General features: G+C 42.3%; 7 protein-coding genes across 9 annotated transcripts; 5 read left to right on the top strand and 2 right to left on the bottom strand.

Moving 5' to 3' along the window:
- Positions 1-17,211: 17,211 nt before the first annotated feature.
- LOC124292050 lies at positions 17,212-57,297 on the top strand. Of its 2 annotated transcripts, none has more exons than XM_046729122.1 (2): positions 17,212-17,439; positions 53,774-57,297. In XM_046729122.1, the coding sequence occupies exons 1-2, from the start codon at positions 17,304-17,306 to the stop codon at positions 55,498-55,500; spliced, it is 1,863 nt and encodes a 620-aa protein (XP_046585078.1). In that variant the 5' UTR covers positions 17,212-17,303; the 3' UTR covers positions 55,501-57,297. The 2 variants fall into 2 exon arrangements, with proteins under 2 accessions (XP_046585078.1, XP_046585079.1); XM_046729123.1 differs by lacking the exon at positions 17,212-17,439 and adding an exon at positions 44,650-44,740.
- A 5,696-nt stretch (positions 57,298-62,993) lies between these two features.
- Positions 62,994-96,307, top strand: LOC124292044. The gene is made up of 3 exons (XM_046729117.1): positions 62,994-63,012; positions 63,529-63,759; positions 94,773-96,307. The coding sequence occupies exons 1-3, from the start codon at positions 62,994-62,996 to the stop codon at positions 94,988-94,990; spliced, it is 468 nt and encodes a 155-aa protein (XP_046585073.1). The 3' UTR covers positions 94,991-96,307.
- A 6,653-nt stretch (positions 96,308-102,960) lies between these two features.
- LOC124292052 (mitochondrial import inner membrane translocase subunit Tim9-like) lies at positions 102,961-109,598 on the bottom strand. Its single transcript, XM_046729126.1, has 3 exons — positions 109,417-109,598; positions 107,643-107,738; positions 102,961-103,373 (listed from the first exon to the last, which is right to left on the bottom strand). The coding sequence occupies exons 1-3, from the start codon at positions 109,447-109,449 to the stop codon at positions 103,197-103,199; spliced, it is 306 nt and encodes a 101-aa protein (XP_046585082.1). The 5' UTR covers positions 109,450-109,598; the 3' UTR covers positions 102,961-103,196.
- Positions 109,599-109,962: 364 nt separating this feature from the next.
- LOC124292051 (arfaptin-2-like) lies at positions 109,963-125,194 on the top strand. The gene is given in 8 exon segments (XM_046729125.1): positions 109,963-110,046; positions 111,684-111,957; positions 116,343-116,747; positions 117,325-117,418; positions 117,551-117,618; positions 117,621-117,679; positions 117,681-117,725; positions 124,582-125,194. Coding segments are annotated over 7 exon segments (1,080 nt in total). The 5' UTR covers positions 109,963-110,046; positions 111,684-111,701; the 3' UTR covers positions 124,735-125,194.
- Positions 125,195-142,862: 17,668 nt separating this feature from the next.
- LOC124292057 (telomeric repeat-binding factor 2-interacting protein 1-like) lies at positions 142,863-156,895 on the top strand. Of its 2 annotated transcripts, XM_046729131.1 has the most exons (7): positions 142,863-143,000; positions 144,594-144,640; positions 145,851-145,955; positions 146,955-147,038; positions 147,128-147,242; positions 156,162-156,294; positions 156,738-156,895. In XM_046729131.1, exons 1-7 carry the CDS (start codon positions 142,866-142,868, stop codon positions 156,875-156,877), a joined length of 759 nt encoding a protein of 252 aa, XP_046585087.1. In that variant the 5' UTR covers positions 142,863-142,865; the 3' UTR covers positions 156,878-156,895. The 2 variants fall into 2 exon arrangements, with proteins under 2 accessions (XP_046585087.1, XP_046585086.1); XM_046729130.1 differs by lacking the exon at positions 142,863-143,000 and having other exon boundaries at positions 143,921-144,640.
- A 243-nt stretch (positions 156,896-157,138) lies between these two features.
- Positions 157,139-176,781, top strand: LOC124292060. Its single transcript, XM_046729132.1, has 6 exons — positions 157,139-157,277; positions 164,827-164,905; positions 169,735-169,809; positions 170,386-170,447; positions 175,979-176,093; positions 176,578-176,781. Exons 1-6 carry the CDS (start codon positions 157,146-157,148, stop codon positions 176,706-176,708), a joined length of 594 nt encoding a protein of 197 aa, XP_046585088.1. The 5' UTR covers positions 157,139-157,145; the 3' UTR covers positions 176,709-176,781.
- Positions 176,782-180,133: 3,352 nt separating this feature from the next.
- Positions 180,134-248,725, bottom strand: LOC124292056 (neuronal PAS domain-containing protein 2-like). The gene is given in 16 exon segments (XM_046729129.1): positions 180,134-181,335; positions 182,797-182,971; positions 183,092-183,166; positions 183,375-183,655; positions 183,843-184,039; positions 186,378-186,525; positions 192,254-192,360; positions 193,013-193,026; positions 193,028-193,200; positions 193,584-193,703; positions 204,596-204,713; positions 205,182-205,271; positions 212,085-212,176; positions 216,660-216,808; positions 228,135-228,191; positions 248,474-248,725. Coding segments are annotated over 16 exon segments (2,178 nt in total). The 5' UTR covers positions 248,581-248,725; the 3' UTR covers positions 180,134-181,060.
- Between the last annotated feature and the right edge of the window lie 15,042 nt (positions 248,726-263,767).

Here is a 263,767-nt window from a genome sequence, read left to right as displayed (position 1 = left end):
GTTCATGTTTTCTGACTACATTTATATTTCGATTTCTTTCTTTTTTCAGCAGGTATACTGTGCCAAACTTATTTCAACTTCATCTTCTTTTCTATATATGTGAGCACAGAGTGTGAATATTCCGTGTGCTATAGATGTACAATGTATATATATGTTCTTATAAACCTACATTCCAAGTGGAAACATTGCACTGTTTTAACCTGCTTTTATTTCGTGCTTCACATGTTCACAAACATATACACCAGCAACTAATCTTCTATTCATTTGTTTTAATTATGAACTGTATTTCTGTAAAATATGTTCATTTCAGAGACTAGTTGTTAGTCTAGTGTAGGCGCTAACGCCGTTGTCCTGCGCCTGCCTGAAAACAATGTTAGCATCTACACGAAAACGTGCTTGATAACAATGTTAACATCTGCAAAGACACGTGCTTGATCACGGTGTTAGCATTTGTACCGAAACGTACTTGATAACAGTGTTAGCAAGTGTTAGCATTTGCATCGAAACGTGCTTGATAACAGTGTTAGCATCTGCTTCGAAACGTGCTTGTTAACAGTGTTAGCATCTGCTTCGAAACGTGCCTGATAACAGTGTTAGCATTTGCTTCGAAATGTGCTTGATAACAGTGTTAGCATCTGCTTCGAAACGTGCCTGATAACAGTGTTAGCATCTGCTTCGAAACATGCTTGATAACAGTGTTAGCATCTGCTTCGAAATGTGCCTGATAACAGTGTTAGCATCTGCTTCGAAACGTGCTTGATAACAGTATTAGCATCTGCTTCGAAATGTGCCTGATAACAGTGTTAGCACCTGCTTCGAAACGTGCCTGATACCAGTGTTAGCATTTGCTTCGAAACGTGCCTGATAACAGTGTTGGCATCTGCTTCGAAACGTGCCTGATAACAGTGTTAGCATTTGCTTCGAAATGTGCTTGATAACAGTGTTAGCATCTGCTTCGAAACGTGCTTGATAACAGTGTTAGCATCTGCTTCGAAATGTGCCTGATAACAGTGTTAGCATCTGCTTCGAAACGTGCCTGATAACAGTGTTAGCATTTGCTTCGAAATGTGCTTGATAACAGTGTTAGCATCTGCTTCGAAACGTGCTTGATAACAGTGTTAGCATCTGCTTCGAAATGTGCCTGATAACAGTGTTAGCATCTACACGAAAACGTGCCTGATAACTGTGTTAGCATTTGCTTCGAAACGTGCCTGATAACAGTGTTAGCATTTGCTTCGAAATGTGCCTGATAACAGTATTAGCATTAGCTTCGAAACGTGCTTGATAACAGTGTTAGCATCTGCTTCGAAACGTGCTTGATAACAGTGTTAGCATCTGCTTCGAAATGTGCCTGATAACAGTGTTAGCATCTGCTTCGAAACGTGTCTGATAACAATGTTAGCATCTGCTTCGAAATGTGCCTGATAACAGTGTTAGCATCTGCTTCGAAACGTGCTTGATAACAGTGTTAGCACAGAAAATTGACTGTCGGTGACAGGGGGCGGCTTGGTATTCATGTTTCTAACAACAAACGAAGGAGTTTAGAAAACTTAAGGCTGGATTTGATTGATAGAGGAACTGTGGCTGTCTGTAAGGAGACAACTGAGCTGCATGCAATGGGTTGGCAGAAAAGTAGAGGAATTCCATCACCGATCATGAAACCTGAACAAAAGGAGCAAAGGCTGAACTGGTGCTTACAGCATAGAAATTTTAACTGGGACAATGTGATTTTCTCAGATGAAAGTTCTGTGTGGCTGTTTCCTAATACACTGAAATTCTGGACCAAATAAACTGAAAGACCTTTGTATCAGCGCCCAAAGTACAGTCCGAAATTTAACATGTGGGGTGGCATATCTGTGTTAGGGGCAACGCCCCTCCGTGTATTTGAATGGAATATGAACAGTGAGCGGTACACAGATATTCTCGAGGGACATTTACTTCCATCTGCTCACGTGTTCTGTGGGATTTTTTTTATTTTCCAGCAGGACAACGACCCAAAACATCGTTCAAAGCATTCACAGGCCTGGTTTCGGACCCACAATATGACATTATAAGATTGGCCAAGCTATAGCCATGACCTAAATCAAATAGACAAATGTTTGGGTACTTATGAAGGAAAGTGCAAATAAGGAAAATCTGACAAATATTGCTAAAATGAAAGAAGAGGTGGTCCACGACTTTCTAACTTCTTTGATCCCCAGTATGCCCCGCCGCATTGCTATCCATGCTGACTTGACAAAATACTAACTGTTCACCTGTCTTTGAATCTGGAGTTATGTTCTGCTAATATTCACATTTAATACGTGAGTAATGAGTGAAAAAAATAAATATATTACAATCTTTAAATTCTCAATAATTTCTGGTTGTACTGTATGTTTATATCTAGGACATAACTCCTCGGACCTCGGATACGAACTTCATGAAGGTCTTACAATCAGCCAAGCAGGGGTTAGGCCAGGTGCTCCGGGGTACAACACATCTACTACCATCATGAGTTAACCTAAGTTTCTAATGTCTGTGTATGTACCCGTAAACAGCGACATTGTATATACCACAGGGCACCTGGCATGATACTGTCACTGCACACGGACTCCTTGCGTGCAGGAATATGCAAGTCCATATGTATCAACGCAGCTAGGTATCCAACACTGTCTGTACATACAGATGATATAACAGTCCGGTTTTCGGACGGAGGAAACATGTTGTAATCTTCCAAGTGACGTCATTATTGTTCAAGTCATGATTAGAAGACTTATAATGGCTATTACATTATTAACTTGATTTTGATTATACATGTGTATTCTAATGTGTGAGATTCTAACACAGAGAGAGAGAGAGAGAGAGAGAGAGAGAGAGAGAGAGAGAGAGGCAGAGAGAGAGAGAGATTACAACTAACATTTACAAACATTTGTATAAATGTCGGGTTTCAAGAAAAATGCTACTGATTTTAGGTATTGTCTGTTTCATGACGATTTCATTTTTTCAAAATCAATGTTTATAGTCTCTTTCGTCTCTTACACAGAAGTGAAATCACGATTTGACGGAACAAACCATGAAATGGTTAAATTGAGGATTTGATCAAGGAAAATACTTTGACTCTTGGCGTTTATTGTCTGATTTTACGAGCGCTTCGAACAATTTGCACAGCTTTTTCGGTACACATCATTGGGGTCATGTCATTTGTGTTGTTGTCAGTGTGTTTTAATTTCAACTGATACACACGATGAATACACTGCCCATACTCACTTCACGTCTGGGGCGAATAGATCGTACACAGACCATGAGAAAAAGATATTTCAAAATATTACGAAATGTAAAGAGCACGTGGTTTTCCATTTCCGGGAATTCCTCGTACAATCATCGAAGAGTTGCTTCCCTTATAAAATCAAAACTGGGATCCTGCTTTAAATTGCACGTGTAGTAAGATACAAATGGCGTATTCGTTTTGAGATGGTAACATCTGACAAACTCGACAACATATTTAAAAACTTGATATAAACCAATCATAGTGATTTGAAACTATGATCGTTTGTTAAACAACTTTTATCTTATTCAATTCTGAGATTTAAATGTTCAATTGTCAAGGTAAAATTATGAGGATTCGCAATCTAAATTTCACTTTATTTGATTTACTTTTTTGCTTAGATTGAAATTTAACGCGTTCGGTTTTTAAATTACATTTAGCGGTCTTAAATCAACGATAAAGGACCGCAAAATTGAAAACAGAGTAGCTTTATCTTCATTCTAGCACAACTGATAAGCGTTTTAAAACCGAACTGTTTGGCGCGCAGGAACACAAGGCGCTAAGGGGTCTTTTCCCTGGAAATCGCTTGGAATCGTCCCGTTGAGGGACAGGTTGTGTAATGAACAAAATAAGACATTTTCAACAACATAAATACCTTATTTCAGGAACCAGTATGCTTGTATGTGTAACAAGTAGCATAAATAAATATAAAAAATACAGTTTATACTGTGAGTAAGTACAATTATTTGATTTTTCTCAAGCGAATTATTGATCTCCTTACTGTATGACAATCGACTCGCCCAAATGCAAGCCTTGAACTCGCTAAGTTTAGTCGCCGCAAACTTTATTCACGGCAATAATTGTTGATAACCACCCTACTATTCCCAATTTGGAAAAGACCTGACATGCCACGTTTTATGTGGGATACATGGACAGTGGAAGTGGAAGGACTGGGCATTACGGCCGGGACGGAAGCGGTCAGGTTAGGACGTGTAATGTCGACGTCAACACACGTAGATCTGGACCCGCTTTGAATATACTGCCGCTTTTGCGCTGCTGACGGATTTTCCAGCTTCGTAGTTTCTTCACTGGGATTAGGGTCAAGAAAATCTTCTTCAAACCATTCGCCTTTTACTTTAAAAACACCAAAGATGCTGCCGAGATAGAAATTGCCGATGTCCAACATGTTTGTTTACAAACAATAGGGTCAACGAGTTCGTTGTATTCATACGCGTCGAAGCGGTCACTTTAATTAGTGGCCCTTAAACTGTCATTTAAGTACGGTTTTGATGAGCTCTCAGCCAATCAGAATCGGGTATCACACATTGTCGTGCTAGAATGGTGGATGAAATGATTTCCCTTAAATGGTGATTAATTCAGTTATTAGGCCCTGGATGGGCTTAAATATAGGCTACAAGCTGTTGCTGTTAAACCAGCATTTGTGAAACCAGCATATGTAAGGGGTTGGATGCCATTCCTATTTAAGAAATACTTGTTCTCTGCTTTTAAAAGACCCCTATTTGCTACCTTTATTGAAAATGGATTGTCTTTGTGTGTATGTATTGTTTCTTGCTGTTTAATGTGTGTTGTTGTTGTTGTTGTTCGTTGCTGTTTATGGAGGTTTTTGTGTGTGTCAGTGTATGTTTATGTGTGCGCGCCTGTGTTGGTGTTTGTATGTGTGCGCCTTGATCGTAGCAATCATTTTACAGACATTTGTGACATGAGGTATTTGAAAACAAAAGCAACCGGTTTTAGGTAATGTCTGTTGGATAACTATTCCATTAAATAAATTAATATCTTGGTGAGTTTTAGGACTCCCACGTGTGTTTGATGGGAAATAATACAGTGTTTCAGGAAACTAAATATGTTTAAGATGTTAAGATTTTGTGCAGTTTCTAACGCCTGATTTACACATACAAAAACAACACCAACAGTTCTTCAAATAAACTGTTTATCGGTCATGGGTGGTTTTCACTGATCGAGGTATCGTCAGGAGGATGATATTTCTGTTCTATGGATCTATAGTCTGATTTTACGAGCGCCTACAACAATTTGCACAGCTCTTTCGGTACACATCATTTGGGTCATCATCATTTGTGTTGTTTTCAGAGTGTTTTAATTTCAGCAGATGCAAAAGATAAATACACTGTCCCCGCTTACTTCGCGTTTGTGGTGAACAGATCAAATACACACCATGAGAAAAAGATATTTCAAAATATTGACGGCATGTGAAGCCCACGTGGTTTTCCATTTCCGGACATTCCTCGTACAGTCATTGAAGAGTTGCTTCCCTTATAAAAACGAAACTGGGATCCTTCTTTAAACTGCGCGTGTGTCGAGATACAAACGGCGTATTCGTTTTATAATTGTAACATCTGACAAACTCGATAACCCATTTAAAAAATGAAACAATTTGAGTTTTAGAAAACAACAAATGCTCTCCTGGTAGTATGGATTATTATATACTGTATAATGTGTTACTGTACAGTGTTCACATTATGCCTCTGTATAGTTTGGTCACTTTGTGAAGCAGCATACTAAACATACTTTAATCAGAGTCAAGAGAGCTTCACAAAACATCGAAGCTGGACATCACAGTTAGTTTTACCCTGTTTCAGATGGAGAAAGGCGTAAATATAACCCCTCAAGTGACGCATATATCATCTGGAAGGTAGGCCTGTTGTCATTACAACCGAATCAGTAAATAGCAGACAACAGTCTACACACAGATTGCTTGAGCATTTGAATCTCTTCAACCCATTTTCTCAGAAATGTGACCTCACTTGACTATATGCTCACTAACATTTTCGAAACTGGTCAAATGAGACGATACTACATTATACAATTTATACATTCACACCTCGTGTTGGGATAGTTTGGTGTTATAGTGGAGTATTAGTGTACATTGAAAACAGAACTCTGCACTGAAAATGCATAAACTGGTTTCTTTAGTCTTCTTTACGTGCACTTCATGTTTAGGTTCGGGGCTAAATTTGGATGAAATAGTTTCACTTTAATAGATGATTAAACCAGTTGTTATGCTGTGCACGGACTTTAATATATTCAACATCGCAGTGTACATAATATACAATAAACTGTGTATGGTCTCTGCTACAAGTATATGAGATTGCCACTGTTGTTGCATTTACTGTAGAAGTGTGAAATCAATACAGAGGCAGTTTTGGATCTTTTTCATATATAAGATGTACTTTTTTCACTTTTTAGAGACCCCTACATTTTCTTACCTTTAATATGGTTTGTCTGTATGGGTGGGCGGATGTGCGTGCGTGCGTGTCTCTTTAGGCCTTTTTCGTCAAGTCATACGTGAGGGCTGTTCACACAGATACCATTAACTTACACGTGTGATTGAATTTAATAGTCAACAAAAGTTAATTGTATTTGGCTTTGAAAACCAAAAATGAATCTCGGCATTATCATTATCGTAGGAATCTGAAAGCATACACTGCGCTGACGCTTGTAGAATTACGCATCTCAAGACAAGCACTACCGATTTTATGTAATGTCTGGGGGATTACGGTTTCTTTAAAAAATGCTTTTTATAACATACTTTGGCGCTCTTTTTTCTCCTACCAACCAGTTTTAAGAACGATTCTGCAGTACAATGTAAGACAAGCAACAGTATATAATGATTGCTATTATTGTTGCATTTACTTAGGCATTGTGAAATCAGTACACATATAACCAGTTGGATGCCATTCTTATTTCATAAATACGTGTTCTCTACTCTAAAAGACCCCTACATTTTGTTACCGTTAAAATGGTTTGTCTTTGTATGTGTTAGTGTGTGTTTGTGCGTGCGTGCGCGCGCATGTGTGCGTGTATGTGTGTTAGTGTTTGCGTGTGTGTGTTTCTGTCTGTGTCTGTCTGTCTCTGTGTGTGTGTGTGTGTGTGTGTGTGTGTGTTGTTGTTTTGCAGTTTAATGAGGTTTTTGTGTCTGTCTGTCTGTCTGTCCCTCTGTCTATGTTTGTGCCTGTGTCGGTGTCTGTATGTGTGCGACTCGATCGTAGGAATCGTTCATCAACATTTTACAGACATTTGTGACATGAGGTATATGAAAACAAACGTAACTGATGTTAGGTAATGTCTGTTGGATTACGGTTTCATTCAAAAGTTTACTTTCTTAGAGTGTTTTAGCTCTCGTCTGTTTCAGAGAAGTTTTATACATGATTTGATGGGACATAATACAGTGTTTCAGGAAACTAAATATGTACAAGATTTTGTGCAGTTTCTAACGCCTGATTTACACATACAAAAACAACACCAACAGTTCTTCAAATATACTGTTTATCGGTCATGGGTGGTTTTCACTGATCGAAGTATCGTCAGGAGGATGTTATTTCTGCTCTATGGGCCTATAGTCTGATTTTACGAGCGCCTACAACAATTTGCACAGCTCTTTCGGTACACATCATTTGGGTCATCATCATTTGTGTTGTTTTCAGAGTGTTTTAATTTCAGCAGATGCAAATGATAAATACACTGTCCCCGCTTACTTCGCGTTTGTGGTGAACAGATCAAATACACACCATGAGAAAAAGATATTTCAAAATATTGACGGCATGTGAAGCCCACGTGGTTTTCCATTTCCGGACATTCCTCGTACAGTCATTGAAGAGTTGCTTCCCTTATAAAAACGAAACTGGGATCCTTCTTTAAACTGCGCGTGTGTCGAGATACAAACGGCGTATTCGTTTAATAATTGTAACATCTGACAAACTCGATAACCCATTTAAAAAATGAAAGAATTTGAGTTTTAGAAAACAACAAATGCTCTCCTGGTAGTATGGATTATTATATACTGTATAATGTGTTACTGTACAGTGTTCACATTATGCCTCTGTATAGTTTTGTCACTTTGTGAAGCAGCATACTAAACATACTTTAATCAGAGTCAAGAGAGCTTCACAAAACATCGAAGTTGGACATCACAGTTAGTTTTACCCTGTTTCAGATGGAGAAAGGCGTAAATATAACCCCTCAAGTGACGCATATATCATCTGTAAGGTAGGCCTGTTGTGATTACAACCGAATCAGTAAATAGCAGACAACAGTCTACACACAGATTGCTTGAGCATTTGAATATCTTCAACCCATTTTCTCAGAAATGTGACCTCAGTTGACTATGCTCACTAACATTTTCGAAACTTGTCAAATGAGACGATACTACATTATACAATTTATACATTCACACCTCGTGTTGGGATAATTTGGTGTTATAGTGGAGTATTAGTGTACATTGAAAACAGAACTCTGCACTGAAAATGCATAAAATGGTTTCTTTAGTCTTCTTTACGTGCACTTCATGTTTAGGTTCGGGGCTAAATTTGGATGAAATAGTTTCACTTAAATAGATGATTAAACCAGTTGTTATGCTGTGCACGGACTTTAATATATGCAACATCACAGTGTAGATAATATACAATAAACTGTATATGGTCTCTGCTACAAGTATATGAGATTGCCAATGTTGTTGCATTTACTGTAGAAGTGTGAAATCAATACAGAGGCAGTTTTGGATCTTTTTCATATTTAACATGTACTTTTTTCACTTTTTAGAGACCCCTACATGTTCTTACCTTTAATATGGTTTGTCTGTATGGGTGGGCGGATGTGCGTGCGTGCGTGTCTCTTTAGGCCTTTTTCGTCAAGTCATACGTGAGGGCTGTTCACACAGATACCATTAACTTACACGTGTGAATGAATTTAATAGTCAACAAAAGTTAATTGTATTTGGCTTTGAAAACCAAAAATGAATCTCGGCATTATCATTATCGTAGGAATCTGAAAGCATACACTGCGCTGACGCTTGTAGAATTACGCATCTCAAGACAAGCACTACCGATTTTATGTAATGTCTGGGGGATTACGGTTTCTTTAAAAAATGCTTTTTATAACATACTTTGGCGCTCTTTTTTCTCCTACCAACCAGTTTTAAGAACGATTCTGCAGTACAATGTAAGACAAGCAACAGTATATAATGATTGCTATTATTGTTGCATTTACTTAGGCATTGTGAAATCAGTACACATATAACCAGTTGGATGCCATTCTTATTTGATAAATACGTGTTCTCTACTCTATTTGTTACCCCTACATTTTGTTACCGTTAAAATGGTTTGTCTTTGTATGTGTTATGTGTGTGTGTTAGTGTGCGTGTGTGTGCTGTGTGTGTGTCTGTGTCTCGTGTGTGTGTGTGTCTGTGTCTGTGTCTGTGTGTGTGTGTGTGTGTGTGTGTGTTGTTGTTGTTTTGCAGTTTAATGAGGTTTTGTGTCTGTCTGTCTGTCCCTCTGTCTATGTTTGTGCCTGTGTCGGTGTCGGTGTCTGTATGTGTGCGACTCGATCGTAGGAATCGTTCATCAACATTTTACAGACATTTGTGACATGAGGTATATGAAAACAAACGTAACTGATGTTAGGTAATGTCTGTTGGATTACGGTTTCATTCAAAAGTTTACTTTCTTAGAGTGTTTTAGCTCTCGTCTGTTTCAGAGAAGTTTTATACATGATTTGATGGGACATAATACAGTGTTTCAGGAAACTAAATATGTACAAGATTTTGTGCAGTTTCTAACGCCTGATTTACACATACAACAAAACAACACCAACAGTTCTTCAAATACTACTGTTTATCGGTCATGGGTGGTTTTCACTGATCGAAGTATCGTCAGGAGGATGTTATTTCTGCACTATGGGCCTATAGTCTGATTTTACGAGCGCCTACAACAATCTGCACAGCTCTTTCGGTACACATCATTTGGGTCCTCATCATTTGTGTTGTTTTCAGAGTGTTTTAAACTCAGCAGATGCAAATGATAAATACACTGTCCCCGCTTACTTCGCGTTTGTGGTGAACAGATCATAAACACACCATGAGAAAAAGATATTTCAAAATATTGACGGCATGTGGAGCCCACGTGGTTTTCCATTTCCGGACATTCCTCGTACAGTCATTGAAGAGTTGCTTCCCTTATAAAAACGAAACTGGGATCTTTCTTTAAACTGCGCCAGTGGTGAGATACAAACGGCGTATTCGTTTTATAATTGTAACATCTGACAAACTCGATAACCCATTTAAAAATGAAACAATTTGAGTTTTAGAAAACAACAAATGCTCTCCTGATAGTATGGATTATTATATACTGTATAATATGTTACTGTACAGTGTTCACTGTCGCTTTGTGAAGCAACATACTAAACTCCTTTAATTAGAGTCAAGAGAGCTTCACAGAATATCGTAGCTGTCACAGTTAGTTTTACCCTGTTTCAGATGGAGAAAGGCGTAAATATAACCCCTCAAGTGACGCATATATCATCTGTAAGGTAGGCCTGTTGTGATTACAACCGAATCAGTAAATAGCAGACAACAGTCTACACACAGATTGCTTGAGCATTTGAATATCTTCAACCCATTTTCTCAGAAATGTGACCTCAGTTGACTATGCTCACTAACATTTTCGAAACTTGTCAAATGAGACGATACTACATTATACAATTTGTACATCCACGTGTATAAGACATATGTTGATGTTTTAGTGGTGTATTATGTGCATTGTACTTTTTAATTTGAAAACAGTACACTGCACAGAAAATGCATGAAATGGATTCTTTAGTCTTCTTTGCGTGCACTTCATGTTTAGGTTCAGGAAAAGACTGAGGCCATACTCATTAACACAAAACAGCGTCTTCACATAATGGATTCAATGAAATAACTGTTGTTGACTCTAACATTAAGGTTTCCGCTAGTGTGAAGATTCTTGGTGCATTTATTGACTCCTGCCTCACTATGGATGCACATGTGGACTACCTATGCAAAACTTGCTACTTCCACTTACGGGCCATTGGGAACATTCGCCTAACAACTGATGCTACCAGAACTCTCATTCAGGCCTTAATCGTGTCTAGACTAGATTATTGTAACAGTCTCCGCTATGGCATCAACCACGAGCTCCTTACACGCCTTAAAAAAATCCCAAATACTGCAGCAAGAATTGTCACCAGGACGTCCAAACGGTCACACATCACCCCAGTTCTGAAAGACCTTCACTGGTTGCCCGTAGAGGCAAGGATCCATTTCAAAACATTATGTCTTGCTTATAGATGTCAGCATGACCTGGCTCCAGCATATCTCAGTGAACTAATCTTAGATCACAAGGCCCCCAAAATCCTCCGGTCAGACCACCAACATCTCTTGTCTGTTCCAAGAACTAAACTGAAACTCTTTGGTGAAAAGGCTTTCAGTGCATCAGCCCCAATACTTTGGAACACTCTCCCTCCTGTCATTAAGAATTCACCAACTATTGTCTCTTTTAAGTCCCAGTTAAAAACCCACCTCTTTGCTAAATATTACTCTGAGTGATCTCTTCCAGTCCTGTTGAGACTATTTTACTGTTTGTACAGTATATCAGTACAGGAGTGTGACACTTCCACAAGAGCTTTGAGCATGCAACCTGGGTGGCCTATAGCTCTATATACAAATACCCATATATATATATATATATATATATACATATATATATATATATATATATATATATATATATATATATATATATATATATATAATTTATATATATATATTTCTCTGAAAATGGTGATTAACCCAGTTGATATGCCGTGCATGGGTTTTGATATATGCTGAAGCGCAATGTGTATAATATGCAAGAAACGAGTTCAAAGAGCTTTAGCTAGACGAGTACAGGGTTTGCCCAAGAAGTCACCGAGTGCTACTACCATAGGCATCTTGGACTATGGTCAATGAGGACTTACGTCGATAAATGTAAACTGTTGTTTGATGGGCGATTGTGTAGACAAAAAGTAAAATTCATATCAATGGAAATATTTCTTTAGAAACTTGGTCAATATCTTGCAGGATTAAGAAGCTATCCAAATGACTTTGTCTCAGAACTGTTTGACATTATTCACAAGTACAACCAAAACGGACCGCCTCCGTTGTGTAGTGGTTAGAGCATCCGCCCCGGAGAGCGGAAGGTCGCGGGTTCGATCCCCGGCTGCGTCATACCAAAAGACGTTAAAATATGGTACTTGTTGGTCCCTGCCTGGCGCTCGGCATTAATGGGTACAACAAGGACTTGTCGGCTCGGAGTCAGTATAATGTGTCTGAGTGGGGTATTCATGCTTCACTGCGGCATGGTAAATCTGGGCTAGTACAAGCAGCCGCACATACACACGCATGCACGTCGTCATATGAGCGAAATATTCTCAAGCACGACGTAAACCCAATTTCACCTCACCTCACCTCACCTCACCTCGTCTCACCTCACCTCACCTCACCTCACCTCACCTCACCTCACCTCACCTCACAACCTAAATGAAGTGATGAAAATCTATGTGACGTGTGGAGAATTCATAGACAAAACCCGTTGGAGATTGACAATAACACAGACACTTTTATCCTACGAAATCTATATGTATAGATCTTCTCTGACTACAATACCTGAACTGTTTGACTGCTCTCTTATCCATCCAGAATTAACTACACGCATACTATGGAAAATAGCCTATGTTCATCACCAGTTCCAAGTAAAACTAGCATCTGTTGTGAAAATAGCTAGCATGAAAATCTTTGCGAGAGAGTGTGCCCTATGTGACAAGTATGTACAAAACTACGCAAAACATGTACTCCTAAACTGTGCAACACCCAGTGAAGACAGAAATAGAGTCTTTGGGGCACTTGCATCAATGCTATCAGTGCATGATTTTGTTACATTCTGTGACCAGAGTGATGAAAAGACCATGAACTTTATTCTAAGTGGGGAACATAATGAACTCAATCAATTGGACTTTCAGATTTGGAACCAAGTAATCCTAAAGCTTTCTGAATTCGTTCACAAATGTAGACCATATATATGTCCAGACTCCAACTAGTCATTATAGCAGTATCAAGTACATACTGAAATGTATGTCTGCAATATCCCTGTACATCCCAGTCTTATGACTGACTGTTTTGTATTTTGTGTACTGCTCTTCATGACAATGGAGGAAATAAAGTATATATACATATATATGGTCTCTGTTACAAGTATCTGAGATTGCCACTGTTGTTGCGTATACTGTGGGTGTGGGAAATCAATACATAAACAGCTGGATCTTGTTCTTGTATAAGATGTACTTTTGTACTTTTCAGAGACCCCTACATTTAGCTTAACATCCGACAAACTTGATAACGCTTTTAAAAAATGAAACAATTTGAGGTTGTGAAAACAACAAATACTTCCCTGTAGTATGGATTATTATATACTGTATAATGAGTTGCTGTACAGTGTTCACATTATGCTACTTTATAGTTTTGTCACTTTGAGAAGCAGCATGGTAAACATCCTTTAATCAGAGTCAAGACATCGTAGCTGTCACAGTTAGTGACATCTGTAAGACAGACTAATGATTAGTACCTGAATATATACTCTCCCAAAAAAAGAAACGCATCATGAAAATAGCAATTTCATGTAGCAATGAATTAAAACGTGATTCATTTTACAAAAGGTTTTGCTCTGTTTATGAGTCCGATGGTGTTTATGTTTTGAAACATCACAACAAAACGCACCATCCGTAAAATACCCGTATTTAACAGCATGATTTTCAATTTCGGCGTGTAGTGTCACAGAATACACAATTCACATGCAATGCAATGAAAGTTGGGGATCAGATAGTCTCAATGATGGGTATAAAAGGTTGCTCGCTGTCTGTCGATTATTCACTGTATTTGGAATATTGTTGACGAAAACAAAATGCCACGTCTAAGTGAAGCCAACCGTCATATCGCCATTGGTTTGCTTGAAGCTGGCCAGTCTCAACGTGCAGTTGCCCGACGCATGAATGTTCACCAAAGCACCATTTCACGGCTCTGGGAGAGATATCGCCGGCAGAATGCGGTAGCAGATGCCCCTCGTAGTGGGCGACCTCGAGCGACCACTGTGGCGCAGGATCGCTACATCCGGGTACATCACCTGCTTCATCGAACAGCTACGGCGACCAGTACCGCTCGACAAATACCCGGATTGAGGAGGCTTTCTGCACAGGCCGTCAGGAACAGGTTGAGAGAGGCTGGTTTACGTGCCAGAAGACCTTATTTTGGCCCTGTGCTTCGACAACAACATCGTCGACATCAAGTTCAGGCCAGGAACTTACCGAATTGGCGTAGAATCAGGTTCAGTGATGAATCACGATTTCTATTGGAACGACGCGATTGAAGAATGCGGGTGTACAGACGTCGACGTGAACGTTTCGCCGACGCTTGCGTTCCCCAGGTGGACAGATTCGGCCGGTGAAGTGTTATGATGTGGGAAGCGATCACCTGCCGTAGGAGAAGGGATTTGGTGATGATCCAGGGAAACCTGACAGCTCAACGGTCCTGTGACGAAATCCTACGCCCACACCTCCTTCCAATCATTGATCGCCAGAGGGAGTTGTTTCAACAGGACAATGCCAGGCCCCACACAGCACGTCACACTAGAGACTTCCTCCAGAACCACGACATCAATGTGCTCCCCTGGCCCTCAAGATCACCGGACTTAAACCCGATCATCTGTGGGATGCCCTGGACAGACGAGTACGACGCCGTAACCTCAAGCCCCAGACACTTCAGCAACTCGCACAGGCACTACAGGCAGAGTGGGCTGCGATTGGGCAACACGAGATTTCTGAGACTTATTCGTTCGATGCCGAGGCAATGCCGTGCAGTTCTGGATGCCCACGTTGGTCACACGAGGTATTGACTTCAGCGCCACCACACGTCTCCATGTGACACTCAAACTGACTTTCCTCGAGTTGGTGCCATAGACGGATAAGTCTGCATTCCCAGTGTGCAATTTCGCTATATTTCATTGTCTCATAAAGCCTACAAGATGTTTCAAAATAGACATAAAAATACAGTTGAAATTCCTATATGCGTTTTTTTGGGGGGAGAGTATATATAATTTTGAAAGCAACACATAAAACAAACAAACAAACAAACACACACACACACACACACACACACACACACACACACACACACACACACACACACAAAACTCACGCACCTTTCTGTAACTATTAGGTTTATAGATCCACTCCAAAGTTTTTGATAAACAACTGTCCCGGGTTGGTATAACCTGCACTTGACAACGTATTACAAGCCTAACGCCACTCCCTGAACACACCGAAGCATGAACGCGTGACAAATTCATACAGAAAGCGGGTATCTCGGGTACAATCTTCTATTTGTATTATTCCAACAGTTACTTTTTTCTATTATTCTAACAGTTACCACTGTATGTTAGGTTTTCTTGCGTTCGCAAAACCAGCAAAACCAACTGTAGCTTTATGTATGCATGAATATGTGTGTGCGTGCGTGTGTGCGCACTTGCGTGCGTGCGGGTGCGCTTTGATCCAACTTTATGTCGCTGACAAGTGTTTCTGTGCTTGGCAAACCAGAGGTGATTAATTTTACCTGTGTTACTGATTAATTTTACATTTTGATCACTTATCTCAACAAACGAAAGTATTTTGCCTGGTGCATGTCATAATTTACAGATGCTAACAACGCCCAGTTAATTACATTCATTAAATGTTTCTAGTCATGAATGAATAGGTGGCTTTAACGATGATGTGACTTGAGTCAGCGGAGTATCACGCCAAGGAGTTCAGAAGGAATGAGAACCCCGGGGCAAACCACGTAGGACCTAAATCGGTTAGCAAGTGCTGATAATTAGCGCCGTTGGTTATATCCTGGTCGGCACGAATGGACTATAACGGATAGATCAACCTGCTTCTAGTGTTCGATTGTGGGATTTTCTTTTCATTCGTCATGTAGAGTAAGTAATATTCCGCGGGATGGTGTCTTTTATGAACCTAAAACATGGAGTTATATTTGAGTTCCACTTAAAAATAGCTATATCCCGGTCTTCCGAAAGTACATTTTGGCCTCTCTTCTTTTGTTGATAGGCAGTGGTCAGGTTGTCCGTGCATTGTGAGCAGGGTAGGGGATTCCAGCTACCTCCTCTACGTACAACAGTGACCTTATACAGAGTAACGGGTTATTTATCAGGCAGATAGACACGAGGGACTGATGTAGTGTCCCTGGGTGTACTACATGCCTCGCTGATGCCACACAGTAAGGCTATTACTGCATGTCACTTACTACCCTGTGTATGTCGCTGGAGCGTAAACACCAACAGTCAAGCCATATTTCATTCAAATAAATCTGTGTAGGTACAGTTAACAAGGTTGATGGATCTACGAAGTAGCTGTCTGTGACCACATTATCAACCCACGCTGCCGTGTTACCTACTCCCATGTTCACGCTGTAGCGTCGGGGAAACACCACGTCTTGTACAAATCACCTATACAGATATCTCCAAAATGTTAAATCAAATTCCTTCCAACTTTGATAATAATACCTGAACATTAAAACTAGCTGGTTATTTGTTGGTAACATTTTGATAGAAGAAAAGAAGCTTAATAGTTCGAATGAGAGATTGATATCCACTGAGATGTAATTTACTTGCTACAAATAAGTGGCTTTGCTTTAAATTCCGCTTTGAAAGGCCCCTCAGTTTGGAGAGATAAGGTTTGGAGAGACCTTTACAATGGGATGAACTAAGAGGACAACATACTTCATGCAACTTTATGTGCACGGAGGTGAGAGTAAATAGTAAATAGTTCATTTTTTCTGGCAATGTATGTATTGTCTCTGAAATCGGAGTGCAAATATACATCTGGTAGTTTTCAACGGGTCACATTGGTAGAACGTCCGAGCATACGACAGAATGGTCTGGGAAATGTATACATTTATTATCAGGATCAAGGTATGGGCTCATTCTTAACACACAAGGACAAGGCTTACTTGAGGAAGTGATACAAAACAGACCAAGCTGTTGTAAAATAAACCCACATAAGCATACCACGCTCGCGTAAAGTGCCCACCCTTGATTTGTTCGAAGAGCGCCCTCGTGGCGTTATTTAACGGTTAACTTCCTACTATACTCCTCGGTGGGGTGGTTGTAGTGGGGTCTATCGGATATCTCGTGTTTGGGTAAAGATGAGCGTCGTTACTGGACCTGTCGACAGATCTACCCGACCTGGCAGACGTCTATCATCTCTTAGTGAAGAGGACAGACGGCTTTCATCTGTGGAGGAACACAGTGAGGAGAGAGACCACAAGCCACCGACAAAGGGTAAGTGTACTCTTACACTGGCTGTCAGTACATGGTGACATGGTTCTACCGATAAGCGGGGGAAAAACATTCGACTCATTCATCGAGGATTGCGACTGTCTACGGGTGTACGAGAGTGTATCACCAAACATGTGTACGGCAGTGTACACATCTACCCGTGTATGATTGTGTAACCATCTACCCGTGTATGACTGTGTAACCGTCTTCCCGTGTGTGACTGTGTAACCATCTACCCGTGTTTGACTGTGTAACCATCCACCCGTGTTTGACTGTGTAACCATTTGCACGTGCGTGACTGTGTATCTACCCGTGTTTGCATCTGTAACACTATGTATGTCCGTGTAAGCGTCTAGCTGTATCTGTAAGAGCACCCCTCTACACGTGTCCGAGTACACGCGACTACATGTGTGTCTGTGTTAGTCAGTGTCTGTGTGCCTGTGTTGTTTGTGCGCGCACGTGTGTGTGTAGAAGTACTATGGCATTGTAGTAGACTACAACATTTATATTGTATATCTGTTGGCTGTTTACCAATGTTTGCCACTGTGCTCGTGTATTTCCTACACACCTGTTCGTGATTGGCTACTCCACGTTACCCATGTTTGCCACTGTACATGGACTCGTGTACATGTACTCGTGTATATCCTACACACCTGTTCGTGATTGGCTACTCCTGTTCGTTACCCATGTTTACCCATGTTTGCCTGTGCTCGTGTATTTTTACACACCTGTTCGTGATTGGCTACTCCACGTTACCCATGTTTGCCACTGTGCTCGTGTGGCTATCCACGTTACCCATGTTTGCCACTGTGCTACACACCTGTTCGTGATTGGCTACTCCACGTTACCCATGTTTGCCACTGTGCTCGTGTATTTTTACACACCTGTTCGTGATTGGCTACTCCACGTTACCCATGTTTGCCACTGTGCTCGTGTATTTTTTACACACCTGTTCGTGATTGGCTACTCCACGTTACCCATGTTTGCCACTGTGCTCGTGTACCTGTTCGTGATTTACTACACCACCTGTTCGTGATTGGCTACTCCACGTTACCCATGTTTGCCACTGTGCTCGTGTATTTTTACACACCTGTTCGTGATTGGCTACTCCACGTTACCCATGTTTGCCACTGTGCTCGTGTATTTTTTACACACCTGTTCGTGATTGGCACCACGTTCATGTTTGCCACTGTGCTCGTGTATTTTTTACACCTGTTCGTGATTGGCTACTCCACGTTACCCATGTTTGTGTTTTTACACACCTGTTCGTGTTCGTGTTTACTGTTTCGTGTATTTTTACACACCTGTTCGTGATTGGCTACTCCACGTTACCCATGTTTGCCACTGTGCTCGTGTATTTTTACACACCTGTTCACCTACTCCACGTTACCCATGTTTGCCACTGTGCTCGTGTATTTTACACACCTGTTCGTGATTGGCTACTCCACGTTACCCATGTTTGCCACTGTGCTCGTGTATTTTACACACCTGTTCGTGATTGGCTACTCCACGTTACCCATGTTTGCCACTGTGCTCGTGTATTTTTACACACCTGTTCGTGATTGGCTACTCCACGTTACCCATGTTTGCCACTGTGCTCGTGTATTTCCTACACACCTGTTCGTGATTGGCTACTCCACGTTACCCATGTTTGCCACTGTGCTCGTGTATTTTTTACACACCTGTTCGTGATTGACTACTCCACGTTACCCATGTTTGCCACTGTGCTCGTGTATTTTCTACACACCTGTTCGTGACGTTTGCCACTGTGTTCGGCTACTCCACGTTACCCATGTTTGCCACTGTGCTCGTGTATGTTTTACACACCTGTTCGTGATTGGCTACTCCACGGTGATGACCCTACATATCATGACGGGGCATAGATTTTCGTATTCCAATCAAATGCAGAACACATTTAATTTATTAAAGAGAAGCACATTCATAGAGATACGTGAAGAAACAATTTTGTTTACCCCAGGTGCACTGTATTACAGTGATGTAGTATATGTAAAATATTAGAGACCTGAACTGCACTGGGTAGTTTTTTGTACATTGACCACTACGTGTGTGGTTTTCACCTGTCAGCTCCTCTATTTCTTCAGTGTCATAACTGACTGCTGTATTAAACACCCCATCTCCACAGTCTGATGGTTTTGGCTCATCACAATCATCCAAGTCTTTCAAGTAGTCCCTCCCTCCAGAAAATGCTTCCTCTACAAGTGACCATATTTTCACATGCCAAATAATTATTTGATAATGTTTACTTTTACAGCAGGATGGCCATTTGTTGTGATGCGTGCAGTATTTGAGGGGAGGGGGCTGCAACTGATTTTGTACAAGATTAAAGTGCCCTACCACTCTCACTTACCAACCGCTTCCCGTTATCCACCAACTTCAGTTACCAACCACCGCCCATTATCCTACCACTCTCACTTACCAACCGCTTCCCGATATCCACCAACATCAGTTACCAACCACCGCCCATTATCCCACCACTCTCACTTACCAACCGCTTCCCGTTATCCACCAACTTCAGTTACCAACCACCGCCCATTATCCTACCACTCTCACTTACCAACCGCTTCCCGTTATCCACCAACTTCAGTTACCAACCACCGCCCATTATCCTACCACTCTCACTTACCAACCGCGTTTCCCGTTATCCACCAACTTCAGTTACCAACCACCGCCCATTATCCTACCACTCTCACTTACCAACCGCTTCCCGTTATCCACCAACTTCAGTTACCAACCACCGCCCATAATCCAAAACATTCAAGAGTTGTGAATTTTGGATATACCCCGCTCAAATAGACTCTAGAAATATCAGGCTCAGTAAACGACACGTTCACGCCACACATACTTGTACCTCATCATTTTCATTTCTTAGCAGCCCTTTGTGTAGTTGTTACACAGGTGAATTATTGTTGTGAGATTTAGACTAGGTAACGTGGGAACGCTGTGGACGGAAGTGTGTTTTATTAAGCATAGGTATGTCATGTGTAAAACCATGTACTTGGATAACCTTTACAAAGCATGGCGATGATGAAGGTGAATAACCGTGTACACAGAAATGCCACAGCAAGCGATTAGGTGCAGTGTGCTTAAGCCGGGTCTATTCTGTCAATAATATTGTTGGTTTGTCGATGCTCATGTTTACCTGTGGATAGGTACACTACGTGTAGCCTGCAGTAAACTGGCCAGTGACCCGTGTCTATGGTACAGGGAACATAATGGTGGAATGTTCCCACGGCTGATCACCTCTTGACTGCATGTTATCAACGGCTTGTTTCGGGTGGCTTCAGATCCGGCTTCATCTACCATGCTCCTTTGTACGTGAACGGGTTTTTTGGTTTCGCCCCACCCTGAATAACCGCCTGAGGAAGCAGTAATAGCATCCAGATATCTTACAATGACAGGACCAGAGAAACATGTCCCTGTACCATGTGTTTTGATTACGGGTTGTCAGACTACCCGGGGACACGGGTGGCTAAGTCGTTTATTGCTCACCCTAATCTCTGTGCAGAGTTGCGGTGCCAGAAACGTGTCATTGTGGTTTGAATCCTGTCCAGATTATCTTTCCAGGTTTGACAGCACCATAACCGTTGGTTTCACCAAAATATTAAACGTCTGAGACCTGCGTCACTAAGGGCTTTCCGCCCACATTTACCTGACATATCGTTGTTTAACTTGAATACTGTAAACCACTCACTCACTCCTATAGACGACTGACACACTCGTTGTATAACTTGAATACTGTAAACCACTCACTCACTCCTATAGACGACTGACACACACAGAAATTTATAATCACCCACATTTACCTAACATGTCGTTGTATAACTTGAATACTGTAAACCACTCACTCACTCCTATAGACGACTGACACACACAGAAATTTATAATCACCCACATTTACCTGACATGTCGTTGTATAACTTGAATACTGTAAACCACTCACTCCTATAGACGACTGACACACACATAAATTTATAATCACCCACATTTACCTAACATGTCGTTGTATAACTTGAATACTGTAAACCACTCACTCACTCCTATAGACGACTGACACACACATAAATTTATAATCACCCACATTTACCTGACATGTCGTTGTATAACTTGAATACTGTAAACCACTCACTCACTCCTATAGACGACTGACACACACAGAAATTTATAATCACCCACATTTACCTAACATGTCGTTGTATAACTTGAATACTGTAAACCACTCACCCACATTTACCTGACATGTCGTTGTATAACTTGAATACTGTAAACCACTCACTCACTCCTATAATGACTGACGCACACAGACGTTCATAGCCTGCATGTGTTTGACACAAAACAGCTCGAAGTTCAAAGTATTTCATTTACCACACCACTAAACACGTCGACGTGTGCACTATTATGTTTTTTTTACAAAACAGTTTTATTGATGTCTGTGTTGTGCCATCAATAAATATTCTATTGGGATTTTAATATGCTAGTTTAAACACAAAACTGGGGGTGGCATGTCCACTTTCATTTCTTGACAGGTAACCATATCCACGTCCACACATGGCTGAGATTAAACGCGTGACGGTAGGAGTGGTGCGAGGTGGAGGTGCACTGTGTTCTGCCTACTTGAGCGTGCATTCGCCAGGTAAACAAACATCAGCATGCAGCAGGCGTCGTGTCCTAGTCGCGGGCTAGATAAATAACTTTGTCGTGTCAGTAAAACGTTTTCCGCTCTCTCTTCCTATTAAGTTTTGATAAGATATTAAAACTGTTGTATAGTCACTTCAAGATGGGTAGTGAATGTCGCCTGCTAGATCAAACATGCAATGTTGTACTACAGTGATAAGTTATTTATGTGTTTAGAAACGTCTTTCATCCCAACCATGCCAATGTGTGTTGGAAAGCTTCACTTGACCCTCTTCATTCTGACCATATCCGACCCATGTTCAAATAGTTGCAGCAGCATTTTAAGTGAGAATTAAGAACTAAGTGCGAAACACAAAGATATTTTATGTATATGACAATTGTATCCCCAAAATAACTAAGTTCACAGATCAATACAAATCAGTTCAAAGGAATAACTATGTCAGTACAAAATTGTGTGATAGTACAAATGTGGTAGACAATATGAGTGAGTGAGTTTTAACTCCGCACTCAGCAATATTCCAGCTATATCGCGGCGGTCTGTAAATAATCGAGTCTGGACACAAACCAATGATCAACATCATGAGCATCGATCTGCGCAATTTAGAACCGATGACATGTGTTAACCAAGTCAGCGAGCCTGACCACCCGATCCCGTTAGTCGCCTCTTACTACAAGCATGGGTCACTGAAGATCAATATTCTAACCCGGACCTTCACAGATAGCAGAGTCAATGTAATGCAAGGGCAGTGACTATAGCAATAAAGACAAAGACCTGCCAGCAACAGTAATCCAACTTGGAAAACAGGGCTCCTAGACAGGGTGTACAATGGTCATCACACACAATGCTGGTCGTCTTGGTGATGTAATGTTAGATGTGAGTCAATAGCTAGCTCTATAAATCCAAAGAAAAGTTGCCTGACCTATTTTATAAAATTCCGTGGGTCAGGACACGGTGGAAGCCTCTTGAACATACTTCTAAACATAGCAAAGCACTGCCCTTTACTTGCACCAAACTGCGTTCAAGACGTTCATCCGTTCGATGGAGGAGGCGTTGTAGTATGGAGCGACATTTGTGGACTTTTTGAATGAACTCGAACTAGTGTAATTTTGACCCCTTGACTCTTTGTTATGACTTGCGGCAAATGCAAGACCAGCATTACAATGAATTTTCAATCACATTATTGGGAAATGATTTCTGTTTGTAAAATATTAGCCATAAATCTCATATACGTCTGTTTATATTATATACAGCTTCCGGATATCACTATATTTGTGTGTGGTATTTGATGTCCAGCATGAAGAAAATTCAGCACCATTCTATCGCCCTTTCCATCTAAGTAATGATAACTCGTATAGCGTTCCATCGCAGATGTCAGGAATGGAGTACATGTGGCACGGGTACTGTGGCGTCAGGCTACAAACCCTTGCTCATTTTAGATGTTGTGGACTGTATCCTTTTCGCTAACAACTGGTGTCATCTATAATTTTCAGTGATCATTTTCACAGCTATTTTCACCTTTACATTCCATGAAATATTCCATGGATGCTACCATTTCGACTTACACTTTCACCGGGTATTTAGTAGGGCATGCATTGTTCGGGTTATGAATAGATGCACATGATGTATAACAGCTATTACTACATATAGCACGTGTCGTATTCCCATGACGTGCCTTCCTTATTCTCATAACACCCCAACGTGTAAACAACAATGGATAGAGTTGTCAGCAAGTTAGTCTTGCTTTGTGCTGTTATTGATTCGAATTTCTAAATTGCTACCTTCCCAGTCACACTTTACACTATCAGCATATATTGCCAGTAGATCAGTTAATATGGGTATATGTCAGATATACCTCAAACCGATCGATGAACTTCCCTGGTAAGATCTGCGGAGTTGACAAATTTAGTTGCTGCTCTATCGTCAATTTGTTTTTCAGTTTAATTCCTATCAAGATCTAATTTGTCAATTTGGCCATGATTCGCCGACCATCTGTGTTATAGTTTAGTATTAAATGCCAACTTTTGATATTTTTCACAAATGTTATATATTCCTAACATGCGAGCATGTGTCGTATAAAAATAACCTATAATCGGAATGTGTATATTCGGACTGTCAGTAGATCGGACAGGGGAGCTTGTTTTCATGTCTGAGTCGTGACAGAGAAGTACAATTGTGTGTGTCCAAGAAGACAGCATATGCTCCACGTTATTTTCAGCTGTTGGTAATTAATAGTAGAATAGAATAGAATAATACTTTAATGCCTTTTCAGGAATTTGTGTTAGAATACTAAGGTTTCTGTTCACTTAATGGATATTCTTTTAATTGTTACCATAGCCAACGTCCAAGTAATTCCTCGATAGTTACACTCAAGCCTTGCCTTGACCATTATGTGGAGAGGAATGTAACTCCTATTTGTTGCCCCAATAGACCCGAGGATATCCACCTACATATAACACATTTTTGTTCTTACACCTTGACAAAGCATTATACAGTGCCTGCTAACATGCCATGTAAATTCGATGCACGATGCATGTGCAGTAGCGGCGGCAGGAACCAACTGTTCACTGCTGAAACATAATGAAACGTTCAAACAACACAATGGCGTCACGTGTGTATTTTAATTATGTGGGAACGTATTTCTTGCAATAATACATTATTAAGCAAATGCACGTGCAGCAGAATTCAGGTTTAACATGTTATCTCATATTCTGTTCCTCTTTTTTATAATGGGTGTAATCAGGTCTGGTCCTGGGATTTCACATTGTCTCCCATGGAAACTGCAGAAAAAAACAAACTACTGGTGGTTTCTGACAACTGAAGTACTTGGTTACACTGTACACAACTGTGTTAACCAGTGTGACACATCTTACCGGAGTGCATGACTGGTACATCTTAAGGTGCATCTGCATATTATAAAAATGAATTGTATACATCAGATGTGGATGCCAGAAATTGTATTACAGCTCATGTTATCACAGCTCGTTGCTTTCGGAACAGTTACGGGCGTTTCCAAGATTTGGTTTCGTCAATAGATGCTGTAATATGCTTGTACGTCGTGAGGATGTTGTGCGCAGGTTTTCAGTGTTGCCCCGCTGTTCACCGATAGGAAACACAAGTTGTAGTGAATACTGTCGGCCGTCTCACTAATTACACAATACACACCCGCCATTTGTCACACACGCCTCATCGCCTGAATGAAAGATCAAAAATTGAATCTGAAGTAGACATAAAGGTGAATGGGTGACAAGCATTGTCAATTTATATTACTCTTTTTCTATGGGTTTTTTCACATTTGAAAATTATATATGGATGAGATAAAATGTTTGATAGCTGGAGACAGAGGGTGGGAGAGTGAATAACAGTTGAAAGAATGAAGTTTTTGAAAGGCATTTAGAAGTTGGACGAACATGAATACATGACACTTTGAAGTTGAAAGAATGCCTTGCGTGTACAGTTCCTCACAAAATCTATTAATGGTACATATGCACTGAACTGCCTTGAGCACAGCATCGACTGACGTGCTGGAGCAGGTTAACATAACCATGTATGTCGGGATCAATGGTGTATTCAATGGTTATACATAAATACAGGCTGATGACTAATGTATGTACATCCCAAGCGATAACAATACACCCGGACAGAGGGGTTCTTTTACAACAGTTCCATAGCAATCATAATTTTTTTGAGGTATCTCACATTTGAAGGTAAGATATTATAATTACGTATTCTATAAGCGAAGTATGACGGTGAAGTGGAATTGTGTTTTTGTAAACAACATTTAAAACACGGATTCCGGAGGTGATGTTGGTCTTTACCTTACCCATGTCAATTAATTTAGCCTCCTTTTGATGGTATTGCGGGGGCAAAAACCGTGGATATATAGTATAGTTGCAACAGGCTTTCAAATCAGAGTTTTTTCTCTTCTCCTATACCTCATTTGGCGATTTGGCCCGGGTACTTGTGAAGCCACTTTATGACTGTGTTGATAGCATTTGTGTGGCGTTACCATTCACGACAGCTATATCATTACAAGGCGTTAGCGGAAGCAAACACATTAAATACCTTTGTTACTGCGGTTGCGCTTCAAGCAGCAGTGCTATATTATTTAAAAAAAACAATGCTTGTAACCAGACAACCTTTCTTTGAGTTAATTGTTTGAACATACCTTATCCAGTATTGAAAAGGATTGGGTACAAGTTATTCCACTTATTAAAGCCCACTCCTGAAAAATACATGGAAAATATACATGTTATGGACAATAAGCAGAGGCAAGACATATTACACATTAATTGAAACGCTTACTGCGTACAATGAATTTATGGACTTTACTAACAATATTTTAATGTATAGTTTGTGGCAGACTGAGGCTGCCGTACAGAATGGTGTTAATATCTAAGCTAACTTTTAGGATTTCAAAGCCTTGTATCAAATCAAACCGGCAGCTGACATACGTTGGATATATGTATATCATTTACAGTAGACATTACGATACTTGGGGGACATTGATTGGCATTGTGTTTCGTGGATATATGTATATCACTTACAGTGGACATTACGATACATGTACTTGGGAGACATTGATTGGCATTGTGTTTCGTGGATATATGTATATCATTTACAGTGGACATTACGATACTTGGGGGACATTGATTGGCATTGTGTTTCGTGGATATATGTATATCATTTACAGTGGACATTACGATGCTTGGGGGACATTGATTGGCATTGTGTTTCGTGGATATATGTATATCATTTACAGTGGACATTACGATACTTTGGGGACATTGCACCCAGATATTCCAGTTAAAATGTATTATCTTTCCATATTAATTAAAGTACAACACACTGCCGGATCACGTGATGGCATGACTCACGCCCTTCTGGTATTTTGAAATAGCCTATGTCTATGAACTCGCCATTATGTTCAACTGTCTGTGTGTGAATCCATTAAGTAATAAGAAAAAGTCAGTTTCTTAACGGACCAACCGAGTCATGTGAAATAGCCTATTTGACCTACCGGGTAATGGGAGACAATCTAAGAACCCTACACGTAATGTGAAGAAATGTTTGTGTTAATGAAGCCCTGAGATATAATGTTGAAATGTCTGTATTAACTGAGCCTAAATGGTAATGTGAAACAATTAGTATGTTAACTGAACCGGCCAGATAATGTGAAACAATGTATGTGTTAACTGAACCGTTCAGGTGTTGTGAAACAATTTGTGAGTTAACTGAACCGGCCAGGTAATGCGAAACAATTTATGTGTTAACTGAACCGGCCAGGTAATGTGAAACAATTTGTGTGTTAACTGAACCGGCCAGGTAATGTAAAACAATCTATGTGCTAACTGAACCGGCCAGATAATGTGAAACAATTTATGTGTTAACTGAACCGGCCAGGTAATGTGAAACAACTGAACCGGCCAGGTAATGTTAACTGAACCGGCCAGGTAATGTGAAACAATTTGTGTGTTAACTGAACCGGCCAGGTAATGTAAAACAATTTGTGTGTTAACTGAACCGGCCAGATAATGTGAAACAATTTGTGAGTTAACTGAACCGGCCAGACAATTTGTGAGTTAACTGAACCGGCCAGGTAATGTGAAACAATTTATGTAAAACAATTTGTGCTAACGGAACCGGCCAGATAATGTGAAACAATTTATGTGTTAACTGTAATGTGAAACAATTTGTGAGTTAACTGAACCGGCCAGGTAATGTAAAACAATTTATGTGTTAACTGAACCGGCCAGGTAATGTGAAACAATTTATGTGTTAACTGAACCGGCCAGATAATGTGAAACAATTTGTGTGTTAACTGAACCGGCCAGGTAATGTGAAACAATTTGTGAGTTAACTGAACCGGCCAGTTAATGTGAAACAATTTGTGAGTTAACTGAACCGGCCAGATAATGTGAAACAATTTATGTGTTAACTTAACTGGCCAGGTAATGTGAAACAATTTGTGTGTTAACTGAACCGGCCAGATAATGTGAAACAATTTGTGTGTTAACTGAACCTTTAGGTGTTAAATGAACCTCCCGGCCAATGTGAAACCACGTACGTGTCCAGTGAACCTACTAAACAATATGTAAAAATCCATGTTAAATGAACCCACCTTATAATGTGAACCAGTGTATGTGTTAATGAACCCGTTGCTAATGTGAAACATCCTTTGTGTAAATGAACACAACAGGTCATCTTAAACAATCTATGTTTTAATGAACGCATCGTGTCGTGTGTAACGTCCTGTGTTGGTCGTGTGAAACCAAGGGTGTGTACGGACGTATTTCTCGAGTTCATTAGGATATAGCCCGGCTGAAATCTGCCATGTGTCCTTTCATGTTCTCTATTTCATTATCCACCTTTCAAAACAGGATATTGGTTTATTATTTGTTATTATTTTTTGTACTTTGGTATGCATTTATTCATATACGTTCGGTTATTGATCGGATTTCATTTTATGGTTCCGAGATAAGTCCCGATAAATCACTCATAAAAGTGGAATTAACCACGTGAAACGTGAAACGAGATGTGCTGATCACAAAAAAATCCCTCTATCCTGAAATATGGTTTTTACCTTATTTTAGGGCACACGGATCTGGGACAATTGTCCCTGTAACGCTACCTGGGTGGCAATATCCCTGTAATCGTATCCGTTCGGGAAAATGTCCCTGTAACGTAATACCTTGTAACGATAAAGTATGTAAAGGTCAGTTACGTTACCTGTTTTGAGCAAATGTCCCTATTATGTCACTTATTCGTGTAATCTTTGTGTGCCCCGTGACGATCCGGGTTAGAATGAGCCTTCAGTAACCTATGCTTGTCGTTTGAGGCGACTAACGGGATCGGGTGGTCAGGCTCGCTGTCTTGGTTGACACATGTCATCATATCCCAATTGCGTAGAACGATGCTCATGATGTTGATCACTGGATTGTCTGGTCCAGACTCGATTATTTAGAGACCGCCACCATATAGCTGGAATATTGCTGAGTGCGGAGTTTAACACCAGCAAACCAACCAATGTAATCTTTGTGTGTTGGCTCCTGACCATAAGTATAACTTTTCACCAGTGATACTATTGTGCATTTCAAGTTGCAAAGTATTTCTGTTTTTTCAACATATTTCATGAATGTATTTATCACAAGTGTAGAAAACCCTTATGTTCCTGTCTCTATTGACGTTCAGGACCCAGACTTGATCTGGTATAATAGGTATCGTTTGTCTTAAATGGGTAGCGTTGCGTGTCCGTAATGCCGAATGTAAGGTATCTTTGTTAGGACAATATTTACTGCCGAAGCTCCCCAGTCAAGGATTCACTCCCTGGGGAGTATACAACTCTTGCTGGCACTAGGCGCACCGTGTTATTGTGACTCTTTCACAGCTGGGTGGACTGGGACACATAGTCACAGTACTTTGTCCAAGTTTACTGCACGTTGCTGTACCCGCAACTAGGTGTTTGCACGTATTCGTGTGGCCACCATCTGGTCATATATCAACGGATTCGTGGGTTCTTTTAAGTGCACAGGGTTGTGTACGGTACACTAGGGGTTGTGACAACACTGAAAGAGTCTGCACACAAAGTTGACTCCAAGGTTTTTACACCTTGTTATAGTCTTCAAAACCACAAACTAAAGCTATGATTACCATTTATCTTATCATAACACATATCATTGCAAAGACTCATAAATCATAATGTTTCTCTCGCAAAAATCACAAAGACTCCACTCTAACTGTAATCAAGTTCCCTACCAGTGCCACTGTAGTTATACCTAATGTTGTCTTTTTTATCTGGGCACATACCATTATTATCCAGGGTACAGCTTAATTAAGCCTTATGCAACCAACCATAAAATGTGTTGTTTTAAGCGGTCTGTCTTTTGGGAGGTCTGTCTTATGGGAAAAAGTGCATTGAAGCATAAAGAATATATTAGACAAAATTTATGACTTCTTAAAAGAAACACACACATGGGACAATTTATCTCAACATTAGTATTCATAGTATCAATATGTTACCATTAACCATGGCAAAGGAACTTATCCAAACCTCAATTTAACTTGATATCTTGATAAATTGACCCTCAAGGAATAATTAAATGGTAAATATAAACGTAAGAAGTACGAAAAAACTACAGTTTATTCTCAGAAGGAAACAGCGCTAAGACTGCCTCATCTTGTAGTGCTGATAACTATGGTGTGTGAGGTTAAGCAGTGCGGCCATTTGCAAAAGTCTGGCATACAATCCACAAGAAATCACATAAGGATCAATAACTGAGCACAGTGTTAATATTTGGTGTACCCTCCGCTAACCGCTATATGGCATCACATCCATGACCCTCCTCCTCATGTACCGCATCAGACGTTCCATAAGGGATGGAGAGATTGTTCCAGTACATCAGGATTTTATACAAGATGATCTCGCTGGGTTATTCTGCGACCCATAATGTCCTAGACATATTCTATGGGGTTGAGATCCGGACTCCTGGCGGACCTAGGTAGAGTTGCTACCGCTTTTTGAAGTAAGAACTCACCAACGGCACGTGAGCAATGTGGCCTAGCATTGTCGTCCATGATGACTGGCCTTGTATGGAGAGGATGGTCATCTATATGTGGCACCCTTTATGAGGTGTCAATTATGTTCCAAAGCAAAACCTAGAGTCAAGTGTACACAAGGTCAAGGTTACAGTCAAATGAGAGGCACCCCCACATCATCATGGAATCCCTGCCACACGGTACTTGGTCCAGGATATTCGGTGCAGTGTTTCTGCAGCGCCAAACAAGAGCTCCGCCATCGGTCACGAACAACAGAAATCCATTTTGCCCGACCAGTTGACCCTTCCAGTGACGTTGATCTTGACACTAAGCAGGTCGTGCTGCTTTGGGCTTTGGGGATGACAGCGGATGCTAGAGGTTTGCAATAAAATACATAGTACATTTGTTATACAAACTGTTCAAGATGTGTTCTATATAAATCCTCGGTTTTTAGACAGATTAATAATTTCCGTATTCCATAAAGTATATATACCGAAGGTAACACACGTCGAAACTAACTCTGCGCGTTCTTGAGGGGAATACGGTAATATGAGTCGTGGTGTTTGAGAGTGGATGTATTTATGCCTGAGTGGTATAAATACCGATCATGAAAGTGGACATATGTATGGGCGGGCAGGCGGGTGCATGCGTCCATTAAACAGCTTTCTAAAGTCGTCTACAGGCCTCACAGCCATTGACAGGCCTGTTCAAAAGTGAAATGTAAGTATTGTGGGTATGGAAATTATTAGCCAGCAGGACAGAAACAGTTGTCTGGCGTCATGTTCATATCATATACTCGACACTTTACTCGAACAACATTGAGAGGCCGAGGTTCCACCTCACCGCGCAGTATGTCAGTGACAGTGTGATCCTTGTGGATTTCAACAATGCATTCACACACCCTATGGGGTGGATTATATCTCAATGCGAGAATCAAACACTTGTTTTGTAATATTTGTCCATTTAAAGCCAAGGGTTATTCTAACAAGCCGTTCTTTGCATACAGAAAAAAAGACAGTGTTGGTTGGAAGTGTGGGACAGTGTTGGTTGGAAGTGCGGGCTGTGTGGGACAGTGTTGGTTGGATGTTAGGGCTGTGTGAGGCAGTGTTGGTTGGAAATGTGGGCTGTGTGAGGCAGTGTTGGTTGGAAGTGTGGGACAGTGTTGGTTGGAAGTGAGGGCTGACTGAGACAGTGTTGGTTGGAAGTGTGGGCTGTATGGGACAGTGTTGGTTGGAAATGTGGGGCAGTGTTTGGTTGGAAGTGCTGTGTGGGACAGTGTTGGTTGGAAGTGTGGGCTGTTTGGTTCAGGCAGTGTTGGTTGGAAGTGCGGGACAGTGTTTGGTTGGAAGTGTGGGTTGTGTGGGACAGTGTTGGTTGGAAGTGCGTAACAGTGTTGGTTGGAAGTGCAGTATTTGGGACAGCGTTGGTTGGAAATGTGGGCTGTGTCAGGCATTTGTTATTGTTGGAAGTGTGGGACAGTGTGGTTGGAAGTGTGGGGTGTGGAGGCAGTGTTGGTTGGAAGTGTGGGACAGTATTCGTTTGGGAAGTGTGGGACATTGTTGGTTGGAAGTGTGGGCTGTGGAGGCAGTGTTGGTTGGAAGTGTGGGACAGTGTTTGGTTGGAAATGTGGTCTGTGTGGGACAGTGTTGGTTGAAGTGTAGGGCTGTGGGACAGTGTTGGTTGGAAGCGTGGGCTGTGTGGGGCAGTGTTGGTTGGAAGTGCGGGTGTTGAACAGTGTTGGTTGGAAGTGTGGGCAGTGTTGGTTGGAAGTGTGGGTGTGTGTGAGGACAGTGTTGGTTGGAAGTGTGGGACAGTGTTTGGTTGGAAATGGTGGGTGTGTGGTCTGTGTTGGTTGAGGACAGTGTAGGGCTGTGTGGGACAGTGTTGGTTTGGAGTGTGGGCTGTGTGAGGCAGTTTTGGTTTGAAGTGCTGGACAGTGTTGGTTGGGAGTGCGGGACAGTGTTGGTTTGAAATGTCGGCTGTGTTGGACAGTGTTGGTTGGAAGTGTGGGCTGTGTGGGACAGTGTTGGTTGGAAGTGCGGGACGATGTTGGTTGGAAATGTGGGCTGTGTGAGGCGATTGGGTTGGGTGGAAGTGCCAGCTGAGGGGGGCAGCGGTGGGAAGTGTCATCGAAGCACCCGAGACTACGTGTTAAAGTTTAAGTTAATGAGCAGCATGTAGCTGGTGGAGGGAGATCGGGATGCCTTGCACAACATGACTTCACGCTCGCCTCTTCTTAGTCAACAATGTATTTCTCAACGTGTCTTCACTCACAGGGTCACATCGAGTACTGTCGAAACCTTATATGCTGAAACAGGACTTGAAAGAAAGGCCAGTTAAGGTACTTCCACAAAGAGGAGGACCCTGAAGCAACAATGCAGTCTGTGCTGTACTGACTGGTGTCGCCTCACCTCCGTTATCTCGAGCACACATTCACACTGGAGTATACATACACGTTTTATTGGCCAACAAAACAGTTATGTTGACATGAGATAAACACTAAATTTTGTGTTTATTACAAAGATTTAAATTTTTCTATTTCAATGGCCTTATATGGGGGATATTGTAGCTTGTTACATTTCTTTATATTTCGGTGATAAAAGATTCTGAGTCTAAAATTAGACGTATAATACAGTCGCTATGGCAGGGACATGGCCCGGCGTCTGGAACTATAGACACGGGGAACTTACACTTACGGTATCCGTCTTAAGTGAATAACATTACCAAACATCTGGAATATGCCTCTCAGCCTGAATGGCCTACATAAATCTGAACAGAGATCCCGCGGATGTTGTTAGTCCGTCAGCTATAATACCTTTGGTGAGCCTTTTGAGGACATCACGAACAAATCAGCACGACTGTCAGTGTATGGTTTCACATCAATGTGTAGAAAATGTTGAAGTTCTGGAAGCGACTATGTGATACCTACCAAGTGACGCCACTGTCAGAGAACCCTTAGTCACACGATACCAAGCATTGTGCCACGTCGACAATAGCCTCTGAGGCTTTCAGTCTGGATGTTTGAGTGTCCTAACGTATATCTCATTACGACCATGAGTGCTAACATGGATTACTTTTTCAACAAATAAGGTAAATGTGGAAGACCGTATACACCTTCCAAATTTTTTGCATATCTAACCTCTACATCTTACCTTCCCTCTGTACCACACACTGACCTCCCCTCTGTGTATCACACACTGACTTTATGTAGCCTCCCTCTGTGTATCAAACACTGACTTTATGTAGCCACCCCTCTGTGTATAACACACTGACTTTATGTAGCCTCCCCTCTGTGTATCACACACTGACTTTATGTAGCCGCCCCTTGTGTATCATACACTGACTTTATGTAGCCACCCCTCTGTGTATCACACACTGACTTTATGTAGCCACCCTCTGTGTATCACACACTACCTTTATGTAGCCACCCCTTTGTGTATCACACACTGACTTTATGTAGCCATCCCTTTGTGTATCACACACTGACTTTATGTAGCCACCCCTCTGTGTATCACACACTGACTTTATGTAGCCACCCTTCTGTGTATCACACACTGTCTCCATGTAGCCTCCCCTTTGTGTATCACACACTCACTTTATGTAGACACCCCCTCTGTGTATCACACACTCACTTTATGTAGCCCCCCTTTGTGTATCACACACTGACTTTATGTAGCCACCCCTCTGTGTATCACACACTGCCTCCATGTAGCCTCCCTCTGTGTATCTGTATCACTTTTATGTAGCCACCCTTTGTGTATCACACACTCACTTTATGTAGCCTCCCCTCTGTGTATCACACACTGACTTTATGTAGCCACCCTCTGTGTATCACACACTGACTTTATGTAGCCACCCCTCTGTGTATCACACACTGACTTTATGTAGCCACCCTCTGTGTATCACACACTACCTTTATGTAGCCACCCCTTGTGTATCACACACTGACTTTATGTACAATCCCTTTGTGTATCACACACTGACTTTATGTAGCCACCCCTCTGTGTATCACACACTGACTTTATGTAGCCACCCTCTGTGTATCACACACTGTCTCCATGTAGCCTCCCTTTGTGTATCACACACTGACTTTATGTAGCCACCCTCTGTGTATCACACACTGTCTCCATGTAGCCTCCCCTTTGTGTATCACACACTGACTTTATGTAGCCACCCCTCTGTGTATCACACACTGCCTTTTATGTAGCCTCCCTCTGTGTATCACACACACCCTTTGTGTATCACACACTCACTTTATGTAGCCTCCCCTCTGTGTATCACACACTGACTTTATGTAGCCACCCTCTGTGTATCACACACTGACTTTATGTAGCCACCCCTTTGTGTATCACACACTGACTTTATGTAGCCACCCCTTTGTGTATCAGACACTGACTTTATGTAGCCACCCCTCTGTGTATCACACACTGACTTTATGTAGCCACCCCTCTGTGTATCACACACTGACTTTATGTAGCCACCCCTCTGTGTATCACACACTCACTTTATGTAGCCACCCCTTTGTGTATCACACACTCACTTTATGTAGCCACCCCTCTGTGTATCACACACTGACTTTATGTAGCCACCCCTCTGTGTATCACACACTGACTTTATGTAGCCACCCCTCTGTGTATCATACACTGACTTTATGTAGCCACCCCTCTGTGTATCATACACTGACTTTATGTAGCCACCCTCTGTGTATCACACACACTGAATTTTATGTAGCCACCCCTCTGTGTATCACACACTGACTTTATGTAGCCACCCTCTGTGTATCACACACTGACTTTATGTAGCCTCCCTTCTGTGTATCACACACTCACTTTATGTAGCCTCCCTCTGTGTATCACACACTCACTTTATGTAGCCACCCCTTTGTGTATCACACACTCACTTTATGTAGCCACCCCTCTGTGTATCACACACTCACTTTATGTAGCCTCCCCCTCTGTGTATCACACACTGACTTTATGTAGCCACCCCTTTGTGTATCACACACTGACTTTATGTAGCCACCCCTCTGTGTATCACACACTGACTTTATGTAGCCACCCCTCTGTGTATCACACACTGTAGCCACCTTTATGTAGCCACCCCTTTTGTGTATCATGTATCACACACTGACTTTATGTAACCATCCCTTTGTGTATCACAAATTGACTTTATGTAGCCACCCCCTCTGTGTATCATCACACACTGACTTTATGTAGCCACCCCTCTGTGTATCACACTGACTCCATGTAGCCTCCCTCTGTGTATCACACTTTATGTACCCTTGGTGTATCACACACTCACTTTATGTAGCCCACCCTCTGTGTATCACACACTGACTTTATGTAGCCACCCCTCTGTGTATCACACACTGACTTTATGTAGCCACCCCTCTGTGTATCACACACTGACTTTATGTAGCCTCCCCTGTGTATCATCACACTGACCTTTTATGTAGCCACCCCTTTGTGTATCACACACTGACTTTATGTAACCATCCCCTTTGTGTATCACAAACTGACTTTATGTAGCCACCACTGGTGTGTATCACACACTGACTTTATGTAGCCACCCTCTGTGTATCACACACTGTCTCCATGTAGCCCCCACTGGGTGTATCACACACTGACTTTATGTAGCCACCCCTCTGTGCATCACACTGACTTTATGTAGCCCCCCTCTGTGTATCATCACACACACCCTTTGGGTATCACACACTCACTTTATGTAGCCTGCCCTCTGTGTATCACACACTGACTTTATGTAGCCACCCTCTGTGTATCACACACTGACTTTATGTAGCCACCTCCTTTGTGTATCACACACTGACTTTATGTAGCCACCCCTGTGTGTATCACACTGACTTTATGTAGCCACCCTCTGTGTATCACACACTGACTTTATGTAGCCACCCCTCTGTGTATCACACACTGACTTTATGTAGCCACCCTCTGTGTATCACACACTCACTTTATGTAGCCACCCCTTTGTGTATCACACACTCACTTTATGTAGCCTCCCTCTGTGTATCACACACTGACTTTATGTAGCCACCCCTCTGTGTATCACACACTGACTTTATGTAGCCACCCCTCTGTGTATCATACACTGACTTTATGTAGCCACCCCTCTGTGTATCACACACTGACTTTATGTAGCCACCCTCTGTGTATCACACACTGACTTTATGTAGCCACCCCTCTGTGTATCACACACTGACTTTATGTAGCCACCCCCTCTGTGTATCACACACTGACTTTTATGTAGCCACCCCTTCTGTGTATCACACACTGGCTTTATGTAGCCACCCCTCTGTGTATCACACACTCACTTTATGTAGCCACCCCTCTGTGTATCACACACTCACTTTATGTAGCCCCCCCTCTGTGTATCACACACTCACTTTATGTAGCCACCCTCTGTGTATCACACACTGACTTTATGTAGCCACCCCTCTGTGTATCACACACTCACTTTATGTAGCCACCCCTTTGTGTATCACACACTGACTTTATGTAGCCACCCCTTTGTGTATCACACACTCACTTTATGTAGCCACCCCTCTGTGTATCACACACTCACTTTATGTAGCCACCCCTCTGTGTATCATACACTGACTTTATGTAGCCACCCCTCTGTGTATCACACACTGACTTTATGTAGCCACCCTCTGTGTATCACACACTGACTTTATGTAGCCACCCCTCTGTGTATCACACACTGACTTTATGTAGCCACCCTCTGTGTATCACACACTCACTTTATGTAGCCACCCCTCTGTGTATCACACACTGACTTTATGTAGCCACCCCTCTGTGTATCACACACTCACTTTTATGTAGCCACCCCTCTGTGTATCACACACTCACTTTATGTAGCCACCCCTCTGTGTATCACACACTCACTTTATGTAGCCACCCCTCTGTGTATCACACACTCACTTTATGTAGCCACCCCTCTGTGTATCACACACTGACTTTATGTAGCCTCCCCTCTGTGTATCACACACTGACTTTATGTAGCCACCCCTCTGTGTATCACACACTGACTTTATGTAGCCTCCCCTTTGTGTATCACACACTGACTTTATGTAGCCGACCCCTTGTGTATCACACACTGACTTTATGTAGCCACCCCTTCTGTGTATCACACACTGACTTTATGTAGCCACCCTCTGTGTATCACACACTCACTTTATGTAGCCACCCCTTGTGTATCACACACTGACTTTATGTAGCCACACTCTGTGTGCATCACACTGACTTTATGTAGCCCCCACTCTGTGCATCACACACTGACTTTATGTAGCCACCCCTCTGTGTATCACACACTCACTTTATGTAGCCACCCCTGTGTGCATCACACACTGACTTTATGTAGCCACCCCTCTGTGTATCACACACTGACTTTATGTAGCCACCCCTTGTGTATCACACACTCACTTTATGTAGCCTCCCTCTGTGTATCACACACTCACTTTTATGTAGCCCCCTTGTGTGCATCACACACTCTTTACTGTCACCCTTGGTATCACACACCCACTTTATCATCACTCTGACTTTATGTAGCCCCACTGTGTGCATCACTCTGACTTTATGTAGCCTCCACTCCTGTGTATCACACACTGACTTTATGTAGCCACCCCTCTGTGTATCACACACTGACTTTATGTAGCCACCCTCTCTGTGTATCACACACTGACTTTATGTAGCCCCCCTCTGTGTATCACACACTGACTTTATGTAGCCCCCCTCTGTGTATCACACACTGACTTTATGTAGCCACCCCTCTGTGTATCACACACTGACTTTATGTAGCCACCCCTCTGTGTATCATCACTCTGACTTTTATGTAGCCTCCCACTGTGCATCACACACTGACTTTATGTAGCCACCCTCTGTGTATCACACACTCACTTTATGTAGCCTCCCTCTGTGTATCACACACTGACTTTATGTAGCCTCCCCTTGTGTATCATCACACTCTGACTTTATGTAGCCACCCCTTCTGTGTATCACACACTGGCTTTATGTAGCCACCCTCTGTGTATCATACACTGACTTTATGTAGCCACCCACTTTGTGTGCATCACACACTGACTTTATGTAGCCCCCCCTCTGTGTATCACACACTGACTTTATGTAGCCACCCCCTGTGTATCACACACTGACTTTATGTAGCCACCCCTCTGTGCATCACACACTGACGTTATGTAACCACCCCCTTTGTGTATCACTGCACTCACTTTATGTAGCCACCCCCTCTGTGTATCAGACACTGACTTTATGTAGCCACCCTCTGTGTATCACACACTGACTTTATGTAGCCACCCCTCTGTGTATCACACACTGACTTTATGTAGCCACCCCTCTGTGTATCACACACTGACTTTATGTAGCCACCCCTTTGTGTATCACACACTGACTTTATGTAGCCACCCCTCTGTGTATCACACACTGACTTTATGTAGCCACCCCTCTGTGTATCACACACTGACTTTATGTAGCCCCCCTCTGTGTATCACACACTGACTTTATGTAGCCACCCTCTTTGTATCACACACTGTCTCCATGTAGCCTCCCACTGTGTATCACACACTGTCTCCATGTAGCCTCCCTTTGTGTATCACACACACTGTCTTTATGTAGCCACCCTCTGTATCACACACTGACTCTGCATGTAGCCTCCCTTTGTGTATCACACACTGACTTTATGTAGCCACCCCCTTTGTGTATCACACACCTGCCTCCATGTAGCCTCCCTCTGTGTATCACACACACCCTTTGTGTATCACACACTGACTTTATGTAGCCACCCCTCTGTGTATCACACACTGACTTTATGTAACCACCCCTCTGTGTATCACACACTGTCTCCATGTAGCATCCCCTTTGTGTATCACACACTGTCTCCATGTAGCCCTCCCTTTGTGTATCACACACTGTCTTTATGTAGCCACCCCCTCTGTGTATCACACACTGTCTTTATGTAGCCTCCCTTTGTGTATCAGACACTGACTTTATGTAGCCACCCTCTGTGTATCACACACTGACTTTATGTAGCCACCCCTCTGTGTATCACACACTGACTTTATGTAGCCACCCCTCTGTGTATCACACACTCACTTTATGTAGCCACCCCTCTGTGTATCACACACTCACTTTATGTAGCCTCCCCTCTGTGTATCACACACTGACTTTATGTAGCCACCCCTCTGTGTGTATCACACACTGACTTTATGTAGCCACCCCTCTGTGTATCATACACTGACTTTATGTAGCCACCCCTCTGTGTATCATACACTGACTTTATGTAGCCACCCCTCTGTGTATCACACACTGACTTTATGTAGCCACCCCTCTGTGTATCACACACTGACTTTATGTAGCCACCCCTCTGTGTATCACACACTCACTTTATGTAGCCTCCCCCTCTGTGTATCACACACTGGCTTTATGTAGCCACCCCTTTGTGTATCATACACTCACTGACTTTATGTAGCCACCCCTTTGTGTATCACACACTCACTTTATGTAGCCACCCCCTTGTGTATCATACACTGACTTTATGTAGCCACCCCTCTGTGTATCACACACTCACTTTATGTAGCCACACCCCCCTTGTGTATCACACACTCACTTTATGTAGCCACCCCTCTGTGTATCACACACTCACTTTATGTAGCCACCCCTCTGTGTATCACACACTCACTTTATGTAGCCCCCCTTTGTGTATCACACACTCACTTTATGTAGCCACCCCTGTGTATCACACACTGACTTTATGTAGCCTCCCCTTGTGTATCACACACTGACTTTATGTAGCCACCCTTTGTGTATCACACATTCACTTTATGTAGCCACCCCTCTGTGTATCACACACTGGCTTTATGTAGCCACCCCCTCTGTGTATCATACACTCACTTTATGTAGCCACCCCCTTGTGTATCACACACTGACTTTATGTAGCCACCCTCTGTGTATCACACACTCACTTTATGTAGCCACCCCTCTGTGTATCACACACTGACTTTATGTAGCCACCCCTTTGTGTATCACACACTCACTTTATGTAGCCACCGTCTGTGTATCACACACTCACTTTATGTAGCCACCCTCTGTGTATCACACACTCACTTTATGTAGCCACCCCTTCTGTGTATCACACACACCTCACTTTATGTAGCCTCCCCACTGTGTATCACACACTCACTTTATGTAGCCCCCCTTTGTGTATCACACACTCACTTTATGTAGCCACCCCTCTGTGTATCACACACTCACATTATGTAGCCTCCCCCTCTGTGTATCATCACACACTGACTTTATGTAGCCTCCCTTTGTGTATCACACACTGACTTTTATGTAGCCTCCCCTCTGTGTATCACACACTGACTTTATGTAGCCACCCTCTGTGTATCACACACTCACTTTATGTAGCCTCCCTCTGTGTATCATAACACTCACATTATGTAGCCTCCCCCTCTGTGTATCACACACTGACTTTATGTAGCCACCCCTCTGTGTATCACACACTCACTTTATGTAGCCACCCCTCTGTGTATCACACACTCACTTTATGTAGCCACCACTCTGTGTATCACACACTCACTTTATGTAGCCTCCCTCTGTGTATCACACACTGACTTTATGTAGCCACCCCTCTGTGTATCATCACACACTCACTTTTATGTAGCCTCTCTGTGCCCTCTGACTTTGTATCACACACACTGACTTTATGTAGCCCCCACTGTGTATCACACACTCACTTTTATGTAGCCACCCCTTCTGTGTATCACACTGACTTTATGTAGCCACCCCTCTGTGTATCATACACTGACTTTATGTAGCCACCCACTGTGTGTATCACACACTGACTTTATGTAGCCACCCACTCTGTGTATCACGCACTGAACTTTTATGTAGCCACCCCCTCTGTGTATCACACACTGACTTTTATGTAGCCACCCCTCTGTGTATCACACACTGACTTTATGTAGCCACCACCTTTGTGTATCACACACTCACTTTATGTAGCCCCCTCTGTGTATCAGACACTGACTTTATGTAGCCCCCCTCTGTGCATCACACACTGACTTTATGTAGCCACCCTCTGTGTGTATCACACACTGACTTTATGTAGCCACCCCTCTGTGTCATCACACACTGACTTTATGTAGCCCCCCTTTGTGTATCACACACTGACTTTATGTAGCCACCCTTCTGTGTATCACACACTGACTTTATGTAGCCACCCCTCTGTGTATCATCACACTGACTTTTATGTAGCCCCCCTCTGTGTATCACACACTGACTTTATGTAGCCACCCTCTGTGTATCACACACTGACTTTATGTAGCCCCCACTTTGTGCATCACACACTGTCTCCATGTAGCCTCCCCCTTGTGTATCACACACTGTCTTTATGTAGCCACCCCTTCTGTGTATCACACACTGTCTCCATGTAGCCTCCCCTTTGTGTATCACACACTGACTTTATGTAGCCACCCCTCTGTGCATCACACACTGACTTCCATGTAGCCCCCACTGTGCATCTGTGTATCACACAGCCCCCTTTGTGTATCACACACTCACTTTATGTAGCCTGCCCTCTGTGTATCACACACTGACTTTATGTAACCCCACCCTCTGTGTATCACACACTGTCTCCATGTAGTAGCCCCCACTGTGTATCACACACTGACTCCATGTAGCCACCCTTTGTGTATCACACACTGTCTTTATGTAGCCCCCCCTCTGTGTATCACACACTGACTCCATGTAGCCACCCCTTTGTGTATCAGACACTGACTTTATGTAGCCACCCCTCTGTGTATCACACACTGACTTTATGTAGCCCCCTCTGTGTATCACACACTGACTTTATGTAGCCACCCCTCTGTGTATCACACACTCACTTTATGTAGCCACCCCTCTGTGCATCACACACTGACTTTATGTAGCCACCCCTCTGTGTATCACACACTGACTTTATGTAGCCACCCCTCTGTGTATCACACACTGACTTTATGTAGCCCCCACTCTGTGTATCACACACTGACTTTATGTAGCCCCCCCTCTGTGTATCATCACACTGACTTTATGTAGCCCCCCTCTGTGTATCACACTGACTTTATGTAGCCACCCCTCTGTGTATCACACACTGACTTTATGTAGCCACCCCTCTGTGTATCACACACTGACTTTATGTAGCCCCACTGTGTATCACACACTGACTTTATGTAGCCCCCCTTGTGCATCACACTGACTTTATGTAGCCACCCCTGTGTATCACACACTCTGACTTTATGTAGCCACCCCTTTGTGCATCACACTGACTTTATGTAGCCCCCTCTGTGTATCACACACTGACTTTATGTAGCCACCCCTCTGGGTATCATCACACTGACTTTATGTAGCCACCCACTGGGTATCATACACACTGACTTTATGTAGCCACCCCTTGTGTATCATCACACTGACTTTATGTAGCCACCCCCTCTGTGTATCACACACTCACTTTATGTAGCCACCCACCTGTGTATCATATGTAGCCACACTGACTTTATGTCTGCCACCCCTCTGTGTATAACACACTCTGACTTTTATGTAGCCACCCACTGTGTATCACACACTGACTTTATGTAGCCACCCCTCTGTGTATCACACACTGACTTTATGTAGCCACCCCTCTGTGTATCACACACTGACTTTATGTAGCCACCCCTCTGTGTATCACACACTGACTTTATGTAGCCCCCACTGGGTGCATCTCACTCTGACTTTATGTAGCCCCCCTGTGTGTATCACTCTGACTTTATGTAGCCCCCCTGGGTGCATCACTCTGACTTTATGTAGCCACCCACTGGGTGCATCACTCTGACTTTATGTAGCCCCCACTTGTGCATCACACACTGACTTTATGTAGCCCCACACTGTGTATCACTCTGACTTTATGTAGCCCCCACTGTGCATCACTCTGACTTTATGTAGCCTCCCCACTTGGTGCATCACTCTGACTTTATGTAGCATCCCTTCTGACTTTATGTATCACACACTGGGTGCTCTGACTTTATGTAGCCCCACTGTGTATCATCACTCTGACTTTATGTAGCCCCCCACTGGGTGCATCACTCTGACTTTATGTAGCCACCACTGTGCATCACACTCTGACTTTATCACACACTCTGACTTTATGTAGCCCCACTGTGCATCACTCTGACTTAGCCCCACTGGGTGCATACTCTGACCCCCACTGGGTGCATCACTCTGACTTTATGTAGCCCCCACTGGGTGCATCACTCTGACTTTATGTAGACTTTATGTAGCCCCCACTGGGTGCATCACTCACTTTATGTATGCCCCACTGACTTTATGTAGCCCCCACTGGGTGCATCACTCTGACTTTATGTAGCCCCACTGGGTGCATCACTCTGACTTTATGTAGCCCCACTGGGTGCATCACTCTGACTTTATGTAGCCCCACTGGGTGCATCACTCTGACTTTATGTAGCCCCCACTGGGTGCATCACTCTGACTTTATGTAGCCCCCACTGGGTGCATCACTCTGACTTTATGTAGCCCCCACTGGGTGCATCACTCTGACTTTATGTAGCCCCCACTGGGTGCATCACTCTGATTGCCATTCATTCACCGCCTGTTGCACTCTTATTATTACCCTGTTGTTAGGCTTGTTTCCTCTGAATGCCATGACAAGTACACTCATTAAATAGTGTGGAACGAGCATGCGGACGGGCATCAGTAAGACAGGGTGCACGTTTGTGCGTGCGCGTCATGACGTTTGGTTCCGTCACTTCTGTATTGACATCCTTGTACATATAAGGGGTCATTTGGATTAATGTCAGTGGTTTTACGGATGATAATTTATGTCATTATGCCATGGTTGTCAATCGCAGCTCCAGCCATACAACAACCTTCAGCAAGGTAACACACGTTTGTGAGTGAACAAAAGGGAGGGGCACGGCGGCTCGATCGGTATGATGTCTGTGTCGAGCTTAACAATCACAGCGGTTGTCGTTGGTAGGCAGGATTGTAGGTGGCTCCAAGGAGATGTATTATCTCCTATATTGTTAGTTGTGACCGCGGCCAGATATCGAAGCCGGTGAGTACTTCGCGTGACTCTTCTCAGTTTATGAAATGTCATTCAGGCCTTTGAAATGTCTGCATAATATCATGCTACTGTACAAAACAATAGGTTCCACACAAGAAGTAACTGTAATAGGCATTGATAACCAACAATCTGGTGTCGACCCTATACGAGTGTGGAAATATTTCCGCTTGCTTGTGAGTGAGCATTTAGTGTAGATATCCAGACAATGGACAAAGCTGCGTAAATATTCTTACCTTATCATCTAGCAAATTAGTTTCGGGTATTTAGATATCTACTAGACTTAAGAAAGGTGTATAATATTCCCATAAATGTTGAAAGCCAGCGATTTAATGTGTTCACACATTAGAGATATGGTGTCGTTGTGGTGTACGCCACAATGAGTCCCTTATTCCATCTCCATGTTATGAACAACTATTGTTGTTAACTCACGGGCAAACAACGGAGATCTACCGACAACACTGTATCTTTCTTCCAGAATATGGACAATAATTTCGGTTCGATTACGATACTGAAAACCGTTTGAATTTTATAATATACAGCGGAATCTGTCTATTACGGACTGGAATGGGACCGACTCATTTGTCCGGATTGTAAAGCAGTCCGGATTTGACAACTTGTACGTTACCGTAGACACTGCGACAATGACATATTTAATTGATATCAGTGATGTGTTAACGTTGTTCTTATACGGCTTCCTTATAATTGCTCTGGCGTTGCTTATCTAAAATTTCGTCTCCGAGATCTTTAAGGCAACATGGATCAACCGTTAATGTCTATTGGTAGATGATACCATTAGACAGGGGGTATCATCTACCGTTAGACAGGCGGTAGTCTCATCTACCATTAAGACAGGCGGTAGTCTCATCTACCGTTAGACAGGCGGTAGTCTCATCTACCATTAGACAGGCGGTAGTCTCATCTACCGTTAGACAGGCGGTAGTCTCATCTACCATTAGACAGGCGGTAGTCTCATCTACCGTTAGACAGGCAGTCTCATGTACCGTAAGACAGGCGGTAGTCTCATCTACCGTTAGACAGGCGGTAGTCTCATCTACCATTAGACAGGCAGTCTCATGTACCGTAAGACAGGCGGTAGTCTCATCTACCGTTAGACAGACGGTAGTCTCACCGATTATGTAGGTGTGTCCCAGAGTTGCAAATGGCTAGTTGGTCGGTTGAACATCAATAAAGGCCATTACCAGTCATGTTAAATTGGTTGTGACGGACTATCGACTAGATAGAAAGCAGTAAAGGTACTCTTTACAATAGTCTGATATATTTCACTCTTTCATGGTCTTGTCTGATCTCCGTCCGTCCGTCCGTCCGTCCATCAGTTTACAGCATGTGAAGACACCTGTGACCTTGTACGTGTTAGGCTTACACATCCGTAAGACATGTTTGCGGGTACATACTGGAAATGAGGTGTGGTGGTCTTAAGTAGTTTTAGACATACTTCCCAATCTAACTCAGTTAGGACACATTCTTCCAAAGTGTAAATGAGTTAGTTAGTGAGGTAGAATTTATAGTCACATCGGCAATATTTCAGCCATATCGTGACTATATTAAGTTATAGATCAGATGCATTGAGTAAATAATAATAATACTGGGCCCCCTTCTTAACAGACAACAATTTCTGCTTATGAATCGCAATAGAATTCGTTTCATAAATTATGGTCTGAGTTCATTCGTACATATATTTCTCTGACTATATGGCCATTCTCTGCCCGGGTTGCCTGGTCAGTTTCCCTATCAGCGACTCAGAAATATAACATAAAAATAAAAAAAGAAGGAAAATGAAGTGAGGTGAGGTGTATCCAATATCAGTGCTACACTGCCGTTATCCACCCTGGGGCAATTTCCTTTTCCCGCAGTGGAGTGTGCAATGGACCAGCTATGTGGGTTAACTACTCTAAGCGACCTGAACACAAGCGGAGAGACATCCATTGTACCCGCCCAGCCCGCCGTTAGATCAACTGACATTTGTTGTAGAGGCTGTGAAGCATTACAAACAAACAGCATCGTCGTCGGGCCGTCTTGGGGAGGAATTACAGATTGTCTCCTTTTTCAAAATAATTAGTTTTCAGGGGAAACATTTATGCGACTGGTAAGTCTTGCACTCATGGCGGTGCTGGAATTTCGTGTATATGACTCTATACCTCATTAGTACAGTGTCAGCCTTAACCCCTTGGTTTAAGGCATGGATTGGTGTCACAACTCATACAATTGTTGCATGAGTGGTATTTTGCATTTCACGTCGTTTGAGATTGTTAAGAAAGCTATGGCGCAAGGTCGACAGTGACTATACAACACAGAACTATATGTATTAGATTTGTATATCTGCTGAGATATTATTGTATGTAACGTCATTTTGACAGGTATAGTAACACAGTAGACACACGGGACATCGTTTAGCATTCTGTATTTACATTATTTCCTCGATGGCATAATTACATTAGATCTCGTAGATCAGTGCTTTATAAACATACAATGAATCGTCAATGAATTCATAATTGTATGGTGTTGACTAAAAGATTGAAGTAGTTCATGCTTCTGTCTACACGTGTGAGGTACATTCTACTGTTTTTACATGTACTTGAGTGTTGATTATTCGGTACTCTTGAAAAGGAAAGACCCCAGACACCTCGTGATGATCTATACCCAGACACCTCGTGATGCTATATACCCAGACACCTCGTGATGTTATATACCCAGACACCTCGTGATGCTATATACCCAGACACCTCGTGATGCTATATACCCAGACACCCTGTGATGCTATATACCCAGACACCTCGTGATGCTATATACCCAGACACCTGATGCGTATGTTATACCCAGACACCTCGTGATGCTATATACCCAGACACCTCGTGATGCTATATACCCAGACACCTCGTGATGTGCTTTATATACCCAGACACCTCGTGATGCTATATACCCAGACACCTCGTGATGCTATATACCCAGACACCTCGTGATGCTATATATACCCAGACACCTCGTGATGCTATATACCCAGACACCTCGTGATGCTATATACCCAGACACCTCGTGATGCTATATACCCAGACACCTCGTGATGCTATATACCCAGACACCTCGTGATGACTACTCAGCTGTGATCTCCATGCTATATACCCAGACACCTCGTGATGCTATATACCCAGACACCTCGTGATGCTATATACCCAGACACCTCGTGATGCTATATACCCAGACACCTCGTGATGCTATATACCCAGACACCTCGTGATGCTATATACCCAGACACCTCGTGATGCTATATACCCAGACACCTCGTGATGCTATTTACCCAGACACCTCGTGATGCTAAATACCCAGACACCCTGTGATGCTATATACCCAGACACCTCGTGATGCTATATACCCAGACACCTCGTGATGCTATATACCCATACACCTCGTGATGCTATATACCCATCCTGTTGATTGTAAATAAAACTTGTCTGAATCAAAATATGAACACTACTCAGTCTTCAGAACCATACAGTTCAAACCAATCAACTTAACAGTTTCAATAATATGGCGAGGGCGGGGTTAAAGAATGTTCGTTGTTCGTGTGTTGACATCTGTATCTCTAGGTGGTGTATAGAGGGAGGTAGTGTATTGTTTAAATATTCCCACGACTGTATGCGGCGTCACACACACCACACTGGACGCGCCCGGTGGTCAGAGGCGTGTGGGTATACAAGGGGGATTTGTGTTTCTTGAAAATAACTTTGATGGCAATCTCACGATATGAGAGGTTTTTCAAGATCAACTATTTTGTGTTACTGATCTTCACAATGATGCAGCGTGAGCTGTGATTTAACTGGAGATTGTGACACGCCTGTAGCCTGACCCCCGCGTCATACCCCGTTGTCTTCCTGACATCCTCGGTGTCCAGGCCCGGGTAGGATTGGCCGGCGTGGGATATCACTCTCATCGTAGAAGGAGATAATGAAGGCAATGATTCTAGTTATATCACTTTGAATAGATTTGTCATTTAACACTACACAGTAATGAGATAGGGGCTTGTCAGCCAAGCAGTTTGTCACTCGTCTTTACAAAGTCAGGCTTCTTGAGTGATGCATTGTGTGGATCAGTGACATTGACGGACGTAGCTTTGTTATTGGGAATGCTGAAGACAGCTGGGGTAGACTCGGGTAGGGTCAAACCGACACTTGGGTCCGAGGCACAACGCAGGAGGGAGAAACTATTTGTAAGTACTGACACTGGCCTAGGTCATGTTACTACGATCGCGCACATGTAACATTATTTATATAATCGCAAACACGGTGCATTGTTTATATGATCGCATTCCAGATACATTCTTATTCCTATCACATACAAGTAACTTGTTTGCTACGAGTGGTCACTATCTGAAGTAGATTGCTTTCACGACATTAGCGTGTCGAGGCTACAGGCGTTTCCATGGTGATTGCAGTTGGTCCTCTGTGTGTTACACGGATTTCACTTCTTGATATATGCTTCGGTCTATATAAGATAGACATGTAACGCCCTCTGGCCATATGAATTGTTCATCACAGAACTACAGACAAGGAACTTAGTTACACCTGTATCTCTAGGTTGTGTATACAGGGAGGTAGTTACACCTATATCTCTAGGTGGTGTATACAGGGAGGTAGTTAGACCTATATCTCTAGGTGGTGTATACAGGGAGGTAGTTACACCTATATCTCTAGGTGGTGTATACAGGGAGGTAGTTACACCTGTTTCTCTAGGTGGTGTATACAGGGAGGTAGTACACCTGTATCTCTAGGTGGTGTATACAGGGAGGTAGTTACATCTGTTTCTCTAGGTGGTGTATACAGGGAAGCAGTTGCACCTGTATCTCTAGGTGGTGTATACAGGGAGGTAGTTACACCTGTATCTCTAGGTGGTGCATACAGGGAGGTAGTTGCACCTGTATCTCTAGGTGGTGTATACAGGGAGGTAGTTACACCTGTATCTCTAGGTGGTGTATACAGGGAAGTAGTTATACCTGTATCTCTAGGTGGTGTATACAGGGAGGTAGTTACACCTATATCTCTAGGTGGTGTATACAGGGAAGTAGTTGCACCTGTATCTCTAGGTGGTTTATACACGGAAGTAGTTACACCTGTATCTCTAGGTGGTTTATACAGGGAGGTAGTTACACCTGTATCTCTAGGTGGTGTATACAGGGAGGTAGTTACACCTGTATCTCTAGGTGGTGTATACAGGGAGATAGTTACACCTGTATCTCTAGGTGGTGTATACAGGGAGGTAGTTACACCTGTATCTCTAGGTGGTGTATACAGGGAGGTAGTTACACCTGTATCTCTAGGTGGTTTATACAGGGAGATAGTTACACCTGTATCTCTAGGTGGTGCATACAGGGAGGTAGTTGCACCTGTATCTCTAGGTGGTGTATACAGGGAGGTAGTTACACCTTTATCTCTAGGTGGTGTATACAGGGAAGTAGTTATACCTGTATCTCTAGGTGGTGTATACAGGGAGGTAGTTACACCTGTATCTCTAGGTGGTTTATAAGTAGTTACAAGTGCATACAGGGAGATAGTTACACCTGTATCTCTAGGTGGTGTATACAGGGAGGTAGTTACACCTGTATCTCTTGGTGGTGTATACAGGGAGGTAGTTACACCTGTTTCTCTAGGTGGTGTATACAGGGATGTAGTTACACCTGTATCTCTAGGTGGTGTATACAGGGAGATAGTTACACCTGTTTCTCTTGGTGGTGTATACCTGCTCTCTACAGGAGGTGTATACACACCTGTATCTCTCTAGGTTGTGTATACAGGGAGGTAGTTACACCTGTATCTCTAGGTGGTGTATACAGGGAGGTAGTTACACCTTTATCTCTAGGTGGTGTATACAGGGAGGTAGTTACATCTGTATGTCTAGGTGGTGTATACAGGGAGGTTGTTGCACCTGTTTCTCTAGGTGGTGTATACAGGGGGAGGCAGTTATACCTGTTTCTCTAGGGTGTGGTACACAGGAGGTAGTTACACCTGTGTCTCTAGGTGGTGTGAACAGGGAGGTAGTTACAACGGTATCTCTAGGTGGTGTATTCAGGGAGGTAGTTACACCTGTTTCTCTAGGTGGTGTATACAGGGAGATAGTATACACCTGTATCTCTAGGTGGTGTATACAGGGAGGTAGTTACACCTGTATCTCTAGGTGGTGTATACAGGGAGGTAGTTACACCTGTATCTCTAGGTGGTTTATACAGGGAGATAGTTACACCTGTATCTCTAGGTGGTGCATACAGGGAGGTAGTTGCACCTGTATCTCTAGGTGGTGTATACAGGGAGGTAGTTACACCTGTATCTCTAGGTGGTGTTTACCAGGGAGGTAGTTACACCTTTATCTCTAGGTTGTGTAAACAGGGAGGTAGTTACATCTGTATGTCTAGGTGGTGTATACAGGGAGGTTGTTGCACCTGTTTCTCTAGGTGGTGTATACAGGGAGGCAGTTACACCTGTTTCTCTAGGTGGTGTATACAGGGAGGTAGTTACACCTGTGTCTCTAGGTGGTGTAAACAGGGAGGTAGTTACAACTGTATCTCTAGGTGGTGTATACAGGGAGGTAGTTACACCTGTTTCTCTAGGTGGTGTATACAGGGAGGCAGTTATACCTGTTTCTCTAGGTTGTGTATACAGGGAGGTAGTTACACCTGTGTCTCTAGGTGGTGTGAACAGGGAGGTAGTTACAACGGTATCTCTAGGTGGTGTATACAGGGAGGTAGTTACACCTGTTTCTCTAGGTGGTGTATACACGGAAGTAGTTACACCTGTATCTCTAGGTGGTGTATACAGGGAGGTAGTTACACCTGTGTCTCTAGGTGGTGTGAACAGGGAGGTAGTTACACCTGTATCTCTAGGTGGTGTATACAGGGAGGTAGTTACACCTGTTTCTCTAGGTGGTGTATACACGGAAGTAGTTACACCTGTATCTCTAGGTGGTGTATACAGGGAGATAGTTACACCTGTATCTCTAGGTGGTGTATACAGGGAGGTAGTTACACCTGTTTCTCTAGGTGGTGTATACAGGGAGGTAGTTACACCTGTTTCTCTAGGTGGTGTATACAGGGAGGTAGTTACACCTGTATCTCTAGGTGGTGTATACAGGGAGATAGTTACACCTGTATCTCTAGGTGGTGTATACAGGGAGGTAGTTACACCTGTTTCTCTAGGTGGTGTATACAGGGAGGTAGTTACACCTGTATCTCTAGGTGGTGTATACAGGGAGGTAGTTACACCTGTTTCTCTAGGTGGTGTATACAGGGAGGTAGTTACACCTGTATCTCTAGGTGGTGTATACAGGGAGGTAGTTACACCTGTATCTCTAGGTGGTGTACACAGGGAGGTAGTTACACCTGTATATCTAGGTGGTGTATACAGGGAGGTACTTACACCTGTATCTCTAGGTGGTGTATACAGGAGGTAGTTACACCTGTAGGTCTAGGTGGTATACAGGGAGATAGTTACACCTGTACATCTAGGTGGTGTATGTAGTTACACCTGTTTCTCTAGGTGGTGTATACAGGGAGGTAGTTACACCTGTTTCTCTAGGTGGTGTATACAGGGAAGTAGTTACACCTGTATCTCTAGGTGGTGTATACAGGGAGATAGTATACACCTGTATCTCTAGGTGGTGTATACAGGGAGGTAGTTACACCTGTATGTCTAGGTTGTGTATACAGGGAGGTAGTTACACCTGTATTTCTAGGTGGTGTATACAGGGAGGTAGTTACACCTGTTTCTCTATGTGGTGTATACAGGCAGGTAGTTACACCTGTTTCTCCAGGTGGTGTATACAGGGAGGTAGTTACACCTGTATCTCTAGGTGGTGTATACAGGAGGTAGTTACACCTGTATCTCTAGGTGGTGTATACAGGGAGGTAGTTACATCTGTATGTCTAGGTGGTGTATACAGGGAGGTAGTTACATCTGTATGTCTAGGTGGTGTATACAGGTAGGTAGTTATATTGGTGATCTCTTCTGGCTTGACCATTTTGATGTTTGTTTCATATCCCGAGCTGGACGTCTCTCAGCTCGTGGTCATACTGTCCTCGCTACTCCGTATACATTGTGCAGGTAAATGGCAATATGTCGGTGAAAACAATCACCTCTATCGTGAATAGCCAGTGCCATTGCACACTCGAGCCCGACCAGTCACCAATGGAAGACGCGGTTTGAGAAGACATAATCTGCCTATAATATGCCATCTATTTCTGTAGAATAGAAAGTACTTTCTACTTACGGCTCCTATCAAATCATCAAAAGGTTCTTACACAAAGTGTTCACCATACTGGAAGAATCTGACCGGGCCTCCAGTAAACCGATAGTTGCTTCAACCGTTGATTGCTCACAGACACACCTGGACAGACTGTATTGTGTTACCTATGAATACATGTGAGTCAACGAGTTCAATGTTAACGTGTTTATCCCAGGGGCTATACTGCTCCAGGTATGTGTATAGGTATATGTACGAGGGCACCTTGCTGTTTCCGGGAAATGGACATTTTCCCATTACGTACCCAAACCTCAAGGTAGAGCCATTAACTCTACCCATAGTCATCATCTGTATATGCCCTCATTTTAACAGCTATAATATTTCTGGTTGCAGCGTAGAAAATATAACCACTCATTAACTGGCACATCTATACATCATCATCATCAAGCATTTCTTGGAGCAAGTTGATAAATTTACTATCATTTAACATTTAACTGAATACACCTACCTCTGCCTCCAGATATCTTTTTATACATTTATCCATGCCTCTACATTTTATGTGAAAACATGTGCCTCTGTCTCCCTAGGGAGATACCTATATACGTATGTTGTTACACGTACCTCCAGATAGATGTGTGCCAATGTCTCCACTAATCTTCTATGCCTTTGCCCCTACAACTTGTCTGTATACATAGATGTCTCCCTGCAACTTGAGTTGTCTACACAGGTACATGTCACTGATATGTTACACAAGAGTTAATATATCTCTTTAATATTTTGCAGCAACAGCGAAGATGCGTCTGTGTCGAGTGTTCTACAGAGCCAGGTCACGCAGTAAGAGACGGCGATGTGCATTATGGGTAGGGTCACTGCTTGGTGCATTTTGTCTCATCTATTTCAACGTTATGGGTATGAACACACTCAATCAAGATCAGCCATTGTTTCTGGCCAAAGATGTCCATCCACGAAAGCCCATGGCCTTCAAACCCCCCGAACCACCCAAGAAGGATGACGAGCTAGACTTTGACCACGACCTTATGCCCGACTTGGTACCCGCCATCTTGCATTATGTTTGGTGTGGCAGACGCCATTTCGAGTACCGTCACTACCTGGCGATCAGGAGCGCCGATCGCGCAGTGAGACCGGACAAAGTGTTTTTCCATTATGAAGAGCTTCCCGTGGTGGATCAAGAAGGGTACTATCAGTGGTTTAATGACACCTTACAGGAGATAGATCACCTACTTCCACGGCCCCTCAACTACTCAGTGTGTCCCAGAAGTGGAACTGCAGAGAGATACATCCTGGTGCTGGATATACTAGACAAGTTTGGGGGCATCTATATACCAGAAGATTCCATTTGGATTGACTTTCCTGTACACCTCCGGACGAGTCCACTTGTTGCCGGGGTAGTAGCTACAAGTCCAACTGAATATGCTGATGGAATTATCATAGGCAAGAAAGGTGGCTTCGTTCCGCCGACCACCCCCGAGGAACTTCTGGTGGTGCTGAGTCTCGGCGTACACGAACATGGCGGAATCAAACCTTGTGTTTCAGAAGAAGGATATGTCAAAGATGTTGTCGGGGATAAGATATGTGTTCGGGTAGAAAGGAATATATTTCCTAAAGACATATGGGAAGAAAAATCAAAATTCGCCATGTTGTCAAGGGTTGTGTCATACGGTGTAGTTAACATCAAACACTTGTACAGTATGAAAAACCCAGTACCTAAAATCGGCCATTACGTCTGTGTTGATTGCAACATCAGGTTCACTGGTTATCTGAGCATGCTGAGTGCAATCTACGTGGCTGGACTGAGCAAAGTGTACATTCATGGTGTGGAGAAGCCGACGGGCAAGTGGTGGGTCAAGCTCCAGGAGGACCCTCGCTTCATATACGTGTATAGGGAATACCCAGAATCAGTATACGACAAGGCTGTCATGACACCAAGACTAGCTGTAGGGATCATGAAAGTGGCCATTCTTCTCAAATATGGAGGTATATATCTAGATTTTTCTGCTCTCTGGACACAGAAGATTCCAGATACGTATTTTGGTTACGATGCAATTGCATCCCCTGACTGGCATCTTTACGGCCACTGGCCAGACTCCATTAACCATGGGGTTCTCATTGCCAAAAGAAATTCCAAATATTTACAAAAACTGAGAACAATTTTACAAAAGTACAAGAGTAATAATTATTGGTATAACGATCATTACTTGGCATATAAGGTTGTGGAAAAAGACCCTACTCTGGTTTGGTTAAATAGACGTTTGCAAGTGAAGTGTTTGAACCATAACTGTCATCCGACGTGGCAGGCAGACTACAAGTCGGGGTTGATGCAGAATAAGCCGGGCGCCCCGTTCAGTTGGGAAAATGACACTCTCACTGTCCACTGGACTGACACATTCCCGGAACTCGACCTAGACATGGTCAAATACACGAGTGGGATCATCATTGACGTGAGTCGATATATATTCCAGTCAGCGGGAATAGCGCTCTCCCAGGCTTGACCTTTAAATGCACAGATCTTGCAGAGACGAACTCAACGTGTGGATGCTTGTGAAACTGGTCGGAAATATGTCCCATCTCATGCAGTTCAATAAGGACACCATTCATATTTATGTGATATTTACACCACCAACGAAATCCTCTGGCTCATAAACTAATGACGTGCTACTATGAGAGTCATAGGTTGTACACGTGATTGCATAAACTAGCTGTGTTCCCTCATGGAGCCATCCCTGGACAATGTCTGGGAGTGCTGAAGACCGCACGTGAGACTCGACAATACCATGATGAGTATTGTGATGGTGAGACTAGCAAGTGATTTGTAAATGAAGACTGATTTCAGTATGAACTTAATGTGTATCTGCATTTTAAACGAATGGCAGGCGATGTATACTTGATGCTATATTTCATGTTGGGTGTCCATGTAAGCGGGTGCGGTGTCTACACTAGGTGACCAATATAGTAGTGCATGTGTATTTAAAACGGGCTAGTACTTATCATACTTTCATCTCTCTGGCCTCCTGTTCACGCCTTAACGCTACACAAATCGAGGGCTATTATTATATCACGTGCAGACTGCTCTATAGGCGCTTCTTGCGCAATAGCTTCACCTTTTTAAGTAGCTGTAGATTATGGGGTTCGCTTTGCTTCGTGTACTGGAAACATATAGTAGCACATTCGTGACCACTGACTCGAGTTGGGACATTCTATGACCTGTCTTATACAGCGAAATGCTCGCAGACGGTTGCGTTGATTATGCACAAGCGACCTTTTTATGTTTGAGGAAGGATTCTCAAGTATAAAATAATTGACTAAAAAAACATTGATTTCCTCAAAAATGCACTGTTCTACATGTTTTATGTTTATTTTGTTTTCATTTCGGTTCGACTGACTAGTTGAACCATGAATCTCTTACCGCAGGATAAAAACATTCCCCTTGTCACGTCCTGACTCTACTGACAGGGGTCCGCCATATTCCCCTAAGGGAATTTCGTTGCAGATTGTATTGTATGTTGTGGAAATCCGGTTTAGTGCAGGTCGTCACATAACCCAAGACTTGTCTCAATGCGTGTCATCGTGGTTGGCCCCACTGATTATGTCAGGGATTTGTCTGGATCAGACTCGAGTATTTACTGGCCGCTTCTTATACAGTGGACTCCCGCTAAACCGACATCGCTCGGCACCGATGAAAAATGTCGACTTAGAGGGATGTCTTTAGAAACTCAATCCAAAATTAAACGACACACACTAAACACACGTTTTGGAACCGGATTTGAGCGTCGTAATTCGGAGTTTCTTATATGATGTAATATAGGGACAAATTCGGGACCAAATATGTCGGTTTGCAGGGATTGTCAGATTAGAGGGATGTCGGTTTAGAGGGAGTCCACTGTATAGCTGGGATACTGCTGTTCGCGGCAATAACCAACATTCACTCACCACTCACTAGCTAGTATGAAGTCAGCGCCCTCTGGTGTTATCAGTCGTTCCTGCTGGCTGAAGTCGTTTTGCTGTCACAATCATTCCATCCAAACAAATTAGTCAATGTCCGTTTGTCCTGACCCCTACAAGTCATACAATACAGACACGCCGAACTGGGGTCATTGTGTCGACAATGCATTACCACGCATGCCCTGCTCCCACGTCGGTGTTGCTGTATTGTCCTTCATTCCGTATCTCTCGGGGAAAGCCATACATGTGGTGCAAGCTTCTATTTCCTGGTTGTGAAATGTATGATCATATGTGTAACTGTAAAATATGTGATTATGTCAATCTGAATAAAACAAATATCTTTTAAATATTGTTTCTGTTCATAAGTGTATCTACCGTCTTGCTGCTGCCATCTTCAAAGTACTCAGTGCAAAAGTAAACTGGCTCCGAATGACAGCAAAAGTGATGAAAGTTCAACATCGCCACATCAACAATCTCTGATGCAACAGATTGTATATTGAATCTCTTAATATATATCTGTAATATCCCTTGTCCCTTACTGCCAGAGATTGGAACCACTGCAGTCATCGTAGCACGCCATTCCACCCACCCAGACAGGCTTGTATACACATGTCAGCTGTTACACAACCAGATCCTCATCTTCGCTACCCGACTCCACATTTTGTGAAAATCAAGTGCAAACCAGACTATGTTAAGTAGCTTAAATCACGATAAATTCATAAATTAGAATAATGCATCAGTCAGTACAAACTGCGCCAACAGCTTTCAGCCGTTAGAACGGTATAACTATTTGTTCTCGAAGTGTAGAAAGGAATGATGCGTGCGGAATTCATTGCGACACAGAACACAGATGCGCTTCGGTTTTAAAACACTCTGCTGCTATATGTAGTCGTCGGAGAGCATAACCCTTCATTGGGGCGGTGGGGTAGCCTGGTGGTTAAAGCGTCCGCTCGTCACGCCCATGACCCGGGTTCGAATCCCCACATGGTCACACTGTGTGAAGCCCATTTCTGGTGTCCCCCGACGTGACATTGCTGGAATATTGCTAAAAGCGGCGTAAAACCATACTCATTCACTCATAACTCTTCATTACAAGCAGTGTTAACACTAGTTAGATCTCGGATGGGCATACGGGCATACCCGAAATATAAAGGTAATATTAAAAAAGTATCACGTGTAGGTGGCATAGTGCTCGTGCCAAGCAATTGTCCCTTTGTTTTCCAATGACATATAGATCTAAGGAAGAAAGCATGCATTTGGAGCAAGGATGCGCGTTCTCGACACACCACACCACGTCGCCATATCCCAATACGAGAAAAATCGTCTCGTAGTCACGTTTCTGTGTTTGTTAAGTAATATAGATGGCCGCTTGTAAATGTGTTTGATGTTTACATTTAACATATAATTGTATGGCATACTTTTTAAAATTCCACGCACCGCTAAAGACGACTCGAGCCTTTATTACCCGAGTCGATCTGTATACATGAGGAGGGGACCGTGTCTGTCGATGTCGGAACAGCCGCGGTCACCTGCACACAGGAGAGGGCGGTGGGTCACTAATACAATGTGGCCGGGTTGATCTGCACACATGACGTGGGCACGGTGGCTCTACCACTATTATGTTATATATCATACCAATATTATAGATATATAGTGTATATTCCTGCAACAGAAGTGGGAACAATGTAGGTACCATATGGTCGCGCAGGTCGTATGCATATATACTCTTCCAAAAATGAAACGTAAACGTAGAAACGTTGGAAATATCTGGCAGAATTTCTCATGTCAGCATGCATCGGGGGTGAGCTGTGCGGGTAGAATAAACTACGGCTAAAACATACCAGAAACGTGGCAGAAATGCCAAAAAGCAACCAGGTGGAAGCGTGGCGTCCAAATACACCAACGTGAATTGAACGTACAACATGTTGGGCTATGAAAACGATAGGTTTCCATTTTTCTGTCATCACAATTCTGCAAGTGAAAACATGCCATGACCGACATAGGTTCAGCGCAACAACGCCATCGGACCACTGCAGATAGGCGACTCGGCACAAGTACAAGACTATGGAACCGTTATCAGACGCAGGGGTCAACACATGACCTTCCCAGATCCGGTCGACCTCGTGTCACAGAAGGGCATCAGGATTTGGCACGTCGGGTGAATGTAGCGTATTGACTTGTTTTATCTGGGGTTGGTGACAGGAGTAACGGATGCACTGGTGTGTGTGTGAAGGTTTGAGGTAAACAGATGTTCTTATTCCATTTTCTGTAGTTTTGAGGAACAGGTCTAGGAAGAGATGGCCGACGCCTCACCAACGTCGACGATGAAGAATCGCCGTCCGACTTCTGAATGTGTGTAAGTGCCAGAGCGGGTCTCCACATCGGGAACATTGGCCACTCGGTCCCGATGTGCGTTCTGTCACGTGATTACCATTTTATGTACCATTCGACCATTATTATCCAACCATATAATAAACATGGCTGCTGCTGTCTTCAACTCTACCGCTGACTTTTGTCTTCCGTCTCTTGTCCACCATTCTGAACTACCATCCGAGAGCAACCCTAACGGACGCTCTTGGACAGTTTGTTTCTGTCTCCATGGTCAACTGGATTGTCAGGTGCTTGGCACTGATGTGTTCTGTGGGGGTTTCATGTGGGGGTGTTCTTGGGGGGCTATATATGGTGGTGGATGTGTCTATGGTGGTATATCGGTGGCTCCATGTAGAGGGATTCTGGTGATGAGGTCGATGATGTCACAGCCGACGACTGGTGCCTGTGAGGTTGGCGTCTTTCAAAAGGTTAACAAACGTGGAAGAATCGCTGATGTAGGATTTGCCATCTCCTACGGGAGCTAAGACAGACAGACAGACATGTTTATTCAGTAATGTGGTCCTAACGTCCTATAATACAATTGAAAGATACAATATTTTACAATGCCACGTGATAATTTCATATATATTGTTTAAACAGATGTTTTAAAACAGAGCGACTGATTTAATAACATTAGTATCTTTAGAGTGCAATAGTTTTATCAAAAGTATAATATTTTAAGAGGCGGTACAGGAAGTGGATGGTGTTGTAGAAAACAGAGTATTCTGGCTTTGGGTGGTTTCCTGTGAATCTTCATCATAGCTTTAGCATATGGGCTTGCGAATTGATGGGGTTCAGATGGTTGAAAGTGGTGTCATATATCTCTCTGCTTTGGTGGAGGTGTTTCAGGGTTTTCTTGTGTTGATATTCAGTGGCGTCTTTCTGGAGGGGTAAGAGCAGTAGTTGGAACAGTGAAACAAATGCATGTGCGGTACGTGATGAGCATTAACTTAGACTACCGTAGAAACCAACCGTCTTGTCCTCGGGGTTTCATTTAATGTGCTTACCCCCTTGTAATAAAAACCAATAATAGCGATTTGAAACTATGATCGTTTGTTAAACAAATTTTATCCTAAGTTGAATAAAATTCTGAGATTTTAATGTTCAGTTGGCAAGGTAAAGTTATGAGGATTTGCAATCTTAATTTCACTTTACTTGATTTACGTTTTTGTTTAAAGTAAAATTCATCGGTACGCTTTCACTACAAACAGACTACAGATGTATAGGTATTCTCAACCAACCACCGCCAACATGAGGTATGTTCATACAGGAACGCGGCAGTTGTGGAAGGGATATGGTTTGTTGGGGGTGACATTGTTGAGATACAATTTTTACAAACAGCTTTTTATCAGGTCTGGTCTGAAGAATAAATGACTCCGCCGTTAAGTCGCATCCGCCAATGTTATGAAAGAAAACATGACTCACCCAATCCTTATCCTGTATTTGATTGTCACCCATATTTACAACACCTCACACATTTATAACCTGTTTCAGGACTGATGCGTATGTAAATGCTGGCTGTCAGCTTACTGCCCTGTGTGGTTTAGGAATCTGCACTAGAAAACACGGGTTTATTCAGCGACGTGACAGAATATTAACCATATTCATTGCATATTTCTTTTACCACAGAAAAACCGACAGCTGAAGAATCCACCCCAGCGCCAAACTCGCTATCGCTGTTGTGAGCTTGTGTCGTCACAATTGGGGATGACGTCATAGACACTCCACGCCATTACGGAACGTCGCCTGCTTTATACAGAGGGTAGAGAGAAGAAGTCCTGGCATATCTGAGACTACACGATTTTTTAATTTCAATTTTCATCCACGAGTACAGAGAGCCTATACATACTGGAAGATAGTGGTTCTTGTCATAAGGTTTGTAAAGATAGGCGCCTTCAATGAGGCAGAAACATTATCTTCATCACTATCATCATATGATCACCATCATTAATAGGCCTATTGATAATTAGTAATCCAGAATGACCCCAATCATATTGGTCCAATATTTTGTTGTTTCATGGGTTTTGTTTTTTGTGTTGTCTTAGTGACCCTCCATAATAAACCATGGTAGTGCAGGGCGGGCTAAAGATGCCCCTAGTTGTAGTTGTTTAGAGAAAATCAACCCTAAAATAGAAGCAAATGTTTAAATGCTTCCTGCCCCGATGGTCAGGGAAATTCTCTGTATAGGATGCCATATAGGTTGAATAGAACACAGGCCATTTCACAAACAATAGTCTTTAGTGAAGATAAGACTAACTATAGAAGTACATTTATTCCTGAAGTACTGAAAGAAAGTGTGTAAGTCTTGCATGTTCTTGGCCATCTCTATTTGAACTTTATGATCTGCTGTCTGTTGTCTGCTTTAGGACTGGAGAGAATGTGGCTACATTTATACTCCATGTCTAACTATACCAAAGGCCTACTTACCAATAATTTAATGACACATGAAAGTCATGATACAGTACATATTACAATACAAGTACATTTTATAATACCAATTAAACATAGAGGTATTGTGTGGTGCCAGTGTGTCACAATAGGTAGGGTTGCTGGTAATGAGCAGGTCTGCTAGTACTTTAGTGTTGTTGGCTGTGAGTTGTCCCATGGTGCCAACCAAGCACAATGCAACATTCACATTTATGTATCATCATAAGGACTGGTTACCCAAATGAGATTCTGTCTATTAAGATTTTGAAAGTTTCCAGTTTCCTTTCAGTCAATATGAGAAGAGCAAAGCTTCCACCAAGGAAGCTAAGCAAAGTGCCTAGCACAAGTCCTCCTCAAGATGGGGACACAGATATTGGGAGTGACCCAACACGTCATGCTGTACTGCCGCCTATAAGGGACAGAGTCTTTGTGGCCCCAACCCCTCCTTCGGGGAAACCAGTGAGGCCACAGTTCCCTCACCGCACAAGGCCAAAAACAGGCAAGAAATGAACACAATGTTGTTAATGTTAAGAGCAAATTTTTGCAAGTTTGAAATGCTATTAACTTATTAAGCATTTCATAAAAGGTTATTCAGACATTGCTGTTTTGTTTGAACCTGGTGATTCATAACTAAGTGGATTGTGACCGAACAGGGATCTGTCTGGACCTGAGATGGGTATTTGGCCCCATGTGTGAAGTAAATGTCATTAAAATTCCCAAATTGGAATTACGATTTTCCCACTTGTTGTAGAAGTAACCAGTATTTCACTGACAACAGGACCTGTAAAGAAGAAAAGGTCCAACTGCTTAATTTGCATACGGGGTAATTGCATTGAATGCACAAGTTTAAAACACAGTGATGAAATGCTTCTGAGTTTAAAGAAAAACGAAACATTTAAAAAAATATATGCCAGTTTGGAAAAATATATATATTTTTTTAATTGCCTATGTCTCTTAGTTTTGAATCCCAGATAAATCCCTGCCGAAGGTACTGTATTTCTCACGCTGGCATATATGCAAGGAAACATTTGAATGAAAAAACCCAGTGTCACCCACTGTTTTAAGCCTGAAAGATTTGAGTATGCAAGATCCTGTAACTAAAAGAGTATCAACCTGACAGAGTTAATCAGATAGTGTAACTGAATAGTATATCCAGCCCACAACGAATCAGTTGATCAACCCTTGGCCCACAGCCAGCAGCGAGATAGCTGTTGTATAACTGAACCAGTCACATGCCAACAGAAGTATGTGGTTACTGGTGAGAGGTGACAGTTCAGTGATACCAACACTCACTAAATCTTGGCCAGAAGAATAACCCCCACATATGAGTTAGATTTGAACTACCAAACACACTGTGCCAAATTACTGAAACATTAAAATGAATGATTAGGTCAAGGTTAGAATGAACCTTCAGTAACCCATGCTTGTCGTAAGAGAGACTAACGGGTGTCAGGCTGGCTGACTTGGTTGACACATGTCATCGGTTCCCAATAGCGCAGATCGATGCTCATGCTGTTGATCACTGGATTGTCCGGTCCTTACTCGATTATTTACAGACCACCACCATATAGCTGGAATATTGCTGAGTCCAGCGTAAAACTAAACTCACTCACTCACTCACTATTGCTGGAATATTGCTTAAAGTGGCGTAAAACTAAACTCACTCATTCAATCCTCTGGTGACAAGCATTACATATTGGAGACCTATTTCGTCTCAGGGGTAAGTTTCTAATGATGCATGTTTTACATTCTCCATGAACATTATGTATTTCCACTTCCAGGACTGCGGCCAAACAATGGTCAGTGCCAGGCCTCCCCCTCCATGACCGCAGCTCACACTCCTGTGCCTCCACCACGAGAGGGGCCATACTTCAGCTACAAGGACGTTGTGCACAACAAGATGTCAAATACACAACTGAACCTAAACTTGCCCGACATCCGGGATCAGCAGGGACAGGCTGCACGATCCCATCTCCGTGTCATGCCAACTTCAAAACAGCTGACAGTAATCAGTGAGCAAATCTCCACTGAACAAATGTTTTGGGTCAAACATCCAAATATAGCATGTCATGCTACCTAATTTAGCAATAAGTTGATCATGATGCAATTTGAATGTCATTTTGCTTACTCTTGATATTCAGAAAGCTTTAAATAAGTCAGTCATGACCACAGGCAGGTATAGCTCCTGTGACAAGGGGGATGTCACCCTTGTGAAACACGGGGCATTTCAAAACTCATGTCATCTCACAACTGGAGTGCACTCTCCCACTGTTGTTACCATTCCTATCTCCAACTGTTGTTACCATCCTACTCTCCCACTGTTGTTACCATCCCACTCTCCCACTGTTGTTACCATCCCACTCTCCCACTGTTGTTACCATCCCACTCTCCCACTGTTGTTACCATCCCACTCTCCCACTGTTGTTACCATCCCACTCTCCCACTGTTGTTACCATCCTCCTCCTGTTGTTACCCCACTGTTGTTACCATCCCACTCTCCCACTGTTGTTACCATCCCACTCTCCCACTGTTGTTACCATCCCGGTCCCCCCACTGTTGTTACCATCCCAATCTCCCACTGTTGTTACCATCCCACTCTACCACTGTTGTTACCATCCCACTCTCCCACTGTTGTTACCATCCCATCTCCCACTGTTGTTACCATCCCACTCTCCCACTGTTGTTACCATCCCACTCTCCCACTGTTGTTACCATCTCTCCCACTGTTGTTACCATCCCACTCTCCCACTGTTGTAACCATCCCTCTCTCCCACTGTTGTTACCATCCCACTCTCCCACTGTTGTTACCATCCCGCCCCCACTGTTCTTACCATCCCACTCTCCCACTGTTCTTACCATCCCACTCTCCCACTGTTGTTACCATCCCGTCCCCCACTGTTGTTACCATCCCACTCTCCCACTGTTGTTACCATCCCACTCCTACCACTGTTGTTACCATCCCACTCTCCTACTGTTGTTACCATCCCGTCTCCCACTGTTGTTACCATCCCACTCTCCCTCTGTTGTCACAATCCCACTCTCCCATTGTTGTTCACATCCGATTCTCCCTCTGTTGTTACCATCCCACTCTCCCACTGTTGTTACCATCCCACTCTTCCTCTGTTGTAACCATCCCACTCTCCCACTGTTGTGACCATCCCACTCTCCCACTGTTGTTACCATCCCACTTTCCCCACTGTTGTTACCATCCCACTCTCCTACTGTTGTTACCATCCCACTGCCCCACTGTTGGTCCCGTCCCACTCTCTCACTGTTGTTACCATCCCACTCCACCACTGTTGTTACCATCCCATTCTCCCACTGTTGTTACCATCCCACTCTCCCACTGTTCTTACCATCCCACTCTCCCTCTGTTGTTACCATCCCACTCTCCCACTGTTGTTACCATCCCACTCTCCCACTGTTGTTACCATCCAACTCTCCCACTGTTGTTACCATCCCGCTCCCCCACTGTTGTTACCATTCCACTCTCCCACTGTTGTTACCATCCCGCTACCCCACTGTTGTTACCATCCCACTCTCCCACTGTTGTTACCATCCCGCTCTCCCACTGTTGTTACCTTCCCACTCTTTCTCTGTTGTTACCATCCCACTTCCCACTGTTGCAGCCACCATCCCACTCTCCCACTGTTGTTACCATCCCACTCTCCCACTGTTGTTACCATCCCACTCTCCCAACTGTTGTTACCATCCCTTCCCCTCCCACCACTGTTACCATCCCACTCTCCCACACGTTGTTACCATCCCGCTCTCCCCACTGTTGCCACCATCCCACTCTCCCCACTGTTGTAACCATCCCACTCTCCCATTGTTGTTACCATCCCACTCTCCCACTGTTGTTACCATCCCACTCTCCCACTGTTGTTACCATCCCACTCTCCCACTGTTGTTACCATCCCACTCTCCCACTGTTGTTACCATCCCGGTCCCCCCACTGTTGTTACCATCCCACTCTCCCACTGTTGTTACCATCCCACTCCTACCACCTGTTGTTACCATCCCCCTCCCTCCTACTGTTGTTACCATCCCGCTCTCCCACTGTTGTTACCATCCCACTCTCCCTCTAGTTGTCACAATCCCACCTCCCCATTGCCATCCCACTTCCTCCCCTCTGTTGTTACCATCCCACTCTCCCACCGTTGCCACGCATCCCCCACCCTTTCTCTCCGTTGTAAACCATCCCACTCTCCCACTGCTGTGACCATCCCACCTCCTCCCACCTGTTGCTACCATCCCACTCTCCACTGTTGTTACCATCCCACCTCCTACCGTTGCGCCACTTCCATCCCACTGCCCCACTGTTGGTCCCGGCCCCCACCCTCACCGTTGTTACCATCCCACTCCACCACCGTTGTTACTTAACCCATTCACTCCCATATGTTTGTTACCATCCCACTCTCCCCACCTTGTTCATTACTGCATCCCATTTGACCCTCCCTTAACTGTTGTTACCATCCCACTCTCCCCACCTTGTTGTTACCATCCCACCTCCCACTGTTGTTACCATCCAACCCTCCCACTGTTGTTACCATCCCGCCTTCCCCCACTGTTGTTACCTAATTCCACTCTCCCACCGTTGTTACCATCCCCGCCACCCCACTGTTGTTACCATCCCACTCTCCCACCGTTGCCACTTCATCCCGCCACCCCACCGTTGTTACCTTCCCACTCTTTTCTCTGTTGTTACCATCCCACCTCCCACTGTTGTTACCATCCCACCTCCCCACTGTTGCGCCTTTTCCCATCCCACTCTCCCACCTCCTTGCCACTACCATCCAACTTCTCCAACTCTCCAGTTACCCATCCCACTCTCCCTCTGTTGTTCCCCACCACAGCTATCCAACTCTCCCCACCGTTGTTACCATCCAAACCCTCCAACTGTTGCCACCATCCCACTTCTCCCTACTGTTGCCCACCATCCCACTGCCCCCACTGTTGTTGCCACCATCCCACTGTTGTAACCATCCCCTCTCCCCTCTGTTCTTACCTTCCCACTCTTCCACTGTTGTTACCATCCCACTCCCCACTGGGTTGTTACCATCCCACTTTCCCACTTTTTTACCATCCCACTCTCCCACTGTTGTTACCATCCCACTCTCCCCACCGTAGCCTTCCTCAACCCACTTCCACCGTTCAGCCACCATCCCACCCGCCACCGTTGTTACCATCCCACCTTATCCCACCGTTACTACCATTCCACCGTTGTGACCATCCCACCCACCCTCTGTTCTACCATCCCATCGCCCCCACCTCGTCGTTACCATCCCACCCTCCCTCCCTGTTGCCACGATCCCACCTCCCACCGCCGTTACCGTCCCACTCTCCCCACCGTTCTTACCCATCCCACTCTGTTGTTACCATCCCAATCCTCCCACCGTTACCAATACCATCCAACTCCCCACTGCCAGCGCCACCATCCAACCTCCCACCGTTGTTACGACCCTCGCGACACCGTTCGCCGCCGATTCCCGCCCCCACCGTTGTTACTTCCATCCCACCTCACCCACCGTTGCCACCATCCCGCCAATCCCCACCGTTTTCCATCCCACTTCTCCCACCGTTGCATTTCATCCAACCTCCCACCTGCCATACCATCCTGCCATCACACCAGCCACGACCCGCCCCCACCGTTGCCGTTTTCATCCCACCTCACCCACCGTTGTTACCATCCCGCCACCCCACCTCAAAGAAATACCATCCCACCTCCCACCAGCCACTTATCCCACCTCCCCAATGCCAGCACTTCCAACCTTCACTGTTAAAATTTCATTCCACCCCACCGTTGCAGCCACCATCCCACTCTCCCCACCGTTGCGCCACGCATCCCACCTCCCCCACCGTTCCCACCATCCCACACCATCCAACCGTTCTACCCATCCCACCAGTTACCATCCCACTTCTCCTCGTCCTTACTCCATCCCACTCTCCCACCGTTGTTACTGCCCGCCCCCACCGTTGCTACCATCCCACTGCCAGCTACCTTTCCAATTCTTCCACCGTTGCCATTTGACCCATCCCCACCGTTCCTCACCATCCCACTTCCCTCACTTTTTACTACATCCCACCTCCCTCTGTTGCGTTACCATCCCACCTCCCTCTGTTGTTACCATCCCACCTCCCCACCGTTGTTACCATCCCACCCCCACCGTTACCATCCCACCATCCTTTAATTCGCCAGCCACTTTATTCCCACCGTTGTTACAACCCCACCTCCCCACACCGTTGTTACCTTCCCACTCCTCACACCTCGTTACCATCAGGGTGGCTGCGAAAGGTCACCGCACTACGGATACCATGTTTGTATTGCAGTCTCTAGTTACAAGCAGCATTGTCTGCGCATAGATTTCTAAAGGCATTTGACCATCCCACTCCCCACCGTTATTATCCCCTCCCGTTGCCACCATCCCATCCTCCCTCTGTTGCCACGCATCGCACCCTCCCCACTGCCAGCCATCGCCCCACTTCCACCGTCGCCATCCCACCTCCCTTTGTTGCCACCATCATACCCTCCCACCTCGTTGTTACCGCCCCACTTCTCCCACTGTTGTTACCATTCCAACTCCCACTGTTGTTACAATCCCACCTCCCACTGCTGCCATAATCCCACTCCCCCACTGTTGTGTTACCATCCCACACCCTCTGTTCCTTACCATCCCACTCTTCCACTGTTCAGTTACCGCATCCCCACTGTCCCCACCGCCGTGCCACCCATCCCACTCTCCAACCGTTGCCACGCATCCCACCTCCTACCCTTGTTGCCACCATCCCACCCCCCCTGTTGTTACCGCCCCACCTCCCACCGTTGTTACCGGCCCACCGTTCTCCTCTGTTGCCACCTTCCCACCCTTCCCCGCAATTTGTAACCATCCCGCCCCCACTGTTGTTACCATCCCACCCCCACCGTTACTGGCCCCCACTTCCCCACCGTTACCATCCCACTCCCACCGTTGCCACCATCCCGCTTCTCCCCACCATGCCACCACCTTCTCCCCCACCAGCCACCATCCCACCTCCCACCGTTGCCAATTCAGCCCACCTCCCACCGTTGTTAACCATTCTTATCCCACCGTTACCATCCCACCCCTCCCCACCGTTGCCACCATCCCGCTTCTCCCACCGTTCAGCCACCATCCCACCTCCCCACCGTTGCCACCAGCCCACTTCTCCCACCGTTGTTACCATCCCGCCCCCGCCGTTGTTACCACCATCCCACTCTTTCACCGTTGTTACCATCCCACTCCCCACCGTTGCCACTTCATCCCACCCTCCCACTGTTGTTACCATCCCCCTCCCCACTGTTACCATCATCCCACCCTCCCGTTGTTACCATCCCAATCCCTCCCACCGTTGTTACTGCCCCACCCTCCCCACATTGCCACCTCCCAGCATTGTTCCCATCACATCTCACCTCCCCACGGCAGCATCACCCCACTCTCCCACCGTTGTTACCGGCCCAACTCTCCCACTGTCGATGCCATAATCCCACTCCCCACCGTTGTTAGCCCATCCCACTCCCTACTGTTGTTACCATCCCACACCCCTGTTGTTAAACCATCCCACACTCCACCGTTGCTACCATCCCGCTGTCCCACCGTTGTTACCATCCCACTCTCCAACTGTTGTTACCCCATCCCACCTCCTCCTACTGTTGTTACCATCCCACCCTCCCTCTGTTATGCCACCGCCCGCCTCTCCCACTGTTGCCACCGGCCCCACCCTCCCACTGTTGTTACTTATCCCACTCTCCCTCTTTTGTAACCATCCCGCCCCCTCTGTTCTTCCATCCCACCGCCCCACCCTGTTGTTACCATCCCACTCCTCCCACTGTTGCCACCATCCCACTTCTCCCACTGTTGTTACCATTCTTATCTCCCACTGTTGCTACCATCCCACTCTCCCACTGTTGTTACCATCCACTGACCGTTGTTACCTCCCCACTGTTGTTACCATCCCACTCTCCCACTGTTGTTACTTCAGCCCACTCTACGATCCCACTTTCGCCATCCCTGGCCCCACTGTTGTTACTTCATATCCCACTCTTCACTGTGCCACTTGATCCCACCCCCACTGTTGTTACTTCATTCCACCCCTAAACTGTTCTGTACCATCCCATCTTCATTCCACTTGTTTACCCATCCCTCTCCCTCTGACGCCAGCACTTCCACATCTCCCCACTGTTGTGCCACGATCCGACCTCCCACCGTTCATCCCACTCCCCCACTGTTGCCACCATCCCATCCACATCCCACCGTTATTGCCACTTTATTCCACTGTTGTAACCATCCCACTCCACCCTGTTCTGTTCATCCCACCGCATCCGTTACTTCTCCGTTGTTACCATACCACCGTTGCCACGATCCTCTGTTACTTTTCCACCTCCCACCGTTACTTTATCCCTAATTCTCCCCACCAGCCACGATCCCGCTCCCCACCGCCACCATCCCACTTCTCCCATCAGCCAGTATTATATCCCACTTCTCCCACCGTTGCCACTTCATCCCACCTCCCACCACCGTTGCCACCATCCCACCATCCCCACTGTCGTTACCATCCCCGCCTCCCCACCGTTAACCGACTTCTCCCAATCGTTCTTACCAGCCCACTTCTCCCACCGTTGCCACCATCCCCTCTCCCACCGTTACCATCCCGGCCCCACCGTTGCCACGATCCCAATTCCACCGTTGTAGCTTCCACCGTTACTCCATCCCACCTGTTACCATTTATCTCGACCTCCTACTGTTTCGTTACCATCCCACTCCCACCTGTTTGCGCCACCATCCTGACCTCCCCATTAATCCTGTCTGCCACCGTTTATCCTCGTCACCATCCCGTTGCCACCATCCATCCGACTCCTCCCGATTGCCACCTTCCCCGCTCTTTCACCGTTGTTACCATCCCGCCTCCCCACCGTTGTGCCCTTCATCCCACTCCCACCATTGTAAACCATCCACCCCCTGCCACCGTTTTCGACCATCCCACCTCCCACCGTTGCCACCATCCCACCCCCACCGTTGTTACCATCCCACTCCCACCCTACCGTTTGTTACACATCCCACTCTTCCACTGTTGTTACTGCCCGATCCCCGCCTGCCACCGTTGTAAACCGTCCCACTCCCACTGTTGTTACCATCCCATTCCTCCCGTTGTTGTTACCATCCCACTTCTCTGTTGTTACCATCCCACTTCACACCGTTGTTACCGCCCCACCTCGACTGTTCTTTACCATCCCATTCTCCCTCTGTTCTACCATCCCACTCCCTCTGTTGTTACCTCCATCCCACCTCCCACTGTTACCGTGCCAATTCTTCCCACGTTTATCTTACCGTTATCCCATTTCCGTCCTCACCGTTGCCACTTTATCCCACCCCGTTACCATCCCACTTCTCCCACCGTTGTTACTTCATCCCCACTTTCCGCCACCATCCAATCTCCCCACCGTTGTGCCACCTTATCCCACTTCTCCCATCGTTGCTGTACCTATCCCGCCTTACTTCCTTGTTACCATCCCAATCCCCACTGTTGTTGCCATACTTATCCGCCACCTCCCACCGTTGTTAACCATCCCACTCCTCCCCAACCGCCGTTACTTCATCCCACTTCTCCCCACCGTTACCATCCCACTGTTACTCCAACCGTTCCCTACATCCCAATTCCCCACCGCAACCATCCCCACCATCCCACCGCCGTTACCATCCCTCCTGATGTGCCAGCCATCCCACCTCTGCCCTGTTCTACCTACATCCCACCTCCCACCGTTGTGCCACCGCCCCACCTCCCACTGTTGTTACCATCCCACCGTTGCCGCACTTATCCCTCTGTTGCCACCTTTCCCACTTCTTCCACCGTTACCATCCCACCCCCACCGTTCTACCATAAACACCTCTTTCCCACTTTAACATCCCACTCTGCCTCTGTTGCCACTTATCCCACCCTCCCCTGTTATTACCATCCCCACCTCCCACTGTTGTTAACATATCCTGCCCCACTGTTGTTACCATCCCACATCATCCCACCGTTGTTACTCACTGTTGCCACCTTCATCCCACTCACCCTCTACCCAATTCCTCCCCGCCCTTTTGCCACTCTCCACCACCGTTGTTACACTTCCCATGCCACCATCCCTCCCTCTGTTGTTACCTTTCCCACTCTTCCACTGTTAACCTTTAAACCGACTCCCCACTGTTCTACCATCCAGCATCCTCCTGTTGCCACCATCCCACCTCCCACCTCTCCATCGCCCACTCTCCCCACCGTTATAGACGCATCCCACTCTCTCCCACCGTTCACCATCCCAATCTCCACCCCTGTTGTTACCGCCCCACCTCACTGTTGCCATACATCCCACCGCTGTTGCCTCCCACCTCCCACCGTTGTTACCATCCCCACCGTTATCGCCACCATCCCACCCCCTGCCATCTGTTACCTCCTACCATCCCACTCTCCCACTGTTGCCACCATCCCGCTTCACCCCGTTGTGCCACCATCCCACCTCCCCACCGTTGTTACCTTCCCACACACCGCTGTTACCATCAGTCACCACCCCCCACAATGTTGTTGGCTTGCAGTCCCGCTTATAAATACCGCTGTTACCATGCATGATTTCTCAGCATTTGTTGTTACCACTCCCCACCGTTCCCATCCCTGTGCCAGTAACCATCCCACCCTCCCACTGTTGTTACCATCCCACTTCTCCCATTAATTGTTACCATCCCACTCTCCCACCGTTGTTACCATCCCACTTCCACCGTTCGTTACCATCCCACCTCCCCCCGTTGCACTTCATCCCCACCTCCCTCTGTTGCCACGCATCCCACTCCCCTCTGTTGTTACCATCCCACCTCCCACCGTTACCGCCCCACCTCCCTCTGTTGCCACCATCCCACCCTCCCACCGTTGCCACCGGCCCCACTCTCCAACCGTTACCGTCCCACTCTCCCCACCGTTGTTACCATCCCACCCCCCACTGTTGCCACTCCATCCCACCCCCACTTTTTACCATCCCAATTCTCCCTCTGTTGTTACCATCCCCGACCCTCCCCACCGTTACCTACCCACCATCACACCGTTACCATCCCATTCCTCCCCACCATTGCCACCATCCCACCCCCACCACTGTTATCCCACTCCCACCGCCTTCATCCCACTCCCCACCGTTGTTACCATCCCACTCCTCCCCCACTGTTGTTACCATCCAACTGTCCCACTGTTGTTACCTTCCCCATCCCAATCATTGTTGATCCCCATCCCGACGTTGTCATGCCACCATCCCACCGTTGCCATTTCGCCCCACCCCGCATTCCTCTACCCCTTCACTTTATCCCACTTCTCCCACCTGTTGCCACGATCCCACCTCCCACTGTTCTTATTTATCCCACCGTCCCAGCTGTTTTACTTTATCCCGCTTCCCCACTGTTAGTTACCATCCACCTCCTCTGTTGTTACTTTATCCGACTCCTCCATTGTTACCTTCCCTCTGCCGTGCATACTTCAGCCCATCCCACTGCCACTGCGCCCATCCCACTTCCAACTGTTGTGCCATTCCCATCCCTCTCAATTGTTGTTACCATCCCATCTCTCACACTGTTGCCGTCCCGCTTCCACACTGTTGCCACCATCCCCGCCCCCACCGTTGCCACCATCCCTAATTCTCCCACTGTTGTTACCATCCCAATTCTCCCCACCGTTGTTACCATCCCACTCCCCCCACCGTTGTGCCACCATCCCACCCTCCCCTGTTGCCACATTTATCCCACCCTCCCCACTGTTGTTACCACCCCACTTCTCCCAATTGTTGCCACCATCCCACCTCCCTACCACCAGTTACCACCGCCCCACTCTCCCACTGTTGTTACCATCCCACTCTCCCACCTGTTGCCACCATCCCACTCTCCCTCTGTTTTACCATCCCGCCCTCCACTGTTGTTACCACCATCCCACTCTCCCACTGTTGCCACCATCCGACCTCCCCCATCTGTTACCATCATCCCACCTCCCACCGCTGTGTTACCATCCCACCTCCCCACCGTTGCCACTACATCCCACTCCTCCAGCCCTGCCAATTTATCCCACCTCCCACCGTTGCCACCATTCCCCTCCCACACTGTTGTGCCACCGTCCGCAATCTTCCCCACGTTGTTACCATCCCACCTCCCCATATTGCCATCCCAGCTCACTTCCACTGTTGTTACCGCCCAACCCCCACGCCACCATCCTACTGTTGCCGTCCCACTTCTCCACTCCACCAGCTACTCCATCCCACTTCCCCACTGTTGTTACCATCCCACTTCTCCCACATGCTTATGCCACCTCCCATCCCACCTTAAAGCACTACCCACTGTTGTGCCGTTTTATCCCATTCTCCCACCGTTGTTACCATCCCACCTCTCCATTGTTACTTACCATCCCGCCCCTCCCACTGTTACCATCCCACTGTTCCAACCTTTATCCCTCTCCCCAATGTTGTGCCATCTTCCCACTCTTTCACTACGTTAAACCATCCCACTCTGCCACCGTTGTGACCCCATCCCCACTATCCCCTGTTTGTTGCTTTATCCCGCTTTCTCCCCACTGTTGTTACCATCCCACTCTCTCCCACACCGTTGCCACTTCATCCCACTCTCCCACCGTTGCCACTTCATCCCACTTCTCAGTTGCCGTTTTATCCCACTCTCCCACCGTTGCTACCATCCCACTCCCCCACCGTTGTTACCATCCCACTCCCCCACCGTTGCCACCATCCCACTGTTGTTGCCACCATCCCACTCTCCCACTGTTGTTACCATCCCACTCTCCCACTGTTGTTACCATCCCACTCCCCCACTGTTGTTACCATCCCACTGTTGTTACCATTCCACTGTTGTTACCATCCCACTCTCCCTCTGTTCTTACCATCCCACTCTCAAACTGTTGTTACTGCCCCGATCCCCCACTGCTGTTACCATCCCACTGTTGTTACCATCCCTCTCTCCCAATGTTGTTACCTTCCCACTCTTTCACTGATGTTACCATCCCACTCCCCCACTGTTGTTACCATCCCACTCTCCCTCTGTTGTTACCATCCCGCTCTCCCACTGTTGTGCCACCATCCCACTCTCCCACTGTTGTGCTACCATCCCACTCTCCCACTGTTGTTACTTCATCCCACTCCTCCCACCGTTGTTACGCATCCCACTCTCCCACTGTTGTTACCATCCCACTCCCCACCGTTGTTAGCTTCATCCCACTCCCCACTGTTGTTACCATCCCACTGTTGTTACCATCCCACTCTCCCTCTGTTGTTACCATTCCACTCTCCCACTGTTGTTACTGCCCCCGCCCCCACTGTTGTTACCATCCCACTGTTGTTACCATCCCTCTCTCCCACTGTTGTTACCATCCGACTCCCCCACTGTTCTTACCATCCCACTCTCCCACTGTTGTTACCATCCCGCTCTCCCACTTTTGTTACCGCCCCACTCCCTCTCTGCTGTGACCATCCCACTCTCCCACTGTTGTTACCATTCCACTCTCCCACTTTTGTTACCATCCCCCTCCCCTCACTGTTGTTACCATCCCACTCTCCCACTGTTTTTACTCTTCCCACTTCTCCACTGTTGTCCCACCTCCCGTCCTGCTCTACCATCACTCACCCCCACTGTTGCCACCATCCCTCTCCCCCACTGTTGTTACCTTCATCCCACTCTCCCACTGTTACCATCCCACCTCACACTGTTGTTACCATCCCACTCTCACCCCTCTGTTGTTACCATCCCACCTCCCACTGTTGCTGTTACCTTCCCACCTCTGTTGTTCACACACTGTTGCTGTTACCATCAGGTGGCTATAGGAAAGGTTACCGTACCACTCTGGCCTGTTACCATAAGCCTGTATTGTAGTGTCTAGTTACAAAATAGCAGCATTGTCTGCGCATAGATTTTCAAAGGCATTTGACCATCCCACTTCCCCATTGTTGTTACAATCCCCTTTCCCACTGTTGTTACCCATCCCAGTTCCCCTATTGCCACCATCCCACTCTCTCACCGTTAATTCTCCCACTCTCCCAATGTTGTGCCTACCATCCCACTGTTGTTACTTCATCCCACTCTCCGACCGTTGTTGTTACCATCCCACTTCTCCCACTGTTGTTACCATCCCGCTCCCCCAGTGTTGTGTTACCATCCCACTCTCCCTCTGTTGTTACCATCCCACTCTCCCACTGTTGTTACCGCCCCACTTCCCCACTGTTGTTACCATCCCACTGTTGTTACCATCCCTCTCTCCCTCTGTTGTTACCTTCCCACTCTTCCACTGTTGTTACCATCCGACTCCCCCACTGTTCCTACCATCACACTTTCCCACTTTTTTTACCATCCCACTCTCCCACTGTTATTACCATCCCACTCTCCCACTGTTGTTACCATCCCACTCCCACCGTTGTTACCATTCCCACCATCCCACCTGTTGTGCCACCATTCCGCTGCTGTGACTCATCCCACTCACCCTCTGTTCTTACCATTCCACACTCCCACTGTTGTTACCGCCCCACTCCACCACTGTTGTTACCATCACACTGTTGTTACCATCGTTCCTCCCTCTCCCACCGTTGTTACCTTCCCACTCTTCCACTGTTGTTACCATCCGACTCCCCCACTGTTCTTACCATCCCACTCTCCCTCTGTTCTTACCATCCAACTCTCCCACTTTTGTTATCGCCCCACTCCCTCTCTGCTGTGACCATCCCACTCTCCCACTGTTGTTACCATTCCACTCTCCCACTTTTGTTACCGCCCCACTCCCTCACTGTTGTTACCATCCCACTCTCCCACTGTTTTTACCTTCCCACTCTCCTACTGTTGTTACCGTCCTGCTCTCCCACTGTTGTTACCATCCCCCTCCCCCACTGTTGTTACCCTCCCACTCTCCTACTGTTGTTACCATCCCACTTCACACTGTTGTTACCATCCCACTCCTCACCCCGTTGTTACCATCCCACTCTCCCAAATTGTTGTTGCCATCCCACACTCACACTGTTGTTACCATCACCAGGTGGCTATCAGGAAAGGTCACCGCATTCATGGACAATATGTTTGTATTGCATTTTTGGTTACAAATACAGCGCTTGCTATTGTTCATGCATAGATTTCCCTTCTCAAAGGCATTTGACCATCCCACTCTCCCACTGCTGTTACCGCCCCACTCCCCCAATGTTGTGCCACCATCCCTACTGTTGTTGCCACCGTCCCGCTTCCTCCCTCTGTTGTTACCATCCCACTCCCCTCTCAATTGTTGCTTGTTACCATCCCACCTCCTCTCTGTTACCATCCCACTCTCCCACTGTTGTGTTACATTCCTCCCACTCTCTCCCACCGTTCAGCATCAGCCTCTCCCTCTGTTGTTACCATCCCATTCTCCCACTGTTGTTACCATCCCACTCTCAAACTGTTGTTACCATCCCATCTTCACACTGTTGTCACCATCCCTCTCACCCTGTTGTCACCATCCCCCTCTCTCACACTGTTGTCCCTGCCTCATCCCACTCCTCACACCGTTGCCGCCATCCCACCTCACACACCTGTTGTTACCATCCCACTCCCCACACCTGTTGTTACCATCCCACCCTCACCACCGTTGTTACCATCCCTCTTCCTCACACTGTTGTTACCATCCCACCCCTCACACCGTTACCATCCTCAACTGTTCCACCACCGTTGTCACCATCCTTCACCCCTGCCGTCACCATCCTCTTGTTACCCATCCCTCCTCACACCGTTGTTCACCATCCCACTCACACCGTTGTTACCATCCCACCTCACACTGTTGTTACCATCCCTCTCTCCCACCGTTGCCACCATCCCACCCTCACTGTTGTCACCATCCCACTCTCTCTCACCCTGTTGTCACCATCCCTCTTCACACTGTTGTTACCATCCCACTCTCACACCGTTGTTACCATCCCACTCACACCGTTACCACACCGTTGTTACCATCCCACTCTCACACCGTTGTTACCATCCCACCTCACACTGTTGTTACCATCCCACCTCACACTGTTGTTACCATCCCACCTCACACCGTTGTCACCATCCCTCTCCTCACACCAGTTGTTACCTTCCCCACCTCACACCTGTTGTTACCTTCCCACTCACACTGTTGTTACCATCAGGAAGGTCACCGCACCATGGACAATATGTTTTGTATTGTAGTCTCTAGTTACAAATACAGCGTTATATTGTTCATGCATAGATTTCTCAAAGGCATTTGACCATCCCACTCCCCCACTGTTGTTACAATCCTCTTTCCCACTATTGCTACCATCCCAGTCTCCCTCATTGTTACCATCCCACTCTCCCCACTGTTGTTACCTCCCACTCTCCCAATGCTGTTACCATCCCACTGTTACCATCCTGCTTCTCCGACTGTTGTTACCATCCCACCTCCCTCTGTTAGCCACTTATCCCGCCCCCAGTGTTAGGTGTTACCATCCCACTCTCCCTCTGTTGTTACCATCTCCCACTCCCACCGTTGTTACCACCCCTACCTCTGCCACTGTTGTTACCATCCTTCTGTCCTCACCCCACTGTTGTTACCATCCCACTTCTCCCACTGTTGTTACCATCCCACTTCTCCCTCTGTTGTTACTCCATCCCGCTCTCCTCCCTGTTGTTACCGCCCTCGGCCCCCCACTGTTGTTACCATCCCACTCTTCCTCCGTTGTTACTTCATCCCACTCCCCCACTGTTGTGTTACCATCCCACTCTCCCACCGTTGGTATTGTCCCCGCCTCCCACTGTTGTTACCGTCCCACTCTTTCCACCGTTGTTACCTTCCCACTCCCAAACAGCCACCTCCCACTCCCCCCACCGTTGCCACCATCCCATTCCTCACACCGTTGTTACCATCCCACTCACCCCTTTTGTACTTCATCCCACTCTCCCACTGTTGTTACCTTCCCCACTCTCACACCGTTGTTACCATCAGGCTGGCTAGCAGGAAAGGTCACCGCACCATGGACACACATGTTTGCATTTCAGTGTTCAGTTACAAATACAAGCTGTGTTAGCTGTCTGTCTGCATAGATTTCAAAGGCATTTGACCATCCCACTCCCCCACTGTTTGCCAATCCCCTCTTTCCCACTGTTGCTACCATCCCAGTCTCCCCTATTGTTACCATCCCACTTCTCTCACTGTTGTTACCTCCCACTCTCCCAATGTTACCATCCCACTCAGACAGCCTTTATCCCATCTTCTCCGACTGTTGTTACTTCATCCCACTCTCCCACTGTTAGCTAATTATCCCGCCCCCCAGTGTTGTGTTACCATCCCACTCTCCCTCTGTTGCTACTTATCCCACTCTCCCACTGTTGTTACCATCCCACTTCCCCACTGGTTAACACGCTCCCATCCCACTGTTGCTACCATCCCTCTCCTCTGTTGTTATCATTCCCACTCTTCCACTGTTGTTACCATCCGACTCCCCCACTGTTCCTACCATCACATCTTTCCCCACTTTTACCATCCCACTTCCTCCCACTGTTGCTACTTATCATCCTACTCCCCCCACTGTTGTTACCATCCCACTCCCCACTGTTGTTACTTATTCCACTATCCCACTGTTGCAGCATTTATTCCACAGCTCAGACTATCCCACCTCACCCTCTGTTCTTACCATTCCACACTCCCACTGTTGCACCGGCCCCACTCCACCACCACTGTTGTTACCATCACACTGTTGTACGATCCATCTCTCCCACCGCTAGTTACCTTCCCCACTCTTCCACTGTTGTTACCATCCGACTCCCCACCGTTGCCAGCATCCCACCTCCCTCTGTTCTACCATCCAACTCTCCCACGTTGCCTTTGCCACCGTTGCCCCCATTCCCTCTGCTGTGACCATCCCGCACTCCTCCCACTGTTGTTACCATTCCACCTCCCACTTTGCCATCGCCCCCACCCTCACCGTTGCCACCATCCCACTCTCCCACTGTTTTTACCTTCCCACCTCCCTACTGTTGTTACCGCCCCGCTCTCCCACCTGTTGCCACCATCCCTCCCCCACCGTTGCCACCTCCCCACCTCCTACTGTTGTTACCATCCCACTTCCTCACACCGTTGTTACCATCCCACCTCACCCTGTTGTTACCATCCCACTCTCCCACCGTTGTTACCTTCCCACCTTCCTCACACCGTTGTTACCATCAGGTGGTTATAGAAAGGTCACCGTACCACGGACAATATGTTTGTATTGCATTTTGCACTAAATACAGCGTTGCTATTGTCCATGCACAGATTTCTCAAAGGCATTTGACCATCCCACCCTCTCCCACTGTTGTTACCGCCCCAACTCCCCAATGTTACCATCCTATCCTGTTGTTACCGGCCCCGCTTCTCCCCTCTGTTGTTACTTCATCCCACTCCCCCACTGTTGTGCACCATCCCACCTCCTCTGTTGTTACCATCCCACTCTCCCACTGTTGTTACCTCCCACTTCTCCCACTGTTGTTACAGCCTCGCTTCTCCCTCTGTTGTTACCATCCCACCTCTCCCACTGTTGTTACCATCCCACTCTCAAACTGTTGTTACCATCCCACTCTCACACACCGTTGTCACCATCCCTCTCTCTCACCCTGTTGTCACCATCCCTCTCACACCGAAAGTTGTTACCATCCCACTCTCACACCGTTGTTGCCAGCCCATCGTTCACACCGTTGTTACCATCCCACTCCCACCACCGTTGCCACCATCCCACCTCACACTGTTGTTACCATCCCTCTGGCACACCGTTGTTGCCACTTCATCCCACCTCACACACTGTTGTTACCATCCCACCTCACACTGTTGTCACCTTCCCACTCACACACCGTTGTCACCATCCCGCTTCTCCCACCGTTGTCACCATCCCTCTCACCCTGTTGTCACCATCCCTCTCACACCGTTGTTACCATCCCACCTCACACTGTTTGCTACCATCCCACTCCTCACACCGTTGTTACCATCCCTCTCCCACCGTTGTCACCATCCCACCCTCACACCGTTGTTACCATCCCACCTCTCTCTGCTGTCACCATCCTCGCTCCCCTGTTGTCACCATCCCTCTCACACCGTTGTAACCATCCCACTCTCACACCGTTGTTACCATCCCACCTCACACCGTTGTTACCATCCCACTCCTCACACCGTTGTTACCATCCCACCTCACACCGTTGTTACCATCCCACACTCACACCGTTACCATCCCACTCTCACACCGTTGTCACCATCCCTCTCACACCGTTGTTACCTTCCCACTCACACTGTTGTTACCTTCCCACTCACACTGTTGTGCCACCATCAGGTGGCAGGAAAGGTCACCGCACTCATGGATCAATATGTTTGTATTGTAGTCTCTAGTTGCCAAATACAGCGTTGTTATTGTTCATGCATAGATTTCTCAAAAGGCATTTGACCATCCCACTCCCCACCGTTGTTACAATCCCTTTTCCCACCATTGCTACCATCCCAGTCTCCCCTCTATTGTTACCATCCCACCTCCCCACCGTTGTTCACTTCCTCCCACCTCCCAATGTTGCCACCATCCCACTGTTGTTACCATCCCACCTCCCACTGTTGTTACCATCCCACTCTCTCCCTCTGTTGTTACCATCCCCGCCCCCAGTGTTGTGCCACCATCCCACTCTCCCTCTGTTGTTACTTCATCCCACTCTCCCACTGTTGTTACCACCCCACCTGCCACTGTTGTTACCATCCCGCTCCCCCACTGTTGTTACCATCCCACTCCTCCCACCACTTTTGCCACCATCCCACTCTCTCCCTCTGTTGTTTCCCCCATCCCGCTCTCCCTCTGTTGTTACTGCCCCGCTCCCCACCGTTGTTACCCATCTCACTCTTCCTCCGTTACCATCCCACTGCCCCCACCGTTGTGCCACCATCCCACCTCCCACTGTTGGTATTGTCCCGCTCTCCCACTGTTGTTACCGTCCCACTCTTCCACTGTTGTTACCCTCCCACTCCCCCCACTGTTGTTACCATCCCACTCTCACACTGTTGTTACCATCCCACTCTCACCCTGTTGTTACCATCCCACTCTCCCACTGTTGTTACCTTCCCACTCTCACACTGTTGTGCCACCATCAGGTGGCTATGCAGGAAAGGTCACCGCATTCATGGACAATATGTTTTGCCATTGTAGTGTCTAGTTACAAATACAGCTATTGTGTCTATGCATAGATTTCTCAAAGGCATTTGACCATCCCACTCCCCACTGCCATAACCCCTTTTCCCACTGTTGCTACCCATCCCAGTCTCCCCTATTGTTACCATCCCACCTCTCACTGTTGTTACTCCTCCCACTCTCCTCCCAATGTTGTTACCATCCCACTGTTGTTACCATCCCACCCTCCCACTGTTGTTACCATCCCACTGTTGTTACCTCTCCCACTGTTGCTGTCACCATCCTGCCTCCCCCATGTTGTGTTACCATCCCACTCTCCCTCTGTTGTTACCATCCCACTCTCCCACTGTTGTTACCGCCCCACTTCCCCACTGTTGTTACCATCCCACTGTTGTTACCATCCCTCTCTCCCTCTGTTGTTACCTTCCCACTCTTCCACTGTTGTTACCATCCGACTCCCCCACTGTTCCTACCATCACACTTTCCCACTTTTTTTACCATCCCACTCTCCCACTGTTATTACCATCCCACTCTCCCACTGTTGTTACCATCCCACTCCCCCACTGTTGTTACCATTCCACTATCCCACTGTTGTTACCATTCCGCTGTTGTGACTATCCCACTCACCCTCTGTTCTTACCATTCCACACTCCCACTGTTGTTACCGCCCCACTCCACCACTGTTGTTACCATCACACTGTTGTTACCATCCCTCTCTCCCACCGTTGTTACCTTCCCACTCTTCCACTGTTGTTACCATCCGACTCCCCCACTGTTCTTACCATCCCACTCTCCCTCTGTTCTTACCATCCAACTCTCCCACTTTTGTTACCGCCCCACTCCCTCTCTGCTGTGACCATCCCACTCTCCCACTGTTGTTACCATTCCACTCTCCCACTTTTGTTACCGCCCCACTCCCTCACTGTTGTTACCATCCCACTCTCCCACTGTTTTTACCTTCCCACTCTCCTACTGTTGTTACCGTCCTGCTCTCCCACTGTTGTTACCATCCCCCTCCCCCACTGTTGTTACCCTCCCACTCTCCTACTGTTGTTACCATCCCACTCTCACACTGTTGTTACCATCCCACTCTCACCCTGTTGTTACCATCCCACTCTCCCACTGTTGTTACCTTCCCACTCTCACACTGTTGTTACCATCAGGTGGCTATAGGAAAGGTCACCGTACCATGGACAATATGTTTGTATTGCATTTTTGGTTGCAAATACAGCGTTGCTATTGTCTATGCATAGATTTCTCAAAGGCATTTGACCATCCCACTCTCCCACTGTTGTTACTGCCCCACTCCCCCAATGTTGTTACCATCCTACTGTTGTTACCGTCCCGCTCTCCCTCTGTTGTTACCATCCCACTCCCCCACTGTTGTGTTACCATCCCACTCTCCCTCTGTTGTTACCATCCCACTCTCCCACTGTTGTTACCCTCCCACTCTCCCACTGTTGTTATCGCCCCGCTCTCCCTCTGTTGTTACCATCCCACTCTCCCACTGTTGTTACCATCCCACTCTCAAACTGTTGTTACCATCCCACTCTCACACTGTTGTCACCATCCCTCTCTCACCCTGTTGTCACCATCCCTCTCTCACACTGTTGTTACCATCCCACTCTCACACTGTTGTTACCATCCCACTCTCACACTGTTGTTACCATCCCACTCTCACACTGTTGTTACCATCCCACTCTCACACTGTTGTTACCATCCCTACTCTCACACTGTTGTTACCATCCCACTCTCACACTGTTGTTACCATCCCACTCTCACACTGTTGTTACCTTCCCACTCTCACACTGTTGTCACCATCCCGCTCTCCCACTGTTGTCACCATCCCTCTCTCACCCTGTTGTCACCATCCCTCTCTCACACTGTTGTTACCATCCCACTCTCACACTGTTGTTACCATCCCACTCTCACACTGTTGTTACCATCCCTCTCTCCCACTGTTGTCACCATCCCACTCTCACACTGTTGTTACCATCCCACTCTCTCTCTGTTGTCACCATCCCTCTCTCGCCCTGTTGTCACCATCCCTCTCTCACACTGTTGTTACCATCCCACTCTCACACTGTTGTTACCATCCCACTCTCACACTGTTGTTACCATCCCACTCTCACACTGTTGTTACCATCCCACTCTCACACTGTTGTTACCATCCCAATCTCACACTGTTGTTACCATCCCACTCTCACACTGTTGTCACCATCCCTCTCTCACACTGTTGTTACCTTCCCACTCTCACACTGTTGTTACCTTCCCACTCTCACACTGTTGTTACCATCAGGTGGCTATAGGAAAGGTCACCGTACCATGGACAATATGTTTGTATTGTAGTCTCTAGTTACAAATACAGCGTTGCTATTGTCTATGCATAGATTTCTCAAAGGCATTTGACCATCCCACTCCCCCACTGTTGTTACAATCCCCCTTTCCCACTATTGCTACCATCCCAGTCTCCCTCTATTGTTACCATCCCACTCTCCCACTGTTGTTACCCTCCCACTCTCCCAATGTTGTTACCATCCCACTGTTGTTACCATCCCACTCTCCGACTGTTGTTACCATCCCACTCTCCCTCTGTTGTTACCATCCCGCTCCCCCAGTGTTGTGTTACCATCCCACTCTCCCTCTGTTGTTACCATCCCACTCTCCCACTGTTGTTACTACCACCCCACTCTGCCACTGTTGTTACCATCCCCCCCCCCCACTGTTGTTACCATCCCACTCTCCCACTGTTGTTACCATCCCACTCTCCCTCTGTTGTTACCATCCCGCTCTCCCTCTGTTGTTACTGCCCCGCTCCCCCACTGTTGTTACCATCCCACTCTTCCTCCGTTGTTACCATCCCGCCCCCACTGTTGTGTTACCATCCCACTCTCCCACTGTTGGTATTGTCCCGCTCTCCCACTGTTGTTACCGTCCCACTCTTCCACTGTTGTTACCCTCCCACTCCCCCCACTGTTGTTACCATCCCAGGCTCCCTCTCCCACTGTTGTTACCATCCCACTCTCCCTCTGTTGTTACCATCCCACTCTCCCACTGTTGTTACATCCCCCCACTACCGTCCCCAATCCCACTGTTGTTACCATCCCACTGTTGTTACCATCCCACTCTCCCACTGTTGTTACCATCCCACTCTCCCACTGTTGTTACCATCCCACTCCCCCAGTGTTGTGTTACCATCCCACTCTCCCTCTGTTGTTACCATCCCACTCTCCCACTGTTGTGCCATACCTTCCCGCTCTGCCACTGTTGTTACCATCCCACTCTCCCACCGTTGTTACTATCCCACTCTCCCACTGTTGTTATCATCCCACTCTCCCCCTGTTGTTACCTTCCCACTGCCCCACTGTTGTTACCATCCCACTCCCCACTGTTGTTACCATCCCCCTCTCCCACTGTTGTTACCATCCCCTCTCCCACTGTTGTTACCATCCCACTCTCCCACTGTTGTTACCATCCCACTCTTCCACTGTTGTTACTCTCCCACTGTTGTTACCATCCCACTCTCCCACTGTTGTTACCATCACATTGCTGGTATAAATAATTCACAAATTCTAGTTCAGGAGGCATCAACCAGCACCTGCCAATTATTCCTTTTGAGTTTCCCCACATACAACAAACTGACTAATCTATTAGAACTGACAAATGCTGTGTGCACTTTGTGGATTTGTCAAACTTACTTCTGGGATGACACAATGTCTGTGAAGTGATGTGCCAAACAGTCTGTGCTATTCTGACTTGCAGTATCACAATATGTACCACTTTCTCAAACCAAACCCTTGTATCTGTGCTGTAAGGTTGCCCATGGAGAGACCATGCATATTTTCAGAAATCCTTGTATCTGTGCTGTAAGGTTGCCCATGGAGAGACCATGCATATTTTCAGAAACCCTTGTATCTGTGCTGTAAGGTTGCCCATGGAGAGACCATGAACAGTGTCAGAAACCCTTGTATCTGTGCTGTAAGGTTGCCCATGGAGGGACCATGCATAGCGTCAGAAACCCTTGTATCTGTACTGCAAGGTTGCCCATGGAGGGACCATGAACAGTGTCAGAAACCCTTGTATCTGTGCTGTAAGGTTGCCCATGGAGAGACCATGAACAGTGTCAGAAACCCTTGTATCTGTGCTGTAAGGTTGCCCATGGAGAGACCATGCATATTTTCAGAAACCCTTGTATCTGTGCTGCAAGGTTTCCCATGGAGGGACCATGAACAGTGTCAGAAACCCTTGTATTTGTGCTGTAAGGTTGCCCATGGAGAGACCATGCATATTTTCAGAAACCCTTGTATCTGTGCTGCAAGGTTTCCCATGGAGGGACCATGAACAGTGTCAGAAACCCTTGTATCTGTGCTGTAAGGTTGCCCATGGAGGGACCATGCATATTTTCAGAAACTCTTGTATCTGTGCTGCAAGGTTTCCCATGGAAGGACCATGAACAGTGTCAGAAACCCTCGTATCTGTGCTGTAAGGTTGCCCATGGAGAGACCATTCATATTTTCAGAAACCCTTGTATCTGTGCTGTAAAGTTTCCCATGGAGGGACCATGAACAGTGTCAGAAACCCTTGTATTTGTGCTGCAAGGTTTCTCATGTAAGGACCATGAACAGTGTCAGAAACCCTCGTATCTGTGCTGTAAGGTTGCCCATGGAGAGACCATGCATATTTTCAGAAACCCTTGTATCTGTGCTGTAAGGTTGCCCATGGAGAGACCATGAACAGTGTCAGAAACCCTTGTATCTGTGCTGTAAGGTTTCCCATGGAGGGACCATGCATAGCGTCAGAAACCCTTGTATCTGTGCTGCAAGGTTGCCCATGGAGGGACCATGAACAGTGTCAGAAACCCTTGTATCTGTGCTGTAAGGTTGCCCATGGAGAGACCATGAACAGTGTCAGAAACCCTTGTATCTGTGCTGTAAGGTTGCCCATGGAGAGACCATGCATATTTTCAGAAACCCTTGTATCTGTGCTGCAAGGTTTCCCATGGAGGGACCATGAACAGTGTCAGAAACCCTTGTATTTGTGCTGTAAGGTTGCCCATGGAGAGACCATGCATATTTTCAGAAACCCTTGTATCTGTGCTGCAAGGTTTCCCATGGAGGGACCATGAACAGTGTCAGAAACCCTTGTATCTGTGCTGTAAGGTTGCCCATGGAGGGACCATTCATATTTTCAGAAACTCTTGTATCTGTGCTGCAAGGTTTCCCATGGAAGGACCATGAACAGTGTCAGAAACCCTCGTATCTGTGCTGTAAGTTTGGCCATGGAGAGACCATTCATATTTTCAGAAACCCTTGTATCTGTGCTGTAAAGTTTCCCATGGAGGGACCATGAACAGTGTCAGAAACCCTTGTATTTGTGCTGCAAGGTTTCTCATGTAAGGACCATGAACAGTGTCAGAAACCCTTGTATCTGTGCTGTAAGGTTGCCCATGGAGGGACCATGCATATTTTCAGAAACCCTTGTATCTGTGCTGTAAGGTTGCCCACGGAGAGACCATGCATATTTTCAGAAACCCTTGTATCTGTGCTGTAAGGTTGCCCATGGAGAGACCATGCATATTTTCAGAAACCCTTGTATCTGTGCTGAAGGTTTCTCATGTAAGGACCATGAACAGTGTCCGAAACCCTTGTATCTGTGCTGTAAGGTTTCCCATGGAGGGACCATGCATAGCGTCAGAAACCCTTGTATCTGTGCTGTAAGGTTGCCCATGGAGGGACCATGCATAGCGTCAGAAACCCTTGTATCTGTGCTGCAAGGTTTCCCATGGAGGGACCATGAACAGTGTCAGAAACCCTCGTATCTGTGCTGTAAGGTTGCCCATGGAGGGACCATGCATAGCATCAGAAACCCTTGTATCTGTGCTGTAAGGTTTCCCATGGAGGGACCATGAACAGTGTCAGAAACCCTTGTATCTGTGCTGCAAGGTTGCCCATAGAGAGACCATGCACATTTTCAGAAAGCCTTGTATCTGTGCTGCAAGGTTTCCCATGGAGGGACCATGAACAGTGTCAGAAACCCTTGTATCTGTGCTGTAAGGTTGCCCATGGAGAGACCATGCATATTTTCAGAAACCCTTGTATCTGTGCTGCAAGGTTTCCCATGGAGGGACCATGAACAGTGTCAGAAACCCTTGTATCTGTGCTGTAAGGTTGCCCATGGAGTGACCATGCATATTTTCAGAAACCCTTGTATCTGTGCTGGAAGGTTTCCCATGGAGGGACCATGAACAGTGTCAGAAACCCTTGTATTGGTGCTGCAAGGTTTCTCATGTAAGGACCATGAACAGTGTCCGAAACCCTTGTATCTGTGCTGTAAGGTTGCCAATGGAGAGACCATGCATATTTTCAGAAACCCTTGTATCTGTGCTGCAAGGTTTCCCATGGAGGGACCATGAACAGTGTCAGAAACCCTTGTATCTGTGCTGCAAGGTTTCTCATGTAAGGACCATGAACAGTGTCAGAAACCCTTGTATTTGTGCTGCAAGGTTTCCCATGGAAGGACGATGAACAGTGTCAGAAACCCTCGTATCTGTGCTGCAAGATTGCCCATGGAGAGACCATGAACAGTGTCAGAAACCCTTGTATCTGTGCTGAAGGTTTCTCATGTAAGGACCATGAACAGTGTCAGAAACCCTTGTATCTGTGCTGTAAGGTTGCCCATGGAGGGACCATGCATATTTTCAGAAACCCTTGTATCTGTGCTGTAAGGTTGCCCATGGAGAGACCATGCATATTTTCAGAAACCCTTGTATCTGTGCTGAAGGTTTCTCATGTAGGGACCATGAACAGTGTCCGAAACCCTTGTATCTGTGCTGTAAGGTTTCCCATGGAGGGACCATGCATAGCGTCAGAAACCCTTGTATCTGTGCTGTAAGGTTGCCCATGGAGGGACCATGCATAGCGTCAGAAACCCTTGTATCTGTGCTGCAAGGTTTCCCATGGAGGGACCATGAACAGTGTCAGAAACCCTCGTATCTGTGCTGTAAGGTTGCCCATGGAGGGACCATGCATAGCATCAGAAACCCTTGTATCTGTGCTGTAAGGTTGCCCATGGAGAGACCATGCATATTTTCAGAAACCCTTGTATCTGTGCTGCAAGGTTTCCCATGGAGGGACCATGAACAGTGTCAGAAACCCTTGTATTTGTGCTGCAAGGTTTCTCATGTAAGGACCATGAACAGTGTCAGAAACCCTCGTATCTGTGCTGTAAGGTTGCCCATGGAGAGACCATGCATATTTTCAGAAACCCTTGTATCTGTGCTGTAAGGTTGCCCATGGAGAGACCATGAACAGTGTCAGAAACCCTTGTATCTGTGCTGTAAGGTTTCCCATGGAGGGACCATGCATAGCGTCAGAAACCCTTGTATCTGTGCTGCAAGGTTTGCCCATGGAGGGACCATGAACAGTGTCAGAAACCCTTGTATCTGTGCTGTAAGGTTGCCCATGGAGAGACCATGAACAGTGTCAGAAACCCTTGTATCTGTGCTGTAAGGTTGCCCATGGAGAGACCATGCATATTTTCAGAAACCCTTGTATCTGTGCTGCAAGGTTTCCCATGGAGGGACCATGAACAGTGTCAGAAACCCTTGTATTTGTGCTGTAAGGTTGCCCATGGAGAGACCATGCATATTTTCAGAAACCCTTGTATCTGTGCTGCAAGGTTTCCCATGGAGGGACCATGAACAGTGTCAGAAACCCTTGTATCTGTGCTGTAAGGTTGCCCATGGAGGGACCATTCATATTTTCAGAAACTCTTGTATCTGTGCTGCAAGGTTTCCCATGGAAGGACCATGAACAGTGTCAGAAACCCTCGTATCTGTGCTGTAAGTTTGGCCATGGAGAGACCATTCATATTTTCAGAAACCCTTGTATCTGTGCTGTAAAGTTTCCCATGGAGGGACCATGAACAGTGTCAGAAACCCTTGTATTTGTGCTGCAAGGTTTCTCATGTAAGGACCATGAACAGTGTCAGAAACCCTTGTATCTGTGCTGTAAGGTTGCCCATGGAGGGACCATGCATATTTTCAGAAACCCTTGTATCTGTGCTGTAAGGTTGCCCACGGAGAGACCATGCATATTTTCAGAAACCCTTGTATCTGTGCTGTAAGGTTGCCCATGGAGAGACCATGCATATTTTCAGAAACCCTTGTATCTGTGCTGAAGGTTTCTCATGTAAGGACCATGAACAGTGTCAGAAACCCTTGTATCTGTGCTGTAAGGTTTCCCATGGAGGGACCATGCATAGCGTCAGAAACCCTTGTATCTGTGCTGTAAGGTTGCCAATGGAGGGACCATGCATAGCGTCAGAAACCCTTGTATCTGTGCTGCAAGGTTTCCCATGGAGGGACCATGAACAGTGTCAGAAACCCTTGTATCTGTGCTGTAAGGTTGCCCATGGAGGGACCATGCATAGCATCAGAAACCCTTGTATCTGTGCTGTAAGGTTTCCCATGGAGGGACCATGAACAGTGTCAGAAACCCTTGTATCTGTGCTGCAAGGTTGCCCATAGAGAGACCATGCACATTTTCAGAAAGCCTTGTATCTGTGCTGCAAGGTTTCCCATGGAGGGACCATGAACAGTGTCAGAAACCCTTGTATCTGTGCTGTAAGGTTGCCCATGGAGAGACCATGGATATTTTCAAAAACCCTTGTATCTGTGCTGCAAGGTTTCCCATGGAGGGACCATGAACAGTGTCAGAAACCCTTGTATCTGTGCTGTAAGGTTGCCCATGGAGTGACCATGCATATTTTCAGAAACCCTTGTATCTGTGCTGGAAGGTTTCCCATGGAGGGACCATGAACAGTGTCAGAAACCCTTGTATTGGTGCTGCAAGGTTTCTCATGTAAGGACCATGAACAGTGTCAGAAACCCTTGTATTTGTGCTGCAAGGTTTCCCATGGAAGGACGATGAACAGTGTCAGAAACCCTCGTATCTGTGCTGCAAGATTGCCCATGGAGAGACCATGAACAGTGTCAGAAACCCTTGTATCTGTGCTGAAGGTTTCTCATGTAAGGACCATGAACAGTGTCAGAAACCCTTGTATCTGTGCTGTAAGGTTGCCCATGGAGGGACCATGCATATTTTCAGAAACCCTTGTATCTGTGCTGTAAGGTTGCCCATGGAGAGACCATGCATATTTTCAGAAACCCTTGTATCTGTGCTGTAAGGTTGCCCATGGAGAGACCATGCATATTTTCAGAAACCCTTGTATCTGTGCTGAAGGTTTTTCATGTAAGGACCATGAACAGTGTCCAGAAACCCTTGTATCTGTGCTGTAAGGTTTCCCATGGAGGGACCATGCAAACGCCAGAAACCCTTGTATCTGTGCTGTAAGGTTGCCCATGGAGGGACCATGCATACGCCAGAAACCCTTGTATCTGTGCTGCAAGGTTTCCCATGGAGGGACCATGAACAGTGTCAGAAACCCTTGTATCTGTGCTGTAAGGTTTCCCATGGAGGGACCATGAACAGTGTCAGAAACCCTTGTATCTGTGCTGTAAGGTTTCCCATGGAGGGACCATGAACAGTGTCAGAAACCCTTGTATCTGTGCTGTAAGGTTGCCCATGGAGAGACCATGCACATTTTCAGAAAGCCTTGTATCTGTGCTGCAATCCCATGGAGGGACCATGAACAGTGTCAGAAACCCTTGTATCTGTGCTGTAAGGTTGCCCATGGAGGGACCATGCATATTTTCAGAAACCCTTGTATCTGTGCTGTAAGGTTTCCCATGGAGGGACCATGAACAGTGTCAGAAACCCTTGTATCAGAAGGTTGCCCTGGAGTGACCATGCATATTTTCAGAAACCCTTGTATCTGTGCTGGAAGGTTTCCCATGGAGGGACCATGAACAGTGTCAGAAACCCTTGTATTTGTGCTGCAAGGTTGCCCATGGAGGACCATGAACAGTGTCACAAACCCTTGTATCTGTGCTGTAAGGTTGCCAATGGAGAGACCATGCATATTTTCAGAAACCCTTGTATCTGTGCTGAAAGTTTCTCATGTAAGGACCATGAACAGTGTCAGAAACCCTTGTATCTGTGCTGTAAGGTTGCCCATGGAGAGACCATGCATATTTTCAGAAACCCTTGTATCTGTGCTGCAAGGTTTCCTATGGAAGGACCATGAACAGTGTCAGAAACCCTTGTATTTGTGCTGCAAGGTTTCCCATGGAAGGACCATGAACAGTGTCAGAAACCCTTGTATCTGTGCTGCAAGATTGCCCATGGAGGGACCATGAACAGTGTCAGAAACCCTTGTATCTGTGCTGAAGGTTTCTCATGTAAGGACCATGAACAGTGTCAAAAGCCTTTGTATCTGTACTACAAGGTTGCCCATGGAGGGACCATGAACAGTGTCAGAAACCCTTGTATCTGTGCTGTAAGGTTGCCCATGGAGGGACCATGAACAGTGTCAGCATCCCTTGTATCTGTGCTGAAGGTTTCTCATGTAAGGACCATGAACAGTGTCCGAAACCCTTGTATCTGTGCTGTAAGGTTTCTCATGTAAGGACCATGAACAGTGTCAAAAGCCTTTGTATCTGTACTGCAAGGTTGCCCATGGAGGGGCCATGAACAGTGTCAGAAACCCTTGTATCTGTGCTGAAGGTTTCTCATGTAAGGACCATGAACAGTGTCAGAAACCCTTGTATCTGTGCTGTAAGGTTGCCCATGGAGAGACCATGCATATTTTCAGAAACCCTTGTATCTGTGCTGCAAGGTTTCTCATGTAAGGACCATGAACAGTGTCAGAAACCCTTGTATTTGTGCTGCAAGGTTTCCCATGGAAGGACCATGAACAGTGTCAGAAACCCTTGTATCTGTGCTGCAAGGTTTCCTATGGAAGGACCATGAACAGTGTCAGAAACCCTTGTATTTGTGCTGCAAGGTTTCCCATGGACGAACCATGAACAGTGTCAGAAACCCTTGTATCTGTGCTGCAAGATTGCCCATGGAGGGACCATGAACAGTGTCAGAAACCCTTGTATCTGTGCTGCAAGGTTTCTCATGTAAGGACCATGAACAGTGTCAAAAGCCTTTGTATCTGTACTACAAGGTTGCCCATGGAGGGACCATGAACAGTGTCAGAAACCCTTGTATCTGTGCTGTAAGGTTGCCCATGGAGGGACCATGAACAGTGTCAGAAACCCTTGTATCTGTGCTGAAGGTTTCTCATGTAAGGACCATGAACAGTGTCAGAAACCCTCGTATCTGTGCTGTAAGGTTTCTCATGTAAGGGCCATGAACAGTGTCAAAAGCCTTTGTATCTGTACTACAAGGTTGCCCATGGAGGGACATGAACATGAAACCCTGCATTATCAGTGTCATGGAGGGAAACCCTTGTATCTGTGCTGTAAGGTTGCCCATAAGGTTGCCCATGGAGGGACCATGCCCATAGTGTCGTCAGAAACCCTTGTATCTGTGCTGTCAGAAAATCTGTGTGTAAAGTTTCCCATGGAGGGACCATGAACAGTGTCTGAAATCCTTGTATCTGTGCTGTAAGGTTGCCCATGGAGTGACCATGCATAGCGTCAGAAACCCTTGTATCTGTGCTGTAAGGTTGCCCATGGTGGGACCATGCATAGTGTCCGAAACCCTTGTATCTGTGCTGTAAAGTTGCCCATGGAGTGACCATGCATAGCGTCAGAAACCCTTGTATCTGTGCTGTAAGGTTGCCCATGGAGTGACCATGTATAGTGTCCGAAACCCTTGTATCTGTGCTGTAAGGTTGCCCATGCATATTGTCAGAAAATTTTGTATCTGTGCTTTGAGGTTGTTCATGGAAGCACCATGCATATTGTCAGAGAATCTTGTATCTAGTCTTCTGGTTACTGATTGAAGGGTTGATGGAATCACTTGTATCATTAACTGGTGTCATCATAACAATACAACTTTGGCCATAGAGCTTTGAAGTAAACCACACTGTTCATGTCCTAGTGATAACCACAGACATTTCACAACCTTCAGTCCTGCCCCTAGTAGTGAGGTCCCTAGCTGCTAGAACACACTTGCGTTTGCCTGATTGAAAGAGGGATTCATTATGCCCATCTGATGGCGGTGACATGTAACATTATCTCCTGATGCCGTGATCGTAAACGACCATACAGAGATAGCTGAGAACTCCTTATTGAACTCTTCATCGCACTGTTTCATGCTATGGTAGCCCATTTTACACAAATGGAGCTGGAAATCTGTGTTACAGATCTCAGAACCTTCACTCATACTCGTAACTCCTGGGCCTATAAATAAGAGCATAAAACCCTTTTACTATCATAAGTAACCTCAGCTGAAATCAGGAGTCGAATGTTTTACTCCTTACATACCATCAGTAGGTGTTAATGAATTTCTGTATTATAGTGATGACACCAGGTTTTCAGAAAACAGTGACCAACAGGTTGTTTTTAAGAGTATACTTTTTTAAGAGTATACTGTCAGAGCAATAAGAATACTTCAGTCTGTGTTAGCAAGTTTCAATTCTACAAGCCAAGACCTGTCATAATTTTTTATTGAATTTGGTTTTAACATAGAGGCAATTATTTGTTAAACTTACCAGACCAAAAGAAAGTTTACTTATCTCAGACTTAATGTTAACATCTTACATGTTACTGTAAATATCACAAAATTCTCCTTTCATGTACTTATTCCGTACTGTTTACAAGATCACTTTTGCCAAACTTAAAAAAAAAAGAAATTTAGAATTTCCAGTTGTAAGCAAAACATATTTTCCTTCTTTTGCCATAATAAGTGCTGCCATCACTTTGTCTTTGGGACATTGTTACAATTCACATCACATTTCCAGTCATGATGTTGCAGGAATCTCTGTATGTGCTTTTGTTTACAGATGAGATTGCCAATACCCCTGCAAGACTGCCACGGGAATCGATGGCACACATTGGCCAGAAGTGCCATGTAAAGTCTCCACAGGGAGGAAATACTTACGACCTCCCACATACTGGCGAAGGAGCAGCAGCCAAGACAAGCAACTCCCGTCTGCCTCCACTTGAGAAGCTCCTGAAGAGACGGGGAACAGTAAGGAAGAATAACATCTACGATTCCTAACTTGATAATGATCATTATTAACCAGGCTGTGATATTATGTTAGGAAAGATATTTTTATAATGTTTTGTGATATGTGTTATGTAACTGTGGGTAAAGTGCAATTATTGACATGCATATTATATGCAGTATGAGGAGATATTTAACAATATTGATGCTTCTTGTGTGACTAGATGTAATGGTTTTCAGTTGAATCTGGTGGTCATTTTGATACATTTTAAGAGTCAGGGGTTTTATCCTATTTATTTATGTGTCTCTTGCATGATAGTTATCATTATGCCAATCTGACTTTGTATATTCCCTGAAGTGGAAACATTGACAACAGGGTTCCAGGACACATGTACCAGCTTTATGTATTTCTGATACAACTCAATTCTCTGACCAACTAACATTTCATGGCAGTTCCCTTCAAGGAAGTCTTTGCAGTAGTGATTACCAGTTGAATCAAGTCCTTGTGCAGGTTTCTTTACAGTGTACTAAGATGTGAGGTGACATGCCACTGAGCACCATGTTGTTACAACACATCATGAACATACAGTGTTATTTTGGAAACAGTACATGTCCCTTTTCTCACATATCTGATGGATACACTGGCTTCGTGTATCTTCCACTTGAATCAAGGACAAGCAGCCACAGTGATGTGAAGCAACTACCAACAATCTTCCCCCATGGGGATGCATGTTACCAGAGATCAGCATGAACAGTCTTGTACATGGGAGATTACATCATTGCCATAACTCCTGTATCTGGCTGCAGTCACACAAAGCTGATCATGAGAATGTTCAACTGAGGTCCTCCTCACTATCCACTACACACAGCTAGTTGTCCAGATGGGGCGGTGGGCTGGCCCAGTGATTAAAGCGTTCGCAGATGACCCGGGTTCAAATCCCAACATGGGTACATGCCCATGTCTGGTGTCCCTTGATAATATTTCTGCCAATAAACATCCAGGGTACCGTTGTACAAAACAACCTTAGTGCTAAGGTGATCATAAGTGACCTCAACATAGACTTATAGTCATACTCTTAGCGCTAAGGTTGTTTTGTACAACGGTACCCAGCTCTTGAGCTTGGAGGTGGGAAAATCCTCACTTCAGAACTTCCAAACTCCACGATCCAGAAGATGGTGGAAGTAATTCTGATGTGATGGAGGTAGTACTCTTAGCAATATTAAAACTATTGTTTGATAATTCTTATGAATCCTCTACCTCTATTACATCACTGCCAGAATACACCAGAGGGAAACAGGTAGGTTCTGGCTGTCATACTCTCGGTGTAGTTGACAGCAGTAATATCCTCTTGTGGATTCATCCTAAGAATCCTTGAAAATTTGAGAACAAAACACAAATATGTTGTCTCTTCAATATAGGAACTCATTCTCTACAACTACAGGGCTTGTATTTCAGTTGACCTACACTAACACCTGGATCCATTCCCATGGTTTTTGTGATCATACATTCCATCCCCCTTGTGTTTCATTAACATTCTACCGACCAGTCAAGTGCTGACGTAAGTGAAAGGGTATGGGAGGTAACTCATTTATACCAAGAAATCAAAACACAGCCAGACATGAAGACATCCTTTCCTACATCCTTTCTCTTGTGTGTCAATCACTTCTGAACAATGTTAAACAATACTAGACACATTTTGAGACCACTTTATGGACATATTACGAAAACATCTAAGAGTTGTTCCTATCCAAAACAACCGAGGGAACATTTTGACTAAATTGTGATGATTTGGCTCTTTGCAAAGTTAAACAAGATGTTCATTAGGGGCACCTGTCGCATAAACTTAGAAGTTCCCAAAATTTGAAAACAATCCATCAAATAGTTTTCATGTTGTTTGATGAACAAATTTTCCTTGGGAATTTCAAAGTGAGTTCAAAATTAATTAATTATTTTGTATTATTTTTTGACAATTTCTATATCTGTATCAAAGTTTGCATTGCACCTTTTTTTGTAAACAAAGAAGCCATTGCCAGAATCTGAAATCAATCCATTAAATGGCAACATAAATTTATGTTAGTCAAACAAATTTTCCGTTTGAAGTTTTCCCGAGTTTAAGAGACAAAATTTTCGATAATTCTTGATAAATTAAACATATCATAAATGCACTGTGCTTCTCCAAAAGATATGGTAATCCCCAAATCTGAAATCAAACCATTAAATCATGTTCAAGTTATTGGTTGAACAAAATATCAAATATGTACACTGACGTACTCGGTAACTCTTGTGAAATCAAACCATTAAAACATGTTCAAGTTATTGGTTGAACAAAATATCAAATATGTACACTGACATACCTGGTAACTCTTGTGAAATTAAACATTGCACTGCAACTCTCCTTTAGATAAAGAAGCTGTTTTACAAAATTTAAACTTTCCTTGTTTGGATTTGTAAATTGCTGCAATTCTTGGAAAAACTATTATCATAATACATATTCGCACTTCCCCACTGCTTAACTTATAAGGCAAAGAAGATAGTCCCCAAATTTGAAAACAATTCAACCATTATCAGTTGAACAAAAATGTCTTCAGATAGATGGACGGACGGATGGAATTCCTTTGTATAACTATATACCCTTGACCCTGAAAATTCTTTTTGATGGAACGGATGCCTTCATTATGGAGCATGTCACTTCCATCTATGTACAAATACTTACATCTACACAGATGATACTTAAATTAACAAATATGATGTCACAATCTACCCAAGAGGAGGCATCATCTAGTATTGAAGTATTGTCTTAGTAACCAATTTTTGTTCAAATAACTGACAATAGTTCTGGGTCTGTTTTATGTAACCTCTAAGGAACTGTCAGAACTTTTAATGAAGTAACTCTTCATATAAATATGCCGAGGTTTTGTTGAATGAATATACACAAATTGATGGAGTTGTTTTTTCATTTTAATGATCATACTTAGAGATGATTTTAGTTGTGAAAATACAGAAAAAGCCAAATGAATATAGACAACCAACATGCTGCTAAACATTCAAATAAATCATAGATATGTTTGTAAACAATATATCCAACGTTTATATTAACTATATCCAGCTAGGGGCTTCACAACTCAATATCATGGTTTCAGTAGCAACATGCATCATTTGGAGATAAAAGTATCATCAACATAGATGGAAAGTGTCCTCTGTGCATTAGAAATTATCTTCCACACAGATGTAAGTATTATTTACATAGATGACGAAAGGTTTTGAGACTGTTGCACTAACACACTTCCAAACTTCATGTCCATTAAAGCAGGCGGTGACTTGATTTCTTGTTAGGGACCCTTCATAAGTTATGGCTCGATGGGGTGATGATGATTTTAAGGGGGGTCACCCATTTTGTTCTGGGGAGGTGGGGGGATTGGGTCATCAATATTGTACACATGTACTAGGGGGATGGCATTGATTTTGTACATGACATGCAGGGGGGGGTCACTTACTTTGTACATAAATGTGTGTGTGTGTCATTCACATTGTACATGCTTCTCCATAAAAATCATCATCACAGACACACACAGACACACACACACACTCACTCACTCACACATAAGTTATGAACGGTCCCTCAATAGAAGTTACCTCCCATACCCTTCCCTTATGGTGACACTTGATTGGTTGGTAAAATGTTCACGCAATTGTCAGAGGTTTCTGGTGTTGGAAACACAACTGCCAAAGGTACAGCATGGTGTATTTGGTATTGTTAGAAAACTTGGAATCTCCGACAACCAATGTGGCCAGACTTGAAAGAATTTTGGGTGCATTTCTATGGAGGAAAAAAAAGTACTTCTACTGACATTCCAAAATGTTAACAAATCAAAGATAATGTTAAAGTATTGCTTTATGTATATGTTTAAAAGGTTGCTTGTATAATATGCAACTCAACTGTTTACAAACAGTGTTTATAAATCAAGGTGAGGTTCGCATGAAAATGCATGATAATTTCTTATGTCAATTGTTTTTGTTGGTAATTCAAAATGATTTCAAACTGAACATTGAAAGAAGAGAAATTCTAATTTTAAACCTTCAGCATTGAAACTAGGACAACTGTGTTAAATCGTTATATAATACAGTCCCTCCTGGATTCTGCGACGAATTTAAAGTAAATTCTGCATCCCATTTTTCAAAATTCTGCAAACAATTCTGCAGTTAAAAACTTGAAAAACACAAAATAATGCAATTTCAATCTTCAAAAAGATTGATTTTGTGAAAATAATTACAGTGTCAAATTCAAATATCATTGTAAGATGCTGAAGAAAATATTACTTTGTAAAAAAATCATCTTTATTTTGAAAGTATCGTTATAACTAATGTCTCAGTTCGTATTTGTGTAACCAATCATACTTTTACATGTACCCCTACTTTTCGTTTCGGTTGATGTCAATCTTGATTTAACTTTCAAAATAAGTAAATTCCGTGGCAGTGAAAAGGCAAATACTGCAGGTATTCTGCATGAAAATGCATTTTCCACAGACCAGTCATTTTTCTGCATCAAAAGGTAATTTCCGCGGTTTATTCTGCAACCGCAGATTCCAGGAAGGACTGATAATAATTCTGAAGCGCTTCATTTGACAGGCACTTTTGCCCACATTGACTTTACAAGCTACTCTGCATCTAAAATGACATATATTTTTTGAAAACTTAAATATGTGCTTGATATATAAACATTATTTTCACACCACATTCTCTGAAGTCTGGGATGTCTGTACCTATGCCAACTCTGATGAACTTAAAAGATTGAACTGGAAGCAGCTAGATTAGTTACTGATCTTTGAAAGTACACATTTTGAAATAGTTCATGACTGACTGAGTTTGGTTTTACACGCTTTTAGCAATATTCCAGCAATATCATGGCGGGGGGACACCAGAAATGGGCTTCACAAAATAGTTCATGAAGGATAGGAACAAAACCCATATCTGTGATCTTGACCTTTAACCTTGTCTGTGTTGTTTTACATAGCTTTTGAGCTATACAAATATTCTAAAAAATGGTATGATATCTATCTGTTTAAATGTAGCTGTAGTGCTCTTTCAAAGATACTATGGTTACAATGGAAATGCCTTACACTTTCAATTCTGACAACATTGGTTTTAGAAAACTGAAGATTCCAAACTTTCCAATGATAACCAATACATCATGTTATACCTATGGTAGACCTATCTCCTTTATTTGGTAGCTAGCTGGAGATTGCCACTGGTCTGGAAATCAAGGGCAGGTAATTTGTGTTTGCATGACCGACTAGAATGGATCCAGGGGTAGTGTAGGTTTACTGAACTAGAAGCCCCGGAGATACAGAGGGTGAGTTCTTGTAAGACAGAGACTACATATATGTGTTTTTGCTCAAAAGGATTCAATGGACGACTCCACAAGAGGATATTACTGAAAAACTGTCAACTACACCGAGAATATGGCAGAACCAGAACCCACCTGTTTCCCTCTGGTGTATTCTGGCAGTGATGTAATAGAGGTAGAGGATTCATAAGAATTATCAAACAATAGCTCCCTGTTAAAAAAACAGATAGTACTACCTCTGTCACATTGGAAATACTCCCACCAGTCTTCTGTTTCTGGATCATGGAGTTTGGAAAGAATTGAGGATTTTCCCATCTTTGCAAGCAGATGAGCAGGGTGCTCATTGGTGGTAATATTATCTTGACAACTAGTTGTGTGTAGCTGACAGTGAAAGAGGACTTCAGCTGTAATTTTTGAAGATTAGCTTTGTGTGATGGCAGCCATATACAGGAATTATGTCAATGATGTAAAGAGGTAGAGGATTCCTAAGAATTATTCCTGCTGTCATTATAATGGTACCTGACCTCATGTCCAATTCCGGCTCCAGATTAGCTGATCTCCCCAATAGGCACTTAATTCTCAATCTGCTGATACTTCGAAAGCTTGGTGATAACAGATGTGCACATACATAGAAACATTTACAAACTTTTGTTCCTACCAACTGTGTTCTTTGTGCAATACTGAATATCAACATCTCATAATCAGTGTTAAGTACTCATGAATGCATTATTTTATATTTTGTGCATTGTTCACATGAGTATATATTTTTGACATTGAAACAGTGAAACATACATGTAGTTGGTTTGAGGAAAACAGAGCTTCCAGTCAATGTTTAATACTCTGTTTTATATGCATATAATGATCAAAAATATTTTTTTACTGTGTTGATAATCCATCCATTTACAATTGTTATTAAAGTTTATAAACATGTTATCAATTGTTGTTATTTCGTTATTGGCATAAAACAGACATTTCCTTTAATTCTACCAAAGTTTTGGCACTAACAACTGTGACCCCATTTGTATAAATGGGGACATAAGACAAGCATATGCTGTGCATAATATTTGAATCAAGTGGTAACTACAGTATCCCTCAGAGAAAGTCACACAAATCCTACTCAGGTCCAACTGGGGTCACCCACTTGACGCTGGAGTGTGTGATCCTACCTAACTCGTTACAAAGATACAGAAGTGAATGAACATAGCTGTAGCATGCCCAACTCACAGCTTGGGAGCATAAAGACAATCCACTGTCAAAAGTACCCTGAGTGGAAGACAACGGCAGCCCTCCATTCAACTACTCCAGCAACTGTTCATGGTTCTACCTTCCTCCTGTCAACTTGAGGCATGTAGAGACAGTCAGTGCTATAGTAATGGAGACAACTGTTCATGGACAGTGCTATAGTACTGGAGACAACTGTTCATGGTCAACTTGAGGCATGTAGAGACAGTCAGTGCTATAGTACTGGAGACAACTGTTCATGGTTCTACCTTCCTCCTGTCAACTTGAGGCATGTAGAGACAGTCAGTGCTATAGTACTGGAGACAACTGTTCATGGTTCTACCTTCCTCCTGTCAACTTCAGGCATGTAGAGACAGTCAGTGCTATAGTACTGGAGACAACTGTTCATGGTTCTACCTTCCTCCTGTCAACTTCAGGCATGTAGAGACAGTCAGTGCTATAGTACTGGAGACAACTGTTCATGGTTCTACCTTCCTCCTGTCAACTTCAGGCATGTAGAGACAGTCAGTGCTATAGTACTGGAGACAAGTGAACACGTCACCCAGTACCCAAAGCTGGGGAAGTGGTGGTATTATTCTCACTTGCTGCAAAGGTGTTATAATGTCACCAAAGCTTGTTTGCTGCAAATATGCCTGACTGTGATCTAAGCCATGACATGGATCAACAAAGTCAGCTGCCTGACCACCCAATCCTACTAGTTGAAAGGCATGGGTTGCTGAAGGCCAGTTCTAACCCAATTCTTCATGGGTAGCTTATATAGTATATCATAGGTTTGATGTGGAGTCTGGCATGTGTAGAACAATTAACTAAGCAAATGATGCATTAGCAGTATTACAGAATAGAGGATACCAGCCCAAATCACTTAAAACTAGGTGGTTTTATGCTGCAATATTCCAGCAATATCACAGCAGGGAACACCAGAAATGGGCTTCACACATTGTACCCATGTGGGGAATCGAACCCAGGTCTTCTGCATGGTGAGTGAGGGCTTTAACCACTAGGCTACCCCACTGCCCCTCTGAATTGATAGAACTCATTAATAAACATAATATACATGCATTGAAAATATGCCAACAGTGAATGCCTTTGGAAGATAATAGATATCACTACATACAACACAACTCAATGATAAACATAATAAAAAGCAAAACAGCGAATGGCTTTTTTGAAGATATCACAATGTGCTGTGTGCTGTGGCCCATCATGTCGTGTCAAGTATAATTCAGACAGTGCATGAGTGAGTGAGTTTGGTTTTACGCCGCTTTTAGCAATATTCCAGCAGAGGACACCAGAAATGGGCTTCACACGTACCATTGTGGGGAATAGAACCCAGGTCTTTGGCGTGACGAGCTAACGCTTTAACCACTAGGCTACCCCACCGCCCCCAACAGTGCATGAGTCCATAGTTGCACACCTAGGAAAAGAAACCCAGACAACTTTCAGTTTGAACATTCTTTATGCTTGATAAGTTGTGCATGACATCATCAGTGGGCCACTGCTGCTTGCCTTGCTACCATCCCCTGGGGGCTGAACAGTTACATCACCTTTGAGGTTGTGTCTACAGCCACTGACACCATGTCCTGTTACACTCCACAAGTCCCATATCTTGTTATCTCCACCTTATCATAACTCCAGCAAATGATGACAGGGTTATGTTTTCAGTCCATCATGGTTTAGGTGTTGTGTTTGTCACCCCAGGGCTGGGAGCGACCTCGCCCCTGCTGGGCAGCTGCTGCCTCAGCTTCCCGTGCTGCTGCCTGCTGCCTCAAGTTCTGGTGCTCCATGAACTTCATCATGAGCTTCTGGTTGTAGGTGACGTAACGGTCTGTACACACACCAACACAGTCATTCTGAAACAAACACTGAATACATAAGCAGCTGTGAGTCACAACAGCAAGTTGGATTTAAACTGGATAATGGAATTAAAAATAGAATCTGTTGGGTACAGGTCCAATCAGTCTCTGTTGTAGTGTCTGTCTCTACACAAGTCATCCATGTTGGGTATAGTGTCTGTCTCTACACAAGTCATCCATGTTGTACAGCTGTTGGGTACAGGTCCAATCAGTCTCTGTTGTAGTGTCTGTCTCTACACAAGTCATCCATGTTGGTGTTCAGCTGTTGGGTACAGGTCCAATCAGTCTCTGTTGTAGTGTCTGTCTCTACACAAGTCATCCATGGTGTACAGCTGTTGAATTTTCAGGGTCCATCAGTCTCTGTTGTAGTGTAATGTCTCTCAGTCAAGTCATCCATGGTTGTACAGCTGTTGGGTACAATCCAATCAGTCTCTCTGTTGTAGTCTGTCTCTACCAGTCATCCATGTTGTACATGCTGTTCGTTACAGGTCCAATCGGTCTCTAAACTGGTACCTTGTAGTGTCTGTCTCTCACACAAGTCATCCATATTTGTACAGCTGTTGGGTACAGGTCCAATCAGTCTCTGTTGTAGTGTCTGTCTCTACACAAGTCATCCATGGTGTACAGCTGTTGGGTACAGGTCCAATCAGTCTCTGTTGTAGTGTCTGTCTCTACACAAGTCATCCATGTTGTACAGCTGTTGGGTACAGGTCCAATCAGTCTCTGTTGTAGTGTATGTCTCTCCACATAGTCATCCATGTTGTACAGCTGTTGGGTGCAAGGTCCAATCAGTCTCTGTTGTAGTGTAATGTCTCACCACAAGTCATCCATATTTTGTACAGCTGTTGAACAGGTCCAATAGGTCTCTGTTGTAGTGTCTGTCTCTACAGAGTCAATGCTTTGTTGTACAAATGAATTAGGTAATTCTGATCTCTGTTGTAGTGTATGTCTCTGTAATCATGTACAGCTGTTGGGTACAGGTCCAATCAGTCTGTTGTAGTGTCTGTCTCTACTACCATGTTTCATCACAGCTGTTGGGTACAGGTCCAATCAGTCTCTGTTGTAGTGTATGTCTCTACATAAGTCATCCATGTTGTACAGCTGTTGGGTACAGGTCCAATCAGTCTCTGTTGTTGTAGGTCTGTCTCTACACAAGTCATCCATGTTGTACAGCTGTTGGGTACAGGTCCAATCAGTCTCTGTTGTAGTGTCAAATGCCCTACACAAGTCATCCATGGTGTACAGCTGTTGGGTACAGGTCCAATCAGTCTCTGTTGTAGTGTCTGTCTCTACACAAGTCATCCATGTTGTACAGCTGTTGGGTACAGGTCCAATCAGTCTCTGTTGTAGTGTCTGTCTCTACACAAGTCATCCATGGTGTACAGCTGTTGGGTACAGGTCCAATCTGTAGTCTCTGTTGTAGTGTCTGTCTCTACACAAGTCATCCATGTTTGTACAGCTGTTGGGTACATGTCAATCAGTCTCATATCTGTTGTGTGTGTCTCTACACAAAGTCATCCATGTTGTGCAGCTGTTGGGTGCAGGTCAATCAATGGTCTGTTGTAGTGTATGTCTATTGATAGTGTACCAGCCTGTCTACAGGTCCAATCAGTCTCGGCTAGTTTCTGTCCCTACACAAGTCATCCATGTTGTACAGCTGTTGGGTACAGGTCCAATCAGTCTCTTGTTGTAGTGGTCTGGTCTCTACACAATCTCTGTTGTAGTGTCTGTCTCTACACAAGTCATCCATGGTGTACAGCTGTTGGGTACAGGTCCAATCAGTCTCTGTTGTAGTGTCTGTCTCTACACAAGTCATCCATGTTGTACAGCTGTTGGGTACAGGTCCAATCAGTCTCTGTTGTAGTGTCTGTCTCTACAAGTCATCCATGTTGTACAGCTGTTGGGTACAGGTCCAATCAGTCTCTGTTGTAGTGTCTGTCTCTACACAAGTCATCCATGTTGGTGTACAGCTGTTGGGTACAGGTCCAATCAGTCTCTGTTGTAGTGTCTGTCTCTACACAAGTCATCCATGTTGTACAGCTGTTGGGTACAGGTCCAATCAGTCTCTGTTGTAGTGTCTGTCTCTACACAAGTCATCCATGGTGTACAGCTGTTGGGTACAAGGTCCAATCAGATCTCTGTTGTAGTGTCTGTAATCTCTACACAAGTCATCCCATGTTGTACAGCTGTTCCAATCAGTCTCTGTTGTAGTGTCTGTCTCTACACAAGTCATCCATGTTGTACAGCTGTTGGGTACAGGTCCAATCAGTCTCTGTTGTAGTGTCTGTCTCTACACAAGTCATCCATGTTGTTTACAGCTGTTGGGTACAGGTCCAATCAGTCTCTGTTGTAGTGTCTGTCTCTACACAAGTCATCCATGGTGTACAGCTGTTGGGTACAGGTCCAATCAGTCTCTGTTGTAGTGTCTGTCTCTACACAAGTCATCCATGGTGTACAGCTGTTGGGTACAGGTCCAATCAGTCTCTGTTGTAGTGTCTGTCTCTACACAAGTCATCCATGTTGTACAGCTGTTGGGTACAGGTCCAATCAGTCTCTGTTGTAGTGTCTGTCTCTACACAAGTCATCCATGTTGTACAGCTGTTGGGTACAGGTCCAATCAGTCTCTGTTGTAGTGTCTGTCTCTACACAAGTCATCCATGGTGTACAGCTGTTGGGTACAGGTCCAATCAGTCTCTGTTGTAGTGTCTGTCTCTACACAAGTCATCCATGTTGTACAGCTGTTGGGTACAGGTCCAATCAGTCTCTGCTGTAGTGTCTGTCTCTACACAAGTCATCCATGTTGCTGTTCAGCTGTTGGGTACAGGTCCAATAGGTCTCTGTTGTAGTGTCTGTCTCTACACAAGTCATCCATGTTGTACAGCTGTTGGGTACAGGTCCAATCAGTCTCTGTTGTAGTGTCTGTCTCTACACAAGTCATCCATGGTGTACAGCTGTTGGGTACAGGTCCAATCAGTCTCTGTTGTAGTGTCTGTCTCTACACAAGTCATCCATGTTCTACAGCTGTTGGGTACAGGTCCAATCAGTCTCTGTTGTAGTGTCTGTCTCTACACAAGTCATCCATGGTGTACAGCTGTTGGGTACAGGTCCAATCAGTCTCTGTTGTAGTGTCTGTCTCTACACAAGTCATCCATGTTGTACAGCTGTTGGGTACAGGTCCAATCAGTCTCTGTTGTAGTGTGTGTCTCTACACAAGTCATCCATGGTGTACAGCTGTTGGGTACAGGTCCAATCAGTCTCTGTTGTAGTGTGTATGTCTCTACACAAGTCATCCATGGTGTACAGCTGTTGGGTACAGGTCCAATCAGTCTCTGTTGTAGTGTCTGTCTCTACACAAGTCATCCATGGTGTACAGCTGTTGGGTACAGGTCCAATCAGTCTCTGTTGTAGTGTCTGTCTCTACACAAGTCATCCATGTTGTACAGCTGTTGGGTACAGGTCCAATCAGTCTCTGTTGTAGTGTCTGTCTCTACACAAGTCATCCATGTTGTACAGCTGTTGGGTACAGGTCCAATCAGTCTCTGTTGTAGTGTCTGTCTCTACACAAGTCATCCATGTTGTACAGCTGTTGGGTACAGGTCCAATCAGTCTCTGTTGTAGTGTCTGTCTCTACACAAGTCATCCATGTTGTACAGCTGTTGGGTACAGGTCCAATCAGTCTCTGTTGTAGTGTCTGTCTCTACACAAGTCATCCATGGTGTACAGCTGTTGGGTACAGGTCCAATCAGTCTCTGTTGTAGTGTCTGTCTCTACACAAGTCATCCATGGTGTACAGCTGTTGGGTACAGGTCCAATCAGTCTCTGTTGTAGTGTATGTCTCCACCGCGAGAATGGGAGAAGGCTCATGTCGTCCATGGCAGATGGCATTCTTTATCATTGGGCTCACAGGTGGTAATTCACTTAATGGATCTAGCAGCTAATAGAGGCAGATGTTAGAGGAGAAGGCCTTTCATTTAAAAACATCAAGCATTCATACGATAAGAATTGTTTGTGTTACTTTTTCAGCCGATATCCGTAAGCACCACGAGAATAGTACATGCCTTCCTACTACCAACAAAATGTAAAGGTAACTAAGGCACTTAGGCAGTGAACATCTTGTGCACACTGAAGTCAAAGAGGGTTAGCTTTAAATTACATGTTGTAATGCAACTTAGAAGAAGAAATATATCATTAGGGAAACTGGTGACCTCCTTGCATCAGTTCAGCTGGTAATGGTCTGGAAAGTGTTGGCTATAGCCTGACACCCACCTCTGCCTTGGACACGCCCACATTGTTCAGGTTGTACACACATCTCTCAAAACACTGCTCTGTTAATTTGTTGTACAACAACAAGAAATCCTTCAACTGAAACAAATAAGAATGCATTTAAACACTGTATGTACAGCATACTCAGTATTAACAGAAATAATTATTTCAGTACAAACCACAGACTACAGTGGGAATTGAGTAAGTAAACTGAGTAAGTATTTAGCCCACTTATTCATCACAATATATTTAACAGCCATGAGGTGATATGAAAGCAAAATGAATGAATTCATATTAATTACAAATTTCTGTGAACAATGGAGACGATGTCAGCATCCAGTGTCCAGAAGTATTTTCATTTAGTTACAAAACCATTTAACATCATTTCACAGAATCTCTTTAACAAAAGCATAGGTTCAATTTGGACATATCAAATGGTTACAATCTTTATCAAAATGTCAGTTTTGTTTCTGTGAACAGAGCTTGATCTGGGGCTATATATGTAATTTTACCAATGCTATTATTCTTTATACAAGCGATTGTCATAGTAATGTAACATGTGTTATATTTGGGATTACACTTTCTTAGTAAAGTACATGTAGATTCTAGTACGAAATTTATTTTCTCCCCTTGAAATATGCAGACAATGACACCCTCACATGGGTCTTTTAAGGATGATTTGATTTTCTGAATCAAATTGTATTACATCATTTGGGAAACTAAATGTGTGTTAACACTATCTGGAGATATATTGTAATAAATGTCATTTGTCAACATAATGCAACATGAGAGATTTGAGCAGGGGGTCTGTTATATGGGTAGGACCACTGGAACTGCTGCAATCCCACTGCATGTTGTCCACTTGACCGTTCTACTGAGACAACATACTGTCTCCAGTATTGCATGCTTGTGAGCCATGCTGGACCACAATTTGTCTTTCAAGACGATAATATGGCTGAAGGTGTCGTTGTCAGCACAGGTACTACAGATATGTACCCCAGGTACGTTTCTGTATACAGTAATGTACCCTAAACAAAGTCAAAATACAGAAACGTACCCGGTACCTTACACGGACGATGAGTCCATATTTCGCAACCCAAAACCGAAACCGTATGTAGTTGTTCCCGTCCAACTGATTGCAAATCTTATTGTGCTCCGCGAAATATTCGTTACTGTGTATGGTCGTTTCTTATAGAACGTAATCAATGCATCTAATTACAACCGTATGACAGTTACAATCAATAAAACAACACACTGTGGAGTGGATTCGTCCAAGGGTACGTTTCTGTATTCCGATTTTGGCTAGGGTACTTTTCTGTATATAGAAACGTACCTGGGGTACACATCTGTAGTACCCGTGCCGACAACGACCCCTTCAGCGATAATATGCTCATGCCATGATCCTATTGTAACTGGCTACCCCTAACAGAGAATCGTCACCTGAATGTATCTGGCAACCATGAGCTGTATATTCATTATGATCAATTTTGTACATATGCTTGGGGGTGTCACCAATTTTGTTACTTAACCTTTTGCTTAATTATCATGGGAAGTGTTGGGGCTGGTGTTGATTTTGTATGTGACATGCCGGGAGGTTCCTCCCTTTGAACATACATTTTTTTGGGGGTGTCATTCACATCGTACATGCATCATCATCACCACCACCAACCTAGCCATAAATTATGTACGGTCCCTTGTCCCAAAGCAAAACTTATCATGGTATATATATATATATACAAGGTCGTTTTAAGTGCCTCATAGTGTCCATGCTACTAACATTTCTTTGTTGCCCTTCGTCTGCTAAATTCATTTCGTTGAATTGTGACACTGTATCAAGGAAATAATTCTTGATAAAAATGAAAAATGTCCAGTCCCGAGATCTGTAAAATGCCACCCTCCTCTCTCTCGGATTATCAATCGCACATGTTCTGAGCCTGAAGTAACAACAAACACAAAATACTATCTTCGTAACAACATTCTAAAATTGATATAATTTCTTAAGTATGCATCAGATGATCAGATGAAATAAGATCATATACTTGCTAATATGTAACCTCTTATCCCTCTACGTCAAAAACGAAATGTCTTAATTTCACATCGCTGACAAATTATATTTTAAGTGGTCATTCGAACAGTGTTTAATTTTTCGGCATATATATTATTATTTCATTTGTGTATCACTTCATCAAATTTGATTAAAAACTCAATCACTATCTATATTTCCTCTTGATCAATCACCTTCGACCGTACATTGAAAATTAAACACCCTGTAAAAGCATCGCCATCTGATTCACCAAGCTTAACAATAGTAGTTTTATGGGATGTACTTCCCTGACAAAATAACGGGATTTATCGCGAGATGACGTCATTAGCCAACACGTCGATGGACACACAGACATTTCGGCAGGTGAGTTGACCACAATGAAAATAGTACTGATTCATTTCTTACTTGCTTAGCGTGAGGAGTTTTTGTATTTAGCAGCTGCTGGTTATATGTTATTCTCGCAGTCTATGCATTATCCTGTTGAGTTGTAGAGTGGACATTGTTTGAGAATTTTGGTGTTCGAAGGAAAAACTCGCCGATGCAGCAGACTGATCACTGGTGCATGCTATTTCATTTGTTCGTCAGGTGACTCGTTCATGAAAACTGTATTGGTAAATTTGTACTGGCTGCTCGAACATGTATATAATCTGCATGTTGATCCCTTTTTCACTTTACGTTATGATTTAATTTAATTGAGGGAAGACTTTTCCACGACATCCCTTGTTCCTCAGACGTCTACCCTTATTATAGCCGATTGTTTATTGTGATCGTTGTATATACAAACACTGGTACCAACGCAGCTCAAAGCAAAGCCACTTACATTTTCATGTGGCCATGCAACATGTACCATGTGTAGTTCTGCTCAGTACCATCCAACAACACCACATAGCAACGAAATGGAGTCCATTGCTGATCTTGCACCAACTCATATGAAAATACTACCTCTCAGGTTAACGTATTTCAGTTGACCAGCGTTTTGAGGGAATAAATTTGCCCAGTGTTTTGGGTTACCTTCAAAATTAATATATATTCATTTAAATCTTGGATCTAACAGTCATGTTACTTTGGCTATTAATGCCTATCTTAATTTGTTGAGGTGAATTTTAACTTAGTAACAAAACAGAACCCACATATTTTAGGTTAATATATTCAATTGTTTTATTATCCCCCGCAACGCGTTTTGCGGGGGTATTAAAATGGACTCTGTCTGTCCGTCCGTGCACATTTGTCTTTTCCGGAGCAGAACTCTAAAACCGTTCAATATTTCTTCACCAAACTTGGCACATATATGGATCTGGTGGTGTACTGGTGCCTTTTGGTAGTTTTGGAATTCTGAATTAAATATGTTTGGCGTTTCCATGGCAAAAAGGTCGACTTTGACTGAAATTGGTGGTAGTGCTCTTTTCCGGAGCAGAACTCTAAAACTGTTCACTATTTCTACACCAAACTTGGCACATAGATAGATCTGGTGGTGTACTGGTGCCTTTTGGTTGTTTTGGAATTCTGAATAAAATATTTTTGGCGTTTCCATGGCAACAAGTTCGACTTTGACTGAAATTGGTGGTAGTGCTCTTTTCCGGAGCAGAACTCTAAAACTGTTCAATATTTCTTCACCAAACTTGGCACATAGATAGATCTGGTGGTGTACTTGTGCCTTTTGGTTGTTTTGGAATTCTGAATAAAATATTTTTGGTGTTTCCATGACAACAAGTTTCACTAAGCCTGAAATTGTGGCAGTGCTCCTTTCTGGAGCAGAACTTTCAAAACCTTTCAATACTCTCCTTCCACTTTTCTATATACACACCTAAATATTTGACATAATCATAACTCGTAGACATAATCATGAAGAGTATTTTGCCATTGAGGGGGATATTGATGACTCTTCTTGTTGATCAAACACTGTCAGTAATGCAGGCAGATTAATTTTTTTTTTCTGGTATTTACTTTATTATACAATGTTGTAATTCATGTGTATATACTTTATTTGTTTTCTTTACAAGGCAATGTAAATAGTCACCATGGCTAGAGAAGGGCAACAAGCAATACCGAATGGAATGGAGGGGGAAGAAGACACATTTGAAAGAGACTTGAAAGAGATGCTAGATGATGGACCAAATTTGAATGATGCCAGTTCCAATGTTCAAGGTGGTACACCAACCAGAATGACCGCATCCTATGCAGGAAGTACAGCCTTGAGTTCATCATTTGAGTCTCCAGCAACGAGAAGTGCGTCACCTCAAGCCCGATTAACTCGCTCCTACACCATGCCTCCTGGTGTGTCTTCACGCTCTGCTTTCCTTGCTTCATACTCTGTAGCATACTTTGAGATGTAATAGTTCTGGTTCACCTGGTCATTTTCAAGCTATTAACGTAACAAAAACTAAAGCACCATATCAGTCTAATGAAGTTATTTCAAGAGACATAGCAACATATTTTGAAGGAGTCCTAAGGGTGCAGGGATGATTTATGTAGTTAACAAGCTTCTTAATATTTTTATAAATATGACTACAAACCCGACTTCAGTTGACATGTGTTTTAAATCTCTGTACTCTAACAATTGCCCATACAAAAACTTTGGATCACATGTCCAGATGATGTAAAGAAGGATAATTCTGAATGGTACTTCCGATTTGGGTTATCCTTGCTCTATGGGATATTACCGTAGATAAACTGATCTCATAGATAAGCCGACCCCCTAACTGGACCCTTAAAATCAGTATCAAAATGGTATGTTTCATACATACGCCGACCCCCTGCTCTGGGGTCCTCATCACGGCCAACTCAGACCACAGACAACTGGCAGTTACCGATAATTGTAACTTCGGTCTGCATTATTTAAGAATTCACAATCATATTGCGCACAAAATGAAGGGTAGTCGACAGAAAATGGATAATATATTTTGCTTCGCTAGGTATCATATTTATTGTGGCTGGACGATCACATGTCAACAAACTGGCTTGCTTATTTTACCCCATTCCATGTGCATACAACTTCTGCTTACCATGTTTGTGAGGTACGTTTTTCACTCCAACCGCGATAACACCAATGTTACATCATATTATCAACAATCACAAACTGATGACTGTCTCGTTATCCATGGACCGCTGGTTTACAGTAACATTGGTGGAAACATGTGAAATGGCATGTTTATTTCACCTCATTCCGTGCGCATGCGCAACTTCTGTTTACCATGTTCATGAGTGTCTATATAACCTTAGTGTTGATTATACCTGTTTTACATTGAGCAAAACCTGTAATTAAACTCACACAATGTTAAGATATATTTCTTTTGGTTAAATAATAGTTTTAGATATTATATTTTACTGATCACCACGTCAGAATTCATCCAGTTATATTATTGTGTATGTTTTAACTAAATCTAAATTTTGACACAGATATTTTACAATAAGTCTGTGTGATACAAAATTATTTTTTGTATATGTATAAAGATACAAACTTCCCATATATACCAATAAGTATTGGCTTTATGTTGAATATGAACTGGGCTAATCCGTCATATTGAAAGTTTTATATGTTTTTGTTTTTTTTAAATTTTTCTAAAGCATGGTTTATCTTAACCATTGTAATTGTAACAAATGTAAACATTTCTGAGACAGGGAATTATTTATTCAGTATTAATTATGATGTATGAACTTGTTATCCAGTTTTTTTTCTGAAATGTAACCAAAAACAAAAATCAGTACAAATTTCATATCATTGTTTAAACCTCAGACCAAACTATGGCAGTTTTTTTTAGCAAAAGCAAGTATGCCCATCGAAGTACTGAAGGTAAAGTAATTAATCAGCACATGTAATGTACAAGTTATTTTTTTTGCAAACTCTCTACACTAACCATGTTAACATTTTTCATCACATGCTTATAATATCCAACTTTCGCAAAGATATTTACTGTTTACCTTCTTGGTGCTTGATAAAGGATGGCTTTAATTAGTCAATATTTATACCTTTGTAAATATATGGAATTATATCTGAATTCTGTTACCCATGGGCATCGTAGTCAGCTCTCTATTTTTATAGTAACTAAAATTTCAGCATGAGCAAGGCATTTGATTGGGTATATTTATGAAGAAGCATTTACTGAGAAATAAAAGTGTTGATTTTTAGGAGAAATTGGCATAGTCTTCAATTATTGGTGTTCATTGATTTTGCACTAAATCCCTTTAGAAGATACCTTCAGTGGCTTGACTGTCATTGGAATTGTTGAAAACTGCTATAGTGTTATTCCACTGTCATCAGTGACTCAAGGACTGTACTGTACTGCAGTTTATGCAGCTGGTAAGAACAGTGACTGTACATTCTGACTGATTATGTAGATCAGTGTAGCAGCTGACACTCAATGCATCGTGCACATCACTAATGGCTTTACTGAATAAGCAGGGACTTAAAAGGCTTCCATGAAGCAAGAATCCTGCATTTTTCAGTCTATGAAACCAGCTCCCATTAACTAAGCTGCTGCATCAAATATGATACAACTGAATCTTATTTAGGAATATGGTCTCAAGGCTTTGTTTTATGACAAATGATTATTTACTTCACAGCACTACATGTAGGTATCAGCTATCTGAAAGAAATGTGGGGAGATGGGGTAGCATAGTGGTTAGAGGATTCGCTTATCACACCAAAGTCCTGGGTTCGATTCCCCACATGGGTACAATGTGTGAAGCCCGTTTCTGTGATGTTGCTGGAATATTGCTAAAAGCAGCATAAAACTACTAAAAACTAAAAATATGTGATAGTATTAGGAGATTTTAACCGATATTTTAGGAGCAGGCTTGCATTGACAATATTCAAAGTATTTATACATGTATTTTAAATATTTAATATTAGGTACTTGACACACTTTAAAGATTACCCTGTCTCTTTCTAGCTCACCTGACTTTAATGCAAGTGAGCTTAAGTCATGGCCTGTTTGTCCGTCTTTCATCATAAACATCTTCTCCAAAAAAACTACTGGACCTGTGAGGTTGAAGTATCACATACTTGTCCCAGCCTGTGATGAAACCGAGAGATTTTGACGTAAAACAAGCTGTGTCTGACCAGCATCCAAGAAATGTAATACGTCGATGGCAAAAGTATATAAATCTGAAAGTTTCAAATAATAAACCATACCAACCAGAAATGAGAGGCTGTCAGTGATTGGATAAATGCACACAATCTGGCCAATAAACATGTTGAAAATATGATAAAAACATGTGCTGTCCAGAATTACAGTTGTGACTTTTTGCTGTGCATCATCTTGTCATTCACTCTTTAATTATTAAGCCATGTAATGGCTTATAAGAAGTATGGTCGAACTGTCAAATCAAGATAACTTTTACAGTATTGCACAATACAGAAAATATGTTGAGAGCCCCATAATATTACCATGTTTTATTACAGTTTCAGTACAAAATGACACTAAATGAGTTAATGCTATTAATGAATGTTTAATTTGGCATATGTGGAGAACATATTGAAAATTGATACTGAACTCTTTACAAGATTGGACTATCAGACCTTCAAGTGATTGTAGGTCATAGACTGATAAAATTTCAATTTGACAGATTGTTTAAGTAATTGAACTTTTGAGTGATAGAAATTCTATTTTTTTTATAGAATCAAAGAGATACAGATACGGTTTGATTCTGATTTAAATTCTAATATTTTTTGCTTTTTTTTTTTGAAACTGTTGACAACATATCCAGGTGAGCAAATGCCTCCTGACAATATGTTTAAGCATGACATAAGGTTAGTTTTTGGCTTCCTTATCTGAGTTGAAGGAAAGCATAAGTGAAACTTGTCTCGAGAACATGTTTAAAAATAGACATTCTTGATTATTTGTATTACTGATAAAACTGGAACTGTTTCTCTTGCTTTCTATAACCAGTCACTCTTTTGCCTAAACATGTAAATATAAAAGCCTATTCCTATCACTTCACACCTAATTCCTGACACTGCTCACCTCCATCACCTGCTACCTTATTAAAGGCATAATACCCTGTACATCTTAACTAACATGAACATTCCTGAAGTATATTGCCGTGTGCAGTTTGCGTCAATTATACATGTCTGTGTTCTTGGGTTTGAATCTTGATTTACCTGGATGATGTTTCTAGGTATGTCTACAACGTAATCATCCACATCATCATGTTTGAATGGAGTGGTATATGCCAGAGACCTGCATCACTATGGACTTTCAAACCGCATCAAGCTGGTAGGCTGTGATATAACTGAAATACCGTTGAAAGCAATGTTAAACCAAATTCACTTGCTGAGAATCCAACTGCAAATGTATATACATTTCGCAAAAGATGACAAGCTAAACTGAGCACTGCTGATGGTACATGATCACATAAGTTCATTGATGATATTCTGGAGGGGGGTCAGTATTTAACTGTTTACCAATTTATTTTGTCAGTAAGAAACTTGGTGTAACCCAGTGAAAGCATTATGATGTACAATTAGTTTTATAATGTTTATGTTTGATGTCAGGATTTCTAACATAGTCACTAATGTCTTAGGATCTTCCATTCTATGTTCAGGAACAAAATATTCTTTTGACGGTGTAATCCAAGAAGTTATGATATGTTTTGTCTAGAATGAAATAAAGTGACCATTTCATTCCTGTCCATCTTAACCATGTGTTTTGTTTGTGCAGCCACAAGCAATGTGCCGCTGTCCTCACCACAGACAAATGGTGACTTTGTACCAAAGTCCATCACTCAGGCTGCCACCAAGCTGGAGTCACTACGAGAATGGAGTATCAACACATTCAAGTGCACCAAGCAGATGCTGTCAGAGAGGTTTGGCAAGAGCTCTAAGACAGTGGATCTTGAACTAGAGGCTCAGATAGAAATTCTGCGGGATACCCAACGCAAGTATGCCAGTGTGCTTCGTCTTGCCAGGGCTCTGACAAACCACTTTTTCTACGTGGTACAGACCCAGAGAGCCTTGGGAGAGTCTTTCTCTGATCTTGCACAGAAGGCTCCAGAGTTGCATGAGGAGTTTACATACAACTGTGAGACACAGAGGTCCTTGGTCAAGAATGGAGAAACCCTGTTAGGTGAGATTTGACAAAATAGTTTAGATATTTTGCACAGAACATTTGATTTGAAATCACACAAATCTGGAAAGTATTAAGCAAAAGGAATTTCAAATTAGAATTTGTATAATGTACATATACTTACAACTAAGAAAACAGTGTTTGTTTTAAATGCTAAAATGGTAGGGCCTGTTGTGTTGACGCAGTCAGGTGTAGCTAAACATGGTGTATGACACTAGTGGTTTCTAATATAAACAGTGATAAACATTCCAGGAAATGATGAACATTGACATTTCTTTGAGCGTTCAGCGCATTTTGCTTTTGATCCAAGATTTTGGTTTCCTACTGCTGCACATACTTGATATTTCATGTGTCATAAGTGAAACAGGGCATTACACAGATTTTGATATGTATATTTGTTATGATCACAGGTTTGCTGTTCACTATTGGATAGTTCTCTGAGCATTGGAAAATAATATGCTGTTACTACTATCAGTGTTAGGTTTCAGTGTTGATATTCATGTTACATAGCTAAGGCGTAGGTATAGATCTTTTGTATGATACCGGGCACAGCTAATCAATAACATGCACATTGCAGGTGCTCTGAACTTCTTTACCTCCTCTGTGAACACATTGTGTAACAAGACCATGGAGGACACACTTCTGACTGTCAAGCTGTATGAAACAGCCAGGTAAGGGTTCCTCATTCGCTTGACTTTGAGTCTATCCTGAAATTATCTTCCTTATGTGGTAACTACCTTTTTAACAGATAAAGTTTGGATTTCACTTATTCCCACATCATGTTGAATGTTCTTGTGTTTTAGGTTGGAATTTGATGCATATCGCAATGATATGGAGACTTTGAGTCTTGGTCCAAAAGACTCTACAACCCGTAGAGACTTGATGAAGCCAAGCGGAAGTTTGGTGACCACAAGGTTAAGTTTGAGAGATTCACGAGGAGATGTCTCTATTAAGCTGAAGTTCCTGGAGGAAAACAAGGTTTGTTTGATTCTGTATACTTCAGTAAGTTCTGTCATTCCGTTATATCAAACAAGAACTGAAATTATGTAATTTTTGAGTAAAATTGATATTTTTATACTTATCCTGACTCATGCTCTTTTGCTTGTCCCTTCCTCTTGCGAACATAGTGGAACACTTGTATCTCCTTAATTGAAGCTCCTTCAATGTAAAATCACTAATTGGTACTCATCCAAGAGTTACCTCTCCCTGCCCATGTAGCGGGAACAGGTGTCGCCACCCTCTGGCCTCATGCTTCACTCTCTCCTGATTTTGCTTGAGCCCAACACTTGACTTTACAGGAAATCCAAAGTGTTATGTGGGAAGGATGGGAGGGCTAACCTCATGAGTCAGGATAAGTATAAAATATCAATTTTACTCAAAATTACATATTTTTCCTTATCCTGACTCATGCTCTTTTGCTTGTAGAATCCACCGGGGAGGTGGTGGGTAAAACAGAATACTTTGGATTATAATTAGTGATTTAAAAAGTGATATTGTAATAACCCCTGCGGGAACTTCATAAGGCATAGAGACTTAGGATATTTCCTTTATAATAAGCCATAAGATATATATTACTATAAGTGGGGTATTACATTACTAATATACTGATATACCAATATATATATAAAATGCTACTCTAATAGAGAAGCTGTACACTGAATATAAACTCAGTATGAGCTTAAGGTTGAATAACCTAAGCTAAATATGTACATAGCCCTAGAACTCCGTGGAGTTATAAGCTAATTAATATATGCATAATATACATAATAATCTCGTAGGGGTGAATATTAGCAGCCCTCGAGGGACTGTCAGTTGCTGAGCGAGGACCAAAGGACCGAAATGGTGAATGCCAGAGGCGTCCTCGGTGGTGATATCTCTCAGATAGTGATTAGCAAACACCATGTTAGATTTCCAGAAGCATCCTTCCATAATTGTATTTAATGAACAGTTACGTGAAGGGCGAGGGTGGAGGCCAATGCCCTGATTTCATGTGGATTTGATGCTGTTGGAGGGTCCAGTCCTGCTGCCTTATAGGCAGTAGAATGACAGTTCTTATCCATATAGATATGGTGAGTACGAGAGACTTCTGTCTGATTTTGTTGTGGCGATAGCGGATGAACAATCTTCTGAAGCCGATCTTAGCCTTGTTTTGGAAACGGCGTAAATAGATTATGAGAGCTCATTACTGGGCATAGAGATAAGTCCAATGTATCTTGAGATCGAGAATCGAGGATAAGCGCTTAGGGGCGATGAAATAACCTGTCTGGTTGACCTGGTAGTTGATTTTTGGCGATGAAATCCCATCTTAATCCCAGGTGCGCTGTGTTTTGATTGTCATCAAACTGTATCCTCTCATAATCTAGAGGCGTGAATTTCAGATATTCTGGCTGCGTGGCTAGCGATAACAGGAAAACTGTTTTCTGTGAGAGAAATTCAAAGTTGTCGATTCCAGTGGTTCATAATCCTCACTTGTGAGGTGTTGTAACACTACATTCAGATCCCAAGCTGGAGCGTGGAACTTCGCTTTTGGTCCTCCAATCGAGAAAGCGTGAAGTAAAGGCCAGTAACTCTGGTGTTTTTGTCAATTTAACACCGTTCTCATAGAAATCCACAGAACTAAAGCTGGCGGCAAGATATGTTGACAATGTCGAGCCTTTTAAATGTTTGTTTTGCCGTAAGTAACACAAATAGTCTGCCACTTGAGGATCGCGTAGCATCATCTTGCTGTAAAACCCTTGTTTGCTGCATAATTTTGAAACTTTGCCACTTGTCATGTCGTTACAAATTCGCAGCGTTGAGTATCGTAAGGCAAAAGCGTGACGCTTTGCCGCCTCGTAGAATATCCTCTCTTGTTTAAACACATTTTAATACAGTCCATACATTGAAGTTTGAATACTTCTGGGTTTCTGTGCACCTGTTTGGTGTGTGGATGTATTAACAGGTTTGGTAGCGCAGGTAGCTCTAGTGCCGGTTGACCGATTCCTTGTATTAGAAGCGGGAAACCCACGTTCTGGCCGGCCAGTAGAGGCGCCACCAAAATGAGTTGTAGGCTCTGTGTTTGGCTGATTTTCTGTAATACTTGAGGTATTATTGCTGGGGCGAAAGCGCGTGCGCGCATTGAAGGCCTTCCATGATATGCTTAGAGCGCCCGTTGCCCATGCTTGTGGGTCTGGCACTGGTGACCACGAATGTCGGTAGTTGATTGTTGAACCTTGTGGCGAATAGATCTACTAGCGGCTCCTATTTGCTTGATTATCTGTGCAAATATCTCTGTATTGAGCATCCATTCTGTCGGCGACGGTAGATGTGGCCGAGAGTGCGTCTACTAGTATATTCCTGGCTCGGGAATGTGGCATGCTTTGACATGTAGATTTAGATCTTGGATTAATTCGAACAGTTGAAAGGTTAAAGTCAGAAGGTTCAGCGATCTCGTTGAGCCTTGCCTGTTCACATAAAAGCGCCACTGTCGAGTTGTCGGGTATGTATCATCAGGTGCGCATTCTGTAGAATGTTGCTCCAATGTCTTATGGCGTTGATTACAGCTTTCATCTCTAATGCGTTTATGTGGAGTTTGCTTTCTAGCTGATTCCATAACCCTGATGCCGTCCGGTTGGTGAGATGAGCTCCCCAACCTTGGGCGGCAGCGTCTACATATAGATGGGTTTTGAATTCCTGCTCTGCTAAACAAATCCCTTCGCAGACATTCGATTTCTTTGTCCACCATAGTAGATGAGGTCTGAGATGTTCCGGTAGACTGAATGGTTGTAGGTCGTCGAGATGTGTGTTGATGAAGACCTGTAAGGGACGTAACTGTAATCTGCCTATGACTGTCAAGTCTTGGGCTGATGTTAGAAGACCTAGTAAGCTCTGCCATTGTCGAAGTGGTAGCGGAGAGAGAGTAGAGCTGGTGGAATGATCTGTTGGATCTTGAGCCAGCGGTCTTCTGAAATCTGACTATACCGGTTGAGATTGGTGATAAATCGAATGCCTAGGAATTGCAGATCTTGCGATGGTACTAGGTCCGACTTGTGTAAGTTTACTAACCATCCCAGGTGTGTTAGTAGCTTTATGATGTAGTTTAACTGTAGTTTGAGATGCTGTGGATCTTGATCTACTTGTATCCGTCGTCGAGGGAAGAGCGCTCGCGTAGCCGCTTAGCGATGTAGATAGGTGACAATCGGTTTAGTTACATCCTCGTGAAATAACCATGGGGCTGATGCTATTCTGAATGGGAGTACTTTCCACTGGTAATGTAACCCGTCTAGCGTAAACCGTGAGGTATTTCCTGGATTAGGGATGTATAGGGATGTGCAGATAAGCATCTTGTAGATCTATACTGCCCATGTAGTCCATGGGGCTATAATCATGCCGTAACTTTGCGGTAGATGTATCATGCTGAACCTGGGTGGTCTGCTTAGATAAGTCTTGTTGAAGAAGCTCATGTTGTAAATGAGTCTGTATTTCTCCTTGGAGTTTTCTTGGGTACTAGGAAAACTGGGGAGTAGAAACCTGGTTCGATGTTTCCTTGCTCTATTACTTCTATGGCCTGCTTGGTTAGGAGTAATGTAACAGCCCTCTTAACTTTAGTAGTTGCTGTGCCTGTACCTCGAACTTGTGAGGGTTGACTGTTAGTGGAGGCTTGGCCTGTAGTGGGATCATGAAATCCGCGTTGAAGAATGTTGGAGACATAGGTGTCTTGAAGTATTCCCCAGTTTTCCCAGTGTAGTTGGAGGCGCCCACCCACTTGTGCCGGTTGTACTGGAGCGGCTGGGGTGGAAGACTCCCCAGTCGTTCGAACCTGTCTTTCAGCGTTTATAGTTCGCGGGAACCTCTGGGTGTCCTGCCTCTTCCTGACCCTCCTCTATAGTTGCCATATGGGCTTACCGAAAGAATCTCTTCCCTGGAACTGGCAATCTTCCTGTCTCTTGCTCTTTGTAGGCCCATTGAATTTAGATCTCCCTGAGTATCTTTGTGAAGTCTGTCGAATGACACTGGCTAAGCGTGTCCATCGATTTAATCATCAGGACTTCTCTGGAATCCTTGGTGACTTCCTTGGAGACTCTGTCTATTCCTCCGTCAAAGATGGATGGGAAGACCGCGGGGCTGTATATAGTGGAGCTGTAAAGTTCTCACCCCAGTTGCAGGAAGCGAGGAGGCCTTGACGACGAGCTAAGGTCAGTGCTGCTGAGACAGACGTGAGATGATCTGTTAAGAACTGCTGGTCCTTCTTTTTTGCATCAGTAGGGCCGAGTAAATCATTCTATCATCTTCAGAATTCGTGTTCGAAATCTGGTGATAAGTGTCTCATTTATTGTTCTAGATCTATTTAGACCAAAGAACATCGCCTCGTCATGGTTTCTATCTGAACCAATTTTCGATCATCAATCTTGTAGTACTTGTTCTTGGCATCGGAGATCAGCTTGTAGTTCTCATCGATGTCTTGCGCTTTGAAGAAGGGGTCCATATTATGCGTGGAGAACTTCTTGGCGTGGAAATTTGGCAGATGTGGCGTCTGAACCTTCGTGGCTTTGTTAAATGCTGTATCTAGGTTCTGTGGCACCGCCGCAATCGGGTCGATTGGGGGTAGTGTAATAGCATCTGCATCGTCTTCTTTCATCAGATAAGTCTGCGCCGAATTGCCACTCTTGGAAGGTGATGAGAGATCTAGATTATTGACCATCCAATATCTTATCTCTGCATCTGAGAAAATAATTCCTCCATCATCTTCCATTCCATCATCATAAATAAGAGGTTGTTGCTCTTCTGATGTAGGGCTGTGTGGCTCTATCTCTATATCGCTTGACGCTTGTGGAGGCATATGTGCAGACCTGTGAGGTGATCGGCGGTGATGTATGCGTGGAGATCGGCGTGGTGATCGGGCGAAGGCGATCGTCTTGGTGATCTACATCGATAGGTTGATCTTCTTGGCGACCTATGAGGGGACTGATGGTAGCCAGCGAAGCTCTTGTGTAGTCCCCCGATGTCCTTTTTAGATAATGGCGATCTGGGTTCAGGTGTCCTTCGCGAAGCCGCTGAAGCTTAGATCCTGCGTCCGGTCCTGGGGAACGGTGATATGAGCAACCTTCGCGAAGGCTTCCGTGTGGTCTGATGATCAGATTCCATTGATCTGAGTATGGAATGGCGAAGGTGATGATCTTTCCCGCCAGCGAAGGCCTTCGGCTGTACATCTGGGTCCTTTGTCGAGGTGGTCTGTGACTTCCTTCAGCGAAGGCTGCATCGTCGTGGCTGCTTTCGTTGACAGGGGTGCCTCTGGGGTGCTGTCTACGTTGGAGCCTTCGCAGAAGGCTCGGACCCTGGGATGGCTGCTTCTCCAGTCGGTAGTGGCCTTCCATCATGATCATGATCTGCTTCATAAGATGCGTCTGGGATGATCTGGCGACGTAGTAGATGGTGCCCTCTCGCGGTGCTAGCAGCGGTGGGGCCCGCGAGCGATCTCGTCTGACATCAGTGTAGAGGCATCAGGCTGCATGGTGATCTCTGCTGAAGTCACTGTCGCTGTCACTGGTAAACTTCTTGTGGCGTATATCGGGTATGATGATAGGCTGGTCATCGTGAGAGGCCCAATTCTGCTGCTGGAACGATCTCGGCTGAAAGTTCTCGATGACTTCGTAGATTTCCCTTTGGAGGATGGCGCTGCCCTGGGGGAAGTGCAGAAGTCTGCGTTGAGAAGACGTTGAGGCCCTCTTGGACTTTGTCTGCGATGGCAGCGGGATGTCTGGGAGGCCGGGTAAGCTTCTTAGAGGTGACGGACTGCATCCCATCCCTCTTCGATGGGGTCTCAAGCAGAACACCAAACTGAGGCGGAGGGGATCGACAGCAGCTGACTGGATCGATGGGCAATCCAAGTATCGGCCATGTCTACACCTAGTTTGCATGACCTATCTGCAATACGTCTCTCAAGGCGCTTAAAGATGGTATTTATTAAAGGCAGAATTGGTTAAATTAATGCAGTAACTGCAACGCGTGAATCAAACGCATACGGCGTGAGTACAACTAGGGCATACTACATCGCGGATCATAGCGGAAAAAGCGTAATCTACAAATTGTACAGCAGTTTTTTCATCAGCGTAAAACTAGCTGAACAATCACGCGAACTCACGTGAATAAACAGTAGAAATACGATTAATTATCAATGCAAAATAACTGAAGGATACTAGCTATACCTTTATAGTAAACTATAATAGGTAACTAACTAAGAAAACCAAAGGATATAGTGTGTAAGGAGACACAGAGCTCTCACATCCTGCTCACTGGGCTTAAGAAGGAGAGTGAAGCATGAGGCCAGAGGGTGGCGACACCTGTTCCCGCTTACGGCAGGGGAGGTAACTCTTGGATGAGTACCAATTAGTGATTTTACATTGAAGGGGCTTCAATTAAGGAGATACAAGTGTTCCACTATGTTCGCAAGAGGAAGGGACAAGCAAAAGAGCATGAGTCAGGATAAGGAAAAATAATCATTTTCTTAACTTCTCGTCAAATCATATATATTTATATGTAAGCCGCTGGATTAGTAGCTAATATAGCTTGTGTGCCCAGTGTGGACGGAATACCTGGGTCTTGAGGCTTCAGTTGGCACTTGTCTTGCTCTTATGTAGGTACAGCCATTTAGAAACAGTTAGCAGGCATAGACTTCCTGGATGAATTAGTTTGCCCTAGATGTGGATCAACTACTGTAAACATGCTCATTCAAACCTTTTATGGGCATATTAGTCACTGGCAATCATCAGGTAGAATAAAGGTCAACATGTATTAACGGTGATCACCCTTCCAAAATGTCTTGTGATTTAATTGATTGTTGTGGTCCTTGTTGCAGGTGAAAGTGATGCACAAACAGCTGCTGCTGTTCCATAATGCTGTGTCTGCCTACTTCTCTGGGAATGAGGCTATGCTGGACACTACACTGAAGCAGTTCAACATCAAACTTAAACGTCCAAATGCTGAGAAGCCATCATGGATAGAACAGTAAACATGCAGAAGATATCTTGGCTAATACTAGACTTTTTTTGTAAGGTGCTTTACACACATCAGATGTTTGTTTTATGAACTGAATCTCTAATAATGTACACATCCATGTGGATGAATGTTTGTATCAAGCACTGTAGATCCTTTACATACATGAGAAGTATAACATGTATTATATGCTCACTGAGGGAAAACGTTAATGATGTACTGAATTTCATCAAATTGCAATGTGAAGATTTACAGCCATTAGATGACAGTTCATCTGTTGTGCCTATGCTGGTTAGTCCACTTAATCGATTCAGGTGTGTCGACTGATAGTGTGAGCCCCCACCATGTGTGGGCACTCTTCGTGCTGGTGTGTGGGCTCATAGTGTGAGCTCTCTCCATGTGAGGACACTCTCCGTGCTGGTGTGTGGGCTCACTTGGTGTGAGCTCTCTCCATGTGTGGGCACTCTTCTGTTGGTGTGAGCTATCTCCACACTAGTGTGGACGCTCTCCATGCTGGTGTGTGCATTCTTTACTGGTGAGTGCACTCTCCTGCCAAGGTGGCATCAGTGTGTTTGTAGAACTGATCCATCTCTTTAAAACATTATATAAATGAAATGATGTTCAAAGCAACATTTTACCAACCTCCGTCTCATTAACAACAATACCTTTGTAGTTCGGTTGTGTTCTGTGAGAATTCTTTCCTTATGCTCTTGCATGGTGACTTGTCATCATTTCCTCCTCTGCGGTCAGTAGAGATTGTTGAGTTAATTCATTTTAGCGACTGATGACAAATTATTTACAATGTAGTGATGTTGCCTGGAATAAAATAGTGTCAACAATTGCTGAAGTCATTTTCCGCCACTACAACCCTACAACCCTACAAAATAGTTTGGAGAATTTAGAGAAAGTCATCTTAAATGGCTGTTTGTATTTTTTTAATGGATATTGATGGCATTCATATTGTCTTGGGCTTGTTGGACACCATGTTCGTGTTATTTGGCAGATAAAAGAAGTAACTATTTACATTCCTGGTGCCCCCATATGCAGCATTATATGCAAACATTGGTTTGCAGAGAGGAGCTTGATGTGGGTTTGGCCCTGATCCAGCATGACACTGACATGCATTGTTTCCTTAAGTATATCATCTGTATGTGAATAGGTTAAAGGTGGCAGTGTCACGAAACAGTGTACACAAACACTGTAAGTGGTTGTGTGGGGTGAACCGCCAGTTATATTTTCGATCATCACAGGTTTCTTTCTCTCCAAGCTCGCATTGTACTGATGTCATAGTTATTACAATGTAAAGTATGAAATCTGCATCCATAATCTCCTTGTTTCATGTGAGAATGAATTTGAAAGGAAGTGAATCTGTATTTCAAAGAGACGTGTTTAAAACTTATGTTTCAGAGGTAACATGGTACTTCCATTGGGTATTGCATGTCATTGCACTGAACCTTTTGTAGCTATTTGTATTCAAAGAAATTCACCAAACTTTAGCATGCGTTTCCTATGCGCACTCACATTTTAAATGTTTGCATTAAAGTCCAGGTTATTTTGACTCATCTTCAGTACTAATGATCCATGTTGTGTAGGTGAACAGAGTACCATGTCACTGATAAGACAATATGCCATTCCTATGTTAGTGAATGGTTATACTACTCTTTTAACTATCACTACTACAACCAGGATAGAACCATCCTGTTTCACATTTCGCAATAAATACGCAAGGGAACACAAAGCACTACTGTTATTTGTGGAATGATTCCCTGGTAGATCAGTTTGGGGTAAAAAAAAGACTATGGCATCAGCTGGAACACAGACTCTAGTCAGTTAACTATTTATGCTTTTTATCACTTGCTGAATTCACTGGGGGCCAGACTTTATACCTACGCCCAGATTATTCATTGTGTTGATAATGGTTTTAACCTTACATGTTCTACTGAAGCAATTCCTTTAGCAATCAATGTTCCTTTTACTGACCTTCTACATGTGTGAAGCAGGTGACCCTCAGTGGCTTTAGCTTCAGTGTGACTATTGCCATGATATGGTGGCAGCAATGTAAAAAGTAAATTGTAAATTTTGCTTTTGATTGAAATTGATACCAAGATGTACATTTCAGTCCCATTAGCATTATCTGCGTTGTATATACCATCTGTTGTCATTGCCTGTAACTGTAAATAGCATATAATGCCGTGCTCATTTTTACACTCTTAATGGTGTAACTTTGTAAATATCTTTGTATGGGAACCTTTGGTTTGGTAGCATTTCCCTTTCTATTGTCCACCATCACGTCAGTGTGAGTACTAATGAATGATTGAATGGATGCAAATCCTCAGTTTAATCAACATGATGAAAGTCAACATCACCAGACCATAGTGAGATAACAGTTTGAAAATGATAACATATTTTATGGTAGCTAATACAGTAATTATGATAATAGTGACAGATATGTGCAGGCGTGATGTAAGCTGAAAAAAAGATGTTATAAATTCATCACATTCAAAATTGCGACCTGACCTCTTTAAATGCAGTTACAGTACTTTGTCATAGCTGAATTTTGTTTCCTTGATATTGGTTGAGCACACTTTTATTTTGCCTTTGCATGGTAGCAGTGTTTCACTTGTTCAAAAGCATGGTATGTCCCAGTGTGTAAGGGGGAGGGTCATAGTAAATCTGTTGCCATGATGTACTATGATGCATGTTTAAATAGTTTACCTTGTGGCCAGACTGTGTATCATTTTTCATTAAATAGTATTGCATACATTTCGATCTTCAGTCCCAAAGTGTGTAAACTTGCAGCTGGTTCCTTCCATTTTCTTGCACTACCTTCCAGTTGTTTGTGTTGTTTTGCTTCCCGACAAATGAGTTTTGTATCTTTTCTTGCAATCCTAAATTCAGTGTTGTGCTTTAAAAGACTGCATAGAAAGATTCTTCATTGTATGTTGTAATTGGGCAGTACAAGGGTTTGCTGAGTATGAAATCCAGTTTGATGTGCTGTGAAGTGAAACATTGATAGAACAGTCATGTTACATGCTTTGTTATATTCCCCTATGTATCAGTCTGATTTATGTAGTAACCATTAGCCACGTGCGTGTGTGTGTGATGGGAAAAACTCCGCTAATTTTCACTGGCCTCTTAAGACCTTGGTAAAGAAAAAGGCAAATTATTAAAGAATGCAATTGTTTTACAATCTGGTATCTTATCTATCACATAGTGTTTTCTTTCTCAGTATATTTGACCATTATGAAACCAGCTAATCAGAATTATTTTATGACTGTACAGTATTTTGTTCTGACAAAACACTGACTCAAGGTGAGGTTGTGATATTAGCAGATGTTTGTGAAAGTTTGTAACCAAACCTCCACACAATACTTTGCAGTCTGTTGCATATACATCTGAAGTGTACTACGTACTTGAAAAGGTTGAATTTACAGTAATTGTTAGTGATATTTTGTTTGCTTTTAAATGTACCTGGTTACAGACATTTTTTAAACATTTTATTTTGATGGTGACTGTTAAAAAAACAGTGTATAATTAACTGCTACTCCTATTGTATCTGTGAATTACTGTAAAGATTGTATAAGTTACATTCAGTTTGAAAATAATACATGATTGTCTGTACACAATCTGTTGTCTCAGGCATACATGGACATGACATGTTTGGTAAGGATCTAACCATCACAGAAGAGTTAGCTGGAACATGACTTCAGCATCTTACAATGCAACAGCTGCTTTTATATCGTCTTCTTCAGAGTTACTATTTTTAGGATGAGTCCGTAGTATTGTCTTGTAAGACTTACCAGTATATTGTCATACAAAATCTAGCAGAATATTGTCGACTTTGCATCCATGTCTATGAATGGGATTTTGGTATCCTTATTGTAGTCACACTTTGCTTTGCCTCATAAATATACATGTACATAACTCTAAAAAGATGTGGCCATTATTGACAGTCTTCTATTTCATGAAATACAAAGGTATTTGTTGTTGCGGACTCTGTTTATATTATTTACTTTTGTTTTGTTTTCATCTGTGATCATAACCTGATTTTTAAAGCAAATATTGATTTCATCACAGCATAATGGATGAGCAGAAATAAACTTTCCATCTTGTCTGAAGTATCCTGTTTTGTTGTATTTAATAGTACTTCACATAGCCCAGTGTTCCATGTTATAAAATGTACAGAGCAACTATCTACTTCTAAGCACCATTGTCTGACTTTGGGCTGTTGGTTGGTTCCTGCATTTATGAACTTAAAAAAATACCCTTGGAGCTTCCCGAGGTTGTACAGGCTCTGGAAACATTACACTCTTTTCCAAAAGATGAAGTGATTAAGTTTTGTGGACATATAACAGTTTATGTCATCCTATCACATCCTTAACTACAAATTGCCGTGTTAAAAAAGTGAAATCAAACTTTAAATTCCTCAATGGAAAAGGACACCAGCTCAATAGATTTTGTTTGATATGAATGCAAAGTTTCTGTATAGAAAGAGGAGTTATACCCTCGACACAAACATTACTCTAATCGGAGTCCCAGCTTGCTGCTACAGATTTTCATGAATAGGTAAAAGCCCAGTTCAGTACCTGGCTGACTGATTACAAACCTTCAGGAGAAATACATTGAAGTATATATATGTTATGCTCCTGACACATACCGGGGTATGTAACGGGGATCAGTGCATTTCTATAAAAATGATGCGAGTCATGTGGCCTCCAGGATCTGTAAAATATGCGTTTTTCATATTATTATTGACAGACATTTTATTCAGTTCCAGGCCTCGGGCCCATAATACAGTCATGAAAATATGTAACACATCAGCGCATATATACAGTATTAGCAGTTAGTGTTTCTTGTTTACATGATATAAGAATAAACATACAAAATTATCATATCCATATTTTCACTCTGTAGAATAGATATAAAAATTTTCATTGTGGAGAAGTTACTAAAATATTTCTTAATATATTTATTCCTGATACTAGAGTATGCCTCACACACACAAAAAATACATGCCATTCATCTTCAAATAATAAAAAACCCATTAGATTTACAGTATAGACAGTACCTTTCATTATATACTAGCCACATAAAGAAACTGCATTGTCAAAATATTATCCCAGTTGATAAGTACGATAACAATGTCAAAGGTACATATAAACTTTAATGGAGGGATCATGAGACCATAACAAGTCGGGAGAATTTCAGTTGAAAAGTCAATCACAATGACGTCACGAGTCCACAAGCGGGACAGGGGTCAAACGACCATGTCACAAGCTCAATAACAGGTATGTCCACCATCGGCATTGAGAACAGCAGTGCATCGATGATGCATAGAGCCTATCAAACGTGCAAGGAAGGCTTGTGGGATGTCACGCCAGATTCTCTCAAGTTCTGTTGCAAGGTCAAGGACGTTACCTGGCGGATGAGGAAGACGGCGAGGATGTCGATCCATCTCGTCCCAAACATGCTCTATCGGGGAGAAATCCGGTGAATTTGCAGGCCAAGGCAGTAAGTCAATGTTGTGGTGTTGCAAGAAATCCATAGCAACCCTTGCCGTATGAGGGCGGGCATTGTCCTGTTGGAATGTTAACCCAGGGCCATGACGTTGCAGAAAAAGGAATTGCCACAAGTCGAAGAATCTGATCCCTGTGGCCCACACCAGTTAAGTTGCCCTGAACAATCACCAAAGGAGTTCTTTGGCGTGCTGTTATTCAACCCCAAATCATCACGGAACCACCACCAAAGTTATTCCTCTCCAAGACACAGGCCTGTGCATAACATTCTCCCACGCGTCTATAGGCACGTTGACGTCCATCACTATGGGAAATGTTAAACCTGGACTCATCTGTAAAAACAACATTTCTCCACCAAAACAAGGGTCTGCGGACACGATTTTGGCGAGCTTGTTGATGATGTGTCAGGATAGGCTGTATGGCGGGACGTCGTGGTCTGATCCTGTGATGACGTAAACGTTGTCGAACTGTGTTGGGGTGGATACAGCGAAGTCCTGGGATGGTTCGGGCAGTCATCACTGCAGTCTGAAACCTGTGGCGAAGATGGGTCACCCTTATCCATCTGTCCTGTCTTGGCGTTGTTACAAGTGGACGTCCAGAACGTGGCCGATCGATGACGTCATTTGTGTTCTGGTAGCTTCTCACAAATCCTAATGGCCTCATGACGTTGTGCAGACGTGAGCCTTGGCATGCTATGCGTTTCAATAGCCGTTCATTTGCTCTGTTTCTCTTTCCCGGAATGCACGTGCAACAACGTATTGCACGTCTCAAGGAGGAACCCACTGACGTCACGGAACGTGGCATGTGCATGCATGTTGGATACATGTCACTAATCTCTGACTTAAAATCCTTATGTGTCTACACAGGTTTGATAAATTTAGATTTTAAATTTTTGTATGCACAGTTTCTTTATGTGCCTAGTATAGTTCATATCAGAATATCTGCCCCTTTCCACAGCTAGTCTAAAATTGCACCACCTGAATCAAGCAAATATAATTTTTAAATATTGGGGAAGCTCATTACATAACAAATATTTCTCTACAGTAAACAGAGATTTAAAATGTTTATAATAAGTACACTTACTATTACCTTGTAAAGATGATTGCCATGACTGGAATAAATTGTCCGATAATCTTTGTTTAAATAATTTCATAAAGACTTTTTGATTACCAATCTCCTGACTTATCCAAGCAAAACCAAAACCAAATTGGAAAAGAATATTTTTGATTCTAGATGCCCATAAAGTGCGACCTACATTGTCTAAGGATAGTAACATAAGATAACACTGTTTTGGTAATCTATAATCAGGCATGTTTAAGAGTCTACACCAATATTTTACTGCATTAGATGTATAAGTAAACTGTAGAGGTATTCTGCCACATTCACCTAAGGCCATGATGTTACATGTGGACTTTCCAACTTACCACATACTTACAAAACTTGATATGAACAGCTTCAATTGTAGTACAATAAGATGTGCCCCAAATTTCAGAACCATAGCAAAGAATGGGTGCTATCACGCTATCAAATATTTTTAAAAGATCTGTACAATTAATATTACCAAGTTTCCTTTCAAAGTTGTTAACAGAGAACAAAGCCTTATTTGCTTGTGGCACCAGGCAAGATTTAGCTTTAGTCCAAGCTAATTTAGGAGTGAACAAAATTCCTAAGTACTTATAACAGGACACAGTATCTATGACATTTCCTTTATAAAACCATTTCTCACATGAACGCAGAGGACCACCACTTCTAAAAACAATAATCTTTGTCTTCTTCAAATTTACTTTCATACCTGACTGATCATAAAACCTTTCAAGAACATCAATCTTCCCCTGAAGCTGAACACAAGTATCAGCAACAGGTGACACATCATCAGCAAACATGAGAGAACAAAGATTCAAATGGAAGATGAAACTGTAATACCCTGGCCACCATCTCTCTCTAAGAGACGACCCAACTTATTGATAAAAATAATAAATATTTGCGGACTCAATACACATCCTTGACGGGGGAACCAATATTACAAGAGAAACTACCTGATAAGCCACTAGATGTCCTAACCGAAGCAGATAGAGAACTGTACATAGATGTTAACAACTTTAGAAATTTACCCATTATACCAACTTCTGCAAGTGATTTTATAAGTACATCATGCCTTAAGGTATCAAAGGCTTTGGTAAACTCCACAAACAAACAATAGAATCTACCCCTTTTTTTACCAATATACGTTTGAACTAAAGACTGCAAAGAAAATAAATGATCAATTGTAGAATAATCAGCTCTAAACCCAGCCCACTAATAATATTATGACCTTCACACCAACACTGGAGGCGACGGTTAAGAATAGACATAAAACCCTTACAAGTAGAATCTATAAGAGAAATTCCTCTGTAATTATCTGTAATATCTTTACAACCAGATTTGTGAATAGGACAAATGATACTCTTACCCCAACAAGCAGGAAAATTACCAGAGTCAAGAATACTATTACAAAGTTGAGTGAGATATTGCACAATAAGATACCAAGAAGCCTTTAAAAATTCAGCGGCAACACCATCTGGCCCTGGGGACTTATTATTCGCGGCATGGACTATATGGTGCAAAACTTCTTCCTCAGTAATAGGATCATCAAGCCCTTCTGTTCGCTGACTTGAAATAAACAAATCGCCATCTTCATCTGAGCTGATAGAGCTGCACTGACCTCCCCCAAGTAGAGACATGAAGTGATTAACCCACTGCTGAGTTGTAATTGACTGAGAAATACTACTAGGGGAATTAGCCTTTTTCAGAATCTTCAGAGTCTTTACTAGCATCGACCAACTTCTCCTTCTGTTTACACAAATAACCTGCCTTCTTAGCCCTGAAAACCTTTTTAAGACAATTTTAAAAGCCCTAAAGATATCTAGACTTTTATTGGAGTCTCTGTGAGCTCTGAGGGCCTTGTATCTGCTATGCTTTAAGAACTCTAACTCCTGATCCCACCATGGGGGCTGCTCCTTATCATAATTACTGAAATATACAGGTGGATAAATAGTCTTAGTATGTGCCGCAGCATCATGAAGTAACGCAATAAACAGAGATATAGAATCATCAACACATGTATCAAGAAGATTTAACATATCACTAAATGATTGGCTAAACAAACATTCAAAATATGAGATGAATTTACTATCGTAGTCCTTTGACCACACATACTCTCAGTTCACTCTCCTCATCCATGACAGTGTCACAGGGTTGATTATCAGTGTTATTGTCCACAGATATGTCCCGAGAACAATACAATGGGAAGTGACAAGACAGATCCAGGGTGCCTATACCAAAGTTACAAACATATGGAAAAAGTGAAGAGGAGGCTAACATATAGTCAACCACACTGGCACCATTATGAGTGATACACGTGAACTCGCCAGTCTTGTCTTCAGGTAGTCGACCACACTGGCACCATTATGAGTGATACATGTGAACTCGCCAGTCTTGTCTTCATGTAGTCAACCACACTGGCACCATTATGAGTGATACATGTGAACTCGCCAGTCTTGTCTTCATGTAGTCGACCACACTGGCACCATTATGAGTGATACACGTGAACTCGCCAGTCTTGTCTTCATGTAGTCCAAACCACACTGGCACCATTATGAGTGATACACGTGAACTCACCAGTCTTGTCTTCATGTAGTCGACCACACTGGCACCATTATGAGTGATACATGTGAACTCGCCACTCTTGTCTTCATGTAGCTCCAGTAGTCGACCACACTGGCACCATTATGAGTGATACACACGGAACTCACCAGTCTTGTCTTCATGTAGTACCACACTGGCACCATTATGAGTGATACACGTGAACTCGCCAGTCTTGTCTTCATGTAGTCGACCACACTGGCACCATTATGAGGTGATACACGCGAACTCGCCAGTCTTGTCTTCATGTAGTCGCACACACACTGGCACCATTATGAGTGATACACGCGAACTCCTCGCCAGTCTTGTCTTCATGTAGTCCACCACACTGGCACCATTATGAGTGATACACGAACTCGCCAGTCTTGTCTTCATGTAGTCCACCACACTGGCACCATTATGAGTGATACACGCGGAATCGCCAGTCTTGTCTTCATGTAGTCCACCACACTGGCAACATTATGAGTGATCGAACTTCGCCAGTCTTGTCTTCATGTAGTCCACCACACTGGCACCATTATGAGTGATACACGGAACTCGCCAGTCTTGTCTTCATGTAGTCCACCACACTGGCACCATTATGAGTGATACATGTGAACTCACCAGTCTTGTCTTCATGTAGTCGACCACACTGGCACCATTATGAGTGATACATGTGAACTCACGCCCTTCGCCAGTCTTGTCTTCATGTAGTCCACCACACTGGCACCATTATGAGTGATACACGTGAACTCGCCAGTCTTGTCTTCAGGTAGTCGACCACACTGGCACCATTATGAGTGATACACGTGAACTCGCCAGTCTTGTCTTCATGTAGTCAACCACACTGGCACCATTATGAGTGATACATGTGAACTCGCCAGTCTTGTCTTCATGTAGTCAACCACACTGGCACCATTATGAGTGATACATGTGAACTCGCCAGTCTTGTCTTCATGTAGTCGACCACACTGGCACCATTATGAGTGATACATGTGAACTCACCAGTCTTGTCTTCATGTAGTCCACCAGTCATAGTATGTACCCCATATGTTCCACATAACTCTGCAAGTTTGATACCATAATTGTTGTAATGTTCATTGTCTTTCGAATCCTCTCAATATCAAACATATCACCCGGATAGTCATCAGCACCATACACATAATCAACATTATCATCAGGAATAAAATCAAGAAAGTTCTTCTTTCTCTCGTTGAGATCACCCCCAAGGAATATATGTTCATCTGGGTAGTCTGATCTCACCTTATGAAAGTAATCCTCTAGTTGTGACAAGCCATCGTAGTCCTTGTCGTCAAAGATTGGTGAATTTTCAGGGGAAATGTATGGAAACAGTAAAATAATGTCACGGTCCAATTTCACATAAAGAGACATGGAATATCAAAGCAACACAGTCTTGAAAAGTGTCAAATTACACGATTTATGAGATTATTATCAACTAAAAATTTCCTAACAAAGACAGTTACACCCCCATTGTAACTTCCTAGACGTTTAACCTTCTGATGGACACTATTAAACACCTAATAACCTGGAAGAAAGTCACTGAACTCGCTGTCACTCCACACAAAGCCCTCATAAAATCCAATAATATCGTACAAAGCACACTATTTCTTTACGTCAGAGAAGGAATTGTCATGCTTTCGTAACCCTTCTATGTATCTTTAAAATGTTCGTTTTTCATATTATTAATATCAGCATGGCTTTGATCCAAGCTGATATTTAGTGGAGTAGGATATAAAGGAGAGGCTGGTACAAACAGCATAAAAAAATTGTTTATAAATACACTGGGTAATGCTTGGAGTCACTGTCCTCCAGCTCATCAACATTTTAAAATGTCAATAAAGACTCTCTTCAAATGGTGCTGTCAGCAGTCTGATATTCAAGTATTTTCTGCACAAATACAGAGAACAACCACCCTAAATGTTAAGGATCTGAACAATATATGAACCTGTCATAGAAATGTACCTGCCAAACTTCAGCTAACTCAGCAATTTCAGAGATCATGTTTACAGAGCCAAATATGCATTTCAAACATGGCCATGGTCAAATCAAGATAAATGTTAAATACATGTATATATATATGAAAACATTTCATCACTAAACTAACTCAATTTCATTACCAGATTAAAGTACCTTGTGTCTACATGATAATGTGCCTCCCAAAGCATTCTAATTTGGACTTCATTCCAGTTTGGGAATATATGCCTTTAAAGTTTTACAACAGAAAGGTCTTTGCTTCCTGATACTGTGATAAGAAAAAAATTGTGTCCACAGCCTTTGGCAACAGTAATGTGCATTTCTGGATAATTGACTTCACTTTGTTTGAGAAAAAAAGATGTCATGTGCACAAGAACAAGAAAATCCCATTCCTCCTGCCACCCTCATAAAAAGGTTATTCTAGTTTTATTACCTTAACCCTCAATTTCGAAAGGAAATTAATTATGCTACATTGAATACCTGTTACTGTGAACATAATACATTCCCAAATGTGTGACCCTGAGAGTGATTTTGACACAAGTGTGGCATTCAATGTTAAAACAAGAATTGATGTGAGGGCTTCTTCTATGTTGTTTCTAATTTTTGACTTTGGTTGTGGACAGGTAATCAGATGTTTACAGGGCTGTAGCTACCATTATAAAAAAAAAGCCCGGGCTTACACATGATTTTTGCTATGAAAGTTGGGAAAGCCCTCAATACTATCTAAATATAACGCTTTGCAACCTATCGGGCGTACATGAAAAAAATGGCTTGCTATACGCCTGGAAACTTTATGCAGATCCTCGATATATTAAGATACAAGAAAAAATCATGCAGGCTGAGCACCAACCTAATTGTTGAAATTGTCGTCTAAGGATATACCAAAAACCCGCTTTACCCATGTTTTAAAAGTTTGACAACAAATCTTCTAAATGAATAAAATTTTCATTTTGTAATTATATATTTGGATTTCATAATTTTGCACATATTTTGTAAACACAAAATTGTATAATTCTCACTTCTTCATATATGTCTTTTTTGAATGAATTGCCATGTATAAATATTTATTTCTACTAGTAGCCACAGGTAAAATCAAGAAGCCACACTAATATTATAAATGGCCAAAGACATTTTTTTTTTTTAAGAGGATTTTTAATGTTTTGTAGTGTCGGGACAAATATCTCTGAAATGCAAGAGTTTTTCATTTAGATAATGTGTAGTGAAACTTTCCTTTCTAAAATCTCAACTACCATCTACGAAGCCTAACTGGCATGTGCAGAACATTACATGCCAGTCATGGCTTTAAGTTGTATTGTAAACACTCATACTACGAGAACCATCCATTCTTTCAAAAAACATTTATGAGAACTAATTTAGATTGAATTTTGACTGTTGCCCGATTTCTCCATGTTTTCATTTGCATCCATCAATCATGTCCACCATCACCATCATTAGTTCGGTGGTTACCATCATTAATTTTTTTTCACTTCAGTCTTATAGTCTTTCACTTCATGTGAACTGTCTACACATGTCAGAGGTTCATAAGCTCAATTTACTGGCCACAGTTTTATTGGGCTATTTGGAATGATTAGTGACAGTCAAAGAGTAAGGTTATAATCAGGAAAATGGCTAATAAGAAAAAAACGAGCAAACGTCCTTTTACAAATTAAAGGGGCACTGACTTGGCAATTGTTTCGCGCCAACATTCTAAGTACGCCGTCTAACTGCCAGGTGCTCCCTCGTCCGTATCAGATGCAGGGACTAAGCAGCTGTCCACCTTCACAGAATTTCTTCAACCTAATCAATGAGACAATAAGAATGGAGCATACAATAAGTGATTACTACTCTCTTGCTGTAACCAAAATTTGGTGGTATAAACCTACACCTGTTTATCTGTCATCATTCACTTATGTGTGTGTGTGTGTGTGTGCGCCCATGCACGCACGTGTGCGACTTAAGTTTTACACCACACTGAGGAATATTCTAGGTATATGGCGGCGGTTTGTAAATAATCAAATCTGGATCAGACAATCTAGTGATCAGCATGAGCCTCAATCTACGCAACTGGTATATGATGACATGTGTCGACCAAGTCAGTAAGCCTGACAACCCGATCCGGTTAGTCGCCTCTTACAAACAAGCATGGGTTACTGAAGACCTATCACTTGAGCAGGGTTTAACATAGCTCTTCGAAACTGGGAGTCCTGGGGACTCAGGGCATATTCTCTTGAGAGTCCATATCCAACATTGGGAGTCAATCAATTTGCATGAAGTCAGTGGTCATGGATGCTTCCCATTTGATAATGATTAGGTCATAATATGTGTTGCTTTCAATGTCATTAGAATAATTATTGTAAACAGAATGTTATATTTTCATAAGGGATATCATTACAAACTCAGAAAGTTGTTTCCCAGAAAAAAGTATATTGCGGACGCACTGAATATTAGTTTGGGGCTAATTTCTGCGTCCAATATGCAGGAATCATGCTTCCCGTAAAACCCCGCTTGAGGGTCTTTTAATGAATCTAAAACAGGTATAATCAGTATAGTAACACCACTCAGATTACCCAATAAAGGTTTCCATATAGCATTTCTTGTGTCTGGAGTAAATACTAAACATTTATAAATTAAGGTCTGATGTGGCAAATGTATTACATCTTATGTAATATGTGCATGGAAATGCAGCTAGAGGAATTATCAGCAGAGTTAAGAAAACAAACATCAATCAAAGGATTAACCAATAACATGCTGATTAATTACTTTTATCTTACACAGTCAATTTGTCAAAAGGTAGTGTTCATGTATGTAGATCTACTAACGTACACTAAATACACCCACATCCTCTCGTAGACCGCCTCCATGGTGTAGTGGAATGTCACAGGTTTGATCCTCGGCCGCGCCATACCAAAACACGCTAAACTATGGTACTTGTTACTCCCTGCCTGGCGTTCAGCATAGCATTAATGGGTACACCAAGGACCGGTCAACTCGGAGTCAGTATAATGAGTCTGAGTGGGGTATTCATGCTTAACTGCGGCATTGTATCTCAGTGAGCTAGCACTATAAAACCTAGTTCAAGCAGCCACACATACACACATGCATGTGGTCGCATGAATGAAATATTCTTAAGTACAATGTTAAACCCCATTTCACCTCACATCCTGTCGTAAAGTGCCTGTTGTATAAATAATGTTCTTCCATCAAATGATTAACCGAAAATACATCGATTGATTGCTCATTGTTGTCTAACTAAATTTTGGGTTTTTTTAAAGAATGGGGGACTCCACATAAAAAGTAGTGTCCAATGAGACTATACACCAATGTGAAAAACTTGAAACAGTCACATGACCAGTTGAGAAATTATCACTTGTTATAACGTTGTATACATGTTTCCATATTAGACTGTTAAATGACACATGACAGCTGCAGATGAATGGATTATCATTCCTTTATGTAGGTATTGATGGATACATTCCTTGAACAAGGTAATAGCCTCATATTAATTTTGATATTTGTCTTTTGTTTTTATCAATTTGTTGTTGCATTCAACAGAAACATTTCACTGTGACTTCCTTTTCTTTTGTAACATGTGTTATATTTGGATTACACTTTCTTAGTAAAGTACAGATTCTAGTACATTTTGGGTTGAGTCCCATCCTGGATTCGAACCCACACCCTCAGAGTCAGGCACATAATCGCCAGCACACAAAGTCAGATGCCTAGACCGCTCAGCCACCGCGGTTTCTACGAATGGAAGTCGGACAATTGGTAGTCTAGACTGCAGACTTTGTGTATCCCTCTGATAAGTGTTATTTAGCACGGCTACCACGGCCGAAAGCTATGAAATACACAATGGAAGCCGCGGTGGCTGAGCGGTCTAGGTGTCTGACTTTGAGGGTGTGGGTTCGAATCCTGGATGGGACTCAACCCAAAAAGTACTAGAATCTGTACTTTACTAAGAAAGTGTAATCCCAAATATAACACATGTTACATTTGACCACTTTCTAAAATGTCATTGTGTATTTCATTCCTTTTCTTTTCACCGTGAAGTACTTCGATGAGACAACATGCACTATGTCACACTTAGGGCGTGTGTGTGAGTGAAATATGATTCACTAAGGCAATCTATAAAATGTCTAGATATTGCAGTCATGTTATAAATTTACTAAAAACAGATCATGTACTTTTTATGAAGGTCCAAAGTGCATACAAATGTGATCATTAATTAATTAGGATTATAAGACAAAATATAAAGACGTACATTGACTGTTTTCTTTCAATCCTAACATATTTTACCTATGGCAGATTAAGATAAACTTCAACTTTTTTTCCGGTTTTATTATAATGATGAAGATATTAATGAGTAAAACAGATGACTTCATATTCCAAGACAAAACTGTCTTCTTTGTTCATCAATGTAAAGATACACCCTTATACTACCAATTGCGATTGCGGGTGGCACAGCAGAGGTCGCAACCCAGTCCAAGAATTCTGGAATATCATCTGGGTAGTCGAGGGGGTAAAACAACAATAAAGCAACAACCAGTCCCAGGGAATTGCGCTGGATTAGTGTCCCTTTAATTAAACGTGAAAAAACATTAACGACAGAAACATTTCATAAGGTCAGTTGTGTAGTCAGAACTACAATTATACATTTCTTAATACTATATTGTATTGGTTTGCGAACTGAATCTGACCTGAATGTAAGCGTTACGTCACGCTCAGAAAAGTCTGCCAGACATCAGGAAATGCACAATGTGCACAGTTTAATTATACACCAGTCCTGTACATAACCTTGATAACATGTAAAAAAGAATTGGTTCCCCCATAGTAAAAGTTCCGTTGGAACTTTTCATTCCAATATTTGTTCCTGTAATAGTGCATGCAGAACAATTATTTCGTTCCGTACACACAGAACTTATTCCGGGTAAATAGGAATTTTCACACACATCCTAAAGTGTCTAAAAGAGGGTTTTGTTTGTTGGGATGGTCTTAAAAATTGGGGCGTGGTTTTTGGGGGGGAAAGGAAAGGAAGAAAGGATTCAATCCTCCGGTATTTGTTCCATATGGAACAAATCCTGAGGCTATCAAGAAGCAATTATCATGTGTGAAAGTTCCTTATAAAAGGACTCAATATAGTATTGTCGTCAGTGGCACCATTTGTTTTTTTTTGTGGGAATTGGTTTCATCTTTTGTTATGGCTATGCAAAATAGAACTAAATAATGTATATTTTAAATAATCCAAATAAACACCATCACAATATTTTATAATATGCACTCACTTAGTGGCATTTAGGCAAGCTAAATCTTAAATTTGTTTAACATCATATAATAGGGTGGTTGTGTAATAGGGCAGCCTAAACTGCCATTAGATATGGTTCACCTTTCTTTAAAAATCTCTGCATCTATTTCAACTTATTATTTCAAGGATGTATGTATAATATCTACATGTCGGGTGATAAGGGTCCTGATCGAAATCTGGACAATACTGAAGAAGTGTTCAAATATGGTTGTATTATAATTTGATCTACAGTTTTGGTAAACTTACAGTGATAAATATGGCACATTCTGATGGTTGCTAATTTCTGGTCACTAGTTATCACAAGCTTCAATGGAGCAGACTTATCCTTGATCTCGTCCAATACATAGTACAATGCCCAGTGTTTTCCTCTGCCTCCATAATCGGTCTATTGCACCTCCCTGCTGTGTGTGGCAAATGGCCGCTTGTTTATTTGATTTTCACCTAGATCTAACATGATTCACGTGTATTTCGGGCTAGAGAAATCCCAGATGTTGACGAGTTGGACGAGTCCATTTTGCATTCAATAATGACTGAAAGTGGTTAGGCCTACGGTATTTGTTCCTGTTCGATGGAATATTTGCCGTATGTGCGGGAATTTATATTCGTGTTATCCATTCTCTATTTCACTGCACTTATTCCGAACCGGAACATATACTACTCAGAACTAAATCATGTTTACAAACATAGGGATAACAACAAAGTCATACTCTCATAGGGTGTTATTCAATAAGAAACGGTCCCGAAATGATTATGAACAAGATACAGTGTTTACAGTCAGATTCATATCATGATCATCATGCATAATGTGGAACATTGTTTTTTCACTGTATCTAATGAGCCTACTGTACAAGCTGTTGCATCATGTAAGATGTCATTTAACACACACACACACATGCGGCCACCACATCCCCGTCAAATCACGTTGGCTATGAATCATCACTACTACTCGCTCATTGAACTCCTTGTGTTTTCAAGTCGGTTTACAACGTAGTTAGTGGTATCAATGAACCTCTCAACACAGTTGACCATGCATGTTTCTGTTCTTGAGTCCAGTTTCTGTCCAGGTTTGTCAACACACATTTCAAAACATTTGTCTGTTAAGCCGTGAACAAGTTGTTGGAATCTTTGTTTCTGAGTCTCTTGCTCGACAAAGTGTCGCATTCGTGGATCTGCCATGGACTCTCCCATCTTTGAACAAAATTAAGGTCAGAACACACAAACTCTATATCCTTTTGAGTTCAGCCCTAGAGGTCAGTATGTGACTTCCGGCTCACCTTGCTGGAAACTCCCTGCACACACTTGGTAGTGTAATACTCCGAATGTAATTGTGCGTGGATTCCTATTAGACATAAGGATTTTGCCGTTAAATTAATACAAGGTAAATTTCACCCTACAATTTCACTATTAACAACAGCATTTTATTTATCCTAATAAAAAGCAAAGCGCAGAGCACAGAGTTTGTCACGTTAATATCAAAATTTACAAACTATAGTACGAAACGAAATAATCATAACGTCCAACTTTTAAAATGGAGCCTACAATTCATGCACATTTTGAATATTTTGGGAACTGAAATAAAGAATATTTACACTTGCTCACTTAATTGTGGGCACTCTGCCATTCCTCCAAAAAAGAGATGAAAGTCAAAGTGTTCTTGTTTCGGGCCAATTTTTTATGGACCTCTTCTCAGAAATGGCGGCAGAAAACTTCAAATTCAGTCGCTCGCTATTTGTGTCAGAGGATGGTCACCCAGTCTCGTTTTATATGCGACCATGTTCAGAACGAAAGAGGTTAAAACCAATGATAGAAGTAATGGCTTGCGATGTTAAACTTTCCAACAATGATTTTGGGGGGTCATATTTAGCGTGTTTGTCACTGTGGACACCAAGGTCTCCGTTAGGGAGTCGGTTGGTCCAGCATATAACTAGACGACTTTGCACTATACCAAGGTGTGTTCGATGTAGGCATTGGCTGGAATACGAGTTTATTCATATGAACTAGGAGTCGGTGGACTTTACAGGGCTTGATTAGCGCTGGGAAGCAAAGGGTCGAACTGCGCTGCACGCTTGGCTCAGTCAGCTAAATTAGCCAACACTACAACAGCATAATATTGACACCCGGATGTTATCTTGTTGCCTAATTTGGTTAATGCATAAACTTCGTCAAGCTTAGTTTCAAAAGATTATAAGATGAGAGGTGAAGTTTTCCTCAAATTATGTTTTAATTATTTGTTGAGAGAAATATGTAAACCATACCCAATTTTATTAATGGCGCAAATAAAATTAGGGATTCTGAAAGGGTGGTTTAAACGTAAAGGGTGTACCTACCCAAATGATCTTTGATGGGTATCAGAACAGGTGTCTAAGGGTTAAGATTATAGTTATTAGTAACCTACCCAAACCCTAACACAACTAACCCAAACCCTTTAGCTGCAGTAACTGTGTCTTGTCAACTACTCCCTGTAAACAATTTTGATATTGACTGGTCCCAGACAGAACTAGCTATGGATTGTCCTATAGTACATTCCTCCCAGTATGCTAGTGTGTGATTGCCTGTTTGCACCAAAAAAGAGTAAAATTGCCCATGGTCAGGTGGTGTTTAATTAATGCGACTATGTACAGGCTCCTGTTCTGGAACATACTGCACAAACAACTCCATTTTATTATACATGAATTATAACCCCACAAAAACTCCAACCTATAGTTCAGTTCTTAAAACACTTAAGACTGTTGTTATGTTGAGTAAAAGTCTTTACCTGTCCAGCTTCTAGCTTCACAAGTAAACATATTTTAGGTTAGGTTATGGTGAGTTTTGAGTTTGATATAGGTTAAGTATCTCTTTTAATCCAATGTAGGTTTTTAGGAAATACTTCAATTTTATCAAGCTTTCAAGGTTTGCTGAAGTGCATAAAGGTAGACAGTCAGGTGTTGGTCACATGGACTTGCTTGTTAGCCTAACCTAGCTTCAAGCAGGCGACATGAGCTCAACCCCCCATGTGGTACTATCTGAAACTGAATCAAAAGTGCACTTTAGAGTTACATATATAAGTATGTGTTTACAGATAGTCCTGTTCATTTGTGAGTGAATTAGTGTGCACACATCAATAGATATATTGTACTATTTCATATATAACTTCTGCTCCATGCAGTGTTTCAACAGCCTGCAGCTTAAGCCTGTAGCCTGAAGCCTAAGTTTAATGAAATCTGCTTAGGTAAGCATAGTGTTAGCCAGCCCATACATAAGTTATGCAGTCTACTGGAAGGGATGCAGATGGATAGGCTGGTAGACTCAGAAGAGTGTTTGGCACAGCACGGTTCGGTTTTACATAAATCAGTAAATTACTGTCTGGATAAGCAGGATTTCTGTTCTCGAAATCCGTTGATGTTTCATCTTCCCTTACAGCATGGTGGTGGCAGTGTATCAAATAAACAGACAAGAAATTGCATCAAGTAAGTTCCAGATAATGTACCAGTACATAAACAGGTAAACAAGGCTCACAAATTCTGTCCATGGTTTATAAGTTTGTGTCCACATGTCTCAGATATGACCTGACAACAAGTGTCATCTGTAATAACACTGATGAACCCAACTTCATGTATGTGGCTGGCCGAAACATTCCGCTGCTTCTGTACATCATGAAGTCACAGTGGGTTGTCTATGATGTCGCTAACTGACAGGTCATTTCATTTTGTATAGCTCAGGAAATGCAAAAACAGAAAAAGAAAATGTTGCAATAGACATTCAGTGTGGCAATAAACCAGGACAGATAGAGAAATACTTGAAAACCCAATGTAAAAATGTAGAACAGCTTTACTGACAAGCTCTCATTTGCAGCTAATCACGAATGATTTTCAGTACCTGCATAGTCAACTGTCAAGAATCAATTATGATTCCAGTTCCACTTCCAGTTATATTAGGCTAGGGCAAACACCAGCAACAATAAAGAAACAACAGTAAATCAGTGTATAAAATAGTTTTGAAATGTGGCCTGTCCAAGGACTAGCTGTCCAAAAAAATGACCAGTCCTGAACAAACACAGTCTGTCCCCAAAACTAAAACTCTTCATTCAAACCAAGTTAAATTTATTTTTTTCAAATATTTCCCCCGACCAAAGGATGGCCTTACTTAATTAAGAGACTGTCTTTCACAAAAATAGACCGTCAGGGACGGTGGGACGGGCTATGTTTTATACACTGAGTAAATGGTTGGTTGTTTTTTATATTCTTTTCAGAGCTCCAGATACAATTTAGCTCATCTGGGTACTGTACCCACTGTATTTTTTTGGAGTGGGTATTATGAATGTTGAGTGGGTATTTCATTTAAATATAATGGAAATGATTTCATAAAAAATCACTGATCAAATACTGACAGCACAACACTAGTCCTATGCTAACAGTACAACTTGATAGCAATCAATGTCTTTTGTATTACGCAAGCAATTTATATATATATATTCAGTACGCATTTGTTTTAAACTTTTTGCGTATCTAACATTTTAAATGCGTAATTGGTACGCAACAATTATTTTTCAATGCGTAATTGGAAATTCTCTGCGTATTTTACCCGGATACGCAGCTTATCTGGGCCTCTGCTTTTTCGTAAACACATCCATACATGTGTTTTAATAGTAATACTAAGAACACTACACGTATATTTCAGATTGCTGGAACCAGGAGGTTCTGTGACATCAGATGGCTATATCAAGTCAGAGTTTGTGTGGTGTTGTGTCCGAGAGAACAAGTTTGTCGATATGACCAAGTTCAGGTATAGCATTGTAGACATTGAGGAAACATGCAGGAAATCATACTTAAATCTCCATATCTTTGACAGTAATCTCAGAGTACTTAAGAAAAGTTTGTTTGTGCTTGTTTTTTGGGGGTATTTTTTTTGGGGGGGTGGATTTTATGTTCATTTTCCTGACAGAAGGTCAATAGGCATTTGTTCAGTGTATATGCATCATGCATTCGTTTGTAATGTGGGGCAATGGGGTAGCTCAGTGGTTAAAGTGTCCACTCGTCACGCTGAAGGACTGGATTCAATTCCCTACATGGGTACAATGTGTGAAGCCCATTCCTGGTGTCCCTTGCCGTGATATTGCTGGAATATTGCTAAAAGCGGTATAAACCCAACTCACTCACTGACTCATGTAATATACAGCAGACATAGTGAAATACATCTTTCCTTTTGTAATGCGACCCGTGAAGATGCCGGGGTAGAATAGATCTTCAGCAACCCATGTGCTTGCCATCAAAGGCGACTATGCTTGTCGTAAGAGGCGACTAACGGGATCGGGTGGTCAGGCTCGCTGACTTGGTTGACACATGTCATCGGTTCCCAATTGCGCAAATCGATGCTCATGCTGTTGATCACTGGATTGTCTGGTCCAGACTCGATTATTTACAGACCGCTGGAATATTGCTGAGTGCGGCGTAAAACTAAACTCACTCACTCACTCACTTTTGTAATGCTGAATTATTTGCAATAATTCTCAGTTCAGTGAATCATGCAGAGAAATATGCACTCAAAACTCTTGCAGAGTTTCGTGTACTGTGATGATATGTTCATTGCATCAACACATATACCGATTGAGTGGAAAAGTGCTGGTAACTCTTAGTCAAAATGTGCTTATCGAAATTAAGAGCAATCTGTCCCAAATGAAAAACTCTAAGCTAAGCTGTCTGTATTTGCTTTGGCAACACTCAGTCTGTATGTTATGTTTCATGCATTTATTAGTATGATATTGATGGTAAGTTGACTTTACAGATGTGTTCCTGGCAGAGTATCTCCAAGTGATGATGACTTGTCACCCGCCAGAAATATTATCAGGACCCAGAGACAAAGGAAGGGGTACGTTTCTAACAGTGTAGTGTGTCAGAACAGTAGTAGTGTGTTAAACAGACAACTAGTTTGTGAGCTGCCATGTTTTGTTTTTGAAGGAGGCAGAAGTACACCAAAGAAGATGACAGGAGGATCGTGGGCTATCTGGTGCGTGAGCGTCGCTATAATGAGGTGCATGGCAGGAAAGTGTGGCAAGATATGGATCTCTTTGAGGTAGGGGCATAATCACTTTCTACACTACAGTTTAATGCAGAGGTACAGATAAGCTGCGTATCTCTGCGTAAATTACGCAAATATTTATGTGAAAACTGAATTTCTATTAAGTCTATTGCATACAAGTATGCTAGAATTTTTGTAAATACTCAATAAATGTGATCTTACATGCGTACACTAAAAAGTGTCAAGTCTTAGCTTGCGTACCGGTGGATAGGTAAAATAACTAAAGTATACTGAGAGGTTCTATTTCAGGACATGAACTTGACAACTTGCAGTCTTTCTTATCGTTTTTCATATTACAGATCAAATATAAATAACAAAACACTAACATTTAAACTTTAGTATGTTTTCAAAATTAATGGAATATGGCAAAATACCCTATTGAGTTTGAGTGAGGTGAGTACAATTTATTTGGTTACTCAAAGGAAAATTAGGATACCCAATTGAGATGAACACAAGTGATTACATAACTCAATGACCCAAAAGGTTATCTGTAGCTCTGTTAATGCCCTAACCAGTCCAAACTCTTCTAACTATGGTACGGCCTCTGTGGTATAGCGGTTAGAGCGGAAGGTGGCCGTTCGATCCCTGGCCGTGTCATACCAAAAGACATTAAATATGGTACTTGTTGGTCCCTGCCTGGCGTTCAGCATTAATGGGTACAACATGAACTGGTTGACTTGGGGTCAGAATAATGTGTCTGAGTGGGGTATTCATGCTTAACTGCGGCATGGTATCTCAGTGGGCAAGCACTTTAAAACCAGCTTAAGTCTGGGCTAGTGCAAACAGCCAACGCATGCATGTCGTCATATGAGCGAAATATTCTTAAGTACAACGTTAACCCCATTTCACCTCACCTCTTCTAACTATGGAGCACCTGTAGAATTCAGCATGACAACTTGTGTGGACAGTCTCATGTCACGTCACCTAGACAGGCAACCAGTTTTGATGCAAACCAGTAACCTTTGGACTCTTAGTCTGACAGCTGATCAAATGTGCTGTGTCCACAATGTTGCATGATGTGGAAATTTATCTAGTCATGTCTTAGATTTACGGAAATGAACAGAATAGGCAATTCTGAAGGATACAGGTCAACATGGTGTCTGGTGATTTTAGTCTACGGTTACATTACGAATGATTTGGCACTCATCCCATTCTGTGATCTACAACATACCGAGAGATGCCAATATGGCACAAAATTAAAACAGTTGTTTCATTGTACACATGAATGACATACTTTTAAATAACTCGTTGAGTGATTTTTGTGATGAAAAGGTGTTGTGGGGATCACTGTGAGGATAATGTGGATTATACTTAGGAACAAGGAAGGCATAAGCATGGCTGGTGATGCCATGAGGGTGAGTCAGCTTTCAAGTCATTACTGAACAAATGCAGTCTGTGAAAGTAGCAGAAGTGCACATTCCAGGAGAGTTTTTAATGCTCATGCTGTTGATCACTGGATTGTCTGGTCCAAACTTGATTATTTACTGACATCTAGCTGGAATATTACTGAGCGCAGCGTAAAACTAAACTCACTCACTCACTCACTCAATCCAGTAGAGTTTTAAGTGGCCAAAACTTTCAACATTAACCACTTTGCCAAATTAAAAATATATATGTGTTTGTACATGCGTGCGTGCGTGCATGCGTGTGTGTGTTAGTGCCCATTTATAATCCAAAACATCCTATAAATTAAGTTGAAAGCAAAACATAGAATATATTTGATATTAAAGTGCTTTCAGAAACTGGTGCTTGCTATAAAATGCATCACAAAGAACCCAGAACTCATAATACAGATTGGAAGACCAGACAAAATTTAGAGCCCCAGCTTGTGAGCTAAATATAATACTCAAAGATCTTATCAGTGATGTTGTCAAACCCTTCACAACAAACTTAGTTCAAATTGATAAACAGAAGACCCCTTTTCACTTCTGCTATTATCAGTGACTACAGCAGTTAGAGTGTCTCAGATACACCAGCTCTGTTGTTGGTTTAAGGATCATAAGATTTATTCCTCTGCACAGTCAGAACTATGTATAATTTACTTGCAAAGAACTTAAATTTTTCCTTATCCTGACTCATGTATTTTTGCTTGTCTTCTTCTCCTTGCGAACGTCAGTGGAACACTTGAATCCCCCTTTTGAAGCTCCCTTCAAAAAAGCAGATGTAAAATCACTACTCACCAAGAGTTATCTCCCTTCCAGTTTTGGCGGGGAAACGGCGCCACCCGTCTCCCAGCTCCTCACTCTCTCCTTCTTCGCCCTAGTGGACGGTTTGGAGAGCACCTGGGTCTCCTACACGGCACTTTATCCTTTTCTAACTTAGATATTACCCTCTAAATTACCTTTATACGGTTTCAGGGAGTATCCTTCTACAATATGGTTTGAAATTTATTATCAATTTTGACTGTTTATTCACGTTTTTACGTGATTGTTCAGTTTGTTTACATTTCATGAAAACCTGTTTTCGTTGCAAATTTAGGTTCTCTGCTGCAGACCCGCCTCTATTGTGCCCCAGTTGCACAACAACATGTACTTCCAGCTCTCACTGTAATATTTGTCAGCATTTAACAGATTTTGATTTTAATAATTATCAGTTTTCTCTGCTTAGACGTGCTAAGGATAAATCCAGACGGCTGTTGCAAGTCATAGCTAAACCGGCTGAGTCTTTAAGGAACCGTTTGTCATTGTCAGACGACATGCTTCCTTCCAGTGATCTCCCGGAGGCGTCTTCGGAAGATGGGCGTGGGATTCTGTCCGCCATTACCTTGAAGAAAAGATTGTCTACTTCGGACAATTCCTCAACCCATACTAAGAAGAAGAAACCATCATCTTCTCAGAAGAAGCATTCTACAGTTAATCCTTCATCGAAGTCTTCCGGGGGGCACATCACAGAATAAGAGGACTTTTTCTACTGAGATCGTCCCGATTGAGGAAATAGGCTTATATGACGAACCTCCTATCCTCATCCCAGAGGTACCGCCTAAGAAGAAGACGAAAGCCTCAGCTACGGTAACCTCAGCAACCTTATCTACACAGTCCGAGTTACCCCTAACGCAGGCATCACGGACCCATGAGGCACAGCGATCCTTGGACCCTATCGCTATCCTCTCAGATGTGTCGTCGCAGACGTTCAACCCCGGGACCTTCATGCAGCAATTCTCCCAACAGATGATGGACCTGATGGAGAAACGGTTCGCGCAGGAAAGGACCTTGCATGATGGACAGCCAGGTGGCTCTCATGCTCAAGTCATCAACCTGCGCGAGGGACTATTGCTGCATGAAGGACTCCGCACAGGTTGTGCGCCTGCGATGTCTGCTAGAGGTACTAGCACTCGGACTAAGGGTAGACCTGCTCTGCACTACTCAACGAACCTGCACGAAGGAATGGACGTTCACCGGACCTAAATAGATTGTCATCTGATGATGTGAATAATGAAGGACCTTCACGCAGGCAACCTGCAACGCAGAGAAAGAAACTTACACCTCCGAGAAGGTGCAGAGAGGCGTCTCAGGACTTGGACCCTCAACAGAATCACTCACCTGCACGCAGGTCTTCAGGAACGTCATCAAGAATGTCAACATCTCCACACAGATCTCCACGAAAGTCACCACAAAGGACCATATTGCCTTAAGGAAGGCAATCACGGAAACGAAGGCACACACCTCCACGCAGGTCTCCATGCAGATCTCCTTATAGAACTACACATAGTTCTACATACTCATCTCCACGCAGGTCTCCATGCACGGAGGACACTCAGCGACGATATTCAACTGGACATGATACAGAGGAATGGCGGAATCATATTTTCCGATTCAGAGATAAAATATTGGATGGCTAACGGACTGGACCTGGCTTCACCCTCTTAGGAGGAGAATGAAGCACTCACGTACCTAATGACGGATGATGATGTGGACACCATCACCCTACCTCCAATTGACCCTGTCTCGGACGTACCTGAGGACCTTGATGCAGCCTTCAGGAAGGCAACAAAGTTCCAGGCCCCAAGTATTCCGCAGTTCAACGCAAAGAAGTTCTTACTACACAATATGGACCCCTTCATGAAGGCACCAGAGATAGATGAGAACTATAAAATCATCAACGACTCCCAGACCTAATCTTATAAGATTGATGACAAAAAGCTGGCACAGATAGACACTATGACCAGGCAGAAAAAGGACCACCAGTTTATGTCAGAGCATTTGGCATCCATATCAGCAGCATTGACGCTTCCTAGAAGACAGGGGCTTTTGTCTTCATGCAACTGCAGCGAACGCTTCACTAAGACTCTCTACAGAGCGCCGTGGTCTACAACATCAGTCTTCGCGGGAGAGATTGATAAGTTGCCAAGGAAGTCACAAAGGAATCCAGGGAGGTGATGATGATAAAGTCTATTGATACACTAGCCAGTGTCATCAAGCAGACGTCCCAACGCTACTCCGGCAAATCTAAATTTGCAGGCATCCAAAGAGCAAGAGAAAAGAAATATGGGACCTCCAGAAGAGGAAAGGACTCTTTTCGTCGCTCATCCGGGACCTATAGAAGACGATCCGGACGAGGCGGGGCACCCAGAGGTGCCAGAGGATCTAGACGATGAAGGTCGGGTTCGGAACGACTGGAGTCTTCCACCCCCAGCCGTTCTAGAGAACTAGAGAAGGACGCTATAGAGGTGATAGATCAGGACCAGATCTCACCAGGATTCTACTCCCCAGTTTTCCTTGTACCAAAGAAAAACTCCAAAGAAAAGTTCCGACTGATACACAACATGAGGACATTCAACAGAGATTATCTACGCAGACCGGCAAAATTCAGAATGATTCATCTGCCTCAACTACTATATCTCGTTCGTCCGTCGGACCATATGGTCAGCATAGGTCTACAGGACGCATACCTGCACATCCCTATACATCCGGAATCAAGGAAATACCTAAGATTCCTACTAGACAGACGACACTACCAATGGAAAGTCCTTCCATTTGGAATATCATCGTCCCCTTGGTTGTTTACACGAGTGACAAAGCCCATTGTCACATACCTACATCATCGAGGTCTACGCAGTGCGTTCTACCTGGACGATGGGATTCAGGCTCATCAAGATCCCAGTCATCTCAGACTACAACTAGACTTCACCATCAGGCTTCTCACTCAACTAGGATGGCTAGTGAATATCCTCAAGTCGGAACTAGAACCTACACAGGACCTGCAGTTCCTAGGAATTCGGCTCATCACAACAGAAAACCGCATAGCGGTTCCAGAGGACCGTTGGCTAAAGATACAACAGATGGTATCTCAAGCTCTACTCTCTCCGTGGCCACTACGAGAGTGGCAAAGCCTGTTGGGTCTCCTCACTTCAGCACAGGACATGACGCCCACTACAGGTCTTCGTGAATGCCCATCTGGATGATTCAGACTCCAGGACAGACTAAAACCATATCTACTATGGTTGACTCTGAGATCGAATGTTTGCGGAAGTACCTACTTAGCAGAGCCGGAGTGCAAAACTTATCTCTACGTGGACGCATCTCTTCAGGGATGGGAAGCGCACCTCGACAACGAAGTGTTACAGGAGAAGGGTCTGCATATCAACATGCTAGAAATGAAAGCAGTCATAAACGCCATACTCCACTGGACCACCATTCTAAAAAATGCTCATCTGATGGTACATACTGACAATCAGCCTAGTGGTTAAAGCGTTGGCTCACGCCGAAGAAAGCATCCACAGAAGTGGTTCTAATCCCTACATGGGTACAATAAGCCCATTTCAAACAAGGATAGCTGGAATACTGCTAAAAGCGGCGTAAAACCAAACTCAGTCAGTCAGTCAGACATACGGACAACTCCACAGTGGCGTTCTACATAAACAAACAAGGATCGACAAGGTCAGCGACCCTTCTGGACCTTTGCTTTCATCTGTTCAGCATAACAGACAATCTGAACATCAACATAAAAGCATGCCACATTCCAGGAGCCAAGAATGTGAAAGTAGACGCACTATCTCGTCCGACACAACCATCCCCAACAGAATGGATGCTACATCCACAGATCTTCAAACAGATCATACAACAGATGGGAGCTCCGCTCATAGACTTGTTAGCCACAAGATTCAACAATCAACTGGCAACATTCGTCTCTCCAATACCAGATCCACGAGCATGGGCAACAGATGCTCTGAGCATCTCTTGGGAAGGACTAAACGCTTACGCGTTCCCGCCTCCAGCTCTCGTATTGCAAGTGTTGCAGAAAATCATGCAGACGAGGAACCTGCAACTGATTTTGGTCGCGCCTTATTGGCCAGCGAGAATGTGGTTTCCCATATTCATACAAGAACTAGGACCTCCTCAACTGCAACTACCAGAGTGGACGAACTTGCTAGTACATCCGCACACCAAGCAAGCACACGGGAACCCCACAGTGTTCCGCCGACACACATGGTCTGTATCAAGGCGTGCTTGAATAAGAGAGGATACTCCGCCAGGGCAACGAAAGCAGTCACACTAGCTTTACGCAAATCAACCCGCAACTTGTATGACGACAAGTGGCGAAGCTTTGAGACCTATGCTTTGAGGAAGGGCTTCACAGCCATGAAAGCGACACACCCTCAAGTGTCATCTAAGACAAACGAAGCGGTTAAAAGGGTCAACACTCTCAACATACCTAGCGGCATTTAGCTCAGTTATCACCATGAGGACGAGTGTAAAACTGACTAAGGTACCAGAGATACTGGCCTTACTATGATCTTTCAAGTTGGAGGACCAACAACAGAGATTTAAAGCTCCGGCTTGGGACCTCAATATAGTTCTACAGCATCTCACCAGTGACGCTTATGAACCATTAGATAGGACATCTTATGAGTTCTTGACACAGAAAACTCTATTTCTGATTGCCTTGGCAACAGCAGCACGGATGTCGGAAATACATGCTCTGGACTTTGAACGGACACGATTTGATGCTCACCGCAACATCGTACATATGGGACTAAGATGGGACTTTATAGCAAAGAATCAACTACCAGGTCAACCTGACAGACAGTTCCACATCCCAGCATTATCATCAGTCCTTGGGCCTCAGGATACACAGGACCTATCCTTGTGCCCAGTAAGAGCATTAAAAGTCTACCTACAAAGGTCTAGGACCAGGAGACGAAAATTCAAGCGCCTTTTCATCCCTATATCGGCAGAGACACCAACAGAGATCTCTCGCACAACGATATCAATATGGATGAGAGCTGTCATCCTAAGGGCCTATAAAGCAGCAGGACTTGATCCTTCACAAGCCTCCAATCCACATGAAGTTGGAGCTCTGGCATCAACACTCGCTCTACATGGAAACTGCTCCATCACTACGATAATGGAGGGCTGCTTCTGGAAATCGGACATGGCGTTTGCCAACCACTACCTGAGAGACATCGCCACCGAGGACGACTCCGGTATTCACCAGTTCGGACCGCTTGTTGTAGCACAACAACTGACAGTTCCACAAAGGCGCTGAGACGGAGTCTCGTCTTTTATCACGTGACTTGCAAAAGCCGACACTCTGGGGAGTTAGAGCTTTAGAGTCCATGTGCACGTCTAAGACAGACTAGCATGAGTGATAGACCCTGTACTTGTAAGGACGTACTCGTACATAAGAAGGGTCGCTTCTCCACTTGATGCATGCATCAAGAGATGGAGTTGCTCAAATCCACATATAATGTTAACAGAAGAAAGGACCAAAAGTTGACAAATTGTGGTCCCCCCATCAGAGAAAGCTGGAAGCAAGGTCAGCAGCAGCAGAACCTAGCAGTAATTAACAGTGCTACCATGAAGTTCCCATAGGGGGGGTATGCAGGACGTAAATCCCCAAGCTTGGAATCCAGAAGTGGCATGACCCACCGCCAAATCCGTGGGATAAATAAGGAAAAATATGTAATTTTCTGAGTAAAATTGATATTTTATACTTATGCTGAGGTAAGGCCTCCCACCCTCCCCTCAAGGCACTTTTGGATTTCCCAGCAAATCTAAGTGTCGGGCTTGAAATACGGAGAGAGTGAGGAGCTGGGAGACGGGTGGCGACGTTTCCCGCCAAAACTGGAAGGGAGATAACTATTGTTGAGTAGTGATTTTACGTCTGCTTTCTTGAAGGGAGCTTCAAAAAGGGGATTCAAGTGTTCCACTAACGTTCGCAAGGAGAAGAAGACAAGCAAAAATACATGAGTCAGGATAAGTATAAAATATCAATTTTACTAAAATTAAAGATGCTGTTTACGCCTCTCTCATCAAATAGTTTTATACAATTATCACAGCTATAACATTGCTGTCCGTATAGTCACACTGATTGCATCCTGCCGATGCTGCAGCTTTATTCTTCCCACCACACATTGCATGTCTCTCCTCATATCTACTGATTTACAAATAAATAATGCGTTATGTTCCAAGGCCATCAACAGGAAATGTACTTCCGCTCTATTCTTGGGAAAAAAGTTGCTGCAGTTTACTGAACATGGAACTACTTCTCTATGTTCGTCTGAATTTTCACCTATACAAGTGTGCCCCTACACAATTATTAGTCAATAGATGAACTAGAGGGCAGTTCTCTGACTGGTATATAGATCAACTGATCACCATCGCTCTTTTTCTCCCAGAAATGGACACCTATACTGTTTAAACATCAACTTGGATCTGCATCAATAATTGCCAGATTTCATGCAGTCGACATGAGTGTATTAAGGGTCATATATACCCCTCGGTTTGGGATTTATGTCATCATAGATCAACAAGTGGAGGAGGAGGAGGAGGCCTTATAGCTGTAATATTGCTGAGATTGGCGTAAAACTAAACTCACTCACTCACGTAGTTTCAAGACCTTGTTTAATCCAATATGGTATTGAATGTATGTTTTTTGTCACTGTGGGCATTAAAGTAATTCTATGTTTTCCAGGTTTCCAAGCACCCAGCCGAGTCAATGAGGAGCCGTTACCTGAGGTTTATCCTGCCGAACATCAAGACATACACTGACTTTCCCGTACACTGGATGGCCTTACTGACAGGCAACACAGCTGATGCTACCCAAGGTGACTGTCTGAATATGAAACTGAGTGAAGGTGTTAGTCGACATTATCTCACATTTAAGCAGGTTATGGAACTTGTAGAAACAGTAGAGGATTATCCACTATCTTGGTAGGTACCCATGGAATTAGTTACACCTGCTCCGGACATTCAGTTAGGATTGGTCTTCAGCAACCCATGTTTGTCGTAACAGACGACTAACTGGATTGGATAATCATGATGTTGATCACTTGATTGTCTGGTCCAGACTCGATTATTTACAGACCCCTGCTAAATAGTTGGAATAATGCTGGAATAAACTACACCTGCTTCAATGCCCCATGTCCGAAGGTAAATGTCAGTAAAATTCAGATTACTTTGGAATAAATTTCATTGAAAGCGAGATTAAGAAGATGCTAAAGACACAATTGGTGATGATGAAACTTCTAATGAAATTTTCTCACTCCAGCTAACCGATCTGAAACATCCCCAGTTAGTAGTCCTGTAAAATCAGCACAGGTTCCAAGCCCTAGGACATCAGTTCAGGTGAGCAGCACAAGAAAGTCAATACCCATGAACAGCCCCCCCAAAAGCAGTACTGGAAACTGATGACGACATTGAACATTCTCAGAGTATTCTGAAAGAGTGCACCGCAAAGACTATTTATTCATCCCCTGCAAAAGAATCTACAGTCTGTCAATCTGAAATAATACCAGGAAACTCAAGTACATCGAAAGCTAAATCCCTTTCCAAACCCTCCACATCACTCCAAAGCAGATCTCCTTACTTTTCTGTCAATATCAATAAGAATACACAGAACCATTCCGACTCATCAGAAGAAGTTGATGAATTTGACAAGAACCTGCTTCAAACCGCGATGGATACTGAATGTGTCAACAGTGACCTGGAGGTCTTCCAGAAGAGTCACCCCAAGACCCGTGGAGAGAACACCCCACATACTGGGAACAGAAAGAGAACAGGCACTGCAGGGAAGACGATAGATCAAGAGGTTTGTGTACATCACTACAGTCTGTCTTTTTTAAACATAATCTTGTATCTACCTTATTTCCAAGTACAGACAGCAGTATATTTGCAAATGCCCCAGAGAAAAATACAACTGTAATTCAGTTAATGCACAATAAGTAACAGTTAACCCAATTTACTGAGAGACATTTATCACACTTTCCCCTTCTTGGAAGACTTCTCATTAGTAACAAATGGTTGGGAATCTCTTTGTAGAGGTAGCAAGCTCTAAGATTCTGATATTGATGAACTTAGTTCAGTGAAACTCCCATCAAGTTGATCCCAATAGGTAATTCACTCTGTTATGTGGCTTTGCTAGGTATCAGATTTAGCAAGGCTGTCTGTACCTCCATAAGGGACAGACAAAGCGTGATTTCAGCCCATTCAACAATCTTTGTTACGATGCTTGCTTAGTGCGGAGAGGGCAGCAGATTGTTTGAATATTCCAAAATTTGTTGTTAAAATTACTGTTAAGGAACACCCAGCTGTAAATCCTCAGAGATTTGTGCAGGATTGCATCAGTTTACATTATTAGAAAGCTGTTCCGATATTCCTAATTTTCCCTTATCCTGACTCATGCTTATTTGCTTGTCTCCTTCCTCTTGCGAACTTAGTGGAACACTTGTATCTCCTATTGAAGCTCCCTTCAATAAAAACAGACGTAAAATCACTACTCACCAAGAGTTATCCCTTGATCCGTTTTGGCGGGAAACCGTGGCGCCACCGTTCCCACATGCTTCACTCTCTCCTTTTTCGCCCTAGCGAGCGGTTGGGATTGCACCTGGGTCTCCTATACGGCACTATATCCTTTTATTAATTAGTTATTACCCTTTAATTAGCTTTATAGAGGTTTAGCTAGCATCTTACAACAATATGGGGTGAAAAGTATTCGTATATTGCACTGTTTATTCACGGTTTGTCTGTGTTTGTTCAGTTGTTTACGTTTCATGAAATCCTGTTTTCGTTGTAGATTTAGATTGTCTGCTGCTGACCCGCATCAACTGTGCCCTAGCTGCACTAAGCCATGTACTTCCAGCTCACGCTGCAATGATTGTCAGCATTTAACCAATTTTGCATTTAATAAATACCTTCTTTGCGTTCTTAGACGTGCTGTAGACAGGTCGAGACGGCTTACCCAAGTCATGGATAAGCCGGCTGAGTCCCTCACAGGTCAACTGATGTCAGACGACCCTCTTCCCTCGAGTGATGCGCCGGAGATTTCCTCGGGGAAGGGCGTAGGGCTGCAGCTCCGGACATCCCGTCATCGCAGCCTAAGAAAAAGAAGCCATCCTCTACGCAGAGAAGGCTACACACCCCTAAGACGACGACCAACTCTATGGGGACGTCTGCGCAGACTTCAAGAACTTTCTCGGCCGAGATTGTTCCGATGACAGAAAGAGGACTCTACGATGAGCAGCCGCTCATCATCCCCGAGATACATCACCGCAAGAAGAGGGCCTCAGCAACAGTAACATCAGCGCAGTTGTCTACGCAGTCCGAGGTATCTACACTGACGGCAGATGAGCGATCCCTGGGCCATATCGCTACCAACTCAGAGAGGGCAGCTCATCTCTCGCCGCAGACATTCAACCCGGGGGACTTCATGCAGCAATTCTCACAGCACATCATGGAGATGATGGACCGGCGCTTCGCACTGGAAAGGGCATCGCATGATCAACAACCAGCCCGCGGAGCGAACCCGGACCTTCGCGAAGGTTCCAACGCAGACGACGCTTCGGGGATGCCTTCCATCAACGTGACGACTGGGAACAGAGCTACGCTTCAGGACAAGCCTTCGCGAACGTCGACACGACTATCCCCAGATGCCGAATCAGATGATCAGCATTCGCTAAGGCACTCGCGAAGGACGACACGCCTATCCCCAGATGCCGAATCAGATGATCATCCTTCGTGAAGGCACTCGCGAAGGACTTCGGACACAGCCTCAAAGACATCTTCAACATCGCATAGATCGTCGAGGGATTCACCGAGGCATTCGCGAACCAAGCGCTCACCTCCGCGCAGGTCTCCTTACAGGCACAGTTCACCGGGCTCCTCTCCACGCCGATCTCCGCGCAGGTCTCCACAAAGGTCTCCAGGAAGATCCCCACACAGGTCTCCACGCAGGTCTCCGCAGCCGCGAAGGACACCACACAGATCACCATCGGAGGAGGATCAACACTCCCTGATCAGCGCACCTGTCACAGAGGACGACGGCAGGATCATCTTCTCGGACTCGGAGATTAGATACTGGATGGCCAACGGTCTGAGGAGCGTCACCCTCTAAGGAAGAGAATGCAGCCCAGACTTACTTGATGCAGGAAGATGATGTCGACACAATCACTCTACCACCAGTTGATCCCATCTCAGAGGTTCCAGATAACTTAGACGCAGCCTTCAAGAAGGCCACGAAATCTCAAGCGACGCATCTTCCACAGTTCAACGCCAAAAAGTTCTCGTTCCACAACAATGACCCAGTCCTGAAAGCGCAGGAGATCGACGATAACTACAAAGTCATCAACAACTCCAAGACCAAGTCTTATAAGATCGACGACAAGAAGTTGGCGCAAATAGAGACGATGACCAGGCGGATGTTCTTCGGCCTCAACAGATCCAGGACAGTAAACGAGACGCTCATCGCTAAGTTCAGGGACTCTACTGCGGAAGAGGACAGGATGATCTACTCTGCGCTCCTCATGCAGAAGAAGGACCACCAGTTTATGACGGACCATCTATCATCCATCTCCGCAGCTTTGACGTTGGCAAGACGACAAGGTCTCCTCGCATCCTGCAACTGGAGTGACCGCTTCACTCAGTCCCTCTACAAAGCCCCATGGTCGACTCCATCCATCTTCGCTGGAGGGATTGAAGACGCCGCCAAAGAAGTCACTAAAGACTCCAGAGAAGTCCTCATGAAAAGGTCCATTGATACACTGGCCAGTGTCATCAGGCAGACATCCCAGCGCTACTCGGGCAAGTCAAAGTTCGCTGGTCTCCAGAAAGCAAGAGACAAGAAAATGAACACCTCCAGGGGCGGGAAGGACTCTTTTCGTCGCCCAGCCGGCAACTATAGAGGACGACCTGGACGAGGCAGGGCACCCAGAGGCGCCAGAGATCATCGACGATGAAAGAGGGGTTCGGAACGACTGGAGTCTTCCACCACCAGCTGTTCCCGTACAACCTTCACAAGTGGGTGGACGCCTTCAACTATACTGGGAGAACTGGGACTACTACAAGATCCATTTGTATCCAGAATCCTAAGAGACGGATATCGCATACAACTACAAGCAGCTCCGCCGCTAACAGTCGACCCTCACAAGTTCGACTTCAAGACCCATCGGACAGAGAGGCTACGAGAGGCGGTTACATCTCTACTAGGGAAGGAAGCCATAGAAGTCGTGGATCAAGACCACATCACACCAGGTTTCTACTCCCCAGTTTTCATAGTACCCAAGAAAAACTCCACAGAAAAGTTCCGACTAATCTACAATATGAGGGCGTTCAACAGAGATTATCTACGCAGACCTCCCACGTTCAGCATGATACATCTACCTCAATTACTCCACCTCGTCCGTCCGATGGACTACATGTCCAGCATAGATCTACAGGACGCCTACCTGCATATTCCTATACATCCGGACTCAAGGAAGTACCTCAGGTTTACACTGGACGGACAACATTACCAATGGAAGGTCCTGCCATTTGGAATATCATCGGCCCCCTGGTTGTTTACAAGGGTGACGAAGCCCATAGTCACATATCTACATCATCGAGGTCTACGCAGTGCATTTTATCTAGACGACGGATTCAAGTACATCAAGATCCCAAGCATCTCAAACTACAACTGGACTTCACCATCAGACTGCTTACACAATTTGGGTGGCTAGTGAATCTCTTCAAATCGGACCTAGAACCTACACAGGACCTGCAATTCCTAGGAATCCCGGTTCCTCACGACGCAGAACCGCATAGTAGTACCAGAGGACCGATGGCTCAAGATTCAACAGACAATCTCGCAAGCTCTACTCTCTCCGTGGCCACTACGACAATGGCAGAGTCTGTTGGGTCTCCTCACGTCAGCACAAGACATGACAGTCAGAGGGAGGTTACAACTACGCCCGCTACAGGTCTTCGTCAATGCTCATCTAGACGATCCAGAATCCTTCGGACTCCCGGACGCACTACGACCACATCTACTATGGTGGACCCAGAGATCGAATGTCTGCGGAGGCACGTATTTAGCAGAGCCGGAGTGCAGGACACATCTGTACGTGGACGCATCACTCCAAGGTTGGGGAGCACACCTCGACAACGACGTGTCGGCCGGGACATGGACCAGAGAGGAGGAAGATCTGCACATCAACATGCTGGAAATGAAAGCAGTCGTAAACGCCATACTCCACTGGACCACCATTCTACAGAATGCTCATCTAATGGTGCACATGGACAACTCCATAGTGGCGTTTTACATAAACAAGCAAGGATCAACACGGTCATCGAACCTCCTGGACCTTTGCTTTCAACTGTTCGAACTAACAGACAATCTGAACATCCACGTAAGAGCATGCCACATTCCGGGAGCCAAGAATGTGATAGCAGACGCCCTCTCCCGTCCAAAGCAACCATCTCCAACAGAATGGATGCTACATCCAGAGATCTTCAAGGAAATCATACAAGAGATGGAAGTACCGCTAATAGACCTCTTCGCCACGAGATTCAACAATCAACTGACAACATTCGTCTCACCAATACCAGATCCACAAGCATGGGCAACGGACGCTCTAAGCATATCCTGGGAAGGACTAAACGCGTACGCGTTTCCACCACCAGCTCTAATACCGAAGGTGTTGCGGAAAATCAGCCAGACGACGGACCTCCAACTGATTTTGGTCGCGCCCTACTGGCCAGCGAGAGTATGGTTCCCCACTCTCATACAAGAACTAGGACCGCCTCAACTGCAACTACCAGAGTGGACGAATCTACTAGTACATCCTTACACAAAGCAGGCGCACTACAACCCAGGGGGGTTCCGACTACACGTGTGGACTGTATCAAGGCGTGTTTAAACAAGAGAGGATATTCCGCCAGGGCAGCGAAAGCAGTAACACTAGCTTTACGCAAGTCTACACGCTACTTGTACAACGACAAGTGGCGCAGCTTCGAGACATACGCTGCGAGGAACGGTTTTACAGCCATAAAAGCGACACAACCTCAACCGGCGGACTACCTTTGTCACCTACGGCAAACAAAGCGATAAAAAGGGTCAACACTCTCAATATACCTAGCGGCACTGAGCTCAGTCATCACCATGAGGACAGGGGCCAAGTTGACAAAAGTACCAGAGTTACTGGCCTTACTACGCTCTTATAAATTGGAGGACCAACAACAGAGATTTAAAGCTCCGGCGTGGGACCTCAACGTTGTTCTATGACATCTCACCAGTGACGTCTACGAACCATTAGAGAGGACATCCTTCGAATTCTTGGCACATAAGACGCTGTTCCTGCTAGCCTTAACAACAGCAGCAAGGATGTCGGAAATACATGCTCTTGACTACGAAAGAACACGATTTGATGAAAATCAAAACACCGTGCATATGGGACTGCGTTGGGACTTCATAGCAAAGAATCAACTGCCAGGTCAACCGGACAGACAATTCCACGTCCCAGCATTATCATCCGTCCTTGGACCACAAGATACGCGGGACCTATCCTTGTGCCCCGTAAGAGCATTGAAAGTATATCTACAAAGATCCAGGATCAGGAGACAGAAATTCAAGCGTCTCTTCATCCCGATATCAAGAGCGACACAGACAGAGGTCTCCCGCACTACGATATCAATCTGGATCAGAACTGTCATACTATGGCCCTACAAAGCAGCAGGACTTGATCCTCCAAAAACCTCCAACCCACACGAAGTTAGAGCTCTAGCGTCAACACTCGCTCCACATGGGAATTGCTCGATCACGACGATAATGGAGGGCTGCTTTTGGAAATCGGACATGGTGTTTGCAAACCACTACCTGAGGGACATCGCCACCGAGGACGTCTCCGTCATTCACCATTTCGGCCCGCTGGTTGTAGCACAACAGTTGACAGTCCCTCAAAGGCGTTGAGACGACGTCTCGCCCTTTTATCACATGACTTGGGAAAAGCCTACACTCCGCAGAGTTCTGCTTAAAGTCTAAATGCACGTCTAAGGACAAGCATAAGTGATATGACCCAGTACTTGTAAGAATACTCGTACAGGAAAGGGTCGCTTCTCCACTTGGTGCTTGCATCAAGATATGGAGTCGCAAAATCCACATAAAAATGTTAACAGAAGAAAGGACCAAACGTTAACTATTGTGGTCCCCCCCCGTCAAAAGACAGCTGGGAGTACAGGGTCGCAGCAGTAGCAGACTAGCAGTAAAATAGAAGTGCCAGCAGAAGTTCCCGTAGGGGGGTACATATGACGTAAATCACTACATGAAATCCAGAAGTAACTTGACCCACCACCAAATCCGTCGGATTCTACAAGCAAATAAGCATGAGTCAGGATAAGGGAAAATATGTAATTTTCTGAATAAAATTGATATTTTATACTTATCCTGACTCATGAGGTAAGCCCTCCCAACCTCCCCGCTAGACACTTTGGATTTCCCTGTAAATTTAAGTGTCAGGCTCATAATCAGGAGAAAGTGAAGAATGTGGGAACGGTGGCGCCACGGTTTCCCGCCAAAACGGATCAAGGGATAACTCTTGGTGAGTAGTGATTTTATGTTTTTATTGAAGGGAGCTTCAATAGGACATACAAGTGTTCCACTAAGTTCGCAAGAGGAAGGAGACAAGCAAATAAGCATGAGTCAGGATAAGTATAAAATATCAATTTTATTCAGAAAATTACATTTTAGTGATGCTTCAAACCTTTGACACAATGATTCAGTTCACATGCCTATATGTTCACAGGTATTCTTCCAGATGTTGTCTAACTAGCTACCACTGCAAACACTACACTTTGGTTTGGAATAACAATAGAGGCTTCAGGGATATCATAACATGTATATTACCTTTATAACCAGGAGAAAGTTTAGACGCCTTGACAATAATGTCACAGGTCATTGCCATCCTGGTCATTACCTGAAGAAAGGCTTTATTTAAGTGGCAACTCACAAAATGTTGACTATATCCTGACACATCAAGTTGATGCATCGTGGCCACCATCATACAGTTGTAATGTTTCTGAGTGAAACTTTAACAATGGACAAATCAAACTTAGTGACCAAGTCTTAAAAAGATAAAAATAAATAATAGCTTTTGTTTATGAATGAATCATTTTATATTCAAGGATCTAGAGTTAACTAGATCAATCTATCATGATAAGCTGATCAGTTGTTGAGTTAGTCACTTTTTAGTTTTTAGTCTTAGTGTAAAGATTATTTCAGGTGCACTTAGTGGAATCTTGCTTGTAACTATTGAATTCAGTGGTTGACTTTCTGACTTGTTTCCATGCAAGCTATGTAGAAGTTTTGTTATGATGTTGTTTGTCTTGACCAGACTGACTCGACTGATGATGAGGTGAGCTTTCGACATCTCCACAACTTGGCCAGCAGAACACCCCGCAACACAGACACAGGTAATCTGAAGATCACATGTTTAGATGGATACATGGACATCATTTGAACAGACAAAAGTGTACTAATGAAACATGGGTAGATACACTCTTGTTCTCAGAACACATGGATAGGTACACTTGAATTTACATAATACATGAATAGACACATGTGAGTATTGTAAACATCATGAAGCAGTCATACCTCACAATAATGCCCTTCACTGTACCACGGTCTCGGTTAAACAGCGGGGTAACCAATGGCTCCCATAAAAAATAATTTCCCAAGAGATTGTGCATCATCACATCACTGGAAATGGCATATCATCTGTTGTACTCATGTTAATCATGTAAGGATTAACCAGAGCAATTCATTACAGATGTAATACACAGTGTCTGTTGTATATCCTTCAGACACTGACAAAACATACATTGTTTTCGCGCTAACTTATAAAAGACAACTATACACTGAACCACAAAAGAAATGTCGGACCGATAGCAGATGCTTAAAGCACACACTTTAATTCACTCTAATTAACAATCAAAACAGAGGCTTGAGTTCAAACTTGACCATTATGGTAAACACATTATCAGGAATCACATTTAGAGTTCACACAAACAAAATCACCAGAAATGGTACCATTTGGATACCTCAAAGTCAGTATCGTGTGTGGCTTCCATGGGCATCAATGAAAATTGCATTGTCTGTACATGCAATGAATTAGCAGGTTGATGAAGGCCACAGGCAATTGGGTCCATACTCTGTGAAATGCCTGATCGAGTCCACCTGCAGTTGTCGGCCTTGGTTGGAGGTCATTCAGTTTTCTTTGAGTCTCGTCCCAAAGGTGTTCTATTGAACGTAAATCCGAACTGAGTGCAGGCTATTGTAGGGTTTGGTTGCCATGTTGTCTTAGGAAGTCAAATGTTACCCTGGCAGTGTGGGCACAAGCGTTATCTTGCTGGAAGATGTGATTTCTGTGACGTCCAAATTGTGGTACAATGTGGGGTCTTATGACTTGGTAAATATAGCAAGCAGCTGTCACATCATTTCCTCATCCTGGACCAAGATTCCGGAACACCACGGTGTCATCTAACTGGTTCAGACCGATTGCACCCCTCACCATGATGCTTGGACCACCCCACGGGTGTTTTTTAACAATACTCTCGTTGGAAAATAGTTCCCATGCCTTCACCATACTCTCACTCTGATATTGACTGTCGAAACACAATATCGGCTTTCGTGGGATAAAACACACTTCTCCATTGTCGATAGCACCAATTTTGATGCTGAGTTGCCCATTGCAGTCAGTTTGGGCGGTGAGGACAGGACTACGATATGGACTGTGACAGCAGAGGTTTCTTCCCCGCAAACGTCGACGCACTGTATCGGCACTGATGGGTCTGTTGTGAGTCCCGATGGTCTGACATGCTGTTTCCGTCGCTCTTGGGAAGCGATCCTGCAGATGGTTGCGCACAATCTGTCGGTCTTGACGTTGTGATGATTAAAATGATTGGCTACCGTCCGTGCTGTCGGGACAACTTGCAATCGTCCAAAGACTTGGTTCCTCTGATCTCTCGTAAGTCGTGGCATGGTAATTGTGTCAAAACAACAATGATTTCAGGCAAGTTTGGAACTCCCTTTCATTGGTAGGGTTGTCACGACATGCACGCGCATTTTCATTTTTCATGAATATCATACGGAACCTTTTACCACGTCTGCCTTTTTAGGTACGATTGGTCGATATGCTTATTCATAAAAAAACACTGATGTTGGTAATAACTGTCAATTTGGATTGAAAAACATGTTAACAAAACGGTACAATCATAATAAAAACACCACCTTATAAGAACAACATTTTGCATTTGGTTTTGAAAGACGTTTCTTTTGTGGTTCAGTATATTTACAATGTTACCGTGATGCAACACACCTCGTTATCGCGCAAGTAAACACTGGCTTCTGAAAACACATGGTAATATGATCTTCCTAGACTAAGGACATGTTCTTTACTCATTTCATTGGTCATTCATTCAGTAAGAAGTGTTTACAGTAACATTGGTTTGAAACGGCATGCTCATTTCACCTTATTCTCTATTATACGCCCATGTAAACTTAGGATAGTAATACAGGGGTGCAATACGGATGACGTGGTCAAATCCTGTATTGCACCCCAGATTCCGTATTGAACCCCTGCCGGTTCTACTTTCTCCAAAGCTCTTTCCTGGATTTTCGTACCCACCAAAAAAAATTGACCTAATTTGTAGGTCATGGGTTTCCCAGCTAACGAGAGGTGTGTCAATTGAATATAATATGATTTTTAGGTTGTATACAATTAATTTAGAAATTTACACAATATCATACTTGTTGATTACATTTTGAAGATGTCTTCGAACTCGTTTCTCTGTTCCCATGACATCTTCTCATTCAATACAAAACATCCAAATGCATTAGTATGACATTCTATATATGTATATATACACGTACATCTTCTGCTTACCCTGTTTTGAGAGTCTGCTTTTTCTCACACCTCGATAGCACCAATTTCACATTATTCTCAGCAATTACGATCTGATTACTGCCTTAACAGAAATCTTAGTTGTCAGAGAATGGATACATAACATTCTTGCTTTCACTTGAAAGTAATTATTTTCAAAATGTACACGGAAAAATGCATTATAATATTGTGATAGTAGGATTGTAAAAAAAAGATTTGGTTCCCCCATAGTAAAAGTTCCGGCGGAACTTTACATTCGAACATTTGTTCCTGTAATAGTGCATGCGGAACAATTATTTCGTTCCGCACACACAGAATTTATTCCGGGTAAAGAGGAACTTCCACACACATCATAAAGTGTCTAATGAGGGTTTTGTTTGTTGGGGTGGTCTTAAAAATTGGGGCGTGGGGGGAACGGAAAGGAAAAAAAGATTTTCCTACGGTATTTGTTCCATATGGAACAAATCATGTGGCTATCAAGAAGCAATTATCATGTGTGAAAGTTACTTAATTTTTTTTTATGAAAATACATTGTAGATTCCCCAGAATGCGAACTAATGATTCTAAATGAATCTTGTGTTAAAAAAGAGTTCAGTTATTATGTAACCAAGTTACCTTCATTAATCAGGTTACAGTCAGTAGCCAGTCAACATGTAACCAAGTTACAGTCAGTCAGTAGCCAGGTTACAGTCATTATGTGACCAAGTTACAGTTGGTCAGTAGCCAGGTTACATTCAATATGTAACCAAGTTAGAGTTAGTCAGTAGCCAGGTTACAGTCAACATGTAACCAAGTTACAGTTAGTCAGTAGCCAGGTTACAGTCAACATGTTACCAAGTTAGTCAGTAGCCAGGTTACAGTCAACATGTAACCAATTAACAGTCAGTCAGTAGCCAGGTTACAGTCAACATGTAACAATTAACAGTCAGTCAGTAGCCGGATTACAGTCAACATGTAACCAAGTTACAGTTAGTCGGTAGCCAGGTTACAGTCACTATGTAACCAAGTTACAGTCAGTCAGTAGCCAGGTTAGTGAACATGTAACCTAGTTACAGTTAGTCAGTAGCCAGATTACAGTCAACATGTAACCAAGTTAGTTAGTCAGTAGCCAGGTTACAGTCAACATGTAACCAAGTTACAGTCAGTAGTCAGGTTACAGTCGACATGTAACCAAGTTACAGTCAGTAGCCAGGTTACAGTCGACATGTAACCGAGTTACAGTCAACATGTAACCAAGTTACAGTTAGTCAGTAGCCAAGTTACAGTCAGCATGTAACCAAGTTACAGTTAGTAGCCAGGTTACAGTCAACATGTAACCAAGTTACAGTTAGTAGACATCCCGGATGTTGACAAGTTGGATGAGTCCATTTTGCATTCAATAATGACTGGAATAGGTTAGGCCTACGGTATTTGTTCCTGTTCGATGGAATATTTGCCGTATGTGCGGAATTTTTATTCGTGTCATCCATTCTCAATTTCACGGCATTTATTCCGAACCGGAACATTTACTACTCGGAACTAAATCATGTTTACAGGATCAGGGGTGGAAATAACTTTAAAATTGCTAGTGTACTCCGGTACAGTGGCACATGTAAAATCACTTGCCCTGATTATTTTTCCACTGTACCGGCCGTTTTCTTGTTGATTTTTAAAATAAACAACATAATTAACATTGGAAAGTCAACTGGACACCAGTACAGTGTGATATACAAATTTGCTTGCCCGACAGAAAAAAAACACTGGACTCGGACGTCGGGCAATGGGTTATTTCCACCCCTGAGGATATAATGTCCCTGTTAAAGTAACTGCTTAATATATAAATTCTGCCAATCATAAAATGTCGGATCCTTTTCAACTGAATCACCAGTAGATTGGGGCAAAACATTTGTACATAGCTGATTGCTATTCCCAGCAAAGTTGACAATACCAATGTACATGGTAATCTTTATCTTTACATATACAATGAATTGCATAACAAACTACAATTCAAATTGTGAATTGTCATGTCTAGTGATGTTTGATTGCACTTTTCCTATTTTCATTTACAAAGTTTGTTTGTTGCTAGATTTAGTGTTTGACTTGGCACAATACACTTAATAGCATTTAAGCAGTGCACAAGGAAAATACGATAATAGCCCATTATTCCATGTTATGTATAAAGCGGGTGTCATATAATGGAGGGAGTCATCCATGGACCCCGAGACTTGTGTTATGGTGAGGGATGACTGTGCTGTTAACATAGAGAAACACACGACATGTTGACTGATAGCATGGGTATGTTAGAACACTATTCTACCAGAGTATTCTCATGTGATGATACATTATGTACTAGGATAGAGAACCTTCATTGATATGTTCCAGACTCTAAGAAGATGTGTTACAACAATTCAAGGTGGAGACTGGAGGACTATGACACAGAATCACAACAATCTCAAGGTAACACAGGTTTACCACACCTGACCATAAGTGACATCTTTTCAGATTTTCTAACTGTACAGACAAAACAATAGTAGATATTAACTGTAATTGGCTCCAAGCCACAAGAACAAGTGAATGTGAGAGAAGAAACCTCTGTGGTTTGAGAAGAAGTAGCAGTGTATATGTACACCAAACTGGAAACGAGATTTATGTCACAAAAGGAATGTTAGCACTATGACTAAAATGTTTAAGGGATGGTAGTTAGTCAGCAGTACTACTGGTTTCTGAAGATGGAGAGGATTATATGGACTAGTGAAACATTACTGTGCAATATTTGTCTGAGCACTCATGAAGTACCCACTGGCTTCCCTCTTGACTTGGTTTGTTGGTTAAAAACTGTGACTACACTGCAAAGTGACCCAGAGTATTCACAGAAACAGTATAGTTGTGTATTTCTCTAGAATTTAAATTTATATACTGATTGTATCATTTGTGATCAGGTTTCTGTGCTGAGTGTATTTTAACACCTGGTTTTATTCCTAGATGCTTTATATGTGATGCTAATTGACCAACAACCTCTGTACCTTCTTCCAGAAGGGGATCACAGAGCAGATGACCAGCTCCAGGCAGTGGAAGAGACAAGCCTCCATCTCAAGGTAGGGCTGCTTTGACCATAGCAGTGTACAGTGCATTCTTTAGGGAGGAGCTTGATAGCCCAGTTGTTATCCCCTGCCGCGCATTTAGCGCGAAGCGGCGGATATAGTATTAGGCTCCGCCCGTACGTACGTCCGTACGAATTGGAATATCTTAAGAACCGTTCACTAGATTCTTTTCATATTTGGTACCTAGTTTCATCACAGTATAAGAAAGGTCCAACTCAGGTTTGGTGACCTTGACCTTCATTTCAAGGTCACAAGGGGACTTTAACATTTTACCTGCATGTTAAGCTGTATCAAGAACCGTTCACTAGATTTTCTCCATATTCAATACCAAGCTTCATCTAGGGAAGGCCCAGGGCCCAGTCAATTTTGGTGACCTTCACATAATTTTTAGGGTCACGACGACACTTTGAAGATTTCAGCATGTTAACCTGAATTGTCAGCAAGATAATTTAAGAACGGTTCACTGGATTTTCTTCATAGACTTTTAAGACTTCTCTTGAATGTTTTTCAATAAGCAATTTCTTTAGTACTAGTTTTGCATATTTCATACACTATGACATTCATGTCAAGGTCAAAGTCAGTCTTGAAAATATGTGTGTGTTTGAACAACTAAAGAGCCAGATATCAAGAGAGGTTGATTAGTCATGTTTTTATTGACATTTAACTTCATCTTATAGTTTCATTACTCTATCAGTTTGATTTGATAATTTGCGGCGGGGGATTATTTAAGAAATACACTTTGCTCTACCACCATGTATAGTGTAATAAAACACACTTTTGCCCTGAACTATTATAGTTAAAGCACGAGGACGCTCTTCATGACAATGGAGGAAATAAAGTATATATACATATATATGGTCTCTGTTACAAGTATCTGAGATTGCCACTGTTGTTGCGTATACTGTGGGTGTGGGAAATCAATACATAAGCAGCTGGATCTTGTTCTTGTATAAGATGTACTTTTGTACTTTTCAGAGACCCCTACATTTAGCTTAACATCCGACAAACTTGATAACGCTTTTAAAAAATGAAACAATTTGAGGTTGTGAAAACAACAAATACTTCCCTGTAGTATGGATTATTATATACTGTATAATGAGTTGCTGTACAGTGTTCACATTATGCTACTTTATAGTTTTGTCACTTTGAGAAGCAGCATGGTAAACATCCTTTAATCAGAGTCAAGACATCGTAGCTGTCACAGTTAGTGACATCTGTAAGACAGACTAATGATTAGTACCTGAATATATACTCTCCCAAAAGAAACATCATGAAAATAGCAATTTCATGTAGCAATGAATTAAAACGTGATTCATTTTACAAAAGGTTTTGCTCTGTTTATGAGTCCGATGGTGTTTATGTTTTGAAACATCACAACAAAACGCACCATCCGTAAAATACCCGTGATTAACAGCATGATTTTCAATTTAAGTGTAGTGTCACAGAATACACAATTCACATGCAATGCAATGAAAGTTGGGGATCAGATAGTCTCAATGATGGGTATAAAAAGGTTGCTCGCTGTCTGTCGATTATTCACTGTATTTGGAATATTGTTGACGAAAACAAAATGCCACGCCTCTAAGTGAAGCCAACCGTCCATATCGCCATTGGTTTGCTTGAAGCTGGCCAGTCTCAACGTGCAGTTGCCCGACGCATGAATGTTCACCAAAGCACCATTTCACGGCTCTGGGAGAGATATCGCCGGCAGAATGCGGTAGCAGATGCCCCTCATAGTGGGCGACCTCGAGCGACCACTGTGGCGCAGGATCGCTACATCCGGGTACATCACCTGCTTCATCGAACAGCTACGGCGACCAGTACCGCTCGACAAATACCCGGATTGAGGAGGCTTTCTGCACAGGCCGTCAGGAACAGGTTGAGAGAGGCTGGTTTACGTGCCAGAAGACCTTATTTTGGCCCTGTGCTTCGACAACAACATCGTCGACATCAAGTTCAGGCCAGGAACTTACCGAATTGGCGTAGAATCAGGTTCAGTGATGAATCACGATTTCTATTGGAACGACGCGATTGAAGAATGCGGGTGTACAGACGTCGACGTGAACATTTCGCCGACGCTTGCGTTCCCCAGGTGGACAGATTCGGCCGGTGAAGTGTTATGATGTGGGAAGCGATCACCTGCCGTAGGAGAAGGGATTTGGTGATGATCCAGGGAAACCTGACAGCTCAACGGTCCTGTGACGAAATCCTACGCCCACACCTCCTTCCAATCATTGATCGCCAGAGGGAGTTGTTTCAACAGGACAATGCCAGGCCCCACACAGCACGTCACACTAGAGACTTCCTCCAGAACCACCAGACAACCAAGTAGAGCCAGCTACGACCAAATAGACACACCATCCAGAGATCTCCCATTCGATCTGCTTGAGGGTTCGTCAATCTTGCAGACCACAATACTTTGGCTCTACCACTTAGATACAGCCTGTTGGTCCATCATCACTCCAAGCAGCTCCACTGGTCTCCATTTTCACTAAGTGGATCATCATATTCATTGACCGCTCTTGTTGTCCCCCGCCGCAACGCTGAACTGGGGACTATGTATTCAGCGGTGTCCGTTCGTCCGTATGTCCCAATTCTTATTAATGCGATATCTCATGAACTGTTGTATCCAATGTCTTCAAATTTGGTGACAGCCTACATTGGGGGATTACGCAGACACCAGTGGATTTGGGTGACATTGACCTTATTTTCAAGGTCACGACGACACTTTGACCACTTTTCAAACCCTTGTTAACAAGATATCTCATGGACTGTTGTACCCAGTGTCTTCAAATTTGGTGACGGGACGGTGGGGTAGCCTAATGGTTAAAGTGTTGGCTCGTCACGCCAAACACCCGGGTTCGAATCCCCACATGGGCACAATGTGTGAAGCCCATTTCTGGTGTCCCCCGCCGTGATGTTGCTGGAATATTGCTGAAAGCGGCGTAAAACCAAACTCAGTCAGTCAGTCAAATTTGGTGACAGCCTACATTGGGGGATTATGCAGACACCAGTTTATTTGGGTGACCTTGACCTTATCTTCAAGGTCACCATGACACTTTGAACACTTTTCAAACTCTTGTTAACACGTCATCTCATGGATTGTTGTACCCAATGTCTTCAAATTTGGTGACAGCCTACATTGGGGGATTACGCAGACACCAGTTTATTTGGGTGACCTTGACCCTATCTTCAAGGTCATCACGACACTTTGACCGCTTTTGAAACCTATGTAAACACGATATCTCATAACACATTGCACCCAATGTTTTCAAGTATGTTGACAGCCTACATTGGGTGATTATGCAGACACCAGTCATTTCAGGCATCTTGTATGACCCAAAAAATAAAAAGTAGTAAATATAGATATTCCATTCTTTAGGACATTGCCATATCAGTGGCAAACACTTGTTAAGGTTGTGTCTGCTCCACGGTCGAAGTTCAAGGAAAGGTGCTGAATATGAGGTAGGACAAGTATTCTATATATACAATTTATTGTCAGATGTTTTCAGGACAAGATGGATTCTATTTTTGAATGAAGGCAAACAACTTGTTGAACATAGAGATTTTTTCTGCGTTACATCTTCTTTTTATTCTCAAGTACAACGTTTCAGGGCTTGTTCTGGCCCCATCATCAGGTAAAACTGAACAGTAACTGTTAACTCTGGCCGTGATGTCACAATGCTATGACGACGCAATACATGTGGTGGTCAATGGATACAGATGACATGGCTAATAGAATACATGTTATTATGAATATATAAGATGTCTTTTACTGCAAAATTAATGGATCAATTTAGAACTGTGCAGATACTTATACAAAATTGTTGATTGATTTAGAAATGTACAGAGACGTATTTATAAATGTATAGAATGTAAAGTAATAGCAGTGTATACATAGAAATTATGCTTTATACATGGGAACAGTGACGAGGGTAGGGTATTGTCTTATTGTTTTATGTACCATGCATTTGGGAGGAAGACACCCTGATCCCTGTTTATTGCTGGTTTTGTGCGTTTGATGAAGATAGCTTCAATCAACTTGCGTTTCCGCCAGTCACTGATGTTTTTTTCGAGGACTTCAGTTTCCCAGTCAATTTCATGATCGGGATTATTCATAATGTGTTCGGAAACTGCAGATTTCAGATCTGATTTGTCCACTGAAGTTTTGTGTTCTTTCACACGTGTAGCTACTGGTCTGCCTGTCTCACCAATGTAGATGTCACCACAGTCACATTTCAGTTTATACACACAGCCTTTAGGCAGACTTCTGAAGAAAATGGCCAGCATTGACACCACTTTCTCGTCTGGCAAAACCCTTAAAACTTTGCTACGTGCAAATGGTAAGGGGTGCAATCACGCTATATCCAACCCTAAAGGCTGTGTGTATAAACTGAAATGTGACTTTGGTGACATCTACATTGGTGAGACAGGCAGACCAGAAATAAAAAGATGTAACCCAGAAAAAATCTCTATGTTCATCAAATATCATCTTCTAAAATGCCAATCAAGCATCTAAACAACTTGTTGTTGTGACTTCTAGATTTAGTGCAAAACTAGAGTTATCAACTTGTTTACACGAGTTCATCAGTTTCCAACATGGTGTGAATAGGTTTTTCAAACTGTGAAGATCAAAGGGTAAGAAAGTAGACTTCGGCAATCGATGCTGGACGGGGTCGGGTGGTCAGGCTTGGTGACTTGGTTGCTGCATGTCATCCAGATGTTAGGGATGGCTGAAACGATGGATAATTGGCAATATTGTCAATGGAAAGGTTATCAGTATGGAAGTTTAGTCATCCATAATATCATACATAAACAACTGAGATGCAATAAAGCTTTATGTCATAACATAATGCACAGTTATGTCTTTATTCAAACACTGCTTCTAAAGGAGGCTGTTTTTGTTGGTGATCCATGCGTAAGCACATCACCACTCACTAGTGATGTGAAATATTGTGATTTCTTTCCAACTTCTTTGGGCAGTTTTTGCTCAAATTAACTTCTCTGATATGTATTGATAATCAATTGATATTATATAAATATTGAGCAATCTTTATGAGGTATATCGATAGCCCACCCTACCCACTGTCACAGCTAGAATATTGCTGTGTGCAGTGTTGATCAACACAGTCCTTTAATCTGGCAACCTGGGCAGATAATCTTATAGTTTCCAAAGCGTGTGTAATCTGTGTAGTGGTATTCAGTACAGTAACAACAGTGGGTACAGAACATTTGTCTTGTACATTCAGATTGCTCTTCCAAGGAAATTCTCTGTCTTTGTCAGGTCACCTGGCACACATGTATCTCATTTGAATATGCCCTGTGTTTAATATTCTGCATTTCACTTCAAGTCTACACCTGTGTCATCAAGTCTTCATATTTAATATTGTCGTTTCAGATGTTACTCGCATTAATTTTACAATGCATTCAGACCAGTGGTCAATACTGAATTCATTTGACCACTGCATTAATTTCATGATTTACAGTAGCTGATTGAGTGGATGTTTTGGCGTGTGTATTTTCAGAGACTTGGCAAGAAGTTGGGCCTAACACTACAAGAAGTGCTGTACTCCCTGTACATCAACAGTGGCAGTGAAGAGGATGCCCTGCACTGGATCCGATTTGGTGTGGATACACAAGGTAGTGTTGCTGAGCTTGTATTTGTCTATTATGGTAGTCTTATCTTTAAGCTGTCTCACCACACCCAGTCTCGGGTCCCATCATGCCCCTGCCTGGTGTTGCTTTGTTGTTGTGGTGGGTTAGTGGAGACACGAGTCTGCCATCTGTAATCAAGGACGTTTCTGCACTGACCAGACAAAGGATGGGGTTCCAAACCCCTAGCACAGTAGTTTTTGAGTGTATACAAGGAATTCAAGATTTTCAGAATTAAGTTGGAAAGGAAATGTCTCCAAATATAAGCTTTTGTTCCTATCTTGAACTTTTTGAACTTATGACTTGTATTAACTGTTAATGGGTATTTGTGGACTGGTGAGCTATGGTATCAACTTGCCATCCAGGTAATTGCTGCTTGTTACAGGCAAAATGGCAGAAATGCAGTATCAAGATCGTGAGGCACCTGTATCGTGACATCCCTTTAGTAACATACATGTTTGTGCATCTGCAGGGTACCCAGCCTGGAGTGAGAAGGATGATGATATATTGCTGGGCACAGATGAGGACAGTATGGCAGCCCTGGAGATGAAACACGGACCAAAACGCTTGATGTCCCGTAGAGCATTCATTGAGGGCATGTAACCTGCCAAACCTTCTTCAGCAGAAGATGGTGTTCAAGTTTTCATTATGGACAATAACATCTGATGAAATGTTACAATTTAAAATCTTTTATTCAAAGTATTTTTACATGTTTTAAACACTGATAAATAATGTCCCTTTTCATGGTTGTATATACACAATGAAAACAATGTTTTAACAAGAATGTACAATCATAGAATTTTTTAAGGATTTGGGCACATGAATACTCTTTCATATAAACTTTGGCAACATCACAGTACATATTTGCAAAAGAACTTTCATGAGAAATCCCCTGAGTAAGGCCACTCATTTTGAACAGGGTGTTTGCCCTTCCCTGGGCTTTATTAAGTATTTCTTTGCAAACAAGTAGGGCTGGGACGGGTAACCCGGATACCAGGAACGGGTGGGTAATGAGTTGGACCCGGGTACCCATCTCAATACCCATACCCGTTGTGACCAATAGATTAAACAATGCTATATGTTATTCTTTCATGATTAAAAGGTTGTATTGTCTTTGAAGATTTAGACACATTTGTGCAGTAACCTGTTCTGAATATAATACATGGTTAAGATATTGAAAAAACTCCAAATTGTAGCCTCCAAGCTGAAGGTTATATTGACGCTTCTTACAAATTTGATGTCATGAATTAAAATAACGGGTATCCAGGTAGAGTACTAGGTGGTGGGGTATCCGGGTAGAGTACTAGGTGGTGGGGTATCCGGGTAGAGTACTAGGTGGTGGGGTATCCGGGTAGAGTAATCGGTGGTGGGGTACCAGGGAAGAAACTTTGGAGCCATCCCAGCCCTACAAACATCTACTGACTAAAGGATGGAATGTTTGATACAAACACTGGATGAATGGCTGAGACAGGTGATGGTGATATGCAGCTGATGAATTCTGAACTTAACAAGACCGCTAAAGGATAGAAATTTGTTTTAATGGATTCTCAAAGCCAATATACTTTTGAAAGTACATAAATAAGATACATTTTGATTCTAGTGTCTGGTTGAAATATGAGTACCATTTCTCATAATTTGCCATGAGTGATAAGTATCAAAAACAAATGCATCAGTGTTGATGCTTCATGCAAGCATTTCATTGCAAATGATGAAATTCATATCTACACTATGTCATAAGTAAAAGGCACTTCATCAGCAAAGTTGGTTGGCTTTTGAATTGTTGCTTGCTCACAAAGTTGGAATGGCTTCTGTGGATAAGACTGATGATGATCGAACTGCATACAATTATGTTCAGGTTGTCATTTACATTCTACAGTCCATTTGTCTCTAAATGAGAACATGGAACGGCAAGATAGCTCAAAATCATGAATAGTCTAGTAAATGGCAATGTACCCAACAATATCTGCTGTCTATTTTTGTACCATCACTGGAAAATTGTATGTCATGTTACGGGTACACATGTACTGCACATACAAAAAGGTATAGGTCATTGTTGACGGACAAGATGTACTACTCATCTGATGTTTAAGGTGTATATTTCTTTCTGTGTGAAGCAGAAAGAGAAACACATTTTATGTCATTATTAATACTTGAAACAAGCCTTTGAAGCTTTTGGTATATCTACTACCAAGCTTAAGTAAGTTGTCCATCAATGGGACTCCAGCAATCGGGGGTTCAAAATTAGACACTTTTCGGAAATATACAGTACACTTGACGAAATACCTTGAAACTGAATGAGATTGAATTGTTCAAAATACAAGCTATGGCAACTTCTGCATACATTTAGGTAAAACTAAAATAGTTATTAAAATAGGGCTATTGTGTGAAACATCTGACATTGTCCGTTCCTAAAGTCATTACCTTCAAACCATTAAGCGAAGTGAAACCCATTTCTGGTGTCCCCCACTGTGATGTTGCTGGAATATTGCTGAAAGCGGCGTAAAACTACACTCATTCAAACCATTAAGCAGAAACATGACGAACTTGAGTCTGCTTTCCAAAATCAGGTGTGAGCACATGCCACCAGCAATTACCCACCGGGAACTGTAAGGTGAAAGATGTCATCTTTTGGGCCAAGGCCAACCGGGACTACTACACAGAATTTGAATTCAGGACTAGAAAACTCAAATATAAAGTTGGACAATAGACTAGAATGTTTCAATTGTGAGATGTTGAAAAGCTGGTGAATGTGGAGGCATGGAAGGGTTGTGACAAGGGAGTCCGACTGCAGCTATAAATATCACGAGATGACCCCCTCTTATGCTGTCATTCCCTGTACTGCATGGCCTTGTTTGTGCTGTCCCTCTTGTCAACTGGTACACAAGAACTTTTTCTTGTTTTCCCACATGGGTACAATGTGTGAAGCCCATTTCTGGTGTCCCCTGTGCGGTGATATTGCTTAAAAACGGCATAAAACTAAATTCACTCACACTCACTCTTTCTTCCTTTTTTTTTTATACCAGTCACTGGAAAAGCAGCCAATATTGTTGGGTATATGCATTGCTGAGTACCATATAGATATTTAATAGACTATTCCAAATTTTGCAGTTCAGCTTCTCATTTGGACCAGTCAGAGGTATCAAATCACAATAAACCCTCTGATTAGAACAGCCAATGTGACATCCACATCACCACGGAAGCAAATATTTGTGGACTGGTACTTCTTTTTTCAGTCATTTGTGGGTGGCAGTTAAATAATTCTATGTACAGTAATAGGTTACAAAATGCAACATGGCAATACATTTTGTGCAAAACACATGATAGAAATATTTTAAGTTTGCAGGCCAGTTAGTAACTTGTTTTCGCCACGAGTGATATGAGAAAAGTATTAGGATGTCAAAAACAATCCTTCAATTGAGATGGAGAACCCATTTTGTCATGGTTGAATGAATACATGGATGTTTATCCCCAAAGAAGAGCCTGGTTACTTGTAAATTCAACCATGCTAAATATAACATGCTTTAAACTAGTCTAGATGTCCTAATGACCACATTTCTTTCTTTACATTCACAGCCACATTTGGTATATCACAAAATATTCACAACTCTTAATGTAAGCATATAATGAGCGCAGCCATCAGGCCATAGTTCTCTTGAAAACCTATGGGGCCACCATCAGGTTTATGGGTTTCAGAAATGTATGCATTTCTAATTTTGTCTAATACAAATGTAATCAGTTTTATTTTTAACAAAACTGCTGAATTTGTAAAATTATGTCCAAAAGAAAGGGATACCCAGGATCTGAATACCACTTATTCCTTGGGATTCCAACAGTGATCATGAATTTAGGTAACAATGGTGAAACACATAAAAAGTGAGACAAATATATGAATAATGTATTTAAGTGAGTATCTTTTCCTTTTAAATGTGTCTATACAACATTCTGAATAACTTTTCTGAAAGGTTTGTGCAACTCATTGGTAAATGAAAAGAAGACACAAGCCCTTATATTTCGAAAAAAATATTTTGCACCTACACACATGATCACAGAAGCCACCAAGGCCAATTGCTTAGGAACTGTTGTCATTTGGAAATTCCAATAATTTAGACTGCCACATATTATATAACAAGAGTTTCATGACAAGAACAGTCATACTTTACTTCATTTTAGAGAACAAGAACTGAGCATGAACATACTGCTATGTTACCTCCTTGAAGAATACTTTTGCAATAAGGTCAACTTCTGAAAACTAATCTTGCAATATTTGCCATGAAGCTCACTGTTTATCATACATACTTATCCATTTGTGCATTCAGATACTGAGCTTCTTCCCGTGGAAGCTGACTAGTAAGTGGGAAAAGATAAAACTAATCTACCTTATACAGAGGGGTCTAGAGTTTTCCCCTTCATAATAAACTTGAACACTTTACACTGCATGGATTAAATTAAATTAACATGACACAAAGCCTTAAGTAAAGGTTGCCATGAAATGTACACGTTAAATAGGACAATTCCTGTTTGTTCTCATAGAGAACACAGAACTGTGGAAATAGCACAGGTATTTATGCAAGTTTGAAAGTCTATATACAAATAACGTTGTACCCCTTATTATATGACATCGGGAACATGATTAATATCTGTCAATAACTTACAACCAGGTTCTCAGTCTTGACTTCAACACAGTGTATCGTGGGATGATATACATGGATAGCCATATTTGCATTTTCATCAATCATGCATTCCTTTTACTTCACCAACTTGACGAGAGTAAACAACTGCTATTGTCAACAGCCATGTACATTCCTCATACAAAGCACATACTGCCTAGGTCAGCGAGTTGCTATGAGGTATCCCACTACTGGAACCTTGGAACCTTGTCCACCCTGAGAAGTATCCTTATCACTTAAAGTGAAGAGTCGCCAAAGATGTGCATGAACACTGACAGTGACGGTAGTCTAGTTGTCGGACATTTCTTGATTATTAAAGTTGACATCGTCAGCCTCTGGGACGATCTGGAAGGGAAGACAAGGCTGCAGCTGATGCTGTTGTACTTGCTGGATCTGTACCTGTTGATGCAGCTGAATCTGCTGTTGGTGTTGCTGCTGCGGTTGTTTGATAACACTCAGCGTGCTCATCTGTGGAATCATCATGACTTGCTGGCCTGTAGCAGCCATGGTCATTGGCTGGACCTGGGGCTGAAGGATCAGTGAGTGAGAGGTGTCTGGTGGGCCTGCAACACAATCACTCATTACTGCCTCACACAGATGGAAAGGTGCGGAGTCACTATGGTGGGGCTGTTACCTTGAACTACAGAGATGGAGAGGTGCTGAGTCACTATGATGGGGCTGTTACCTTGAACTACAGGGGTGCAGAGGTGCTGAGTCACTATGGTGGGGCTGTTACCTTGAACTACAGGGGTGCTGAGTCACTATGGTGGGGCTGTTACCTTGAACTACAGGGGTGGAGAGTCACTATGGTGGGGCTGTTACCTTGAACTACAGGGGTGCTGAGTCACTATGGTGGGGCTGTTACCTTGAACTACAGGGGTGAAGAGGTGCTGAGTCACTATGGTGGGGCTGTTACCTTGAACTACAGGGGTGCTGAGTCACTATGGTGGGGCTGTTACCTTGAACTACAGGGGTGGAGAGGTGCTGAGTCACTATGGTGGGGCTGTTACCTTGAACTACAGGGGTGGAGAGTCACTATGGTGGGGCTGTTACCTTGAACTACAGGGGTGGAAGGTGCTGAGTCACTATGGTGGGGCTGTTACCTTGAACTACAGGGTGCTGGTGCCACTATGGTGGGGCTGTTACCTTGAACTACAGGGGTGGAGAGGTGCTGAGTCACTATGGTGGGGCTGTTACCTTGAACTACAGGGGTGCTGAGTCACTATGGTGGGGCTGTTACATTGAACTACAGGGGTGGAGAGGTGCTGAGTCACTATGGTGGGGCTGTTACCTTGAACTACAGGGGTGGAGAGGTGCGGAGACACTATGGTCGGGCTGTTACATTGAACTACAGAGATGGAGAGGTGCTGAGTCACTATGGTCGGGCTGTTACCTTAAACTACAGGGGTGGAGAGGTGCTGAGTCACTATGGTGGGGCTGTTACCTTGAACTACAGGGGTGAAGAGGTGCTGAGTCACTATGGTGGGGCTGTTACCTTGAACTACAGGGGTGCTGTGTCACTATGATGGGGCTGTTACCTTGAACTACAGGGGTGAAGAGGTGCTGAGTCACTATGGTGGGGCTGTTACCTTGAACTACAGGGGTGCTGAGTCACTATGGTGGGGCTGTTACATTGAACTACAGGGGTGGAGAGGTGCTGAGTCACTATGGTGGGGCTGTTACCTTGAACTACAGGGGTGGAGAGTCACTATGGTGGGGCTGTTACCTTGAACTACAGGGGTGGAGAGGTGCGGAGACACTATGGTCGGGCTGTTACATTGAACTACAGAGATGGAGAGGTGCTGAGTCACTATGGTCGGGCTGTTACCTTAAACTACAGGGGTGGAGAGGTGCTGAGTCACTATGGTGGGGCTGTTACCTTGAACTACAGGGGTGGAGAGGTGCTGAGTCACTATGGTGGGGCTGTTACCTTGAACTACAGGGGTGGAGAGGTGCAGAGTCACTATGGTGGGGCTGTTACCTTGAACTACAGGGGTGGAGAGTCACTTTGGTGGGGCTGTTACCTTGAACTACAGGGGTGGAGAGGTGCTGTGCTCGTGTGAGTTGCTCTGTGATCTGTCTCAACTCCTCTTGCTGGTGTCGGATGGCATCCTGAAGCTGTTCGGACTTGTGAAGCAATTGGTCATGAAGAAGGCGTTGTGCCTGAGTCATGAATATCTGTGGCTGCTGAAGAAGATTCTGAAAACAGAAGTAGTTATCTAGTTTTCTGAGTACAAAAAGTTGTCCACAAAAGATTATTTCACATTCAAGAACTTTAAAGAATACTATTCCTGATCTGGACATGTTTCTGTGACTTACTTCTTGAGGACTCATAACTGGAGCTGGTGACAAAGATGGAACCACACTAACTGCATCTCCCATTGTTACCCGGGACTGAAAATACATCACATTCAAGCTTTCAACGTCTTTCGCTATTCCACTTATTGACAAATATTTCACATATATCACATTTGATGATGATGATGATAGCAATAACTATCACACTTTTAACCATTGTTTGAAAATGAATAAATTGCTCAGCCAAAAACATCTGATGAGATTACAGTAAGAGCTGTGTGTGTGTGAAGCCTGAACAACTCACCAACTGATTTTGTTGGACGGCCAACATGCCATGAGGTAAACTCATTATGTTGACTGGCACCATTCCCCTTGGGATCACCTGTGGCAACACTGGTGTAGACGGGGTTGGGGATGGTTTCTCCTGCACTGTCTGAGACTGTGAAGGCTGCTGCTGCTGCTGCTGCTGCTGCTGCTGAAGGAATGTCTGCAGGTTGCTAGTTAGTGGTTTACTGGAGATGGATCGATCCAGTTGTGTTGAGTGAGGCATCTGACTACTTTCTGACACCTCTAACTGACTGGCACCTGAGGAAAAATGATACCCTGCTTAAACCTATCAACAAGCAAAACAAAGTCAGACTTCCTCTACCAGCAAGTATTTCACAAGTACTTATTTCATAAAGATCAGATGGTACAATTTGTGGACAATATACCATAACACGGTTGAGTCAGAAGCAGACACTGCATTCTGAAAAATCTTGGTAAACTTTACCTGTGACAGTGGCATCAGGTGTTTCAGAATGGACTGAGGCAGCAGAGAGTAGGTGAGAGGCTGGTCCAGACGTCACAGAACATGATGGACTGTGCTGGCCTTTCTCCATCTCTGTCTCATCCACAGACACCATTTCTGAGTCGTCCTCCTCTGCCATCCCCATCTCTTTACGAATACTGTTGCGAACCTCCGAGTAGCTGTGTACACACATCATCATTACATGACATAAGGACCATAACAAATGAGCAAGTAAAGCTTTACTTTGAAATATGGCTTTTCTGCAAGATCTTCTGAAAACACTTGACTGTTTTGTTTCATTCTGCCAATACACTATATTTCATATCTAAGATATGGAATTTGGACCTGGTGTTAAATGAGTGAAAATGAACATATCAGGGTACATCAACGTTTTTCTCAAACTTGTTTCTAATCCACAGGTTTAGCTTGAATACAAATTTTAAAGTACATGGAGTTGTGTTGTCTTTTTTGTTAGTGGGCCTCAAAGGGCTATCCACAGGAGTTATTTCCCCAAACAAAAACATCTCAATATTTCTTAGTTGAAGTCTGACTTGCGCTGAGGAAGTTGATGTTTGAGCCCTGTCTGAACTGTGGAAGTTCCTATCTTACTCTGATTTAAGGACTTTTGCATTGAAGAGCTGATCGTCAAGGGGGCTGCAAATACAGCATGTGCCTCATCTCACGGTGGATAAATGTAACTGATGCAGATGACGATTGCTCCTCAACAGTGTAAATTGGCCCGCAAAAACTGGGAATCAAAAACTGACTTTCTCATACTGTCAAGATAGCCATGAATCATCTGGACAGTACAGTGACTTGTAAATCTCTGTAATAAGTCTCATAAGAATCCTTTCCCTGAAGAGAAGAACAGCCCAAATGGTCTGAATACTTGAGTGAAGACGATGCCTTATTCAAATCCTTGACTCAAAGGATGACTGAGGTAACACTTTTGTGTTGAAGAGAGGAGCCTCTGGTCACTGAATTTCTTGATCAGGTAGAGGCAGCATTGACTCCGGAAATAGGACTTCTGGTGCAGCCAACTTGACCTGGTGTAATTGTGGTATGAAGATTCCATTCTTAATTCTATGGATGTGAAATTCAGATCTTCCGAAGCATCTGTAAAATGCTTCATATCTCTGTGAGAAGAGCATCTATTAAAAGTGGTATCTTGGGCTTGCAGTATTTTGCCTGTACGGCCCATGCAACACATGGAGTTTCTCTCCTGCTCATATGCTGCCTGTGTTCTGTAAGGCCTGAGCTGCCCATGCAGGAACATTTCTCCCTGTGTCCACTGTTATCTCTGTTATATTATCCTGTTATCTCGGCTATGATTTCCTCCAACAGGTTCAGCTGACCTCCTAACAATCGTGTGGACCATGTGGTATGTGACTTCTACTTGATGAACACTCGCCGACCATGAATACACGTGCAGTCCATAAGATCAAAGTCGAGGTCCATACCTTGCGGCTCAAGGTTTACCTCAGCTGAGGTGACAGTAGCAGCCGGTGTGGACAGTGTGAGGAAGGGCGGAAGATCATGGACGTTGCTGCTATCTTGTGATAGCGCCAAAATTCGATCCGCCAGACCTTTTATCAAATCTCTAAAAGGCCTCAGAGCCTCCAACAAGGCTTCCTAAGAAACAAACATGGGTTTAACAGCCACTGGGTCAACGGATGGGGAGTCCCAGGATCATATAGGACAGGAGGGTTGCCTAGCTCCTAGCTTCAGTCACCATGGGTGGAGTCCTGGAGCACAATTTCTGCACCATCTTTTTTTTTGACCTTATTAACAAGAAGTTAATGGCAACAGCGGCCGACAAGCCTCGCAACAGGTAACAAAAAGCAAAAAGTGTCAACACACTCCCAGCAATCTCCATGCTGATCCTGAGAAGACATGAAGTTTCTGCAGGCTGAGAAATGTTCTGTACCCAAGGCGGAGGACAAATGTATTTAACGCCCTTTGATTTACCCATGACAACCAAATAAGAATCCAAAACTTACATAAGAACTGTTGACAAAATCTGTCAGAAAACAAGTAAACACATGCGTACATGTGTGCCACAGGTTACCCTGTACTTCCATTAGGGGAGATGACTCCTGTGTAAAGTGTTTGAAGGACCACTAGGAAGAAAGACAACACAAAAAACATGAACCTTAAACTTAAATTCAGTGGATTCAGAAACTAGTTTCAGGGACAAAGGCAATCAAGTGTTCGAGGGATGTTCATAAAAACAATAAGCGTAAGGTGTTGATAGATCAATGTTTCCACACACAAGATTTGTGTGAGTAGGCAAGTTAATTTGAAGAGTCAAACAGAGAAACCTGATTCTGACCAATCAGAATCATGCACTTTTTAATGTCATGGTAGGAAATCAAATGAGTATGATATTGTCAATATATGATTTTAATTACAATTTAAACACAATACAAAAGAAAATAGAATCTACTTTCCTCATGTGAACACGGGGCTTAAGAAGCAGACCATTAGACTAGCTTACTATAAACATGTACAACTCACCTGACAACTGTGTTCGTACAGACAATGAATTCAGGCTTTGAATTCCACTGGTGGTAGGTAATATAGTAATGTGTCTTGAGCCAGATCCACTGCTGGCCCTTGGTAAGGAAGCGGTAGTGACAGGAGGTACCTTCACCAGTCTGCATCACTGCAAGTACCAGAACGTCACAACCATCATTCACCAAGAAGTAAGGTACAACTGCACACCCACTACAAGCAGGAGCTAAAAGCTTCACCTTCAGCTATACACACCACCATTCAATGATGTACAGGCAGCCCTTCCACAAGTGTATGCACAGCAGTTTAATGGGTTACTTCAAACATCTTGATTTGATAGTATTACAGTTCCTCCTGATATCTAGGAAACGTACAGCATACAAGGGGTGGCTGAGTAGTTCTGAGCCCAACTGTGATGGACTGCATTGATAAAATGGGTTGATATTTATTTTTCAATATAATCCTCTCTGGAGAACACCCTTCTGTAATTGGTGCAGGAGTCTTTGGACTCTACTAGTGCTGAAGGCTTCCTCCTGAGGTGTAAAATATCAACCAAAGAAGAAATGACATTATTTGCATAATTATTGCCAGACAGTTCTTTCTGAAATCCTGGAAAGAGGTCTACCGGTAAATTTGATGGTAACACACTAGGAGAATACAGATGATGTTAATTAATTCACAGCCACTGTCATGCATTGAAGCCAAAGCAACATCAGACTCGTGCAGATTTCCTGGAGGAAAAAACACCTTAAACAGTTTCTAGTTCATTTTGTTTACCATAATGTTGAGCCTTGATATGCTCAAGCAGTGGCCTATTCAGATCAGCACACTACTGAGCATTTATCTTGACTTAACTTTGCCACCTTCTTTGAAGGAAACATCAGATGGTTCCACTGCTCTGAAGATTGACTAGTCTCTGGCTACTGTGGTAAACACAAGACTCTGTTTCAAAAAGACCCAACTTCCAACGGGATGAACCTAGACTGGAGTGTTTCTGATCAGGAGTCGAAAGATTTGGATCCCATGGTGCTGAAACCTGTGTCATGCCAAGTTCATTTGTTAAAACATTCTAACTGTATTTTTTATGGGATATGTGAGAAGTTGTTTATCATCTTCAATCACATTATGTATTTATCAACATTTTCCTTTGAAGTGGCAGTTGAAGGTCTTGCTGATCTTGGATCATGTGAATTTCGCTTTAGTTGCCCACCTCTTAATAATTACAAAGGAAGGAACATCATCCCCTAATGTTGATGCCAAGTCTGCATGGATGGCTGTCGAACTTGGTCCTTTCAATTGGAGATACCCAACAGCATACTGGTCCTTTCTGTGCCTCTACATCCACAATACCTAGTCACTTGTTGAAATATGCTGCATATTTGGGTTAATGCAGCATGTAAGCTTGCAAATTACAGTACTTAATTAGTTAGGTTCAGAACATTTCAGCCATACCATGTAACATAACTTAATGTTTCTTCAACCAAACAGAAAACGTAACATAAAGGGTGAAAGATTTATATAAAGCATCACTTTGTCTACACACTGTCCGCCATTGCTGTACATTCAGCTCAGTCATCACTCAACATTCAAGGAACTAGCTACAGTTGAAGCAAGCTGGCAAATGCCCTGTTCCCCAGGCACTGTATTTTCTGCTCAGTCCATTCCTTCTGTCCACATTGTCAGGCAGTAAACAGAGATGTGTTACTGTATATCAAACATAGTAGCATGACACTATAGCCCACTTGTAGGTGTCATCGGACGCTCAAAATGTCTACAAAGATGGACACTTACCAAAGTTTCTGTTGTCTCTGATATTCAAATAATTTCTTCATAAATACTGAGGATTTATGGACAAATATCATAAGGAGGTACATTCAAGCCATCTCTTAATCTGTTTCCAAAACATATACATATATGTGTCTTTTCTTCAACAAAAATGGCTAAGTAATGGTCATAAGAACTCTAAACTTACTCTAAATTTACTGTATGAACCAGGTTCAAAGGTCATTTCTTTCCATAATGAACAAAATTGGCAAAGTAAAGCCATAAACTGCTTTTTCGACAAGGCTGTCATGCTGTCCCCAAGAAAACCAGATACAAATCTCTTGAACAGAGTGGGGTGTAATCATGTGTGGGAACAGTCATATGGATTTTCAGCTTCCCTGTTCCAGTGGTTAGTGAGGAGGAGATGTTTGCAGAGGACTGCAGTTTCAGAGAAATTAATTGCACGATGAAAGTTCAAAGGTAACATCTAATGTTATTTAACAATGGTGGCTATAATGAAAACTAGATTCAAAGCTCTTGAACAAATTTTAGATTCATCATTGATGAATATCAATATGGTGTTTGCAATAACATGACCTTGGGATGACTATGTAACACCAGCTCGTTGATTACGATTTATCAAACTAGTTCCACAGGAAAACAGAAGTTACAAAGTAAAACGAATTGCTGCTCTTATGACTATCTATTCTTTTCAATATTACATAGCAAAAATAGCTACTAAAATAATAAGCATTGTACCTGGTACAATGTAAAGTATAAATTAATTTCTTCAGACCAATACCTTCAAGTTTATATTGCATCACCGGTAATGCTGAAAAACTAATTTTGAACAAAAACAACATATTGGTTTGGATTAGAACCTTTAGAACAAATTAGTGTTTGATAGTACTCATTAGGGAAACAAGTTTAAGATTCATCGTTGCAGTGGCTCTTGGAAAGATGTTCATACCAGACCAACAGGTCTCAATCTAAGAAGTCGGAAAGGTGTCAGACTGTACCTAAACGTGGTAAAAGGAATTGGACTGGCTGAAAATATCTCTTAACTGTGCAGATATTGTTATACATCCTGTAAACACCATTCAGCTGAGTGGGAAATATTCTTACCTTGTACAGCCTTTGCAGACAGATTATGGGTACACTTGCATTATCCAACACACACTATCGTACTGTGAATATTCTACACACTGTACTTCTCCAGACATGTGCAACATTCACAGCCAACAGTGAGCAGTATGCCAATGTAGGGCACTTCCATTACCCAACACACAAGTACAGTGGTTTATACCAATTGTAAGGGTCACCATGTCCCTACATACATCACCCCTGGGGTCACCATATCCCTACATACATCACCCCTTGGGTCACCATGTCCCTACATACATCACCCCAGGGGTCACCATGTCCCTACTGGGGTCACCATTACATCACCCCTGGGGTCACCATGTCCCTACATACATCACCCCTGGGGTCACCATATCCCTACATACATCACCCCTTGGATCACCATGTCCCTACATACATCACCTCTGGGGTCACCATGTCCCTACATACATCACCCCTTGGGTCACCATGTCCCTTACATACATCACCCCAGGGGTCACCATGTCCCTACTTACATCACCCCTCGGGTCACCATGTCCTTACATACATCACCCCTGGGGTCACCATATCCCTACATACATAACCCCTTGGATCACCATGTCCCTACATACATCACCCCTGGGGCCAAGATGAGAGAGTATCTTACATACATCACCCCTGGGGTCAAGATGAGAGAGTATCTTAAATACATCACCTCTGGGGTCAAGATGAGAGAGTATCTTACAAACATCACCCCTGGGGTCACCATGTCCCTACTTACATCACCTCTGGGGTCACCATGTCCCTACAAACATCACCCCTGGGGTCAAGATGAGAGAGTATCTTACATACATCACCCCTGGGGTCAAGACTGACTGACTGAGTTTGGTTTTACGTCGCTTTTAGCAATATTCCAGCAACATCACGGCGGGGGACACCAGAAATGCCTGGGGTCAAGATGAGAGAGTATCTTACAAACACCACCCATGGGGTCAAGATGAGAGAGTATCTTACATACATCACCTTTGGGGTCAAGATAAGAGAGTATCTTACAAGCATCACCCCTGGGGCCAAGATGAGAGAGTATCTTACATACATCAACCTTGTGGTCAAGATGAGAGAGTATCTTACATACATCACCCCTAGGGTCAAGATGAGAGAGTATCTTACATACATCACCTCTGGGGTCAAGATGAGAGAGTATCTTACAAACACCACCCCTGGGTCAAGATGAGAGAGTATCTTACATACAACACCCCTGGGGTCAAGATGAGAGAGTATCTTACATACATCACCCCTGGGATCACCATGACAGAGTATTTAACACACATCACCCCTGGGTCACCATGAGAGAATACTCTACACACATCACCCATTGGGTCACCATGAGAGAGTATCCTACATACATCACCCATTCGGTACCCATGAGAGAATATTCTACATACATCACCCCTGGGGTCACCATGAGAGAGTATCCTACATACATAACCCCCGGGGTCACCATGAGAGAGTATCCTACATCCATCACCCCTGGGGTCACCATGAAAGAATATCCTACATACATCACTCATGGGGTCACCATGGAAGAATATCCTACATACATAACCCCTGGGGTCACCATGAGAGAGTATCCTACATACATAACCCCTGGGGTCACCATGAGAGAGTATCCTACATACATCAACCCTGGGGTCACCATGAGAGAGTATCCTACATACATCACCCCTGGGGTCACCATGAGAGAGTATCCTACATACATCACCCCTGGGGTCACCATGAGAGAGTATCCTACATACATCACTCCTGGGGTCACCATTCTTACATACATCACCCATTGGGTCACCATGAGAGAGTATCCTACATACATCACTCCTGGGGTCACCATGAGAGAGTATCCTACATACATCACCCCTGGGGTCACCATGAGAGAGTATCCTACATACATAACCCCCGGGGTCACCATGAGAGAGTATCCTACATACATCACCCCTGGGGTCACCATGAAAGAATATCCTACATACATCACTCATGGGGTCACCATGGAAGAATATCCTACATACATAACCCCTGGGGTCACCATGAGAGAGTATCCTACATACATCACCCCTGGGGTCACCATGAGAGAGTATCCTACATACATCACCCCTGGGGTCACCATGAGAGGGTATCCTACATACATCACCCCTGGGGTCACCATGAGAGAGTATCCTACATACATCACCCTGGGGTCACCATGAGAGAGTATCCTACATACATCACCCCTGGGGTCACCATGAGAGAGTATCCTACATACATCACCCTGGGTCACCATTCTTACATACATCACCCATTGGGTCACCATGAGAGAGTATCCTACATACATCACCCTGGGGTCACCATGAGAGGGTATCCTACATACATCACCCCTGGGGTCACCATGAGAGAGTATCCTACATACATCACCCCTGGGGTCACCATGAGAGAGTATCCTACATACATCACCCCTGGGGTCACCATGAGAGAGTATCCTACATACATCACCCCTGGGGTCACCATTCTTACATACATCACCCCTGGGGTCACCATGAGAGAGTATCCTACATACATCACCCCTGGGGTCACCATGAGAGAGCACCCTACATACATCACCCCTGGGGTCACCATGAGAGAGTATCCTACACACATCACCCCTGGGGTCACCATGAAAGAATAGCACACATCACATAGGGGTCCACCATTAAAGAATAGGCCACATCACCAGGTGTTCACTGTCGGGCAATATGCCACATCACATGTACAACTCCATGTGATGTTATCTGTACAGTTTGTGTCTTACTACATGTTTAAGTTAACCAAATGTTCAAAAATGCATCCTTTAGGTTGTCATAGTAGATGAGCTTTGACAATTAATAGCAATAGAAAAAAGAATGTTTAGTGTACATTATGAACTAGCACAGTTTAAGTTCAGGGGTGTCCCAGCTCCACCCTATTGTCACATGCGGTGCCTGCTGACTGACACAGAGGCTGATACTTACACTGTTCATGGCATCGGGCAATATTGTCCAGGTCATCAGGATGATAGTAATCATACCCGGATGTGCCAAGCAGTTCAAAGGGGAGGTAACCTATGACTGGAGGCGCCCTGAAACAAGCAAGCATACCATACTCTGTTTAACTGTTTTACTCCCTACAACACAGTTCAGGCAACACTGAGAACTTTGAGAAACATTGCAATCATATGTATGCACTGCACAGGCAACAAGTGTAAAACCTAGGTGTATAGCAGGCTACCAAGGTTGACAAGGGCATACCAAGGTGTATAGCTGGCTACAGAGGTTGACAAGGGCATACCAAGGTGTATAGCAGGCTACAGAGGTTGACAAGGGCATACCTATGTGTATAGCAGGCTACAGAGGTTGACAAGGGCATACCAAGGTGTATATCAGGCTACAGATGTTGACAAGGGAATACCTAGGTGTATAGCAGGCTACAGAGGTTGACAAGGGAATACCAAGGTGTATAGCTGGCTACAGAGGTTAACAAGGGCATACCTAGGTGTATAGCAGGCTACAGAGGTTGACAAGGGCATACCTAGGTGTATAGCAGGCTACAGATGTTGACAAGGGCATTACCTTGGTGTATAGCAGCCTACAGATGTTGACAAGGGCATACCTAGGTGTATATCAGGCTACAGATGTTTACAAGGGCATACCTAGGTGTATAGCAGGGTCTGCACTACAGAGGCTGACAAGGGCAAACTTTAAATGTAATACAAGAATTAATCCAAGACTTACCTGTGATCCAAAAAACAGAAATTTCCAGCCAAGTGAATGTCTGGATGTGAATTCTGCTGCCAGGTCAGTTTGTTTTGGCATTTCACGTATAATCTTGGTTGTCTGTAGTCTCACTGTACAGCAGAGGCATGTGGAATCCATGGTGGGTGATTGCATGTATACATAGTTGTCAGTGTCAGACTGGGCATCTGCAGCAGAACAATACATCACTAGTGCTATATAGGATTACATTAGCATGGGTCTAAGCTCAGAAACAAACTATTGGATGCAGTTTGAAAAATATCAGCCAGCTTTACTCAATCTTAAACATTAACATGATACATAAAGCAATAGTCCAGTCTCAGTTCAAGTCACCATCAGCTCACAGTTGCTCCTTGCATGGAAAGAATTCTTCAAATGAACTAAACAGTCAGGGATCATTAATAATTTTGAGAACATATTGTTGAATTGAAAATGGAGTAGACAATTTAACAAAACTATCCCCTGTTTTCGTTCAGTATATATGGATCTGGGTATTCCTATCAGAGGTACCTCACACAACGACTCAAATGTTGGGGAAAACATGACCTACCTTCATCACCATCCCAGGGACGGCATGTTCCTGTGAACTCCACCTCCTCAAATACACGGAGCTCTTGAGGGTTGATGGTTCCACACTGGATATGACACTTGAATGAGATCTGATTTTCTTCTGAAACAAGAACAACCAAAAGTTACACCATGTCATTGTATGACATCAAGTTTCATAATCCAGAACACTCATCACCCCCCCACACACATAACAGCTGATGTTAATGGCTAATGGCACTGTCTGAATGTTCTATTTCTGCATATGCCATTTCATTCCATTTCCATCATGTGGTGCTTGAGATGTGTCAGTTATCTGTTAACATCACTGAGGACAGTCGTGATTAGGAGACAAAATCAACTGCAGGCAGACTCGTAACATTATCTTTAACGCAAGATTTCAGTTCTCTTCATCTCTTTGTCAGAAAAAGATGTACGACTTCCCTGACTTGACCCACCAATCTAAAAAGCTCAGTAGGCTCATCTGGACAACTGGGCTAAAAAAGGTTGTTTCTCAGCAATCATTCTGTTGAGTTCTGACAGCTATCCCCTACACAGAAATTCTTCACAACTAGATTCCATGCCTTATGACTTCATAGTGTCAACTGTCATTTCACCTGATGAAGGGATCTGTAATGATCCTGAAACGTTGTGTGGGAAAGAATAAAGAAGCTTATATCCATAAAATACAGTCAAACCTTGTTAATCCGACATCATCTGTTGAATTGTCGAATTAACGAGGATGTCGGGTTATTGAATTCTGAGTACAGATCACGCTCATGGTGAAACAGGAGAATCATGATTCATATTAAGCGTGTGTGTGTGTGTGTGTGTGTGTGTGTGTGTGTGTGTGTGTGTGTGTGTGTGTGTGTGTGTGTGTGTGTGTGTGTGTGTGTGTGTGTGTGTGTGTGTGTGTGTGTGTGTGTGTTATTAGTGTTGGGAATCGGCCTCTTAAACCATAATCGATTATCGACTTTAGATCACAAGTTTTACAGCTAAACGATACGTACGTGTGTGTGAAAACTGAGAATGCAGAACTCTAGATCTACGTTTCGACTTCAATGCAGAAATCAGAATAGAACGGCTATAGATCTAAGAGTAGATGTAACAAGTATAAAAAAAACTATCTATTTCCAATCTTGTTCGTGAATTCGATGAGGACTGAGCCTTTGGCAAATACAAAATGTTTTCTTGAAGCAAACACGACAGTCTTGTCAGCCAATCAAACTGCAATACACACTGTATCAAACATGGAATAAAATCTCTATTCAAAATGAAGAGTAATCCTTTAATATGTAGTGGTTGTGTTCTTTCTGAAATAGCAGTTAGTCAATTAAAAGCACCACTTTAGAAAGTGCTCATTGTGTGTTCACACCATACGAAGAATAGGAATATGTTTTAGAAACAATCCAGAAAAATACATTCAGTCACATTCATGAAAACAGAAAATATAAAAATTGTATAATTCCCTAAAGAGCAAATGGCACCATTTTACAAGTTTCAGACCATATAGTTTCATAGATGTGGTCCAAACTAACACACCACTACAAACTGTCAAAGTCAAACTTGCTGCCATGGAAACAGAAAAGATAAAAATTGCATTATTCCCTAAACAGCAAATGGCACCATGTTACAAGTTGTCAAACTTGTTGCCATGAAAACAGAAAAACTAGACGTCCTAAAACTCAATACCATTTGACCACCAAGCCTTTGTGTGTAAAGTTTCACTACGTTTTCGAGATATGGTATAGACAAACAATGGTTACAGAGAGACAAACTGATACTATATTCCCCTGAACTACATACGAATCTGATAAATAAAATAACTTCACAGAGCCAATATGCCTTTCACAAGGGGTTTAAGACCATTATCAAGGGGAAAAAAAGGAAATATTACAAAAATAGAACACATGTGGCAAACCTACCAGCTGACTTCCTAAACCGGGTATTTATAGCTCTCTTTAGACAGATGGCAAACAACAGGCCACAATATAAACTCACTACACTTCCAGTCAGTTGGGCTAGAAATGACATTTTCATTTAAAAAAATGAGCAAGTTTTTGAGCACCATAGCTGAGTTCATTCTTGCAAAGTTTCACCTTCACAGGCCCTGTGGTTTAAAGTGAGTGAGTGAGTATGGTTTTATGTTGCTTTTAGCAATATTCCAGCAATATCACGGCGGGGGACACCAGAAACCCTGTGGTTTAAAAGGAGATTTTGAAAATGCAACAGTTACAAAGGGGTAGCTTAAAAGTCCTGAGCCAAGCTATGTCGATGCTGAATTTTTTCTGTGTGATGCCCTCCAGTGTCCACTCACTTCTGCCATGATGCTACAGTACCTGGTTCAGATTTCCGCTTGATAAAGTATTAAGTTCTGCACAACAGAATGGCATCATAATCAATTAGCTTCATGCTTGACAAAAAGCATCTTCCTGAGATATGGGGAGATAATGCAATATTAAAGTTTCTTGCCAAACTCAGTAATATTTTGGCTGGACTAATGGGTCTATGCATAGTCCATTCAAGATTGCATAACAAAATCAACATTCAGTTCAAAAAAACAACCAGCAACTGCCATGGAGATTTCAGTTGATTGCAGGATATGCAGAGTATGTTCATAGAATAACGCTAAGTCTCTGAATAATGTAATTTTCTGATTAAAATTGATATTTTATACTTATCCTGACTCATGCTTAATTGCTTGTCTCCTTCCTCTTGCGAACATAGTGGAACTAATGGGAGGGCTGACCTCATGAATCAGGATAAGTACAAAATATTAATTTTAATCAGAAAATTACATATTTTTCCTTATCCTGACTCATGCTTAATTGCTTGTAGAATCCGACGGAACCGGTGATGGGTCAAGCCACTCTGGATTCATAGCTGCTGATTTACGTCCTGCATAACCCCCTAGGGAACTTCTAATGGCACTGTGTCCTTTCTTCCAGCTTCCTCTGATGAGTCTGGGGGGACCACAACTTGTCAGATTTCTCTGGAATCGTCTTCTCCTGACATTATGTGTGGATTTATGCAACTCCATATCTCGATGCTCGCATCAAGTGGAGAAGCAACCCTTCTTCATGTACGAGTAAGTCCTTTACAAGTACAGGGTCTGTCACTCATGCTAGCCTGTCCTAGACATGCCCATGGACTCTAAAGCTCTAACTCTTCCGAGTGTTGCATGATAAATAGGGTGAGATTCATCTCAGCGTCTTTGGGGAACTGTCAATTGTTGTGCTACAACAAGAGGCCCAAACTGGTGAATGCCAGAGACGTCCTCGGTAGCCATGTCTCTGAGGTAGTGGTTGGCAAACACCGTCTCCGACTTCCAAAAGCAGCCCTCCATTATTGTCGAGATGGAGCAGTTCCCATGCAGAGCGAGTGTCGACGCCAATGCTCTGACTTCATGAGGATTGGAGGGTCGTGGAGGCTCAAGTCCTGCTGCTTTGTAGGCTCTCAATATGACGGCTCTCATCCATATTGATATTGTTGTATGTGAGACCTCTGTAGGCGTCTCCGTAGATAAAGGGATGAAAAGGCGCGCTTGAATATTCGACCTTTGTAGGTAGACTTTCAAAGCTCTGACTGGGCATAGGGATAAATCTTGAGTATCCTGTGGCCCTAGGATTGACGAGAGTGCTGGGATATGGAACTGTCTGTCTGGTTGACCAGGCAGTTGGTTCTTTGCTATGAAGTCCCATCTCAATCCCAGATGTACAGTGTCACGATGTGCGTCAAATCGTGTTCGTTCAAAGTCCAGAGCATGTATTTCTGACATCCATGCTGCTGTTGCCAAGGCGATCAGGAACAGAGTTTTATGAGTTAACCTCTCATAGGATGTCCTTTCTAGTGGTTCGTAAGTGTCACTGGTGAGATGCTGCAAGACCACGTTGAGATCCCAAGCAGGCGCCTTAAACTTCTTTTGTTGGTCTTCCAACTTAAAGGAGCGTAGTAATGCCAGTATCTCTGGTACTTTGGTCAGCTTCACACCCGTCTTCATAATGATAACTGTGCTGAGGGCCGCTAGGTATGTAGAGAGTGTTGACCCTTTTAGCCGCCTTGTTTGTCTTAGATGACAAAGGTATTCCGCCACTTGAGGATGTTTTGCTTTCATCGCCGTGAAACCCTTCCTCAATGCATATTTCTCAAAACTCTGCCACTTGTTGTCTACGTAGAGCTAATGTGACTGCTTTTGCTGCCCTGGCGGAATATCCTCTTTTCTTCAAGCCAGTCGTGATACGTTCCATGAGCGTAGCTGAAATACTGTTGAACTAGTAGGTTTGGCCACTCTTGGAGTTGCAGGGTTGGGTATTTCCGAGTTCTTGAATGAGAATGGGAAACCACACTCTCGCTGGCCAGTAAGGCGCGACCAAATCAGTTGCAGCTTCTTCGTCTGCTTGATTTTCTACAACACCTTCGGTATTAGAGCTGGAGGAGGGAACGCGTAAGCATTTAGTCCTTCCCAAGATATGCTTAAAGCATCTGTTGCCCATGCTTGTGGATCTGGAATCGGAGAGACGAATGTTGGTAGTTGTTTGTTGAACTTTGTCGCAAACAGGTCTATCAGTGGAGATCCTATCGTCTGAATGATGCATCTGAACGCCTCTGGATGTAACATCCACTCCGTCGGGGATGGTTGCGTTGGACGAGATAGGGCGTCTGCTATCACATTTTTGGCTCCGGGAATGTGGCATGCTTTTATGTCGGTGTTCAGGTTGTCTATTATGCTGAATAGCTGAAAGCTGAGGTCTAGCAGATTCCTTGACCTTGTTGATCCTTGTCTGTTGATGTAGAACGCCACTGTTGAGTTGTCCGTATGGATCATCAGCTGTGCGTTCCTTAGTATGCTGGACCAGTGTAGTAAGGCGTTTATAACTGCTTTCATTTCGAGCATGTTGATGTGCAGACTTTGTTCCTGACTCGACCATTTTCCCGCTGCCACTTCGTTGTTGAGGTGAGCTCCCCATCCCTGAAGAGATGCATCTGCATAGAGATGAGTGTTGGACTCCGGCTCTGATAAGTAGGTTCCTCAGCAAACATTCGACTTCTGAGTCCACCATAGTAGGTATGGTTCCAGTTCGTCTGGAATCCAGACTGTCTAGATGAGCGTTCACAAACACTTGTAGTGGGCGCAGTTGTAGTCTTCCTCTGCGTGTCATGTCTTGTGCTGATGTGTTGAGACCGAGTAGGCTCTGCCAACTTCATAGTGGTAACGGAGAGAGCAATGCTTGAGATATCATCTGTTGTATCTTGACCCAACCCTCCTCTGGAACGACTATGCAATTCGCTGATGTGATGAGTCGTATTCCTAGGAATTGAAGATCCTGTGTAGGTTCTAGTTCCGATTTGAGGAGATTTACTAGCCATCCTAGTTGTGTGAGTAGCCTGATGGTGAAGTCTAGTTGCAGTCTGAGTTGACTGGGATCTTGATAAGCTTGAATCCCGTCGTCCAGGTAAAATGCACTGAGTAGACCTCGATGATGTAGGTATGTGATGATGGGATTTGTCACTCGAGTAAACAACCAGGGGGCCGACGATATTCCAAAAGGTAGCACCTTCCATTGGTAATGACATCTGTTGAAGAGGAATCGAAGGTATCTCCTTGAGTCCATGTGTATTGGGATGTGAAGATACACATCCTGTAGATCTATGCTGGCAAGGTAGTCTAACGGACAGACGACTTGTCGTAGTTGAGGAAGGTGTATCATCCTGAACTTTGCTGGTCTGCGTAGATAATCCTGGTTGAATTTCCTCATGTTGTAGATTAGTCGGGAACTTTTCCTTGGAACTTTTCTTTGGTACCAAGAAGATTGGGGAGTAAAAACCGGGCGTGATGAGTTCCTGTTTTATTTCTTCGACTGCCTCCTTCTTGAGTAGAGTTGTGATGGCGTCGAGTAGTTTCTCCCTCTGGTCAGTAGCATAGTTGTGCGTCCGAGGAGTGCTTGTCAATGGTGGAACTGCTTGTAGTTGTATCTTGTATCCTCTGCATAGTATCTGGGATACGTAGTTGTCCTGAAGAATTCCCCAATTCTCCCAGTAGCGTTGTAGACGTCCACCCACTGTCAAATGATGTTTGGGAATGGCTGGGGGTGGAAGACTCCAGTCGTTCCAAACCCGTCCATCAACGTCTAGCATTCCTGGCACCTCTGAATCCTCTGCCTCTTCCGGGGTTACCTCTGAGAGCTCCGGTTGGGCGACGAAAAGAATCCTTGCCTCCTCTGCAAGTGCCGTATTTCTTCTCTCTAGCTCTCTGTATCTCCGCAAACTTCAATTTGCCAGAGTAGCGTTGAGATGTCTGTTGGATAACACTGGCCAGTGTATTGATGGACTTGATCATCATGACCTCCCTAGACTCCTTTGTAACTTCTTTGGCCACGTCTTCAATTTCCCCTGCGAAACTAGCTGCTGCTGACCATGGAGCTCTGTACAAAGTCTTGGTGAACTTCTCACTCCAATTACAGGAAGATGGTAGCCCTTGTCTTCTCAGTAGCGTCAACCCTGCTGATGTAGATGCCAGATGCTCCGATATAAACTGCTGGTCTTTCTTCTGGGTCAGCAATGCCGAGTAGATCATACAATCTTCTTCCTAAACTTCGCAATGAGGGTTTCATTGATGGCTCTTGATCTGGCTAGACCAAAGAAGGTACACCTGGTAGTTGTGTCTAGTTGTGCTAGCTTCTTATCGTCCACTTTATAAGTCCTGGTACGGGTGTCGTTAATGATTTTGTAGTTCTCATCTATCTCTGGGGCCTTCATGAAGGGTTCCATATGGTGTAGAGAGAACTTCTTGGCGTTGAACGGTGGTTTACTTTGACTCTGGAACTTCGTTGCCTTCCTGAAGGCTGTACTGAGGTTCTCTGGTACATTCAACACAGGATCTATGGGTGGAAGGGTGAGCGTATCAAATTCGTCGTTTGACATCATGTACGTGAATGCTTCATTATCCTCTTTAGAAGGTGATGCAAGCTCCAATCCATTAGCCATCCAAGACTTGATCTCTGTATCGGAGAATATGATTCCACCATCATCTTCAGATGTGGATGTATCTTGTTCTGAAGACCGTCTCCTGAGTTGAGATCTACGTGGTGATCTACGTGGAGACATTCGCGAATGCCTTCGTGGAGATGCGTGTTGAGACCTGAGTGGCGACCTATATGTGCGTAAAGATCTGCGTGGCGGTGAACATGAAGATCTTCCTGAAGACCTGCGCGAAGGTGATGGATCCGTAAAAAGATCCACCCTGGAGTCTTGAGACGTATTCCTTCGTGAAAGTGCAGATTCTCTTCCGTGGGATGTGAAGTACGTTCGCGCAGGTCCATGATGATTGTCCGAGTCTGAGGTCGAGGATGATCTGCGATGCTCCGGTGAACGTCTGGTTCTCCTTCGCGAATGCTCCTCTTCTACTGCAGGCTCATCGTTGTCCAGGTTGACAGGTTCTCGGGAAGTTGATCATGTCTGATCAAACTGTCTGATCATGTGACAGTTTGGGCGCCAAATATCAAAGGGAGGCTACTCGTGGGGTAAGTGATTTTACGTCTGCTTTTTTTAAGGGAGCTTCAAAAGGGGATTCAAGTGTTCCACTATAGTTCGCAAGAGGAAGGAGACAAGCAATTAAGCATGAGTCAGGATAAGGAAAAATTATATAATATACAGTAACAAATAAACCCATATAAATTGAGAAAGAGCACCAGTCAGATGGGAAATTAAGAACCTGATGGAATATAGACTTGCTTCATTTAGGGTTTTAGCATTGCAGGGTGGGTTTGGCAGTAATGTGGTTCAGGGACTGTGAGACAGACTAAGCATGTTCACAACATCATCAACTAACATTGAGAGAGATTGTCCCAAATCTCTTTACATTTTTAATCTTGCTTCTCTAATGACAATGCACTTCACAGTAGGGCTGTGTATAATGGCAAATAAATTGTATTGCAATATATTGCGATTCAGGTACATGTATTGTGATACGTATTGTGATAATTTGGGAACTTAGGTGTTTGACAGTAGGTGACACTAATTGTACATGTCAGTATTATTTTCTACATTATAAGTACCTAAACAAGTAATGATTCTGATAACAGCAATCTCAAACTTATGTTGCACAGTCAGGGATTCTATTTTCATTTTTTTTAAATTTACAGTTTTACAGTATGCCGTTTTGTGACTGAATAACGAAGTGAAACATCTGTTGTTAATTTAAACCGTAAAGATAATCACAAAAACTTCATATATATTCTTTACCCAATATACAGGTTCCTCTCTTCCCCCCCAAGCTTAATTATCCCCATGGAATATTTGTCCTAGGCCAAACTTTCCCGAACCTTGACTAAACTTTAAAGGCTACTTCTTTTCCACCCTTGTTCTTATATGATAAGGGTTAGATTCTGGCCTATCTGGGCTATTTCTTCCCTAACCTTGTTCTAATGTTAATGTTCATCTTGAAAAAGTCAGAAATAAAAACAAGACATAGCTATTCACATGAACACATTGATAAGATATTCATGTTGATGTCAAGTTCTATTAAAGATTTACAGGTCATCATCATCTTCATGTATAACATGTACATAGTTCACATTTTGTTTCAATATCCTTATATAAGGTGAGATTAAAAAGAAAAGCAAGCATGAAAGCAAAGTATCAAAGGTATGTAAGAGCATGTATAAACAGTTATTGATGCATATGTTGTCATGAAACAAAGTAGGAATCGTTTGCATTATTTATCTTCCCATATATCAGTAATGATAAAATAATCATGAGCTAATAATTAGTGAGAAGAGAAGTTTAATCTTGTCATCCTGTAAAAACATACCAATTAGTATTTGCTTTGTTCTAGTTGTGGTGTGATTCATTAATCCAGAATGTTATAGTGATTGAACAACCAGAAAAATAGATAAAAACTGTCATTGGAGGTGACAATACTGTATTAATGGGAAACTAAATCCAGAAATATATTTAAGCAATAAGAGTGAGAAAAATGGATCATTTCCAATTAGTTAACAAACAATTAAGGGTGAAACATCAACCTGATTGTTATGTATGTAGTAGACCCTTTAGCTAAACAGGAAATTAAACAAAATAGTTTTGTATCAATATGTATCTCTGTGACATGAGTATTAAAATACATGTATAAACAACCACTGGTAAAAATAATCATGTTTGACCCAACACAATTCCCTAATTCCAAATTATGTTAAAAAGATTTTATATTACACAATTTATCTTTACTTTATTATATATTATATCATTACCATTGTTTTATATTATCATTTACATATTTATAAAATTTCGATAATTTACTTATCCCCACTTATTCCAAATTGGCTTATCTCAAAATCACTACTATATTCAATATAAGATATAACAACAAGGCTGGGGAAGAAGTGGCCTAGCTTGGCCAGAATTTCCCCATTTTAATATAAGAACAAGGGTGGGGAAGAAGTGGCCTTGCTAGGCCAGATTCTCCACGGGGAAAGTTTAGACTGGGGAAGAAATGGCCTGCTACACCGGCATGTGCACTCCTACTTCACAGGATATGACCTGATGCATTCTCAAGATGTTGATTAACATTGATATGAAATTTGGCATCTGATTTGTCATTTGGAGGGACGTGACTCATAAAAGCCACCGATGGTGCTACGAGCCATGAATACCAGCCGGGTTTGGCAAGAGGTGAGGTGAAATTGGGTTTAACGTCGTGCTTGAGAATATTTCGCTCATATGACGACGTGGTTTGGCAAGAGCTGAAACTGGACTCTTACAGTAGGTTAACTTCCTTGCTTGAAGTTTATATCCAGACATATTTTTCTTCAAGAGGTCATGGAAATCTGACAAAGCGAAATCTAATGAATATGGAGGATGCATTTCAGTCTTAGTGACAACAACATGTGCTCAAGAACATTGTCCTAGTGGAGAAACACGCCCTTAGATGTTTAGCCTAAGCAGATCAGCATAACCCTGCCTATTAATGGGCAGACCTTTTGGGACGCAGTCCACCAATCAGACTTTTGGAATCTCAGAAAAATCAAATCCATCACCTTACCTGCTCATGGAACAGGGTCCCGATCCACAAAGTGTTCGTAAGGTTACGACATGTTGTAACTCTATAGTTTACCATAGGCTTACGAATGTTGTAGCGCTACGAACGCTTTGTGGATCGGGACCCAGATTTCTTTAAAAATGTAAATTCTCATGAGAGATGATAAACATGGATCATTTCAAGTCAGAAGCCGGGGAACCCCAGATGCTGAAACCGTCGTCCATACCTCAACATGAGCGATGAGAGATGCCAAACATATTGGACATGAAACATGGTGAGCTGTGGATCATCTATAACCATATCATGTAGTCTATCATATTCCACAGTGGTGGACATTCTGGATCATCTTCAGGCTCTCTCTTACTCTCCTGGGGGTGGTGGGGTAGCCTAGTGGTTAAAGCGTTCACTCATCATGCTGAAGACCCGGGTCTGATTCCCCACACGTGTACCATGTGTGAAGCCTATTTCTGGTGTCCCCCACCATGATGTTGCTAAAACCAGTGCAAAACTCACTCACTCACTCACTGTACCCCTCTTGAACTGTCCTCCAAATAACAGTGGCAAAGGAGGAACATCCTACCCTGAAGTTAACAACACATCTAAATAATAGCTGCTGGCTTGAACAGTTGGGAGATACTTGATGGCAGCAGCGTGCACAGTTCTGTCCGTTTACATCAACAGAGAATACCTTATTACTTTCATGCCTGATGTCTAACTGATGGGATGTCTAACTAATGGGATGTCTAACTAATGGGAGTAAATCAGAAGAAATGTGCTCCACATTGTGTATTTGGTTAAAACACAGACTGTACACACGGAAAGTAAGGTACTTAATGCATGCAATCTGTTAAGGGCTCTACCTTACATCTTTCATAGTAAGCACCAGAACTTTTCAGCCACCCTTCGTAAGGACAGGTGGACAACCTGGTGACAGACAACCTGCCCACCTACATTTTGCTATGCATACACACAGTGCTCACCTTTACCAAACTCTGCTGATGTGTTGGCCATGGAGTGGAAATCCTGCAGAAAGTTGGAGACTTTCTCTCGATCATATTCATGTAAAAGGTTAAACAAAGACTTAGAAACGAGATCACTCTGCAACAGAAACAAAAATAGCCCAAATCAGAAAGTGATGTTAAGTAGATGAAATTAAGAACATCTGTTGTTGTCTCAATTATCACATGAACAATTGCAAAACATGTCACTGACTGATAAAGGATAACTTTATTGTAAACACAAGATATTATTCAAGAGTATACACTATCTGTGTGACAACACCCCTTGTTACAGTCCATGTGACCCTGCTGTCCAAAATGTATGACGTCCGAAAACCTATGATCCAACGACACTTTCATCTACAATTAGTCCAGCCCATGTGCACATTAGGACACAATGTATGCATGGATAATGACTCAATCAAGTAATAATTATGTAAAATCATTTTTTAAGTCTGTCTGCCCCATTGATGACTTGAACATTTGGCAGATGCTTTACACAATCTGAGGGGAAAGAGAGGCCTGTTTTACGCCTGTGTGCCTGTATGGAAAATACGCAACAACTTACTGGAAGGTGCCCTAGTAGAGATGTTACACTCTCTGACACATACAGGATCTTCCCCTTTACTGTGAAGACAATGAGGAAACTGTCCAGGGCCTGCAACACAAAACAACATCAGACAGCTGTATACAACCATTAGTCACTTAATAACTAAGCTATATGCACTTCTGGTCTGTGGCTAGACTACCCGTTGCTAGTAGTGATAAGGTGCTTGACTCTGAAAGTCTGGGTTGAAATCCCGGATAGTACTCAAATCCCCCAAGTACTCAAACCTGAGAAAGTGTGATCCTAAATACAACAGATGTCTTCAAGCCACTCCCAGTATAGAAATTCATCACAAACTTTACTGACATCTGTAAGTTTTCTCTCACCCTTTAGAGAGTACAGAGGGCCACACATTTTCAATGTCTTCAGCAAACATCACTGTGTTCCTTAATGAATCAAACAGAAACCACTGGGCGTGTTGCTGGTTCAGCAGTTGCCTCAGTAGACTACAGCCCACTCCATCAACTACTAATTACTAGTCTAATGCTTAGTCTCTGAATATATATAATTTTGACAGTAATAAACAAGCCCATTTAAATTGAAAAGGAGCCCCAGGGAGACCTGAGATTCAAAACCTGAGGAAATCTAGACTTGCTTTATATAGGGCTTTGGCACTGCAGAGAGGCTAGGCAGTAGGGAAAATAATGTGGTTCAGGGACTGTGAGACAGTCTAACTAATTACATGCCAGCTCCCACTGAGTATTCAGTATAAAACTGAGTTCTGAACAGTCACATGGGATGCATGCATCTCAGGCACTTAAACTAAGTACACAGACCATGAAGCACATATGATGTTACAGTCGCGCCCCGTTTATCTGAACCTCAGATATCCGGAAAACTCGCTTTCCAAACGAAACTTCCTCAAAACGAATTCACAATGTTATAAAATTACTCACTTACCCGGAAATCCTGTTTCCGTAACCGGACGGTCATTTTCACATACAAAACGCTAAATTATATGCATTTTTTTCTCGTATATCCGGATGGTTGAGCACCTGTCAGTATGTTTACACATGCATTTTACCGAGTGGCCTTGCGTGCCCTAATGTAAAAGAAGTCGTCAGTCTTTGAAGCGTGAGAGGATTAACTACCTGTAATTAGCAAGGTGACACTGAGTTAATTTTGAGTTGTGATTGGCAAGGCAAGACGTCCCCGTTGTTTTGGTAGTGACTTTAATCCGGAAGTATATGTTAGGTACAGGAACAATGCGAATGCGTGGATGACATAGAGAACTGTTTTGTGATTGGTTGCGAGCATTTGACAGACAGATGCATGTACAGGTATGTTCACAGCTGTTATTGACTTGACTACTTTATTTGACAAGATGATATTTATGTATGCATCATTATTTGTTGATGCCTTATCAATAAAGGTTACGTCTGAGGTCTATTATGCTTGTTTCTTTGTATGTCTTTTTACATATGGTCCATGGTTCAGATAACCGGAAATTTGTTTATCCGGACAATTTCAAGAAAAACACAAGTGTCCAGATAAACGGGAACGACTGTATGATCTTAACAGTAACTGTGACTAACGTCAGCAGAAGAGACTGCATGTAACTGACAATATGATGAAGGATACAAACACATTCAACCTTTATGACAGCCTTGAGCTAGGACAGACAACACTGACATTTGAAGCTGAAGGATTTGTTACGAAATAACACATATGTCCATGGAGAGAAGATTATCATCCTGGTTCTCTTAGCCTCACATCTATGCTTGTGTTTCGTGAAGGCTGTGAACTTAGCTATGACAATCTTCACTTCGGGTTTTCCTCTGACAAAGCTGAGAAGCCACTAAATACATGGTGTCCAAGCATAATTAAGCCTACCATACTCACTTCTAAACTGAACACGAACAATCACCATTGATTGGTCTAACCAAACATTAAAGCAGTACCCTTTGAAAAATACAGTGTATCCTTGTTCCTTCATTTCGTTGCCTTTGACACTGTCATGATGCCACAAACTGGAACCAGATTTGTATTCCATTTCATCCTGGCATTATCACCTACACTAGTACCTTACTCTATTCTTGTGGCTCCACAATACTTCATGTCTCCAGCTATTCAACACATGCAAAAACACAATACCGGGGTAATCCATCCATACTATTTCCTGTTTTCAAGTTTTCCTATCAGAAACATGTAGCCAGCCATGAACAATTTTGATGTTACTTAGAACTTTGAAACAAATAAGCTCATGACACCAGTCATCTTAGTAACAAAGTAATCAGCACTTCTGGCAACATGACATCTTTCTGTTTCTTTCTTATTCGTTAACACCACCCTCAGCAATATTCCAGCTATATAACAGCCTTATACAAAAAGCATGGGTTGCTGAAGACCAATGCTATCATGGATCTTTTAGGGTCTTTAATGATATCACTTCTGATGTAAAGATACACAAGTCCAATGCAGCAAAACTTTGCAACAGAAGTCCTATGCCTCAAGTTACCTTATTAACAATGTTATAAATACTCCACTTTTAATATCCTTGACCTGCCAATCTCTGCCGTGAAGTGCTGTGAGATCTTGAGTATAAAGTTTCATCAAAAGCCAGTCATAACTACAGAAGATATTGAGTACACACAAGCTTCTCAGGCACACTGCCCTCTAAGTGCCCTTAAACAGCATACAATTACATGCCAAAATATTTATCTCATAACACTGAATAATAACTCTGCATGGAAGTTAAGTGGCACTTTCAGAAGCTGTGAAATACAATAATCACAAATTGTTATGGATAACAACCTTTTTCATTTCCTCAGTACTTGACAATGGAACAACAATCTGTATTGAAACATCTCACTTATAACTTTGTCATTATGCCCATGTAATTTCATGAGTGATCTGTTTAAAGCAACTTTGACCTTTGACACAATATTGATGTACTAATTTTACCAATTTTAATGATAAATGAACTGATAACTTCAATATCATCTTCATATCAGACAACTGACTATAAAACATTTCTGCATGCCCACCACTGACTGCATGATTGTGGGACAATAACACACTGGTTCGCCTTCCCGACCTCAGTAAACCTAACGACTCCAATTCCTGGTAACAAACTATATTCCTCTGTACAATCATCCACAAGTGTGGGAAGCACAAGCTTCAAGATGTTTTCCACATCAGACGTGTGAGGGCTTCATTTAATTATGATCCATTTAGCTTTTCCATTTAGTTCAACCTATTATTTATACCGGTACACAGCCTTGTACCATCTCTCCTATAACATCTCTCCTATTGTGCCCCGACAATCGCACATAACTGGCTGTATTTCCATGTATCTAATTATAACTGGCTTGTAACTGTATGTATGTTCCCAGATGCTACTTTCCTGCTGAAGGCAAGAAGTAGAGTGTAATCTAGTCTGTATAACATGAAAGTTGTTGTCTGTGATAATACACCTTATAATAAATAATGTATTTGCAAGTTTTTGTGACTGTGACTGTGACCTTGGCTAATTTTTTACACAAGCCCATAAAATTACTATGGGATATTTGCAAAAAGTGAATGGAAGAAAAACTAAATTATCAATATCAGCCACAATGTTCAAATAATTAAAATTATTAAAGCTGTCTCCATGAATGATACCTTCAAGGACCTGGACTTGTTATATCTGAAAACAAGACCGTCAGGTCACACAGTCACAAGGCCGAGTCCCTACAGGCATACCTCCAGATACGGCCAAGTCCTACAGTCATACTTCCAGATAAGACCAAGTCCTACAGTCATACCTCCAGATAAGACCAAGTCGTACAGTCATACCTCCAGGTAAGACAAAGTCCTACAGGCATACCTCCAGATAAGACCAAGTCATACAGGCATACCTCCAGACAAGACCAAGTCCTACAGTCATACCTCCAGATAAGACCCAGTCCATACAGTCATACCTCCAGATAAGACCAAGTCCCTACAGTCATACCTCCAGATAAGGCCAAGTCCTACAGTCATTCCTCCAGATAAGACAGTACAGATACAGTCATACCTCCAGATAAGACCTCCTACAGGCATACCTCCAGATAAGACCAAGTCCTACAGGCATACCTCCAGACAAGACCAAGATACAGTCATACCTCCAGATAAGACCCAGTCCATACAGTCATACCTCCAGATACACCAAGTCCTACAGTCATACCTCCAGATAAGGCCAAGTCCTACAGTCATACCTCCAGAAAAGACCAAGTCCTACAGTCAAACCTCCAGATAAGACCAAGTCCATACAGTCATACCCAGATCCAGATAAGACCAAGTCCTCCACAGTCCATACAGTCATACTCCAGATAAGGCCAAGTCCTACAGTCAAACCAACAGGCATACCTCCAGACAGATCCTAAGTCATACCTCCAGATACCCTACAGTCATACCTCCAGATAAGACCAAGCCTTACAGTCAAACCTCCAGATAAGACCAAGTCCTACAGTCATACCTTCAGACAAGATCAAGTCCTACAGTAATACCTCCACGATAAGACCAAGTCCTACAGGCATACCTCCAGATAAGACCAAGTCCTACAGTCATACATCCAGTTACGGCAAAGTCCTACAGGCATACCTCCAATTAAGACCAAGTCCGTACAGTCATACCTCCAGATAAGGCCAAGTCCCTACAGTCATACATCCAGATACGGCCAAGTCCTACAGTCATACCTCCAGATACGGCCAAGTCCTACAGTCATACCTCCAGATACGGCCAAGTCCTACAGTCTTCAATACCTGCACTACTATTGATACTGTATTTCAATACCTGTACTTCTATTCCTACTGTACTTCAATACCTGCACTACTATTGCTACTGTACTTCAATACCTGCACTACTATAGCTGCTGTTCTTCAATACCTGCCCTACTATTGCTACTGTACTTCAATACCTGTGCTACTATTGCTACTGTGCTTCAATACCTGCACTACTATTGATACTGTACTTCAATACCTGTACTACTATTGCTACTGTATTTCAATACCTGCACTACTATTCCTACTGTACTTCAATACCTGCACTACTATTGATACTGTACTTCAATACCTGTGCTACTATTGATACTGTACTTCAATACCTGTACTACTATTGATACTGTACTTCAATACCTGTGCTACTATTCCTACTGTACTTCAATACCTGCACTACTATTGATACTGTATTTCTATATGCAGTATTTACTATTGATACCTGTACTTCACCTGTACTACTATTGATACTATACTTCAATACCTGTACTACTATTGCTGCTGTTCTTCCATACCTGCAGTAATATTACTACTGTACTTCAATACCTGCACTACTATTGCTACTGTACTTCAATACCTGTACTACTAGTGCTACTGTACTTCAATACCTATGCTACTATTGCTACTGTACTTCAATACCTGTACTACTATTGCTACTGTACTTCAATACCTGCACTACTATTGATACTGTACTTCAATACCTGTGCTACTATTGCTACTGTACTTCAATACCTGTACTATATTACTGTACTCAATACCTGTACTACTATTGCTGCTGCTATTTCAATACCTACTACTATTGCTACTTCAATACCTGTGCTACTATTCTATGTACTTCAATACCTGTGCTGCTACTATTGCTACTGTACTTCAATACCTGTGCTACTATTGATACTGTCCTTCAATACTGCACTACTATTGCTACTGTACTGTGCACTACTATTGATACTGTACTTCAATACCTGTACTACTATTGCTACTGTACTTCAATACCTGCAATATACCTGTACTACTATTGATACTGTAATACCTGTACTACTTTGCTACTGTAATGCTTCAACACCTGTACTATTCTACTGTGCTGCCTACTATTGCAATACCTTGCTTCTACTGTACTTCAAGACCTGTACTACTATTGATACTGTACTTCAATACCTGTACTACTATTGATACTAATTGATATACTGTAATACCTGTACTAATTGATACCTGTGTACTACTATTGATATGTACTTCAATACCTGTACTTCATTGATACCAATGTGTACTACTATTGATACTATTGTACTATTGCTGTACTTCACTGTACAATATACTGTACTTCAATACCTGTACTACTATTGATACTGTACTTCAATACCTGTGCTACTATTGCTACTGTACTTCAATATCTGTACTACTATTGATACTGTACTTCAATACCTGTACTACTATTGATACTGTAACTCAATACCTGTACTTCTATTGTTATTGTACTTCAATACCTGTACTACTAGTGCTACTGTACTTCAACACCTGTGCTACTATTGATACTGTACTTTAATACCTGCACTACTATTGATACCGTACTTTAATACCTGTAGTACTATTGATACTCTTCTTCGATGCATGTACCACTATTGCTGCTGTTCTTCAATACCTTTGCTACTATAGGTACTGTACTTCAATACCTGTAGTACTATTGCTACTGTTCTTCGATGCATGTACTACTATTGCTACTGTACTGCAATTCATTGCAACTCCAAACAACAAAATTGTAGATTAAACAAGTTTAATTTTCTTTACACATCAAACCTTTGGAATCAAAAGCAACGAGCCACAACATAAATTGGTAACAGTGTAAAACTGTCTTATGTATATGGAGCAATAGATATAGGTACACACCTGCATTCAGTGAGTTAGTTTGCTGGTATCCCAAAGACAGCCATGGAAAACCTGATGCACTCATTTACATCAGATATATAAGATTTGTTTGACTCAAGTCCACATTCTATGGTATCTGATTGAGCATGAGTAAGGACAAAGATCATGGAAAGTTGAGAAGTTTCATGAAAACGAAGTTAGTAAACAGTTACTGACAAGGAACTAATCCTACTGAAGGGAATGATGATAACTCCAGAAGACCTACCTCAAGCATCAGTTGAGAAAATTCATCATTGGACAGGAAAGATGGCTTCCAGTCCTCCTTTATTTCATGGATTTGAGACTGAACTGCAATTTCTGTAAATATAAGACAAAACATGATTTATGAGCAGTATTTGAGGCTACAGCAGGTCAAACAATTTCACTTCCCCACACTGTGAGACTGCAAGTGATGCACTGTAATTACAACCAACTTTAACCTGTGTGATAACTGATTCCTGTGTCTTGGTATGACGATGTTCAGTGATTTATACTCAACCAACACAACTTGTCTCACAAAGTCATACAGATGTATTTACCAATATGCAGTAAGTTTTAATCCACCTGATACATAAAACACAGTTGTGTTACATATACTCATGAAAAGGGAACACATGAAGGCACAAGTGTTCCTTTATTCTTTTCCAGGTTTCTTCACAAGGTATGTATTGCACTGTGGGTGAAATTTTGGAAATAAATAAAGGAACACTTGTACTTTCATGTGTTCCCTTATCTGTTTCCATGAGTATATATACCAATATTTTTCTAAACCTTTTTAAGCATCACCTGCTGGTACAACACACAGGTCTTGTATGTTCTGTAGCTATAAATCATCCAGCAGATCTTCCAAAGCAAGCTTAGCCTGAGATCAGTTGACACATATGTTGTGGTAAATATAACCATTCCCTGACACCCATGTCTCAGTATCTTGTGTGTCAGTCAACAAGCTAATTGCCATGGCACTGAAACAATCACATTGTCACACATGGTGGTTGGCACTGAAACAATTGCATTGTTGAACATGGTGGTTGCATTAGGAACAATCACATTGTTGAACATGTTAGTTGGCATTGAAACAATTGCATTGTTGATGACATGTTGCTTGGCATTGAAACATTTGCATTGTTGAACATGTTGGTTGGCACTGAAACATTTGCATTGTTGAACATGTTGCTTGGCATTGAAACAATTGCATTGTTGAACATGTTGCTTGGCATTGAAACAATTGCATTGTTGAACATGTTGCTTGGCATTGAAACAATTGTATTGTTGAACATGTTGCTTGGCATTGAAACAATTGCATTGTTGAACATGTTGCTTGGCATTGAAACAATTGCATTGTTGAACATGTTGGTTGGCACTGAAACATTTGCATTGTTGAACATGTTGCTTGGCATTGAAACAATTGCATTGTTGAACATGTTGCTTGGCATTGAAACAATTGCATTGTTGAACATGTTGCTTGGCATTGAAACAATTGCATTGTTGAACATGTTGGTTGGCATGAAACAATTGCATTGTTGAACATGGTGGTTGGCATTAAAACAACCTCAAGGCTAAACAAAGGCAAGCACTCAGTGGTTGTCATCTACCATTAGACACAAATGTCAGTATTTTCACATTATTTTGACAGACAGACAGATTTTGTTTTAGCATAGGCCATGGCCCACATTACAGAATGATTTTACATTTTTATTTGATGCTGGTAAACCAGTAACAGTCATACATTATTGCCTTTGCAAACTATGGAAACATTTATGCACAATGTACAGGCATAATATACCCTTCTAAAGAAAACATGTGGATCTTATGTAAGCTTTTATCAGAAAACCTAGCAACACTTATGAAAACATCATCCTTACATGACACAAGTCTAACAAAACTATCCTTACACAGGTTACCAATATATAGGTATGGTGGAAAACATTAATTCTTATGCATCTTTTAAACATTGACAACTAAATGGTATTCATCTTCAACTACTGGTATGCCTTTGCTATAGCAATATAAACAGAGTCTATTACAGTACAGTGTATTATGCCTCCCTGTTACAGTTGGAGGTTGGAAGCTATTATATCTGGACTAGCTTAAAACATGTTTATAATACTGTAGAATATATCTAAGGAAAAATATCTTTCAATTTGCACAAGTGTCATAAAGTGACAGTATGTTGTAACAATCATACAATTTTGCTTTGTAAAAGTGTCTGACATATTTGCACAATGTATAGGCATAACATATCTAAGAAATAACATATGGATCTTAATGTGTAGAATATTGACTGAAATTTATGCATTTCTAATTTTACGAGCCTTCATCAGAAACTTAACAATACTTATCAAAACATTTTCATCCTTACTCGACATAAGTCTTGCAAAACTTACCCTACCCGGGTTTCTAATATAGGTATGGTGGAAACATTCAATTCTTGCATCTTTATAGCGTTGACAAACCATCAATTGGTGGTATTCATCTTCAACTAATGACATGCCTTTGCTATGACAATATAAACAAAGTCAATTACAGTACAGTATATTATTATGCCTCCCTGTTTCACTTGCAAGTTTGAAGTTATTACATCTGAACTAGCTTAATACATGTTTGCAATACCATGGAAGGTCTAAGGACAGATACCTTTCAACTTGCAACATTGTCTTAAATTGACAGTATGTCTGACATTTGCTCAAAAGTGAAACAGTATGATGCCAATCTTGGTTCAAACAATCAGACAATCTCTGCTTTACATTTCCTATGTCTTGACTTATCCATAAAATACCAAAATCAAATTGATATAAAATATTTCTGATATGCGATGCCCATGTAGTTCTCCTTACATCATCAAGTGTCTTAAACCAGAGGTACAGATAAGCTGTGTATCTGCGTAAATTACGCAAATATTTATGTGAAAACTCAATTCCTATTAAGTCTATTGCGTACAAGTACGCTTGAATTTTTGTAAATACTCAATAAATGTGATCTTACACGCGTACACACAAAAATGTCAAATCTTAATATGCGTACCGGTGGATAGATACCGTAACTGAGGTATACTGAGAGGTTCTATTTCAGGATATGAACTTGACAACTTGCAGTTTTTCTTATCGCTTCTCATATTACAGATCAAATATAAATAAAAAACACTCAAATTTAAACTTTATTATATTTTTAAATTATTGGAAAATGGCAAAATACCCAATTGAGTTTGAGTGAGATGAGTACAATGTATTTGGTTACTCAAAGGAAAATTATTATACCCAATTGAGATGAACACAAGCGAGTACATAACTCAATGACCCAAAAAGTTATCTGTAGCTCTGCTTAAACATACTATAAGCTTGATAAGGTATTCTATTGTTATCCATTTTCACATTATATGTATAAGGGATATGTAAAACTAAACATAATACATTCAGGTCATGATATCTATAGCCAAAAGGTGACATGATCTGTACAAACTGTGTACACTACAACATACTCTCCTCATTATTATTTGTAGAAAACTGCATTGCCCAGATTAGCTACATAAAACAAGATACAACCTGCATCAAAGTGTTTCCACAACTGAGGCACAAGGTTTATTTGTGACAGTCTCTGGCAGATAACGCCATTGAACACCTTACCAATTAATATCTCTACTCGGAGGTTGGCAATGTTCTAGCTGCCAAACAGGTGGAACACTTGAGGCCCCTCTTTAATGTTAGGGGATAGAATAAACACAGAAGAACACATTTTTAAATGGTCAGTCCCACAAAAAGTAATAAATGGAAGTCAATAAATCACAACATCACTACCTTTTTTCCCAAATTTAGATTTGCAAATACACATCAATTGTGTATGAAAACATTGCCATTCTACTATTAGAGCAAGCTTATGTATGTTAGTGTAAGTCACACGTAACACGTATCATAAGAGAGTCAATCAGCTTCATGTGTCAGCTGATGCAAGCTTATAGCAGAGGCCCCGATAAGCTGCGTATCCAGGTAAAATATGCATAGAAAATTTCTAATTACGCATTGAAAAAATAATTGTTGCGTACCAATTACGCATTTAAAATGTTAGATACGCAAAAAGTTTAAAGCAAATGCGTACGAATTATATTTATAAAAATCGCTTGCATAATGAAAAAGACATCGATTGCTATCAAGTTGTACTGTTAGTATAGGACAAGTGTTATTTCCATTATATTAAAGCTGGTTTTTATTAGGTATGACATAAGGCAGAACATACCTGCTTAGTAAACTTACTCAATGACATATACTTAAGTGAGTAAAATGACTGAAATACGCACATATTTGAAAGCAGTGGGTAATGGAAAATGAAATACCCACTCAACATTCATAATACCCACTCCAAAAAAATACAGTGGGTACGGTACCCACATGAGCTAAATCTTATCTGGAGCTCTGTTATAGTGTTGTTAATAGTATACACAACAATTTGTACTTTCACTTAGTCACAATGAATCGTCTCGGTTTTCAAAGTTTACAACAATTTCATACTAGAGTTATTCCCCTTCACTTTCGGTAGTGATAGGGAGGAATATGGAGGAATGTGACACTGTCGGTATACTTATTTAATTTTCATTACACGGATTATTATAATTATCAAGCTTAAAGTTGATTTAATACAGTAGCACTATTATTGCAAAAGTGGAGTACACTGAAGAATGTATATGCAAAGAGTGAATGTTCTGCTTCCATGTCACGCTTTGATAACAAAGTATTAACTTATGGCCACCAGTGAAACTATCAGTTGTTATTCCAACAAATGATCTGAAGTAGACTGGTGCATCTCTCCATACCTTGGTGGTTCTTCAAGAATGCAATGGTGGACTTCAGTACAGTAGACTTGTCCATTTTCTTGTTGTTGACAGAGACCATGGAACACAGTTCATTTACCAGCATGTTGAACTGGTCTCGACGTTTCTTTTCACTGAGGTTACGGGTTTTCCTGCAACAGAAGAAGGAAAGAGGAATAATTAAATATCAGCCTTGTTCCCATAGGTTTATAAGTGAAGACAGTGTAGACTGTGGCAGGTGATTATCATAAAGCACATCACTTGTCACCAACATCAAGCATGTTTCTAGGATTCCAAATGAGTGTGGGAGTGAGTAAAGCTAATGCTGTGATGATACAGAAGGAGACACCACAATTGGGCTTCATGCACCCCTGAAAGGAACTGAACACGTTGTACCCATCAGGAGTCTTTAGCTTGTGTTGCAAATACTTGAACAACTAGGCTACCCCTCCATCCATTCCCTGGCAGGAAAATTATGGAAACAATCATGATTTTGTTGTTTTTTTTAAATTTTCTGGAACTATCATAACATCAGACAACCTCTTTGCCTTTACTATACCTGTTTTCGGGGAAATACAAGTGGCGTATTTGTCATACCACTCATAAGATAATATGACCTGGGAAATATTAGGGCATGTTCCAGGCATCATTGCAGGTACTAGGAACTAGACACCACTAAGCATCAACATGCACTGACATGATAACCCCCGGCGTCTGTGTCTGGCCACTGCCTGATTCATGAGTCAATGGTGGAGATCAAAGACATTATGCATTGTTCAACTCTTGTCAATCACACCAACAACACTAAATGAATAAATCATCAATATGTTTCCAAGGGATGAGAATATTCAGTTCAATGGTTTATTGTTTTCAAGGCCTGTTGACCCATGCATATCAAAGGAATCCTCTTCATATACGAAACACATTGTACAAGTATTTTCCTAACATGAAATTATAATCATTAGAATTCATTAAATATGTTAAGCCATTAATATGTCTGCTGTGTTTGAAATAAGTGGTAGATCATCACGAAGAATTTGTAAAATTGGACAGAAATATATATAATATGGATTTCATCTTCGGTTACATCACATAAAGGACATTTAGAATCAGGACTTTCATAATCACAAAAACCTTTTCTGATACATTGTATTCCTAGACGATTGAAATGGCTTCTAAAAATAAGCAGTACCCTCCGATATTTTATATTATTAAGATCATATATGTACAATTCAGAAGTGAATGATGGTTTTATAGTAGAATAAAATTGTAAGGAGGCTTTCTCTGTAAGTTCTGCATGCCATTTCTTGGCACAGTCAATTAATATTTCCTTAAATAGCTTCAAAAATAAATCAACATCCCCTACTCCCTGTTGTATCCAGACATTACCAAAAACATAAGTGAATAACAACTGCATAATGATGAGAATAAAACTGACAGTAAACTACTTATTAAAGTTTATCATAACGAACTACAATACACATTTGTCTTCCTCTAAGCCAGTTAAGGAAGGACAATCCAGGAAGACGTGACACAACTGAGGCTGAGCCTGTTTCAACACTGCAAGGAGTGCTTGTCAACACAGCAGCCAAATCCCCCTCCACCGTGTCCTGCTGGCTGCACTCAGTTTACACCAGGTCAAACTGACTGGGGTGAGTTTGTGTCAACACCACTCAAAGACAGGAAGAAGCAATGGTCAGTAATAGATCCCCACAACAGTAGAGACCAGCATGGACATTATATCAGACCTAACAATGGGAAACAAAGACACAGTATTCTCACATGAATTTACACAACAGAGTTCTAAGTTTTAAGAATAACATAACTTATATATGATATCATGCAAACATTGTCTTATCCACTACATACAAAATTAGTGTGTGGTGCCTTGCCTACTGAAGAGCCATAACTCCTCTTTCATAAAATGCATATTACCATGATAATGAACTTGATAACATTAAAGGGGCGGTGGGGTAGCCTAATGGTTAAAGCGTTGGCTCATCACGCCGAAGACCCGGTTCGAATCCCCACATGGGCACAATGTGTGAAGCCCATTTCTGGTGTCCCCCGCCATGATGTTGCTGGAATATTGCTAAAAGCAGCGTAAAACCAAACTCAGTCAGTCAGTCAGTCAGTGATAACATTAAAAAAGGGACACCATGGCAGCAATGACATTTCGGCCATGAAATTCCCTAAAGTAAAGATGTGAGTGTTAGTATATTTACGAAAAACTAAGTATGTTAAATATCAATTTCTACTAGTGTCCCAGCAGCACAAACCTGCAGAAACAAGAGTGTGTGCTATTGAAATGTATGCTTTTGTCATATTCTGCAACAGTAACAACTCCAGACAATGATCATTTGACCAATCAAATTCCTTTACATACACACAAAATTATGTATAAACCAGTATGTTATGATGGTGACAGGCTGCCAGAGGACAACAGATGGCCAATGTCTGGATACTTCCTTCACAGGAAGACGGAGGTGCAGGTCAACACAGTCTGTCATGCTAAGACAAGCTCACTTGAAACAATGACAACTCAGACAAATAAACACAGCAATCGATTCAGCTTAGGGATCAAAACACCATTCTTCCGTTATACCTTATAGTCTAACAGACAAATAGCCAGTTCCTGGTCTAAGTTTGAATTTGTTTTAGGCCAAAGTTTTAATGGGAGTAAAGTTGTTCCAGTTCACACTGAGAAGCTGTGTGAGCACTACCTGCTGCAACAATGTGTGTTCTCTTAATGAATTATCATAATCAGGACTTAGTGCTCATGTACCTTGTTACAATCAGTTATTATCATTCTGTCTACATGCGGCAGAAAGACACTGCAACACCCGAAACATCCATGTGTTTATTTGAATTTGCTTATTTATAGGGCTGCGCAATATAACCGGTTTACCGGTATTTACCGGTTCAGACATAAAAACGATACAAATTCCGATACGCTGATCGAAAACCGGTATTTTGACTTGCATTCGGAAAACTTCGTAACACTCGGAAATCTTCGGATATTTCCTTGTTTCATTTGTGCCAAATATTATTCTCATTTCTATTTTATCATGATGAAAAGTCGTTATTAAAGCTTAATCAAGGCTTAGTGATTTTGCTGTGTAGGTGCTATATAAATCAAGCATTAACTCGATTATAAGTAGTTTTTTGTTTAAAAATACTTCATGCAATATATCGCAATACATGCTTTCGCATCGCAATATATCGCAATATGAAAATTCTCTGCAATTCCCACCCCTACTTATTTACTGTATTTACACCCTAATCAGAACATCAGGTAAGCCATGTGTGTAAAACATCAAATAAATCACCATTACCCACTTACTGTCCAGATTACTTTGTCAACCAATAGCTATGAGCAATTGAAAAAACATGATATAGCCCCTTCAACTTGCATACCAAGGATGTACATATTTCAGCCATTTCAGTATTTAGTTTATGGATTTTAAAAACAAGATTTATTTTTTCTTCCAGCTTTTTGGGCTGAATTAAGATATCAAATTCTAGTTATTTTTCCTCTTCTTAAAGCTGATAATATTAGTTGTATGCTTTTCCCCAAGGGTAATACGGTCTGATGTATGCCTTTTTGTATCAGTGTCACCTGAGCCAGTAAGCGACGGATGAGACTGCTACAGACTGTATTACCCTCAGGAGAAGCGTACAACTAATATTATCAGCTTTAAGAAGAGGAAAAAGTTTACAAGATATTTTTTATTTCATTTTGAAGATTGATAAGCTGGCTACCCACTATATGACATGTAAACAAAATGGCATCTGCCTCTCAGCTGGATTTTTAAAATCAGTGAAACTTATTCTGACAAGCTAAAAAAGTGCTAAAAAAATGGTTAATTATGTTTAAGTTAAGTGTGCAAACAATTCAATGTATACAATAGTTTAAATAAAGCAGTGAAAGTTGTTAAACAACAGTCTTGACAACCTGATCTATACTGTCACCAGGTATGAAAAGTCAGTCTTGACAACCTGATCTGTATAGTCACCAGGTACAACAAGTCACAGTCTTGAAAACCTGATCTATATAGTCACTCTCCTGGGAGGTGACACAGAAAGTTGTTAGTCTTGACAACCTGATCTATACAGTCACCAGGTACAACAAGTCACAGTCTTGACAACCTGATCTATACAGTCACCAGGTACAATAAGTCACAGTCTTGACAACCTGATCTATACTGTCACCAGGTACAACAAGTCACAGTCTTGACAACCTGATCTATACTGTCACCAGGTACAAGTCACAGTCTTGACAACCTGATCTATACTGTTACCAGGTACAACAAGTCACAGTCTTGACAACCTGATCTATACAGTCACCAGGTACAAGTCACTGTCTTGACAACCTGATCTATACTGTCACCAGGTACAACAAGTCACAGTCTTGACAACCTGATCTATATAGTCACCAGGTACGACAAGTCACAGTCTTGACAACCTGATCTATACAGTCACCAGGTACAACAAGTCACAGTCTTGACAACCTGATCTATACAGTCACCAGGTACAACAAGTCACAGGTCTTGACAACCTGATCTATATAGTCACCAGGTATGACAAGTCACAGTCTTGACAACCTGATCTATACAGTCACCAGGTACGACAAGTCACAGTCTTGACAACCTGATCTATATACAGTCACCAGGTATAACAAGTCACAGTCTTGACAACCTGATCTATACAGTCACCAGGTACAACAAGTCACAGTCTTGACAACCTGATCTATACTGTCACCAGGTACAACAAGTCACAGTCTTGACAACCTGATCTATACTGTCACCAGGTACAACAAGTCACAGTCTTGACAACCTGATCTATACTGTCACCAGGTACAACAAGTCACAGTCTTGACAACCTGATCTATATAGTCACCAGGTACAACAAGTCACAGTCTTGACAACCTGATCTATACAGTCACCAGGTACAACAAGTCACAGTCTTGACAACCTGATCTATACTGTCACCAGGTACAACAAGTCACAGTCTTGACAACCTGATCTATATAGTCACCAGGTACGACAAGTCACAGTCTTGACAACCTGATCTATACAGTCACCAGGTACGACAAGTCACAGTCTTGAAAACCTGATCTATACAGTCACCAGGTACAACAAGTTACAGGCTTGACAACCTGATCTATATAGTCACCAGGTACGACAAGTCACAGTCTTGACAACCTGATCTATACAGTCACCAGGTACAACAAGTCACAGTCTTATAATAATAATAAATGCATATTTATAATGCGCTCCTTCCACACCCTAAGGCATGCTCAAAGCGCTACAGAATATTTACACTGGAGTATTTACAGATGAAGTTATACATAATATACTGAGAAAAGGTGGGTTTTAAGTCTGGACTTAAAAATGTCAATTGTGGCAGAGCTTTTAAGGGCACATGGGAGAGAGTTCCAGAGCACAGGCGCGGAGTAAGAGAATGATCGGTGTCCGAAGGATTTCAGTTTGTAGGATGGGATGACCAGTCGGTTTTTTGTGTGTTTGAGCCAAGTTGCGTATGGGACATCTGTAGGAGTTCAGACAAGTAGGAGGGAGCCAAACCATGGAGGCACTTGTATCGTCAGACAGAGGATCTTAAAGTCAATTCTGGCCCTAACTGGTAGCCAATGCATTTCTTTCAACACTGGTGTTATATGGGAACGCTTTAGAAGTCTTGCTGATGATGCGGGCGGAAGTATTTTGGATCTTCTGAAGCTTATCAAGGAGTTTAGAACTGAGGCCCGAAGGATGCTGTTACAGTAATCAAGCCTAGATGTAACAAGAGCTCGAACAAGGGCTTGAGTTGCAGCAGTTGTCAGGTATTGCCGAATGTTACCAATGGATCTTAGGTGAAAGTAGCAGGTCCTGCTCAGACGGGTTAACATGAGCATCCAGAGTCAAGGAAGAGTCGATGTGGACACCCAAGTCCTTAACCACATCAGAGAATCTGACGTCAGAGTCTGCGACTGTAAGGGTGTCGGTTTTGACCTTGCTGAGTTGTTGCTTTGTACCAATGAGAACTGCTTCTGTTTTTGTGTCATTAAGTTTAAGCATGTTTCCTGTCATCCAGCACTTGATGTCCTGCGTACATTCAGCGATGCACTGAAGAGACGTAGATAGATCTGACAGATGAAATGCTTTCAGGAGCTGGGTGTCATCAGCGTAGGCATGATGAGAAACTGAGTGGTCTGTAGTCTTGACAACCTGATCTATATAGTCACCAGGTACGAAAAGTCACAGTCTTGAAAACCTGATCTATATAGTCACCAGGTACGACAAGTCACAGTCTTGACAACCTGATCTATACAGTCACCAGGTACGACAAGTCACAGTCTTGAAAACCTGATCTATACAGTCACCAGGTACAACAAGTTACAGGCTTGACAACCTGATCTATATAGTCACCAGGTACGACAAGTCACAGTCTTGACAACCTGATCTATACAGTCACCAGGTACAACAAGTCACAGTCTTGACAACCTGATCTATATAGTCACCAGGTACAACAAGTCACAGTCTTGAAAACCTGATCTATATAGTCACCAGGTACAAGTCACTGTCTTGACAACCTGATCTATACAGTCACCAGGTACAACAAGTCAGTCTTGACAACCTGATCTATATAGTCACCAGGTACAACAAGTCACAGGCTTGACAACCTGATCTATACAGTCACCAGGTACGACAAGTCACAGCCTTGACACCATCATGCAATGAGTTTAACTACAAACTTTAGCATCTTAACAAGCTGATAGTACTTATGAAATGTACATTTATAACATGGGACAAAAACCTTGTAAAAATATTGTTCAAGCCAAAAATTGTTCCCAAATCAGTTGTTTGATTATGAGAAAATGTGATAGAATTCTTAGTTGAGAATATTACAGAGCCGTTCAGAATTAAATGTTGAACTATGAAACCAGACCATTCTTTATGCTTAAACAAGTGTGCTGAATAAGAGGCATTAGAGGAATAACAAGCATTACAAAATCATATCCTCTGCCAATGGCATGTTCTATTGTATGCAAAATACCATCTCTTGACAAGAAAGCTTTGACAATCTTCTTGCACCACACAGTTGTTAGTGTTTGTTTCTAGCTGCTTTTTTTTATATATGAAAATCATACTCATGCAAGTAATCTTTCGAGAGCAATTACTGTACAACCAATTATGGCCATAAGGAAGTGCAAGTGGTGATGCAGTCTCAAAACATTCATTATTATCATATCAACATTGATTGACTCTAATATATCTCCCTATTTTTTCAATCGTAAATTAAAAATGAAGTTCTCCTACTTTTTTAAAGAGTATATTATCAGTAATATATGCAGGCTGTATGTGACTAGTTAACACTGTGGGTGCTGGGGGTTATCACAGGATTCACTAGGGTTTCTGTTATTTCAATGGAATTCGAAAAAGAAAACAGAAAATAAACTAAAAATATCAGTCCAGAAGTCATAGACTGACCCCTTGACTGATAACCCGAGGAAATACAAATGGTTCATTGACTGGGATTTGTTTTCAGGGAAACAAGAGAGAAAACTTTCTAAAATTCTAAAATGAACCAGTTAATGTTCATGGCTAGACTGATGTGTGCAAACGTTAATCAAGGACTATTAGGTTATCTTTAGGACCAGTAAAGAAACCTATTCCTCATTGGGACTTATGTCAAACATCCTGTCATTAACACACAAACTTTTATTCTCTTCAAAATTACAAAGAGGAAGGGCATCAGTTCACTGATACATGTGCAAAAGTGTCTGAGTTGTGCTCAGTAAAGAAAACTTGACAGACATCAGACTAATTTTAGTCTACAAATGACATTTTTCAAGCATAATTTTAGGTGTGAATCACACATCCAAAAGGAAAGGTGTGAATCACACATCCAAAAGGAACGGAGTGTGAATCATGTGAAGATGTACAAACTGGATATCACCTTTCGCTACACGTGAAAAGAAATCAGAGTTTGGTGTTTGTAACAGCAAAGGTGTAAGACATGGAAATGTGTTGGAAAGTCAAACTGGAAGATTGCATCGGACATGATTTTTTTTTTTTAAATGCATTAAATGTTCTGCCAAACAAAGTTTGAAAAAAAAAGACCCTGGATCTAGTGCTGTGGCCGTGGATGAGATCTGTAAGCCAAGTGGAAGATAGAAATGACTATGTTTCCAAGAGAATTGGTTGGCTTTGTTTCCTCAGTTTTTGACCAAATTGGGAAGTTAGGATGTTTGAATGGGCATTAAGTCAAAATCAGTCTCAGGATGAATTCTTCAAAGTTTCCAAACAAGCACACTATGCCAAGAATAAGGATCACTAAGTGGTTCGTTGATCCCTGTCGTGAAAATGACCCATCTCTGTCTGTCATTAGTGAGCCCAAAGTGCCTTTTCTTTTTGTCAACATCAGTGAACACTACAACCAGCATTACGATACTAAGACATATTGCATCAATACAAATCATCAAGGAGAACTAACCTGGAAATAGGTTCTCATAGCTTCTTGTTGCTAAAATTCATTCCAAGTAACATACAATCATCTAGATGGATTTAAGTCACAAATGACAGTCAACAGACACTTGAACTTGCAGTGTAATGGGGTTGTGTCTGTCAACACAGATAAAGAAGCTTACAGTGTTTGAAATTTTCATACTGAATAAATTCAGCTGTATAGATTGATCAACCAACCTGTCTCAAGACGGCAATCATTCATATGACTACATGTCTATAACACATAACAACTGAGATACGTCTACAACACTACCTGCACTTCTCAATATATCCTTTCTTGGCAGCAGTAAGAAAATGACAACCTGGTGAAGCACATGCAGCAAACAAACACACCGTGCCATGGCAAACCAACCAATATTCAGTTGCAGACATATGCATGTTCACACTAAGCAGCATAGTCACATAGACACTGGACACTGTAGCTGTAAGTCATATCTAGCATCTCCACGGTAACTTCATTGTCATTGGTATATACTTTCTTGATCATGTTTACAATGAACAGTGTCAAACAACAGTGTGACGGGATGGTGATGAGAGCGGATCTGTGGTTCAACAGCTATGTACTCGCCCACAAGAGACTCAAGAGTTCTCTCCGCTCGTTTCCATAAGTAGAAGAATTGTGTAGCACTATCAGCCACACCTCGTTCAACCTCTCTCAACCACACCTTGTTTAACCCCTGTTACACCTCTTACAACCCCTCTCAACCACACCTCGTACAGCTCCCTCTGCCACACCTCGTACCTTTACCACACCTTGCACAACCCCTTTCAACCACACCTTATACAACCCCCCAGCCATACCTCATACATCCCTCCATGTCACACCTCGTACATAGCGATTATTACACGAGCAAGTGTGTCATATGACTTATACGAAACGAGTGTGAAATTTTGTATTGCCCGCGCTCTCACACTCGGATATTGTGTTAATGTTGTCAAATATCAAGTCATCTGACGAAGTTGATATGTTCACGAGTGTCGCAGCCACGAGTGAACATATCAACTTTTGTCAGACCACTAGATGAAATATACATGTTATTTGACAACATTAACAAAATATTCTATTTATTATATTTTGATCATTGTTTATAAATGATCGAGACATCAAGTAAGTCTGCATAACTCTTTAATCAGAAAGTAGTTCCAGGCAAAAGTGATATTCTACTCAGTGAAATAACATGTTATTCTACTCAGTGAAAATACCATTTTTACTTTCACCAATATTTACAGTATTTCACCCTTAAGAATATAATAAATCCCTTTATGTCACACCTCGTACATCCCTTTATGTCACACATCGTACATCCCTTTATGTCACACCTCGTACATCCCTTTATGTACATCCCTTTATGTCACACCTCGTACATCCCTTGATGTCACACATCGTACATCCCTTTATGTATATCCCTTTATGTCACACCTCGTAGATCCCTTTATATACATTCCTTTATGTCACACCTCGGACATCCCTTTATGTCACACATCGTACATCCCTTTATATACATCCCTTTATGTCACACATCGTACATCCCTTTATGTACATCCCTTTATGACACACATCGTACATCCATTTATATACATCCCTTTATGACACACATCGTACATCCCTTTATGTACATTCCTTTATGTCACACATCGTACATCCCTTTATGTACATCTCTCTATGTCACACCTCGTACATCCCTTTATGTACATCCCTTTATGACACACATCGTACATCCCTTTATGTCACACATCGTTCATCTCTTTCTGTCACACATCGTACGTCCCTTTATGTACATCCCTTTATGTCACACATCGTACGTCCCTTTATGTCACACATCGTACATCCCTTTATGTCACACATCGTACATCCCTTTATGTCACACATCGTACATCCTTTTATGTCACACATCGTACATCCCTTTATGTGTCACATCCCTTTATGTCACACATCGTACATCCCTTTATGTACATCCCTTGATGTCACACATCGTACATCCTTTTATGTCACACATCGTACATCCCTTTATATACATTCCTTTATGTCACACATCGTACATCCCTTTATGTCACACATCGTACATCCCTTTATATACATCCATTTATGTCACACCTCGTACATCCCTTTATGTACATCCCTTTATGACACACATCGTATGTCATCCCTTTATGGCACACATCGTACATCCCTTTATGTACATCTCTTCATGTCACACCTCGTACATCCCTTTATGTACATCCCTTTATGTCACACATCGTACATCCCTTTAACAACATCTCTTTATGTCACACCTCGTACATCCCTTTATGTAGATCACATTATGTCACAAATCGTACATACCTTTATATACATCCCTTTATGTCACACATCGTACTTCCCTTTATGTACATGCCTTTATGTCACACATCGTAGATCCCTTTATGTACATCTCTCTATGTCACACCTCGTACATCCCTTTATGTAGATCACATTATGTCACACCTCGTACATCCCTTGATGTCACACATCGTACATCCTTTTATGTCACACATCGTACATCCCTTTATGTACATCCCATTATGTCATACATCGTACATCCCTTTATGTCATACATCCCTTTATGTCACACCTTGTACATCCCTTTATGTCACACATCATACATCCCTTTATGTCACACATGTCACACCCCATACATCCCTTTATGTCACACCTTGTACATCCCTTTATGTCACACCTCGTACATCCCTTTATGTCGCACATGTCACACCCCATACATCCCTTTATGTTACACCTCGTACATCCCTTTATCGTCAGTCAAACCCATGGAGAAACTCAGTACTTCTCATAATCAGCAACAGCCCCATCATGTTTAATCTTACTAAACGGTTGATCACCAGACATGTTTGTCCCTTGAAGCCACACACAAGCACAGTTAACATAGACTCAAGCAATGCTACTATGGCAGCCCTAAGGTCGGGACAAACCTACCTTTTTACATTATCTTTCACATCATCCTCAAAATCGTCAAAGCCCATGATACTCTCACTGAAAGGAAACAAAACGTACAGGAATGACAAACATGCACAGAATATGATGTTGGTGTAGGAAGTGCAGCTGTGGGAGCAGGTGGCGTCACACAATACACAGTGTCCAGTACAGTCCAAGTCTCCCATGTACCAACAGATATGTTATGTCCAAACAAACTGGCATCTGCACTCCTAGTGCTGAACACAAGATCACTTAAAATGTGCAATATGTTTAACATTGAACACACACTGTGACTATGTTGCATCTTATTGTATGACACAAATCTGTGTGCTGTGCCATCATGCAGACAACAGCACACAACCAGGACTCAGTGTAGGAACTTGGTCAATCCTACATCCTCATAATGATTCAATCCACTTCATTCCTATATCATCTATAAAGACAACATGATGCAAATAATTTCTCAAACTGAGTTCCTATCCATTTGATTTAAAACAAAAGCAACACCTGTAACCACAATCAAATTAGCCAATAACTACAAATTCTTAATTTCCTTCCGCATATTTTTTACTGGATGCAAGGTTTGTGAATTTCCCCCTTTACACAGACCGCAAGGGGCCACATATACACAGCAAACAGGAAAACAGTGCTGGCAACGTCCTCAGTCAAGACAAGCTCCTCGCTTGCCCTCAAGATGGAAGGGCAGTCAAATATTCAACATGAGACTGAGTTTAGATCAATGTTGTTACAAGCAATTCCTGTATTCACGTAAATACTGGGGGAAGTCGTGGAGGTGGCAACCGGGCAGTTTATATGGACAAATTCTTCATGGGCATTCATTCATGGCAAAAATGTTCATTTCCTGAAGTTTCCAAACGTTTTTAACAATTGTTTCTAGTTATTGCAAAAGGAATAAATGAGGAATACAACAAATCTATTAACCATATCTACCTACATATGACAGATATGTTGGTACCCTGCTTCCTCCCATTTCCTGGCAACTGATTTCTCTTCACTTCCACAATAGTTGTGACATCAGTTCAAAATTAGAATTGTGAATAAAAAAATATATTACATTCTAAGGTTCAGATACATATGAGAATTATGTAACTGAAGTTATGACAGGTGCCAGAGTTGAGTATTACCTATAAATATGTAACTTACTGAGGTTTAGGTAGGTGCAAGAGTTGAGTATTACCCACAAATATGTAACTTACTGAGGTTTAGGTAGGTGCCAGAGTTTAGGATTACCCATAAATATGTAACTAAGGCCAAAAAAATATATCTCCGTTTCCTATTACATGCTCTTTAAATATAGGGTAGGTGGGTCGGTTTTATCTTTTTTTTTTACTTTTTTTTTATTTCTTAGTGGACACCTGATGTCTTCAAGAGTACCATATCATGTAGTGATAATGCCTTATGATGAAACATTGAAAGATTTCTATATCAAATCATTATTTATGTTATTTATTTGCAGATTTGGTCAGTGAGGACCCATTATGCCAATTCAATACAATCCATTTTAGCCCTACGTACACTGAAAAACATGGAAATATCATACTCGATTTGGATGAAAATGACGAGTTGAAATGCACTCCAGTTATGATATTGACTTGGTTAAAAAAAAGATTTAGGGTCGGGGGTTCTGGGGGATTTAGGATAGGGTCGGTCGGTTACCAGAAACGGACATATACTTTTGGGGGGCCTAAGGTTCATGTAGGTGCCAGAGTTGACTATTACCCATAAATATGTAACTTACTGAGGTTTATGTGGGTGCAAGAGTTGAGTATTACCTATAAATATGTAACTTACTGAGGTTTATGTGGGTGCAAGAGTTGAGTATTACCTATAAATATGTAACTTACTGAGGTTTAGGTAGGTGCAAGAGTTGAGTATTACCTATAAATATGTAACTTACTGAGGTTTAGGTAGGTGCAAGAGTTGAGTATTACCTATAAATATGTAACTTACTGAGGTTTATGTGGGTGCAAGAGTTGAGTATTACCTATAAATATGTAACTTACTGAGGTTTAGGTAGGTGCAAGAGTTGAGTATTACCTATAAATATGTAACTTACTGAGGTTTAGGTAGGTGCCAGAGTTGAGTATTACCTATAAATATGTAACTTACTGAGGTTTATGTGGGTGCAAGAGTTGAGTATTACCTATAAATATGTAACTTACTGAGGTTTATGTGGGTGCAAGAGTTGAGTATTACCTATAAATATGTAACTTACTGAGGTTTAGGTAGGTGCAAGAGTGGAGTATGACCTATTAATATGTAACTTACTGAGGTTTAGGTAGGTACAAGAGTTGAGTATTACCTATAAATATGTAACTTACTGAGGTTTAGGTAGGTGCAAGAGTTGAGTATTACCTATAAATATGTAACTTACTGAGGTTTATGTGGGTGCCAGAGTTGAGTATTACCTATAAATATGTAACTTACTGAGGTTTAGGTAGGTGCAAGAGTTGAGTATTACCTATAAATATGTAACTTACTGAGGTTTATGTGGGTGCAAGAGTTGAGTATTACCTATAAATATGTAACTTACTGAGGTTTAGGTAGGTGCAAGAGTTGAGTATTACCTATAAATATGTAACTTACTGAGGTTTAGGTAGGTGCCAGAGTTGAGTATTACCTATAAATATGTAACTTACTGAGGTTTATGTAGGTGCAAGAGTTGAGTATTACCTATAAATATGTAACTTACTGAGGTTTATGTGGGTGCAGAGTTGAGTATTACCTATAAATATGTAACTTACTGAGAGGTTTAGGTAGGTACAAGAGTTGAGTATTACCTATAAATATGTAACTTACTGAGGTTTAGGTAGGTGCAAGAGTTGAGTATTACCTATAAATATGTAACTTACTGAGGTTTATGTGGGTGCAAGAGTTGAGTATTACCTATAAATATGTAACTTACTGAGGTTTAGGTAGGTGCAAGAGTTGAGTATTACCTATAAATATGTAACTTACTGAGGTTTATGTGGGTGCAAGAGTTGAGTATTACCTATAAATATGTAACTTACTGAGGTTTATGTGGGTGCAAGAGTTGAGTATTACCTATAAATATGTAACTTACTGAGGTTTATGTGGGTGCAAGAGTTGAGTATTACCTATAAATATGTAACTTACTGAGGTTTAGGTAGGTGCAAGAGTTGAGTATTACCCATAAATATGTAAGTTACTGAGGTTTAGGTAGGTGCAAGAATTGAGTATTACCTGTTAAAGTGTTGCTGAGATTTTAAGGACCGTTCATAATTTATGGCAGGGGGTTGTGTGGGTGGTGGTGATGATGGTTTTTATGGAGAAGCATGTACACTGTGAATGACTCCCACTAAGATTTATGTACAAAGTAAGTGACCCCCCTGCATGTCATGTACAAAATTGCTACCCTACCTCCCCAGAACAAAATGGGTGACACCCCTACCCACCCCAAACCAACCACACCGGAAGTTTGCGTAGGTGTGTGAAGTAAGGATTACCTGTAAATGTGTTACTGAGGTTCAGGTAGGTATGAGATGTAAGGATTACCTGTAAATATGTTACCTAGGTTCAGGTAGGTATGAGATGTAAGGATTACCTGTTAATGTGTTACCTAGGTTCAGGTAGGTGTGAGATGTTTACATTACCTGTAAATGTTTTACTGAGGTTCAGGTAGGTATGAGATGTAAGGATTACCTGTTAATGTGTTACCTAGGTTCAGGTAGGTATGAGATGCAAGGATTACCTGTAAATGTGTTACTGAGGTTCAAGTAGGTATGAGATGTAAGGATCACCTATAAATGTGTTACTGAGGTTCAGGTAGGTATGAGATGTAAGGATTACCTGTAAATGTGTTACCTAGGTTCAGGTAGGTATGAGATGCAAGGATTACCTGTAAATGTGTTACTGAGGTTCAGGTAGGTATGAGATGTAAGGATTACCTGTAAATGTGTTACTGAGGTTCAGGTAGGTGTGTGAAGTAAGGATTACCTGTAAATGTGTTACCTAGGTTCAGGTAGGTGTGAGATGTTTACATTACCTGTAAATGTGTTACTGAGGTTCAGGTAGGTGTGAGATGTAAGGATTACCTGTAAATGTGTTACTGAGGTTCAGGTAGGTATGAGATGCAAGGATTACCTGTAAATGTGTTACTGAGGTTCAAGGTAGGTATGAGATGTAAGGATTACCTGTAAATGTGTTACTGAGGTTCAGGTAGGTATGAGATGTAAGGATTACCTGTAAATGTGTTACCTAGGTTCAGGTAGGTATGAGATGTAAGGATTACCTGTAAATGTGTTACTGAGGTTCAGGTAGGTATGAGATGTAAGGATTACCTGTAAATGTGTTACTGAGGTTCAGGTAGGTATGAGATGTAAGGATTACCTGTAAATGTGTTACTGAGGTTCAGGTAGGTATGAGATGTAAGGATTACCTGTAAATGTGTTACCTAGGTTCAGGTAGGTATGAGATGCAAGGATTACCTGTAAATGTGTTACTGAGGTTCAAGTAGGTATGAGATGTAAGGATTACCTGTAAATGTGTTACTGAGGTTCAGGTAGGTATGAGATGTAAGGATTACCTGTAAATGTGTTACCTAGGTTCAGGTAGGTATGAGATGCAAGGATTACCTGTAAATGTGCTACTGAGGTTCAGGTAGGTATGAGATGTAAGGATTACCTGTAAATGTGTTACCTAGGTTCAGGTAGGTATGAGATGTAAGGATTACCTGTAAATGTGTTACTGAGGTTCAGGTAGGTATGAGATGTAAGGATTACCTGTAAATGTGTTACCTAGGTTCAGGTAGGTATGAGATGTAAGGATTACCTGTAAATGTGTTACTGAGGTTCAGGTAGGTATGAGATGTAAGGATTACCTGTAAATGTGTTGCTGAGGTTCAGGTAGGTATGAGAAGTAATGATTACCATTAAATGTGTTACTGAGGTTCAGGGAGGTTCAAGGTGAGCATTCCTAGCACCAGGACGTGTGTTAAAAAGGGACAGATTAGTTCAGATTGAATATTACCAGTACATGTGGCACCCACTGCTGTAAGGTAAACTATATGACAATGGTGGCACATCATGTAATGCAATGCTTGTAATAAGGTGCTGGAAATGCAGTTGAAATGATACAGATGACAGATCAGGAGAAGTCAGATGAATTTCAACATATACACAGTACAATTTCAAGTTATGGCTTGAAGAAGGCAATGTCATCCTAATGTAGTTCTGAGTATTAGCTGTAATCTACTAAAGCTGTAGGTACATGGTTCTTTCAGTTCATGGTCTTGATTGAAACATCATTATTTTATATAATCAGGTTGTGTTCACACCCCAGACTCTCATTCCCCTGTGAAACACAGTCATGGACTGATGGAGCCAGTTGTTAATGTACGTCAGTCACTGAATTACAAGAATGCCAGTGCTGAATTCTTCAATCCAAACCCATGAAATCTACAACCAAGGACTAAGTCTATTGTTCAATAGACAGAATCTGGACCTCATTATAACAAAGCAACAAATGTGTGAAAGGTTTTATGTGATGCGCAAATGCATAGAATGTTGATCAATTAAAAGGCTGTGTAATTAAAGTGAAAGGTACAGAATGGTACACTACACTATGTTACATTTCATTACAGGATCCTCATACTTTCTGTAAGGATTCTTGACATTGATTTCTGAAGGTCTAATGAACCCCTAAAGGACCCTTAGTTTGAAAGTCAATGTAAAACCATGATGCCTTTGAACATGTGGAATATTATTCTAGCTTATCCGAACACAATAACTTACAGTGAGAGGGTAATGCAAAGCAACACATCACAATCATACTCTTCCCAACATATATTTCAGCTGCAGCAATTACTACTCCTAGCACCCGACATGATCCAACTGAGATTCACATAGTGAGGCATACATACATTTGTATTTCAGCACTAGGACGAACATACACAGTCAACACAAGAGAAGCCAAGGCCTTTTTCCACACAGGGAACACCAATAAACATGCTGCAAGCTTTCATTTTATATTCTTAAGTGCAAAGATCATAGTTATAAAGATGATCTTAGAAACTTTTTGTCAGAAAGATACAAACTTGGATTACAAAAAAAATATTGTTAATTGAAAGAATTAATTAAATTCTACATAATTACTCCTTCTTGATCCACTACTTAGTATGAAGCATGAACTTACCATGGATAGAATTCCTCATGATAGGAAGGCATGTCTGCTGGGAGTATATGTCCTTTCACCATGATGGTACTTAACTCAACTGAACTCTCTTCCAAGGCACTTCTATTTTACTTCCACAATTCAAATTGTAACTGAAATGCCCTCTCTGAACGCCTAGTGACCTGCTTTTGGCAGCAACGAACTAGGATAACCTGACAGAGAGCGACAAGATGTTGACATGCTGCCTTTAACAAATACACCAGCAAACTTGCACTTCCTCGAATGGTATGACTGGGACCCCTCTTTCTTAGCTTAAACCCTTGTCAGAAGACAGCTCATGTGTAACAACTCTTCACTTACTTCCCTTTGACATTTCTCTACCAGTGTTAAGTAAAAGAGTTGGACATTCAGTTGGAGATACACAGTAGGTTACACGGGTCAATAAAACATTGGCAGTAGTCCTCTCCCCCCTAAAATGTTGGCTCCTCCAGACAGCCCCAGGAAAACGTTCCCCTTACCCACACGCGGAGCAAAGGGAAACTGTTTTTGTGGGGTTTTGCTACAGACGTTTGTAAAACATTCAGTGTACATAGACTTGGGGCCATCTACAATGAAACAGGAAGATGAGGAAGAATTAGACTAGACCAGCAAGACTGCCAGCACATCAAAGTGGATATGATGAATCCTCAAGTTCTATCAACAATACACCACCAATATTCCATTTATGTACAAAAAACATATTACTTTTCACACTCTAAGGTCCACATAAGGCAATTGTTCCTTTTGAATTATTAAAATTACTTAGCTGTCGGGTAACACAGAATGAAGGAAACCGTGAATAAAATGAACTTAATACACTGCAATAATAAGTCCAGATATATAGCGAACACTTTTAGTAAACAGTCAGCGACAAAGCAGGATCAACATGCACATTTCGGAATTAAGTGGTTCACTTGAAAGGTACATGCTCACAGTAAACAAACAAACTGTCAACAACCTGATAGTACACAATATACACATACAGTGGGTATATTACTTGCAGGGCTCTCAAAATGTCTTCAACCCAACTGATTTTGTATTTGTCCTGCAATAATTTCACTTGTCCTAAAATATTTTAGAGTTTCATGTTTTCAGTTATTAATAGTAATACCACTTTCTGTAATTAATTTTCCGACTTATTTTTCACCAACTATTTTCAATGAATTTACGTACTGTTCAAACTGTTTTCATTTTGAACTCTGTTTATGACCCAATCATATTTTCAGATATGATAGCGAGTGAGTTTAGTTTTACACTGCTTTTAGCAATATTCCAGCAATATCATAGCGGGGGACACCTGAAATCGGCTTTACACATTGTACCCATGTGGGGAATCGAACCTGGTTCTTCAGCATGACGAGTGAACGCTTTAACAATTAGGCTATCCCTTCACCCCTTCAGATATGATAATTGCGGATATGTATGACAGGAAGTATGTACATCCCCTTCCATTCAAACACACTGAAGCTTGCCTCTTGCACTATTTTTTTCATTTTTTACAGTCATACTGATTTGCGAACTTTCCTTTTTTCAGCCTGTTTAATAATCAAATCATGTGTTATCATCAACCCAACCATCATCGATTAAAATCTTCCATATATCATCAATTTCCATCACAAAACAAGAAGACATGGTCATCAATATTCTCCACCATACAGGTCCTGGTTTTTAACTCCACCACGACATTCATGTCCTGAAAACACAAACCAAATATGGCTTCCCTATCTATAACGGTTACTGAGAACATCTGTTCCCGTTGGGGATAACGTACACTAAGTCAAGAAAAGCATGACAAGGGCAATAACTCTGTAACAAATTGTAACACGGTTTCCGTTTTCAAACTCCATCAAGGCATTCATGTTCTGAAAACACATACCAAATTTGGTTTCCCTATCTATAATGGTTTCTGTGTACATCTGTCCCCATCATCTTGGATGGACAGATGGATGGACAGATGGAGCTCAAACCTACATCCAACTCACTTCAGAGCGAGGGATAATAATAATAAATCATAATACTTCTCTCCCTTAAACACTTGTTTCAAGACCTGCTGCACAAATTCACTTTCTGTCACTGAGAAGTGCTAGAGAAAGAAAAGTGACATATTTAAGAGTGAGTGAGTGAGTGAGTAAGTTTAGTTTTACCCCACACTCAGCAATATTCTAGCTATATAGCAACCAAGTAAGCGGTCTATACATAATCAAGTCTGGAGACGGACAAGCCAGTGATCAACAGCATGAGCATCGATCATGACGCATGAATTGGGATCACGATGACATGTGTCAACCAAGAGGGCCGAGTCTGACCACCCAATCCCATTAAAGTGATTTTAAAGTAGAACAGGCATCCCTTTGTCCACTGTTTATCGTGTTTTGAAAAATTTTGCAAATGCATATGGCATTGAGCACCAGGGAGGCGCAGGTAGGCCCAGAAAATTGACTGTCGGGACAGGAGGCGGCTTGGTATTCTTGTTTTTAAAAACAAACGAAGGAGTTTAGAAAACTTAAGGCTGGATATGATTGATAGAGGAACTGTGGCTGCCTGTAAGGAGACAATTAGAACTGAGCTGCATGCAATGGGTTGGCAGAAAAGTCAAAGAATTCCATCACCGATCATGAAACCTGAACAAGAGGAGCGAAGGTTCAACTGGTGCTTACAGCATAGAAATTTTAACTGGGACAATGTGATTTTCTCAGATGAAAGTTCAGTGTGGCTGTTTCCTAATACACTGAAATTCTGGACCAAACAACTGAAAAACCTTTGTATCACCGCCCAAAGTACAGTCCGAAATTTAACGTGTGGGGTGGCATTTCTGTGTTAGGGGGCAACGATCCTCTGTGTATTTGAAGGGAATATGAACAGTGAGCGGTACCCAGATATTCTCGAGGGACATTTACTTCCATCTGCTCACATGTTCTATGGAAATGTTTGGATTGTCCAGCAGGACGACGACCAAAAACATCGTTCAAAGCATTCACAGACCTGGTTATATGACATTATTAGATTGGCCAAGCTATAACCCTGACCTAAATCCAATAGGTAATGTTTGGGGACTTATGAAGGAAAGTGTCAAAAAGAAACATCTGACAAATATTGCTGAAGTGAAAGAAGAGGTGGTCAAATATTTGGACAGCATGGACCACGACTTTCTAACTTCTTTGATCAGTAGTATGCCCTGCCGCATTGAATCCTGCATTGCTGCCCATGGTGACTTGACAAAATACTAACTGTTCACCTGTCTTTTGCATCTGGAGTTATGTTCTGCTAATATTCACATTTAATACGTAATGAGAGAAAAAATTAACAAAATTTACAATCTTTAAATTCTCAATAATTTCTGGTTGTACTGTATATGCATTTTTTTCGGGATATTGATAATAACCTTAACTTTAAGCCAATCACATGTTACATATTCAAGAATATTTTTAGCTGGAAACATTTATGATAACTGTCAAAATCATGTAGAGCACAACAAATGATCATTCCTGTGAACTTGTCCATTTGGTATCCAATCCAAAACATTTATGTTCAGCAATCTAAATACATATCCTGCTACATTGATTGTGAAACAATATGTAAGCATGTAATAGTCAAGCAAAAAATTCTGAGTCAAAATATAGCATTTATGACACATGCATCAATTCTCTGCTCATATTACTGATCTACTAAGGTTAAACTATGTTATATTTTTACAATCAAGACAACAATGGTTCCTCAAAAGAAAAATGTTATCAGATCACGGCTCACGGTTGCTGTAAATAACATGGATCAAGTGATTTACACACACTAGTTACAAAAAGTAAACAAGACTGAATGAAATACTTACTGATACTGAATCAGTGATCTAAACTGTTTCTCCCACATCTACCCAAGATTTAATTTAAATATCCATGCATGGAATTGGCCAATTGTGAGTAGAAATTGTATTCAAACCTATTAAACAAATGGGGTTTAATCTTGTGTGTCAGGTGAACAACAAGTAAGGTATTATTTTTATAGGTTGTAAAATATATAAATCTCATAGAAACAACAAAATATTAACATGCACTGACATCAAGTTGGTAGGAAGATGGGGTTGTATTTTTGCAATTTCAGGGCGCACCAGTGCAAGGTCTAAAGGCACTAATTCAGCCTTGTTAATACAAGTAGAACACTGTACGGGACTTCTTTCCAGATGCAAACACCCTCAGTAATGTATGCATATTAATAAAGCAATTGTCATGTTAGCTCAAGTAACGCACAACTCCGGTTTGAAGGTAGATATCTTTACTCATTGGAACTGGAATACAGAACTCATCACTTCCTCCTCTCCTCTGAAGGATTCATCGCTCAGTAAACCCCAGTTCCCCAACACACCGGACACAATGGACGACACAATGACAGGTTGTGTTTGACAGCTATATCTTGATGGGGTAATCCCCGAGACATAAACATCTATACACAACCTGCATTTCAACTGTACATGTTGGAAGAATCTAACTGCTGCACACATGCACAGAAGGCTAACACACTAACCAATCATTGATAAAACAAAAAGACAAAGTCATCAATATCCCCCGCAATGGTAAAATTTTCTTCATCAATATGTGAACTAGTTATGACTATGTCAAATATGTAAACTATGCATATACTCATGCGCGGATCCAGAGGGGGGGTGCGGGGGGTGCGCACCCCCCCAAGAGTGTTCCAAATGTACTACATGTTTTATGCCCAGGGTTCCAAGGATTGGGGTGCACCCCCCCCAAACGAAAATCCTGTATCCGCCTCGGCATATACTAGCATGCTTCTATCAACAACAGACTGCCTGAGTGCTTCCACAGTTTGATGTACCTCAGTAATGTTGATACTGGAAATAGAGTGGTACTGTTGATTAATGTCATTTAGGTTCTTGAATACCCACAAAGTCGAAGGAGAGTACTGAACGTTTTTAAAGTTCTGCTCCGAAAAAGAGCACCAACACCACTTTCAGCCAATGTAAAACTTGTTGCCTTGGAAACACAAAAAATATTTTATTCAGAAATCCCAAACTACCAAAAGGCACCAGTTCACCACTATGCCTATCTATGTGCAAAGTTTGGTGAAGAAATACTGAATGGTTTTTATGTTCTGCTCCAGAAAAGACCTCATTTGCACAGACTGATACACGGACAGAGAGACCAACTTAATACCCCCGCAAAACATGTTGCAGAGACAATAAATGTATCAACATTTCCTTGACATATAGTCACTTCTGACCTAGAAACCCCATAGTGAAATCATTCTGACCTAGACATCCCATAGTGAAATCAATCTTACCTAACCATCCCATAGTGAAATCATTCTGACCTAGACACCTATAGTGAAATTATTCTGACCTAGACACCCCATAGTGAAATCATTCTGACCTAGACACCGCATAGTGAAATCATTGTGATCCAGACACCCCATAGTCAAATCAATCTGACCTAGACACCCCATAGTGAAATCATTTTGACCTAGATGCCCCATAGTGAAATCATTCTGACCTAGACACCCCATAGTGAAATCATTCTGACCTAGACACCTATAGTGAAATTATTCTCACCTAGACCCCCATAGTGAAATCATTCTGACCTAGACACCCCATAGTGAAATCCTTCTGACCTAGACACCCATAGTGAAATCATTTTGACTTAGACACCTCATAGTGAAATCCTTCTGACCTAAACACCCCATAGTGAAATCCTTCTGACCTAGACACCCATAGTGAAATTATTCTGACCTAGACTCCTCATAGTGAAATCATTCTGACCTAGACACCCCATAGTGAAATCCTTCTGACCTAGAAACCCATAGTGAAATTATTCTGACCTAGAACTTCATAGTGAAATCATTCTGACCTAGACACCTCATAGTGAAATCCTTCTGACCTAGACACCCATAGTGAAATCCTTCTGACCTAGACTCCCCATAGTGAAATCATTCTGACCTAGACATCCTATAGTGAAATCATTCTGACCTAGACACCTATAGTGAAATCATTCTGACCTAGACACCCCACAGTAAAATTATTCTAACCTAGCGCCCCTTGGTTAAATCATTCTGACCTAGACATCCCATAGTGAAATCATTCTGACCGAAACACCTATAGTGAAAACATTCTGACCCAGACACCCCATAGTGAAACCATTCTGACCTGGACACCCCGTAGTGAAATCCTTCTGACCTAGACACCCATAGTGAAATTATTCTGACCTAGACACCTATAGTGAAATCCCATTCTGACCCTAGACATCCTTCCATAGTGAAATCATTCTGACCTAGACACCCCATAGTGAAATCATTCTGACCTAGACACCCCATAGTGAAATCATTCTGACCTAGACACCCATAGTGAAATTATTCTGACCTAGACACCCCATAGTGAAATCATTCTGACCTAGACACCCCATAGTGAAATCATTCTGACCTAGACACCCCATAGTGAAATCATTCTGACCTAGACACCCCATAGTGAAATCATTCTGACCTGAAATATTCTGACCTAGACACCCCATAGTGAAATCATTCTGACCCAGACACCCATAGTGAAATTATTCTGACCTAGACACCCGACAGTGAAATCATTCTGATCTAGACAACCCATAATGCAATCATTCTGCCAGTCCACTGCCTCATACATCCAGCAAGGTATAAGCTTTTTGCAACATACATCAGCAGCGAACACAATAAAGAAACCGGTGCGGAAAAGCAGGCCAAACTGTCATTTCATTTGTATGCATGACGATTTTTCAAACAGCAAGTAACATGTATATGAACTGTTCAATTACCTTTAGTTTTACTGCTGATTTCCAAGGAAAATTGACTAACATACAACAATCGTGACTCATTACTGTAAAGTACAACCATTAGGCATTGAGGACATTTTCATCTATCACTTGCTACATACACAATAATTTTTCCCAAGGGCTGATCCATCATTTTGCAAATGAAAAGCCAAATCAACAAAAATTCTCTCAAAGTGAGGTGTTGCTTGGGGGGGTGCAACTGTGTTTGACTTCAAATCGTAACAGGTGATCTGACTGCTTTAATGATTTATGTCTCCCTTTAAATAAATTTTAAGACTGAAGCATTTGTTCATATGTTTCAACGAGAATTAAAATGTTCCTCTTGTTGATGCATATACTTGTGAGGAATATGCATAAGAGCATGGCCTTCCTCGCCGCCTCCTCCAATTATCTTTCTTAGGTACATTTTGCATCACATACAAGCTAAAAAAGATCTTTCTGCTGGAAACAAAACGAACAGTTACCTGATGTCTGGAAATATGATAGAGTCAGATTCTTTTAGACAGTCCGACAAAGTCACTGGGTTGAAGATATGATGGAGTATGCATTCCAAAACATTACATCAAATTCAAGTGAACCAATATCTGAAATAGACTTGATAGTCTGAAAGCAAATATTCACCTCTTGACATCCTACAAAAGGTACAGCAACATTTCACCAGAAGTGGTCCTCTTTGCACAAGGTATGTTCGAAGACAGTCCCGACATTTAGTTGAGAGACCAACCAGATAGACCAGAAACCATTCAGAAAACTCCAGTCATTAAAACTGACACTTGCAGTGAATTATATACGTTGTATGTCCTAACATGACATGTTGCCTGGAAATTCTCGTTCTTTGTGACTTATTGTATTCCACAGTTAGTGGTCTCCATCAATATGATCAAGGAATATGCTCGTGCAAGATTAACTGCTGATGTCTTCACCAATTGAACAACCATGAGGAACACATGCAGACGGGAGCCAGACAGCAGAGTGTGTAAAACTGTGTTAGCTATCTAACAACTCCAAGGCTGATGGATCAATTACTGCCACAGATACAAGCTGCTTATACAACTCAAAGTTTTAAAAATTGTGCCATTCAACCTATCTAATCTTGCACAAACACTTCAGAACTTTGACTTTACACTGAAAAAGAAACATAACTCATATTTGCTTTTCAAGGGGCCCTGGGCAGATTATAGGATTGATGTCATATATCTAGGTGGCGCAGTGGGCGAGCTGGCTAAGGCGCCAGGCTAGTGATCCAGCGAGTTTGAGGTGTTGGGATCGAGTCCACCTGTGACCGGGTGTAAAAACCTTGGAGTCAACTTTGTGTGCAGACTCTTTCAGTGTTGTCACAACCCCTAGTGTACAGTACACAACCCTGTGCACTTAAAAGAACCCACGAATCCGTTGATATATGACCAGATGGTGGTCACATAACTACGTGCAAACACCTAGTTGTGGGTACAGCAACGTGCAGTGAACTTGGACAAAGTATCAAGTTCAACAAGGTAAATATGAATAAATAGATGTGAAACTCCTATTTCACGACTGAGATTACTAATGTAAAAAAGTGACTTGCAAATAAATGCTACATCTTGATAAATCATAGCTTGTAAATTACACAGTAACTCGCCGTCTGCTTGTTTACTTCTTGTCATCATTTTGTCACATGATATATCACGTGACATTGCCATCGTAAAGAAAATCTATGGAAGATTGGAAGGGTCAACTCTTATCATTTTTCGAAAAACAGCAAATCGTTGTTTCTGAACAGATATTTTGTTTAGGTTTTGACTAATGGCCAGTCTACTGGAAGGGGACAATACCGGCAATATTCATCTGAGGCTTTGGAAAATGCGTATGAAGCAGTTATTGACAGAATGTCTGTTAGGAAAGCTGCTAAAAACTTTTCTGTTTCCTTTGCTACTCTCCTTGACCGTACTAGTGGGAATATTGGGATGGAGTGTTTGAAGTCTGGTCCTGAGCCTTTGTTGTCAATCGAAGACTGACTGACTGACTGAGTTTGGTTTTACGCCGCTTTTAGTAATATTCCAGCAATATCACGGCGGAGGACACCAGAAATGGGCTTCACACATTGTGCCCATGTGGGGAATCGAACCCGGGTCTTCGGCGTGACGAGCCAACGCTTTAACCACTAGGCTACCCCACCGCCTCGTCAATCGAAGAGGAGAGAAATCTTGTTGTTCATATTCAAGCAATGGCCGACTTTGGTTTTGGATATACACGTTCTGAAGTTGCCGACCTTGCTACTGATTTAACAATTCATCTGGGGAAGAAATCCAAAACCGACAAACCACTGTCTATGCAATGGTTTTATAATTTCTTGTCGCGTTGGCCTGATCTCAAAATCCAAAAACCAAGATCACTTGAGTTACAGCAAGCGAAGGCTACATCCAAGGAAACGTTCCCACACTACTTCAACGAACTTGGATAGATTCTTGACAAGTACAACTTGAAGGATAACCCACATCGGATATACAACATTGATGAGAAGGGAATTGTGGAAAACCACACTCCTCCGTCTGTGGTATCGCAAGTCAGGCCACCCCATATGCTGTCACCTGTCTGAAATCTAGCACTACTACGATATAGGGTGCGGTAGAGCTTCAGGCGCCATAATACCCCCGTATTTTGTATTCATGGGGAAAAGAATGCGTGAAGAAAACATGACAGGATCAACACCAGCAGCAGCTGGAACCGTTTCTGTTTCTGGATGGTTGAATTCCGAAATATTTCGTCAATATCTTGAACACCATTTCCTGAAGAATTCCGTCACAGCGTCTGTTGATCGTCCCTTGCTTATTCTCTATGATGGACATAGATCGCATGTGTCATTATCACTGATAACCTGGGCTCGTGAACACAACATTATATTGTTTGTTTTACCGGCGCACACGTCACATGTCTTACAACCTATGGACGTTGGCTGTTTTGTACCTTTCTCCAAGATTTACAACAATCTCCGACATAAATTCATGAAGAACAATTCCATCGTTGCTGTTGCAAAACATTCTGTTTGTGAACTGCCATGTAAAGCATACTCCTTGGCATTAACTCCATCAAATCTACAGTCATCATTCAAGACGTGTGGGATTTATCCATTTGATAACAGTACTGTAAGTCGCATTAACTTTGCCCCTTCAACTGCTTTTCACACCCAATGTGAAGACACTGATAGATCCGAACGTGTCGACAATTCTAATGACAAAACAACAACATCGTCTGTCAAGAACTTCCTTTTTTCAAAACAAAGCGTTTTGACTGATAAATCGCAGTCTACAAAGAAGAGGAAAGTTCTTAGTGCGGTCATCGGTGGCAAGGCCATTACAGAGGATTCAATTATGGAGAAAGTTAGAGAACACCAAGTTAGCAATCCCCCTGTGAAGAAAACAAAAATCTGCAAATAAAACACCAACATCGAGACAAAACATCATGACAGATAAATCATCGTCTCCTCAGCCAGGTACATCAAGCATTTACTTCCGTAGAATCGATCCCGTCAATGATTTTTCTGATGAATAAAATGAGATCACAGATGATGAACTTTGCTGTCAGTGTCACAGATTTACACCACAGGAACTCGAAGGATGCCAGAGCATCATGTTTGTCTCATGAGCAGAATGCACACACCCATCGTGCAAACACTGGTCACCTGAAAGTATGCACACCCGTAAGAGTTGTTCGTGCCACGTCAGAATTCTGGTGTCCGTGTCATGATGAGAAGGAGGAATAACTTGTGAAAGAGTATTTATCATGCCAGTGATGTACATGGGATTTCTCTTGTGAAATATTTTGGAATTATTCTTTCTTCGTTACTTTGTGCAACGAATGTTAACCTGTATAGATATGGCTGAGACTTTTTGATTGACACCAGCATCCTGAACTGATGATGTCACTTCCATGCAGCGATGTTTGGACAGCAAAGTTAGCGGCCGACAGAAGTGTCGAAACACGAGGTAATCTTATCGTATTTATTTTAGTTGTCAATAAATAACCACTTTCAATGGTAAGATAGACAATATCAAGATTTATTATGCATCGTCTGAAATACACGGCAGGGTTTCTTATGTGACCGAAAACCGATTATACGAGGATACTGTGACTATGTGTCCCAGTCCACCCAGCTGTGAATGGGTACCTCGTTAGGATGAGAAAGCCACAATAACTCGATGCACCTAGTAGCTGCAAGAGTTGTATACTCCCCAGGGAACTGAGATTGATAATACAATGTGCAGCTGAGATTGACATCCAATGATCGAGGGAAAAAATACCAACGCCTTGAGCATGCACTAGTTGCCTGGATATGTGCACTATATAAATATCCTATAATAATAAAAAATAATAAAATAAAAATATCTGCTGGAGGAAGACTACAAGCTCCTATGTGGCAAGGCATAACTAAAGCACACTGTTTATACACACATATGGAGATAAGAAGTGCGTGGTTCTGTAGGTTCAGTTGAAAAAAAACCCAATGATATATACTTAATGATATAAATTTTGGGGTGACAGCATGTGATATCATATGTACAGGATATCCATGATGCTCTGAAACAAATCCTGTTAGTTAGCCAACAAAGAGCATTCAATCAACGTATTGTCAGGTAATCTTTCCCCCAAAGTATGTTGTGTTTACATAGTCACCTAGACATGGTGTATACTTTCTGCTTTAGTAAACATACATATATAAACACTTCTGACAAATCCACTGTGCAAGATAACACTGATTGATCAATCAATGTAAAGTCAGCTGTATCCCAACTGACCATTCTTCCATTACTTCTAACACATTCACATCACATCAAACAAAATCTTTGACAGAATAATTACACTGGACATGAGTAGTGCCAAATGCGAACCACTGAATGCTATATAACCCAGGGATGAACTTTGCCGAGTCACTGTGCATAGTCTAGGTAGTGTGAGTGTGTCACCATGTTAATACTTGTAATAAAGAGCATCAACAGACTGATGACAAACATACAAGTGTATGGCTATACAAAAATACATGGGTGAGTGAGTGAGTTGAGGTGAGTTGAGTTTTTACGCCGCACTCAGCAATACTCCAGCTATATCGCGGCGGTCTGTAAATAATCAAGTCTGGACCAGACAATCCAGTGATCAACAGCATGAGCATCGATCTGCGTAATTGGGAACCAATGATATGTGTCAACCAAGCCAGGGAGCCTGACCACCGATCCGATTCGCCTCTTACGACAAGCATGGGTTAGTTAGTGAAGGTACATTCTAAGTAATCTAACCCGGACCTTCACGGGTTACATGGATGACAAGAAGGGAGCAGTAATTATTGTTTTATACCAAATTTGCCTGAAAAGAACTGAATTGCTGCAAAAATAACATGTACACATATTTGCTGTATACTGAAGTACATTTCTGTACATAACTGTGTATACACAAGACCATAAGTTGAAAGGTTTTAAATCTTTGAAGGGCATTTAGAAGTGGAATGCATAAGAAAAGCAAGATTTATGGATGTCAACTTCTTTATTATGAATAACACGACATGTCGGGGTGTATGCTTGCTCCTTCATCATCACCTGAAATAGTAAGCATACACTCTGAAACGTCGTATTATTCACAATAAAGAAGTTGACATCCATAAATCTTGCTTTTTCTTGTGAAAGATTTTGGTAAGCATAAACCGATCAAATATGAGAATTCAAAGGGATTCCTCTGGTTATCAAAAACGTCCTCCCAGCTTGCCCAAAATTCAGTTTGTTGAGTTGCTGATACAATTTGGCATCTGGAGATCACACAGGATTATTAAAATAGCACCAGCTGGGGCTGTGTCCCTTCAACTGGTTCTTTGACACTGAACATAGAAGAGTTTCTGAATCAGGAAACATCTATGCTGTGTACAAGACACATTCCCGCAGGCTATATAGAAATGTTCACACATACTGAAGTACACGGAGAACTGTTACATTCCATGAAGCACAGCATCACCCAGAATCAACTTGTAATCAGGTGATAGTTTGTTGATTGTTTTACGCCACACTCAGCAATATTCCAGCTACATGGTGGCGGTCTGTAATAATCAAGTCTGGACCAGACAGTACTGGTGAACATGGGAGTGCCAGTCGAATTTGGTCAAATTGACCAGGATTTTTTGGTCAAAATGCCCCAATTTATTTTAAATGATTAAATATATGCCATAAATGCAATAAAATTTTGATTCCTGAAGTTAACTTTATTTAAATGTTTTTGTATTAACATGTAAATAGGAACAATCAACAGTTGTTCAAAATCTCATTTAAAACACAGTTAAGAATCATATTTTTATCTTGAGGCAGATCAGTCCTATATAAGCTATACATAACTGACTCACAGAACGCAATGGGCATTACAGTGTTTCTATATTCCTTTTGCTCTTATGAGTTTACTAATGGAACATTTAGTAGGAATATTAATTCCCAATAACTTCTATATGAAGAATATAATATCAAACTTGACAAAAACTATGCATTTATGGCATATATTTAATCATTTTAAATAAATTTGACCAAATTTGCTGAGACATTTTGTAGCTGGGGCAATTTGACCGGTACCCGAATAAGGACATCTACATAACATCTGTGAATCACGTTGGGGAATATGTGGATACCGGGTACTGTTCTGTATTCTGTCACCTAAATCCTGAGGTTAGATTTCAACTACCCATCACAACAACATACAGAAGCCAGGTAAGTGTAAGTAAGGTACTTCTATCCTGATTGACTAGCCTACTCTCCCTGCAGTGAGTACTCTGCTGGGCATGAGGACATGAGAACTATGTACTGACTGAAGCACCAATAGTAACCCAGAGATCTGCCCCCTAGATTTAACTGATTTACGGTCGATATGAATATTCACAGTAATAATCGTAATATACGGCACTACATTGGGATACTCAGCTCCACAATATCACACAGCAGTGAATAGGACTATCACACATGCGATAAAATGTGTCAAAAACGTGTCATTATGGAATACATGAGGGTATATGTTAGGACGTACAACGTATATCATTCATTTCCGAACCATCAAGCAAATGTCTGTTTTAATGACTGGAGTTTTCTGAATGGTTTCTGGTCTATCTGGTTGGTCTCTCCACTAAATATCGATAATTCAGCAACAGGCATGTAATGTGACGGCAATGTAACGCAAGGGGCGAAACTCGCGTCTTGAGCTAGAAATATCCAGCTGTCTTTCGCTCTGCGGCACATCATGTTACAAGAAGTACCAGTCCTGATACTGTCATTCACGAAATGTGAACAGAGAGTGTAGTGTGAGTTAACCCGTGTTTGATTAACACTGATCGAGCGTGAAGCCTACCTGTCGGTGTTCATGGTGGAGCTAATGGAAGAGCTCGCCTTCATACTCTTCACACTGCTGCATTTGCTGGTAATAGGAATCAACGCTATACGCTTTCCGTAATTCATTCTGCCGTGGGGCAGGCACTTTTCAGGTTGTAATCCCAGAGACAACAGGAACACTCCAATTTATCTAGGTATTACCTAAACATTTAAACCTCACACACATTGCTTCCGCCATCAGGTTATTATTATGTTTATTAGGCCACCAATGAGACGTTCTTCCTGCTGATAGTACAACTCGTATACGCGCGTGCGCGATATACTATATGAAACTCTTTGCCGGGATGTACATATACATCGTGATAGGTCTTAGTCATCGCTAAGGCCTGACGCTGCACTGAGTACATAATGGCCTTCAACACACTCTTAAAAGCTGTAAAACGGAATTGTAGTTCAGTGTACAGAAATAGGTCAAGTATGCTTGGAAAATTCTTATTTGAATGGGAGATTAATATATCAGATAACTTACGAAGCCTATTTAGCAACATTATTTTTGTTTACCAAATAATTGTGTTCAGATTTCATTGAACAATGATATCACCATTTCCTACGTGTAGTTCTTAAATAACCGTTTGTTATCTCTCTGATTATATTGCAAACATGATTTATAATTATTTTACTTATCTAGTTTTGCCACATTTCATTCGCATTTTGGATTATCATGTCTTGAGATATTTTTGTACAAGTTAGATAGAAAGCAAATAAGATATGTTTTTAAAAGTGTAGTAAGGTAAATAATATATGGTAGGCATGATCAAATAATCCCAAAGGGACCGTTCATAATGTATGACTAAAGGGGTGTAATGTGTCACTTAAGGGGTCACCCATTTTGTTCTTATCACGGAGGTAGACTGTGTGTGTGTGCCCCAATTTAGTGTGTATGTCAGTGGTTTGGGGGTCAGCAATATTTGTACACAGAAATGTTAAAAGGTTATGCTTAAAAAAATTATGGGAAGTGTGTGTGGGTGGGGTTATGGGGTGATTTTGTACATGACATGCAGGGGGTCACCTGCTTTGTACATAAATGTTAGGGGACGTCATTCACATTGTCCATACTACCCCATAACAATCGTCATCGACAATTATCATTACATCTTGCTTGTAATGGAGAGGTATTCACATAAGCCATTTCGTCTTGTTTACCGCTCCGTTTTGAAAATAATAGCCTCTATCGGAAGTGTTTGGCCTGTGTTGTTCGGTCCAACTTATCCCAGTCCCAAATTTTGTGATGACCTAACATCAATCACATGTGATATAAAATGTGTTTGTAAATTATGAATATTAGTGCCAGGATTTAATGTGACCGTTTACTTTAAACGAATTTGTCCGTGAAAGTTATAGCCCCATTGCTGTCTATCACAATAGTGAATATGATGATCTGTCATCAAATGTGTTAACATCGGTAAACAAGCAGTATTATAACTACCTTAGGGACCGTTCATAATTTATGGCTAACAAAATGGGTGACCCCCCTTAAAATCATCATCACACCCCCACCCCCACACCCCCACGCCATAAATTATGAACGGTCCCTTAACACAACTTTATCACCTCGCATGTCACAGTGTGGCAGTGGTTCCTATCCTATCATTGTAGTTCTTATTAGAAGTATCCCTGACTCTTCTCTATACGACCCGTGAAGATCCGGGGTACAATAGGTCTTCAGCAACCCATGTGCTTGCCATAAAAGGTGACTATGCTTGTCGTAAAAGGCGACTAACGGGATCGGGTGGTCAGTTTCGCTGACTTGGTTGACACATGTCATCGGTTCCCAATTGCGCAGATCGATGCTCATGCTGTTGATCACTGGATTGTTTGGTCCAGACTCGATTATTTACAGACCGCCGCCATATAGCTGGGATATTGCTGAGTGCGGCGTAAAACTAAACTCACTTCTCCATAATCTGGGAGCTGACGTGACAATAATTACATAATGCTCATGAATGGTTGGAATGTTATCTATAACGAATAATACATTGTTTAAAAAACCTGATGGTTCACAAAGTAGAAATTGCCGATTTTAACTGAGATTTGTTGATATAAATGTCGCCATGACAATGACAATATTTGCTCAAAGAAAAATGTCTTTTGGGTTTAAGATATGTTTCTATACATAATTACTTCAATGGTGTAATTTTGTCTGGTTAGCCAGGAAGATGCAGATGATGTCTACCCAACAGTAGCATGGCGATGTTTATGAAGCAGACATGGGGGTGGGGAATGGTCAGCGTGACGGTAGGCGGGTAGGGAGGTACATGGAGGAGGGGAGAGCGACAACGGTTATCACGGTGGGGGTTGTTCATGAGGCAGTGGTGATGCGGGAAGTATCCAACGCCCCATCCACAAGGTGAACCTTCCGTGAACCAACAGGCCATACTCTTAAGGTTAATTGCGGGTCGTGATGGCAAGGGCCATAATCAAGTTGCTGTTATTTCAGATGTCTTAATAGCTCTGTGAACAGTTAGAAATGCGACTTTATTTTAACTCGGGCAATATATAAACATGTTGGACACTCTGTTAAATCCCATATCCAAGTGCCTACCACAGAAGGTTCAGTCGGCCCGGCGGTTAAAGAACCAATAAACTTTGTTTTTTGTTACTCTTTTAACCATTACATATGAAAGATTTGTGGTTAGTCTTATGCGGAACACCAAATTTATTTTTTTAAAAACTTGTTGTTAATTAATACCGAGCGATTAAAAGTGGCCCAAAAGTCGCCTGCTTCCCTCTCGCCCGCCAACAAAACCACAGACAGGTTACGTAACTCTGTCGCCAGAGCACTGCAGTGACGTCATATGAGGAACGATTTTCAGTTAGTTGTATCAGGGAGACTCTATACTCTGTTGTAGAGTATCCCTGGTTGTATAGAAAAAGTGTAGCACGCTCATCATTTTGGTGATTTCTCGACATTAACGACGACATGCCGAGTCGTTGCTTTGTCGTCAATTGCTCCTAGGGATCGGGCGATGGTGTCCCCATGCACAGATTTCCACAGGACCCCGCAGTTCGTGCTAAATAGGTTATGTTTGTGAGTGCGAAGCGAGCGTTGTGGAAGCCTGAAACGATATCTTACTTGTGTTCAGATCGCTTCACGGAAGTTAAAGAATCAAAACTACTTACTAGTTGTAGTAAAATATGCATATGATTGATGACCATAAAGATTTTCTATCACACAACTTGAAACATAACGATTTCTTCCTCGGAAGTGAGATTGTGGTCGAAGTAGTATTATATTGACACCCAACTCGCTGCCACGAGAGAAATTGTTATGTTATACGCTAAGTCATGCAAAATCCTATTGGCCATCAATCAAATACATATTTTACTACCAGTAGAAAGTAGTTTTGCTTTTGTAACTCGGTGAAAACAAACCTAAATAGCATTTATCCTCAGACTGGCGGATGTTCCCGACAGGGCGCCGCCATTTTTAAAAATAAATAAATCTGTTAGAATTAATGAGATTATAGTTTGTTTTCATCAAGTTAGAAATCAAAACTACTTTCTACTCGTAGTTAAATATGTATTGGAATCATAACCAAACGGATTTTGCATGACACAACTTATAACATAACGATTTCTTCCACGGAAGCGAGGTGGGGGTCGAAGTCACAATACTGCGTGATAAATTTCTTGCTACAATCCCATGGTTAATGTCCACTCAACAGTATGTAGATACTAGTCAATGTGCGTCTTTATATTTGGTCTTATAATCCTGATTAGTTTATTATCATACTTGTATGCATTTTGAAACTAAATAAAAAGCAGACGATCTGCTGATACTTATAGTGAATTCATAACAGAACTGTAATATCTAGACATTTTATAGTTTGCCAATGTGAATCATAATTCGCACACACACCCTAGTGCATGTTGTCTGTCTCATTACACTTCACGGCGAAAACAATGATTCTGTTGAATGCTACGACAAATGAATAAAAAAAATGCAAATATTGAAATTAAAACAGATTAAAGTTATAGGAACAATATCAGGCCATGAATATCCACAAAACTGTTCCAAATGACGTGTCTTTTAACAGTTTAATATACGAAAAAGTGATAAATTTTTTCAGGTATTGGTGTATAGTCTCATTGGTCACCCAAGATAGCACACCTGGCAACTAATTGCATAATGTCCGCCTTTCTTTAAAAACTGAAATTTAGTTAGCCAATAATGGGCAATCAATGTATTGCCGGTTAATCCTTTGAAAGAAGGACGTTGTTTTTACGCAGACACCGACACGACAGAGTGTATTCAGTATAGATTAGTAAATCTACATACATAAACACTACCTTTTGACAATTCCGCTGTGTAAGATAAAAAGTAATTAATCAATCAGCGTGTTATCGGTTAATCCTTTGATCGATGTTTATAATGTTGAATATTTACTCCAGACACAAGAAATGCCAAATGGGAACCTTTGTCGGGTAATCTAAGTGTGTTACCACTAATTATACCTGTTATAAATTCATTAACTTACCATTAAGTGAATGATGACAAATAACATGTGTAGGTTTATACCACCTAACACGGGTTACAACAAGGGAGTATTAATTGCTTTTATTGCATGTGAAAACTTATGGGCAGACACTGTTTTGAGAATACAAACAGATTTTTACATGACATGATTAAATATCGAGGTAAAAAAAACACAGAAATGGGATCAATTTGGATCAGTCATTATACAAATAGGGCCTAACGACACCAATCGATTTTGACAGAATCGTCTATGAAAACAAGTTGTAACTCGGAAACTAGGCAAAGCAGGAGACAAAATTAAATGACAGTAGATTGTGAGAACATATAGCTTTCATTTTCCACAACAATTGTCACGATTTCAGGTTTATACAAGCCTGTAAACAAGATACTTTCACCCCTAAAATGTAGATGAATTCTGCATCGGCCCTCTAAGCTATTCCTCATATGACGTCACAGAGGCGCGCCGCTCTGATTGGTTGAAATTTCGTTCGCGGTTGAGAATTGTGCACTGTTGTCAAAAAGGTCGATTTAAGTCAATTAAAGGTCGAAATGAGTAGTTTTAATGACGGGGTTTCATTTATTACGATGCCAGTTAGTGATTTATGTATTTGTACCCCCTAGGGTTTATGTGACCTTTAAGAGCAACACACGTGTTAGTCACGATCAATGAAATTACGGAAAAATTGGTTTCACATTGAGCACCGTGTTTGCTTGAAATATTACGATTTGAGACTCGATAAAGTGGTTTTTAAGTAGACATAATACCATTCTATAGATGAAAACATATTTCATAATGTTGACAATATGGGAAAGAGGGCTTCACTTTGAGCAACCAGTTTTCATAGGCGGAACCAGAGAAGGGGAGGGGGGCCTGCTTTTGCTCTGAAAGTTTATTAAATGACTATTGAAACTCGGGTGAAAATGAATTGTGCAAACAACACACACACACACACACACACACACACACACACAGAGAGAGAGAGAGAGAGACACACACACACACACTTTAAATTTCTCAAAAAGCTGTATCCGCCCCTGGTTTTCTTGAAATACCACGATCTGAGACACAATACAGTTGCATTTAGATGGATGTAGTGCTATTCTACAGATGTTAACATGGTTAAAGCCGGGTCGAACACATATACATACGAAACACTTTAGGTAAGGACTATGCTGAGAATGTAGAGGAAAAGGGCTTCAGTACAGTGTCATTACAAGGTGGTATTTAGGTAGATGTAAGACTGTTCTATCAATGAAAATACGTTTCATGAAACACCTATGACGTTTTTAGTTGTTTTCAACCACCTGGGCCAAGTTCGAACGAATACTAATGAGAGAGAATTTTGGAGAGTGAGTTTAGTTTTACGCCGCTTTTTAACACTATTCCAGTAATATCTCGGCGGCGAACTCCAGAAATGGGCTTCACACAGTGCACCCATGTGGGGAATCGAACCCTAGTCTTCAGCGTGACGAGCGAACGCTTTAACCAATAGGCTTCCCCACCGCCCCGAGGATTTTGGGAGTCCTTTTTACCGTCAGAGCCAATTGTGACTGAACGGAGATAATGTTAAGAGTTTTGGAAATCGATCCTCACTTACAAGTGTCTATGCTTGAAATCCGATGGACAGAGAACTTCTAAAGTGGTATTTGCTTGGATTTAGATGTAAGAGGGTTCGTGTTTTTGCTGGACAAATGGAAATGAGTATCAGGATAGCTTGAAGTATCTATCATAGTTCTAAAATACGTCATACTTTCCTCAATCTTATATAAATAATTGTGACTTTATATAAAATAGGACAAAACAGCACATTTTGTATATTTTATTCAATAACGAGAATACTAAACGCTGTCTCAGTTATTGTTGATCTTCATTTTCCAAGTTGTAAGATAATTAGCATTATGTGTTCAGCTTTAAGACTACATACATGGTCCGGCCCAAGTCTATAATCTGTCAGTATCGATATACGCTCGTCTTCATTCCCAAGCTTTCTTGATAAGCCTTATGTGCTATCTGTTAAGACGACATGTCCGGAGAGAGAAGTAAACATTACTCTATGATAACACGCTCTCCGAGAAAACTGTTAGATAAATTTGGTCATTTCTGCACTCTCACGTCTTTCAAAGCTACGAGGTAATCTTAAGATTTAGATAGTCAGCAGTTTAGATTAGCAGCATTTGTAAGTATTGTTTAAATAAGTGACCATTGAACGCACGACCATATCACGAACTCTGAGAGCATCGGTGGTATATATAACGGCCTTTATTCGGGGTATTTCACCCATGAAATGCTCCGAATAAAGACTGGCCACTAATCTATGCTTCTCTTGGTTATTTGAAGGTAAGCCATGTTCAGTTCATTCATTGTATGTTCTTAAATTATGTTCATATTTTCTCTGTTTTCTATTACGTTCCATACTATTAGTTTATGCCAATATCATCATTTAAACTATGCAGTATTGAATAAGTACAATATCTGTATCATAGTTGTGTCAGACCATGTAGAACAAATCTAACAATCTTACATCAAAATAGTTTACAGTATAATGTAGTAACGTTAAGACATAATATAGGTTCAGTATATCACAATTACATATGATCGGGCTCGTGGAAGCAAAGCAATTCTTGCGCACGTGTTGTATATTTGATTGCGTGTTTGCAATGAAAGTGAATGTATTTCTAAATGATTATTATATGTCTTTAAGTCAAATGTTCCATGCTACCTTTCATCAACCAATGTTTAAACAATGTACATATTAGGTGAAGTTACAATATGGTACACGCAAAACTACTGAGCGCACATAAACATTGTTGTTTCATTCTGTTGCTCACATATTGCTACGTTCTCAGTACTGTAAAGCTTCAAGTATGTATATGTATACTTATTCAATAACATGCCGTTCGGCATATGATCTTTAGTAATTCACAACAGTCTGGATATTCAGATGTGGTCATATGATTCAACTAGCAGACTGAACATTTATATTATTTGTGTATTTTTATTATTCTGCTTAGGTTGTATTCTGTTTGGATGTAGCAAACTATATAACGCCTATTATTTACGACTTCCATGGACGATTATTTTAGCAATTGATAGCACATGTACTAAGTGTCTTACTGAACAGTTACCTCATCATTCTCTACGCATATTTCTCAGCTGCGCTACATCATGTGTATTATGTTTCCAATATAATATGAAGTGTCCTCACTTCCGTTTAATCATGGTCATTGTTTATTGTAAGGTATATTGTCAGTAAGGTTTATGTAATTATTAATTCACATGATTTTCATATTAGGTATTAATTGTCCAAGTTTGAAATGCTGATGTTTTATATAATTGACTCATGAAATGCTCCGAATAAAGACTGGCCACTAATCGATGCTTCTCTTGGTTATTTGAAGGTGTTGCGGTCCCAAGCTAATTCCCCGACAACAGATTCTAGGTATTATAATTATCCTAGACCAAATATAAACCCTAAAAAGGTTACTATAAGGTCAAGGTTATTATATATCTATGCGTTTCAAATCCTATTTCTTTTAACAAGTCGTGTTTACAGTTCAACTATGCTCAGGGACCGTTCGCCTTCTTTACTCGCAATAACGGTATTATGCCGCACGTTTGCGAGCTTGTGAGGTGAGGTGAGGTGAGGTGAGGTGAGGTGAATATTGGGTTTAACGTCGTGCTTGAGAATATTTCGCTCATATGACGACGTGCATGCGTGTGTATGTGTATGTGCGGCTGCTTCTACTAGCCCAGACTAAAGCTGGTTTTATAGCGTCAGCCCACTGAGATGCCATGCCGCAGTGAAGCACGAATACCCAACTCATGCAGACACATTATACTGACTCCCGAGCCGACCAGTCCCAGTCCCATTAATGCCAAGCGCCAGGCAGGGACCAACAAGTACCACATTTTAACGTCTTTTGGTATGACGCGGTCGGGGATCGAATGCACGGTTGTCATGAGTGCATGTGCATTAATAAAATGTAGGCATGGTTGTCGATAATGGCGCAATAAGCCAATGATACAGTAGGCACGTCTTGACCCGAGCATGTCCAGCAGTTGATCGTTTATATATTGAATCTGGGATATCTGAAGCTAACGCGTGTTTTCAGCTAGAAGATGAAGGTCTCTAATCAATTTGATGCCACGTCTAGTGTTGGGAATTGGTTAAAATCTCATAATTGATGATTGCTTCATTGCAACCGATCAATCATCGAAGCGTCATTTATGAAATTTTCCTGGTTATTTTTGTTAATGTACACAAACAAAGAAAAAAATGTAGTTCTTGTGAGTTTTTTTGTGGCAAATTTCACATCTTGAAAGGATGACTAATATGATAGGAACATAAAATTCTTGGTGTCTTTAAGATAAATTCAGTCATGACTTGGAACGAGCTTGTAATGCTCAGGAAATGTACCTGACAAAATCAACCTTGTGAAAAATGTTGTTAATGCAAAAAGTGTTCCAAAATTGTTTGTGTTCGATTATGAGAAAACATGATCGATTGCTTGGTCGTTTAGTCACTGCGACCAATCTTCGATTATTTCAATTAATCGGACCACCACTACCGACCTCACGTGAGAGCAAACATGCCGATGTTCTGCCGACATATCCCGTTATCCACGTATAAACAACTGCTGACACAGACAATTGCAGATCGTAATTCGATCGTGGAAAGCGCTAGTGGCATAAAAAACAGTTATACTCTTTATATCTCAGCTCAGTTAGTACTAAAGTAGCTTTGTACATCCAAGCATAATTGTACTGGACGTAACAATACGTATAGCTAATATATATGGTAGCTAAGCTACAGGATACACAGTACTATTTGATGTTATATTGCCTTCAACAATATATGCCCGGCGACATAATGCGTCGGCGATAACATGTTCCGTAACGTTGGCATACATTGATGCCAGCGAGGCATGTATTATATGAAGTGACGTTGGCATACATTGTTGCCAGCGAGGCATGTATTATATGAAGTGACGTTGACATACATTGTTGCCAGCGAGGCATGTATTATATGAAGTGACGTTGGCATACATTGTTGCCAGCGAGGCATGTATTATATGAAGTGACGTTGGCATACATTGTGTTGCCAGCGAGGCATGTATTATATGAAGTGACGTTGGCATACATTGTGTTGCCAGCGAGGCATGTATTATATGAAGTAACGTTGACATACATTGTTGCCAGCGAGGCATGTATTATATGAAGTAACGTTGACATACATTGTGTTGCCAGCGAGGCATGTATTATATGAAGTAACGTTGACATACATTGTTGCCAGCGAGGCATGTATTATATGAAGTGACGTTGGCATACATTGTTGCCAGCGAGGCATGTATTATATGAAGTGACGTTGGCATACATTGTGTTGCCAGCGAGGCATGTATTATATGAAGTGACGTTGGCATACATTGATGCCAGCGAGGCATGTATTATATGAAGTGACGTTGGCATACATTGTTGCCAGCGAGGCATGTATTATATGAAGTAACGTTGACATACATTGTTGCCAGCGAGGCATGTATTATATGAAGTGACGTTGGCATACATTGTGTTGCCAGCGAGGCATGTATTATATGAAGTGACGTTGGCATACATTGATGCCAGCGAGGCATGTATTATATGAAGTGACGTTGGCATACATTGATGCCAGCGAGGCATGTATTATATGAAGTGACGTTGGCATACATTGTTGCCAGTGACGCATGTATTATATGAAGTGACGTTGGCATACATTGTTGCCAGTGACGCATGTATTATATGAAGTGACGTTGGCATACATTGATGCCAGCGAGGCATGTATTATATGAAGTGACGTTGGCATACATTGTTGCCAGTGACGCATGTATTATATGAAGTGACGTTGGCATACATTGTTTCCAGCGAGGCATGTATTATATGAAGTGACGTTGGCATACATTTGTATTGCCAGCGAGGCATGTATTATATGAAGTGACGTTGGCATTGTGGGTTGCATGTATTATATGAAGTGACGTTGGTGACATTACATGTGCTGCCAGCGAGGCATGCATTATATGAAGTGACGTTGGCCATTACATTGTTGCCAGCGAGGCATGTATTATATGAAGTGACGTTGGCATACATTGTGTTGCCAGCGAGGCATGTATTATATGAAGTGACGTTGGCATACATTGTTGCCAGCGAGGCATGTATTATATGAAGTAACGTTGGCATACATTGTTGCCAGCGAGGCATGTATTATATGAAGTGACGTTGGCATACATTGTTGCCAGCGAGGCATGTATTATATGAAGTAACGTTGGCATTATTACTTGATGCCAGCGAGGCAGGAAAGCGTAATATATGAAGTAACGTTGACATTACATTGTTGCCAGCGAGGCATGTATTATATGAAGTAACGCTTGACATACATTGTTGTCAGCGAGGCATGTATTATATGAAGTGACGTTGACATACATTGTTGCCAGCGAGGCATGTATTATATGAAGTAACGTTGGCATACATTGTTGCCAGCGAGGCATGTATTATATGAAGTGACGTTGGCATACATTGTTGCCAGCGAGGCATGTATTATATGAAGTGACGTTGGCATACATTGTGCCAGCCAGCGAGGCATGTATTATATGAAGTGACGTTGGCATACATTGTTGCCAGCGAGGCATGTATTATATGAAGTGACGTTGGCATACATTGTTGCCAGCGAGGCATGTATTATATGAAGTGACGTTGGCATACATTGTGTTGCCAGCGAGGCATGTATTATATGAAGTGACGTTGGCATACATTGTGCTGCCAGCGAGGCATGTATTATATGAAGTGACGTTGGCATTACATTGACATTGATGCCAGCGAGGCATGTATTATATGAAGTAACGTTGGCATACATTGTTGCCAGTGACGCATGTATTATATGAAGTGACGTTGGCATACATTGATGCCAGCGAGGCATGTATTATATGAAGTGACGTTGGCATACATTGTTGCCAGTGACGCATGTATTATATGAAGTGACGTTGGCATACATTGTTTCCAGCGAGGCATGTATTATATGAAGTGACGTTGGCATACATTGTGTTGCCAGCGAGGCATGTATTATATGAAGTGACGTTGGCATACATTGTGTTGCCAGCGAGGCATGTATTATATGAAGTAACGTTGGCATACATTGTTGCCAGCGAGGCATGTATTATATGAAGTGACGTTGGCATACATTGTTGCCAGCGAGGCATGTATTATATGAAGTAACGTTGACATACATTGATGCCAGCGAGGCATGTATTATATGAAGTAACGTTGGCATACATTGTTGCCAGCGAGGCATGTATTATATGAAGTAACGTTGGCATACATTGTTGTCAGCGAGGCATGTATTATATGAAGTGACGTTGGCATACATTGTTGCCAGCGAGGCATGTATTATATGAAGTAACGTTGGCATACATTGTTTGCCAGCGAGGCATGTATTATATGCCGTAACGTTGGCATACATTGTTGCCAGCGAGGCATGTATTATATGAAGTGACGTTGGCATACATTGTGTTGCCAGCGAGGCATGTATTATATGAAGTGACGTTGGCATACATTGATGCCAGCGAGGCATGTATTATATGAAGTGACGTTGGCTTACATTGTTGCCAGCGAGGCATGTATTATATGAAGTAACGTTGGCATACATTGTTGTCGCAACTTTTGCATACGTTGTATGCCGTAACTTGGGGTGTAAAAACAGAAGAGATAAAATCGGGTATTTGAAACCAATTCCGTGTGTATGAACACACTTCTGTTGTATGTCTAAATGGACATTTAAGAATGTAGTAATTTGCTTTAACCTGTGGAGTATAATATAGGACCCATTGCAACGTATAACAAAGAGATAATCTTCATGAGAAATTAGACCAATATGCTTATTGTTAAGTCCGTACTCATGTAACTGTTTACATGTTCTAGTGTATAAGGCATAATGTTTAGTACTTCACATCACTTAGACCTGTGAATGCACTCTAACTCACCCTCTTTAATCTTGGCGTGGGGCCAAGCGCGTCCGTTCAGCCTGGGAATGTATGCAGGATAGCCTCCCTTGTTCAGCCCTCCACGTCTTTATGTGTTGGATATGGTGCGAAAAGTCGACATTATTTTTTAACGTGGGCTAGTTGGAGGCCATAACTTGAAACAAAGTCCCATTCAAAATGCCTCGTACACCAACGTCCTCCCAATATGAACGTGTATAGATACTGGAGGGTGTTGTCATACTGTATTTTGTTTACGCGTCAAAAGGCATCATGAGAACATGTTTCTACGCGATCATGTGCATTTGAACTTACATCCTCAAATAGAAAGTATACACATAAGTGTCACTTTTCTAAACAGATGCTTTTTCTGCGTACGACTACCACCGTTCATAATCAATTACTACATAAATATGTTGCAGGACAATCAATCTGCTGGAGGAAGAACTTAAGTTGCAAACTATTGGAAGCTAGGGCTGCTTCAATATTCAGGCTAGGATTTCACGATGAATTGAATGACAATCTTCCTCAGATTCATCTCCGTGTTAAAGAGTGAGACTGTGTTTTGTAACGGTCCCACCAACGCCGATGCTATGCACTTTGTCCAATGACAACTCAGTGTCAGTGTCTACACACTCAACATAGGTATTTTTTTTCAACTTTATTTGTCTCTATATCGAAATTTGTGCTGATAAAAGTTCCACCGTTGTTCATCTTTTTCTGAAACCAGAATGGCATGTTGTTTTTATAGCCAGTCTTGTCGCGAACACCTGGTGTCATCACTGATTTTCAGTGGTCCAGTCATATAATTTTCAAAACTCTTGTTTTGTCTGAAGGTAGACAAGACTGGGTATTCTATTTATATTATATTCATATTACTAAGCCTGTCGTTTATCAAACGTTGACGTTTCAGCGGGACCTTTGGTAGCAGATGATGTCTCGGATGTTCAAAATAACTCTCTGGTACAGGATGATGGTACCTCTTGTCAATATGGCTGGACATTTTCCAGGAGAAAAACGCAACCATGCAGCAAAAATATTCAATGCAAAGCATTTCAGTTCGACTCTGTTTGTCCTGGATATTTCCCATTCATATCAGTGAAGAATGGCAATGGCACTTACGGCTCTCATCTGCCGTCGTGATATAATTACAAGGCTGTTGAAAGAGTGTTATACCCAACTCAACAAATTGCAATGAAAACAGATTACGCCTTATGTAACCCGTATAAAGGGTCATATTGCCGAGTAATAAATGTTAACACAAATCTAGTATACCCTATTAATCTATGTTAATAGAAGTGACACATGCTTTCCATTGAGATAAGTCTACTCTACGATATGTTCAGGAATCACTATCAAATATCGATGATATCTTACGTTTCCGATCGTCATATCTTTTCGATCCGCCATTACGATTCCCGTTTATAGCGGCAACTCAGTACACCAGGATACCAGGTGTTTGCAAGCATCCAGCTCCACCGGTGCAGAACCGGTGAAGCATGCAAGGGTAACTAAAGTTTCACCTGAAAACAGCATGCGGGAATAATGGTACAAGTCTTTAGATCTTCTGCCTGCAATGAATATAGATATTCTTTTACGTCCGCTTGCATGAACTATGAATTGATGTAGGCCTTTTACTGCCACTTCAGTCAATGTGTGTTCAATGTCCGGCTTTGGCCCAGAATGACAGGACAGGAGACAGCATACCAATTCCACATCAGTCTTCTGATGGAGAGCTACACTGACCTCCACTGAACATCTGTCCACTAGGTTGCACCAGAGACTGTCTCTCTGTTCTTCTGTCACTGGACACATGCACACAGTATGGACAAGTAGGTCTGTGTAACTGTCGCTGCACAGTTTGCACACACCCTGGACGTTTCCCGGCCTCCACATGGCGCACATCTGGATCACAAAGGCTGAAGCTTGCTTCATCTCAGGAACTCTCTTCGCTGCTACCCACGCTTTGTGAGGGGAGATAACTGGATGATTGAGTGCCTAAGGTCTGGGACAGTTTTCGTCTTCGCCATATGTCGAGTTCTCTCCCTTTGATAGCATCCTTCACAATTTTCTTCCAGGTCAGTCTACTGGGGAATGTTCAATGGCTGCTGATGGTGTTGAGGAAAGCCCCAAGGTTGTATTTTTCTGCATTCCGTTTGATATCTGGAACAAAGCCGAGGGAGGTTTTTGTACACTTGTACTTGGACAGAACCAGTCTGTTGAAAAGTATTGCAGATATGTATCTGTTCTCGTTGAACGAGGTAGGCCTTGTGCAGGGAACGTTCAAAAGCCAACAGTTCTGCTTTACTCAGGTCGTTCCACAGTTCACACCCGAAAATGGATCTTGGGACACAGACAGATTTAATGATGTTAGAGCTGACTCCGACATGTAGTCCTGTTTTAAGCAATGACATTGTTGTTAATCAATGGTTCTATTCCAAGAGTTGTATTCTGCTGAAAGGATAATTCCAACGCGTTTTATTGGTATTTCTTGACCATATAACTGTATGTCCATTTTTGAGGAGCTGACTGGTCCAAAGGTTAGAACTCTGTTTTTCGTTGGAGAAAATGTGAATCTCCACTGTTCACTGTATGACTCGCACTTAGATACCATGTCTTGCAGATGGGAGTTGACTGGTGATATTAAGGTTGTATCGTCTGTCTGGGTTGTCCTGTTACACTGATGTCCATTATGATTGATCCTTTCCTGCTCCTGTCGAGGTTTCTCAGAAGTTCATCTATAAAAAGTAGATACAGTTTAGCAGATAGAATGCT

The sequence above is a fragment of the Haliotis rubra genome, unplaced genomic scaffold (assembly GCF_003918875.1).
Source record: "Haliotis rubra isolate DU_JTF1 unplaced genomic scaffold, ASM391887v1 Scf506, whole genome shotgun sequence".
NCBI classification, from domain to species: Eukaryota; Metazoa; Mollusca; class Gastropoda; order Lepetellida; family Haliotidae; genus Haliotis; species Haliotis rubra.
This window is presented reverse-complemented; position numbering and strand designations above follow the sequence as displayed.

Coding starts and splice junctions, on each gene's coding strand:
- LOC124292050 (XM_046729122.1), top strand. CDS start 17,304: ATGAGCGTCGTTACTGGACCTGTCGACAGATCTACCCGACCTGGCAGA. Junction 17,440..53,773: donor CCACAAGCCACCGACAAAGG/GTAAGTGTACTC, acceptor AATATTTTGCAG/CAACAGCGAAGATGCGTCTG.
- LOC124292044 (XM_046729117.1), top strand. Junction 63,760..94,772: donor AAAACAGCTGACAGTAATCA/GTGAGCAAATCT, acceptor TTTTGTTTACAG/ATGAGATTGCCAATACCCCT.
- LOC124292052 (XM_046729126.1), bottom strand. CDS start 109,449: ATGAATTTAGCAGACGAAGGGCAACAAAGAAAT. Junction 107,739..109,416: donor ACGAAGGGCAACAAAGAAAT/GTTAGTAGCATG, acceptor TATTTGTTTCAG/TTGAAGGATTTCTTGTTGTT. Junction 103,374..107,642: donor TGGGCGTGTCCAAGGCAGAG/GTGGGTGTCAGG, acceptor TGTTTGTTTCAG/AATGACTGTGTTGGTGTGTG.
- LOC124292057 (XM_046729130.1), top strand. CDS start 144,456: ATGCAGATGGATAGGCTGGTAGACTCAGAAGAGTGTTTGGCACAGCAC. Junction 147,039..147,127: donor ACCCAGAGACAAAGGAAGGG/GTACGTTTCTAA, acceptor TTGTTTTTGAAG/GAGGCAGAAGTACACCAAAG. Junction 156,295..156,737: donor CACAGCTGATGCTACCCAAG/GTGACTGTCTGA, acceptor TTCTCACTCCAG/CTAACCGATCTGAAACATCC.
- LOC124292060 (XM_046729132.1), top strand. CDS start 157,146: ATGGATACTGAATGTGTCAACAGTGACCTGGAGGTCTTCCAGAAGAGT. Junction 157,278..164,826: donor GGAAGACGATAGATCAAGAG/GTTTGTGTACAT, acceptor TGTCTTGACCAG/ACTGACTCGACTGATGATGA. Junction 176,094..176,577: donor ATTTGGTGTGGATACACAAG/GTAGTGTTGCTG, acceptor GTGCATCTGCAG/GGTACCCAGCCTGGAGTGAG.